Source organism: Panicum virgatum, chromosome 1N, assembly GCF_016808335.1.
Source record: "Panicum virgatum strain AP13 chromosome 1N, P.virgatum_v5, whole genome shotgun sequence".
NCBI classification, from domain to species: domain Eukaryota; kingdom Viridiplantae; phylum Streptophyta; class Magnoliopsida; order Poales; family Poaceae; genus Panicum; species Panicum virgatum.
Genome location: NC_053145.1, coordinates 50874065 through 51154045, shown reverse-complemented (window position 1 = coordinate 51154045; position 279981 = coordinate 50874065). Strand labels below are relative to the sequence as shown.

The following is a 279981-nucleotide window of genomic DNA, read 5'->3' as shown; positions in this document are numbered from 1 at the left end:
GGAAAGACAGAACTTATAAACGCTATAAAATGATGAGATGGAATGTTAGACTAATTAGCAAAATTTTACATAAGTTAACTTTTGGAGAGAATTATTTTCTTAACTTTAAAAAATTATTCTTAGTTTCTTAGCCTTTTTTTCTCTTGAACTTGACTATTCCGTCCCAAAACGAGTTTCGTTTAGTTTCATAATCCATCTGTCACTTGTATTTAGATCTACAGTCTAGTACCTATATTTAACTAGATCAGTTTAGAATTTTAACTAAGAAAATAATAACATAAACGAATTTTTCGTGAATTTTAATATTTTCTCCACTTGTAAAGTAATTTATAGGTTCTTATAAAGCTATTTTTAGTTTTTAAATCATAGAAAATCACTTGAAAATAGTAAAACATTGAAAATTCACTAGACTCATATCTAAGCATGCTAGATTCAGAAAAAGTCATCATCATGCGATTTGAGATACTAAGAAGTAGATATTGTTACTGATAGATTTTAGCCCTTCTGTCACCTGCAGTTATCTATTAGTAGCAATATCTATTTTTAGTAGCTCAAATGACATGTTGGTGATCTTTTGTTGGATCCAGCATGCTTAGTATGACTCCAGTAATTTTTTCACCATTTTACCATATTCTTATGATTTTCTATAATTTAAAGAATGTAAATAGTAGATTCATAAATACCTAGAAAAATATTTTGCTAGTGGAAAAATACCAAAACTTCATAAGGAATTCTTTTGTATTGTCATTTTCTTATATAAAAATCGAAATAGATACTGTTAAATATAATTAGACTGTAAACTTAACTGTAGGTGATAGAAGGGTGAAAAAATACGTGATAGAAGGGTAAAAATTGAAACTCGTTTTAGAGCCGAATAGCCAAGTTTATGAGAAAAGGACCAAGAAACTAAGCACATTATTTTTTAGGGCTAAGAAAATAATTCTTCTTAATTTTTTTCCATCTTTGGTATAAGCAGGTCAAGAAATCGATATCACGTGAACGACTATAGTTTGATTCCTAAATGGAGTACTCCTGGTCTACGGGAGGAATAGCTCTGGGCGTCTGGCCTGGCATATTCCGAAACGGGGGTAGGATGGGAATTACGCTTACGAGCGTTTGCTTTGGAGTGGCGCGTGCTCTTGCGGTTGATTGGGTAAACATTGTAGGGACCGAGGTGGTTTGGTTAGGTTACGTGTCCTGCATATACTGCAGATTTTTTTCTCTCTTCTGTTTGTTCAGAACCTGAAAAAATATTGATAATATCGCAAGTACCTGTTCTTCGCTCATCTATGGACGAGAGAAAAAAAAGGAATATGTGCACGGAAATGATTATAATACGTGGGAGACTCGATCGCCAAACGTCCCTTGGCACTAGCGGCTAAGCCTACTAGCAGCCGCATGATTTTGATCGTGGGGCTGCTCTCGTTAATGGAGAGGCTATCGAGTGCCGATGCTTAAATTATAGGGGACGGACAACCAGCATCCTCTGATGTGTGCGAATTGGGAAATCCCCTACACCACCACCAATTATGCATCCCATAAGTTCGGATAACGCAAAGTAATCCGGGTTTCCAAACAGCTGGTGCCGTCTGATTCACAAAGGGATGGTTCCGTCAAGGAAAACCAAACCAAACATCATTGCGGTGCGTGGAAATACATTCACATCCCAGCTAAAAGCAGCCAACCCCAACTTTTCCTGGGAAAAAAAATTCAGCATACCTTCAGATGAGCACTGCACTTACCTTGCAACATTTCTATTGGAATGTAGTTTTTGATAGTTGTTTTGGGGAAAGAAAATTAAGTACTACTCGGGCCCTCGTGAGGATAAGGACGAGCCAGGAGCTGTTAGCTTTTAGTACTTGAGACGAGCTGGAAATAGCCCGATTAGGTAGCTAAAGGCCCTTGTTCTCCGCTAACAAAAAAGCAAAGCTTGTTTATCAGCCACTTGATCGTCGTCTGATCTGGAGCCCCCCTCTCAATCAAGAGACACTACTATCACCGCATGATGGGGGGCAGCGCACGCATGGCTGCCACCTCGACGAAGACGGGTTTCTTGTTCCGTGGGCCCTCCCAGTCCCGCAACCACCCCCACCCCACCATCGGTGGGGCCCGCACCTCCCGGGGAGCTCGGATCGACGAGTGATAAGCAGCCACGGCCCGCGCCCCGCCAAACCGTAGCGTCCCTTTGACGTAAACGCCCCTTCGACTGTACTCGGACAGGCCGCCCCCCGTACGTTATCGCGCCGTGCCCGGTTCTGGACTTCTGGCTTTGTGGCCCGCGCGGCGGGATACGGTTTGATTATTCAGGGAGTGCCGGAGTGGAGACGAGTGGAGCACTCTGTCAAAGCGAGAAACCTTCCTGTCCACTCCAATTTTCATATCTCAGCTTGGATTTATAATCGAGGCGTATCTAATGACATGATTTGTTTTACAGCGAGCCATGTTCCCTGATTCGTTGTGGTGCTTGATACCCTCTCCATCTCTAGTTTAATCAGGGTTCGATCAGGGCCGTACCGGCAAATTCGAGGGCCCTGTGCGAAACAATGGACTGGGCCCTAGTGGCCTAGTGCAGGATCGTGAATACCAAGTGATAGCAGCCGGCAAGCGTGATAAGCGTGATGTGCTGTGTGAAAGCACAAATGTTAGAAGTCACACGTGTGACTGATAGTTAAATCATCACAAAAGGTCTAATAACTATTTTTTTGTTCCGGAATAATTTCTTTTATTGCTGGAACAATTGTTATTGCTTGAGCAACAAGATTTTTTTCCAAAAAAAGTTTGTTTTAGCAACAAAGCATTGAGGGGCCTAGTTTATTAGGCCGATTTTAGGTTCAAAATATGGAATCCTGGAGAGGTTGTGGTGCTGTGATAGGTCCACTCGAGATCACACACCTGACCCCGAGTAGCACCCATGTAAAAGGAAGTGATAAGTGATACGCCTACAATGATTTATTTTTTAGGAGCAATTTGGGCCATATTTTGCTATAAATTGAATCAATAATTAACTAAATTAAAGTATTTACATGACTATATCTAATGTATATATAATATTTTGGGGGCCCTTCAAATTCGGGGGCCCTGTGCGGTCGCACGGCCCGCACGTGCTTAGATACGGGCCTGGGTTCGATACGGGCTCTATACATATATATAGCAGGGATTAATTATAAAAGGAGCTAGTACGAGTAGCTGGCTAGAGGAGCTGCTTTTTTTTTAGGGATAGAGGAGCTGTTTCACTTTGCAGATGTTGCTCCCACGGTTTTCAGCAGCGAGGTTTTGGAAAGGCACAGTGGTTTCTGTTATTCCTCGGCAGCATCTCGTATTGGGCGTGTTAAGTTCATGAATTTTTTTGGATTCGGCTATTGTAGCACTTTCGTTTTTATTTGATAATTAGTGTTCAATCATGGACTAATTAGACTTAAAAGATTCATCTCATCATTTATAGTTAAACTGTACAACTAGTTACTTTTTTAAACTACATTTAATGCTTCATGCATGTGTCCAAAAATTCGACGTAACGAAGAATCTTGAAAATTTTTGGGAACTAATCAGGGCCTAAAATGGTTTTAGCTTTGGTTCCATCGGAGAACGGGAGAAACCATCGTCGAGGAGTTGAGCAAGCTTGCAAGTACAGTTGTTACTGCAATTTTATATCTGTGGTTGGGGCTTAATTTTTAGTCCAGCTTCTGTTTGGCACTAGTACCTGGCAGATGTAGATGCTCTCTGTCGTTTTGTCTTAACGTCCATGATATTTAATACTCCTGTTAGATAACAATTGAATAAAAATACTCTACAAGAATCAAACTAGCTAGGAAGATTTGTCCACCTTCTACATACCCTGGCAGGGTCTAGGGTTAACTGTGGCAAGAAGAAACCTGATGGGGTTTTTTCAAAAAAAAGGAAACCTGATGGCATATAGAGATGGCAGCGGATCGGGTTCGGTGTGGATATCCGCAGGTTTTGGTTTTTCGGGTTTCGGGTTTGGTATTGCTTTTTCGCCCATGGTTTTTAGGTTCGGGTTTGGGTTTGGTTTCGGGTTCGGTTTCGGATTTTGGTTTCCACCCGTGGATATCCAATGGATATCCGAAATAAATTATTTGGAATTAAAACTCATGTTTTATAATATGTTAATGATGACTTGTTTACTTAGACTATTAAATTTATTGAAAGTTGACTCGTGAAAGTATTTATTATTTGTTGCCTCTTGTTTATACATGTGAATATGTATATATTTATCCGCGGGTTTGGTTTTGGTGATGGATTTCCACCCGAATCGGTTTCGAGTTCGGGTTCAGGTTCGGATTTCGATTTCGGGTGCACGGAGACTTCACCCGATCCGAACCCGATCCGTTGCCATCCTTGATGGCATATGCCACGAAGCAAGGATTACGTTCCAGCACAATGCCTGAAACCTGATGCAGGATCGCGAGCAATTCAGCGGTCAATCTAACCCAACCCAACCATCACGGACAGCCCAAAAAGTCCGCAAGGAAAGAGAGAAAAAAAAAACTGTCATCAAGCTACACATGCGCGCATCGATGCAGGTCAACACTGGAGAATTCCGCCGCCCCACTTCTCCGTTCCCAGCTGTGCAAGTTTGAAAGAAACGTCGACCAGGTAAAGCATGATAAGCGACTTTATAATCCTATATTATACTCCATATGCCGTGCGAGGCGGCTTATTGGAGTCCCGGAGTTTCAACGTATCACCCTGACCTGCCGCGTCGGCTGACGTCACACGTGACGCTACAACCCATGCCGTTCCCGTCGCAGCTGGCTGGTCCATGGTCGCTGTCGCGTGAGGAGGACGATGCATAGGCCGTGTGTTCAGAGTTTCAGACCGTCCCGATCGAACGCGAAGATGCCAAGGATGATTCCGTCTCCTCCTCTCGAGAATCAGAATTCGGTCCCGGAATTCAAATCACGGGCACATGCAGCACGGCTGCCATCCTTTTCGGACCCGGGGGAATGTTTTGAATTTGGCAGGAGCACCGGCGTGTTCTCCGGTCACTCGCAGCTTTCAGGCTTTGACGAAGCACGCACAGCGCGCTACGAGCCTTTCTACAGGAGTGTACGTGCTGGAACAGTATCTATCGAAGGATGCTGCGAGCAAGAAACAAGTTCATCATGTAGGAAAGAAAAATAGAAACCAAGTTGTGTTATGATTGAAGTTTCATCATGTAGGAAAGAAAAAAGAAACCAAGTTGTGTTATGATTGTCATTAATTGCAGACGGTCACGTTCCGGTCTTAATCATTCGGTGACTCTGAATTTTTGATGAGCAAGACAGGTCCTGATGAGATGCGATGCCCCCTACGTCTACGTCCAGTCTACGGGGCTTACGTATTGCGAGAACGGCTGTTCGTGTCAATTTCAACTCGTCGAAATTCAGGATTCCCAAACTGACGAAATAACAATGAAGGGTACGGTTTTAATTTCTTTCCGTTGAAAAAATGGGCTGGGTCGTTGCCGGAACGCGATAGGCACGGAACTGATTTGATTAATTAAAGCTGCGTGGTCTTCGTATCACATAAGCAGATCTGTCATCAGACTAGTTTTATAACCCTTGATAGCCGCCTCGCTAAGCAAGAACCTTTTTTTTTTTTTGCGTCCACGCTTGCAGCAGCACGCTTCAGGCAGGCAGGCAAAGCGCGCACCGTCCAAGTAACAGGTGAGTTTCCCGGACCGGCTGCCGGCTGCGCGTCGTGTAGGCCGCTCCAAGCGGTTCGGAAGTTACTCCACCCGATCGAGACCCGGTCCACGACGTCCCCGCTGCCGAGTTCGCCACGATTCCCCGGCGGAGCGGCTCGACAACTTGGGCGAGCGGCGCGCCGCGCGGTGGACGCGCAGCCATCCGATCCGACCCCGGACGCTGACCGCGCCGCCCCGTTTTGTCATTTGTGCGTGTGGGCGGGGACGCTGCGCGCTCGGCCGTTTGCTCTGCCTGTTCGCCTGGTCGGCCACGCCGCGAGCTCCGAGCCTCACGGCGCCAAGTGCCAAGGGGCAGGGTGCACGCGTCCGTCCGCGCTGGCGCGCTCCGTGCCAGTGCCACTGGTGTCGTCTACCTCGGCCGCTTGGAGTTGGAGTCTTGGAGAGCTGGGCGCGTACGCCGCATGTGCCGTCGTTCTCGTCGATCCCTTCACAAGACTTTTGCGTCTCCAGAATGAACCAAGACAATCCAGTAGTACCTCCTCAATCCTCGGCGCTCACTGACGACGATCCGCCGGTATGGAATGGGCGGGCTTCCAATCGCACTGACTCAGTTCTTTCGGCCCAACGATCCGTCCAACTTCTTGTCCTGGACCAAAGATATCCGAAACAAGAAGGCCTAGACTCACCTCTGAAAGGCTCTGAAAAATTGGATCATATAACGGGTGACGGCCCACTTGGACCGTCCTGCTTGGTGGTGCCCGGCTGGCGCCTGGCGGGCTAATTTGCTTGAAGCTCCAACAGTGGAATAACTGATTACAAAGTGTATATGTCCTGCCATAATTTTGGCACCAATCTTGCACCAGATATGGGTTGCAAACTCTGCAACATAGATTGCTAGTTCTCTTCGTCTACCACAGAAGCATTTCCCCTCACTATGGTCGGGTCGACCCATTGGGTAGTTGATCCGATCCATAAAAATAGGGCCAATGGGTTTTAAGGACCGATCCTAAATTTCAAAATGGGTCAATAGGGCCGGAACCTATTGACCCAATGGGTATTATGGGTCGATCCACTTATCATATTAATGATTTTTTTATTTGATTTATTGGTTTTCTTCATTCTTTTGAATAAATACAACTGGCCATAAGTTATTATAGATTCTATATACTTCAAAATATAATGAGGAATATCATACGTTAGAAGTGAAAATGGATAAAATTAAAAACATGAATCGCTAGTAAACATATTTAATTTGATGCATTGCTAACAATCTTAATATATTATTGTGATATGTTTTAATTTTGAATCTTATCTTTTTTAAAAGTGTTGATAGTATTTATAGTTTAGGATTATAAAAAAATATTTGGGTCGACCCATAATACCCAATGGGCCATCAAGATCATATCATCTAGGAAAAATGGGTCGACCCATGACTCCTAGAATTGGCCTCAAGGCCATGGGGCTGGGTCCAAGGCCAGGGCCGGGTCGGCCCATTCCCATCTTGACCCCTAAACCCTATGTTATCTGGTACAGGGATACGGCATTTTGGATGTTCAAAACATCATAAAATTACGAAGAAAATACGAATAATTGAGATACCACCAGTTTGCACATTACCTAACATCAAAATCTTCAGATATGCAGTCGAACCTGCTACTGTGAGAAGCTTGATTGCCCGATGGAACCTCAGAAGATTGACCTTTCCATCCAGCACTGTTCTTCCGGCAGAAAAAAAAATCAGGATCAGGAATGCAACAGACGCTAACTCCTTAAACATATAATTGTAAATTATGCAAATCATATTATGAGTTTATTACCGTCAATGACAGGTCAATTCCACAAACTTCAAGTATAGATATATCTCAGGACATCACAATAATGCTGGGATTCTGGTCGCTCCAGGGATTAATTTGTTACAAATTCACAGTCCACACAATGATTTTGATATACGACAATACAAACAGATAATTATCTCCCAGGCCCCAGTAGTGCTACATACACTATACATACGAAGCACCAGGTGCAATATAAGCCAAAAGCCGACAAATAAAAAAGGGAAATCCAAAAGCATTAGCTTGAAACCCAGAAAGTTAAAAGACAAGTGTAGTATATGTGCAAATCTCTAAAGATCTAAATTTGGTGAGCTTTTGGTGAACTTTTGAAGCTCACATCGCCTCATTTTGACAGCCATCGGATTTTGATCGTGTCGAGCAAGAGCGGACACGTCCCAATCTTTCGAGAGCAAGAGACTTCTCGCTCGCCGCCAATGTTGCCTGCCTGGCACCTATTGCCGGCTTCCGCATCGCTTCCACGGTCATTGAGGCACAAGAGAAGCTCGCCCTCTGCCAACATGGCGGCTCATGTTTGGGAAAGCTTGCCCGCAGAGTCGAACCCTGAGTTATTTTGGTCGGACTGCTTCCCGACTATACCTGATCACGGGCTACCCGACCCAACCCGTCCAAAAAAACCCAACCGACACAATCCGATTAATACATGTGCTGGGCTCGGGCCAAATTTTTTGACCCGACAAAAAACGGACTGGGCTCAGGTCGAATTTTTTGACACAAAACCTGACCCGACCCGAATTTTATACACAAAAAATCAGGTTTGACTCGACCCGACCCAACCCGAACCCGACCCGACCATGTGACGAGTTGGCCTTGGGCCAAAAAATTCAGCCCAATGGTCGGGTCGGGTCAAACCCGATTTAGTACTGTAGGTTTGGTTCCGTATTGCTTACAGTACCCAGTGCGGACAGCCTAAGAGATTACCTCGTGCCTTAGAGAAACGATGATGGTGATAGTTAAGCAAGGATCTAGTTTGTTTGACCACAAACATACGCTTTTTGATCAGATCGCATCGACGACCTAGATGTTCGTTGTCGCGGAGGGATTAGGGATAAAGCTAGCGCATGCATGTGTCTCGATTATCATAGCACCATATCAAGCCTCTTTTCGAAATGGAAGCACTGTGTAAGCGTGGAGATGAGGACATGTCACTTTCGAGTTGTCTGTCTGTCGCAGGTCAGATCGAGATCGAGCTAGGAACCCAAAGCAACCAAAAAGTCTCAGACCTAACATAAACTAATTAAGGCTTGCCAGTCTAAAGAATATGGCAACCAACTACAGGCTTCCAACCATGCAAATGAAATAGTAACCCCATCCACCATCCACTAGAAAACCAGAACTCCAGAAGCACCACCCCACAAAGAGAGAGAGAGTCTTAAGACAACCTACGCAGCATCGAACCTACCACGGACGTAGTCATGGTATTGGCGAGACGCGTGAAATCGAGCCAAACTTGACCGGTAGCCACCTCCTGAGGGTTGCACCCAGTGGCGGATCCAGGAATGGAGGGGGGCTCAATGGATGCTCCATCGGTTTTTGGGGTATAGGGGGCTCCAGCCCCCCTAGACCACTGGTAGGGGGGCTGGAGCCCCCTAGACCCCAAAAAAATAATGTAGCCCCCCCTTGAGCCCCCCTCCATTTTTGAGAAGAAAGGAGGAGGAAGGAGAGGAATAAGGTGTTAGAGCCCCCTAGACTCAGTGTTGCATCCGCCACTGGCTGCACCGGTCAGCTCGGGGACCACCACGGCCCCCATGCATGGAAGATTCCCGTTCTAGAATCTCTAGAAGGGGGAACCAAACGGGGACATGGTATCCTGCACTTATCCTCTTACCCCTCCAATGGTGGCAACCAACGGACAGTTCATACGGTGAATACAATTTTTAGCACAATATTTGGTTTTTAGCAATTTCCCATTACTTATCAGACGGTCACGTTCCGGTCTTAATCGTTTAGTGACTCTGATTTTCTGATGAGTAATTTCCCATTACTTATCAGACGGCCGCGTCCCGGTCTTAAGCTTTACCAGGGCTCTTGGTATAATGTCATCTTGAAAATATGAATTGTGCATATGGAAAGCTAGAAATGGTGAGATAATGATGATAGCGATTTGTAATATTCAATATAGAAAGCCAATCACGGTCTAGCAAATTTGGAAAGATATACAAGGTTTAGATGGAAAGACAACAATCAGCGCATGTACTTTTTGTGCCATGCGGCCATGCATATGGAAAAACAATCACGGTCCATCAATTCGGTCTGAGTTCAATATGGTAATTAATAAGTGGGTATAAGGAAGGATAGACAAAAATATTTGGTGAAAGAAAATCTTATCTTTAGAGTAAGAATATTTTTCTTCTAACAAAAAATGGGATTCCACTCCTTTTCATCAAATCTTTTGAGGTGGCGAGTGGGGCCTCTGCGAGAGGTACAATGGACCTAATATTGATAAGAAAGGCTTTTAAATGTTTCCACTTTTATTGTATAATCTATATATATATTATATTAGTGGAACCCACTATCTGTCATTAACTACTATTTCTTTGCTCTCACGTTGAACCACATCACCCGAATAATCGCATCCATCCAATCATTTTGTTTAGTTAATACTATCCGTTCTCTCCATTGGTTCCCACTATCTATCATTAACTACTATTTCTATACTCTCATGTTGAACCACATCGCTCGAATAATCTCATCCATCCAATTATTTTATTTAGTTAATCCTATCTGTTCCCATTGGTTCATTCTTACCTATACATCAATAGCTCTTCCACTCCCTTGAAATTAAACAATATGCCGCAGGCATCTCCCTGTCTTCCTTATTTTATTAACTATCTATCCTTTTGTTCTCCTGTAACTGACAAGTAACATGAGCAATCAAGAGTTGGCAGTCGAGCGGTCGTATGCACAATTGCTCTTTATGATTTTTTTTCATGTGTGATAAATCATCTACCGTATCCATTGTTCTCTTCCTCATGTATTTTTACGGTTTGTATGATGCTCTCATGATGCAATCCATTCGTACATCTCAACCTCTTAAATCATAAATATTTGTTTCTACGATGCTCTTTTAGATCCCGCAGCATCGCGCTGGTAATTCACCTAGTATTGTAATGTTTATGTGACATGCGGTGGCTGATGGCAGCCTGGTAAGTTATGCTTGCTTTGTTGCACCACTGGTCAAACCCGGCCCTGGGGAGGGAGGGGGCCCGGGCCTAAAAAATTCAGGGGTCACATAGATGATACATGTATAGTACTTATGTATATAAGTATAACTACAGCGATAGAAAGATGAGTAAGAGCAAGCTAATAATTTGGCCAGCTGTGGATCATATGTTGTTGCCATATCATCTTTATCCAATCTAATAGTCAGCACATATAATAGTTGATTGTATAGGTGGACTTAGGGCTGCACCATTAGTACACTAATACTTGATTCATTTTTGTTCTCTCATTCTGTCATTCTCTCACCAAATTTATTGTAGTCCGTGTTACAGCCAGAAGAGAGCAAGTTGTAAACTTGCATCCCACTTCTTTTCTCTCTTCCCTTCTCTCCCCTCCAACTCAGCAAAAATATGATGTGGCATTACATTTAGCCTGTCTATGACACATCATAACACCTTCTACAAATGAAACGACCCGTCGCACAAAGTTCCTCATCTATGACATCTCCTCATTCCTTACTATGTAATTACCTAACATTAATTAGCAACCGTATTGGAGATTACACCATCCACATCCACGTGGCCACACTAGAGGTTTCACACCTCTAGTGCTCTGCACAAGAATGATGCCGCGGCGGCAGCAGCGGCGACTTCACTATGTTGTTCCTGGTCTGTGTGACTCCCTTTAGCGCATGTGCGCCGGCATCCTGCGTGTCTTGTTTTGCGAGGCAACATCACGATGACTCACGAACATAAGAAATCGGGCAACTCCTACACTCTCGCGTGCACTAGATTTCAAGTTTCAATTGCTATTTTTTTTAATTTTCAAGCTTCAAGAAATATATGGGTGATATTGATTATATCTTTGCTAATGATTTTTGCGTATAGAATTGCTAGAAGCCTAGAACATAAATTTTCAATTGTTTTACATGAATCCGTTTTGGATGCACCTGGTTTGTTAGCAAAATTATATATATATAATTATTATCACTATTATTATTATTATCACTATTCTGTTGGATGCACCTGTTTTTGGATGCACCTGGTTGGATAAGAATCAGACTAACTGTTTAATTAGAAAGGGCAGGATCAGGGTTGAGGCAGGATCACGACCCAATGCCAGTCGTATCGTATGTGTAATTAAGGAAAGGACAACCGAACGGTACGATACACGGCTGATAAAAACCGTATGTGTGTAATTAAGGAAAGGACAACCGAACGATACGATACAAGACTGATAAAAACAAAAATGCCGACTCTTCCTCTTTTCTTCACTTGTTCAGTCCTGTTCACCTTGGCTACCGAGCACGTGAGTTTGGTGCCCGCAGAAAGAAAGAAAGCACCAAAATTTGAAGCCACTAGATCGAGTAGCAACCAATGGCGAGAGCCGCCGCTCTGCTTCTCCTGGCGGCCATGGCCATGGTCGTCGTCATGGCGCTAGCGCCGGCAGCCAGCGCCATGGAGTTCAGCCAGTCTGAGAAGGCTACCTTGGCTCTCTACGAGCGGTGGTCCGTGCGCTACTCCGTGGCGCGCGAGGCCAGCGACACGGCACGCCGGTTGGCCATCTTCACCGACAGCGCGCGACGCGTCCTCAATGAGTCTTCCAGCTACATCGCCATCAACGTCTTCGGTGATTTGACCGACGACGAGGTTGCCGAGGTGTATAACTGCGCTCACCAGCCTCCCGATCCCGGACGCCGTCGACTGGAGGCAGATGGGGTACGACCTCCGCCCGCCGGTCGTGACCAGCGTCAAGGACCAAGGGCGGAGACAGAATTTGGACCAAGGGGGCTCATTTTCTTCTTCTTCCTTCTCTCTTCTCTCTTTCCCTTCTTCCTCTCTTCCCCTTCTTCCTCCTCTTCACTATTCCAAAATTTCTTAGAATAGGCTTGTGGGGGCCAATGGATAACATGGGGGGTGGGGGGCTGGAGCACCCCTCCCCCCATGCTGGCTCCTCCCTGGGAGCAGCAGCTAGTGGACTGCGACACGGCCAGCAATGGGTGTAGATCCGGCGGGGGAGGACCGTGCTCTCTCCTACGTGACAGGAAACGGCGGTATGGCGCCGGAGTCTGCCTATCCCTACGAGGGACGGCAGGGTCCGTGCCAGAAGGTCGTCGGGCCACTCATCCCGATCGACGGCTACACTGGAGTGCCACCATACTCTGAGTTGGAACTCAGAGCAGCGGTGGCACGGCAACCGGTCGTGGTTTCGGTGGAATCCAGCGGGATGGAATTCAAGCAGTACCCGGGAGGGATCTTCGATGGACCTTGTGGGAGCGCCATCAGTCATCAGATGACGACGGTGGGCTACGGCACCACCGAGACCGGCGAGGCCTTTTGGCTACTGAAGAACTCGTGGGGTGCAAGCTTGGGAGAGGATGGCTTCATGAGGATGGCGCGAGAGGTGGGCAGCGAAGGCGATGGACTCTGCGGCATCCACATGCATGCGTTCTACCCAACGTGGAACTTGCAAGAGGATTGTAATAAAATTTCGGTCTAGGGATTGACTACTTGTGTTGAAATTAATTTCAAGTTCCAGAAATATATATGAAATTGTACGTATTCATGTCTGAGGTTTTGATTAAATAATTTCTGTATAAGAACTTGAGAAAAAAACAACTACTATATAAGAGTTGAAGGACGGTTCATGCATGGTGAATAAACTTGATTACATCAAGTTCCAGAACTCTGAACTGAAGCGCATCAGCAGGATGCCTGTCTGCTTCAGCAGTTTTGCCGTTGACGGTCGATGGGCCGCAGCATCAGTCGTCGGGCATTGCCACGGGAATCGTGTGCGTGGGCGGTGGGAGGGCAGGCAGCTGCGAGCACGGGAGGGCGATGGGGGCAGAGACCAAGGAGCGGCCGAGCCGCCGCGCGCAGCGGGGGAAACATTTGAACGCGCTAAGGCCCAGGTAGCCTTCAGCTCCAGGTGTTGGCTGGAATATTTTTCACGTCAGCCCTCAGACTGCATCGTTGAGAACCAATGACAAGCAATTTTATGTTTTTCATCGAGACTTGAGACACGGTTACAATTGCTATAAGCAACGTTTTAACATTCCAGAGCAGAGACGGATGGTGAGCCAATGCATAAATTCATTTAAAAATAATTTCCTGCTCATCATTTCTTTAATAAATTCCTTGTACCCCATGTTGTCTATTGGAGCCCCACAAGCCGTCTCTAAAAAAAATTTTGAATTAGTGAAGAGGAGGAAGAATTTTGAAATAGTGAAGAGGAGGAAGAAAGAGAAGAGAGGAATAAGGAAAAAAGAGAAGAGAGAAGGAAGAAGAAAATGAGTCACCCTTGGTGGCTCTAGCTACGCCCCTGTCAGTGGGAGAGTGAGCAGCTAAGAGTCATAAGACAACCTACGCAATATCGAACCAACCACAGACGGTGGTCACTGCGTTGGTGGTACGCGTGAAATCAACCCAAACTTGACCGGTGGCCACCTCCTGCTGCTACACAGCTCGCTGCGCCGTCTGCTGGCGGTTCATGATTCTCTAGGTTGCCAGTGAGCTGAGGGCTGCACCGATCAGCCCGGAGACCACCACGGCCAACGCCATCTCCGTGCTTCATAATCGTTTGTTCATGTTCTTAAACAGGGGCAGATCCAACACTGGGTCTAGGGGGCTCAAGCCCGCTAGACCCCATAAATAATGGAGCTCCTCCTTGAGCCCCCTCCATTTTTAGAAAAAAAGTAGGAGGAAGAAGAAAAAGAGGGGGAGAAAGAAAAAATCAGCCCCTTTTAATCATTCCTGGATTCGCCACCGTTCTTAAAATATTTGTTCCTAGGATCCAAAATTGATTATTAATGTTAAAAAAGTTTAGCAAAAAATATCGTGCAAACATAGTCAAGTGCGGTCTTATTTTGAAGGTCTTGTCATACAAAAGATAATGATGCAATTCATATAGATGCTCAGTTTAATAGTTATAGCATTTTTAGTTTTAGATTTGCATGCATATATTATCCTCTATTTAGCTATTAACATGCGCAACAATCAAAACTAATGTCGCGCAATAAAAATTACCGCAGCAAGGAACTCCATGCGCTTCAGGTGATGGTCTGCGGAACCATTACCTAAAGTGATGGATAATCACGCCCCCCTAAACTCACCTCTAAAAGCTGGGGTTGAAATGTTCGGCCTTTTGCCCACTTCAGCTTGACGGGCCAATGCAAAGGTCCATCACTGAATACAAAGAGTACAGGTCTTTCCGAAATTCCAATGCCAATCGTACACCAGATATAAGTACTGAGTAGGTTGCAAACTTGCAACTCGGATTACTAGCTCTCTTCGTCTATGACAGAAGCCTTGCGTCTACATTAAACATTTCGATGTTCAAAATATTCTACAATCATGAAACAAAATATGAAGATATGCAGTCGAACATGCTACCGTGAGAAGCTTGGCAACCTGATGCAACCACAAAAGGTTAGCAAAATAGAACTTTTGTGGCAAGCACAACAGGAGAAACATCAGGAATTCAGGAAGCTAATGTCATGAATGCACTGACCATAACTCTTTAAACATCTAATCATGGAAGTCATATTATGAGTTTATGACGGTCAATGACAGATCAATTCCAGCAACTTCAAGTATAGAGCTCAGGACATCCCGATGATGCTGGCATTCTGGTTGCTTCAGGGATTAATATCTTAGAAATTCAGAGTCCCCTGATTTTGACACGACAATACAAACAGATAATTATATCCCAGACACCAGTAGTGCTACACATAGTATAGTATATATACTAAACACCTGATGCAATACAAGCTAAAAGCTCATGCACACACAAAAAAAACATTAGCTTCTAACTCGGGAAGTTAAAAGACAAGTGTAGTGCAAGTGCAAATTCTTCTTAAGGATATAATACAAGTGAATTTATGTATCTGACAAAAACACCTTTTGACTGGGTATGCTTTGAATGGCACTTTAATCTCAGTATGCAACAAAAAACGAGGTTCAGTAACTAGTGGAAGAATATTTCCATGAACCTGAATCCCGAACAGTGAACTGCTTGTACTACAAAATTGTTACTTTAATCCTAACAATCCTTGAGTTTCTGCCCCATGAGGTCGTTTTTCAAGCACCGACCTACAATTCTTGCCAGGATTTTGCAGCTGCACTCCCTCTTTGTGCAATTACTCGATTTAAGACATACGTTGACATATCAATAATTTTTTTTTCTCCTTCATGAGTTCTGTTTTAGTGCCGATATCTACTAGGCTCGTGGAATTCATTTTATTCCTTGGCCCAACCAGTGCAAAGCCTCAATGCCCTTATCAGGATGAAGCAGTCCTAAATGCTTATCAAGAGCGGATTCAATCATTCCATGTGCTGGATGTCATTTCCAACCACAGCGTTGCCAGTGCCCTTGGGGACCTTTCGGTGTTTGAGGAGCTTGCGTACAGTGGCCATATCATCCCATCTATTTGCAGAGCCGTATAAGTTTGACAGGAGAATGTATCGGCTGCCATGCCGAGGCTCCAGTTCAATGAGTTTCTTGGCAACCTCCTCGCCAAGTTCCACCTCTCCATGCATCTTGCAGGCACTAGCTAGCGCACCCCATAAGCCAGGGTGAGGTTCCACAGGCATGCTCTTGACAAAATATACTGCCTCCCTAACACGACCAGACCGGCCAAGCAAATCGACCATAAGACCATAATGCTCTGGGACTGGTTGTATTCCAAAGTCCTCAATCATACTGTCAAACAACCTGCGGCCCTCATTGACGAGGCCCGAGTGGCTGCAAGCACTCAGCAATCCAATAAAAGTTATGTGGTTCGGTCGAACACCAGCCATCTGCATCTTCCATAAGAGCGACAAGGCCTGTCTCTCGCCACCATTCATTGCAAGCCCAGCAATCATTGAGTTCCAGGAGTATATGTTTCTCACGGGCATTGTAGCGAACACCCTGACAGCATTGCAGATGCTCCCACATTTTCCATACATGTCTATGATCGCGGTGGCAAGGTTGATGCTCATGGCCCCATGCAGCTCCCGCTCGACATACGCGTGCACCCACGCACCATGCTCCACCGACCGCAGCTGCGCGCATGCAGAGATGGCGCTCACCATAGCGGCCTCGTTCGGCACGACACCGCTACTGACCATATCACTGAACACCCTCAGCGCCTCCTCGCAGTACCCGGAGTGCAAGAGCCCATTGATCATAGAGCTCCACGAGGCGGCGTTCCTGTCGGGCATTGCATCGAACAGCTTCCGTGCCTCGGACAGCATCCCGGCGCGAGCGTACGCGCCCAGCATCGCGTTCCAAGAAACAACGTTCCTCTCGGGCATTGCGTCGAAGAAACTCCTCGCTCGCTCCAGACTGCCGGCGCTGGCGTGCCCGGTGACCATGGTGGTCCACGTGACAACGTCGGCGACATCGTTGGAGATCTCAGCAAAGAGCCGGTCGGCGGAGGCGACATCAGAGGCGGTGAAGTAGGAGGAGACGGCGGCATTGACGACATAAACGTCGCGAGAGTGGCCGAGCCTAACGGCGAGGGAATGGAGGAGGCTGGTGATCGGGTGGCTGGGGACGCGGGTGCAGGAGTGGAGGGAGAAGGAGAGGGAGATGTGGTCGGGCCGGAGGCGGAGGAGCAAGAGGCGGAGGAGAAGCGCGCAGGCGGAGGGGGAGGGGGCGGCGCGAAGGAGAGAGTTAACGGAGGTGTGGGAGGAGAGCTGGCCAGAGGTCAGGAGGACGGCGTGTATGCTGGGGAAGCTGGCCGGCTTGGCGGCGGCGGCGGCCACGGCGGCGAGCAAGGAGGAGGGTCGGGCGTTGCGGATGCCGCTCCCCATGGCCCATGGAAATTGGAAATTGGTAGGCTGGGCGAGTCATAGAGAAGTCTAAGTGAATGGGCTCGGGGACTCAGTTCAGAAATGAAGAGAATGGTTTGACTTCGGCGGCCCAATAGAGAGAAGTGGTTGGTCGGTCTTCACGTCTTGGGCCAGAAGAAAGTCTCAGTTAATGGGCTCGTGGGCTCAGCTCAAAATGTAGATAAAAACCTCTACACGGAAATATCAGGTGCAAATTTATCTGTCTGTGCAAAACATGCAAACTTCAATCTAGACCACCGGATTAACATCCAAGAGAGAGCGCAGACAATGAGTTCATTTCCATATGAAACCAAAATAAGCTGATCCCGAACGAACCTCCATCGAACATTGACGAAAGCGCCAGAAAACCGGAAATAACTTGAAAAAAGCCATCACCGAACAGAGTCCCCTTCTACTTCAACAAAGGTAAATCAAAGCAATCAACAAAATTGTACTAACATCGTCACAAGACCACATCCGAACCCAAAGTAACATCGCTGTATGCGTTTCCACAGCCCCCCACCTTGCAGTCTTTCCGAACCGATCAGGTGGATTCCTTCGTCCACGCCGTAGCCTGTTGCCTTGTTACCACTTCGTTGAAACATCATGCCGCGTACCTAAACTCATGCAAGCATCATGCACTGGACTCGCCTGGCTCAAAGAGCATTACTACGCTGGAAAAGAAGCCGTGCACTACGAAACGACGACGGAGCCTTGGCCAGCTCCAATTTTCTACTATCCATTTGCTAGTGGAGGCGCTGTCCATGTCCTTATTCCTTTTTGGAACGGGAGGTAAAGCTAGATCCTGCCTCCCATCTCGTCGCATTGATCAAACTCTTCTTCTTTATTTTTGACACCAAGGTCATCCCGAGATCCTAAATGTCGGAAAGCTAGGTAGATTTTGGCACTCGCTACCTTTCACTTGGAAACGCAGAAAACCAGGAGCGCAGTAGCATGATACTTGACTCCATGGCGACCCATGATGGCGAGATGACGAGCTATTGACGACAGCATACCGCCGGTTCTTACATATGCATGAGTTGGAAAAAGGGGGAAAATCATCTCTATAATTGGACAATAGAAGCTGCAGTTATGAATTATTTCAATTAAGTATAGACAAGCATAGATCTAAAGCTATGGCAAAAATTTTGTACTAAAGAATATCATATTATATATTCAAAATGTATATCTACTTATGTGGAGTTTAACAAAATTGAATTTTCTATTTTACGATTTTTCTAAGATTTACTATGATTTTTTTAAAAATTCAGAGAAAATAAATATATAAAAAAGACAAAACTGTGCTACTGTAGCAAAACCACTTGAAGGGTTTATTTGACCGGTTTTTGAAAATTCAGGGGTAGAATATCTGGTTTTATAGTTTGAAGGTGAAGTAGTCCACCATCAATAGTTAAGGGGTTAAGTAGACTTTTTCACAGGTAATGCTAAAAATGATAAATACTAGCAGAAAACTATGACTAATTGAGACTTCTCTTGGAGCTACTACATTAACCCTTGAAATGCTTGTGAAAGGGTCTAGCTTAGTGGTCACAAAAGTCTCGGTAGCATTTCAGGTTCTAAGTTCGACTTCCGGTGGAAGCGAATATTTTAAAATTTAATGGCTTTATGCTTTAATTGGTAGGTGACGTTCCGTTGACAGCGAGCTGCTTGTGGTGACATCATCAATCTTGAGAATTTGACGGCTCTGTCTTCGAACATGCCCATAGTGGTGAGTTTACGTACTTGCATTCATAGGGTATGAGTGTCCATGCATCGTGTCTGAATTTTATTGTGTAATCTAGAAAAACCCTTGAAATGCTTTTAAAAAGGTAAATCTTAGAAATTTTGTTGGAAATAAGTGCATCATCAATTTGGTAGGCTCTAATACAATAGCATTGGATAAGTTCCCAAAAACTAACCGCATACATCTGAATGAAATTTCATAGCCCATTTATTTTTGTGCATTTACCGTTGAAAAAATGCATACGGCATTACGAAAATAGTCTAATGTAACCCCAAAAATATATACCTCCCTTTCAGAAAAAAATTATCTAAATTACTCACCTAGTCTAAATTAACCTACTATTTTTTACCACCCTAGCTATACAGTTTATTTAGCTTGGTATCCCTTCTTTATGATAATATTAGAACAAAGCAAAAGTTTTCGCCGTTCTTTCGAAAAGGATTAAAAAAAGAAAGAAAAACAGAGTGATCACTAACCATTGAATTCCTAGTGTGAATCCGCGTGCCCTGTGCAGCACATAATTGTGCTTTCGTGGACTGGTCTGTACTCAGCACATGTATACTCCTGCTACGTCTTTTTCCTACATCGCTTTGGATTATGCTCCCCGCGATTTACTCCGATTACCAGTCCAAATGCAATGATGCCAGCAAGTAGTTTACTGCAAGTTCAGTTCTCGCACGAGGCTCTTTAGTTTGTGACTTTGCATGGCGCATCGTCATTATAAATTGAACTACTCGAGGCATGATTAGCGACGGGGAGCTTACAGAAGCACACCCCCTAACCCTAAACACTCACAAGTAACAACTATTGCATAAGGAAAGATCCGGGTAGTTTCATACGACAAGAAGCCAGGGACGAGTATAAAAAGAGCCTTCAGTAGTACTCGAGTACTCCCTCCGTATCAGTAAAGGAAGTCGCTTTCAGTTTGTCTTAAGTCAAACATTTGAAACTTTGACTATAAATAAATTCTTTTGGGTTGAGTTTGAAAATATAAAAAGGATGTAAATAGCTTCATCTTGAAATGTAGTTTCATAAAAGTATATATTGGCTATATTTTGTAAATTTTTTGTAGCAAAAAGATAATGGTCAAAGTTGTTTTTGGAGACGGTGTCTGTACTTTGCGTGGACCTGTGTCTTGTCCTAATAATGCATTAGTTTTGACATCAACCTTTCTTTGTCTTTAATGAATTGTACACTTGTACCACCACGCACGAAGTATCTGTACAACTAGCATGCGGGTTGATCATTTAATTACCTTTTGCAGACAAACTATTTGATTGTTCACAAGACAAAACACACAAGGTCGTAAGCTATGTCCATCCTTTAAAATAGTCAGCTACCTTTTTTTTTCTTTTTTGCCCCCAACCAAACGTGTGTGCACCTTTACGTGAATATAGAACACAAGAGGAGGACCAAAATGGGCCTATAAGTTATGATTGTTACTAGTGCACACGCATGGCACTTTTAATATAATGTGGCCAAAGTAGTACTCCAGCGTATCTAACAAATTGCCAAAAAGATACTCCCTCCGTTCTTTTTTATATGACACCGTTGATTTTTTCTTCAACTTTGACCAACATTATTTAGTTATCCAGTTAGTTAAATGAAGTGAAATGAGTACATTTACGTCTATTATCAAGAGTCTCTTGAATCTAACTTAAAGATTTGGCTATTTACATAAATATTTATAGAAAAGACGAATAGTCAAACAAAGAAAAAAATCAATGGTGTCATATATTTAAGAACGGAGGGAGTAATATACACGCATCTAGGTACCTATGCACCGTCTAAATCTACTATATTTTACGATTTTGGAGAACTTAGCTTTACAAAAAGCCGTACACATAGAGGGGCCTCAGTACAAATTCAAAAAAAAAAGAAAGGAAATCCCCTCTAAGTTCTCATCGAAACATCCCCGAAAAGTGATCCGAACGCGAAATGTCGTCGAACAAGATTGGGACCGCGCGACTATTTTCGTTTTCAACACTCGCAAATGTGAACTTGCGTGGCACGACAAGCAGGCACATGCACACAATCGAAGTCCGCACAACAGCAAGTGGCAGGAACGAGCGAGCACCACCCGTCAATGTATACAAGGCCGGGCCCAGCATCCATCAGGCTTGACTTGGTGGGCCCGCGCACGAGGAGCCGTTGACGGTCTGACCGTGGAGGCTGCTGCCGGCATGCACGCAGTAGAGGACAGCCGCGGTGGCACTGTAGCCGCGCGTACCGTCCTGAATCTGGTCAAACTGTAGAGATGGCCGCGCATGGGCTGCATCCAAAGCAAAGTTCTTCAGAATTCAAACCATTCCGGATTTTTTAATCTGTGCCGGTTTTTAATCTGAACCAGTTTAATTTTAGTACTCCTATCCATCGATCAGTAGGCAGATGGCCAAACGAAACACAGTAGCCAAAGACACCTGCCAATGCCAGCCTGCCAGGCTCTTTGCTGTTGCAGCGGCACCCGGGCCATCGCCGACGTCCATCTCATCTTAGCCAAATATTGACCCAGAAATCATCAACGCCGGCCGCCGCCGCTGCCACTCCACTGTTCGGCGACCAATCGCCGCAAGAAACTTCTCATCTAGTCATCTTACTCCGGCGCCCATCGCCGATCGACTCCGTCTCCCCGGCTGACAGGGGTCGCCCATCATCTCTCACGTGTCGCCCACCCGTCCCAAGCTTATCCTGTAGCTGTTGGTCAATGCAAGGCCGATCGAGACGCGACGCATCGCTTACTTGTACGTAGGCACCGAAATTAAACCACTGCTCCAGATTGGGATGCAGTCGGGTCGCCGACGGCTTCGCGCTCTCTCCATTATTGCTGTCGTGTTGCAGAGCCCGGCCGGGTCGAGCTCGTGGCATGGGGTGTCGTTTTCAGACAGTAAGATTCGCTGATGCGTTCTTGCTGCCTCTGTCTAGGAGGTTTCTTAGGGTAGGAGATGACGTCGTGCCTAAGAGAAACGACGATGTTGATAGTTGAGCACACTTTTTTTTTCTTAACTTGCGTTTCTGACCATAAGCTTTGATGGCTTCGCCTATTTGTTTTTTTCTTCTTTATTTGTAGCATGATTTCGCTGATCCGTTCTTCTGAATGAACCTGGAACAGTAATTCCTCTAGGCCACGCATGCATGTGCCTCAAAGTCTTAACTTCTTTTACGCTAGCTTCTGGACTTGTAGCCACTACACAGTATATTTGACCACAAACCCTTTTTTAACAAAATTTGACCATAAACTTTGATGGTTTCTCGTCTACGTTGATCTGACTGCATGCTTCTCTCGTCTAGCTACTACATTGATCGTCCGTTAAATAATCAACCTAGCACAGTAATTCATCACCTCCCCAACCTGAGCAAGTGTGCAACTTTAACACGCCTCTGAAGTAGCCAAACCGTCGGTTAATTACTTAATTGTTACCGAGCAGCAACTGGGCTGTCTGTCTTATTAGTGCAGCTATTACCCACTCCAGTTAAAAGAAAATCCCAAGCAAGAGAGCTTGGCCCTGGTCACACTTTGAGCCTTAAGCGTCACTTCATCACCGGCAAATTAAAGGCAGGAGAGACGAAGAGACATCAACTACAACTTGTATTTTCACACACCAAGTCTCTTGTAGCCTGATGCCAGAGAGCTTAGTCCTCCTAACCAATCAAACGAGCTTGCAGAAAAAATAATGCTGGGGTGTTCATCACTCCGTCGTCCCCAGGCCAAGTTGAAGCTGCAAGGTCCCACTCGACGGCGACGCGCCGCAAGCGAAGCGCGCCGATTCGTCCCCGGCGCGACTCGCCGGGGACCAGATCAACCGAACTGACCGCTGCCCGACCCCGTCCGAAATTTCCACTTGATGGTCATGCAGGTTTCTCCCGACGGGAAAAGTCGTCGGCGCGTCGCGATCGAATCGCACCGGCGGCGACCCAGCCGTTCGCTGTCTCGGAGAGGGATTAGGGATAAAGCGCATGCACGCGTCTCGATTATCGAAGCAAGATAACGATGCGGTGCGCGTGCGCTGATCGAGTTCCGCCATGACATCTTCGTCTTCTCTGAACCTGAAGGGAATTGAAAAGAAACTAATTAAAGGTTGCAGCTGCGGCTATGACATCGTCGTCTTGCGAAATGGTAGTTTTCGCCCTGGAGAAAGAGGAGGGAGGGAAATCTGACTCCGGTCCCCTTTTTGGGGTCAGCCTGTACTATCCAGAATGTTGGAGCGAGCACTACATACGGGGCGCAAAGAATGTGTAAAAGTTACGGCCCGTTCAAACAGCCAGCTCCAGTGATCATGTTGATTATTGCTGATGACATACAGGTTTTGTCTTTGTTTAGTCCTCCGGATAAAGGACAACGTGAGGAAATGGTCTAAAGTTCTTGCCATCTGACAGTGTGAGCATAATCACAGAATAACGGTGCCTTTAGTACCGCAATAGTCAAAAAATAGATCCTTTTTTCAAAGTGATTTCGGTTGACATCGGTCTCTATATCTCTAGCTAGTGCTAGAGGCACCGTACCGTATCCGTTTTTCAAAGTGATTATTGTTGATAGAATTTTGGTTGTTATCGGGATACTGGATTTTTTTACCCCATATCCGCAGCTTGCTCATAATGAATAGAAGCGATACCAAGTAGAAACAAATCAATATAGCTCACGTTTACCATGAAAAATCACTTCTAATCCATTAGCTTGGAATTAGGTAGCTTGAACCAACTATTGATACTCACTTCATACTGAAATGTAAGAAATTTTGATTTGTCCTAATTTCAAGACAAAGGGAGTACTTGCTATTTAGCTAGTTAGAAGGATCTTAGTTGCACATTAGCTAATCCTGTTTGGATCCAACCCAGCTAAAATTAGCTACCTGCCAATTAGTTGATGGATCCAAACAAATGCTAATAGAACAAGTAGAACTAAGCGTATAAGAGCATCTCCAGCAGTTTGGCAAATCGAGTTGCCATCTTTGATTTTTGCCAAAAATGTTAAAAATACTCCTCCAACAGTTTGGCAAAAGACTTGGCAATTTTTGGCAACTTGGGAAAAACCAGCCCCCAGCGCGTAAATATACGCGCGCGGCGCCCGGTTGGCATCGTGGTTTCTAGTCAGGTGGGAGGGTGAAAAAGAAATAAATAACAGAGAAGGGTTCCTGATTTAAGTTTTCAAGAGGTGGAAGGGCATAAATATAATTTTGTTTCTCTCAGGGTTCCTGATGTAAGTTAGATCTGGATTTGTCAAGTGAATTATGCCAAACTGTTGGAGATAAGCTCTTTTTTTATTTGGCATATCTTTTTAGAAGTTGGCAAAACACAAGATATGCCAAGTAAAATATGGCAAACTCTTGGAGATGCTCTAACCCGCGCATTTGCGCGGCTAGTACTGAAAATTCAAAAATTTACATGTTGTTGTATCATTACTATCTTTTAAAGATTATATACTATTTGTTACCATACATCATCTTGTTCATTATCGTAAATTATATTTTATTATTGGTTAAAATAATTCCAATATGATCTACCTATAATGACAATTTGATTTGTTGAGCTTTAATAATATTATGCATATAGTTATTCTTATTTTCTTTTTATTTTGATTGATTGTTGTTAGCTTTTATTTTTATTAATAATATGTTTGTAACTGATACATAGCTAAATGATAATTTATATTTAATTTTTCATAGCTAAATGATTGGTGGGTAATTTTGAATTGGACACACGGGTATTTTAGGCTAATTTTATTGTAATGGCAGTGGTGGATAATTTTTATTTTTCTACTTTTCTCCGATTAATGTGGAAATTTCTAGGCTTTGAGAGCGGACGTGGAGGCTTCGTTTGTTGGCCAAATGATAAGATAACTAGGCGTATAGTCCGCGCATTTGCACGGCTAGTATTGAAAATTTAAAAAATTACATGCCGTTGTATTCTTACTTAAAAACTATACTATTTTCTACCATACACCACCCTGTTCATTATCGTAAATTTTGTCTTATTGTTGGTTAAAACAATTCAAATATGATATACCTATAATAACAATTTGATTTGTTGAGGTTTAATAATATTATGCATATAATTATTTTTATTTTCGTTTTATTTTGATTAATTGTTGTTACCTTTAGTTTTTATTAATAGTATATGTTTGTAACTGATACATAGCTAAATGGTAATTTATATTTAATTTTTCATAATGACATTGGTGGGTGATTTTTAATTAGGCGCAGGGTATTTTAGGCTAATTTTATCATAATGGCAGTGGTGGGTAATTTTTATTTTTTTATTTTTCTCCGATTAATGTGGAAATTTCTAGACCTTGAGAGCGAACATGGATGCTCCATTTGTTGGCCAAATAATAAGATAATAGATAGATTAGACCAAAGACATACACTGCAGACCGGTAGATAGCAGTGTGCTAACACAAACATAAGTCTGCCCCCGAGATATAAATATATGTTTTTTTTTTGCAACTGCAACACTATAAAAAATTATGCCACTTACAAGCTATAGTTTCCTCTGGAAACAAATAAATAGATGAAGGTGTAAACATTTGCGGTGAAAGATCCGAGATTTCACATGTACATGAACCACTGAATTTACCAGAATTTGACAACTAGAGCAATGTTATTATTATAGAACTAAGTTTGACGACCAGAACAATGTTATTACATGCTGGTATTATAGAACTAAGTCCAATTTAGCAGTTTGTTTTTAAAATAAAATCACATTAAGACGATAGCTCCTTAGTAAGCTCGCCTTATATATAACACTACATATGCCCGTCGCCCAGTTAGCATCATAGCATGTGACACAGAAGTCACGCAGAGAAACAAAAACAAAAAAAAACGCATGTGAATAGGTCAGGTTCATCTTATTGTGCCATCACGGCCGTCAAATTGCTAAGGAGATCTTCTTAAGATATCAGGTATCATTATATCATATCATCATGGGAACAGCTAATCCGGCACGCGCGGGAGGTACGAAAAGCAGCACAACGTACAAACAACGGAGGCATAAAAAACGACAGAAGCAACGCCGAATCGCGTACTCCATCATTATCCAAAAGCAAACTGATAAAAAATGAGCGAATTCAAACTTTATCTTAAACTACTACTCCTATTCCCTGCTCGCTCTGTCGCGCTCGCGCAGTCGCGCCCACGAAACCTCCCCCTTCGGAGAAGCTCCCTGCTTTGACCACGTTGCGGTTCCCCCCTCGTTTTTTTTTAATCAGAGCGCGACCCGCTCTCTGTCGCCTCAGCTCCGGGGGAGTATAAATAGCGCCCCGTCCGGCGGCCCTTCCCCCAGTTCACCACGCAGCAACCACCCGCACTCCGACGAGAGCCAAAACCTCCGAGCGAGCTCCCACAGCGACGAGCTCCCTCTGGCCTCTGCTGCTAGGTCGCCTCCGCCTCCGCCTCGCAAGGACCCGGCAAGGTAGCCAGCGAGCAATCGAACGCGCACTCGGACGTTAAGCGAGAGATGGGGCGCGCTCCGTGCTGCGAGAGGATGGGGCTCAAGAGGGGGCCCTGGACGCCGGAGGAGGACAGGATCCTGGTGGCGCACATCGAGCGCCACGGCCACAGCAACTGGCGCGCGCTGCCCAAGCAGGCGGGCCTGCTGCGCTGCGGCAAGAGCTGCCGCCTGCGCTGGATCAACTACCTGCGCCCGGACATAAAGCGCGGCAACTTCACCCGCGAGGAGGAGGACGCCATCATCCACCTCCACCACATGCTCGGCAACAGGTGCTTATTGCTCTTAGTCCACTTGATCACCATGCGTCGAGCACCCCAGCTTCCCGGCCTTAAGATAGACTGGTTCTCTTCTTGATGATGGGGGTCGAGTTGATCCAGTCACTGGAAAGAACCAAACGATACACAACATGCATGGCCCAATCGGCCACTCCTCGTCTCTTAAATTATTGCCGAATTATATTAAAGAACGCGCGCACTGATGATGAACGGCTCATTTTGTATGGTTTCAGGTGGTCGGCGATCGCTGCCAGGCTGCCGGGGAGGACGGACAACGAGATCAAGAACGTGTGGCACACGCACCTCAAGAAGCGCCTCGAGCCCAAGCCAGCCAGCCAGCAGCAGGCGGCGCCCAAGCGCAAGCCCACCAAGAAGCAGCAGCAGCAGCAGCACCAGCAGCCTGATGTGGAGGTCGTGGTGCTCGACGGTCCGACCAGCACGGTGCCCGTGTCGCCGGAGCAGTCGCTCTCCACGTCCACCACCACCTCCACCGACTGCTCGGCGGCCTCGTCGCTGGACAACAACGCGGACAGCTTCACCTTGGAGGAGGACTACCATATCGAGGACAGCTTCTGGTCCGAGACGCTGGCGATGGCGATGGACAGCTCCGGCGACTATTATTCTTCCGGGATGGAGAGGGAGGACGCCCCCGCCGCGCCGCCGGCCAACGACGACGAGATGGACTTCTGGCTCAAGCTGCTCATGCAGGCCAGCGACATGCAGAATAATCTGCCCCAGATTTAGGCGGCGTGCTAGCTAGATGGTCCCCTTGAGATCTGCTGATCATATTCTTTGCCTCACAATTCTTTGAATCTTTGTCCTGCTCCGTTTCGGTGGTGTACATCCGACTGAAAGCTTGGGAAGCGAAAAGCAATTGCTTGATCATGGCGGTGTTCACTTGTGCGCATTATTATTTTGTTGATTATTTCGGTCACCCGGCCGTTGGCTACGTGACCACAAAAACTGCCCAAATTCATCTTATCTCTAACTGACATAGCTTGGTTATATGCCAAGCTTATTATTAAACTTGCTGTTACACGGTTACACCCCTCTCGATTTTCGCTGTCGACCAGAGTGTAGCCGCGCCGCCTACGAGTCACCCAGCTGTCCAGCAGCCGTCGCCGGGAGCCTGGCCGACAGGCCGCCCGGCCCTGCACTGCACATCCATCCATCCCCCGAGAGCCGTTGCCAACTTGAGGAAGACATTTCTCCTCTTCGTCTGAGGCTCTGACATGCGGAGCAAAGGACTTGAAGCCCACTTCAATTCCTCCATCCTCCGTTTTTTGTCAGTGGCAGCTGGGCCCAGCCAGCTCATAAACTTATTAAAGAAATTATTGTGATGACATAGAGCCTGCGTGGGATGTCAATTGTTGGCAATAAATTTAGGGATTCATTCGGTATTCAGTTTAGTGCGGTAGCAACCAATATTTTTTTTCCTCTGGTAGGTTTAAGAAGTTTCTAGTAAGTTATGACCAAATTTTAGATATGAACCAATTGATAGCTAATTTTTATTGGCATGCTTTAATTTTATATGGTAAAAATGGGTAGCATACCAATCGGGCTTGTAGTCACATTTATCTATGAAAAAGGCCTCGAACGGGAATGGTAAAATCTGCTTCTTCTTCTTTGGCGTTTTTCTTTGTTCTTTCTCCCTTCCAGATTGGCACAATTTTAAGTCTTCATCATCCATATGTCACTATTTAAATTCTGAGCTCTTTTACAATAATTGTAAAGTACCAATGAGTACTTTCGGGTTCTTTTATCTTGGACTTTTTTTCTAGCCGTTAATCTATGGAAAGTATTTATAAAAATTAAATTAAATTAATATTCGGTCTCACTTTTTGGTACTTGATCCCATATTTTGGAAGTATTAGGTACTTTATCTTAGGTACTTTCTACATTCACCACCGTAGGATTTTATCAAATGGACGACTCCTATTTTTTTTCAATCATTGTAAAATTTCTCTTAAATTTTTAGACTTTTTTGAGAAAAAAAATAAAAAAACAGAAATTGGATTTGTTTGGAAACACCAGCGCATGCAGATGCAGCTACGCTCAAGACATTAAACCAGAGGTAGTTGAGCAAATAAACCAGACCGATTACTCAAGCGTATTCCTCCTTTTTTTGACATGCCAAGTACTATCTCATTTGATCAAAACAATAGTTGCGACTTACGAGTTACACTTACAAGTATACTTTCCATCATATTCATTGTAGTTACATAAAAAATCACAATTTAGTTGCTAGATTTGACAACTCTTACGCAAGTAGCACTCGCAAGTCGCAACTACAGTGCTTTGCTGTAAGGCACATAACTAGGAAATTGCTATTGTTGTCACACGTGCATAACGTAGAAGTAGTTGCTTCGTGCTTTTAGACTTTTGCCCAAAAGGTTAATGAAGTGATCATGCCGCCCATAAAATCGCTGGGCTCATGTTTCTACGTTCCCAAAAGACAATGAGATCACGCGCAGATTTGAGATTTGGTTCAGCTTCACTTGATGCGATGCATCAAGTTATCCTGCAGTCACCCTGCAGCCTGTTTTGGCCCAATTACAAGTTATCGCACAAATTCGATCCCTACAAAAAAAATGGGCCTAAGCCAACCCCCCCCCCCCCCCCCCCCCCCCCCCTCTTTTTTTCTCACAATCTTCGCTGCTACGGGCCGCGCGCGGTCTCACCGGCTCCCCTCTCTAGGCTGGCACAGGCTTGCGGCCCAGTTTTATTTCCGTGCCTGACTTTCCCGTCTTCTTCCCTCAAAACTTTCTTCGCTTGTAGCTTTTTTTAATTAAATTACAGTACAACTTAGATACGCATAATGTACGATGAAATGATCATAGATACCTCACAATCAACGTAGTTGCCTATTAGACTATCATTTAAAGCACAATACCATTAAATAGAATATTTGTTTCTCTATTTCCATAGAGAGTTGAACTCAAAATCTAAGATGGTATCGACTCTTATAATTTGTAGGCTGCAGACCCTTTTCATCCGTCTTTAGACTATTCGCATTTGTCATACTCTGTTTCCATTCTCTATAAGAAATATTCTGTCTTGATCATCAAGATTCTATATTCAGTTTCACTGAACCCATCATCCTCTATATCACGTCCTCTGTACCAACTACTCTCCCATCAAACCCACAAGTCAGATTTTTTTATCCAACCAAAACCCACTTTCTCTCTCCCACCGCCACCTCTCTCTCTCCTTTCTTTCCCCGACCCCTTTCTCTCCCGGCGCACACCCCGTGGAACTTCCTCCTCCCTCGCCGGCACCGCTCCTCCCACCCCACTCCCCGGCGCCGCTCCACTGGTACGGCTCAGGGCGGCGCGGCAGCCGGGCCACGGCGGAGGCGCATGCGCAGGGAGGCGGAGGCGTGGGGGAGGCAGAGGCGCAGGGGAGGCGCGCTCGTGACTCCCGGCCCTGCTTCCCGCCGACGGAGCTCCGTGCGCCCGTCCCTGCCCCGACAAACGCGCCGCGCGCGTGGGCTAGCTCCCACCCCTGCCCCTCCCCACCCCCCCGGCGGCGGAGGCTCCACGGTGGAGCTCGCGGCCGGCGCGCGCGGGGCCGGCACCCTCCCTTGCACCCTGGCGGTGGAGGCTCCTCGATGGAGCTCGCGGCGGCCGCCCCTGCTCGGCGGGGTGGCGGAGGCGCGGAGCTGCCGCGGGGCAACGGCGGACGCGCAGAGCTCTCCCTCCCTCGCGGCCGGATCTGCGCGCGGCCAGCGCACCGCGACCATCGCGACACGGAGCGGAACGCGGGCGACGGCCACGTCGCGGCCCAGCACCCACGGCCACGAGCCGGCACGCAGGCCCCGCACGCGCGCGCGGAGGTGCGGAGGAGGCGAGGCGCAGCGGAGGCTCGCGCGCGGTGGTCGAGGCCATCCCTTGAGCTCGGACGAGGGCCGCGACACGCCCCTCCTCCCCCGTGCGGCCTCCCCTGCGCCCGCCCTCGTGCTTCACGACCGAGCTCGCCACCGCCGCCTCCCAAGCTCCTTGCCTCCCACTCCGGGCGCTCGGCATGGCCGCACGGCGGAGGCGCGGCGAGGCAAAGCTGTGGCACGCGGCGGCCTGCCCCGCCTGCGTGGCGCGACGCGATCTCCGCGGCCGACCTGCGCGGCGTGGCCTGCCTGCGTCGGAGGGCGAGCGACGCGTGGCAGCCGTCCTCCCTCGCGCGGCGTTTCGTCCTCGGCCATGACCGACCGCCATCACGTGCCGCCCTCTGCATCCCCCTCCACGCCACGCCCGAGCTCCCCGGCGAAGAGTGCGCGGCGGCGGCTTCAGTCTCCTCCTTCGCCGCCGTCAAGCGAGCTCCGAGCCATGGGCAGAGCTCCGCCCCTCCCTCTCCATGGCGGCCAGGCCGGCGGCGCCTCCCTCGCGGCGTAGGTGGCCATCAGCGGTGGCCGGGTTCCCGCCCTCCTCCCCGGCTTCTGGCGCACAAGTCTACGGCGTCCGCCTCCCAACGACGTGGAAGACCCAGTGGCGTGGGGAGCAACGGCCGGTGGCGAGGTGGGGCCAGCAAGCGACGTAGCGTTCCTTCTCTATCCCGCTCGATTTGGCGGATGGCAAGCGATACGCTTTTTTACCGTATGGTGTACAGTTTGCCGTTGCAGTCGTAAAAACGGCAAATCGGTACTGGAGTACCGCTTTCCGTATAGTTTACAGTACCCACTGCGACCAGCCTTACCCCATGTTGGGGGTAAAATCGGAAACAGCTGATCCATGGCTGCTTTCATTATACTTTATTTTATTTTGTTACAGTGATCTGGAGCTAGAGGTTGCCATGTCAAAGTTGCTGAGCTGTTCGTTCAAAAAAAAAAAGTTGCTGAGCTGCTAGCCCAAGATAGACAGTCGTGATTAGTTTCGGCGCAAAAATTTTTCGTTGGAATCTTGCTAATTTGAAGTACTAAATAAAATCTATTTATAAAACTTTTTGCACAGATGGGTTGTGAATCGCGAGACGAATCTAATGATGCTAATTAATCCATAATCTATTATATTATTAAAGGAGTGTTAAAAGAAGTCACCACGTTCGCCGAGAAGGTCTAGAAATTCCCACATTAATCTAAAAAAGAGAAGAATTTGCACCGTTGGATTTTATGAAGATCTAACGGTTCAAACTAACTCAAGAGTTCATATCAAATACGATTAATAAATAGCTAATTTCGGATTTAAAAAATTAAGGAAAATTAAGACATGGCAAAGAGTCCATGCTGAATACTATTAGTAAATAGTTTAATTCGGAATTAAAAAAATAAGGAAATTAGGGCTTAATCAAAGAGTCCATGTTGAATACAATTACTAAATAGGAAAATTCTGAATTATCAAAATAAAAAATAGCATTACCACTAGATAAAAATTAATATTAGCTGAATAGCTAAATTTAAAATTAAAAGTATAAATTCTATTATATTATTAAGGGAGTGTTAAAACAAACCACCACGTCCGTAGAGAGGGTCTAGAAATTCCTACGTTATTCTATGACTGTCCAACTGTTGTCAGTTGACTAATTTTTTAGTATGTCATATTGTTAGTACCTGTTAAAAGTTTTGCAAACGGATTATGCGTTCTGGACGATTAAAGAAGAGGGGGGCATGGGTAATACGTGAGCTTGATGGAAAAACATGTGTTTTAGAATTAATCTGGACTATTAATACCTCTTTGCAAAGAGATAATGTTGACTTGAATTCCTAGCAACTACTGGTAGCTAGCAGCACGGTGGTCGCAGGCAACAGGCTGGCAGAGGGAGCCTCCGACACGATGTGCCCCCGGTGTCGTGGCACTGACCCGACGTGAAGGGATGTCGAAGATGGATGGACCGACGATTTCGTGATGATGATGGAGTAAAGAAACGTGATGAGATGTCAAATACGATTAATAAATAGCTAATTTCGAATTTAAAAAATTTAAAAAAAAGACATGACAAAGAGTCCATACCAAATACGATTAGTAAATATAGCTTAATTTGTAATTAAAAAAATAAGGAAATTAGGACTTAACCAAAGAGTCCATGTTGAATACAATTACTAAATAAGCAAATTCAGAATTATAAAATTAAAAAAATTAGCATTGGCACACGACAAAAAAATTATTATTAGCCAAATAGCTAAATTAAAAATTAAAAGTATAAAAAAATTGGCATCAAATATGATTAATAAATAGATAAATGCAAGAACTAGAATAAAAAAATATTGTTGATACGTGTAGTGATTATGAATCATATTAAGAAGACAAATAGTTAAATAAATAGTATCAAATGCAATAATAAAAATCCAAATTTGAGTTTCATGGCAAATAAAGTTAATAAATACTCCAAATTAACGAAGATCTAAATAATATTTGTGTATAGGATTTACACCATTCGATTTAATGAAGATCTAACGATCTAAATTGGACAAAAGAGTCCATGTCCAATTTAATGAGATGCAATATTTTAAACTACCAAAAAGTGTCTTTATCCAATTAAAGTTAAATACAGGGTCCGCATGACATAAAAACTCATGTTACCATCTATGTCTCGCATTAACCTTCCTTAAAGATGCAAAAAAAAATGGCAGCAGCATAAGCGTGACAACACGACCATAGTTGTATTGTATTAGTACTATTGAAAGAGATAATTGCTTTGAAAAATCTTTGGAACGCCCTGCACTACGACGCGACCATAGTCTTTGCCCGAGATTCCGAATCACAACTTTTTGAGTCTCAAGAACGTCATGTAGTACATGCAACTGCATGAAGCACACTGGATTCTACTCAAAATCATTGCCGAACTCAATCAATCCATTTCTTCTGGAGCAACCAAACGTCAAGATAGGGACGAAAAAATAATGATGATGCGCAGAGTTTCACATATTGCAATCTATTGCAAGACCATTGGCACCTTATGATGGTAAGTGTGGGCCAATGAATACGCAGACGAATTAATGTGAGAGAAATATCTGCTAAAGAACCAATGCTTTCTCCAAACAAGAATTATCATCATAAATATTGCATATTCTTGAACAACTTTAGTTATACAAACTAATCTGATGGTGGTCAATAAAGAATTATGATTCTATGGGCATATAATAGTTCCATACAAGTAATAATCACTGGGATAAAGGGTAAAGCACCGAAACCTACAAATAAATGTGACTATTATTAGCTCAATCTAAATAGATGCATGGGAAAAATCATGGAGTTAGTCATGTGAGGAATCAAATAGCATAGATAATTATTAACATTATTTTCCCCATCTAATCTTCTATAAGTACACACTAGGCATGGAACACAAAATGTGATCGATACCTCTAAAGAAGTATAGAGAAAGAGAAGAGAAAAAGATAAAGAAGCACCAAGATTGAACGGGTAAGGAAAGTAGAAAAAGGAGAATAGAAAAAGAAGGCAGGAAAAATGAGAAAATGAGGGCAAAAGAAAAGGACAAAAATGAATTTATTGGTTTAGTCTATAAATAATATCATTAGAATGAGAAAAATATTAAATTATAGCCATGTCCTGTTGGACATTTGACATTTTTCATATATTCATGAAAAAATAGAAGAAGCGGTTCTACCGAACGGTTTTCAAAACATCTCTATATCCATAAAAAAGCTGCTCCATCAAAGAAGCCACAACTGAAATTATTTTAGCCACAGATACAGGCCTGAAGCCCTGCTAATCTATCTCAAAGTCGATTGTCTACAGTACAAAATCAAATGATTCAAACAAATGTACGTTGTCGATGCTCCTCTTCGCTCAGAAAAAAAAACACTGAGGCACAATACTAAATAGGAAACTTCTCCATTAGATGCATCGGATGCGATACACACTAATCGATTTCAAATATACCGAGGAACAAAATAGAAGACAGAGAAATCAATAAAAAATGCTAGAGAAAATGAAAAATAAAGAAAAGAGTTAGAAACAACAACAAAGATATATATGGAACTATCTATCACCGAAATGACAAAACTCTAAAGTAGACCAATATATGCAGTCATATGGGCTAAAAACAAATAAATTGTGCAGTAACCAAAGTGGGAAAAATAATAATAGGTTCGATTAAATAAAAAATTTAAAACATATATACATTAACATAGCACGCATATATATAAGTTTTGTATAACATTTATTTACCAAAGCCAGGAGGAGGCCTCAACTTATTTTTTAACATAACTTTTTTTTGTCTAATCCATGATCATTTTTATTTCACTCCGATGATGAGTCAGGTCTAGATCTGCTAGATGCTACTTAAGTGCTCTAACAACTACACTAGATATATTTTCGCTAAATATTAATCAAAATATTGCAAGATACAAATCGAACTCCAACACCTAAGTTACAGATTGTTGGCAAACATAACTATCAAATACATATAAATATATTTCATAATTATAAAAAACTTTATATGAATACAATTATGTACAATTTGCTCCGTATTCAAGGGTATCCAAAATTGAATTCAATCCTCAAATTTAGATTTTGCAGGTTTAAGTACTAAAATATGCAACTATAATATAGAATAAAGCAACATAAAAAGTGATGATTGATATGAACTCCTATGCATAGAAAGCTGCAAGTATTATAATATTCAACAAGAGCAAATGAGAGGTAAATAAATTATAAAATACATCTCTTCTGTCAATGTAAATATTTTTAAAGAATTAAATAAAAAACTAGCTACCCGCGCTATTAACGCGGGCCACCTTGCTAGTTAATTAATAATTAGCGGATGGTTACTGTAGCATCACTGTTGCAAATCATGAATTAAATAGGCTCATTAGATTCGTCTCACGATTTACAGCTCATCCATGCAAAATGTTTTTTAAATAGACTTCATTTAGTACTCCATATATATGTCGAAACATTCGATGTAACTTTTTTTTGCGTTTACGGAGTTTATGAGGTGTGATCTAAACAGGGCCTTCGTCGCCTGGCACACGATCCAGTTCTGCTTCTTTTCAAACGGTTGCTCTGTTGATCGATGGTGCTAGTTTATGAAGTGACGGTGGCCTTGGATTTCAGGATAAGTGATGATGTTCTGTTTGGCTGCGGACCAGACGACGGCGACAACGATACAACACGGTGGCGTGCCGGTGCAACTTCCTTCAGCTTCTCCCCACGAAGAACAACCCTATTTTGACAGCCTAGCTAAGCTGCAGAGCTTCCCGGGCAGCCGTTTTTTACACGTCGAATTCACCGGTTGCTTGGGCGTCCCCGTCGAGCTCGGTGAATTCCGGATTTTAAATCTGCAGCGGTCATAGTCAAAACGCTATCGTCCCTATCGAAGAAGCAGCCGGGGGACGGGGGACGGTAGTTCGGAGGCATGTGGGGAAATGTTGATGGATCAAGTCGGGGCCTCGGGGGCCATCATGTTCAGACGGTAGCTGAGACTTACTGCTAGTTACTAGGAGTACGCTGCTGCTGATGAATTGTCTTTCCTCCGACTTAAGTTTTGACTAATGGCCTCGTGATCATGAAACTTAAAAAGACAAATGATTATCAACACCATTTTCTCCGTTAAGTTGCAAACTATAGTTTTGACTAACTGCCTCTAAAATTGTAATTTTCTTAAGTTTCTCCATTTCGGTTGTGGTTGGTGTCTGATGCTGATTTGTTATAAGAGAAAAATACTGCTGTCTGCCTAATGTCTGGTGGCTGGTGCTGATTTGGTGTGATAAAAAATACTGCTGGTTGGTTGGCTAAGCGAACAGAGAGTGAGGTGCGAAAGGTTAGGGAGCAGCTCGACACCGACGAGCTGAATAGGATGGTACTACTATTGCTTTCGTCTTAGAATGTTTCAGAAATACGTGCGTGATATATATATATACCTCCGATATTCTCTGTTCATACGTCAAACGGAGATTGAACGATGAACAGTTACTAGATCGAGAGACCGATCAGTCGCTGTCGCTGCCCCAACTCATATCTATGTATCTTGAGCCTGAAGATCAACGTGCATCAACTACCGCAACGCCACATGCCCACATCAGGAAAGCAATTTCCCAAGTTCCCACGGACCTGTCGGCGTCGTGCAGTGAAGTCAATCCCGGCTGCGTGAGACCGAAAGCAGCTGCGGTTTGATCTCTTCAAATCAACCCCAGCGCGGCCTGATTAAAGCCTCGATTAGTGAGCAGCCTAATCACCATAGTTCAATTAGCAGCGGCCCGGCCAGGCCATGCTACCTACTAATCACGCCGCCGCCGCGAGAGACATGGTTCTTGCATTGCTCGCCACCGTTCTAGTCCTTACGGCGCGGCCGGCGACGGCGATGCAGCCGCACGCGTCGTGCCTGCGGCGGTGCGGCGACATCGAGATCCCGTACCCGTTCGGCGTCGGCCCCGGGTGCCACCTCGAGACGGGGGACTGGACGTTCGTGCTCACCTGCAACCGCACCGCCGGCGCCGGCGCCGGCGGGCGGCCCCGGCTGTTCAACTACCAGATCGAGGTGCTGGACATGTCGGTGCGCCTCGGCCAGCTCCGGGTCTACAGCGTCATCAACCCCTGGTGCTACAACGCCACGGCGGGGGCCATGAACGGCCAGAGCAACTGGTGGTACGACATGTCCATCACTAACTTCCGCATCAACGACGCGCAGAACCGGTTCACCGTCGTCGGCTGCAACTCGCTCGCCTACATCCGCTCGCTCAACGACACCACCGACACGTCCCGGTACATGACGGGGTGCATGGCCATGTGCCCCGGCGCGGGGCGGCTGGCCGACGGCGCCTGCGCCGGCGTCGGGTGCTGCCAGACCGCCATCCCCGGCGGCCTCAACGGCTACCAGGTCTCCTTCGAGGAGAAGTTCAACACCTCCGGGATCGCCGGCTTGAGCCGCTGCAGCTACGCCGTGCTCGTCGAGGCCGCCGCCTTCGAGTTCCGCACCAGGTACGTCACCACCGACGCGTTCGTCGCCGACAACGGCGGCCAGGTGCCGCTCGTGCTCGACTGGGCCATCGGGAACAGGACGTGCGAGGAGGCCAGGCGGAACGCGTCGGCGTACGCCTGCGTCAGCGCCAGCAGCGAGTGCGTCGACTCCAAGTACGGCAAGGGCCGGGGCTACCTCTGCAACTGCTCCGCCGGATACGACGGCAACCCCTACCTGCTCAACGGCTGCCAAGGTGATGAGCGCTCTCTCAGACTCTCTTCCTTCCACCATGTCTTCGTCACTGCCAAGTGTACCTAACGTTCCTTTTTTTTCACCCTACTATCTGCCTTGCAGATGTTAACGAGTGTGAAGACGCAAGATTCAGGTACCCGTGCTCTGTTCCTGGCACTTGCGTCAACACTGTTGGATCATTCTACTGCGCTTGCCCTGACAAGACGACGGGCAACGCCTACAATGGGACGTGCGAGGACAACAAGTCCCAAATTGGATGGCAGATCGCCATTGGTAAGCAAGCAGAGGACCCAAAATTCTTCCAACCACAGCAGATGATGAAATGAAGGAAATGGCCAGTCTTTCTACGCAACAGTTTCACTAACCATTTCGTGTTTATTTCCGCCTGTTTTCTGAAGGTGTCACCAGCGGCGTCGTCGTGCTGATCGTCACGGCGACCTGCCTGTACATGGTCCACGAGAAGAGGCGGCTGGCCAAGATCAAGAGCGAGTACTTCAAGCAGCACGGCGGCCTGCTGCTGTTCGAGGAGATGAAGTCGCGGCAGGGCATGTCCTTCACGCTCTTCACCCAGGAGGAGCTCGAGGAGGCGACCAACAGGTTCGACGAGCGCAGCGTCATCGGCAAGGGCGCCAACGGCACCGTGTACCGGGGCACCACCAAGGACGGCGAGGCCGTGGCGATCAAGCGGTGCCGCCTCGCCAGCGAGCGCCAGAAGAAGGAGTTCGGCAAGGAGATGCTCATCCTGTTCCAGATCAACCACCGCAACGTCGTCAAGCTCTACGGCTGCTGCCTCGAGGTGGAGGTCCCGATGCTGGTGTACAAGTACATCCCCAACGGCACGCTGTACCGGCTCATCCACGGCCGCGGCGGCGGCGGCGGCGGCGAGCCGCGCATCCCGTTCACGCTCCGCCTCAGGATCGCGCACCAGACCGCCGAGGCGCTCGCGTACCTGCACTCCTGGGCGTCGCCGCCCATCATCCACGGCGACGTCAAGACCTCCAACATCCTCCTCGACGAGGACTTCACCGCCAAGGTCTCCGACTTCGGGGCCTCGACGGTGGCGCCCACGGACGAGGCGCAGCTCGTGACGCTCGTGCAGGGGACCTGCGGGTACCTGGACCCCGAGTACATGAGGACGTGCAGGCTGACGGACAGGAGCGACGTGTACAGCTTCGGTGTGGTGCTGCTGGAGCTCCTGACGTGCCGGAAGGCGCTGAACCTGGAGGAGCTGGAGGAGGAGAAGTACCTGTCGTCGCAGTTCCTCCTGGTGCTGGGCGAGGGCCGGCTCGAGGAGATACTGGACGAGCAGGTGAAGGGCGAGCACGGCCTCGAGCTGCTGGAGCAGGTCGCGGAGCTCGCCAAGCAGTGCCTGGAGATGGCCGGCGACAGGAGGCCGTCGATGAGGCAGGTCGCGGAGGAGCTCGCCAGGCTGAGCAGGATGGCCCAGCACCCATGGGGACGGCAGAACTCCGAGGAGATCCTGGCGATGCTCGGTGGATCGCCCAGCACGGCGTCTGAAATCGAGCTTAGTAGCCCTCGGAATATCAGTTTTACTGATACGGCATATGTTGGAATTAGATCTCCACGTTAGTACAGTACTACAGCTCCTTTCATTGATAGTTTTAGTTTTGGTCCTAGTCAAACTAGTTTTCACCAAATCTAGCTACATAAAAAGTATCAATATCTATAATACCAATTGAACGCCCTATGAAGACGTGCTCATATTGTTCACCGAGACCACAAAGTATAAAGAGCATAATGTACCGACTGGCCCTGCAAATAGGTCGGGTTGAAATGAGTTTTATAGGTTGGATTTTGATACGGAATGCGTTTTGATGGCTTAAAATGAGTTGTGTTAGATAATGGGATGGGACGGAGCCGGTTCTATATAAATGAGAGTTGGGTAGGTTGAAATGGATACCTTGTGCAAAACAGTATGACTATATATAAATATACTTTGTGCAAAACAGTATGACTATATATAAATATCGATCCTGCGTTGAGAGTTGGACCCTAAAATTAAAAACCGTACATTCACACCATAAAATTTTATTGAAATTGACTGAAATTTGTTAGAGATGACATAATATGATTAATAATTATTCCGTGTAAAGTGGTACGATTAGACCTACATGTGGACCCGCGTCAAGAACCGGACTCTGGAAATAAAATTTTGTGTTCGCACTATAAAATTTTATCAAAATTGACTCAAATTTATTGGAGATAACTTAGTATAACTATCAGTTACTTTTGCGTAGAACAATGTGGCTAGAATTACAAAAGACCCTATGTCAGGAGACGGATTTTGGAAATAAAATTTTGCGTTCACATTATAAAATTTTATAAAAATTGACAGAATTTTATTGGAGATGACTCAGTATGACTGGCAGATACTTTGTGCAAAGCAGTGTTGTTAGATCTACACATTTGCCCCATGGAAAGAGCCAGACTCTGGAAATAAAACCTCGCGTTCACACTATATAAAATATAGAAATTGATTGAATTTTTTGAAAACGACTCAGTACGACTAGCAGCTACTCTGTGCAAAATAGTGTGGCAAGATCTACACCATAATTTTTTTGAGAAATAGATTTTTATTGGGTTGTAACTATAGTTTGACTAATAGTTTATTTCATTATGAGTTGACATGTTTGGGCTGGTTTGATGTGCGGTGGTGCTGGTTTGGTGCGGAATGAGTAATAATAATTTCTCTTACGAGAATGAATTGATGTGGATATAGCAGTTTGATTATCAACCCATTTACAGGGCTATCACCAACAGGATCACTAAACTTAGAGAGCGAACTGGTCTTAGTCTTCATGCATATGCCAGACAGAGACAAGCAAGAGAGCACAACTCTCTTTTTGGTCAAGGAACTGATCATCCAATTTGGCGACCCACATGGCATGATGGGCCGTAGTGCGCAGCATCGTAAACAGTTTGAAAGAAGTCTTTGGACATAGTGTGACAGACCCATGAAAGAAAGAATAATGGTACAGCCCATCCTTACCCACATCCTGACCTGAGCAGCACTGTTGAGAACATGAGCAAGCCGGCACTTTTTTTTTCTTTTTGCCTGGATGACCAACACATTGATAGAGATTGGAGTCTTGACACTGAGAACTACTAGCAAAACAGACTAAGCGTGAGCACCGAGTCTACAGTCTAGCTTTGATCTCCATCGCACTCACCTTGAAGGCTACCCTCCTTTGGCAGTGCTATTAAATGTATTGGAGCTATACTAATCCAGACAAGATCGGATTTACACGTTGTGGGCTGGTCGATTGGTCGTCCAAAAGCACCAAGTTTCTCACATGCGAATTCCGTTGGCTGGGCCACGGAGCTGGTCCCTTTTCCTCTGGCAGGCGCAGCGAAACGACTACCTCAACCAATCGGACCGTGACAGGCCTTGCCGACAGTACCCTCACCCCAGCGCCGGTCCGGCCCCGTCCGCGACCGCCGCCGGCCGCCGCTGGGACAGTCGCCACGGTGGGACCTCCGGGCTGGTGGGGGGCTTCTTCAAGCTGCTGCTCCTGCGACGGCGAGCGCGAGCGGACCTGAAAGACGCGCGCTAGCGCTTGGGCAACCGCACCTAGCTGGTCCAGAACTCCTCCAGATGTGGGTGCGTTCGTCTTGACGCCGACGTGCATGCGGATCGATCTGTCTGGTGGTGCCACACTGCTCGGCCCACTCACTGCGTGGGCCTCGTGTCCTGTTCTTGGTTGGGGGATAAGCCCTGGCACTGGTCCGTTTGGTTTGCAGCGTGCTAGTGAATACTGACAGTTTGACCGCTAATTACGGTGTCAAGCAAAGTCAATTTACAAAACTAACTTCATAGCCCCCACGTTAGTGACCCTGAAGAATCTAACGAGGCTTTTGACCGCGCGATTAGAGGATGGTTACTGTAGCATCACTGTAGCAAATCATCGATTAATTACCGTCATTAGATTCTTCGCGAAAAATTACACACATCCCTAAAAAAAATTTGCAAATAGACTTCATTCAGTTCTTCATGCGGGAAAAATTCTCTTCTAGCGCTAGGATTCTAGCGCCAACCCAAACAAGACCACTGTCTCCTGGTCTTGGTCCTGGGTAGGAATTATTTGGGTCACCCTGACTTGACTCTCCTCGCCGCGATCCATCGCGCCGGGCGGGCGTTCAAGGCGCTGATCAGCCTGACCGCACCGCTCAGATCAGGGCGCTAGCAACGTCGTCGCCTTGGCCATCGATCGATGGCGAGATGTCGAGGGACGAGGGAGGCTCTGGATTCATGGAGCGTCAAGTACTGCTCCCTCCTACAAGGTAGTCCATGCATCCTGTCAATCTCCTGCTCCGGAACGTCGATCTCTCTTCCCTGACCAGCAACAGTTCGTGGACAGGAGAGCTGTTGCTGTCCTGCTGAGATCAGGATGGCACGCCAGATGTGGAAATGGCACGAGACCAGGTGCGATGCACGCACTTAACTCCGTTGAAAGCAACTTCGAGGGATGGGATCAGCTATGAAACGGGCCGGGTTAGAATCTCGCAGTGACAGCGACCGGCTTGATGAGTGGCTTGGTACACAGCACAAAGATCAGCTGCAAGCCTGCAACGGAAACGGAGCAGCATCTGCCACGGACACGGAGACGGACATGCCGCCAGAAGCCAGCTCAATAAACAAACAAAGCTCCACTCTTTTTCTTAAAAGAAAAATTCTGTACGGATCCCTGTGGCGTGGGCTAGGCATACATCATCGTCCCAGCAGCAACTTCAATTCGTGCAGCAAAGCATGTAGTACTCCTCTTTAGGCTTCGTTTAGTTCTAAAAAAAATTTACGCAGTATCCATCACGTCGAATTTTTGAACACATGCATAAAATATTAAATATAGTTAAATAAAATAATTAATTACATAGTATAACTGATTCCTACGAAATGAATCTAATGATACTAATTAATTCATAATTGGACATTAATTGTCAAATAACAATGAAATGTACCAGTCAAACTCATATTTTTTCACCAACTAAAACACCCCCTTAGCAGCTCTGCGCGGTTCGTCCATGTCATGTGTCGAGTGTCGACGGTGTATTCCTCCGCCGGACACATTCACGGTTTCACCCGAGCCGACCTCGTAATCTTGGCGTCGGAGGGCGAGATCCTGACCTCTCAAAGGCTTCAGAGCTATCGCATCAGCAGGGAGCCAGAGCCAGGGTCCAGGGAGCAGCTGCTCTGGCTCCGCATGCACGCTGCCCTCGATAAAGGACGGCCTGGGTCAAGGTCCGTACGCCGCCATAGTTTAAGGCTTTGCCGCGAGCAGTTCTTCTCGATCAGTTCCCACTTCCAAGAAGCATGTCGACAACAGATGGTAAGCACTTATATAATCTGTGATTGGCTGCGTCGCCTCCGTCCCACAACACCGAGTCCCCTTCCCTTTCCCCTCTCTACAGTACTTGAGAGGGGTGAAACATGCGGAGACTCGATCCGGCGCGGATACTTGAGAGAGGGGAAACAGGCGGAGAGTCGATCCGGTGCCGATTCCTCCGGTTCCTCTCCTTCACCGTGTTGTCCGGTGTACATACCTGTTTCTAGTAGGTTCTAGTAGCTAGGTTTAGGTTTATGCTGTTCTTTTCGGTGCGGAACGTCTTCTTTCTTCTGCTTCTCTTCGGCGACGGGTGTGGTGGTTCACTGGTTCCGGCGAGGATGCAGATAGGATTTTGCCTGTCCGAGCGAGCTCTGGCGAGGTCGTCATCTCTGGTGCGTCCTCCAGCGCCTTGCTCGTGAATCATTTGCTCTTCTCCGTCTTTGCGGGTCTTGTCGGCGATGGCGAGCTCGCTGGGGAAGACCGGCGAAGGATGCGACGGCGAGCTGGTGCAGAGCACCTGTGTCGTGCTATTCTCCTTGCTCGTGGTGGTGGAGGTGCCCTTTTCGGCGTTCTCCCCGTCGCTTTCCAGGTGAGTTTTTGCTTCCTTCGAACCAAGGCCGGTTCTGGCGATGCGACCACCGACGGCGGCTTCGTGAGGAAAGGTTTTAGCTTCATCTCTGCGAAGTGGTGGGTGCTACAAGTCTTCCCCGTTTTGTGGGATTCACTTTCCGGCTGCCGGCCGATGTGCCAGCAGTGGCGGAAGCCTTCCGGCCATCGTCTTCCTCGACGGTGGTGGCGGACAACGCATGCCGGTCTTCACTCGTTGCGGAGATGGCCGATGTGCTTGGGAGGCCATTTATGTTGGAAATATGCCCTAGAGACAATCATATTTCCTTATATTCATGGTTAATAAAGTGTTCCTTGAATATTCATGGATGACAATTTATATTGATTAATGCTTATGTGAAGTATTTGTGAAACTCTATACTTGTATGAATATTCTAAAATGTTCCTAGTCGGAGTTCATGTGAGGACACACATGAATATTAGACTAGCACATGTATTAGTTGATTGACTACGTTTCACAAGTCATGGACATAGGGATGTCAAACTAATAATGTGGGCTCATGTGAGACATGAGACTGAACTGACCCAACACGAGATGATGACTTCTCATTGCACAATATGTATTATGTGTCATAAGACCTGAGATCGTCGTATGTACTCAAGATGTGAATCGACTTACTTAGGAGCCATCAAACGCTGCACCGTAACAGGGTAGTTATAAAGGTGGCTTTCGGGTCTGTCAAGAAGTATGCTGTGAGACATAGTCGGCCAAGATGGGATTTGCCCCTCTCTATAACAGAGAGAGATATCTCTGGGCCCCTCGAGTGATTCGGATCAAGAAATGCATGGCCATACTAGGGTTAAGAGTTAACCAAAGATTCCGAATCACAGGATCGAGAAAGAGTGGTCGGCTTTAAGCTAGACCAAATATCGTGAGGCAAAGGAAACAACATATATATGATATTGTGGCGACTCGTCTGGTATGATTTTTGTGTGCGTATAGGAGTTGACATGTCTTGCTAGAGGCCACTGTCTACTATTGGGCCAAGTAAGAGTACTCGGGCCATATCTATTCGCATGTGAGCCCATAGGGTCACACACTTAAGGGAAAGAAGCCTGATAAGAAAGAGATCCGAATTAGACTGAGCTTAGGTGCACTAATGGGCCATTTAGGCCCAAACGGGGGCACCCAAGGTGGGGCCCAAGGCAGCCCACCTAAGAGGCTATATAAACAGAGGAGGGGGCGTCTAGAAATCCTAACCATAGCCTTTTCTCGCGCGTGAACAGTAACCTGCTAAAGTACCCGAGCGTGAATAGTACCACATGGGTGAACAGTGCGCGCTATAGTAGCCACGTGAATAGTGCCGCCCCTCCTGTGCTTCTTCCCGTACGTGTGGATACCTTGGAGGTGCCGCATCTGCTGCACAAGGACGAGCCGTTCGAGAGGAGGTTCACGCAACTGCACTGCCGGCTTCCATCTGCACTACAGAAGTTCCGCAACCGCGCGTCTAGTGGTAATCCCGTGATCTATAACTGCAGTAATCCTGATTTATGTGGTAGAAAAATTTTGTTTCTGTTACCCCATATTCCTACAATTTACTCGGCTTCGTCGCCTAGCAGTAAGTTCTCCTCTGCGGTCTCCACTTTGTGGACTTCGTCGTTGGTGCGGATGACGGCTATTGCCTTGGCTCCGGCGGACTGATTTGTTCGGAATCGAGGAAGATGTGAAGACCCTGGAACCTGGTGTGGCGGTTGTAATTATCAGTTTTTATGGGTCTTTTCTGTAATAGGTCTGGGTTGTACTATTCTCCTACGGTTTAATACAACTCGCTTCTTTCGCAAAAAAAAAAACTGTGATTGGCTCGGTCTTTGTAAATGCACGCAGCCAAGAATATAATTCCAAATTCCAAGCCTCCTATGAGGCATCGTGTGCTCCGTTGCGTTCCAAGGAGTTCATCACTTCAGTGTGACAGTTCCTTTTTTTTAGAAATAGAAATAATAAACATTGTGACAGTTATTCTCTGGAACCTCTGCCCAAGGACTTTTTAAGTATTCATGTGGATTTTTTTTGGTGTATAGCTAGAGCAGTACCCACCATCTGAATATATATCTGATGTACCTTTCAACCGGTACGGTACTATTTTCTGTACACAGCTAATAACATTGGATTATTGCTGTGATTCATTTTATTTTGGGAAATTCCATAGACATATACCCCATTATGGTCCACCATCATAGAAAGGGTCAATGTACCAGTTGGCCAACACAAATGGTTATCAAAATGCATCCTGAATTTACTTATACATATTGCAGATGGTTTTTTTTAACAATATTAGCCTAAACGGTAAACGCTAAGCAGTTGATCACCTATCGTTTAGCACTTTATTAGACTAAACGACCTATTATATATCCATTGTAGACGGTTTTCAAATATTTGTTGGTAAAATTTAAAACATATATGATACATCAATGTGTCTTTCTTCCACCCATATTTCATCTCTCTTCGTTGGCAACTCCATACGTGTCATGAACATGGATGGGTAGATATTTTTTTTTCAGTACTCGTGAAATTTTGGTCAAGTGGCATATAGGGTGCCCCAACAACAGTGCTCATGCTCTAGGCACCAATAATGAAGTTTATCTGGCGTGTTCAAGTAGCAAACTCCAAGGAGATGATGACTACTCACTGATTGTATTATTTCTTCTGTTCAAAACATAAAGCACTCAGGTGGCGCTAGCAAGATTCCTAGCTAGATGTGGTACTTATGTCCCTCCATTTGAAACTATAAAGCTTACTTCGTTTTGTTAGGATAAGCTTTTAACCAGCTATAATACTTAATTGAAATGTTAAAGTCAATAGATTTGTATTCAATTTTTTGTCTTATGAATATATCTACTTTTGTATCACATAACGAAATATAAGCAGAGTAATCCTTAGTCAATGTTTATCATAACAAAATGAAATATACCTTATTATATTCCCTCCGATTTATCATAACTAGCAAGATACTTTCTCCATTTTTTTTTGCATCTCGTATTAAATTTGTTCTAAATCAAATTTGGCTAACTTTGACGAAGTCTATAAAAAATATAGCAACAACTATACTACCCAACATATATTCCACGGTGGATTCAATGAAATAAATTTTGTGTTGTAAAAGTTATTATTTTTTCTATAAATTTGATCAAATTTGACTTAGAATAAACCTATATACGATATATAAATAAAAACAGAGGGGTACATACCATTATGATCCAACCAAATTGCTCCAAAGATCTTTCGCTAATCAATATTTCTTTCTTATTCATTGGTCCACTCCATTAAACCTTACACTACTCAGATTAGTTGTCATACAACCGAAATTTCACTATCAGAATGTACTCGTGTATATGCAAGAGTACGAAGAGAGTGAAACAAAATGGGAATATATCTGGTGGAAACCATAATTTTTGTGAAAACTTGTGCAAACCACGGTAAAAAAGTCGTTTAAATTCACAAAAAAAATCATACATATAGATAATATGATGATATACAATCCTGTAAAATATCTTGTCCAAACTCGACTTCGTTTGTGAGATATAAAAATAATAAATTTCAAGCAAGAAAGCTGTCTAGATGATTTGTTAGAAATTTGTTATTTTTATATCTCACAAATAAAATCGAGTTTGGACAAGATATTTTACAAGGTTGTGTATCATCATATCATCTACATGTATGATTTTGTAATAAATTTAGATGATTTTTTGCCGTAGTTTGCACGAGTTTTCATGAAAATTATGGTTTCCACCAGATATATAACAAAATTGCTGTCAGATTAACCTGTCAACTTCTGGTGGTCCATATCTTGAGTCGCTTCACATTTCATCACTTCGAAATAACGATCCTGGTGTGTACGGGATCGAGTACCAGGTTATTATAGAAATAACGATGGTCGATGGCGTTGAAACAACATGACAGATAGAATTAATTTCTTAGGCCTTACCTGTGGGAGGACTACATACAGGGGCTTCACTGTCCTATTCTGACAAAATCCTGTATATTACATGTACGTAGGAGGATAGTTCAGTGTCCATGCGTTGCTATTGATAATATACTACATCCATATAATATCACTAACTTTGTAGTCGTTCCCTCCGTGTATTGTCACCATACAAAGTATTGATTGTCTGAGATCTGATTATCACTACTACATTTTTTATTTTTAGAGGCGTGTATTTTCGATTTTCAGAAGCGTTTTTTGAAAACGCCTCAGAGCTATCGTCAGTGTTAATACAACATTTCTAGAGACATTTTTTTGTCCGCCTCTGTTAATAAAAAAATAAATAAAAACAGGCGAGCCCGCCGCGCCCATCTAGGCCCGGCGAGCCCATCTGAGCGGCTGGCCGGCCGCCTGACGCGCCGCCACCAGCCAGGACCTTCGCGCACCGCCGACCGAGGCAGGGACATCCGCGCGCCGCCGGCGGCCCCCTCCACGCGTCATGGCCGGTCGGGGCCACGCGGCTCGGGCCCTCGCGCCGCTCGCCAAGGTCCGCCGCTGCCGCTCGCCAAGGTCCGCGCCGCCGGCCGCGGCCTCCGCATCGCGTTCACCCCGGGCCGTCGCCTCCGCGTTGTGCCCGCCGCCAGCCTGAGGTCGAGGTCGCCGCCGCCGCTGCCGAGGCGCCCCGCCCGCCCCGTGGCCGGATCTGACCTCCAAGCGCGGGGCGAGTGGCCCGCTGTCAGCCGCAGCGAGCGGGGCGCAGAGGGCGGCCGGATCCGCAGGGGGCCGGCGCGCCGCCGCTGCAGGTGGCCCTCGTCGCCGGCTGGGCCGCGCCGCCGCTTGGGGGCGCCTGGGCACTGAGTGCTCGCGCCAGCGGCTGGTGTGGAGAGTGAGAGGGAGAGAAATGAGAACTCCAACCCTAAGTGTTGTATATATATGTGTGCTTGTTATTGGGTTTTTTTTAGGCCAACGAGCTGGGCCTATTTTTCAAAGGCGGTTATTTTACAGCAAATGCCTCAGTTAATCGATTTGCCGAGTTGTTTTTTCTAACCGCCTCAGTTAATAAAAATTGTCCGCCTCTGTTAATCGTAGGCATTAATAGAGACAATTGAATACTGTGCACACCTCTGAGGCCTTTTCAAAGTGCCTCGGTTAATCCAGTTTTGTAGTAGTGTAGGATTCCAATTGATTTGTCCGAGTTCCAATTATGATTCCAACTAATTTGTCTGGATTTCAATTAGGATTTTCGATTGATGAAAGACTAGTCGGACTCGCATACGGGATTGACTAATAAGGCTCACATATCAATGACACAAGACAGACCAAACCAAAACTTGAGGTGGAAACTTTAATCGCTTTAGTAATAGACTAGCATAGTGTCTGTGCATTGCTATGGATAATATAATAACTATGCATAATATCATTAATAAAATAATATCACCAACATTGTGCTTGTTCTCCTTATACAGGCCATGTTGTGATCATGCGAGACATTGATTGTCCGGGACCCGATTGGGATTCCGCTTGATTTATGCAGGGTCCGATTATGATTCCGATTGATTTGTGCAGGTTCCAATTAAAATTCTGATTGACGAAAGGCTACTCTGACTTGCATATGGGATGGACTAAGGTCCACATGTCAACGACACAAGACGGACCAAACCAAAAATTTAGATAGAAACTTTATTCGTTTAAGTAATACGTATAGATATAGAGATATAGATTCTGCCAAAATCCTTGTTGTCTACCAAAAAAAAGAGGGGGGGGGGGGGGGGGGGGGCGAAAGTTTCATATATAGAATCTTTTGGTACAAGTGCTCACAGTGAAGAGTACATGAGTGCACGCCCAATGCTAGCACCGCATATGCTTGCGAGAAAATATACAACAACAAGAGGAGGATCAAACCAGCTGGGGGGATTCATGATCTAGAAAAAAGAACAAATAAAAGGTACGAAGCAACTTTATGACCAAACATAGGTTGGCGTTATTTCCAGTACATTTCAGAGATACAGTATTGCGCAGCCCAGTACCACAAGTACAGAACATAGACTGATCAAGATGTAAACCCGGCTGGTCCATCCTCTTTTTACCAAAGCACCCGCGCGCCATCCACAGAGTTCAAGCTCCCAGCTCTGAGAAAAAACGGAATCTGCACTGTGACATGAAGAACCTCCTCCAGCAGCTTGTCCAAATTAAACCAGCTTTTACCATTGAAAAACTCCCAGTAGTTCATTGAATTACGTCAAAACTTTTAGAGTGAGGAAGTCCGAGTTTTGTATGGTCCTGCTTTTAGCTTTTTTAGATAAAGTAATATTGAAAACAATATCCCAGCCTATATATCAAAGAGATATATCCGGCCCTTATTACAAACTTTGAGAGATAAACATGAAGCAAATTACAAGCCACAAAGCCTATTGCTAAATTGCCACCCATTACGTGCAAAGATGTCCATCGCTGTTACTTCCAAAGCGCGTCATGCATCTGTAATCAAGCCTATGTCCTCCTTCTTTTGCAAAATCGCCCATGTCCTGGTGAGATGAGTAGCCCTAAAAAGGATCTGGAGAACAGTTTGTCTTTGAATATTATGAAAAACTACATCATTTCTGGATAACCAGATTGACCATAGAAGCGCACATAAACCTGTGAATATAATTTTTTTACTATCCCACGTAAAATCCTGCATCCAAGACCCGAATAAATGCACAACAGATAGTACATGCTGAGGGGCATATGTATACATGCATGTTGCTGGAGCCTTTTGTTTTATTTGTTGTTTCACCATTTTTTCCCTACCATTTTGACATGAAATGCCAAATACACACTGATGGTCCAGTACTAAACATTGGATCCTATTATTTGAAGCATCACGCATTGTAGATGCAACCAGCAATTCAGCAGATGCATGCATGTTGCTAGCAGCTTGACTGTTTGCTGCTACTTCCCAACAATCAATAACAGTGACACCACTCCCGGCCGGGCCCCAGCGCCCACATGCTTATCGAAAAACGCATAGCTCTTGAAGCAACTAAAAGGTGAAAAATAATCCAGAAAACAAGAGGACTACTTTTCAAACAAGAATTAGCAACCAAATCCACTGATCCACCCAATTGTTGTACCCAAAACTCTCACGAAGTGTCCTGTGAGTCAAGCCAATGGCAGGCAGGATTTATTTGCAACCACATATATCATAATGGTACCAAAAATAGAAAATTCGACGAACTCTTTTCTTGCTAAGATACATTGGTAGGCCATGACTATGGTCCTTGGTCCATATAGAATGGATGTCTTTGGATCTATAGTCAAATCAACTGGACAAAATAGACAGAACAGAATAGTGATATCTTTCGTGATTGTACATACTAGATGCTTCATAAAAGGAAAATTTTGTCTAGTTCGAAAGTGACCGATTTATCAAATATTTATTTGGGCAAAAGTATTACCAAATTCCCTTTGCCATATCTTTATTTTTGTGGGTACTACTTTTTTTAATTTTACGACGTATAAGTTAAACCACCATAATCAAATTTCTTGTGAACATGTTAAAACCCTTATTACTTATTTATTTTTTGTCATTTGATTGCAAGAGTACAAGAAACACTCTTCTAATGAAATTATTGGCACACTCTTATGTTGTAATTCTCCCCTACATAATGGAAGAACGTATTCCAGCAATATTTAGATATAGCATCCAAAACTGAGCTGGCAGCAGGATTATATTGCAAGATTAAGCATTATTGAACATTTATTGAGAAATCCAAATGGGCAAGGATCAAGTGGCATGACTAGAAAATGATATTTTCTTCCCATACTATACAATGTAAACACTTCAAATATATTTATGCTTGTCGAATATTCTGTCCCATGCATTAAAGTCTACAACTATTTTAATAGGTATTTCAGTTATTATATATGCTAGCTAGCGACTTAATTAAGAAGCGCAGCCAACGTGTGTATTAATGCACTCCATCCATCGAGCATTGTCTTTTTCCGGAAGATAAGGTATATGTGTATGTGGATTTTCACAACCATTATATTTTAATACATGCATGCATCTAGTTGCGTGTGCGTCAAATTTGCAAGTCACATGTCACTTGGTTCTTTTAAGTTAAAGCTTTGCTGTTATTTTCTCCTAGTTGCATTTGAAAATTATAGTTAAAAAACAAACCACTAGGCATGCATGAGATGATCATGATCCTTGCTTGGGCTCAAATATTCTTGCTTTTGCAGATCAGAGTTACTCGTGCAGAAGTACGAAAAAAAAGCCCAGAGGAATCAATACCGGTCACCAGAGAGCAATAATTTTTCCTTTTACCGAATGATGGCCATGGGTTTTATTTCGGAGCACATTTCGGGTATGCTCTCGGGCAGTGTTTTTCATTTGTCATTTCCGAGCATGTTTTATAATACCGCCTGCTAGCCGGCGTATGGATCGTCAGCTCATCCGAGCTCCCGAGCTTGTGGGTAGCGGGCCTCTCGATTCTTTTGCTCTGCATGCGCTGCTTAACTAGGACGTGGAGTAATGGGAGTGGACATGCAGAGAAACACAGAGCATTTCGCCTCCCATCAGTCGGCATCTCAGAACTCACCAATTTTCTTCTCTCTCCTATTTTCTCTCTCTTTTACGTCAGATGCAGCTCGTTCCCGTCGTTCTCAGAACACATGCTCTCACAAGGACAAGTTAGCAGCCGCATTCATTGTGATGTGACACCACCGGGGCTCCGGGGGCCTGCCCCGGCGCGTGGGCCCGGGCCGTCGCCGTTCGTACGGACACCACCGGCCCCCACCCTCTGCCTTTGTTTGGTTTGGCGTGAAAACATTTTAATAAAAAAAATTAATAATTTAATCACTAATTAGAGGTATTAAATCAAATCTAATTATAAAATTACCTCCACAACTATGATACTACAGTAGTTACTCTAGCTAATGAGATTTTTGACCGCACGATTAGGGGATGATTGAGCACGGTCAGTGTAGCATCACTGTAGCCAATTATGATAGAACTTGCTTGGTTCATTAAATTCGTCTCAAAAAATTATACTCATTTCTAAAAAAATTTGTAAATAAATTTTATTTACTACTTCATACAAACATTTGTTTTTTTTTAAATTGTGATGTGACACCTAACCAAACATGACCTCTTTAGGGGGCTCGTCGTCCATTGCATCCTGCACGCCTCAGATATGTCATGTGGGCGCATCATGGAGCGCGCTCCCGCCTTGGACTCTCTTCTCCGGCGGGACACCGGCCGGCCGGCCGGCCGTCCACCGCGCATCCGATCGACGGCCGGCGGCGGGGGCAAGGACACCGGCCGGCACCGCGAGGCCTATACAAACGGAGGCGAGGGCGAGCGTGCCCGGGACAGCTGCCGCTCGCTTTCACCCACCCCCACCACCCACACAAACCCTATAGGCTGCCGCTCCGGGAGAGAGAGAGGAGAAAAAAACGAAAATAGTTTTACCTTTAGTCATGTCACCTTTCACCTCACAGTCACAGTGTCCCTGTCCTCCCTTCCTCCCCTCTGTTCCATCTCCCAGTTGCTCCGCAGATCTCCCCTTTTTAGGCCAAACAATCTATTTTTCCACCACCCCCGACCCTCCTAAAAATAGTAGCCCGCACCTCCTCCCCGCTCCTGATGAAGCTGATGAGACGACGAGCAACAGCAGCGAGCAACCGACGACCACTGCCACTCCAGTTAGCTGAGCAACGGTAAGCGGCAAAACAAGAGCGCCTGTAACTTGTGTTGTGCTAGCTCCTTTTTTTTTTAATCTTTTTCCTTATCTCCTCTCTTCGCTACTGCTCTCTGCGGATTCTCGAGTCAGCTTCAGCTCCAGCTCCAGCTAGAGATCCCTGCTGGAATCTCCTCCACCGCTCCGACGGGCCCTCCACCGAAACCAGCCGGCATCGCCACGAAAGGTAGCATGTGACTGCTGGCTCTCCAAGAAAACTAAATTGAATCCATTCACCACATGTGTATAATTTGACTAACAGCGTATGCAAATACCACCTGTGTTTTTGTTAATTTCTTCTCTTGCACACCTCGCTCTGAGAAAAAGAATGTTTCCTTCTTGTTAATATACATCGAAGATGCATCGCTTTCACACGCACATGGACAAGCAAATTAAAGAAGAGAGCAGAGAGCACCCCAGATAGATCCCCCAAAAGGTGCATGTAATCACCGGCTCCACCACTGATTCATGTGTTTGCCTGATTCTTGGATGCCAGATTGATGGACCTGCCGCCGAAGCCCGAGAGCCCGGGCGGCGGTGATGGCGGCGGCGGAGTCGGTGGATCGAGCAGCGGTGGGGCGTCCTCGTCGGCGGGCGGCGGCGGCGCGCCGCAGACGCCGAGCCGGTACGAGGCGCAGAAGCGGCGGGACTGGAACACGTTCGGGCAGTACCTGCGGAACCACCGGCCGCCGCTGAGCCTGGCGCAGTGCAGCGGCGCGCACGTGCTGGAGTTCCTGCGCTACCTGGACCAGTTCGGCAAGACCAAGGTGCACACGGCGGCGTGCCCCTTCTTCGGGCACCCGAACCCGCCCGCGCCGTGCCCCTGCCCGCTGCGCCAGGCGTGGGGCAGCCTGGACGCGCTGGTCGGCCGCCTCCGCGCCGCCTTCGAGGAGAGCGGCGGCCGGCCGGAGTCCAACCCCTTCGCGGGGCGCGCCGTCCGCCTCTACCTCCGCGAGGTCCGCGAGCACCAGGCGCGCGCGCGCGGCGTCAGCTACGAGAAGAAGAAGCGCAAGAAGCCGCAGCCGCCGGCCGATCACGCCGGCGGCAGCGGAGGACACCCGCCGCCTCCGGCCCCGCCGCCCGCCGGCGCGGCGTGCTGAGGACCACCCGGCCGCCACCAGTACGACGCGCGCACGCGCCATTTGATACGCCGGACTGAGCATATTTTATGTAGCTTTCGATCCATTCCCGTGTGCATGCATGCATGGTTTGCTGCCATCTTGCTCGCGATGCTTCTTCGTCTTCCTCGATCAGACTCTGCCGATCGTGTGCCTTGCTACATTGTTATTTCTTCACTCGTGCTCTCTCTACTGCTAGCTTCAATTATTCCTAGCTACCTCTTAATTTTCGTGTCAAGCAGTTCCGCTCAATCTGCTGCTACGCTGGAAGGAAACCAATCAATGGATCATCAATGAGACTTTGAGTTGCCTTACTTTTCAGTACTGTTGATTCCTGATTATAGATGGATCGGAGACTGGGTTGCATACTAGTTAGTGTGCCCATTCATTGTTGTACGTGCGTACGTGCCCTTCAATTCAGAAGTACAGAGAGGACGAGAGCGCGCGACGACTACTGGACCACTGGTCGTCCGATCATCCCCAAACCCCCTCTCTTTTTGCTGCAGTGTTCTTCAAGGATCTCGCGTGCCATTTCCGTGCGCGAGCATGCCAAGTCCCATCGAGGACCTACTCCTACAAATTTGACACTTCTCATCTCGGGCCTGGCTTTTCTTCTTGTTCTGAGATTCCTGATCCTCTTCCTTTTTATGGTGCGCTCGCCGCCGCTCGATTCCGGCCCGGCCACCCCCGCTGCTAGCTGCCTCGCTGCTTCAGATCACAGGCAGCACGGCACCAGTAGTCAATGAGCAGTGCGCGCGGGCATGGCCGGATATCGATCGAGCCGGGCCCTTCGTCCACGGGCGCGGCACACTGTTGCCGACGCCACCAAAGGCAAGGACACGGGCCGGCCGGCCGGCCCGCTGCTCTTCCTCAGGACCGGCGGTCTCCCGTGTGTCCCGTCGTCGGTCGGTCCGCCGTCCCATTGGCTCGGCGCATATCTTGCTAGATCTTGCGTGACGGTTGAACAGGATGCCACTGCTGTTCTTCTCTAGCACGCGTGGCACACTGGTCGGCCTGCCGGCGGGGCTCGCCGGCCGGCCGGCTGCTTGAGCTAGCTAGCTGCAGCCTGCAGTGACGCCAGTCCAGGAGGTCAAATGGACGAACAGTAGTAGCATGTGTGCTGTGCCCCTACCCCCACCGGCTTGTCCTACTTAAATTCGTGAAGGACGCGGCCAAACAAGGAGATGTTCATTGGTTTTTACTGTAGTTAGCAGCTGCGTATATCTACAGGGTCCCTGATTGGTATGCTAACACTGCCATTTTAACACCGGATTTCTTCATTGGTTGCTTGGTCTCTGATTCCTGATTTCATGAAGAAACTAGTGCTGGACTGCTGGTACATCGTGTGTCTATATATATGTTAAAATGGTAGAGAGAACTATAGATATTTACTTATTTAGGCAACACAGCAATTGGTATAATATGACCCAATGAAATTTATGACATTAAGCAATATTATTGTAGAGAGATCTAATTAAATACATTAGTGGCATTAAGCAATTGTTCATTCATTGTTATAGTGTATACTGCTTGGCTAATTGTTAATAAGAAACAAACTACTGAACTAACTAATAATAACTCGCCATGAGGTTATTAAGCACGCTATAAAGAGCTGATGTCTTTATTCAGTTGATCAGAATTACCACTTTAAGTTTCCATATGTATATTTAACATTGTTCGTTATTAACCCTGGACTCTTAATTTTATGTGCTCATTCAATTTGTTACTAGGCAAATAATATTATTTCGTTACATAATTGCATATGCCTATGTTGTTTGATGTGATTCCATATCTCTCTGGTTTTTTCATTGTGTTTTTATGAACCAATACTAAGCCATATTAGTAGTAAGTTTTGTAGAAATTGAATATTTGGAGCATATATTGTAGCATGCACCCTCTTTACATGCTTACTGTAGGACTGTGTGCGCTATGCTATTTATACCAATTAAATTTCTTATGCATGCTAGTAGACCTCATCATATTCATTCATCCAAAGCCATCCATTAGAACCACCGAATGAAGATATTTTAGTCATATATGATTTAGTAAAAATGAAGTACATAAGGTAGGTGCATTCGAGGAAAGTTTGCCATCTCTCATTATTTAAATCCTACAGCACAGATAAATATGTGAGCACATTTCAAACACTTAGAGAACATCATATATAGGGTACATTTCAAACACTCTTTAATTATTAGCATTTTTATTATGAGCTGAGAGAGAAGATACAGAAAAACCCTTCTTTAATTATCAGTATTTGTTATTAGAAGCTGAAAGGGAAGGTTCATAAAACTATTTTGTACTTCTATTTCATATATATATTCAAATAAAGTTACAACAATGTGTTAATAAGGCCATACAGTACACAATCTGTAAAAGTATTATTAGTTCACTCAAAATTGATAAGAAAACTTTGATTCTTTATGCTCTAACTAATATAAATTCAATTATATGGCTACTAGCAACTAGTAGGATCTAATAGTAAAATTTTAATATAGAATCATGACAACATTTTCTTGTCTAAGAGGGAAGTTAAGTTCACTCAAATCCACATGGTGTCTAGTTCACTCAAATCCACAATCTGTTTGTTGTAACATGTTTTTCCTATGCAAAAGTATATGAAAAATTATAAGAATGTGATATGGATTCATTTTTTATATATCCTATCTTCATTCTTCTTCTCTGCTGATGCTATATATAGACTTTGACCTACAAGTTTTGGTTTTATACATTTAATTCTCTAAATAAAAATAAGCACTAACCGTACCTCTAGTCTATTCATAGTATATAGTATAATATTTGAACAAAATAATATTTTAATTAGTACTTTATTTAACTGATCTGTAATAGAAAAAAGCATTGTTCAAAATCAAGAAAAAAATGATTTATTTCCATATGGTGAAAGGCATAAGCTCATGCCAACATATTTGCAGCTGTATAATAACTAGTTTGGTAGGCGCGCTATGCGCGCCCGTATAGGAAATTGCTAACTCAAAGTAATATTTTTTTTACTGTTCTCGAAAGAGGATCATACGATGTTTTAAATTATATATAAAAAATATATTATTGTGGAATACAGAATTAATTTTTTTGTATAAAAATGTATATTTTTTATTTTACAATAGACTTGTAGTGTGCAACGATAGGTATTATTGTCTTTTATGGACATCATGGACTTATGAGATCGTATAGTACAGATAAGATGCTATGATATATTTTTTTAAGTTTGGTTTAGTACAATCAGTTAGTTAGATGGTAAATATTTTTAACGATCTAAAATTCTCAGTTGATGTAAAATTAACACATAAGCTACCCCTTTATATGCTGGATCGTTCATATAAATAAATGCTGTTAGAACTTTAGTCTCAAGTGTATATTAGATAACTGATGCTATAAATATTAGGAAGTCTCAAGTGTATATTAGATAACAGGTTTTTTAAATATTAGAAAGCAAATATTGGGAAGTTTTTTCTTTTAAAAAAACAGAAGACGGACTTATACTGGAAAGGTTAAAAAAACCAGTACTAAACAGTGTCGTGTGGGGCCCACTTGTGAACATTGGCAAGTGGGGCCCACTTATGAACAGTTCTAAACAGTGCATGGGGTCCGCTTGTGAACAGTACATATGGGCCCACTGTGAATAGTGCTGTGTGGGCCCCACGTGGGCCAGAACTCACGGCGTTGCGCCGATTCTTGGCCCCTTAGTATATGTACTCAATTAACTACCCAAACTTTTATTCATACAAATAAATATAGAGTTGAAAGTGTGATCCTTGATTTGTAGTTGTAAACATAATTATTTTGGTAAAACTAAATATTTAATAATAATTATATTTATACAATCAACTATGCTAGGCATATATGCTCAACCGGGAGATAATAATACTTTGTGCCTAGTTAGACCGTACGGAAATTATTGTATTTTGAATCAACAAGTTCGGCCATACCAAGCTTATCTACCAAAGTAGGTGGCACCTAGTGTGATGTATTTAATTGCCGAAATTCGGCTGTATTTCTGTGGGGATAATCTATTACTTTTTGCATTATTGTATAAATGAAATTTGTAAACTTACAGTTAGGAAACATATCTAAAAGTGCTCTCATGTAAAACATGGTAATAAAATAAAAGAGTCTTATGTGACACCATAATATGTACTGCTTTTATTTAAAACTAAAAAAGTATGTAAAAATTAGGAGCTATATTAGGTATTAACCATGAGACTTATGAAACTATCTGTTGGCATTATCTCACGGTAGGACTGAGTCGTATATAGGAGAAACTTGTCCTATTTATAAAATGAAACGTATGATATTCCTGAATGTGTAATAGAAAATTCACTTGGATAGATATGCGCACCAAAATTGAAAAATTCACCAATATTAGAAACTTTATTTGCCAAGTGTATAGAGTCATGGAACAGTCCTTATTAGCAACACACAAGCAGAATTTCCACTGGGTCATATCCAATTCCTATATGCATGGATATGTATGCCTAAAATATGTTAAGCTAAATCATGCACTCCTTTAAGTCACGCAGTTTTTTTAATTATACTCGCTAGCTCCATCATCAAATTTACTTGTGAATTCTCTTATTAGGTAAATGTGCGCATAGCTTTCCTACGAATTGTAAGTGTTTCTTACACAAGTTAAGAAAGGTAACATAAACTATTTGGGTACCGATGATACAAGTGTTCTACAGCTCACGGAGGCATGAGCAAGCTAATAACATAATAAGAATCCACGCTAAATAGAAAATTTCAAACTCCTCGTCCTGACTTTGGTTTAGCGTATTAGGGCTTGGCATTGGATTTGGTACCCCTAAAAATTGAGCTAGGCCAAGCCTGGCCTAAAATGATTAAAAATATAAACTTATTTTACATTGTAAAATAACTGGATCACCAGCATACACTACCGGAAACAGGCCGTTTGCCGTGTGCCAGGGGCACACGGCAAAGGCTATTTTCCCCACGGCAAAATATTTGTCGTGTGTTGCTCACGGCAAACTACACACGGTAAACAAACGTCGGCAAAGGGCACCTTTGCCGAGTGTTTTTCTTCGCGCACTCGGCAAAAGTTTTGCCGTGTGTTAAAACTAGCACTCGGCAAACATTTTCCGAAAACAAAAAAAAATCGTCGGCCCTACCAGTCCGCTGCCGCATGCCGGCACCAGCTCGTCGCCGCCGTCGGAGTGGCCACTGCGCTGCCGCTGGGGCCCTCGGCCAGTCGCGCGGGCGAGCTCCGCCGTCGGGGTTGCCGCCGCCGCGCCGGCATGGGGCGTCCCGCCGCTGCCGCACACCCGCTGGCCAGCGCCGCCGCCGCCCCCGGCCACTGGCTAGCGCCGCTACCGCCACCCGCCGACGCTGACCCTCCGCCGGATCTGAGCTCGAGCTCCTGCTGGCTGCGGCTGGCCACGACACCGAGGCGGAGCTTAGCTGGAGCCGCCGCTGCCGCCGGATCTGAGCTGCGCCGCCACTGGCCGCGCTGGATCTGAGCTGCGCCGTCGCAAGCCGCGCTGGAGCTCCTGCTGGCCGAGGGGGGAGGAGAGGAGTCGTGAGAGGGAGGTGGAGGAGGAGGAGAGGGCGCCAGCTGCCAGGGAGAGAGGACAGCACAGGGAGAGGGAGGGGAGGGTGCAGCGCCGGGCGAGGGAGGGAGGGGATGGGGGCGGCGTCGGGACAGGGAGGGGAGGGGGCGGCGCCGGGCGAGGGAGGGAGGGGATGGGGCGGCGTCGGGAGAGTCGAAGCGGGGGGGGGGGGGGGGGTGTGCGGCGGCTGTTTTCCGTGTGCCCCAGATCTGGGCACACGACAAATCTCCTTTTTACCGTGTGTTTTTTTAACGTGTATTTTGTACTTTGGCACGCGGTAAATGTTGTGTTTGCCGTGTGTCTAGTATTTACCGTGTGTTTTTTGGTAGACACACGGCAAACAGTGTTTTTGCCGTGTGCCCGAAATATTGCACACAGCAAACACATGTTTTCCGGTAGTGATACTTTGGCCTGGTTGAGTTAATGACGGGTCTAGGCATATATTTTGGGCCCGAAAAAGAGATGGAACTGCTCACCCAAATCTCAGACTAAATAAAGAAGGTTGCATTTGGAACTGCTCGCCCATTCATGGTGTGGTTATTGTGCTGATTTCCTCAATCTCAAGATATGCCACTTGTCTATCAAAACTCAAAAATGGCATCTATAGGGGATATAGCATGAATGTGCTTGTTCATAGAAGTGAATATAGTGTTGTGCATGCATGAGTCATGAGTGTCTACAACTATACTTACAAAAGCATATATGAAATGCTCAATATCTCAGAGGAACCCCACGTTTAATTTGAATAATTAGAGATGCTGGTTAGTAATTGCGAAGGTAGCTTGCTAGGGGAACCAATGACCGTGTATAATGTCTTGTATGGTTGTTTCCTCTGTTGTGTGACTTGTGTCATTGTGGTGCTCTGATGCTAATGATGGCAACTTTAACTGTGTGTCCTGTGGGTGCTTAGACACGAGTGCTCAAAGAGAAGGACCAGATTTCTTTGACATTACCTGTAAAATGAAGTCAATCTCTCTGGTGCACTTGAGAGAGAGAGAGAGAGAGAGAGAGAGAGAGAGAGAGAGAGAGAGAAATCCCTCCAATGCAATTTGTACTTCAGTTGTCATGTGATTGGCTTTGGTGAATCAGAAGAAATTAATTGATCTCTCATGCTAGTTCCTCTCTAATAGAAGATCCACAAAATTAGAGAACATATCTTTATGACGATGCACATCGATCTTGTTTATTATGCGAGCCAGAGAGACACAAGAGCCAGAGAGATGTACAATTTGTGATGATTTGAGGTAACGTGGAATTAGTCCTTCGCCTCCACGGTTGCATGTTAATATAGGCACTAGTCCAACAACAGGATTACATAGTTTGATTCGGTTACAATGCTTGATGATCAAGTCATCAATCTATCTCTAATTCTAGTTACAACCGAATACAATTATCTCTTGTATATCTCCATGGAGGAACTCGTACTATATTCTAACACTATCAACATAACAGTTGCATTGTGCAACTTACCTAAAGCTAATATACATTTTTTGTCACATAGGAGACCCACCAAATTATCTTGAGATTGACGAAATTCTTCATGATTTGTTATGAATCATCAGTCACTGCATCGCAGAGTCCCGAATGTATCCCCGAGCGCTGTCCCCTTTTTATTTATTTGGACCAAATTTTTTCTAGACCCATGATTTCTCCGCTGTGCTGTTGTCAGGCATGACTATCACGTCGTTACAGAAGGTGAAAGCGGCATCTAGGTAGTTATATATTTTATTTTTTTTATTTTATTAATCGATGCTAGCAGCAAACCACCTCGGAAAATAGGGCATTTACCATGATCTTTCATCCGAGGCGGTACGAAAAACGCATCGGTTATTTTTGCCCGCCTTGGTTAATGATGTTTGTAGAGTGATGTTCTCAATGAAAAAAATTATTCTGAGGACAAATAAAAATGTTCTACGCTAATAAGAAAAACAATAAATTTAGCAAACTCAAAATAGATTGATATGTGATCTTGCAAGAAAAATGCTATGTACTTAAATTATGCTTTCAAACTAATCCTCCACATTGGATTGCGGCGTGGTCAGCAGTGGGTCAAGAGCCATCACTGGGCCAAAAAAAGAAAACAGGAAAGCAGCACAGACAAGGAATCCTCAGTGCTCTAATCCTGCTCACGCGCGCGAGAAATAGATTTTGCCAAAGAACCGCTCAAAGGAACAGAAGTAGGAACACATACAATAGGCTCAAGGACCAAACATTATATGTGAAAAATCCCAATCCATTCCTCCATACACATAGCTTATCCAATACTGGGTTCACGCGCGCGGCACTTCCAGAGGTGTAGATCATTGGAGCATCGGCGAAGTACATCTGCATCGCGGTTGTGCCAACTTTTCCCCGAGACAACGAAGTCAAGATTGGCTGTGCGGCTGTGCCGCCCGCTGCCTCGCCGTCGCGCTTCCGGCCGCTAGCTCCTCGATCGGCGGCGCTCGCCTGACTAGCGCGTTTGACCGCCTGCATGCTTGACCCAGGGCGGGCCTGCGCCGGCGGCAGGGACGCGTGGGTCGCCGTCCTTGGTGTCGGCCCTCGGAGCGACGGCGTTCCCGAGGCCCCACGTGCAGCTAGCAGCCGGCCGGGTGTGGGCTCCGGCTCCTCGTACGGTACGGAGCACGCTGCCGTAGGTGGGTCCGCTTGTGTGTGTCGCCGGCACCGGCACGTGTGACGTGCACCTGCCCGCGGGCCAAGCTGGTCCGCCCTTTTCGGCTTTTGCGATGAATGGAATCATCAATCATGGATGGCCTGCGATGGCTTGTGATTCGGGGAGGAGTGATGAGTGAAGGTCTGAAACTCTGGAGCAAAGCGAAGAGCCCGTACAATGGCGTAGACAGCTGTCGTCTGCAAGTACATTAAACATCGCATACAAACAGCAAATGAATAATTTGTACAATAAATTGTCTATTTGACGGTCTATAAATTATTTAATGAATATATGTATCCATGCTCTAGACTAAATAAGATCTTTGTATGCACTTTTGTTGTTTCTTTGAAACAACTGAGATCAATCAAAACAAGATGACCATGAAAAGGAAAAACTACAGAAAACAAAAAAAATAAAGGATTTGACAAATTTTATACTGCACCAACGAGACCAATACCCCTTAGCATTTGTCAAATTCTGTACAGCAATTATATTCACCTGACACTGCAGCACTTTCACTGACACCCTTGGCCCACCTCTCAGCCTTCCGTCCTGACCACCAGCACCGCCCAATCCAATCCCCAATCCGCCCCGCACCACGGCCAAGCTAGTGGAGGAGATCTCGTCTGCTTCCTACCCGGCGCCCCCGCTGGCAGCCGAGCTAGTGGAGGAGATCTCGTTTGCTTCCTACCCGGCGACCCCGCGAGCCTCCTCCGCGCCGTCCTCGTCTGCAAGCCGTCGTGCCGCATGGTCTCCAGCGAGGGTTTCTGTAGCCGGTTCCGCATCGTCTCCGGCGAGGCCAGCATAGACGCGAGCGCATCACCGCAACTCCTGGTCCAGGCGCGGATCCGCGGCAAGACATGGCGGGCGCGTGCGACGCGGCAAGACATGGCGGGCGCGTCCGAAGGTACGTGACTCAAGAACTCGCACGGGATCTGTTGATGCCGTCGTCTTCTCGCAACTGATGCTACAGCGGGCATTTCGAGCTGTCGATTTCGTCGGGCAACGGGCCGAGGCCGTCGCCTCGCGAGAGGACGGCAGGGGGCATCGTTTGCCGGTTCACCCTAAAAAATCGCAATTAACCGCTAATAGACGCATAATAATTGCCGTTGTACATGCCCTAACAACGCAGCCCGCCGGTCGGCTGCGTGCATGCGCCAGCTCTGCGCCCGCTGGCTCCCAGCCAGCGTTTGCCTCCGTCCGGATCCACGAGCTAACATGAATCCGTCCCTTTGCGAGCGGGCAGTGAAGCGTCCACTTTCTTCAATCTCTTCTACTCTCTTTCTTTCACGTAAAATTTAATCTACTTGTAGCTTACTATAATATTTGTTTTGAAAAAGTCGTCATCTCAACTGCGAGCTGCAAGGCTGCGGGCCTGCAGCTGCGAGGTAGCCGTACGTAGGCTGCATGCTCGATGCGTTTCAGCACGCCTCGTGTGTGCGACTAGTGGGGATGTTTGTAGGGTGCGGTCCAATACCGGTGTTTGCTTAGGCTAATCTTAATAAAAATGTCATGAAAATATCATGAGTATTAAATTTGCCGGTACAGCAGAAGAGAGAGTAGGAAGCAGGCTCGATGCGTTCTATGACACTTCTCTAACTCGGTTATCTTGGATTTACGGGGGATTAAACATTTCTGGTCACACTAAATGAGATCTTACACTTATAAGTATTAATAAAATCTAATTATAAAACTAATTATAGAATATATATATATATATCCTAATTCGCGAGGCAAATCAAATGAGATATATTAAATATAATTAGCAGATGGTTACTGTAGCACAACTGTACCAAATCATGGATTAATTAGGCTCGTTAAATTCGTCTCGTGAATTATCACCAATCTGTTTAAAAACTTTTATAATAATTTATTTAATACTTTATAATAACAAGATTATCGTTTGATGCATAAGACAGGGCTAAATTCTGGCTCTCTAAAACCAATAAATTTTGGGCTTTCTATATTGGCAGTGGCGTATTTTTTAGGCTTTCTCCTTGGAATTCGTTCCTTGCAGCCACTCTAAAAAATAGAATTTTATTAAAATGCACGGAGCAATTCCTACCCATAGTGTTCATGTCTATGCTACCATAGAGCAAGCAAGGCACCTCCTTATAAACTACACTCTACTAGTACAACATGAGATCTTATCTGGGCCCCTAATAAATTTATTCTCACTCCTATCATAAGGACACTACTTTCTCCGATTGCAAATTTAGGGTGTGTTTAGTTCATTTTGCATTTTGCGTTTTTTTATTTTTCAAAAGAATTTTCAATATTTGAAGTATTAAATGTAGACTAATTACAAAACTAATTACAGATCTCGTCTGTAAACTACGAGACGAATCTAATGAGCCTAATTTGTCGGTGTTTACCGCCAAACCTGCTCAGGGATACCCTTAGCAGTAGGGTTTGTAGATAGGGATCGACGGCTCTGGAACTCGATGGTGCAAGGAACACAAATATTTAGACAGGTTCGGGCCGCGAGTTGCGTAATACCCTACGTCCTGTGTGGTGGTTTGTATTGCCTTAGGTGTAGATGTGTTTCGAGGGGGTCCCTGCCCGCCCTTATATATCCGGGGGGACAGGGTTACATGAAAAGTCTTAACTGAGCACAGTTGGAGTTCTTCTACAACACGATCGGATAGTTTCCTTGTACTGCAGCTAATACTACGCCTATTAGGGTAGTTACAAAAGAGATAAGATACATCCATAAGCTATCCCTTACTCTAGAATATTCTATGCCTGTGAGCAGTCCCGCTGTCCCGGGTCTGACAAGCCGCCGAGCTCTTCGTAGCCGAGTCCCCTGCATGCGTCGAGTACTTGGACAGCGTCTTCGAGTACTTTAAATAGTCAGAACATCCTTCTGGTTGCTTCTGAGTCTTCCTTCTGATGCGCCGAGTAGTCCTCCAAGTACTCGTGGTTGCTCCGAGGCTGTGAGGTGCTCAAGCCCCGAAATCTTGATCATATATGGTGCGCGAAGTACTCGCGCTCCATATGGAGTAGCCCCCGAGCCTTAGGTTGAATCGCAGAATTAGGTTGAGGGTCACTTCAGTCTTTTTTCCTTCTTTATTTTCCAAAAAATTTGAAAAAAAATCTCTGATGCACATATCCCGCAGCCCCCGAATCTTGAATTTAAATCCCTCCATTTAGATTTAAGAATCAATGTAAACTCATGGCAAAAATTGAAATCTTCCCTTAGAAGGAAAGAATCCGTTGGCATCCCAAATATTCACAAAATTACCCCTGAAGACCGTATAAAACCGGTTGAAAGCCTCCAAGGATTTTACCCCTTGAACTCCTGGGCGCCGTCAAACTCAGATTCACATTTGCCTCTTCTCAGTCAAAATCCAAAAGCCCCTCTCGTAGCCCCCGAGCGAAAACTCATGACTGTGAGATGGCTCCCAAGAAGAACAAGTCCAAGATTGAAGAGGGAATGATCACCAATATGTCCACAGGTTGGCGTAAAAGCAAGATGTCTGAGTCACTGGTCCGGGAGTTGGAGAGTATGGGTCTCCTCCAAGAGCAGGGCGTAAGCCAATGCGCGCTGGTGAATGAGAAGATTACCCCATGAAAGGTACCCTTGAGACCATTATGTTTTGCGATTTTCTAGAACGTGGTCTCACTCTTCTCGTGTCAGAATTTTTCTATAGACTTCTTCAGTTTTTGGGAATTTAGTTACACCATCTCACTCCCCAATCCATCTTGCATCTTTTAATTTTTACTCATTTCTGTGAGGTATTCCTTGGAATTCTCCCCCATTTTCACCTTTTTCAACATTTCTTCTTCCTTGTTCCAATCCCTAATGCCACCAATCCCGCCGTCGTCAGGGAATGTGAATTGGCCCTGAGAACCAAGGCGAATACTTGGCTTATGATCCGACAGGTCAAGGAGCCGAATGGAAGCAATTCTGGTTCCATGTTGGGAACTTTGAATCCCCACTTCCAGAAAAGACTGCTGGTGCCCCCCAAGTCCAGGAGAGTTGGTCGAGTAGAGGACCTGGTGGCAAGCAAGTTGAAGCCATTCTTCGTGCAATAGCCTTTGTTAAGAAAAAGGGAGTCACTGGAGATCATGTGGTCTTCTCATTTATTAGTCGCCGGACGCAGCCTCTCCAGCTGCGAAAGCATCCTGACTTTAGATATGAAGGTACGCAAGATCCCACTAGGATATCCTCAGAACCAATGGCTCAGTCTGAGATAATAAAGAGATGCTGCAAAGTACTCGATAACTTCGACAAGTCTTTGACGCTTCCAACACTCTTCTCGGCACAAAATCCTCCCGAGAATGCCTGGGTATGTCCTTTGGATACCATGTCGAGTACTTGTAGTTAACTATTTTTGATCTTTTGATTAAGTGTTGGCTTCTTTCTGGAGAAGAATTATAAATCCTAGTATTGTATGCCTCTGACTTCTACAAATGCTGATTCTGACAATAGCAAGAAACGGAAGGTGGCTCCTGGATCAATGTTGCAGAGAAAAGTTCCTCGTCTCGATGCCGGCGAGTAAGTATATAATATTTTATTGATTGTATCCCGTTTGCCTCAGCTTTCTTATTCAGAATCTTGCTTGGCTAGGGTCCAACATCTTTTGGCGCATGAAAAAGATCAAGTCCAATATTTCTGCAACTGTGTGTCGAGTGGTTCGGAAGGAACTAGTCGATCAGCCCTTGATTCTCCTGTAATTGGGTTGGTCGAGACCCCGACTGCCAGTTTCTTGAGTGCAGACACAGCTAAGAAACCAAGCGAACCAAGCCCTGAAACATCTGATACTCCTGCGGCTACTGAAGGAGCTTCCAAAGCTGGTGGATCTGGGAGTAGTGGAGCAGAAGGGTCAAAAGGTCCTTCCGTTCGACTGGTACCATTCCAGTCTATGCCTCAGTCAGCCCAGGAAGAGTTGGGAAAGGAACTATTTGATGATCCACTGTTGTCTCTAGACAATATGAAGAAATTTGCAGATTGTATGCAGTGGAGCTTTAAATTCACCAAGGTGAGTCTTCTGCCACTACATGTCTTTGTCGAGTAGTTGTTGATGTCTGATCAGATTCGCCTTGTATGTCTCAGGATGTAGCCAATCGATCTTTCTTGAAGTCTCATGCTTTATATAAGACTGTAGACAATCGGAAGATCTTAGAGGAGCAAAAGATTATAATTGCCAAACGACTGGATGAAGCCCTTGCTGCTCGAAACAAACTTTATGAAGCAAGTCAGCAGCAGCATCTGGAGATTTGTGACATGAAGCGCCAGATTAAGAACCTTGTGGAAGAAAGATCAAAGCTTCAAGAAGAAAATTCCAGGCTTCAGAAGCAATTGCAGACTGCCCAAGCCTGTAAGCACTCGATCTTTTGTCCTGATTTTGCTTTGTCATATCAATATCAGAGATATCTTCCCATCAGGTTCTCCGGAAGATCATACTCGACTAATAGCAGCAGCTCAAGCTCTTGTGGATGTGGTTGATACTGAAGAAGAGTCGTCAAGTAGCAAGTCTTTGGTGGAGCGTTTGGAAGCAGCTCCCCAGAAAATTTTTGCTGTTATGACGACTACTTCCAAGAATTATCTAACCCACATGATAGGAGTTGTCAAGTCATACTTGCCTCACTTTAATTTAGCTCCGATAGCTAAAGGAATAGCTCCCAGTTGCTCTGATTAGAAATTCCGAGAATATTGTAGGGAATCAGAAGTGATTGCGGAGGAAATTCTGAAGAACATGGCAGCATAGACTGCTTGTAACAACTCTTATAATCTTCAGTGAGTTCTTGTTGTTGTTCATAGCTCGTATCCTGTTGGTGTGTCTTCAGAAGCATAATCTGATACCGTAGGATAAGTATGAACTAGTTGATAAGTCGAGTAGAATACCCGCATGGAGTAATCCTTAAATTTAATCAGTTAGGATGAATCCCGTTGGACTATCCAAATAGAAAAAACTTGTAAAGATATCCATAAACAACTCGATCAGGCGAGTAGTGTGTCCTTACCAAGGACTGGAGTAATCCGTAAGACAAAACTGTTAGGTACGAACCCCGTCGGGTTGCCCAAGACGTAAATGTCATATGGATATCCAAGGCTTACTCGAGCGAGGCGAGTAAGGCGTCTAACTTGTAGACTGGAGTAAATACTAAGATTGACTTGTTAGGGCGAACCCCGTCGGGTTGCCCAAGATGGACAAAATGTAGTAGTATCCATAACATACTCGAGCGAGCGAGTAGTTTTGCCTTTATAGCAAGACTGGAGTTCCTTATAGTTGACCTGTGAGGATGAACTCCGTCGAGTTACCTAAGATGGACAACTAGTAAAGGTATCTATACACCTTCTCGAGCTAGGCGAGTAGGTTGCGCCCTTATATTAAGGGAAAGGATGCGGCTTGTGTAGTTGTCTTGATGGAAAACTATGTAAGCTTATCCTGAACTGGTGATGCCGACAAATTGTCTTTAATGTAGTCGATATGCCAATAAGGGTCCTCAATTTATTAAGAAAATCAACTGACACCACTAAGCTGCTTGGATCAGGGATAAAACTTGCGCAAGTGCTCGATGTTCCAGAAATTTGGTACCTCATTGCCATCTGCATCAGTGATTCTGTATGAACCTGGTCTTGTAACCTTAGTTACGATGAAGGGACCTTCCCATCTGGAATTTAACTTGTGCAGTTCTGTCTCATCCTGAATCCGGCGAAGTACTAGATCTCCAATGTTGAAGGATCTTTGCTGGACGTTGCGATCATGATAGCATCTGACTCTTTGAAGATATCTAGCCGATTGAGTTAAGGCGTTGATTCTGGCCTCTTCGACTGAATCTAATTCCGGTTGTCGAGCTTTATCTGCATCTACTTCTTGATAGGCTTCTACTCTTGGGGATCTCCACATGATATCAGCGGGTAGTATAGCCTCTGACCCATAGGTAAAGAAGAAAGGAGATTGTCCAGTTGCTTTGCTAGGCTGGGTTCGCAGCCCCCAGATTACATGAGCTAGTTCTTGAATCCATTTGCCACCTTTCTTGGTGTTGGCATCATAGAATCTTTTCTTCAAGCCATCGAGTATTAAACCATTGATGCGCTCAACTTGTCCATTTGCCCGATGATGAGCTATTGAAGCATATTTGACCTCAATGCCGGAGTTGTCACAGAAATCCCAAAAAAGATTGTGACGTGAAGTTAGAGCCAAGATCTGTAATAATGGTGTGAGGAAAACCAAACCGATGGATAATGTCGGAGATGAAGTCCACTGCTCTATCTGATGAGATCTTGACAATGGGCTTGTACTCGATCCACTTGGTGAACTTGTCGACTGCTACCAGCACATGATTGAATCCTCCTGGAGCGACGGTTAATGGTCCGATCATGTCCAAATTCCAACAGGCGAACGGCTATGATGGAGGGATTGTTATCAAGTTATGTGCTGGGATGTGAGTCTTCTTGCCGAAGAATTGGCAGCCAGGACACCGTCTGACCAGGTCTTCTGCGTCCGAGACAGCTGTTGGCCAAAAGAATCCTGACCTATATGCCTTGCCGACTAGTGTCCTTGATGCAACGTGATTGCCGCAAACTCCTTCGTGTATTTCTCGGAGGAAGTCTTTGCCTTCTTCAAGGGAAACACACTTCATGAGGATGCCTGAAGCAGAGCGCTTGTATAGGTTGTCGCCGACGAGGACGAGACCCTTGCTGCGCCTAGTGATGCGGGCAGCTTCAGCGCTTTTAGGATCAATATGTGGTGGAAGCTTGAATTCTTTGATGAAGTCAATAAACTGAGTCCGCCAATCTTCATCAATCATTAGCACTTCTCTGACTGTGGCTGGGAGTTCCGTGTCAGTGGCTTGTTGGCTTCGTTCCTTGACTGATGGGTGGTGAAGTTCATGGACAAAAACTCCTGGTGGAACAGCTGCTCGAGTGGACCCAAGTTTGGAGAGGACATCAGCTCCCACGTTGTTGTTGCGGTCGACGTGGTGGATTTCCAATCCTGAGAACTTGTTTTCGAGCTTTTTGATTTCTGCAACGTATGCGTCCATTGTATCTTTGTTGACATCCCATTCTTTATTGACTTGTTGAATGACGAATAGAGAATCGCCGTAGACAAGTAGTCGCTTGATGCCGAGAGATACTGCTAGTCGGAGGTCGTGTAGCAATCCCTCGTATTCAGCTTCATTGTTAGAGACCTTGAACAAAATTTGGAACACATACTTCAATTGTTCTCCCTTGGGGGAGATGAACAAAACTCCTGCGCCGCCTCCATCGATCTTGAGTGAGCCATCGAAGTACATCACCCAATGCTATGGAATCTTCAGGGGTGCTAGAATTTGATTTTCTCGCCAATTCAGCCAAGAAGTCGACTAGTGTCTGTGACTTGATTGTTGTTCTTGGCTTGAAGTTGATTTCCAAAGCTCCCAGTTCAACTGCCCACTTTGAGATTCGTCCAGTGGCATCCTGATTGTGGAGAATATCCCCCAATGGGAAGTCAGTTATGACTGAGATCTTGTATTCGTCGAAGTAATGCCGGAGCTTCCTGGACATGATTAGAACCCCATACAGAAGTTTCTGAATTGATGGATATCTAACCTTTGATTCAGAGAGTACTTCGCTGATGAAGTAGACTAGTCTCTGAACACCGTAAGCGTGGCCTTCCTCCGGGCGTTCGACTACTATCGCCGTACTGACTACATGGGTAGTCGCAGCGATGTAGAGGAGTAATTCCTCACCGGGTAGTGGAGCTGTTAGAATCGACGGTGACTGGTGACGTTGCTTGAGATTCTCGAGTGCTTCCGCGGCTTCTGTAGTCCACTCGAATTTATCTTGTCGCTTTAGGAGTTTGAAGAAGGGTAATCCCCATTAGCCAAGCCTGGACAAGAATCGATTCAAGGCTGCCATGCGGTCTGTAAGCTTCTGGACATCCTTGATGGTAGCTGAGGCGTCCATGGCCATGATGGCATTGATCTTCTTTGGGTTAGCTTCAATTCCTTGGTTGCTGACGATGAATCCGAGTAGTTTTCCAGAGGGTACTCCAAAGACGCACTTGGTTGGGTTGAGCTTCCAGTGAAATTTTCGGAGGCTGTTGAAGGTCTCTTCCAGGTCAATAATGAATTGATCCTGGGTCTTCATTTTGACAACAATGTCATCAACATAGGCTTCAACATTGCGATGTAGCCGATCGGAGAAGCACAGCTGTATCACACGCTGGTAAGTAGCGCCAGCATTCTTCAACCCGAAGGACATGGTCTTATAGGCGTATGCCCCGTAAGGGGTGATGAAGGCCATCTTAATTTGGTCTTCTTCTTTTAGGGTGATCTGATGATATCCTGAGTAGCAGTCGAGGAAGGATAACAGGACACATCCTGCTGTTGAGTCGATTACTTGATCGATACGTGGTAGCCCGAAAGGATCCTTCGGGCAATGCTTGTTTAGATCAGTGTAGTCAACGCACATCCTCCACTCGTTGTTGTTCTTCTTCTGTACGACAAAGGGTTGGCCAACCAATCAGGGTGGTAGACTTTCTTGATGAACCCTACTGCAAGTAGTTTTGCCAGCTCTTTCTTGATGGCTTCTCGCTTGTCCGATAAGAACCGCCGTAACCGTTGCTTTTTTGGTGTTGCTTTAGGGTCGACCTTCAAGACATGCTCGATTAACTCCTTGGGAACCCCTGGCATATCCGCTGGTTTCCACACGAATACGACTCGGTTGGCCCTAAGAAAGTTGACGAGCTCGAGTTCCTATTTGTCACCCAGTCCTGCTCCGATGATGGCTGTTTTGGAGTCGTCTCCCTCTTGTAGCTGGATAATCTTGGTGCCCACATCACTAGTCGGTTTAACTGATGATTGGGTTGGCTTCTTGGAAGGCATCGACTCCTAGTATTTCGCTGACAGAACTAGGGACTCGGGTTGTGGCAGCATGATCAATTGCTTTCTTGTCGCACTCGAAAGATTTAAGGAGGTCTCCACGTAGTGAAAGGACTCCTGAGTTGCCTGGCATCTTGAGGAGCAGGTAAACATAGTGCGGTACTGCCCTGAATTTGGTTAGTGCATGTCTTCCCAAGATGGCATGGTAGGAAGATTCGAAGTCGGCTACTTCGAATTTAATGTATTATGTCCGGAAGTTTTGTTCTGTACCAAATGTGACTGGGAGAGTAACCGAGCCAATTGGTGTAGAGAACTTTCCGGGGGCGATGCCATAGAACGGAGCCTTGATTGGAGTAAGCAGACTCATATAGTTGAGGCCCATCTTTACCAATGTGCTTGCAAAGATCAGGTTGAGCTCACTTCCGCCGTCGATGAGTACTCGAGTAAGCTTGGAGCCCTGAATGACTGGATCGAGTACCAGCGGGAACTTTCCAGGTTCAGAGAAGCTGGTCCACTGATCCTCCCTGGAGAAGGTAATGGGGACCTCGCTATATTTGAGTGGCCTCTGAATTGCTGGCTCGATTGAGAGGATCTCTCTGAGTAGGAGCTTCTGAGCTCTCTTGGAGAAGCTGGAATCTCCTCCAAATATGACGTTGATGACGTTTTGCTGCTGTTGGAAACCATCACAGTCTTTCTTGTCGTCTTCATCATCTTTGTCTTGTTCTTTCTTTGGAGCAGTTGCAGGTGCCGACTGGAAGGATTTGCGCAGGATCGTGCACTCCCACATCGAGTGGTTGCTCTTGGGATGGATTGGACATCTTTTGTTGTGAAGGATCTTGTCAAACTGGTCCTGCGGCTTGTCGCCCTTCCTACCACGCGGTGTGCGATCCATAGTACCGACAGTGTCGTCAGGCTTACGCTTACGCGTGGGATCCCGCTGGTTGCTGGGCCCTCCACGGTCGTTGTGGCGCTTCCCGTTGTTGTCGTTGTTGTGGCGGAGAAAGCGACTGCATTCTTGCTCCTCTTTATCTGCCCAGCGCTGCATCATGTCACGTAGATCTACCACCGTTTTGGGCCGATTACGCCCAAAGTCGTGGTATAATGACTGGACGGTGATGCCGCTCTGGAAGTAGTCGATGACGTCATCGTCGGCGACGTTGGGGATGGTAGCTCTTGTGTCGAAGAAGCGCTTGACGTAGGATCTGATAGACTCGCCTTGCTCCTACTTGATCATGGATAGGGCGTGCCGAGTAGGTACTCAGTGTAGCGACCCTTGGAAGTTGTCGACGAACGCCTTCTTGAGGTCCTCCCACGAGTGGATTGACTCACGCGCCAAGCTTTCGAGCCACGTGAGGGGTACGGGCTCCAAGGCCATCGGGAGGTAGAGGACCTTAGTGTTGGTGTCTCCCCCTGCAACACTAATAGCGGTCGAGTATAATCGTAACCATCGAGCATGGTCTTGCTTACCGTCGTACTTTTGGATGTTTGTAGGCTTGAAATCCTTCGGGTACTCGATGTTGTCGAAAGCCTTGCTCAGTGCTTGGAAGCGGTCGGAGTTGTCTGCAAGTTGCGCTCTGCGTCTTGCGTTGATGATGTCCCGTGCGTCCACAATGGAATCGGCTACCTCTTCCCTGTTGTTCCCACGGTTGTTGTTGCTGCGATTTGGCTGAGGGCCAGGAGCTTGATTTGCTTGTGGTTGGCCACCTCTGGGCGATGACTACTCGCAGTTTCCTGATCCTCTTGGTTTCTTCGGTTCTGTTGTTCCTGCTGCTGTTGACGCTGGTGGCCTCCGGGGGTACGGCTTGCTTGAGGTATTGCTGTTGCAGTAGCCCTTGATCGCGTACCGTGAAGGGAGGACGGGGGGTTCTGTCTCTCGAGTTGTTCAACAGCATTTTTGGAGAGATTTATGACTCGTTCCAACTCAGAATTCTGGGGCATCGTCATGAATCGCAGGGTTGCTTCTGTCATTGCGGCGATTGGTGTTTTGAAGACGGGATCCGCAGCATTGTTGAATTCGTTGTTGAGGTTGCGTGGCAGGAGATGAGCACGTTCGGCCGCGCGAGTCCTGCGCACTTCTTTGCGTTGATTCCTTTCCCTGAGGGCTGTACGAGTGACTTCGTCTTCATCAGCTGGAGCGTCTTGGGTCAGATTGTCTACTGAGATCTGATCCAGGGCTTCGTTTGGATCGTGGTTGCTTGGGGCACCCCCGGGCTGGATGATTACCGGAACCAAACGCTCGTGAGAGAAGCTTTCCAAGTCTGATTCGTAATCAGCTAGGGTAGTTCCACCGGAGCCAGTTTCCCTCTCGGTTTCGAAGGGAGTGTCGTGTTGAAATGGGAGATTGTCAATGCTGGCGACTTCTCGCAGGTTGTCGAGTAGTTCTGCGAGGGTATTACCTCGGCAAGATTTGAGTTGCATCTTAGCCAGCGCATTGGTGATGAAATCCAGGCTGTCTTGAGGTGACTCGACTGGATTTGGGTAAACGTCAAAAACGGGTGCCTCCCGGCTAGCGGTGGCTGATTGGTTTTTGACGTAAAGTGGGCGATCCAAGCTATTTTCATAGGAGGATCTAATCATCTGTTTGTAAACAGATGATGAGTTGCGCAAGCCAAAGACAGGTCGCGCAATAAGAGTCCCAATCCGAGTGGATTTTGATTTGAGATCAATCTGAGTCCGAATAGAACTCGAGTTGTATTCGAGTTTCGGCTCGATCTCCTTGGCGAGGTCGGGAAGCAACATGACACCGCGATCATGAGATCCGGTGAGCTTGTTGGAGTCTTCCGACGTGGAGTTCGTCGGCGCGGGAGAGTTGGTTAAGTGGCTATCAGAGCCACCTGAACCATTGGCGACGCAGACCCACGAACCGAAGATGAAGGTGGCGCCTCTGGGAGGCGTCATGGTGCTGAAAGCAAAAGTGGCCATCGAACTCGTCGATGAACTCGCCGAATCCCCTACCTGGTGCGCTAGTTGTCGGTGTTTACCGCCAAACCTGCTCAGGGATACCCTTAGCAGTAGGGTTTGTAGGTAGGGATCGACGGCTCTGAAACTCAATGGTACAAGGAACACAAAGATTTAGAGAGGTTCGGGCCGCGAGTTGTGTAATACCATACGTCATGTGTGGTGGTTTGTATTGCTTTAGGTGTAGATGTGTTTCTAGGGGGTCCCTGCCCGCCCTTATATATCCGGGAGGACATGGTTACATGGAAAGTCCTAGCTGAGCACAGTTGGAGTTCTTCTACAACACGATCGGGTAGTTTCCTTGTACTGCAGCTAGTACTACGCCTATTAGGGTAGTTACAAAAGAGGTAAGATACATCCATGAGCTATCCCTTACTCTAGAACATTCTATGCCTGTGAGCAGTCCCGCTGTCCCGGGTCTGACATAATTAGAGGATCATTAGAGCATGTTTACTATAGCAATTACTATAGCAATTTAGTATCTAATCACATCCTAATTAGGCTCATTAGATTCGTCTCGCGATTTACAATTCATTTTTGTAATGCGATTTATTTTTCGACTACATTTAGTACACCATGCAAGCGATTTACAAAAATTTTACGTTTTGGTTGTAAATATCTAAACACGGCCTTAATAGAATTTAGTGTATTGCACTTTGCATTGAATGAAACCGAGTCTTGTATTGGACTTCTCTCTCATTTAGTAGCCCTCCGTTCTAAAATAAGTGTTATTTTTTCATTAAAATTTTATCCTAGAAAGAGTGTTATTTTAGCTTGTAGTAAGCTCCATCTAATTAAAGAAATATTAAGTACCAAGAAAATATTATACACGAAAATACATAGAGCCAATCAAATACTTACTAGTATATATTTTTAGTTCCAATGTATATGCATTTATTGAGGATGCAGAAAACTAAATAGGTAACATAATTTTCAAACACAATTGTTAGAAGTAATTAGGGATAACAAAGTCATTTCTTAGGATAAGTGATGTGTCTGAAATTTTCTAAAATAATAATTATTTTGGAACGGAGGGAGTAAGTGACAATGTACTTAATGTTATGGACAACATTCTACGTGTTGGGAACACCATGTAGACAGAAATAGAGTGATCCAGCTCCCTCTCTGTGCGTGACTTCCCTTTTTTCTATTTGCTGCCTATGTTCAGGGCAAGCTAGCTAGTATTTTAGAATGCTCTTGTGCTCCATGACTCTCTACCAACATGTTCGGCGCAAAGCCAAAGACAGCTACTGGCTACTGCTCTGATGCAATGAACTCACAATTGTTCGATTGGGCTCCCTTCCATCACCGTCATATTCTAAATTCGATGCCGAAATATGGGTGGAACTATTATTCGTTTGGTTATTCGTGTTGATTGAAAACCAAGATTTGTATTCCTTCCATATATTCCATATAGTAAATAAATAAAACTACTAGTTTATTGTTTGATCCATGATTGTAACCGACAAAAAAGATAGAAATCCACTGTAACTATTTATACCACTTATTGACGCACTCATCCATAGGTAATTATTGTTTGTCTCGTGACAAACAAGAAGTGAGAGTTTGTGGAGTACGGTTGCAAGGGTGCATGCCCCCCTCCCCCGCTCCACACGCACACAAAAAGAAGGTTGATAATTTCACATGATTACATCCACACAAAGGTTCAATTAGCAATGCACTAATTTACATAATAAACAAAATCCAATTTTCATAACTAATGTACATTTGGTTTTCATGTCCACACTGAACCTTCCAATCTCACAGCGTTTCCAAACCCAAATTAACCTATCTTTCCCATCCCCATGTGCATGTAAACAATCAATAAATTTAATTAACCTAGTAAACAATAACGTATCCTGTCTGAAGAAGACACGACGTCGCATATTCAGTCCCACACCTCCGGGAACTCCACGCCGCCACCAAAGCTCGCCACGTCCCCGAATCCGCCGCCCATGTCAAAGTAGCCGAACCCGTATCCGTCGCCGCCGCCAAGCCCAAACCCGGGCAGCGCGCCGGCCGCGTCATCCCGCGGGAAGCCGTAGTGGTGGTCCGCGCCGGTGCCGGCGCCGTAGTAATAGTACTGTGGCAGCACGGCCACCTCCTGCTGCTGCGACGGGAGGTAGCCGTAGCATCCGCCGCTGCCTAACGATGCAGAGTGGTCTGGCTCCGGCGGCGGCTCGATGTGTGACGATCCGGCGAAGGCGGGGAGCGAGGAGGCGGAGTCGCTGTCTTGACTGTCACCGCCGTCATCCTTCATCTTCTGGAACACCCTGCACAACACCCAGTCCTCCTGCAAACGTACGGGAGCAATCACGCGATTGTTCAGACTTCAGAGTAGTTCCAGAGTCATCCAGACTATAGTATTTTTCAAAAATAAAAAAAAAGAGTATTTAGTTGCAAACTGCACGTTTAATTGGCCAACTTATTTAGGGTTCGTTTAGCAGCGGCTAGATCAGATTTTGATCGTAACCAGAATGGTTTTCGAAACAGCATGCTCTGTTCCACCCGGAAACACCCTGCTCTGCCTGCTCCTGAAACCGCCCGTTCGGGAAAACCGAACGAGCCGTGTCGGCACGCTGGCCGTAGCTAGGACTACTAGTCCGCGTAGGCCACGAGGAGAAAAGAAATGCACCAGTAGTACTGGTAGAGTATGCACCAATTATTGTGGAACGCAATGGAGCGGCCAGTCAAAATGTCAAATAGTGGTAGCTGATCCACTCTGTCTGCACGTACATACTAGTACTAGGCATTTAGGTCATGTCTAGTTTTCCATTTTTGAAATTTTGAATGGGAATTTTTTTATATTTGAAGTATTAAATATAAATTAATTACAAAACTAATTACAGAATTCGTATGTAAACTACGAGACAAATCTAATGAGTCTAATTAATCCATCACTAGAACATATTTATGTAGCTGTAATGTAGCAAGTTAGTGTCCAATCACGGCCTAATTAGGTTCATTAGATTCGTTTCGCGATTTACATTCCATTTGTGTAATGCGATTTTTTCCGACTATATTTAATACACCATACAAGCGATTTATAAAATTTTTGGAATTTTAAAGTTTGGAACTAAACACACCCTTATAGTGCGTGTGCTACACTCCTCGTACGTGTCAGCACCAGTGCACACGGCCAGCTTATCTGCACGTTCGCTAGTGCTGAGGACGTCCGTCCTTGCGCTCTGGCTGATGCTTTTGCAGTCGGTGCAGGTGAAGGCCTGCAATTATATGCAGGCGCGCACGTACAGACAGACAGGACCGGACCGGACCGGACCACCGGTGCCTTCGCCTGGGTCACCATGTAACTAGTAATATGTCGGATAGATAGGCCGTAAGGCCGAATTCACGGCCCATCAAGGACGAGCGGGCCGGTCGAGAATATAGTTGGAGTCTTGGGGGAGGATAGAATTTGGGTTGGCTAGCCTAGCAAGCTAGACGAAAGCTCATCAAGGATGGTGACAAGAGCAGACGTTTCTTCACGTGTTGGTGTTTTGCATGCTAGTTGAGTCGATGACGCAATTCATGAATGATTAAATTGGTAGTTAAAAAGAAGCTGGAGTCACTGTCTCCCCTCCCTTGTGTACTTCTTCCAGCACCTTGCAGACAGGCATGCTCGAAAATTTTCAGGAAAAAACCAGTCGATTGGGCAATCGGCCGGCCGGTATGCTGAGAAACTACGGTGGCAAGCTAAGGCAATGCGACGACGACGTACCCTGGGTGGCGAGTGCGGGGTGTCGAGGCGGAACTCGTGCATGACCCAGCCGGACTTGACGCCGTTGGGGGCCCTCCCGCGGTAGAAGACGAGCGTCTTGCGCATGCCGACGACGGCGCCGCCGCCGCTGCGGCGCACCTCGCGGTCCTTGCCGGTGGCCTTCCAGTAGCCCGTCTTGGTGGCGCGGTTGGTGCGCGACCCCGTCGCGTACTTGCGGTCGCGGAAGCTGAAGAAGTACCACTCGCTCGCCGTCAGCTTCGCCACCTCTGCATTCAGAATTATTCAGATTCAGAATACAGATGCAGGCGGCAGCAGCACGGCCAGCCGCAGCCAAGTTAAGCGTGCGTCAGCTAGCTAGCTTGCCCTGGGATAGATCGATGTACAAGGAGCTAGCGCATGCAATTCAATCGAGATAGGAGTAGATCAGATGAACAACCGACCTGGGAGCTCCCATGGCTCGCGCGCGTGGAGGTCGACCTCGACGAGCGTCCCCTGGGCGATGCGCTCGTTGGCCACCTTCTTGAGGAGGTAGTGGCACACCAGCTCCTCGTCGCTCGGGTAGAACCTGAACCCGGGGGGCAGCGTCGACTCGATCTCCCTCAACGCCATCGGCGGCCGGCCGGCCCCAACTGCTCTCGTTGCTGGAAGAATCCTAGCCAGCTACACGGAATGATGGATCGAGATCGACCGACCTTTTTCAATACAACAGTAGTAGTAGTAGTAGTATAGGCTGTGTATATATATTCAATACAACCCTCTCTTGATCAATTCGATTCTCTGGAGGTTCTAGCGACTAGTTAGCTATGGCTGGAGTTCATTGCCCCAGGCCTCCGCTTTATATAGAGGTCGATCGAGAGGAGAGGCCCGGCCGTCCGCTGGAAGCTGAACTGACCAGAGCCACGCATCGCTGCATCCGTTGACACGTCAGGCGCGGGCGCGTGGTGACCTGTACATAACCAACTGTATCGAGCCGATGGAACTGGAAGCTATAGCTTAGGTCTCTCAAATTAGATGCTAATTAATAAACTTCAGCACGTATCGTACTTTTGCTAAAGTTTTTAAGTTCTGTCCAAAGTTTAAAGTTTAGCCCATTCCATTATCACTTCTGTTTGGATGGCTGAACTAGTGCTAAAGTATAGCACTTTAGATGCTAGCACTTGGAAGCCGCGTGGGTCCCAAAGTGAAACGAACCGATCTGACTAGCTAGCAAGTAGGCAGGTGGAAAGATTCCAACATCCTGCATTCCTGGTGTGCCATGCCCGTGCCGCGGAAGACGAGGGGGATTGGGGAGACCGGGAGGTCCTTGACTTGGCTAGCCATGACGACCCTACCCATCCAAGGGCAATGACGCACTTACCCACCCCGGCCCGGCAAGTTACCCGTGCCGCCTCCGCCCAATGATTCGATGCGATCCAGCCATCAGCTGCCGACCATGAGCTTGCGTAAGTGCCGGCAGTATTTTTAGTCTGTTTGTTCATGAGCTATTTTTTTTTACTGGATGGCGGATCCAAACCGGAGCAGCTAGAATTTTCAACGAAAGCTTTTCTGATAGCTCGTCCAACCTAACTAATTCTAGTTAAACAGTTAATAATAAATTAATTGGGCATCTCCAAACAGAGACCCTTAATATCTTAACAGAGCGGTCATGTACATGTGACACGCGACGGAGCGAGATCAGTGGACATGTAGAAGTCATCGGGTTTTCAGCCCCCGGACCGGCGGCCGGGCTCGCGCATTGGTGTGCGGTCGTTTTACGTGAGTGCATGCTTCCTGGGGGAGGCAAAAGCTACCATTCTGCGAATACAAAAAAAACAAAAACAAAAAAAACTAAGGCGTCGGCATCAGCTTGATTGAGGTCGTTAATTCGCTAGCAATAGGGGCTGTATAGCCATCAGCTAGCTAGTAGCTAGGTCGCGTACGCGGCTATCGTGACGTGAGGTCGTACGCGGCGATGGAGACGCGAGGTCTCGTGTTCGTTCGTTCGTTCGTCCGTTCTTGTGTGTGTGTGTGTGTATGCGTCGGGGAGGGGAGGGGCGTAGTAGATATACAGCAGGATTATTCAGGCTTCAGCGATCAACGTCAAGCGGGAATTAATAGGGTCCCCTTTGATCGACGGCGAATCATATGGCGTCCACCGATGCGTGTGGCGCCAGCGTGTTGTTATAGATGCTACGCGGCTGGGCTAACATGTGGTTCTGAGAGGGTTTAAGTACCGTGTACTCATGTATATCTACACTGTACCCTCCCTACTTATATATAATGCAAATAGCCAATTAGTGGAGTCTCCTTGGGGAAAAGAGACGCATAAGATCGAGCTAGGTTATTACTTTCACGGTACGGCCAAATCCAGCGGAAATTCCATTTTGTTTGTTTCCGATAACGCGGCATAGGCAATTATTGCTGTTTTATATGCATATAATGGTAAAAATGTCGCATTATCATTGTACTGTGTAGATTAGCAAGCATATGCACCTATATCTTGTGAGTTGTGACGTGTTCCCAATGATTGCAAATGTAAATCATTTTTAGATGTACTGTTCAAATTTTGCATTTTTACCATACACATATACAAATAATTGTATTGAATGAAGACATAAAAAATTATGAAACTAGAGTGATCGTTGCATGGAATTTCATAATATATAGTTGTTTTTAGATATCATCATAATGTAATAGACTAGTAAAAGTATATTGAAAACATGGAGAATAGCTTAGGTGACTTATGCTTGCGAATATGAGTATGTGTTGCATGATTATGGTATTTAATTATAACTTGACAGATCATGGGATCCAAAAATTGAGGTATGTTTAACATGTGTCCCACATAATCTATGTCTATTAAAGTACAAAAAGTTCTTAGGAGAACATAGCTATAGGGCACATCCGATAAAATGATTATCCATATATGGAATTCATTCTTTCCTAATACTACTGCTAAACTTGATGGCCCAAAACCGTCAGGATTCATATTCCTGACGGCAAATCATTACAAATCATCCGAATGAGTCCATGTATATATGAATTTCATTAACATATATACATATTTGGTTCTTAGAGGACAATTAAATAAATTTCAATGCACCACCTAGTATTATATAGCTAGATTTGGGACATGTTGGACCTATCAACTTTCTAGACTAGGTGATGCATAATCGGAATTGTAGATATAGTGTGGTACGTCCGGGACCGGGTTCTTGAATGCATGAAAAGTACAGTTAGTGGAGCCCACCTGGAGGGATCAATTATGGATGGATGAAGGTCAACTAGAATGCGCGGAAGAAAACCATGCATATGGATAGGCTAAATCATGGTGATCTGTTTACGGCAAGAATTTCACTCTTTTGTTGATCAAGAATCTGGTCATGCAAATAATGTTCAACCATTGAGTTTCTCATAATGATGTGCGTATATATGCTCAGTACATTTGACTCCACATTCAATTTTTGGATGGTCCGATCGACACACATGCTTCTTTGCATCGAGATATGTATGCCATCTAGTCACAAAATGTTTCACCTAGAGAGCAAGTAGTGGCGAAGATAGCAATTGAATAGAGACCTAGAGTATGTCGTTCCCCTGCTGCATGCTGGCCAATTACCAACAGAAACTTTTTACTAATAGGATGAGCTAAGTAGGGTATGCCACACTACCGGAATCCAATACTTCGCCGTGTGCCCCAATCTTTGCCGTGCGCAAAATTTCGGGCACACGGCAACCAGTCCATTTGCCGTGAGTCAAAAGAAAAACACACGGCAAACAAAAGGCACACGACAAAAAATATGTTTGTCGTGTGCCTGGAAAAAAAACGCACGGTAAAAATAAAACACACGGCAAATGGTGGGAGTTTGCCGTGTGCCATGACGAACACACGGCAACCTGGTTTGTTTGCCGTGTGCCTAACGTTTGGCACACGGCAAACAGGTGGCCCAGGCGAGCCGTTTGCCTGACCGATGGGTTTGCCGTGCGCTTCAACTGGCACACGGCAATCAAAATCTATGCCGTGTGTTTTTGTTCTTTGCCCTGTGCCCAAGTTGTGGCACACGGCAAATTGTTTCAAAAAAAATTGATTAAGCACTCCTAACTTTTTCTGCTAACTACATACTATACGTGGTATTATATGTTAAGTTTTGGTATTTTTCTCGGTGTTTCAGCTATATCTAATCATTTTATTCAAGTAAACTGAATTATTGTGGATAAATCAAATTTGAGCTGCAAGTATTTTGAATAATTGAATATAATTAGTCAAAATTTGATATTTACATTATTGAGTCCAATGTGAGGCGATATTCATGAAATGGAAGGAAATTTCGAACATCTTGCTCATGAACATTGACCATGAACGTCTGGCCGGATCATTTTAAAATTCTGTAAAAATCAAACGGAGTCTGAAAATCATAAGATTTGTCGTGGTATCATGATTTCATACGCGGAGGCTAAGAAAAAAATTGAGAAAGTTTCGGACAAGTTATCATGTACGCTCCTCAAAAAACGAAGAATCTCCGTAGAAGATCCAAAGAGTTGAGAAGTAGTCGTTTAGATTTGAAGTCAAAGTAACGGTCAAATTTGCGTATGACTTCAAAACTTTTTGTACATGCAAAACACAACTTAGATTCTTTCTTAGAAAAATTTGGTTATTTTCTGATGCTTTTTTTAAATTTATATTTTTTTGCTTAAATTTGGTTTAGGATTTTGGATGTGCCGCTGGACGTCGTCTGCCTTTGCCGTGTGCGGCCGTTAGGCACACGGCAAAACAAGTCGTTTGCCGTGTGCCGGCCCTTTCGCATATGGCAAAATAAAAGAAATCGGTCACATTTGCCACCTCACCAATCCAAAGCTTTGAAATGGAGCTCTCCCATTGGTCTAATCGTCTTGAGGCGGATCATTCCTCTCTCTCTCTCTTCCTTTTAAAGCTCCCGGCCGGGCCTCCTCCCCTCATCTCTCTCATTCTCTCTCTCGGCGGTGGTGCAGGCCCATGGCGGCAGATGGGCGGGAGGCCGGCCCCGGGCACGCGCGTGACGGAGCCTCGTGGGGCCGCGGCGAGCGCGCGGCAGTGGGGAGCAAGCGGCAGCGGAGCCGCTGGGCGCGGCGGTGGAGCTGCGGGATGCGGCGGGCGAGCACGGAGCGGCGGGGCGCGGTGGCAGCGAGCGCGCGGACGTGTGCGTGGAGCCGCAGGACGCGTGGCGGAGCCTTGTGGGGCCACCGTGAGCGCGCGGCCATGGAGCCGCGTGCGGCAGCGCCGAGCACGCGGCGGTGGGACGAGGCGGCCACCTGCGCCGCCGGCGGGGTAAGGATGCGGGTGCGGCTGCCTCCCGCGGCACCGGCTGGGCGCGGCGACGGCGAGCGCGCGGCACGGACGCGGCACCGGCGGGTTACCGACGCGTACCCAACGGATTTTTTTGTTTTTTTTTCCGATTCTTCGCCGTGTGCAAGGGGTCTCGGCACACGGCGAACTAATTATCTTCGCCGTGTGCCTGAAATCGTGGCACACGGCGAATTCATTCCGACGCCGTCAGGTTCTGGTCACGCCGTCTTCTTGCTTTTTTGCGCCGTGTACCTCGACAAACACACGGCAAACAACTTTGCCGTGTGCCCGAAATTTGGCACACGGAAAACTCGGCCTTTGCTGTGCCTGTAGTTGCCGGTGGCGCTTCGCCGTGTGCGACCCTCGGCGAAATCTTCGCCGTGTGCCCCAGGCACACGGCGAAGTATCGAAATCCGGTAGTGCCAGGTGGACCACCTAGCATACCATGTAGCTCCGCCACTCAAATAATATCGCCACTGCCCCCCACCCCTCTTAACGCACAACAAAAAATATATAAACTGAAGATTAAAGGACTAAGATTAATGCATGTTGACTACAACAAGGTACTAAAAAAGAAAGCTTTTTTGACAATTCTAATTTTTGGTGCACACACAAAGAGCAGACGCCCTACCACCCCATTTCATTAACAAGGCAGAAAGTCACCACAGTTCAAACTTAAAACAAGGTTGCAGCCAGGACACAACAAGGGATACCATATAGAACACCGGCCGCTGAGCCTACTGAAGTCTTAAGAGTACAGCCTGACAACAACACAAAGCAGGGAAAATAAAATAAAATGAAATGACGCCGAAATGATGAATGATCTTCAAATATTGGCAGGATTCACACATTCAGCCATTCAGGTTCCATCTCGAGTTTCTTCACGCTACCTTTATTGGCAAAGGGTTTGAAAGAGCCGCCTCCAGAATGCTGCACCATTGGGCGACCCCATATGATACCTGATCCTTGAGTGGTTGCCACGCCGTCATACGACGCCAGATCCTCCTTATAATGTTTTTTGTGCTTCACCATCAAATGTTGACGGAAAATTATAGCAACCCCCCCCCCCCCCCCCCCCCCCCCAGCAAACTCCAGCAGAGATGTAGTTAAGAATTCCAGAGTTGCACCCACAGGGCCATTTACAAGCCATATCCTCAAACAACTGAATGCAGAGGTGGAGATGATCATTCACATACACCCATATATTCCTAGCAACTATATATGCGATCAAAGAACAAGTGAGGGATTGACTCATTTTCGTTGCAAAATTGGCAGTGTAAAGGTTTAAAGATGTTTCTTTTGATCAAGTTATCAATGTCCATCAGTTTATTGTGATACAGCAACCAAAAAAAGACCTGCACCCAGGGAGGGGTCTGAATTTTCCAAACGGAAGGAATAAACACAGGCGCACCCCTGGTGCACACACAATGCAATGTGCAGCCTCGAAGATCTTCTAGAATCGATGTATAGAAGACTACCACTAGCAGTGCATGACATTGTGACACGTATGGCATACTAGCTACTCGTAGCCAGCAATGATCATTCCTCAGGCATGCAGCATGCCCCCATCAGCTTCCCTAAAACAAACATGTTCCTCCATTGATGAGCTCCCTAGCTCCAGAACCCTAGAAATACTACACACAGTATACGTACGCGTACGCCACCGTGACAGCCGCTCATACGTAGGTCATGGGCCGCCCTCCTAGTTCTCGTGTCAGCATGTGACATGCATGATGACAACAACTGCATGCATTGGGAACGATCGATCGATCAGGTCCACCGCGCGCGATCGATCTCTGCACGATGCAAACGTCGGCACAGGTGACGCGCTGCCAATGCGACCACGCACAAGTCGATCTCCTCTCGTCGGCAGCGTGCGTGGCCCCCCGGCCGCCGGCCGATGGCGACCTCCCATCTCGCCAAATATTCTCTCGTTGTACAAGGCCATCTCGATCGATCCGCCAGCTTTCGAAACGCTCTTGCCATCCCGGAACACAGCGCGCGCTTTGCTCGATCGACTGCCCGTGGCTTGCGCCCCGATTGGCTCCCCGGCCACTGTATCCGGATCTGGACACGGCCTCATCATTTCTTTTTCGTCTTGAAAGCCCAACACGGCGTCCTGAGTACGTATCTAGCTGACGTCAATTTCTTCTCGTCGTATGCCACAGTGTTGCAACAGGGAACGCACAGCAGTATTCAATTCTGTATACTTGCTTGGGTTGTTGATCATCAGCTGGAGCAGGATCGGATTAAATAAAGCATCTGAAAGCATGGGCTTGGCCAAACAGGTATTGAATATGTACTAGCAGCGTTCGCTCACTTTCACCGAAAAGCACTTCCCATTTACCTACACGGTCATTTACCACCATTTATACAACATGTAAATGATACTCGATGGTAGTTGTTAAGACCGATTAGTCGTGCAAAATCGTTTCGACCGCTTAAACAAGCGTGTATACCAACTTTTTTTTGCTAAAACGATAGGTGATCGACAATTCACCATTTAATATTTAGGCGACCGTGCTACAAAGTGCAAACTAAAATAATAAAGCGCGCCAGGCTGACCGATGACTGTAGGCCAACCAATATTCGTTCGGCGACGATGTGTGCCACATGGACGCGGATTTGTTAATCGTTGCGGCGGCTACCTGCATTTCTTGCCGATCGTCTCGTCCGATCACGGGACGCGCGCGCGCGCGTAACCCGGTCGACCGGCCGTGGTCGCCGATGCCATCTCGGCCAGGCCAGCAGATCTGATGAAGCAACGCGCGCTTGTACAATGGCTGCCGTCGCCGAGGATGGTGGGTGCGAGGAGCTAGCTATCTGCTGGCGGAACGCGCGCCTGTCGCCATCGATTATGACAGAGAGGCTACTGTACGTGCTGATTGTGAGAACCGCCCAATTTAATACTATTTTAAATGAACCGCCGATCATTATCATTCAGATGAGAGTTAACACGTGATTGCCGGAGAGCGTGCCACGTGTTATCCCACATCTAGAGACACGAATAACCGACACGTCATTCATCCAAAATAATATCAAATCCGGTAGTCTCGGTATGTGCTCCAACATACGCCCAAAATTAGCATATGCACATACCGTTTACAATCAAATACATCGCCCATAATCCACAAAGAGCAGTTTTACAATACCAGAGTTCGAATCTTAATATTACAAGTTCAATATAGAAGGGTTCAGCAAACTTCTAATACAAGTCTTGGGCTCACGAAAGCCATATTAAACAGGAACCTAAAATTTATTGTATTTACATGCTCTCACGGAGTTCGATTACGATAAAACCTACTACGATGATGATGTCTTGCTCAAGGACACCATCCCGGTCTCAACGACCTACTCCTCCCCCGTACCTGGAACGGCGGGGTAGAAGTGGCCGAACACCACTTCTGGTTCACCTGCAACTAAGGTTAGAAGCACCCTGAGTACAAAGGTACTCACAAAACTTACGCGATTAAATAAACAAAGATCATGCAAAGGCTCAAGTAAAAGCTTTAAAAGTTAAGTAATTATTGCATAAGCATGAGCTCTCTAAACTAACACATAGCAAAATTAATTAATGTTGTCCGAACCCCCATTAAATTTTAGTAGAACATATTAAGAATAACATAGTTATTCCCGAGTTACTAAAATCCATTCCAACACGTCCGCACTTCTACGAGGAGTTCATGGGATAAAGAGCGTGCTCATAACCGAGAGCGCGGCAATTCGAATTGATTATAACCTTGTAAGAGTGTACTACTTTACCCACACGACGCAAGGACCATGAGACTCGCTGTAACACCCCTGTGTTAATCGTCCCGCTAATCACGATTTATCTCGCTAATCGTGGGCTCAAATTCGTCGTTAACGCTAATCGCGTTCGCTTAGTAAACATCTAGTTATTCATTTTCGATCTCGTTTTTGTCCTTGATCGGAGCTTCGAATCAACTTTCGCCCAAAACAAAAGTTGTAGATCTTCTTTTTCTCTACAACTTTTGTTTTGGCCAAATTTCAAGTTCCTATATGAAAATTTGGAGTTTCAACTGGTCAAACTCGGGCAAAAATCATTTAAACGAGCAAACAGTGCCCTTCCTGTGCTCGATACTGTGCCCCGACGCCCATACCGCCGCTGGCCGCCGGCGAGCGACGCCACGCGTCGGAAATCCCGGCGATCCTCGACGTCTGAGCGTTGCTCGTATCCTCGCGGACGCCCTCGGACCTTCCTGCCCCGTCCCGTCCTTCCCTTCCATCCCCATCCTCGAGCTCGAGCGGAGCTAGGTCGAGCAGAGTCACTGCCGTCCGCCGCGCCGGCCACTGCTCGCTGCCCCGCCTCAATTCGTCGCACCCCGAGCTGCGCAGCCTCGCCGTCCACCCACTCCGACCACCCACGAGCGCGGCCGAGCCCCTACCCGGCCGAAATCGCGCACCAGACCACCGTACACCATTGAAGCTCCGCCCCGAGCTTCGCCCCTCTCGTCGACGACCACCTTCCGGCCATCCTCCGCCCCAAATCGATCCCCGGTGAGTTTCCCCGTGGCCTGCTCGTGCTCTCCGACCTATTCCTCACCCGAATCGGCGCCGCCGTCGAATCGAAGCCGCGCCACCGCAGAACGCGCCGCCCGCCGCCCACGTACGCCGCCGGACCTCCCTGCACCTTCCTACGCGCCGCTGCCGCGCGCCCTAGGGCCGCCTGGTAGCCCTAGCCGCGCTGCCGCCCGCCTCCGCCGCCGACCAGCCGTGGCCGGGCCGGAACACCACGCGCCGCCGCCGCCTTGGCCTTGCGCTGCCGCGTGCCGCTGCCGCCCTTGGCCCTGCGCCTCTCCACGAGCCGCCTGCCGCCCCGCACCTCCCGGCCGCCCGAGGCCTCGACTCGGCCGCCGCAGCGCCGCCGGTCAGCCCTGCCGGCGGGGGACGCCGCCGCGGGCTGCCCTGCCAGCGCGCCGGCCGCACGTGCGAGCGAAGCAGAGGAGGGGGGCGGGCCAGCTCGCTGACGGGTGGGCCCCGGCTGTCAGCCCCCCCCCTTTTATTGTTTTCCTTTCATTTAAATGGCTGAAACCTTCCAAAAAGTGTAGAAATTTGCAAAACAATCCAAAAAATGCAAACCCAATTTTGTTAGGTTTCTAAAATTAGGATCTTCAGAGGAAAAATAGCTGTGCAGGTCTTTTGTCACTTTTGTTCTGCTGAAAATCCGGTTTGTGTTTAACCTAGTTTATTTTATTACCACTTTTCTGTAACTCTAAAAATTATGGAAAATTCGCAGTGGCTTACTCATTTCATGTGTAGTTCACTGAAAAAGTTTCAGGTGCATGTTCTATGTGCAAGTGTGTGGATCTATTTGTTGTTTAATTGCTTTTCTAGGGTTAAAATAAATGCTTTCGATCGTCGTTAAAAGTTAGAAAAATTTGGGTGGCATGCTTACTGTTTTCAAGTTAAGCTGGTAAATTTTTGTTGCTAGAGCATATGCGCAAGTTAGGGTTTTTCTTAGATTGTGCCCTAGCTTTACTCTTTCTTTATTTTAATATTGTTAGTTATTATTTCATGTATGTGTAACCTTAGCAAAGCAAGCCTCTGTTTTAATCTTTGCTGCTCTAAGCCGTTAGTAGTTGTTTTTAGAAGGAAACACTTCAGGCTAAATGTTTGAACTTTGTTTTCGCATCTTAAGCTCTTATGCGTTGCTCTGTGTCCTAACGGTTGCATGCCATATTTTATTCGTGTAGACGCCGCGAACGAAGTTGTCCACGAGCTAGTTGCTGAGCCGGTCCAGGAGCCACGAGCAGGAAAGCAGCAGGAGGACGCCGTTGAGCCCGCTCCAGAAGATTTCGTTAACCCCGCTGACCTGCAAGGCAAGCCCCGGAGCATAACCATAATTTAAATTATTCAATGTTTATTTAAGTATTGTGCATTTATGCCCTAGGAGTTGAATGGAACCATAGTATGCATGTTTTCCCTAGGTACCGTGGGCCTATACTAGTATGCAAGTGTCGATAGAAATGCTTTGCTAAATAGGATTTCGGTAGAAGTTGAGTGATTACTGTCACTCGCGAGTTTAGGATCTTGATCCCTTAGCTTTGGCTTGGAAATACGTTGATGAGTAAAAAGAATTGGAGATCGGGCGGGAATGAGTTGGAATAGATGAGAAAATGAACTTCCGCCTGTGTCGATTGAGGACCGTACCGTTGTTGGCCCTGATGACCGAGTTTGAACAGTACTAACCACATGCCGGAAGTAGGAGGTAGTCGAAACCGGTAAGCTAATTACCTGATTTGCAACGATACTTTGAATCGCGACTTGCTACTCTGGGAGTGGAATGATGGCGGGTGTTGGATAGTATGTCGCCTCCGGGTTCTCCGGGAGTTCGCCGTGAGGGACCCTTCACCCGGGTTTTGGCAGGCATGATTCAGACATCGGGGTGATGATGGGAACAGTTGACGTGTGTGGCCCGACGGGGTTTACGCGTGTCGTGTGAGTTAGGTCCACCTTGCAAGGTTAAATCGGATCGATTCGCCGTCTCTCTCGGTTAAGAGAACCTTGGTCACTGCGTCACATCGTAGTAAGAAGTGGAATAAGTATTGAAAGGTAGCGATGGAATGCTTTACCTGTTGTTCTGAAGATTAATCTAATCTACCACATGTGCTCTAGATGATTAGGCAAACTTAGTTAATACTTGATATACTAAATGGAGCTAAAATATTGAAAGTAAGGATTCACTTCTAGCAGCCTTTCCGCAAAAGAACTCCAGAACCAAAAAGTCTTACATGTCTAGGTAATGGGCTAAGTATACCCAGAGTCGGGTAAGCCTTGCTGAGTATTAGTATACTCAGGGTTGTTGTTGTACCCCTATTTAAGCAGGTTGTGTCCCCGCTGACTTCGAGGAGGTCTGTGCGTCCTGGATTGGACAGCCGCTTCCTCCGGGTTGGACCGTCGAGTGGGCCCCGTCTTCCCCGTGAAGATTGGGCAGGTTGGCGTCACATCGGTGGGCAGGATGTGGAGCTCACCTTTTATCGTCGTCATAGTTATCGTATTGTATTTCGAACTCAGTTTTAAACTTCCGCTGTGCGTTTGAACTCTGTTGTTTGTATTTGAGACTTTTATGTAAAACCTGGTGTTGTAAATTATTTTGGCGTTTTCTGTATGCTGGTAACACCTGTGCTCGTCTTCGTACGGGTCTAAGTGCAATTGTGATCCTGGAGTACAGTAGTTTAATCGGGATTTTACCCGACAGCCTGTCAGGTTACACCGTTTTAAATGCACAGTAACTTGATTAAGCATTAAGATGATGGTTAGTGCATTTAAGCTGGTTTAATTTGGACGGTGCTGCTACAGCTGGCATCAGAGCTCTAAATTGCACTGGGGTGATTACCTTGCAACGATTTCGGGTTTTTCCAAAAGTTGACGCTAGATGCGCTAAGGAATAGGATAGATAGTTCGTATGCCCTAAATATGTTATATAAGTTAGGTGGCAACTAAGTATCTATTTTATTCCAGCACTTCCAGCTTTTACTTTTGTTAAACCTTACTTCTGTAACGACGCACCTACGTTGAGGTAAGCAAGGTAAGCATTCTGGTAGTCCTTAGAATAGCCCACGTGTTTCATACATGCGCGGGTCCCGTATGTTGAGCATACGAGGAGGTGATAAGGCTCAATTCAAACGAGCCTGTCGCTATCTGCCGCCTGATATGGAGTGCGGATTTCATGCCGTGTGATTGTGATCACGGCCATTTCGTAAGGCAATGTTACGAGATGTAAACCTGTCATGCGGTTGGCTATGACCGTGACCCTTGGGACACGTCTACCCTTGGATGTCCCGTAAGGCGAGTGTACGGGAAGTGAATACGTTGTTATGACGTATGCAGCGCTGCCCATTCAGCGTCGAACGTCTGGGTGCCATCTCTATAGTGGATGGTAATGTATGTGTGAATATGTGGAAAACTGTATATGCGTTACCCGTGTGGCGTAGGACACATGGGGGCCGTTCGTGTGTGCTGGCACGAAGGGTCCAGAAATGGATATTTATATCTGTCTCTGTGTTCTTCTGCAGGAAGCTAACTTTGTAAGCGCGTTATAAAATCCTTGATCGTAGGAACGACTAGTCTATATATAGGGAGAGTACGTAAACGTGCCACCGATTGTTCTCGTATACCATATTTTGGTGCTTGTTTGGGTGAGAAACGCTAGAACGTGGCATGCATCTTGCATCTTGCATTCCTGAGTTGTTGTTTGTTTTGTTACCTTCGGTTGCGCTTCACAAAAATTTATTTGGATCACCATGTTTTTACTATGTGTTCTTAAAAATTTATTTGTGTTGCGTTGCCAAGTTTAAATCTGTTCTTTTAAAAATTTGTTTGGCGTTTTCTGTATGCTGGTAACACATGTGCTCGTCTTCGTACGGGTCTAAGTGCAATTGTGATCCTGGAGTACAGTAGTTTAATCAGGATTTTACCCGACGGCCTGTCAGGTTACACCGTTTTAAGTGCACAGTAACTTGATTAAGCATTAAGATGATGGTTAGTGCATTTAAGCCGGTTTAATTTGGACGGTGCTGCTACACTCACCCAACCCGCTAAAGTTGGATAAGGAGGTACTCGCGTCAACCGTTCCCAACAAGGCTCGATCATTGAAATTTTCACACCTAGCTTACGCGTAGAGACTTAGTTTCCACCGGGACATCTCTAAACTTTCCTACACATAGGCCCACTCGGGGACACCTCTAAGCCTCTCTGCATAGCCCTTAGCCACGTATTTAGGACTGCACATCAATGATCAAGTCAAAGAAGGTAATTGGCTCATCCATACCATTATATTGAATATGTGGTAGCACGGAAATGTGCTCAAAACCGACGTCATCCACGGACGGTCCTTAATCGGTCCAAGCGGACTATGCCCATGAGACTCCATTCTCTAGGCTCTACCATTCCGCTCGAATCTCGGTACTAGCAAACCCTTACAACCAAGCCGAACCAGTGCAACAAGGATAACCGGCAAGTGTGATACTCCAAAACATCTTTTTTCTGGCAACCGGTATAAGTATTCTAAGCAGGACTAAACATCTAGTCAAATTAAGTAGTTCATTGACTAACAAGTGACAAGGACATGAATAACAATTCAAGGAAGGGTAATGCAAGAGAGTAGGTACCAAAATGCAATACATACATACTATATAACCCAGTAATACCTGAGTGAGATAACTAAACTAAACCAGATTAAATAGGTGCAAGTACATATGCTTAGCTGTTTGTCTTGGTTAACTTCGGGCTCGACCGCGAACGGGACTCTAGGCTCGGGCTCAATGGACTCGACGGGCTCCACGGGTTCGACCTCCGACGGTTCGGTCACTATAATGCATGAATGCGATGCAAGAATTAAGAAATGAACTTACACAGCAAGCATAAATCTCATTTTAAATTGAGCATGCAGAGGACATCACAAGAAACTCATGAAAATTGGATTTCCAGGAAAAGCATTTTCCTATAGTTAATCATAAATAGATCAATTTTCAACTACTCGAAACAAGGTAAATCAGAAAAGGCATGCAAACATACCCAAACACATCCAAGAAAATTATCATAGATACTAAGCATGAACACAAAGCTGACAAAATTGGTTTCACCATTTTATCACTTTCCAGCCAAAAGTTATACATTAAACCATTTTCGGATAGAATAATCGAAAACACACTAAAACCCTAACAAAAAAAAGTGAAACATACAAAACAATATTTTTCCTAAGTAGATCTCAGCGATACGAACCCAACAAAACAAGTTTCGTATTTTTCGGAGCTATACACAAATTTCTACGCATTTTCAATTTTGTAGACAAATAAAACATTACAAAACCCTAGCAAAATGCTAGGCGCACCCGAGGGCAGCCACCCCGGCCACCGACAGGTGGGCCCAGGGGGCCGGGCGGCACCACCAGGCCGGGTCAAGGCCAAGGCCTGCCTTGACCCAGCGCCTGGGCGCGCCCACACGCGCGGCGCGGCGTGCGCGACGCGGCGGCGCCGGCGGACGGTGGCGCAGCGAGGCGAGGCTGGAGGGGCTCGGGGCGAGGGCACACGGCGTGCCCCAGGTGATGGCGAAGCTCACCGGCGGCAGCACAGGCGGAGAACAGCGACGAGGCGGCGTCCCGGCAGAGGGAGGCGGCGGCGGGCGACGGCGCGTCGGGGAGGCCCTGCGGGAGGGGAGGGAGCTGGGTGAGGAGGGGAATGGGTCGAGGAGAAGGGGATGATGCTCCCCATGCGAGGAATCGAGGAGGGGTTCACCGGAGGCGACGAATCGCGGCCGGCAACGGAGCTCCAGGCGGCGGCGTCAATGGCGGCCGGCGGGTACGGGGGCGATTCTGGCTGGGGTTGGGCTCAATCGAGCTCGATGAGGATCAGGGGAGGTGGAGGATGAGGCGGGGCAGGCTCTGGCGCGTGGAATCGGGGTGAGGTGTGGCGGGGATGGTCGGCGTGGCGATGGGGCAGCTCTGCTCGGCTCGTGCGTGAGGAAGAAGAGAAGGAAAAAGGGGAACACGGCAGCGGGGGAGGATAAGGCCGGCGACGGCGGCTGCAGATAAGGACGCGCCCGCGCGGAACGAGGATCGCCGATGCGTGTTCCAAGGATGGACGCCGGCGAAGCCGACACGCGGCACGCCGTGATGCGTGCCCTGCACGCCGAGGCAGAGCATCAGCGACCCGTCCGCTGCCCAAATTTGGGGTCTTGACACTGATGATGAGATGACCGTCCGGGCGCAAAGTGTGCATGCAACGTGCGTGACGCTGTCACCCATGTGGATGAGGACGACGAGAAGGCCGGGCCTGGGCGGGTTGCAAAATAATATAACATTACTGTAGCAATTTATTATCTAATCACGTTTTAATTAGGCTCATTAGATTCGTCTTGCGATTTACATTCTATTTATATAATGTGATTTATTTTTTCGACTACATTTAACACACCATATAAGTGATTTATAAAAATTTTACGTTTTGCGCGGCCTCTGGTGCGAATCTCTCTCTCTGCGAGTGTGAAGTGCACAAATTTGTCTCCACATGCTCCCAGGGGCAGGTGCATGTATCCGGGAACGGGACTGCATTTGTTTTCAGACGGCCGTGTACTTCGTTGTCATCAACTTGGCTTGCATCGCACTGGGGTGGGGGATTATTGCGCGCTAGCTCACGGGTCGCAGGATCTTCTGTGGTACGGTGCTGGTGCCCGAGGATTTAATTTGATCCCTTTCCCACAACTTGCACGATCCTAACAATAATCTTTGCTGAAAGTAGGCCCAGATACAAGGCACGTATACCTGCGCGCTAGCTGCAACCGATCCACTAGATATGATCCAACAGTTAATTAGCTCGTGACGCCCGCCAGTTATCTTGGCAGATGTAGGCATGTGTGCAGGCGTGGCGCCAACGCAGTGGGGCCCACGGGCAGTTGGGTGTTACTTTTGGAGAACAAAGACCCTAGAGTGAATGATGAAAGCGGATGTTTGGGCGGTTGCTAACATAGTATAATTAAGCTAGTGCTGCAGACATGCTTATTAGTAGCAACTGCATGCTGGATCTTTTGTTTCCTGACGCCACCAAAAGCTTGCCTGGACAGAAACATGCATGATCCAATGATATGTACTCTACTTAGCTTGTACACGTTGCTCTACACTTTGTCTTTATAATAAACATTTGCTTCTTGACTAATTAGCTTCAAGCTTCAACCTAGAATATAGAGCTAGGCAGGCAATGTGTTCATGTGAGCTGCAAATAATGCAGGCTCCGCCCCCCCCCCCCCCCCCCCCCCCCCCCCCCCCCCCCCCCCCCCGCCTCCACCTGTCGATCACGAGCCGCTACATCTGTGGAGATCATGGATCCGTGGCCGGTGTGGGACGATCCCATGCGGCTTACAACAACTTTGAAACGGAATCCCTGCTTACAACTAACCCGCATGCGCAAACCACATGGGAATATGGGATGCGCGCAGCTTAATTACAAGATCTTCCTGCTTGCCACATTGCTCACTCGATTTGGCGGGCGGGCACCTTCTTTGAGCACGACGAACTGGTTGGATGGGCACGGGGGCTATGGCTATGTTTGGAGGAATAGCTAAGGGTTATTTTGGGAGCTAAAGTTTAGTTTAAGAAAATAAACTTTCAATGAAATATTTCTTGAGGTGTTTGAATTCAATGGCTATTTGGCTCATAAAGTACTTTTTCAATCATTTGGCTTCCATTTTTAAGAGAGAGATAAAGAGAGAATCAATGGTCTCCATCTAAAATAGCCTCAAATAGCACCTTTGAAGGGAATATTTTTTTGGGTGAGCTATATGCAAATAGCCTAAAAATAGCCCCCCCTTTTTTTGAAGAAATTTGCAGGAGCACTACACTGTTATTTAAGGAGAGGGAAGCAAGCAGAGTGTCTTACAAAGTTGAAATTACATAAAAGATTTGAAACTCGAACACCGAAATAAAAGTAGGAAACAAGTAATTACACATTAAAAGAATTAGGATAACTCTGGCCTTCCGCAGGCCCATCTTCTTGCCTCCACTTCCATCTTAATCTCGTGTAGCACATCAGCTGGTGTTCCTTTTTTGTTCTTGAATATCCGCTGATTTCTTTCCTTCCAAATGTTCCGGGCGCGGTACATTATGAACGCAGCCTTTCTTCTTCTTTTTTTTTTGGTAGATGTGCTAGTTTTTTTTTTTTTGCCACCAATCATTGATTTGTAGCCCTCCCTGCGGTGGATGCACCAGCTCTCTTGTCCAGTCTTCCATTTTCTCCCACACCAAACATGCAAAGGGGCAATGTAGTATGAGGTGTGCCGCCGTTTCTTGCTCATGGTTGCACAGCACGCAAACTGGGTTGCAAGGCCATTGCCTGGCCATCAATTTATCTGCGGTCAATATTTTGCATTGTGCCAGTAGCCATGCAAAAAAATAGCCCTCCTGTTTGGTTTTTATAGGAATATTTGAGCTATTTGGAAGGAGAATGAAAAATAATTCATAGATACATGCCCTGCGTAGCCTTTGGCGACGCGCACGCGCTGGCGCGCCGAGCCTGGAGGGCCTAGAGCTGCCAGTTGCCAACGCGCAGCCGTGCCGTGATGGGCAACCGGGGATCGGAGGAGGCGAGACGAGGCTCAACTCTCAATTCTTCCCCTGATGAATGAGCCAACAAGCCTAGATTGTGCACGGATCTCCGGCATTTCTTGGAGAGATTGATGATGATGTAATCGGTTTGTCGCAAACTCCGCCGTGGTAGGAGAGCAAGCGCCAAGCGGGATGCTGCTCCTCGAACGCGCGGGCGCCGGCGGTGGCGCGGCAGGAGGATGCCGAGACACGCGCGGACGACGACGCCGAAACGCGCCGAACGGGCCGGCCCAGATACGGATACCGCCCACGACGGCCCGGCCTCGCAACCAGTCTCAGCCCAGCCGCGGATCTCCTCCTCCTCGGCCTTCTTCTTCGTCGACTCTTCCAGAGCGTTCCACACCCTTCGTCCCCGCGGTCCGCACGCTACTTCCCCGAGACGCCACACGATCACACCACCACAACCGGAAGACACCACAGCCTTTCTCTCGCCAACCGCAACCTCGCACAGCCGGACCGGCGGATCCCTCGACCGCGCGCCACCGTTCAGCAACCCAGCGCTCCGGCGATCCGGCCTCGACCCCGGCGCGGCTCCGCCCCTGTCGACCGTCTTCCCCGCCGCGACCGCGATGTCGACGCAGTCCATTTCGCCGGCGGCCGCGACCCCGTCCTACTTCCCCGTGCCCTTCCACCTCCAGAACCCGCAGTACGCCGCGTGGCCTGCGGCAGCCGCCGCGGCGCCGGCGGTGGCGCCGGTGCCCGTGCCCGCGTACAACGCCGTCTACCCCTTGCCCCAGGTTCAGCAGGTATGCAGCAGCGGCTCCTCCGTGCCGATTAGCATGTAGACGGTGTGTGATTTGTTTGCGGGGAACTGCGTTGATCGGAAGGATTCTAGTTTCAACGTGTGATGTTGTTTCTGCGGTTTGGGAGCCTCGGGCGGGGATTGTCCGCATCCCGGCCTTGCAACGTATTGATGTAGATGTAGCGATTATAGAGCTCAAGTTTGGCCACAGTCACATTGAGACAAAACTATGCAGATTTTTTCTGTAGAGGCTATTTAGGTGAATCAGCGCTGTTGAAACTAAATGGTTCGGAACAAAAATGCATGATTCGTCTTAATATACAAACATATCCATTGAGCTTTTATGATCTAATTGCTTGTTCTATTGGAAACTTACCAATTGCTGAATAAATAGCCAATCTGCTTTGCAGTACGCAAAATCTGCGGAGATGCTAATTATTGGCTTCGTTGAAATACATATACATCTGTTTACCTCCAAATGAGAAAGGCCGAACTCTTTCCTCCTACAAGTTTCAACTACTATAGTCAAGTTAGTAACATTAAAAAAAATTCACCTGCTGATGCAAGGTGCTAAGCTCTGTGACTAATATTTTCAACACCTCTGTAGTGATGCTCTCTATTCAGTGCGACTTTTAGCAACCAGTCTTTTATGATGTCTTGCAGGCACAACAGTTGTTCCAGAAGGACTCAAAGATAATCACTCCTGAGGCTCTAGCTACTGTTAAGGCTGCTATTGCAAATAGCGAGAAAGACAAGAAGGTTGAAGCAACAAAGAAGGTAGTGCCTCGAAAGGCAGCGGGGCAAAGTTGGGAGGACCCAACCTTGGCTGATTGGCCTGAAAGTAAGTTTTCTAATTCTATGTCGTCTGTTTGTCTTACTTATTCTGCTTGTCTTACTTATTCATAATGGTTCTGAAATACTTAATTTTGTCGTTTATGGAATCTTTAACTTGGCAATGTGACATTTTTTAGCTCTTTGTCCGTTACCTTGAAGACAACAAACCATGAGATAAATTGTCATTCTCGCAGGCAAGATCTAATGCTCTATCTATATCATGATTTATCTGAAACAAACTGCTCTTTTCTTCCTTTCTGTAAAGGTGCACGAGGATGTCATGTGTAGGCCAACATGTTGCCACACGGGATTTAGGTGGGCTTGCAGATGATATAGTAAACATTTACCTAATTTTCTATCTTACCTGATTTGATTCACATACATTGCAATATTGTTTCATATGCCTTTATTGATCATGGACATGCTTCTGCTGTTATATGGAATATTTTTTGGTGATGTTTGTTGCAAAGATATGTGCAGGCATTTGGTTCTTGCTTGCATTAACAAGCACACACCCTAGCTGCTATATTCCTCCCATTACTTATTTCATCATATTGGCCTTTGAAGAACTGTAGCTCAGAGTTGTGTAAGACTGATGGCATGCTTCTTATGGATTAATATGTGTACTATGTTCATTTCACGTTACCTATAATGCTGTGTAGAACTGATGTCAATGTTTAGTTTCTTGGCCATAGAAACATTGTATTTAGCTTGCTTTCTTCATTGCCCCTTCCCGCTGTATATGGTTTAAGTTTCTCGGGAGAGTGATGCCTGACTATGTGTTATCTGTTGGGGTTAGGTTTATTAAACGTGGCTGCTAATAATTTGTGAACTAGGCAACTAGCATATCACACTTTGGTGCGATCTGCTTGAGTGATGTTCGTTCACATATCAGTATTTAATATTTATGTAATATTAATAACTTCTAAAATGTTCCATATATGTGTTTTTCGTGAAAAGAATGTTACGGTATTGTAAAATTTACACCATTTGCCCATGGCCAGAAACTCATCTTTTGAGTTGCACCATGTTACGGTATTGGATATCAGAGGTATTTAATACCTATTAGCTAATATTCTAATTGTGCTTGCTAGCACCCACTTGCCTATGGCCACAAACTCATCTTTTGTGTTGCATTATGTTTACCATTTGTCCATTAATAATGGGATTCTACCTGGTGGACTTCCTGATGACAGTTCAGTACATTCAAGTACTTCTATTGACAATTCCTTGATCTCTCATCTGCAGATGATTTCCGTTTGTTCTGTGGTGATCTTGGAAATGAAGTGAATGACGATGTTCTTACCAAGGCATTCTCAAAATATCCATCCTTTAACATGGCCAGGGTGAGTTAGACCATTCCCATACAATTACAGTTTTTTTGGGTACTTCTGCCTACTCTTCGTTGCAGTTTTATATCTTTTGGTTTATTTAAGTGACTGATGGTTATGGGTCTCTTCTGCATCAGGTTATACGGGATAAATGGACTGGTAAGACTAAAGGATACGGTTTTGTTAGTTTTGCAAATGCGTCTGATCTTGCTGCTGCCTTGAAAGAGATGAACGGTATGAGTGCCTTTTCTCCTTTGATGCATCCTTTTCCTGTCACTTCCGTAAGTACTGCAACTTACAAAACGAAATGTCATGCAGGTAAGTATGTCGGAAACCGGCCAATCAAATTACGGAAGAGCACATGGAAGAACAGGATAGACTTTGAAGCATTGGAGAAGGGGAAGGTTAGTTCTCAACCTTTTCCCCTGCTTTGGCCACATCCTGTGTTCTTTTAAATGTACCATATACTCACGTTAGATGTGCTAATTTTCCAGACTCAACCACAGAAGAAAATCAAACCGCAGAAAAGAAGTGTCCTTCACAAGTGAAACTGATAAATTCTGCATGTTCATCGTCTCAGTATCAATATCTGAGAAGGTTGTCTGAAGTTTGACAGCTCCACTATCCTGCCTGTTGCGAGCCATGTGCCACTTTGGTGGATGGGAAGTCTAGCGAAGTAATTAGCATGCAATAACTTGTTCCATGAGTGTAACGTGGTCTGCGCATCATTCCAACCTTTTTATGGAATTGTAGATGTAAATACTCTAGTGACTAGTGTCTAATGGTGAACCATTCTGTGATTGGATGAGATCCATGTATAATACTAGAAGATTTGTGGACGTTATTGGTGCCTCGCTGTTTGTTTTTTCTGAGTCATAAACTGATCGGCTAACTAGAAGAGCAGCAACCTATTACTGCAGATGGACTCCATGACGATGACGCTGGTGAAAGCTTTGCATACAAGTGAACACGACCTTGCTCGGGGGGAGTGCTGTTCAGAGAAGCTAAATTTATTCTAGCAACAACCATGTTTAGTTCGTGGTCGATTGTTTTTGTTAATCGTTTTTGTAACTCTGTGGCTTATGAATTTGCTCGTTTTGGCTGGTAGGGACACGGATTATCCGCTCATGTGGATGCATCCCTTCCCAAGTGTTGTACACGACTTATTGGTCCGTGTCTCCGTGATATCACGGCTCTATAAAGAAATAAGGGAACGAGCGTTCCCATCAAAAAAAGAAGAGCAGCAACCTGCTTAGGCAACCAGCCACTAGTAGGAACTGCTACCAGAACGCGCCCTTTAAAGTTTAAAGGATAAGTTCGAAGTTACCTTGCTGGGGGCAAAAAATTCGAAGTTACCATGCGCATAGTGCTTGCAAATTCGCAAATTCATGACTGATCGACAGAACATGTGTTTTGAAATGCTCCCACAAATTTCCCCAGACCCCAATCTACTATCAGTATGCATCCATAAGATGCCAGCCTCTGAATTGTTAGACGCCACTGTGCTGCCGAAATTGCTTCAAGGAACTGCTTATTTGGCAAGTATCCTGATAATAGTTAAGATTGGTACGGTACGGGAATCTGGCTATGATATTGTTGCAACGTTCTTATAGCGTTTCAGCCCAAAATAAGAATTTTTGAGAGTACAAGAGTTCCACATCACCATATGCAAACTTTCTGTAACAGGGGAACGAGTTCCAAAGACAAGTTCTTTTTAGCACTGTCGATTCACTGTGTAAGCATCCAATCATGGCGACAAACTTGTTATTACCCAGTATATTTTTCCCCTTTTGGAAGGGGAAGAAGACGATGGAAAGCACTGTATCCTCAGCAACACTTTTCATAGGACAAGTTTATTTTGTTGTAATCACTGTGGAGATTGCTCTATGAAGCCTTCATATCATCAAGACCAACACTTGCCTGCAAGAGCAGTAGCTGTTAGAGCTATTTCATAAGGGCAGACATCACATACAAACGTACCAAGCCAAGCCACTGAATCTAAATTTGGGAGGAGATATACCAGAAACTCATGATTTTCCTTGAGAAATGGTGAAAAGGTTGTGCAAAATTTCTCAATATCTGCATTGATGTCACCCGTCCCGCTAATGACCTCCATAAATTTATCTCTGTTAGGAGCAAGCTTCATGGCCACCTGCCATCAACGTATACGAGTAAATCACCAAAATGAGAGAGCAAATGAAAGAGATACAAACAAAAGTATGCAATCTATCTTAAATGGTGAGCATGTTGACCTATCCCTATAAGCCTATACATAAATGAAGCAACAATGTATTAAAAGGTCAGGATTTCAGTACACATTTAGATCGACAAAGTTCAAATTAAGTAATTGACAATCTGGCATTTGCTGTCTGTAGCTGGCAAATCCGACAACACCTGCTTTAACCTTTTATTAGTTTCTCTTCTTGATTTCTTTTTTGTAAGAGCATTGGGTTTTATTCATCTAAAATGTAAAGGTGTTCTGCTCTTCTGCATATTTTAAGCTGAAAAAAACTCTGGCAGAAGTTGGATTGTTGAAACTACATATATAAAATTACATATATAAAGCAAATGTCTTTAGAAACTTTTCAGATATAGTAACAATTCAAAGGTGTTATCCAGTCTATTATGCTCTGATGCCTAGCAGGTTCGAAATCCAATTGAAAATAAACCTCACATTTCCAGAATCCATATGTTGATTATAATTTCTTGAGCACCAACTGTTAAATTACAGTTCACCTTACATGGATAGAATTCAATCATCACAGAGTGAAGGATTCTACCGTAAAGCTAGAACTGGCAAGCCAGCCATGAAATTTCTTCAGAGTTTTGGTGTACGAATCAGTGCAAGCTTGACTCATAGTCCAGTCTGCATGCTCAAGCAGGTTACGGAACAACTCAACAAGGAAATCCATGGCCCTGACACGCAGAATTTTGAGTAAACAAAAGTCAGATACTTAGCATGCTGATCAAGCTGCAAGAAAAAGTGACAAAAAAAAAAGATGAAGCACCTCGTGAGCCATAGAAGCCCATTTGTGCAGCTTGAGGAACCTTTTGCAGTCTTGTTTTGAACTTCTTCCTGAACCATGCTGTACAAGTGCTCATATTTTGATGGGTCTGAAGAATACTTGTTTTCCAGTCTCTGACAGAAGAGGATCAAACCAATTTTGAAATTAAAAAGAAAAAATAACTAATGAAGGGGCAATCACAATAAATATGAGGCAATCTGTCTAAAGTAGATATGAATTACCACAAACATCAATAATTCAAAGACAACATTAACACCACTACCAGTTATTTACCCAGCAAAAAATAACGGAAGATAAACTTTGACTAACACTAGCATAATACAATAGTGATATCGCAGAAAGATATGCTTACCGTGATATTGCCACCGATGTCACTCTTTACTATTGCCATAGCAGCTCCAAATTTATCTGGTGTGGGAATAAAACGAAATGAATGAAGAACCATTTATCATGTAAGCATACAAGTAAGGTTCAACATAAAGGAAAACAGAACCATGATTATAGGACTCAATAGTATGCCCATCCATGTTTTAAGCCAACACAGAAGTCTGATTTTAGGACCAAAACAAGTATCACACAGATGTGTGCACAAAAACTTCAAAGATTCAAAACTCCAAGTTCATAATAAGACAGGGGACGTTTACAAAATCAAAAAGAGTTTATCTTGAGTGATCTAAAAATTTGTTAGATAGTCAATCGATCCTTTGTGCAAGTCCGTTTACTGCTCTGCCCCACCACCAAACTAAGCACCATAACAAATCACAGATTCAATAAGTAATGCAGTTACTGCTACTGGTCTAAATCTCAAAATCTCATGCAGCTAACAATGCAGCACTCAAGAGAAGTGACTTAAAGGGAAGACATAAGCAACTCGAGTTACCCAGGACAGGCAAGATTTGCTTGCAGACTTCAAGGAAAGGCTTGGTGAGAATGACTCCATTTTCTGCCTTGACATGCTTCATCCCTTCCAAAGATGGAGTGAACACCGTCTCTGCCATCTTTGAACCTGCAAGAATCAGCAAGTGTACCAAACCATCACCACAGCAAACACAATAATATGCTTACTGAAAGGAAGTAATTGCCAGCATCCCATACATATCTAAGTCTTAATCACTCAGATGTTCTGCCCCAACATGCATCAAATCACATTAACTTCTGATCTCCTACTGGATATATAACCACGAAATCATTAGATCAGGCTAGCCTAGACCCTCCACGGACTACGCAGAGCACGAACCAAGAAAGCACAGCAAAAACACCCGCCAATCCAGCGCCCGGATTCTAAACTACACTAGCACACGAGAGATGCCGCTCGATCTGAAATCATACACAGAGCTGATTGCAAACTAACCGTTCCCAGATCCCGCAATGGAAGCTCCCCTCTTTCACACAGGCGTTCCCTCTTCTTGCCTGTCGACGAGGAGACTGCAGCGGGGAGGCTCGATCGTGGACGAAACGAATATATCCCGCAGCTTCTTTCACTGACGCGGAACGGAAGATGCGCGGCGAGGCCACTAGCCCAGGCCGCCACCGACGCCGTACTCTCTGTGCCCCGATCCGTGCGGAATCTCTCTGTGCCCCGATCCGTGCGGCTCTCGAGCCGAGGCGAAGACAAAAGCAAGCGGCTACGGGCCTTACGGGCCCAATCTGTATGGGCCTTTATAGTGTGGGGTGCGTGTATGGGCCTCACGGCCCATTTATGCCTTCATAGCCCAAAAGGCCCGGCAAACCCACTTGCCATCCCTCTGACCTGGATCGGACGGCCAGGGCGCCCCTTCTCGTGATCCAGCGGCAGTCCCGAACCCGCCCGCCACTTTATAGGCCGCTCCCACCGCCGAACCCTAGCTTCTCTTTGCACTTCCGCCCCGCCTCGCCGTCTACCTCGCTGCCGCTTCGCGCCGCCGCCGCTCGCTCGCCTCTCCGACCGCCGCGAGGATGGTACGTCGATCGCGCTGGAAGGTGTTGGTTCAGATAGGGTTCTGTAACGGCGTGGGGTTTGACTTGGGGCTTCGTGTGCTTGTGCTATGCGTGCAGCCGTTCAAGAGGTTCGTGGAGATCGGGCGCGTGGCCCTGGTGAACTACGGCAAGGACTATGGCCGCCTCGTCGTCATCGTCGACGTGGTCGACCAGAACAGGGTAAAGGCCGAGCTCACTCCTAAATGCCTGTATTTCTGTTCGTCGCTATGATGTCGATCTAGAGCTTTAGAAGCATGATTTGTAGCTGTGGTAATTGCTCATTTGTGATGTTTTTTGGTGAGAAATGTAGAACGTGCTGACTGTATTCGGTAGCAACTGACGAAATACAACTTAATCTGTTGAGTAACTTTGCCCCATCTATTAATTGATCGTTCTTTCTGTAACTGCCATTTGGTCTACCGTTGTCCGTTGCTGCTGCTTGCGGCATGGTGGGTTTAGCGCCTTAGCATTTAGCAACATCAAGAGGCTAGGATTGCTTTTCAAAATTATTACTATTATCCAACTCCATTGTTCAGGTACCTTCATTAAAAAAGCAACAAATGTTTTGTTGTCGACAATTTATGTTTGGGGTGCAAATGCTTAATACTTCGACAGTCCGATTTGGAGTGTTAGTGCGTTAGCTTATTGTTCAGGCATGCTTTGGTTGCAACATTCAAGTGCTCATTGCCTTGTTTCATTATGTGAACCAGGCACTTGTGGATGCCCCTGACATGGTCAGGTGCCAGATGAACTTCAAGCGTCTCTCACTTACCGACATCAAGATTGACATCAAACGTGTACCCAAGAAGACAACTCTGATCAAGGCGATGGAGGAAGCTGGTAATGATAAAGCTTACGCTGCTAACCTCTTCAGCATCTATGTGCTTCCTGCAGTTTTAGATTATAAAAGATGTGGGGCTCTTAATTGATTTCCTGTTTTCCTTTTGCAGATGTGAAGACCAAGTGGGAGAACAGCTCATGGGGCAAGAAGCTGATTGTCCAGAAGAGGAGAGCAGCACTCAATGACTTCGATAGGTTCAAGGTCATGTTGACGAAGATCAAGGTTGGGAAGCTGCCTGTCAAATGTTTTAGTTTCTGTTGTCACTGTCATTACTGCTTTCTAACGCTTATGTATTGCTTTCTAATGCTTGGTCCCTTGTGTAAACAGAGGGGTGGTGCTGTCAGGCAAGAGCTTGCCAAGCTCAAGAAGGCGTCCACGGCTTAGATTATCTTTTGGTGGATGGCATGTTGAGTTTTTGGTACCTTATTATATCAGTGATTCGTTTGAGTGTTGTTAAGCCAGAATTAGCACTCCTGTTTCCTATGAACTCTTTTCAAACCTTAATCAAGCATGGCTGTGCTCTGGAGGATTTTGTCATGATGGTATGAAATATCTAAGGTAGTTTGCGACTAATGTGCAATGTGCATTTATTTCCATTTGTGTTTTGTTTGTTACTTGTAGCTGAGATGCATTTCCATGATGGTAGTAGGATAAGATGCCAACCTCCACTTATTCTGTAGTGCGTGATCTCCAAAACATTCTTATGTGCTGTAACCATTAATGCGTATCTGAATTGTTTGGTAGGGTTTTGCTATGAATTTTCCACGCTTTCTACCAGATGATAGCTTGAATTTGCAGCCGTTTCTACCTGATGAGAACTTGTCTGCTGGTACAGCTAGTGATATAGCTTTCGGAGTTTGTCTTTTGGATCAGCCCTGCTCATCTGCAGATGAGGGTACTCGATAAGTTGTGCACATGTCTGTTCAGTTTTCTCCTAAGCAGGCCTCTGTTCGTAACCATGGCAAACTGATGCGACCATTTTGGCTGTATTTTTGGCCGTGTGCTCCAGAAAAATTTTGGCCGGTTAAAACTTTGGTCTCCAACTAAACCAAGGCCAAATTCCATTCCAGATTTAGGATTCATCAGAGTTGTTATTAAATTTGGATCGCATTCTAGAATGTTAATATTTCTATTGTTCTTAAGTTACGTACGTACTTTTTACCAACTATTTGCACGTGACCTACCCAAAATCAGACTCCATGACTCCGCTGCCCCCGCCATCTCACGTTCTCACCCCACCTGCTGTGCCCCATGAAAGCACACTCTGTGTGCTGGTGGCCATAGAATACAAAACCGCTTGATAATCGTGATTATCGGTGAAATTTATCGTTACTGATGTTAGCTGAAAATGTAAACCGACTGGAATTTCGCTGGATTTCAATGGAAATTTCAAAATTTTAAAAAAAATCATAAAAAGTAGAGAACTTATTTTTATAAAAAACTAGACATTCTCTTGATTCCAGAATGTTGTCACATGTTGAAAGCAACAATTGTTTGTTTAGGGAAAAATATTTTTATCGATGATGCTGCAGCTGGGAGCGAGGGAGCTGTGCTCGTGGCGTCGATAATCGAGGTAAATCGTTGATTATCGATTTGTATCGGACGATTTTCAGTTCAGTTTAGCTTCTTTTTTATTTCTACTCACCGATTTGGCCAAATATACTACATTGGTATACAATATTCCTTGGATGGTTGGTTGTATCACAGATATAAAATCTAGGCTACAGTATTAGATATTAGTCCTGGAGAAAAGTTTATTGTTGTACAAAATGCTATGTTAAATAGGATAATAAGGTGCATGCCTTTACTTTATATTACATGCCTAAATGGTACAAATTAAGAGTGAGTACCATTTATTCATAGCATAATTTTAACACAGATATGGTTCAATTTCCCTTCTTATAGGTGAATGTCTGGTAATCAGGACTTACTTTGGGAGCATGGAGAGAAGATTATCATTGGCTTCAAGTGCAAGTATTATCGTGTTGAAAAGGTGGAGGAGGGGCAACCCATGCCACACAAAATCATGGTCAACCCATGTCACAACGGAGGACGACAAGCAACCGACGCCGATCTGATCCTCGGGAAGGTGATAGCTCCAGCTCAGTAAGTTCAACCTTTAGCTATCCACGTCCACCCTCCTACCCATATCCATACCCACAACCATACCCATATCCGTACCCACAACCATATTCACACCCACCACCATATCCAAGCCACTTCATTCAACTACCGGTACATCTTGGCATGAGCACTAGTGGTCAGATTGGTGAATTACATGTATGTATCTATATTACAATTTCATCATTATGTGTTCCCCTCTTATTTGAGTTCATTTCAATATTTAGAAATATTATTATGGATATCACACATACCAGCAAGAAGAGACCGAAGAATGATTAAATTGATATGCCGAATGCCTTCATGTATGGACTATATGCTTGCTAGTTTGTATGTAGCTTCTATAGACTATGTACTCTTGTTTCTATGCACTATGAGGTTTGTATGAACTATACACTCTTTTGTTTCTTTGAACTATGAAGTTTGTATGGACTATGCACTCATTTGTTTATATGGACTATATACTTCGTGGTTTGTATATATGTGCAAATTCATGTGCTTTATTCAATTCATGGGCAAAATATGTAAACATGTTTATTTCTTAGGCAATCCCATATGCAAAATTGTGCATGTATGTGTAATTTATCTAATATAATATAATATATAATCTAAAAAATTAAATGCTATCAAATCTTTATATTTTTTCCACTGCCAAAACACATTTTCAGTAGGCGAAGCGATAAATCGTTCGGTTTGCATCGATTATCGACGATAAATTGTCGATTTTTATTTTTTTGAATTTGGGTCTCTTTACCGATCAGTTTTGGCGATTTTTCACCGATTTTCAATCGATTATCGTTACCGGAGCTCACTGATAAATGTTGTATGGCCGGTAATGTAATCCTTGCTGGTGGCACGGTGTGTGGCATGCGCACCTAGCACTTCAAAATTGGAATACGAAAAAACCTCACCACCACCAGCTGAAAAAACAGCTTGCGACCTCAGAATCCAAGCTCCCAGCCCCCTCCCCCACCACCACACTGAGAAATGAGATTCTTTCTTTGCAGTACTATTGGCGAAATGATTTTTTCTTAAAAACTGCTCCAGAGCTCGCACAACGCCGGCTCCTCCCGCGCGCTCGCGATCTCGCCCCGCTCCGGCGCCGACGCCCCACCTGCCCTTACCGCCACCGAACTCTCCCGCGCGCTCGCGACCTTGGCCCGCTCCGGCGTCCCCGCTGACTTCCCACCGGCCCTCACTGCCACCGAGCCCCCGGCTCTTCGCCTCTCTCGCCGTCGCCGCCTCCTAGAACTCCAACGAGCATAGCATTACTGTAGCAAACTGGGGATTAATTAGAGGATAATTACTGTAGTAAATTATGGATTAATTAGAATCGTTGTATTCTTCGTGTAAAGTTGCATCTATATGTGGAAATATTTTGCAAATAAATTTCGTTTAATATTTTATACATGCAATTTTCTCTTCTAGCGCTAGGTGTGTTAGGGTGAACCAAACAAGGGTCCTGTTTGGAACATTAGCCCATGACTAATTTTGAGAGATAATATTTAGTCTTAAATTGATAGGCTAAGTATTAGCTCAAGGTGAGTTGTTTGGATCCATGGGCTAATGCCCACCCTCTCTCTTCTATTCTCATGTCTAAATATGTGTCTATACTCACCTTTTTGTGGGAACTATGCAAAATTAGCCCATTATCACCTTTTGGAGGGGCTAAAAATTTTGGGAGAGATAATCCACTTTATCTCAAAAATATTTGGATGCATGAGAGCTAAAAGGTAAAGACTAAGACTGACTCCAACAGTGAGAGGCAAATCCATTTTTCATCTCCATTTGCATTGTGCATCACAAAATCAGTCTCCAACCGAAGAGGTAAGAGTAGGCATTTTGTAGTGTGAGGAGAGAGGTGAGGTAAAAATAGATTTCCTCTCTCCTGCTAGGCAAATCTGGAGGCTCTTGAAACATGAATGCAATATCTGTTGGAGACAGCATCAAATGTCTTATCTCTTCTACACTGTTCACACAAGGCAACCATCTATTTGTTTGTCAAAATTGCCTAGTTTTATTGGAGTCGGTCTAAGAATTATCATTTGTATCCAAATAGACCCAAGACAGACCCAAGGTCTTTCCGCTGCCCTTTTTCTTTCCTTGGTAAGGAAGCCCCAACTTACTTTGAGGTATTGATTGTAAGAATTAATGTGTCTAATGCTCTCTTAATTTTCTGTTACTGGGCAATCAAATCCAATATCAGGTAGAAGCAGTTCACTGCCTCCGCTCCGTGGCTCTGCCCACGTCTCCCTCTCCAGCGAGAGCAGTTTCTTCCCCGTTTCCCCATCGCCCTCGCGCCGCTCCCTCCCTATCGCCCTCGCCCTCGCCCTCGGCCTCGGCCTCCCCGTCTCGCTCGCGGACGCCGCCGCTCCGTGCATCCCCCTCACCGGAAGCGAGGGGGACCCGAGGGCGCCGCGTCGCGCCACCACGCTCTCTCCGCCACCGGTGTGGAAGTGGCGGGCCCGCGCCATCAGCAGCTCCCTCCGCCGCCGCTAGCGCCCTCCTCCATTGCGTCGCCTGGCCGGCTCTAAGGTCGCGGTTGGCCCCGCCGGCCCTGCGGTCGTCTGCCCCGATTGAACTGGATTGAAGCAGCTCTGAAGCCGGCCGCCGCAGCAGAGGGCGTGTCCACGGCGTGGATCGGGAGGGGGCTCTCGTGCGTCTGCACGGCGACGCGCGCCTCTCGTTCATCTGACAGACATTGAGGTCAAATACTCATTTTCGTTTCTTTCCTAATGGCTTGTATCCCTTCCGCAGGCGTTAGCAGCATATCAATCCTTCCCTGAAAAGTTTAACCCCCGCTCTCCACTAGGGGGCAATATATGGAAACGTGAATTGTAGTATTGTTTGATGGCTTTCTGATTGCAGTGCGTGTTGTTGCTGTCATATATGTATGATTCATGGGACGATGAAAATTCCTACAGAAATAATAATTGATCATTCTCTGTTCCAGGAAGAGTGCTGGCATAGATTGCAGAACTTGATAGAGGTGCAGTATGATAGTTCAAATCTAGAGCATCAGGTATGAGCTCTAGCATTTTTTCTTTGTTACCGACGACAAATTCAAGATGGCAACTGACATGGTATAAAGTGTGTTTATATACCTAACAGTGGAGTTGCATTCTCATGCTTTCCCAAGAACTCAACGTTTCATGATACATGTGCTGCAATTGTTATTGTGCTAACTGCTAGCGACAATCGTAATTTAGGCAACCCTTTTATTCTTGCTGGGGAAATTAATAATTATTCGAGATGAAGCTTCTCACTGAGAGCATTAAGCCTCTCATTGAGAACAAAAGTTGGAAACACCAGCTGTAATATCATTTGCATTCAGTGTTTGAAATTCCACTTTCCAAATCATCTAACCCCTTAGAGGCTTTTCAGCAATACCTAAAGGTGCAGGACATGATTGATAATCTGCAGTTACAAGATGGAACACCAGATTTAATATCTTAAATTTGGGGCAGCAAGTCTTTCTCCTAGAATAATCAGATCAATCAACAACAGTTATGCCATTAGGAAGCCCAGTAGCTAGCACACATTGATTGGAACTCAAACTAGATTCTGTAAGTTTTTTTTCTTTGGTCTAAGTTTTTCTCTTGCTGATAGTGCTATTGCTCATCATCTTATGCAGTTTCAGAACAACTGTTAGAAGCTGAAAACTGCACTGAATTGTCCCATTTTTTCAACATTATATAGAATCTATTCTGTCTTTACAAAAAGACAACTGTAGAATAGTTGATGGTATGTACTCGACAGTATACCTAAAATAGTGAATTGCCAACATTTTCTGAGGTGCTTATCATTTTTATTTGTTCTTACGATGTAATTCTGATCTTACTGATACATTATTTATCACACATGATACATGGTGGGCCTCAAATAAGGTACAGGTCTTGTTTTATTCTGATTGATGCTATCCGTTGTCATGCAGAAGGACACAGGTATCATACAAAGCTTCCATTATTTATTGTGACTTCTGATGATATGCATGCCCTAACCATCAATCTTTTGGAGTCAAACTCCTACTTTTGGAACGGAACCATCTCAAGTGAAAAGACTAAAGCAGGTTATTTCTAATTCCCTATTCTTTTCATTTGCCTATTAGAAGAAAGATGTTGGCCACTGCAATGTACCTAACACAAGCAGGAAAGCTTCCCTTAAAACAAACACAAGCAGGCACTCTGTTAAATTCCCAGCTTACCTCTTCGACAATTTTCTTCCTTTGCACTTTCAAGATGCATGCCAAAGTGATAAAACAGAAAGATAAGTACATGAAGTATTGCCTATGGAGGGGCTCTGACATTAACAACCGAAAGCCACCAAAAGCTGCTTGTCAAAAAAAAAGGAGGTTATAGTTGGGGTGTTCTGAATTTAACCACCCAATATGAAGCCAAACTGTGCATTCAAGGATTGTTGCACATGACAGCTTTAATTTTCTTTACTTCCATTCTATTTTTCTTTTTGCGGCCGAGGCATTTTGATATTCATCCTGTTTTGATAATATCCTTTGTATTTTGGCTAGACTAACTAAAAGAAAATGTGGTGGAGACGTTTTGATATTCTATAATGATTTTGCCGTGTGTTTGATGTCCAAACATTGAACTTCTCTGAATTATACAGGTGTCACTCTGGCAGCACATTTCTGAAAGAGTTCAGAACGGTGGCTTTGAACCAAAATAACCGTTTGTGTCACATGTGGTGAAGATTTTTTTGTCTAACTTTCATGAAGGACCGCAACATTCCACAAGGTTAGTAATTGTTTCTGGTTTGTCTTTTGCACATGGATCCGATTGCCCTTTGAAGTACTCCAGGCAGAATACAGTAGCTAATTCGTTAGACCTTACAATGTGTTGATATTGTCGTCCTTTGAAGTACACCATGAATAATGTAGCAGTATTGAGCACACATGCCAAATTTAGTTTTTAAACTGTCCCTCCAGTTCAGTTGTGGTACCTGTGAAATTGTTGTTACTTCCAGACTTCCAGTATATAAATGCCAAAGTCAGCCACATATTAGTGTACATAGGCAAGGATACAAAATAGAATGTAGTTTACAATTGTTTGGATATTTAGTTGACCTTGGTGACAATGGTGAACCAATTGGTTTGATTTATCTCGGTACCTTTTGGAACGACAACGTTTTATATGATGAATGTTGTTATTTGTTGGCAGATTTACATCGTTTTACACTTGATTTTTTAGCTCCCGTCGCAGCGCACGGGCATTCAACTAGTTCCAACAAAAAAAAAATACTGGGGTTCAGCGAAACCACATGCCCCCAACTTAGGAACCCCTGTTAAGATGCTTGAATGTAACTTTTTCCATGCCCGATAATCTGCTAATGAGTCTGGTGCCTTTAGTATTTGGCTACAAATTATTATTAACTGCCTGAAATCAGAGGTGATTAACTCGGTCCCTTTTCTTTTAGCAGTGGGCAACTGATGCCGGACAAATGCAAGTTTGAGCACTGAAGATGTTTTAATGGCCACCAATTCGTGACCTTTGGCGTGGCTCAGAGCCTGATTCTTCTAGCAGAAATCACTGCAATACATTATGAAGAGTAGCGATGGAAACCGGATCAGGTTACAGCCAATGTGGAGAAAAGTTGCCTATGGGGGAAGGCAACCAGGGTATGATGACAACTACACTGACGAGTCGTTCCTCGAGGAGATGGTTATGAATGCTAATGTCGTCAAGAGGGACCTTCTGAAAGTGATGATTGACTCCGTCTCCATTTCTCAATATCTCTGCATCGTTGCTCTTGTGGTTTCGACATGGACCCTGACGTTGAACTTGGACATTGATGAGGCTACCCTTCTCAAACTAGATGTTGGTCTCCTACTGGTTGGGTTCTCTGTCCTATTGCTCACGACTTGTCCATTCTCGCTGAAGCTTCTGACAAAGTATGTCCTCAACATATCATTCTTCATCAGTGGTCTTTATGTTCTTGCGCCAATTTACCATACCCTCACTAGGTCCATCAGTTCAGACTCAATATGGGCCCTTGCTGTATCTCTTCTGCTGGTTCATCTCTTTCTGCATGACTATTCTGGTTCAACTATAAGGCCTCCAGGAGCACTCAACAATCCAAAGTTAACCAGCAACATCTCCTTGAATGCGTCGATAGTTGCATCCGTCCTTGTGGCTTCACGTCTGCCGTCAAGGCTGCATGTCTTTGCGATCATGCTCTTCTCCTTGCAAGTCTTCTTGTTTGCACCCCTCATTACATTTTGTGTCAAGAAGTACCACTTTAGGCTTCATCTGCTGTTCTCCTTCGCATTGATGGTTGTGACCCTGAGTGTCACCTACCAGTTGCACCGAATGTTCTTCATTCTACTGTTGTCACTTGTGTTTATTTCAGTTGTTTGCCCTTACTGGCTTATTAGGATTCAAGAATATAAGTTTGAGATCAATGGCCCCTGGGATGAAGCAAAACTATGCTTTGATATAACTGAATGAATAGCCGTGCTGCATTGGTTTGATTGTATCCATCTATAGCTGATGTGCTGCTAGTCAGTCTTTAGTGTATTCATGTGAATGTATATACTCTTGACATATTTGTTCTGTTACCGTGATTCTAACACATGTATGCCTTTATTTCCTGGAATCTTGAATGATGTCTAACTATTTAGTTTATTTCTGGTGTCACAGACTGATTTAGATTTTAACGAGTATCTTTGTAAGCACGAACTTCCATCTTTACTCTCTTTTGCTATCAGCGTATATGTAGAGATGAAAAGCAGTTGCATTCGTGAGCATTGACTCTGGTTGTTTTTCCTGTGTGTATCTGAGCATGGTGATGCTAATAACGAATCATTTGGCACTGTCTTCTACAAATGTTGTCGTATCCGCGGGTTTCTCGCAGAATTCAGTGCGCCACGAGGATTCTTGGAAGGTTGTGCCACTCATTCTGGATTGATTTTTTTTGTGTGTGTATTATCCACGGAGACGGAAGTGTGTAGCCCAACATGTATTCTTGATTTGCTGGATTATATTGCGTCTCGTGCAAATTGCGTTCAACGGTTCAAGGCGAACCTGCTAATAGAGGCCATTTGTCAGGATCAATAGATCTCTCTGAACACCGTCACTGGAATATATAACTATATAATGGTTACGCATCGGACAGTAAACAGCTGGAGCCACTGTTACAGTTATTGTAGGAGCTACTGCTAGGTCTTCAGATAAAGTTAGTCGGGAAAAATGCTATATTATTTCCTGCCTTGAGAGCTTCCACGTATTTACGTTCTCACTGCTCAACGATCTTGCCTCCGGGTTCTCAAAAAGTGTCGGACGACTTGTCCAAACAGACTATGCTACAAGCTTTATACTAAAAAAATAACAACACAACTTCAGTCTTATTAAGAAAACATAAATGCCTATAAAACATGTTTTCTGACAAAAAAATGCTTTCAATCCAATCCAATTTGCATAGACGAAAAATTCAGCTTTCACAGAAATTCAAAGATAATGCAAGTGTACTGAAATGTTTTATTCCATTGACATTTTACAAATATCAGTCATCATTAACATCATTTTGACCCGCATGGCTAAACACTGCAGCCAATCCCGGGTCCCTCTAATGGTGTGCTGTGTGCTCCTGTGGCCATTTGTAAGAACAGTTCACTGAATTAGAAGAACCCAAATCATCTGTGCCAAGATTTGACAAGTACAGTTATGTGCAGATCACAGCATCATGTATAGCACAGAATCATTTAACTTGCTCATCAGTAAGCATCACTTGGAACCAAATGAATTCTCAGCGCTACAGCAAAGTGAGAGCAGCTCGGATCTTTTGCTCTAGTAAAAATTTCATTTCCTCCTGTCTGCACTGATAGTAAGGCGTTCAAAGTTCCTCATAGTGGGATCATCATGGACGACCCTTCCGGGTTTCGACAATGATGAAGTCCTGCCCTCAAGTCCTGTTGACTGATGAAGCCTTTGATTAGTTGATGGGCGGCTGCTGCCGCTGCTGGTTGGGACTAGGTGGCTACTGCGAATCGGGTCACTGGGATCTCCAGAGCCTCTGCTGCTTGACAGAAGGGCCTTCCTTGACGTGCTCCCATTCCGCGACGATGAAGGCCTTCTTCTATCTGAATCAACAGTCTGAAATACATGGTGAAAAGTGTTGTAAGTGTAAAGGTTATCACCATGGGGAATACATCATCTCATAGCAATAAAAGGGAAGGCCTGAACATAATTGAAGATGCCAGAACCAAGGAATTCAATCTCTATCTCTATCTCCGGACAAATCAATCCGAATTCTTAAGGGAATCCGGACAAATCAATCAGAATCCAAATCAGAACACGGATAATCAATGTCTCACACAATCATAGCACAGCCTGTACATGAAGTGAATGAACACAAAGTTGATGTATTATGTACGTCTATTATATTACTCGTAGCAACGCACGGGCACTATGCTAGTTATATAAAACATCCCATCACATGGTTGTGACCACAGCTACAGCAATTATAGTTAAGGCACAGAAGAAACTATGAGAGCTCCTAAACAACATTTGTAAGTATCAGTCTCATGATGAATTGGATTGATAGTTTCTCACCGTCTTGGGTGCTAAAAGTGTATCCAATAGAGATCTGTGCTTTGTTTGTTCACCATAATGGCCAGAACCAGAGCCGGTTCTTCTACCAAATGCATCAACTGGACCGGGGAATCTATCTGGAACATCCTGTCTCGCTGTTAAAAAGCAAATAAGTAAAAGTGAGCCTGCTGGTTTCCAGTTTCCACCTTGCTTATTTCATAAATATAACATTCCAAAATGAGTATGCAACTCACAGACCTGCAGCCCGGTCTGCTGATGGTCCCACCAACCCACCTCTCCCACTCAGCTGGTAGTGAGGGGGAAAAAATGTTGCACATTCAGCACAGTGAAACTTGCACTAGTAGTAATTCCAGAAGAAAAAAAAAGAGTAGCAGACATACTCGTAATCTGTTATTGTCCGCAGCTTGCCTTGCTACAGTCCAATCAAAGACATAATCATGCTGGTACCCTGCAAGTATTAAAAAAAAGAAACATGTAAGCAAATATGTAGTTACACAAGAAACTTTAGAGGTGTTATATTTGCTGATACCTTCACGGATGAATAAATCCCGGAAGATTTTCTTCAAATAGCTATAGTCTGGCTTATCTTCAAATCGCAAAGATCGGCAATAATGGAAGTATGTAATGAATTCTGATGGATAAGATTTACAGAGGGCCTGCACAAATTGTGAAAACATGGGCAACAATAGATTACAATCCAACAGAACAGTAACTTATGATTGTTAAAAAAAAACTCTGTACCAAATAAATCAATTACCTCAATTGAAGTTAGCATTTTCTTCTCACTAATTTTGTCATACTTCTGTTTTTTTGTGCCAGCTTTCAAGCCTTGCCAAGGAAGGCTGAGAAGACAAGTATTCAGTAATATATAGTCACAGATAAAAGGTGATTTGAACATTAGAAAGCAATTGATTCTCCAACCTTCCTCTCAAGAAATACATCAGCACGTAACCAAGGGACTCTAGGTCATCTCTCCTGCTTTGTTCTGGAGAGAAAAGCAGCAATAACACATGAAGGCGTCATAGAGTTAGCCAAAGCACGACATTTTCTGGAAAAAAAATGTTTTGCACTTTTGGATAAAATTTCCTGGATGAGCGATATTTTTGTTGTTCAATACACGATATATTTTGGTTGGTTGGCAATGCATAGAATTTGGGTTCCAGAAGAGCAGTGCATGTAGATAAAAATTGCTGAATTAATGTCCAAAACAAGACAGTAAACGCCTAGTACACTACTGTTTTTAATGCCTTTCTTATTTTATATAAGTTTTCCTTTTTGTTGGTGGCTCATGTTGGGTTTCATATCTCTAGCCTACCCTAACTTGCTTGGGACTAAAGGGCTTTGTTGTTGTTGTACTATATTGTCCCCAACTAAAACCTAACACCTGTTAGTTTCAATTATAACTATACTTTGACCTCTTGGTACCATCTCTTAATACCAGGGGGGCTCACCTACTCCAAGATGGGTGTTTACACTAGCATATCGTGCTGTTCCTGTGAGATTTTTGTTCTCCCTACAGTAACAAAGGAAAACATGTAAGCTTCGAATGGGTATTCCAAAATGAATAAAAAGCATAACTTAAGTAACAGAAAAAACAAAATCTCATCAAATAACTAATTATAGGATGAAGAACCACAGTTAACTTCCTCATCGTGTAGGATCGCAGAAGAAATTTCAACTTCAAAATCATTTGTTGCTGTCGAACAGCTAAATAATTATGATTTCATGTAGACAGCATAAAATGGCACTAGAAATATAGATTGTTGAACCAATACATTCACCAGCAGATATCATCACATGTAATGTGCTATGCAAATTCTAAATCAAGGTTCGGTAAATTAGATAACTGTATAACCAAGATGTTAACAAAAAATAGGCAAAATACGGAGATGTGTATCAAACAGAACATTAAGGGACTACACTATATCGCAAACATCGCTTCTACATAGCACACAAATAAGTGTCTTAAATGAATGATAGTAAACACATAGATCGTCACAGGTAACATACTAGAAGAAACTTCCCGGTGTGAAGAGAATTTATTTCCTAGCATTCAGACCAACCATTTCTGATTACCTGTATGGTATGTGTTTATGAGTTTGGAGGTCCCGATACTTCTTCGCAAGGCCATAGTCAATGACATAAACCTGTTAAGAGTACACTCAGCTTTCTTTAGCAGTTATCTTTGTTGACGGTAAAGATAAGTTATATGATTATATCAATCATTTAAAGGGCATGTTTATGACAGTAGTTTATATGCAGGTATCTACTCATAAAAGTCATCATCGCTAGAATAATTTTCAATGCACAATAAGAACTTTTAGCACCTCCAAAGACTTGATATGTTTAGAAATATCATATATAAATTGCAGAAAATATCTGCATTCAAAACCAGGTCCCAGTCTTTCAGCAACTGTACACAAGGATTCTTCAATTGCCCAAACATATTTTTTATAATGATTGGTGTGGTACAAATTCAAGCTACAGCTGTTCAAATTCAGTCGCAGTGCATTATGTAAGAAAAGATAAAGGTGTTTGATTTAATTCAGTTACAATAAGCTGAAGCAAAAATGGCCTGTGTTTGTGACAGCAGCTATGCAGAGAAACACTCTATGGGCGCAGTGAGAAGAATTTAATCCTCTTGTGAGCTAAGATTCGTAGACTTAAAACATCCACTACCAAACCAGTTTTATCAGTAAATACTCATGTGTAACACCCAACCTGGCTTGCTTTACGGCCTAAGCCCATAAGGAAGTTGTCTGGCTTGATATCACGATGAAGAAACCCCCTCGTGTGCATGTACTCTACCCTGGCTATCTGTATGAAAACAAAGGGAAGAAATTAACTTGGTGGTGAAAATCCACCAAATATGGACTTAAGATTCATTGAGATATTTTTCATAGGTGCGCTACAGATAACAATAAGTACCCGCAAATGGATGACACCATAGGAGAAACTTACCATCTGATCAGCTAGCATAAGTACTGTTTTAAGAGAGAATCTTCTGCTGCAGAAGTTGAATAAGTCCTCCAGACTTGGACCAAGAAGATCAATGACCATGACATTGTACTCCCCCTCCACTCCAAACCACTTCAAATGAGGAATCCCAGCTGAAGTTTAGAATAAAATATTATATTAAAACCAGTGACAATATATGAAATAAAAGAACCATGTCCTCGTATTGGTACTTACTTCCCCCTTGGAGAAGCATGTATAGCTTTGACTCATAATGAAGCTGAGGATGCCTTGATTTGACAGATTCCTGATAAAACGTGAGATGGAGAAAAACAATCAGGTACCATGTCCTGATGCTGAAAGGGACATGGACCAGAGCAAGGCTGATAAATAATATTGCTCCAAAAACAGTTAGCCACAATATTGTCTCAAGGTGGCGGTATATGTTCAAGCTAGAAATACCAATAGCAATGTAAATAACATTTTCCCATAGCATAATTTTTGGTTCAGTCAAGCCGGTCATCCAAGGAATAGTGAAATGCAGTGTATAACGTCAAATTTACAAGTATCTTGGCACAGATGCAGACCACGATAGATCAACTTTCAGCAAGTAGTTTTCAAGGTGTTACTGTTTCATTTGCTGAAATTTGCACTATTGAAATATGAGTTGTCACTTTCTTGAAACAAAATAGGGTTATTATACAGCCTAACTAATGAACGGGTAACAAGACCATGCTCTATACTTTGAACTGGATCCGCTAGCAATCTTCAGTCCCTTTTCTTCCTCCCCTAATTACTGGCCCATACAATAGGCCAATTTGCTTACAGAACAAAAAACAAGTTTGGAAGTCTTAGTATTGTTCATGATAAAACACATGGCAATTAAACTTGACAGACAAGGAATGTATGGGAGTCTAGTTATTATTCAATGAAAAAACACAAGTCAATTCGCATGGACAGCCAGGGAAGTGCCTGGATTTTGGAAGTCTTGTTACTTGCAGAAAGCGAGAAGTCATGTCAATCCTTTCGCAAGCAATTACGGAAAGTCATTAACATTTACAATTAGGTTGTGCCACAATATCTACACGAGAGCCCCTCGTGGAACCGTTTCTAGCAACAGTAAATCAACGATACGTTTGCATCTGGGACCGACTATTGCCTAACGCCACGCATGCTTCCAAGACGAAAAGGTCTACAAACAGGATCAGGTTGTCACATACCAACTTGATAGCCACCTCCTCGCCGCTCTGTATGTTGACGCCTGCAGCCAAAAACAAGCGGCCGCATCAGAAACAAACGCGGAAGAGCAAGCCAAACGAAACGGCGGCGCGTCGGAACCGGCAGAAAACCGCGAAAGATTCTGAATCAAGAACCCGGCGAGGCGCGTACCGAGGTAGAGCTCCCCGAAAGATCCGCTCCCAATCTTCTTCCCCAGCTTAAACTTGCCTCCGATCACGTGCTCCATCCCCGCGGGCCGCGCAACCCCGCAGCCGCAAGATTCACCCACGAGCCGCGCCGCAGATCGTCCCCCTCCGACGGAGGCCGCTCACATTGCCCGCCCGCCGCAAGATCCGAGCCCCCGGAGCGCCCGGGATGAAGGGGGTCACCCCGGATCTCCCAACCCAAAGGTAGATTAGGTTCCCTACCGCGCCGCGAACCGCCGGCGGCGACGGAGCAGCGAGAAGGCCGGCGGATCGGATTTGCGAGCGAACTCGGGTAGGATTCGGGGCCAGGGGCTAGGGGATTCGCCGCTCGCGTCTCTGATTTCCGGGGGGGGTGGGCGGCTTTAATTTTCGGTGGTGGGCGCGTTAATAGAGAAGGTGGAGGGGACGGGGTGACGCGGAAATCGTGGGAACTGGGAAACGGACGGGGGCCGCGGCCGGCCGGGCAACGGATAGCAGGAGGGATATACGGGGGCCACACGCCGATGCGTCGTCCCTGTTCTCTTGTTTGTGCTGCCCTGCGGCCTCCGGTTTCCTGCTCCTTGTCCTTGGTGTGCTGCGTTTTCCTTCCTTTTCTCTTTTGCCCCGTTTTTGTTGCGTGTGTTTCCTTCTTTCTCTGCTTTCTCGTCGTATTTCTTGTGATTATATAATATATATATATAGTATATTGAGTATTATGAGACAATGAAAATCGTAAACATGGATAATATGGATAAATTTTTTTCGTAGAGAAAGGGAAGAGAAATATCCGGATACTTATCAATTGAGGTGGCATGTCAATGTCATGGTCGACACGCTCGTATCAAGTAGATATATGTTGCTTTCATGATTTCATCAGATTTATGCATACATCGGTTGCACAATATGAGGGGATGTTCTTTCACGTTGATATGTAACTTTTCGACCATAAATATATAAAAGGGACCACAAACTTCTTACAAATCAGCTAACAACTTTTACAAAACTGGCACCATGGCTCATGGAGAATAGCCCATGGCTAAGAGCATTTTGTGTCTGAGTTCCAATTTAGGAACATGGCGGATCTCTCTCTTCATAATCTACTGAAATTTCATATAGTAACAACATATAGTTATGATAATATTCTTGCACTTCAAATACGCGCACAAGTAACGAGATACGCGTGTAGTGACTCATCCACCAATAGAACATGATAACATTAGGAGCCTACAACGAATTAGATGCATATGCATGGTCACATAGACACATTGAATCCTGTGGGGAAGTTTGAGCTAATAAAATTTGCTTAAAACGATGACATGTGGATTGGAAAAGCATATGAACTAGTACATATTATTTCATTTTATTGATGTGTCGAGATATGTATGTTGTATGATTATTTTTAATGTACCAGGTGCTATACTGATATGTGCTATTGATGGTGGAGTATCTCTTTAGTTTTGTCTCTAGGAAATAGAGCGTTTATCTTACTCTTTATCAAGGTTCCACCTATTATTTAATTATAAAGATAAGTTGTAAAAAATACTTTGTATGTCGTTTGCAGTTTGAGAATCCTCCAACAGGACGTTTTATTGGAAACGAGCATCTCTACTTGATCTTATTGTAAAATAAAAGGCTTCCAGCTGTTCAACTCATCTCTACTACTTTTTTTTTTGAGGTAAGTGACTTTTTTTTTGGTTCGTCATCCACCTCTTCGTTCGTTCGTCCGCCGCTTCCTTCGTCGCCCCTTCGTATCGTCGGAACCGCGCCCGCACGTCCTCCCCTTCTCTCCGTCCCAAAAGCAACCGCTTGCACCCCACCCTGTCGGGGTTTTTACATATTTACCGAAGAGCACTCGCTCGTTTACCACTCTTAAAAGAGCTCTTACATATTTAGCACTACTGTAGCTCCAACTCTTACATTTTTACCACTTTGACTGATGTGGCATGACACGGCGGCCTGACACGGTGACGCTGAGTCATCAAGCTCATGCGAAATGTCTTTGCTGCCCCTGATGTCTTTCTCTCTTCTCCCTTTCCGACAGCTGGGTCCCGCAGCTTCTCTCACTGCCAGGTGGGCCACACTTGTCAGCTTCGTCTTTCTCGCCTGCGCAGCTCCCCTCCCCGCGCGACTGAGCCGAGCCCCTGGCTCCCCGCCTGCGCACCTGCTGCAGGACCCGCGCCGCGCCGGCTGGGCACGCGCTCGCTGCTGCAGCGCCACCGGCCAGCGCCTGCTCAGGCCTGCTGGAGCTCCGTGCCGCTGGGCTTGCCTCGGCTGCCGTGTCGCCCGTGCCGCTGTTCGCCACGCCATGCAGTGAAGCGCCGGCCGGCCGCGCTGCCACCCGCAGGCATCTCCAGCACCGCACCCTGGTCACCCCCTCCGGATCCACCCGATTAATCTAATCCCCATCGGCTAATCCCACCTCCTAATCATGGGGAGTAACTAATCCTGTCTCCAGCACGAGGAGCACGAGGATGGTAGCGGCGGGCGACGCCAAACGGGAAGAGCACGAGGAGATTTTTTCTCTTTGTTTTTTTCCTCCGAGACTGAACTCCACAGTGAGGGGCGGCGCCCGCGAGGGGATCAAGGCCGGCGGCGCGGAGAGGGCAGGCCCCAAGAGGCGGCGCGTCCGGGTCGGCGGCGGCCGTGGCTGCCTCCGCAGCTGCTGGCTGGCCGCCGCGGGGATGCAGAGCCGTCGTGTTCGTGGGCAAGGGCGTCGGAGGTGGAAGACGAACCTGACGAATGGGGCCACCTGGCAGTGAGATGAGCTGCGGGACCCATCTGTCGGAGAGGGAGAAGAGAAGAGCTGGGCAGGGGCAATAACGACATTTCACATCGCCTTGCTGACCGGACGCCACCGTGTCCTGCCGCCGTGTCGTGCCACGTAGGACAAAGTGGTAAAAATGTAGTAATCGCAGCTACTGTAGTGCTAAATATGTAGACGCCTTTTTAAAAATGCTAAACGAGCGAGTGCCTCTCCTAGTGGTAAATATGTAAAAAACCCCACCCTGTCCCCCACTCACGCACTCTCCGCGAGCAATTTCAGGTCGCGAGAGAGCTCGCCGCTCCGTCCTTGCCCGCCGTCCCCGCCGCCGCGCAGTCCGCGGCGTCGTCCGCGTCGCCGCCGCTCTGTCCCCGGCCGTCCCTGCCCCTCCCCTCTCCATCTGCATCGGCCACGACGCCGTCCCCCTCGCGCCGCTGCAGCTCACGAAGCCATCGCCTTCGCCCAGCCGCTCAGCGCTCACCCTCGCCTCCGCTCGCCGATCGCGCCCTCACCCAGCGACGCCACTCGCCGCCATCCCGGCCCCGTCCGATCGACTTTGGCCCGTGGATAGGAACTAAGGGCTTCTCGAATCGCGTCCGCGCCGCCGCTCCGTCCCAGCTGGAGATCCATCTGCGCCGCCGCAACGACGCCGTCCGCCGTCCGCGCCGCCTCCAGCGTCGACGATCCGCTGCAGCGAAGGAAGGCGCGGTACCGCCGCCGCCGTTGGAGGTCGGGGCTGCCGATCCCCGCCCGCTCTCCGGCCCTGCCGCTGCACCGGGGATGCTCAAGGTTGGGACCCCTCGGTCACGCCGTCCCCGACCGCCCGACGGTTCCTCGGCGGCGCGGTCGCGCCATCCCCCATGCTCCAGCCATTCCACCATGCCGTTGCCTGATCTGCGGTTCAAGCCTTCAAGGTATACGTCTTCAATCCTACTGTATCGAGTAAATCATGGCTCTGAAATCTATTTGCAAGGACGTGCGATGGACCGCCATGCCGTCCATGGGAGCAATTGGTACGAGCAGATGCGGAGCAGGTTAGGGTAGTCCAATCGGAATTTGCTTGTTACCTAAAATTGTGATTCCATTTAAGGTGTCCGATTTTCTCCACTTGTTCATTTGTTGGAGGTAGTGGGAAGTAGTAAACAGGCTGCACCTGCACATCACCCGTATCAATGTGGGGTGCTTTTTTTGGATGCTTCAGGCCTTCAAGTTTTGTGCTCACAAATTATTTGATGATTTTGCTCACTGGTTTCAGCTAAGAGGATGGAGGTCGAACGGTTTCAACAACGCTTTCAGCTAAAAACCCTAATGTCGGGTTTTTCTCTCCACTATCTATTATGCCATTTCTTATTTAACTTCCTGCAAATAGTGCCATGATAATATAAGTGCTTAAAGTTTTTGTCTTGTTATATATATGATTTATGAACCAGCAAATACTCAGCAATGGAGGCATAGTGAAATTCAAACAGAGGAGAAAACAGCTAATAAATGGTTGCTAGAATCCAAGGGAATCCAGATCTGTTGGTATTCTTGATGCTTCTTCTGATTCCAAAATTATATGGATTCAGTGTGTTTTAAGTTCTATATGATGCTGCACATAATTACCATTTGTATTTAGTGCTTAGTTCTTGTTATGTGTCTAATATAAGTACAAGATAATTGGTTGAATATCATAATATATTAAAGATAAGAGGTACAGCAAGCCTGTCAAGGTGTCACAAAAAGGTACAAGGCTAACAAGCTATTTCTGAAATGGTAGAAGAGCATGCTGACCCTCTCCTATTTTTTTGGGTTGTATTAATCATGAAGCATTGTATAGGAATACTATGTTCGTTTGCTAATAACCTCTTTTTTGCAGATTGTCAGTGTGTTCTGGCTAGCTAGGTACTTCTACAAAATTTAAATTGTTTGTTCATTTGAGTTTCTTCGAGCGTTCAAAATACAGGTAACAAGTTTTGGGATTTGTAAAGCATGCACTATAAATTCTGAAATTTCTGAATATAAATGTGTGATGAACTGAAGATTTCATTCATATATGGCTGCTGCATTATGAACTGAAGATTTCATTAATATAACTGAATATAAATGCATTATGAATGGAGTGCTCTAATTCAATCATATATATCACATAATTCTATCCTGTCAGTTTACATGTCTCTTGAACATGCTAAAAATAGTAAAACCATCTTTAGGAGTTTTCTTGACCCATATTCACTGGCCTCACTGTCATGGTTTCCATATTCCTTCCCCTCTGGAAACAGTCTACCTATATCAAGATAATCCCACAGATTCTTAGACCAGATTTTAGTTGATAAACCACCAAAGTTGTTTTCCACCATAACAAAGATGTTTGCCTTTTACGATGCTATTATACTGGCTTGGCTTTTACATGTCTCCTTTTAGTTTAATTGATTTTTAACATTTTTTAAGATTGTTGAGAATTACTCCTTTTTGATCTTTGAAGACCATAAGTTTGCTCACATCGGAAATACAGTAACCAAACAATATGAAGGGTAAGAAAACAATATTAGTTTTTATACTTTGATTCAGAGGAATATTCCACAAATTGGACTGGGTTGATATTGTTAATGGCATATTGTACCTGGACTAGGAACTGTAGATGGCTTGAAGCTGAAGGTATGTTATGCTTCATATATACGGCTTGCGTGATAACTATTAATATTGACTTAAAAAAGAATAATTTGATGTTGCAGATGATAGTAGCTGAATAATTGTAGTGCTCACGGTAACTGTTGTGCTCTTTCATTGAAGGGTTTGCCTAAAGGAAAAGGAAGAGGGCTACTTCTGCTTGCTGAAATGAGCTCTCTGCTGGCAACCTTGCTCAGGGAGATTACACTGCTGCAGCTGTAAAGATTGCAGAGCAGCATCCTGACTTTCTGATCGGGTTTATTTCAGTAAATCCTGCATCTTGGTTAGTAGCACCATCAAACCCAGCACTTACTGTTGATCACAATGTTTTAATCTTTAAAACATACTGTTATATAAGACCATTGGAGTAATATCATCTATTTGTGAAACGCTGTCTAGCTTGAAATACGCTACAGTCTTGATAGTCTTGATAATGGCATATGGGCATGGCTGACATATGACAGCATGCTATTGAACTATTTTTAGATGAATGAACGATTTTTTTGTTTGTGGCTACACTTTCCATCCTCTGTGGTTACACTTCACCTCTGTGTGTTTGTTTCTCACGGGATAGTGAAACTTTCAGCTCTCAATGTTCACTTTGCTTTTGCTTTTGCCTCCTTTTCTTATAGTTGGCTGTTCTAAATCTTTAACTTTGACATTTTGTTTTTTTTTAAAACATAGCTGCAAGCACTTGCTCCGGTAAATCCTTATGCTGCATATTGATATAAGCCCTTATTTTTTCACCATCTTTGCAGGTTGTCTAGAAACCAAGGAACGACTGTTATGAACAGTACCTTCCATGAGAAGCATGGCCCCATTAATTTAAAATTGTGTACTTGAATATATTTTAGTGTTCTTTGTTTATGTTTTTTTGACATAGTCATGTAAGATTGATGGTTTTTTTAGCATGTGCACCTCAATGTGGCTCAACAGCCCATACATTATGCTGCTAAGATTAGATATATTGTGTAGTTTTTGATGATCTCAATGTATCAGTTCTCTTATTCCTTGATTTTTTTTTCTTCCCGTAGCAACGCACGGGTACATAGCTAGTCTATATATATACTGCATAGACGGAACCTACTACGGGTCATTTACTCCTATTTCTCTATGACCACGTTAATCATCAGTGTCCTCTAAAATCCATCCATCCATATCAACCTCCTCATCCTCCACTAGCATCAATCATAATGATCATAATTCTTCACTAACGTCATCTTTAATGATCATAACTTGAGTGCCTATTAATGGCTTTTCAGCTCATCGTCTGACTTTTTGCTCCCTTCTTATAGCTATAAAAGACGCCCTATCTCTCATAGTTTATCAAAAAAACTCTCTCAAATCTCACAGTAACGCTCAGGGAATCATCTAGTGTTTATTAAATTGGAGCAATTGATACGTCAATATTAAATACTTTTATAAGTTTTTGGTATTCCACCAAAAGAATAATTAATTAGAGCTCAAATATTGTTGAACCTTGTTTTGCTATTTGAAAGAAAACAACACAACAATATGATGAATTAACGTAATGCAATCATTAAACAAGCTTCACTAACCGTTTTTTTTTCTACACGATCGGACGCATAGAAGTCGGTTAAACATGTAGGTGTTTTTCAACAAAATGGTGCGGTGTGGTCGTTTGCAACAAACAGCTTACGAGAAATCTCAAACTCAAAATGTTTACAATTTTTCTTTTTTTAGGGTAGATATTTTACAATTTTTCGTTATTACAAATTCGTACATAAACTGGACATTTCATTGAGGCCCATCGTGCGACATCCACGATGGCATATATCGATCCGTGATGTCATTTCTGGTTTTGTTTTTTAAATAAATTTCTGGTTTTGTAATTAACTTAATTTATACTAGTACAAAGTTTTTTTTCTCGGATCATAGAAGAGGGAACTTGATTGAAGAAATGAAGAGGGAAAACTGTCTAGTGTCTACTCGCTCCCCAGAAAAAGAAGAAGGTTTTAGGGTAACCCTCTTCCCCGCCGCCGCTCGCCCGCCCGCCGCCGCCGCCCCCAAAAATGGCTGCGCTCGCGATCTTCCTCCGCCACGGCCGCGGCGCCCACGCCCAAGCCCGCGGCATTCCGCTCACCCGTGCGCTCTCCACGACCACAGCCGGCACCGACTCCGGCGTCCTCTCGGTGGCCGACGCCACGCGGCGCCTCCGCCGCGAGCACGATCCGGACCGCGTGGTCTCCATCCTGGAGGCCATCGACATGGCCTCCATCTCGGCCGCCTCCACCCGCCACGCGCTCTCAATGGCTGCGCGCCGCCTCTCCCGCTCCCGCCGCTTCGCGGACGCGGAGGCGCTCCTCTCCTCCCATCTCCCCGCGTCCACCACCGAGCCCCACCTCGCCGCCGTCCTCTGCTCCTACGCATCCGCCAACCTTCCCGAGAAAGCCATCGACGCCTTCCGCTCCACTGCGCCGTCCCTCCCGACCCCCATGTCCCCGCTCCCCTTCAACGCCCTCCTCTCCGCCTTCGTACGATGCCGCCGCCACCACCGCGTCCCTGTCCTCTTCGCCGAGCTCTCCAAGGAGTTCTCCATCACCCCCAACGCCACATCCTACGGCATCCTTGTCAAGGCCTACTGCATGACCCGCGACGATGTTAAGGCGAAACAAACCTTGGATCAAATGCGTGAGCAAGGTATCTCGCCGACCATCTACACCACATTGATGGATTCAATGTATAAGCAGAAGAAGATTGAGGAAGCCGAGCACTTTTGGAAGGAAATGGTAGAGAGTGGATGCAAGCCCGATGTGGCTACGTACAATTTGAAGGCCATGAACTATGGACTCCATGGGAAACCGGAAGAGGTACTGGAGGTGATGATGGAGATGGAGGCGGCTGGAGTGAAGCCAGACACCACCACCTACAATTTCCTCATGACTTGCTATTGCAGGAATGGAAAACTGGAGGATGCCAAGGTTCTGTACCATTCACTAGCTGAGAAGGGGTGCTCCGCAAATGCTGCTACGTACAAGCACATGTTGGCAGCGCTGTGTGCCCATGGCGACTTTGATGCTGGGTTGGGTATGGTCAAGGAAAGCTTGAAGAGGCACAAGGTGCCAGATTTTAGGACAATGAAAGGTTTGGTTGAGGGATTGGTAAAGGGGGGCAGGGTGGCTGAGGCCAAGAAGGTTATTGCGGAGGTGAAGAAGAGGTTCCCAGAGAATTCGTTGTCTGGGTGGATGAACCTTGAGAAGGAGCTTGGGTTGGACTCGGATAGCAGAGACGACACTCTTCAGTCAAAAGGTACATCTGGAGAAACTGTTGTGGAGTCAAAGCCTGTTGCCGCAGATGCAGAGGCACTTGAGTTGGAAGGATCCGCTGTTGAAGAAAACGCTGTATCTGAAGAATCCAGCGACGATGAAGTGCCTGGACATGAGGTATCCTCAAGTGAGGAAATGCCACGAGGTCCTGCCTAAGTGGGTATTATCATGGTCTTCAAGTTTAATGTGTTTAGGTCTTTAGGATGTTTGCATTGAGCACATTTCCTATATCGAGGAATTGTGATGCTGCTCTGTAGATGTAAACATTGGCTTCTGAATACATACTGGTGAGCTGCTAACATGAATAAGATGTGCCAACTTTTTGTATGAAAATATGCCTGTTAAGGTGGTATTGTATGATTTTAAGAGGCTATTGTTCTGATGATGCTTATCTTGCATTATGAAAACTTGTATTTCACGGTTCTCTTAATACTGGTCTGTGTATCACTGTTTAGTTTGCGTTGTTAAGAACATTAGTTTGAATAGTAATACATGTTTGGCATGTCTGAATCATTTGGTTACAAAGACAAATCTGCATCACTGCATAAGATTTGGCATTGTTGTTGCTTTCCTCCGGGCCTTCATACAAGCGGCAAAAAGAATAAACTTGTTCATTTGTCAGTGAGTGCTCTGATGGTTAGATGTGAATCTGGTGAAATTGTATTGTTTGGTGAATTTTGAAGGTGCATTGAGTTCGCCATAGCCCATTTCCAGACTCGATGCAGCTGGAAATTTCCCATATTCAACTTATCCAAGAATTTTTGGCATGCATCTTCTGTTGTCCTTCTATGTAACTTCTGGTATATTTCTTGCTTGGTTTGATTTGGGTTTGCATCATTACAGTAACAATCAAATGGGGATAATGTAGAGAATGATGCATCAAACTTTTTTTTAAAAAAAACAGAGGATAAAGATAGTAAGCTATCATTTTTTGTGGTTTGAGTTATCTGTTATGCTACTTCCCAGTATAACAAGTTCACTAGGTGGAACTTTTATGGATGTCACAAGTAAATTCGTATTACATCCTCAAGAAACTAAAGCGATACGATGTACGTTGTATCAAAGTGACTCTCGGTAGAAGTGAGAACAAATAATACGGTACACAATGTTTGGGTGAATGTCCTTTTAGTATTCAGAGGTCTTGACAATAATGAAAGGCCACACCGGGGGGAATTAGAGGCCGTGTTTAGTTTTTTACGTGTAAAAATTTTGCGTTAGAATCTTATTAATTTGAAGTACTAAATGAAGTCTATTTACAAAACTTTTTGCATAGATGGGTTGTAAATCGCGAGACGAATCTAATAATGCTAATTAATCTATGATTAATCCATAATTAGCGGATGGTTATTGTAACATCACTGTTGCAAATCATAGATTAAGTATGCTTATTAGATTCGTCTCGCGATTTACAGTCCATTCATGCAAAAAGTTTTGTAAATAGACTTCATTTAGTACTCCATGCATGTGTTCTAATATTAGATGTGATGTTTTTTTTTTGCCAATACGGAGTTTACGGATAACAGCGCCAGATGTTCGGGAAGCCACGGTCGTCGCCAGACCACCGAGTCCGGGTCCCTGATGTTCGCAGAGGCGGTTCCTGCTTGCTGGTGTCGCAAACTTCACTGTGAGGGACTGAGGAAGATCACGCTCTCTGACTCTGTGAGGGACTGAGGGGCCAGGTTTTTCTTTGTAACTAAGGTCAGAGCTCCTGCCTCCTGGTCCTGGGTACGAATTCCTCACCCAAAAAAACAAAGAAACAAGTTGCACTCAAGTAGTAAGTACTTAACCACCACCAATCACCGTTTAAGCTGTGGTAAAACAACACCGTCAGTGGGGCGAGCCTTGGTAACATGCTACAGGAAAGAAAAACCGATAACTGGAAGGGAAACCAGGTCACACCATCACCGACAATCAGCTTGACGCTAACATGTCATTGCGTGCTGCAAACCGCTGCTGCATCACCAGCCGTCCATGCATTCCTCACCATCGCAGAGCCAGAACGGCTTCTTTCAAAAAACAGAGCCAGAACGGCAAATGCCGCCGAGTGCCGTCCTGGCTCTGCCGTCCGGTCGGCCTCGATCACAACTTCACAAGGTGTGGCGCCTAGCACTAGCTAGCAGTAGCAGGTGCTATCCTCCAGTAACCCGACAATTAGCCTCGATCACGGAGGATAAGCTCCGCCAGGAACCAGGACCAGGGCTCTCCGTTGCAACCCCCCAGCCCGTCATCCCTCCATCTGCTCCAGAATTTGCTGTCAAGCTCGCGGCGCGCACGGTCACGAGACCGGCGGCGACGCGCACAGGTGTGGCGCCAGCGCCAGCCCCGCCACGAGCTCCTCGTTGTAAACCGAAACGGCATAGCGGATCCGGTGAGCGCCAAGCGCGGCAGCGTGCCGTGCCGTGCTGGGCCACGTATCGCAACGGCAGCCGCGCCGGCCGGCCGGCCGGCTTGCCTTCAGGCGGGAAAGGCAGGGCTGGCTCGGCTCCCACTGTTCTAGAATTAGTTGGGTCGGCAACGGAGTTCGTTAGCTGCATGGCAGAAAGTGATCGGATAGTTTAGCTCAAGAGGAGAAGCGGTGAATTAGGCACTAATAAAAACTTTGACCTATGGCTCCAACTAGCTTGCACAAAACTTAAACTAAAACGAGCTATCTAAATGCAACTAGGTTGTTCTAGTGTGAAACCCCTATCCCAAACGAGTTATGCACCCTATAGTCTTTGCTAATAAGAAACTATTCTATGAAAGTAAAGGCACAAAAGGATGCAAGTATTAAATGCGAAAGCTTAAAGAGCGGGATAGGAGATAGCAAACTCTTGACGCGGGTGTTTATCCCGTAGTTCGGTTAGCCACAAAGGCACACCTACATCCACGTTGTTGTAGCACTCACTAAGAGTTTTGCTACTCGGCCACCAAGTTTTTTCCGTGAACACAATCACGGTCACCTTGGCACCGGGTTCCACTAAGTAGCTTCTCCACAAAGGATGGGGGTCTCCACGCCCCCCCGCACAAAGTGTCGTCGCCGCTCCACACCAAGTCGGAGGGTCGATGACGTTGCCGGCGAGCTTCAAAGCTCCAAGGTGCTGGCGCACCAAGCTCTTGTTTTGGTTCACTAGAGAACCACAGCACAAAGGCTCAAGGCCTTGCAAACACACTCACTAAGAGCTAACATTTACACAACACTCTCAAAGTGTGCAAATGGCTAAGTATATGATATTGATGCTCTTGTATGGGTTGGAGATGTTCTTGGGTGTGTGTGGGATGTCCAGCAACTCCAGCAATTTTCAAATGGTCGGGGTGAGGCGTATATATAGGCCACCAAGTCTTGTAGCCGTTGCTCCAACGGCCAGCAGAAAATTTGCGTATCATCGGATGAACCGATGCCTCTGGCATGGGTAGCGTCGGTTCATCCGGTCACTCTAAGCAACTGAAGTAGCTGTTGGCTTCTCTGACACAGTTGTAGCAACTTCAGGGACCATCGGTTAAACCGATGTTTAGGGCGTCGGTTCAACCGGTCTCTCACAGCAACTTCACTTCCTGCTGACGTCAATGCTCCGACGCAATGCTCCGATGCCCCGTCGGTTGAACCAGTGCTGAAGAATCTTCTCCTGGACACTTGACATCGTCTCTGGTACACAGTATGCCCAATGCACCGATGCCTCTTTTTGAACCATCGGTTCATCCGGTGCCTATAAACTGACTTTGCTTCGATTCCCTTCTGCACCAAATACCATGGCGTCGGTTCTTCCGACAACCATCGGATGCACCGATGCTCCTGCGTCGGTTCTTCCGGTGCTACCGACCAAAGAGCTTTCAGGGCGCTGCCATGACACCCGCGAGGGGCGGCTCCCCCTCGACCCCGTCCGCTAACCGGGTAGCGGAACCCCCGCAGGGGCGGCCCTTCGGGCCTAACTTTGCCTATTTTCTCTTTGTCATCACTTGAACCTGAAAAGCCTGAGAATGATCATCTTAACAATCATATTAGTCCAAGTGTTGTGTGTGTCATCAATTGCCAAAACAATATATTGAAATATGGCATGAGATGTCATTTTCGTTACACTGGCTAAGGATGTAATGTGTATCTAATGGTATTAGGTATAATATCATTTTAGTTCATTTTATCAATTTTTCGGATCGACTCAGTAACTGTGTTTCGACTTATCAGAATATTTTGCCTGTGTTTCTCTATCCATTCGGCTGGTTTGATAGTCAGCCACCCAGCAATATTTTTCTCGCACACCAAATCAGTATCAGACACCAGCCATCAGCCAACCAGCAGTACTTTTCTCTTATAACAAATCAGCACCAGCTACCAGCCACAGTCAGTCGAACAGAACGAATGAAGGCACTGCGAGTGTTGCGTAATTGTTTAATGAATGTTACTAACAAACTGACATTCCCCCCGGACGGCAACATGTAATCAAAGTGTCAAAGCTCTACCTGTAACAGCAAGTCTCAGGTCCGGTAAATCTCGCTGTCGCCGAGGCCGTGCCGTGGAGGCAGCTGCACGAGGCTAGGATGAAAGCGATCGGGAACGATCGGGAAAATCCTCTAACCACTTCCGTTACTGTATTTTTTACACGGGAACGGGAACGGGAACGGGAACGGGAAAGGCGGTCGGGAAAGCGAAATCGGAATTACAGGACGCCGGAAACGATACAATCCGATCGGAAATATGTCGGTAACGGTCGGGAACCGATAATTTTATCCGGGAATATAAACGCACATAACCACTTCAATCATTCAATTTAGAACGAGGAGTATATAGATAGTAAGACCAATAGTATCATAAATAAGTATATATAACATCAGTACATTATTCAATTTAAAAGAAAACCTGCTAGGTTTCCCGTGCGCAGCATCCAGCAGCTCAGATTTGCTTACAGCCCACCCAGCCCATTGAGCAAGCGCTCCTACCAGGCAAGCACCTCTCAAGTTTAGTGCACAGCAAGCGCTCCTACCAGGCAAACACCTCTCAAGTTTAGTGCCACCTCGTTTAGACAACCAGGGTGGGTGGAGCGGATGCACTATATACCAGGCACCCGGTTGCTACAAAGGCACCGACAAGTGGAGACGGGAGAGCACTCAATATGCGCGTGAGCTGCTTGGGTTGTGAATGTTTAAACTAAAATAAAAATATGGGAGTTATACGGGAAAATTCCTGTTTAAATACAGGAACCGTGGATCCGGTCGGGAATTCATCCCAACTGATTCCGCTCCTGTTCCTGTCAAAATTTTCCTATTTTTTCCTGTTTTAATATGGTAATCGAAAATATGATATACGATCGGTAAAATATGGTATACGGTGTCGGTCGGACACCCCCCGTGCTGCCTCCACGTGCTTGTCCACTTCCTCAAGCTCAGCAGCTGCCCACGCTCCACATTACAGAGCAGATTCTATCTGCCCGCGCCGCCGGCCGGACCGGCAGATCGCTAGAACACCACACGGACGCCACCATGGGCGCGGGCGGCAAGCGGGGGCACCCTCTCCTGAGGGGCGGGGGCGCGAGGAGGGAGGGCTACACCCACGGGTTCTCGGCGTCCCAGATGGCCGCGCTCACGGCGCTGTGCGGCGCGCTGGTGCCGTCGCTGCGGCCCGCGGGCGGCCGGAACCCGCAGGAGGAGGAGGAGGAGGACGGCGGCCGCGGCGGGGGCGGGGGCGGCGACAAGGTCGTGGAGGGGTTCCTCCTCGCCTCGGCCGCCGACCCGCCCGTGCCGGACGAGGTCGCGGAGCTCATGTCGCGGCGGTGCCTCCCGGAGGCGCTGGCTCTGGTGCGCGCGGTGCTGTGGCTGCTGGGCACGCGGCTGGGCTCCCTGGCGCTGTGCGGGCCGTCCCGGTGCCTGTCGTGGCGGTTCCCGTTCGCGCGCCGCTTCGCCGAGCTGCCCCTCGAGCACCGCGAGGCCGCGGCGCGGCGGTGGAGCCGGCAGACGCTGCTCCCGCCGCTGCGCATGTTCTTCCTCATCACCAAGGTCTTCTGCCTCTACGTCTTCTACTCCTGGGTAAGCCGCCGTAGCCGTAAGCCTCTCCCCTCCGTCAGATTCATCAACTCCACCCCGGTGGTCCTCCGCCCGCGGTAGAAAACACAACACGGGTGGGTTCCGCGTCGACTAGCCTCCGCTGTCCGCTAGCTAGCTGCACGGTAGCCTCATCGCCGCCGAGCGACAAGGCAGGCATGTGCGTGCGTGCCTGGGCGGCGGGCGCCAGGCGCCAGTGGCTACCTCCCGTTCCTGCAGATCATGCCGCGCGACGAGTGGGCGATGACCACGGGCGGGCAGGCCCGAGCCTCGGTCAGCCAGATCGCCTCGGCGGATTCGCCCGATCGGCGTGCCGTCCTTGTCTCCTTGAGAACGTTGACGACGAGGCTCCTACTCCCTAGCAATAGTTCCTTCACCTGTCTGTACGTGAACGGTGCTGGGGTTACCACTTACCACTCCACTAGCCTCCAAGACTGTAGTAGATCGAGGAAGACGCTGCAGAGTGGAGTACTACTTCACTTCACTGCATCGCAAAGGGACTTGTGGAGTTGTAAACCTGTAATACCAAAGAATGACACTAGTTACACGTGCCCTCGATTAGCTACTGTCAAGGTGAAAAACGTAAAAAATTAGGGTCGTAAAGACTCCAGACGTCCAGAGTCGAAGAGGAAGAAGGGGATTAGATGCCAATTTGCTGGGGTTGGTGGTGTTTGATCTGCCGCAGCTTTAGGAGAAGTATCTTATCTTTTAGTAGGACTTGTTAAAAAACTCGTCGTCAGCGGTTAGGACCTTCCCCTCTCCGGCTCTCATGATCACACACTATATAAAAAAATAGAACAAGTAGACACAAGATAGGGAGACTATTCTTTATTCATCTGAATATTAGTAATTACAACATAGAGCTCCCACATATATATAGTCCTGCCAAGGCCTAAGAGTTTTGGTAAGAGCCCACATACAAACGGACTAGGATTAGGATTCCTCCTTCTCCTTTCCTTCTAGGATAGAGTCCGTAAGTTTTATAACACTCCCCCTTGGGCGATTACCACGATATGCACATGCCTCATCAAAAACTCCATCCGAAAACCCAGTGGGAAAAAACGGTTCTTGGAGAAAAGAGTACATCGCATTCGTTAATTGTATTGCACATGTTGCCTCATTAAAAACCTTTTGTGAGAAACCTTCAAGTAAAAACTCACATAGGGAAAAAGAGTACAACGTTTAACCTTCTTGGTCATATATTCTTCAGGATATTCTATTATTCGTGAATAGATATTGATCTTCATAATGCATGCATAAACTTCAGCATTTTAGCAAATGTGATCTACTTGATCTTTTATAATTCTAGTGGTTTACCTTCAAGGTAGATTCAATAAAATATGCTCCCCCTCATAAAGCCAAACTTTAAACTTCATTGTTCAAACCACACTTCTCATAAATGTGTGCTTATTTAATGATATGCGGTACCATAATACTTATCTTTCAAAAAGTTGGCTCATAATTCTTCTATGAATTATATGGGTATAAATAAGAGCAATATGCTTCATGCATAATTACCACTTTTAGTTGTGCAAAACAAATATATTGTTATCCTTGAGGATAATAAATCCTTTAAGAGGATTATGGGGGTAAATAAATTAATATTTAATATCTTCTAGATAGTGTACTAAACTTATACAAGTTTAAATACTTATAAATCTTCGGAATTTTGAATTACATGCTCAAATCTACGAGATTTTGTTTGTATCACTAAATAATAAATCCAACCTTGCATTTGGCATTTAGGGGATAATTCAATTTGCCAAAACCACCATTATTCTTATACCTTCTATGGTATTTTGAGGATATCAACACTTTGTCGCTAGCTTTACAATATACACTTTCTAAGTGTTTGTACGACACCTTCATGGTGTTTAGAATTTCCTCATTTTCTTTTTCTCGGGTCTATATTCACTTCAGGGATGAATGGTGCTTATTCAAGAATCGACTGGTAAATCCTTCATGGATTAATTCCATCAAGGATATACTTTTATTCTTTAGTAAATTAATAACTCTCTTTTAGGAGATACATCTCTACTTCACGGGAGATTACTATGTGATATACATAATGATATAGCATTATTCGCTATAAAGTCATTCGATGATTGTATTCCTTCTAGGACATGCTCTTCTTGAGACATGAATATCCATTCAGGAATATATACCTTAGACTTTAATACTTACGTATGAGATTTTATTCCATATGTTGCGATTTATATTCTTCTGGAACTATATGGATCTTCATAATTCATTTATTAACTGCATATATTATATTCATTCATTTCATTTGCCAGAGATATAGCAAAACTTTTATTTCTTCTAAATAGGAGATTCAACCTCAATTGCTTTCTTCATTGACCCGATATAATCGCTACAGGCGATTTTGCCATGGACTTTGTTTTCCGGATCCGGATTCTCATAAGAGAAACATTTTCAATTATAGAGGTAGTGTTGTCGACAACTATTATTTTGTCCCAATATTCTCACAATGTGAGATTATTCTATCTATTTGTCATTTCCCAAACAAGAGATAATATGTTGTTCTGCATATCCAACACTAATGATGTGCGCACTTAGTATGTTGGATTTCATCTTCATGATGATTCTCTTCACGAGATGCTTAACCTTCTTCATGAGGTGTTCTCTTCATGAGAATGGAGGAGTTTCATTTCATTTTTATTTAACAAGTATACACTAAACTAGAACCCACAGGCGTCCCCGTAGATTTTAGCTAGATAGTACACGGCATTTAGTTTACTACTAGTAAACATAACTTCTGTATTATAACTTCAAGTTACTCCTCTCATTTTAAAAATATCTGGCATATGCTCTGCTTCATGCTTCATAAGAGCATTAGTCAAACTATTGTATGACTTAGTGCGTGATACTTAAGATCATTTTCCTTCTATGGAAATAATATTTGGCATTCAAAATAGGCTTTCTCTCCCCCTAATGCCAATATTAGATCTTTAATAGCATACTTCAAAAAATATCCCCTATCATGGGCTTAAAATAATTCAAATTCATATATCTCCAACTACAAGTGGAGGCCCATTCATGTATGCTATGATTAAATTTTATGGGAAATATTCACGCACATATTTAAACATGGGGGTTATTATTCATTAAATGCAATGAGCTAGAATACATAAAGTGCACTTAAAAATGTTCAGCATTCCTTCTTGCAAAACTTAGGGATGTTCTCCCCCTGATCCGCACATATCATAGTTTACAAAACTATTTCATTGTCTAGCTTCTTTATTATTTAGCCAAAAAATGATCCAAGTACTCATACATAAAAAATGGATCATATAATTCAAAAGTATAGAGTACGCAACATTTAAATTCACATAGAATTTCTTCTAGAATTTTCTAATTGCCATTGATGCAAAATTCCCTTAATGCCTTTTCTTCATAAATCCCAAATCTTCATAAATGTGTTATCCACCATCTTAACTCCACAATTATTCATCCCATCAAATGGGTTAGTATCCATTGAGCAATAACTTACTCCCCCTGATCTTAGGATGCTTGGCCCTAGAGCAATCTATTACTTATGCATACGATGCATTGAAAGCAAATTAGTTCAACGAGAACCATATAGACTTAGCATGCTAGCTAGCCAATTCAATTACTAGGGAAGTACAAAAGTAGCTACTAGCTACAACTATAGCTGCTATGCTAATAATATTAATGCAAGTATGGAGATAGTTGCAGCTCAATGAGATACACATGCAGGTGTGTAATGTGAAATGTTAGTATTCAGTCTAACATAATATATAACAACAAAATGCAAAGCTACAAGCTTACTTGCAATTAGTGCAGTAGAGAAAGTTAACTCGGCCGAAAGGGACACGAGCAGAACTTCAAGTCTTAATACATGCACTTAAAGATTGATTTAGGAAGGCTATGCCTATTAAATACATATTATCCATATTTTCTTATGCCTTTACCTAAAACTCCTCCCCTTTTCATACCATAAGTACTTCAAGTAGTAATTTGCTTCATGCATCATCTATAAATAATCACTTCTAATGCTTCATAGAATCCAATCATACTTCTAGTATTCATAGATTATGGCATGAAATTCACATATCCAATGTAGTATTCGGTGTACAACAATAGACTTGGGGGTAGGATATATAACTTCTAGTTCTGGGGCTAAAATATTAACTACTTAGGATTATACAATTTCTCGGCTAAATCGATCCTTCTAAGATCAGTTAATATGCCAGTATAGTCCTATTATTCATGTGCTCCTTGGAAATTCAACTTCCTTCAACCTACATGGTAGTATTGCACACACAACTATAACCTTCATGGTCAACTGAGGCTTCATTATGGATAAAACTAATGCAAAATTTATTTTGATAGGCAATAGGCAATTGTTATATGTACAACATATAAATCTAATTTATTCCATGAGAAGTTCGTACATATTACTTCAAGTAACAATTGCAACTAAGAATATTAAAGATTTTGTATTAGTCTTCAAGCTAACAAATTAACCATTAACCACTTATTTCAACGGGAATTTAAACTTAATGCACCACCATCACTACTATCAATTCTTCAGGATATGATTTTCTAAGACAACAAATTTATAAGCACATGATTTAAGTTCTTCTTCAAGAGAAACTTTATATGTTCTAAACAATATACATTCTCGCATGTCTTAACTTCTATACTTGCCAAGCGGTAGCTTCATGCTTTAAATCCAAGAGTTACGATATATATAGTCACAAGCCTTCAAGGAGTGTAACATATGCACGTCATATATTCAAAGTTAATGCAACTGATAATATCCTGGTTTATAAAGCTGTCCAAAAATTCAACTCAATTTCTATTTGAGTGATGGTAAATTTAAATATTTCATATATTACATTGCTCTGTGATATTCTATACACTAGAGCTATTTCTTCGATAAAATCTTATTTACCATCTTGTCTTCTAGACATTAAATACGAAGCTTCAAGCTATTGTTTATAGAGCAGCATTATGCAATATGATAATCTATAATTGTAATTTGGGATTTTACTCATGCAATGATTCCCACAATGCATTTGTTATTTTTCTCGGTCATATACTCATTCTAGAGAGTAATCAGAAAACATGTTTCCTGAGTTTACTACACTTCGTAGTAGCAAAATATCCTACATGGATTTAATAATGACCATAACAAATAATATACTATTCAGAGTAATTCCAGGATCTTTCTTCTGTTAAGGTGTGCATATTAACATAACTTGGACCATATGCATATAAGTTTGCTACATGTAAACAAGTAGCAAGGTGCAAAAAGGTAGTGGATGGTTATGTAAAGTATTCTTAGAAGCATCCTAGCATTTTTAGGATTATGGTATATGCAAATTTTCAGAATTAATACCAAGTATTCATTCATCCCAAAAATTCGTTATGCTAGGAGAAACAAATATGAGTCTCTTAAAGGTGATAAGTCTAAGGTCTGCAGGATTTAGAGAGCCCATATATCTTCTACCATATTTGTAGAATCATTCAAAATTTTACATGGTATATAATTCATAGTGTGTGAAAATAAATGCATTTAAAAGAGTATAAAAATCAACACATAACATATATCCAAAAACATAAAGTGAATATCCGTCCATAGTAGCATGTACCACCATGCTAGTGTGTCGCGTTCAAGCGTAGATGTGCATACCTACAGGGGTGCTGTGTGTCTGCCAATGTAGCGACGTACTATTCATACATTAATACGTGGATAGGCGTGCAGGCCAAATTCAAGATGGGCCATGGATACAGGCATATATAACGTTGGATTTGAATCCAATCTTCTTTGGTTTGGGACCCTGTGTAACTCAGAATTCTGTCCGAGTTAGATAATTGATGCCACTTATTACCTTCTGGGTAGCCGACGCCTATGCAGGGCTATCGGATTCAAAACGGTATTGGTTGCGTGTCAAATCCACTACAGATACAATCGTAGCTACACGGATGAGCAGTGATGGATTAGTGCACGTTCAGGTTGCCAGGCCAACACTCGTAGGTATGGTTGCATGCAGAAAATTCATGTACGTATCTATGTATGCATGCTGTCTTATTTTCCTTCTTTCATGTTAATGTAAGAATAAGTAGTGACCGTTGGTCTATTGTTCTGCTGGCGCTCAAGACATGCAAACAAACTCGCAGACGGTGGCATGTGCTGCATGCACAAGTAACACAGCGTGTAAACTGTTTCATAGTTTATCATGGTCTTCGATCCGATCCGTCGTCTTGTCAACCACGATGCGTCCGCTTATGGCGTGCAAGCCTTGTAGCTGGGGCATCGGTGTGTGGCAACGGCTTCAAGCCGAGTATGACCCATATATATGAACCATGCTGGAGGTGGATTCGGATCACAACATGGAGCTGTGCCTGGGCATGCGGGTCCAAAACAATTTTGCTGCAAAGGATGCTATCGTTACGCACATGCCACACGTGCGGCGACATGGACTCCTGGTCCGGTGGCATGCAAACCAATAATGACTCGTAGATTCGATTATGTACGAGTATACACACTTCATGTATAATTCTATATATGTGCACATAATATATGGACCAGCTCAATGGTCAGCAAAAACAATCTGCAAGATGTGTTTCATACCTTATAGATGGATGCCAATTTGATCTACGTCACATGCCGCGTAGGGCAGTGATTAGTAGATACATACCGCGTAGGGCGTTTGGCATTGTCGTAGATCTATCTGCTTGATGACGACGGTACATGTCGATGCAGTGTAGATCAGTAGCAGGTAGAGGTAGCAGATCTGTTCCGCTAACAACGTCGGGGATGTCGACGTCGTCGAAGTAGTTGCGGCAGGACGTCGGCACGAGCGTCGGTGCCGAATATTGGCGGTGGCTTCAACGGCGATGTCGACAAAGAGCTTGTCGTGCTGATAACGTGTTAAGAAACTCGTTGTCAGCGGTTAGGACCTTCCCCTCTCCGTCTCTCATGATCACACACTATATAAAAAAATAGAACAAGTAGACACAAGATAGGGAGACTATTCTTTATTCATCTGAATATTAGTGATTACAACATAGAGCTCCCACATATATATAGTCCTGCCAAGGCCTAAGAGTTTCGGTAAGAGCCCACATACAAACGGACTAGGAATAGGATTCCTCCTTCTCCTTTCCTTCTAGGATAGAGTCCGTAAGTTTTATAACAGGACTGTGGGAGTACCCAAGAAGTCTTGATAACGCCAACTTGGAAAGGAACGTGCTATAATTTTGTCTTGATCACCGTTAGTGAACGTAAAGCAAGAATTTCCCACAGCGATGATGATAACAACTGACCAACGAACTCTGACAAGGACGCGTACGCTGATGTTACCAGCGTGTCCTTTTTTTTTTAACCCACAAGTTCCGTGTTTGATGTGTCGTTGGTCTGCAGACCGATGAGAACTCGGAGAACCCGCACTGGCGCGCCATCGGCTACAGCCCGCCGCTGGCCGACGAGGAGCCGGCGGCGGCGGAGGAGGATGCAGAGCGTCCCGAGAAGCGGCCACTCGACGACGGCGTCGTGGAGACGATCAACGAGACCGACGCGTCCCTGCCGGCGTCGCTCGTGGGGAAGGGGCTCGCTGTGACCGAGGACGCGGCGCGGAACGTGTGCAGGGCCTGCGCCGCGCGCTGCGCGTTCTGGCGGCGGCGGGCGCGGTGGAGATCGGCACGCACCGCAGCGACGGGCAGCGGTTCGTGTGCAGGGGCGCCACGGAGGCCGCGCTGGAGGAGTTCCTGGACGGCGTGGGCGTGGTGCGCGGGCCCCAGTCGAAGGCCGAGGCCTGGAGCCTGTGGTGCACGGCGCACCATATGGGCAGCTGCCGGATGGGCGCCACGGCCGCGGACGGCGCCGTGGACGCGCGCGGCGAGAGCTGGGAGGCCCGGCGCCTGTACGTGTGCGACGGCAGCGTCCTGCCGAGCGCCGTGGGCGTCAACCCCATGGTCACCATCCAGTCCGTCGCCTACTGCCTCGCCACGGGCATCGCCGAGTCGCTCAGCCGCGACCCGGCATCTGAGAAGAGCTACTGATAACCACGCTCGTGCTAGCACGTTCACCGCTTGAAATGTCCCTGTGTATTGCAAAATAACTCCAAAGCGATATCATGATTTGCGTGATGAGTAAGGTATTAAAATTCAAAATCATCCTTTTTATTGAGTTTTATGCCCCCAACCAATTCAATCTAAAAACTTAAGCTGATAGGGAAATAAAAGCAATTCACGTATACTCTAATACTCCCCCCCTCACATTTAGGTTCTCTCGATTATTATTTTATTTAATCACTTCCGTCAAAAGTTCAAACGTGGAATAGGAGTTAACTACAATTATTTTATTTAATCACATCTGTTGCAATTAGAACTCGATACCTCACGTCTGTTGCATGCATCAACAAATTCAACATAAATTTTTAAGGTGATAGAAAAAGGAGGACAATTCTTTTATATTCCAACACCTTCCGTCTTGCGGGTGTTGTTTTCATCGCCGAATGAAATTTGCCTATATGATGGATGGTCTATATATAATTTCCGTGAGATCCATACTCGTTTAGAAAAAGGCCACATATGTATGTGGAAGGAAAAGTCTATCCAAAGAAAGGAAAACAGGATCAGCAAAAGCTAACTTTGAAGTACAAGTGGCCCAAGTACCAAGATTGAACTAATAATTACACTAGGAATAGCAAATATATCCGTATGTTCCTAGGGATATACTTCCTTCTCAAGGTAAGCCACGTCTATCCACATCTTTCCCCATCTATTGATGAGCGTCCATCTCCCTCGCTTGGTATTTACAAGAGAACAGACAGCCTCGATTATGGGCTTGTTTAGTTCATTTTGTATTTTTGGAAGTGAATTTTTAATATTTGAAGTATTAAATATAGACTAATCACAAAACTAATTACAGATCTCGTCTGTAAATTACGAGACGAATTTAATGAGTCTAATTAATCCATCATTAGAGTATGTTTAATGTAACATTACTGTAGCAATTTAGTGTCTAAGCACGTTCTAATTAGGCTCATTAGATCCGTCTCGCGATTTACAATCCATTTGTGTAATGCGATTTATTTTTTTGACTATATTTAATATATCATGCAAGCGAGCTCTATCCACTTGTAATTACGCATTCGATGAAAAGTATAGTGCACCAAAGTCAATGATAAACCAAGAAAATGGTCTATTTTTTAGAAAAGTATATAGCGGCCCAACCGAGCCACCGAGGGTGGCCGCGGCGAGTTCCTCAACGCGCGGTAGGTCGTGCTTAAGTTCCTCATATGTGGAAGCATGGAAGAGTCGACCCACCAAGGGCGGGAACAATGACCATAGCTAACTAGTCGTGTCCAGACGTGATGGCGCGGTCGCCTGCGGCGGTTGGCCTGCGTACGTCGCCATTGAACGCTCATGTCAGGGCCAGATCACATCTACGCACGAAGGGATAAGCTGCTTCCGCTTACGCCCATGAATTTCTTAGACTTTCAGTTTGAAAGTATTCGACTCCACTTTTTTACTCCACTTTTAAAAAAAAGTTCAAACAGACCTAGACATCTAGCTACTTCACTCCACTTCACTATACTCACAAAAAACTAGCTCACTCCACCAATTTTGTGAAGCACCTCAAGAGGTGCCACCCATTAGACAAAAAAAATGTTACGTTGCTTTCCCGTCACGGTCAACGCCGGTCATGCCCACACCACCCCACGTTGGACCTTCGCTGCACCGCCGCCCACCAGCCTCACGCCGTCGTTTCCCTTGAGCCGCGCCGCTGGCCCGGCCTGGTCCTGACCTCGGGGACCTGCCGTGGTTCATGCCACCCATGCCCGCGCCACCCCTATCGGACCTTTGCTGTGCCGCCGTTGCCCTCGGGTCGCGCCGCTGCCCCCGCCATCGTTGCCCTCGGGTCGTGCCCCGACCTCAGGGACCTGCTCCGGGCCGCGTCACCAGCGTCGCCGCACCAGGAGCTCGCCGTCGAGATCATTCGCTGTTGTGGCTACGTCATCGATGCGCTCAGGACCACGAGCAGCGGCCCAAATCAGGATGGAGGTAGAAAAAATACCTGATTAGTGGGGCCTACGTGGAAGCAAGGTGAGGAAGGCAGGCCTAGGTGGGCCGCTAGAGCGGAGGGAGCTGGCCCATTAATGCATGTACTGGGCTGGCCTACCAATAGTGGAATGGAGCTATACATTACCCAAATATGATGGAGTAAAATTGTTGAAGTGAAGCTGATTTTTTTTTAGTGAAGTGCTCCCAAGCAAACTCTTAATCTAAAAAAATGAATTGCTTAACTGGTGAAGAGAAAGGTTTGGAGCCGACGATGGGATCCCATGCGTTCTGTACATTTGCCAATATGGACCGACGCTGAGCACCGGGTTCCGTTCCATGGCTTGTAGCATCTTCAAAAAAGAGTGCCAGGTGCAAACGGCCCCGCTCGATCTATGGCAATGATTGAAATATCGAGCGTGTAAAGCAAAGGGTGTTTGGATTCAAGTACAATGTTCAAAAGTGCTAAACTTTGGCACTAGCGTATCCAAACAGATAAACTAATGTAATGAGCTAACTTTTAACCAAGATTTAAGAACTTCAGCAAGAATATAAATACTAATAGATGTTAATATTTAGCCCTTAATTTTAGCTCATCCAAACATCATACCTTTAATCAGAAGGGAAGGGACTCCCGGTCCGATGATGGGAGCCATTCAGTGCAAGATTTAAAACATTATGCTGAAATTTCATCAACGAATCCGCGCCCCACCGCGAGAGACGATCCGATCCCGACATGAGTTGGCAGCAAGGTTCGCTACACGTGCAGAACATATACGCATCGGCAACTGAAGTCATTCAGTACTGATTAACTGGCATTGGGGATAGTAAACTACTCCCTCCGTCGCAATCCATTCTAAATTATTAGTCATTTTAGCCTTCTAGATCTATAACATTTACTATACATCTAAATATATATTATATCTATCTAAACGTATAGTAAAATTAATATATCTAGAATCTAGAAAAACCAAAACAACTAATAATTTAGAATGGAGGGTAATAATTTAGGATGGAGTAGGATGTTAAAACGACTAATAATTTAGGATGGAGGGTAATAATTTAGAATGGAGTAGGATGTTTCCGAGGGCCATGTCCTAATCAGACTATCCTCCGGTCATGGTACATCAGACCATAAGGTTTGCAAAACAAGATGCAACACGGCAGCATATAAAGTGAGAAATGTACTCATCAGGGTAAAAGGCAGCGAGGTAAAAAGCACTTGACAAAGTAGCTGCCTAATTGTGCCGATAAATGTTTATTAACATGAGATCACAACGTTTCATTCCATTTCGGCAATGACAACGTTTAACAGGAAAAATCAAGCCAAAATAATCCCTCCTCAAAAAGGTTGCAGTTCACGACTTCAGCCCTGATCCGAAATCCGTAAAAGAGCACCGCTCATCTTGTAAAAAAGAAACTTCAGACTGATACACTAGAGAGTCACTTGACGGATGCTTTTACAGCCTTCTCTGCCGCATCATCAAGATCTTCTGCAGTGATCAGTGTCATTCCACTTTCCTGCAATACAAACATTACGATCACCAATGCACCACGAATGTTTCAGATAACAATTCACAGTTTCAGCACTCAGATAACAATTCACAGTTTCAGCACGTGCAGACTACACCACTATTATAACCAGCTCTTACCTTAAGAATCCTCTTTCCTTGGTCCACATTAGTGCCTTCTAGCCGAACAACAACAGGCACCTTCAGGTCAACCTGTCAAGGGATTTGAAAATGAATAAGGTACAAGAGGTAGCCGGAGAGCATTAATTAACAAGGACACTTCAACTCAAGGAACATGATGGAAATGTGAGGAAAATGAAATTAATTCAAAGACCATGTTGGCAAAAAAAAAAAAAACCTCCAAACGATTATACACCAGACAAGAAAAAGATTACAATAAATCGTCACACTTTCATTTAACAGGAACTACAAGGAAATCATCTCCAGCAACCACACCTCACTACAAACAAGACTGTTAAAAATATAAAACCAAACTAAATTAAGGAAAACACTTGATGAGATATCACAAATTCTTCGAGAAGAAACTTTACACATAAAAAACAAGCACTTTTTTGGGGTCCCTATATCTTTGCAAGAGGACCACATCAATGAATTCATGTTAATTTAATCATGAAATATCAAGACAGAGAGAAACAAGATTGAAATAAATATTCACTTTGTACAGTTGTGCTGTATGGACAGTAATTTCTCAAAACAGAGACATGCAAATGAATTAAATTACAGGAAAATAAAGAAGTTCTTCGAAATGACTGCTGTTGCACAAATACCATTCTTGGAAAAGAATATGCCAAAATTATCAGGACTAAGGGCAGACAAAATGTACCTGTTTAGCAGCATTTACAATTCCACTTGCTATCACATCACATTTCATGATGCCCCCAAAAATGTTCACTAGAATTGCCTTCACTCTATCATCTGAAGTCAGGATCTTAAATGCTTCCACAACCTGGATAGAAAATTTATCAAGACATGCAGTGTTGAAATTGATGCGGCAAAGCAAACTACAATGCAAAAAAATACACCATGTTTTAAGAAGGATCACGATGAGTTCCCATGTCTATCAGGTGGTGATGTAGCTTTGCAATCTACCGAGAATAAAAAAGAAGGATCAAACATTAACATGGTAACCCTTTATACCTGACCCTCTGATGCACTTCCACCAACATCAAGGAAATTGGCAGGTGTACCACCATGCAACTTGATAATGTCCATGGTAGCCATCGCCAATCCTGCTCCATTCACCATGCAACCAATCTCTCCATCAAGACCAATGTAGTTCAAATCTGCTTTGGCAGCAGCAACCTGTACAGGTAGTGGTGCCAGTTCTCAGAAAAGGGGCTTAAAGGAAGAAAGACGTGAACATACGCCTTCGAAGAGAACTCGACAGAATAGGAGAAAAACAATGAAGGATGAGAATGACAAGCAATTCTATACCTCCCTGGGGTCTTCTTGAGTTGTATCACGCAGGGCAAATATTTCTTTCTGTCTAAATGCAGCATTATCATCAAAGTTCAACTTTGCATCAGCAGCAACAAGCTTGTTGTCAGCTGTCTCCGCAAGAGGATTTATCTACCCACATTAAGCATCCAAATTAGAAGAAATGCAAATCATAAGATAAGCAATCAAAATGAGAACCTTTTCTCACTGCATACCTCCAGCAGTGTGCAATCACACTTGCAGAAAAGTTCATAGAGCTTCTTAATCTGTTCTATAGAAGACTGCCTGTCTGCTGCCTTCAGCGCAAGGCCATCAACAACTTTAGCTGCATCCTCATCTGTGATTCCTTTGAATACATCAATAGGAACCTGAAATTCCAATTGATTGAATTTCAACAAACAAAAATATCATCATGTTAGGAACATAATTTTGAGAAACATGTAAATGACATAAAGAGGCATATTGAGCCCACAATCGAATTAGGGAACTTAACCTTAATAATCATGTCAGGATACTTCTCTGCGAGATCTTCAATACTGGTTCCTCCCTTGCTGCAAGCAATAATGAGCTGAAATGGAAGATGGAAGATCAGCAATGAGCAATAGGAAAAAATAACCTGACAAAACATATCATCTGATTTCATAAAAGAGACTGACAATTTGCATTAGGTTACAAGAGATTTAGTTGATTCAGCCATCGACATGCACCAACATATTTAATCGTAGAAAAGGGTAGCTAATGGAAATTATAAAATGGAGTGCATCATAAAGTGTACTCTCAGATAAACAGCATACCGGACCAGCAGATTTCCTGTCAAGGGTGATGGCAAAGTACATCTCGTTAGTAAGTGACAGTTTCTCACACAAGTAGACCTGTCCAAGAGAATGGAAAAGTATCAGGAGCACAGTTTTGATTCGCAAAAGGTACTGCTACTAAAACATACAAGGTAATGAGTATAATAGAAGTATACTGTATACAGGCATACAGCATAGTAGCATGACAACGAAAGTGTGTTAAGATCTCTCAAATTGAAAATTGAAATGCAATATCTTCTATTGTATTTTAAAATTATTAATTATGAAATGCATGAAAACGTTAAGGTGGCGTTTGGTAAGTGGGAAATAAAGATTGGGACAGGGAGATGAGAGGTGGGATAGATTTTATCCTTTGTTTGGATGATGGGATTGGGAAATGAATAAAGTTTGGGATAGGGAAACCAAGCAGCCTTTTCCCGGCTATCTTATCCCAGCGGGAGGGGTGGGTTATCGCTGGGAAATGAGGTGCCCCGGTCAATGCGAGCGACGAGGCGTGAGCGCTGCTCATCTAGCCGTGCCTAGGGCCCACTACTGGTCTCGCCGTGCCGGCCACCAATGAATCACTTGCAGCACACAGCGCACGTAGGGGGCTGCTGGGGACGCTGCTCATCTCGCTGCGCCGACTGCCGAAGCTGCCACGCCACGCGGTAAGTTGGTTTGACGATGCCACTGGCCGCCGCAGCTGCCTTGCCATGTGGGGAGTTGGTTTGGCGTTGCCCCTGCCCGTCTCGCCGCGCAGGCAGCCGGAGCCGGCGCTACAGCCGCTCGTCTTGCGCGCGGGCCGTCAAAATCGACGATTGATTTGGCCACCTCTGCTTGGTGATGGGATGGAGCCGCTGCTCGGCTCACACAACACGCTCCTGTTGCGAGCCGGCAGCAATCCAGCATTGAGTTCTGAGCTTGATTGAATGATGTATCACAGCTCCGATTTGAGATGGTCATCTGGCACAGTGACAAACTCCACCATGGCCGGTCCCAAGCCCGGGTAAAGGAGGAGGGTTGTGTTAAGGCTTGGCGAGCCAACGTAAAAACCTTGCCACTCTTATGGAGATGAAACCCAAGAGAAAACTGTTGGGGCGTAACCCTCTTAGCGACGCGTCATATCGAAACCCGGATATGGTGTTAAGTGAGCAAGGATCGGGTCGTCACCCTCGTGGCGCGCCATGTCTTGATCTGGATACGGTGTCAAGTGAGCAAGGATCGAGTCGTCGCTTCCTCAGTGGCGCGCTACATCGGCGCCCGGGTGTAGTGAGAAGTGAGCAAGGGTCTTCGCATCTGACTCGGCGGGTATGAAGGGCAAGGAAGCTAGTCGAGCCAACTAGGATTCGTCTAGGCAGTTGGAACGTAGGGTCCCTTACGGGTAGGTTAAGAGAGTTAGTTGATTCAGCGATTAGGAGGCGTGTAAATATTCTATGCGTTCAGGAGACTAAATGGAAGGGCCAGAAGACAAATGACTTTCCGATTAAGATAGGACTACATCAAGGATCAGCTTTGAGCCCGTATCTTTTTGCCCTAGTGATGGATGAGGTCACAAGAGACATACAAGTTGATATTCCTTGGTGTATGCTTTTCGCTGATGATGTCGCGTTAGTTGATGAAAGCCGTGCGGGAGTGAATAGAAAGCTGGAGTTGTGGCGGCAAACGCTAGAGTCCAAAGGTTTTAGACTTAGTAGGACTAAAACTGAGTATATGAGGTGTGACTTCGGTGCCACTCATGAGGGAGATGTTAGTTTGGAAGGCCAAGTAGTGCCCAAAAGGGATACCTTTCGATATTTGGGATCGATGCTACAGAGAGATGAAGATATTGATGAGGATGTTAGTCATAGAATCAAAGCGGGATGGATGAAGTGGCACCAAGCATCTGGCGTCCTTTGTGACAAGAAGGTACCTCAGAAGTTAAAAGGCAAGTTTTATAGAACGGCGATTAGACCGGCAATGTTGTATGGTGCGGAATGTTGGCCTACAAAAAGACAGCACGTCCAACAATTAATTGTTGCAGAAATGCGCGTGTTGCGTTGGATTTGTGAGCATACAAGGATGGATCGAGTTCGAAATGATGATATACGGGATAGGCTAGGGATAGCACCAATTGAAGAAAAGCTTATCCAACACCGGCTGAGATGGTTTGGACATGTCCAACGGAGACCGCCAGAGGCACCAGTGCATAGTGGTATCCTAAAGCACGACGGTAATATGAGGAGAGGCAGGGCCGGCCGAAGTTGACATGGTAAGAAACAATTAGAAGAGACTTGAAATACTGGAGTATACCTAGAGATTTGTCCTTGGATAGGAGTGCTTGGAAAGCCGCAATTCTCGTGCCAGAACCATGAATAATGGTCTTTGTTGGGTTTCAACTCTAGCCTACCCCAACTTGCTTGGGATTAAAAGGCTTTGTTGAAGTTGATGTTGATCTGGCACAGTGACAGTAGCTGGATAAAAGCAATTTCCACCACTGGAGGAATCATTTATTCTGGTTTTTTATTTTTTATTATGGGACCCACCACATAACCCTAACCCAATCCCATGAAGCCAAACGTGGGAAAAAGAAAAAAATAGTTCTATCCTTATACCATACCCACTCACATATCCCATGAAATTTCCCTATCCCTATCCCAAGTCTCATCCAAACGCCACCTAATTGGGGGGGGGGGGAGCTAAGAATCAGATACATGTACAGGGAATGGCCTCAAAAGATAATTCTCTCCCTATAATAAATATTGTCGTGGTGTGGCAAACCACAGCCGGGTGGCGGAATGCACCCGCCTAAGCCCAGAGGGTGAGTACTCGGGGGTTAGCTAGCGACTAGTTCGATCTCGCTCAAGAACACGATGAACACAGCCGGGTTAGAGTGGTTCGGGCCGCCGGAGCGTAATACCCTACGTCCACTGTGTGTTGTATTGCTCAAGTCTGGAAGAGCTTGGAGCTGAGTCCAGCCTGCGTCTGTGCGAGTTCTGGATGATCTCCTCTGTGCAGCGAGCGCCTCCCCTTTATATCTCAAGGGAGGCGCGTACATGGCTGCTGGGTCCCCGACAGGTGGGCCCAACGATGTAGTATAAAATAACGTACTGTTCATACATTATGGCGTCGCAGGCGAAGGAGATCTCTCTCCTGGATTTCCTTGCCTGCTATTGGAATCCCCCGTTCAGCATGTCCAGGCGCTGTCTTGTCGAAACGGCGCCAGGCGTAGCTAGCGGCGTCGCCTGCCACGTAGTTGAACGGGCCGCGTAGCTTGCGGCGTAGGCGGCATAATGGAAAAGTGCCGTGCCGTCGTATCCAATTAATGCAGCAGACGGCCCTGCGCGGGTGTTGCACAGGCGGCTGCACTGTGTACCTCGGTAAAATGCGGTCTACAGTGAGGCCTGACAAAAGCTGCCCCGCGTGCCGCGGCGGCAGGGCACGCCTCAACCACCCGCATTGAATGTGGTGGGTGGGCCAGTCTTCCAGCGGAAGACTGACGCCTGCGCCCGCGGAATACGTGGTGGCTCCGGACCCCCCCCCCCCCGGTGGTATGTTAGCTCTACGCGCGTGGGAGGTCCGGACGGGCGTGAGGAGGTCCCGGACCCCTATGGGAGGTCCGGGATCTCGGTGGTTGGCTCGGAGCTACCCTTCCTCGGGGACACGTGGCGTCTCCGGACCCGTCCCAGAGCGGGGAGCGGATCCGGGGCCGTTGGCCCGGTGAGGTAAGAGCCTGACCTGTGGCCCCCGGTTGCTCCGCCCTTTACTGCGTAGTTACGGATGACTACGCGGGTCCTGCCTTGCTGCAGTAGAAGTGGGTACCCCTGCTACAGGGTACCGACAAATATGTCACTCCGCAAAATTGCCACAAATTATAAGATAGAATTTTGACTACAAAAATATATGAAAATATGATATTTATAAGAAAAACGCTAACATATAATAGAAGTACTTCCCATGATGAAACTAATATTATCAATCAAATTTCTCAATCTACTTAGTTCTTTATGTATTTATTAATGCTGAAAAAGTTTGAGCAGAATCCTAAAATGACTTATATTTACAACTGGAAGGAGTACTTTATAATGTGCCACGGTTTTGATAATATTTCACATGAATGTAAGAAGATTGGAGAATGAAGAACAATTGGATAAATGTGGTTTTGTTAATCTGCCACAGTTTTGTTAATGTTTCACAGGAATTGAAAACGTTCTTACAGTAAGCTGAATAAGACAAGTCTGAACCTCTTGTTATTGATACCATGGAAGGGCCAAACTTGCTAAATGCTAAGTGAAAAGATGGTTTACAAAGAATCTGGCAAGGTCAAGATCATAAAATAATAGGTAAACATGCATACAGGCTGAGAATTAGTTTCTAGCAGAGTGATACTGAAAATGGTAAAAAGGCAGAGTGAAACACAATTTAAACAGAACATACAAGCAAAAAAACAGCTTAAGTTCGCAAGTTCAAACCTTGCTCACAATCTTTCCCTCTGGGCCAGTTTGTTTCGTGACCAGAATCTGGCCCAGCATTTTACCTGTAGAAGAATACCAGTACAACTCACTCAGTGTACATATATCAATTGACTTGCACAAACTAGTAGCGGACACCGAAGTCAGAGGAATACAACACACAAAACCAATCAACCAATACAGTCGAAGGAACACGCAAAGGAATCCTTAAAATTTGCAATACATGTAAGAATACAGTTACCTATACAGGTTGCAATATTCCTAATGCAGACATGTTTAAGTTAAATGTGAAGGTATCAAAGTAATCATGCTCACTTCATACGAGCAGAATTTTCATGACAGCAAATTCAGCAGTCAGCACCAAAGAAAACATTAAAGTGCATGAGATCAGAAATTAAGAAAGTGTTTTTCTTCATGTGCGTAGGAGTGCCAAAAAAGATGATCATAAACAAAGGAACTCAAACTGTAATGACAAAACACAGAAGCCACTATCATACATACCAACAAAAAAAATGTGTAAGTAATCTCAGGAATTCTAGGAATAAATGATATACATATATACATATTTTTATGCAGCAAGGCAGCAATACATAATGAGTCTATGTACTCGCTATGAACACACTTACTTGCAATTCCTTCAGCTTCCTCAGCCTTAACAATATGAACACCACCTTTCAGCCCACTCTTGAAAGTGCCCAGCCCGCGGCCTCCAGCAAGGATTTGACTCTTAACAACTATCTGCAATGGAAATATTCTGAGTATGAAAACGTGGCTAAACTGCAAATTATGAAATGTCTAATCTTCTCTTAGATTAACAAGATAGCAGACGCTAAGCTATATAAATGTGTACTGCTACTCCAAATTATGAATATTCCTCAACTATTTCATAAGAAGCACGCATGCTTCAGAAAGGTTAGAAAGATAGCAAGTAGCTGTGAGCACAAGCAGCATCTAAAATTACTCAAGGGTCACGGCACCTAAGGCTGTGCCATGACTCCATTTGCACGAATATATACTGATATAATTGTAACTGATCTATGCCGAATACTATTTACCCCTACCAACTATGAAAATCGCCTTAAAAACAGCCCCTTAATAAACTACATCATCATTAAAAATACCAATTATCATAGATTTCTATCAATGCACCACCTGCTCAGTACAAATTCGAAGTAAACTACAGTCTGGTCTAGCATAGAAATGACTGCCAGACCCTATCCATGGGCAGCTGGTCACAAAAAAAAAATCCATGCGCGGCTGGCCTTTTGCATCCATGAGTGTAAGATGAAATAACATAAGGAAGCTGTGGCATCGTCACCTCTTTCTCGCTGGGGAATACGTTCTTCAAGGCGTCCTTGACCTCCTGCACGGACCCAGCCGCCGCCCCCCTTGGCACGTTGATCCCGTACTTCCCCATCAACTCCACGCCCTGCAGAACGACACAATCCCTAATCCGTCAGCCCAACCTCCAGAACAGCACCAATAAATCCCACGAAACCGGACGAAAATGGGAGGGCAAACTGCGGGATCTGGGGGCGCGATGGCACCTGGTACTCGTGGATGTTGAGGCGGCGGAGCTGCTGGTGCTGCCATCTCCCGGCGACGGAGAGGGCGCGGGATGCAAGCTTCCCGAGCGATCCGCGAACCATGGCTGCGGCGACCTGGGCGGGGCTGGCTCCTCCGATCCGGGAACCCTACAGGCGTGGAAGGGAGACGCTTCCTGTGCGGTTCCCTCTTTTTTCCCCTTTCACCCTTTTCACAGGATTTTCTCTTTCGTTTTCTTTCTTGCGCAAGGGGGGGTGCGGCGGCGGCGCTGTGGCCTGTGGGCCGGGGGCAGTAGACTAGTCACTAGTACACGTCCAAGGGAGAATGGTTTTCAATGTTTGACATGTGGGCCCCCGCAACGTGGGGTACAGATGTCATAGAAACAGGCCAGCGGGAGGTGCAATAAACGGTTCAGAGGTTTGACTGGATTTAGTATTATTGGGCCGCGAGGCCCATACGTTTGATGTACGGTGGTAAGGACCAGCCCATATAACCGCACAAATGGGTCAATGACGACGGCGGCTGTCTTCTCAAACTTTTGTTCGGGTGGACTCTGTTCTTTTTCCTCCTAATTGTTTAGTTCGCGAATTTTTTTTGAATTTGGCTACCGTACCATTTTCATTTTTCATCATTTACAGTTAAATTATATAATTAATTATTTTTTAAAATTATATTTAATGTTTCATGCATGTGTCTAAAAATTTGATGTGACAAAAAAATTTTAAAAAAATTTGGAACTAAACATGGCCTCGGCAGGTGCCTCGCACTCGCAGGCACACCGTACCCAGCACACGCAAAGCCTTGCAAGCCAGAGAGGCGTGTCGCTGAGGTTTGGCCGTGTGCGGGCACACCGGTGGCCAAAAAAAAAACGGCAGCCAGGCCGGGCTGGTGTGCTGAACCTGTCTGAAGTCAGTTTGACTGTTTGAGCATCCATTCGTTTTTTTTAGAAAAAAAAGGAGTGCTCCCGCTTTATTTCACCGAAACAAAGCACAAGGTTCAAGGTTCGGATTTGCAGTTCACACAGCAAGAAAAGGAGATCATCCTCCAGGTAAAACGCCACCCAAAAGCATCCATTCTTTTCATGGAGCAAATCTCATTGGTGATGGCGTGATGCTAGATCGCCATAGTCTGATGATAATAGGTTCCACTGCATTCAACAGCATTATCTGTAGTAGAGACACGGTATAAGCATGATGCCGCTTAACTTTTGTTTCTTCAATTATTTTATGACTAAAACTTTTAAGCTTAGATTACAAGCAGCATTCCGGTTCTTCAGCCTGCGGCGGCCACGACGGCGGCTCCCCTACTCCTTGACTCTGAAGCACCAGCCCTTGTAGCCCCTGGGGCAGCAGCAGCACCTCGCCATGTCGCCGGTGGCCGCGTTCGGCAGGGCGAAGTCGTAGCGGCTGAACCCGCTGGCCAGGCACACGTCCTTGCAGAGGTGGTCGCTCCACCCGTTGTTGCGGTGGCAGGGCCTCGTCGGCAGCATGTCCGGGTCCGTCACCGTGGCGCCCGGCTCCGTCCGCGCCGCACCTGCACACACGCACACGGCGAAGGCGGCTGAACCGGTCAGTCTCCGGCGCGCACGGAACCGCGTGCAAGGCCCGTCACGCTCGTAAGCGTGGCGCCGGGAGAGGAGAGATCGGAGATGGGACGGAGACCTGCGGCGACGACGAGGGCCAGGAGGCAGGCGGCGACGAACGTGTTCAGAGCGGATGCAGCCATGTCGACCGGTTGGGTTCTCTGCTCTGCAACTCTGCGATGAGCTTGTGGTTTGCGAGGGGTGCTGGGACTGGCCTGTGGAGGATGCTGCGTTTTATAGGCCTGTCCCTGGAATATTTGATGTATAAAGGATAAAAGGATATTCATGCAGCCAGGGCCCAGGGAAAAGCGTATCCAACTTCCCAAGGATGGATTCCCATATCCTCTGGCTTTTGCTCGGAAGTGATGAGATCAGTGTGCTATTACCAGTCCATGGTTGGATTCATTTTAGTCCGTTACCTTCGGCAATTAAGTGGCTGCATTTTGGCTTATGCATAACAACTGGACCGATCGAGTGAACGGCGTGTGTAAAAAAAAAAATGAGGACCCCTGAAAGGCTGCTAATCCGTGCGTGCAGAGAGAGCTAACCATGCATATTTTTGTGATGACAGTCAATTTCCTTCTTTCGCCAACAAATTGAGAAATAAATTTGCATCTGAAATTTTGAACCAAACGAAATGGACAGATATAACTCTCTAATTTTGAAAAAAATGGAAATTTGCACCCCTTTTTTCGCCAAAACTTCACATGGTAATCAAGTGTAGTTCTGAAAAAAAAATTGCATATTTTTGGGACAAAATTTTTAACAAAGATTGTCCTGAAAGCTATATAAAAAAATTAGTGCAAAAAGATAGAGATGGCAAAGGGTGCAATCCCCTCGATGGTCATTAACACGTTTTTCAGTCCTTTTTTTGTCTTTTCACTGCTTCTGTCTTCCCCCTAAAAGTTAGAGATAGATAAATAGTAGATAGAGATAGAATAGAGATAGAAAAATAACCGTATATTTAGAGAACAATATAAATAGATATGTAGAGAAATAATGATTGTAAAGTACCAATAGGTACTTTCAGGTGCTTTTGCCTTGAAATATTTTCTAGCCGTTGATCAATGGAAGGTATTTACAAAAATTAAATTAAATTAGTATTCAATCTCATTTTTTGATACTTGGTCCCACATTTTTGAACCACCAGATACTTTTGTTTAGGTACTTTCAGATACTTCCTACCTTGACCACCGTACAATTCTATCAGATGGATGGCCCTTATATTATTCAATCATTGTAAAAATTCTCAAAAGAATATAGAGTTAGAAATAGTTTTTTCTCATCGATCTTCCTCAAAAGATAGAGATAGGTAGATACATAGAAATAGAAAGATAGTCAATCATATAGAAAGAAAACAATAGAAACGAGGAGTAAGAAAAAAATTAATAAAGCATAATGCTTGGTCCTTAACTGGATTTGCTTATATGCACGGTGATATTGATACAAACCATCTCATGAGATAACCCCAACCCGAGAGGATACAATTGCGATGGAAGATTTTATGCAAAGCATGAATACGATGAGAAGGGTGATTTCTAATTTCGATTGTGACTTATTATAAGAATGCTGACGATGGATTCTTAAAGAACTTTCATCACATTGGTTGCTTAAGAATTAAGAGCTTTTAGTTCATCACAATGGTGAAGATTGTCTCACGGTGTTATTTCAAGTTATAAGAAATAGTTGTTTGTGCAACATTGGTCATTTTAAGAAAAGTTAGTCTTTAGCATAGCCGAACAGGTTTGTTTTTAAGCAAATCAGAACCCCTGGTGATGCAAAGTGCACCTTAAACTGGTCCGAGCCATTCAACAATTAAGTATGCGTAGTAGACAAATAGCCAAATAGGTATACCGTACCATTTAACTTTTTATTCACTTATTTTCCTTGCATTATATGCGTTTTGGTCTTTTAGCACGAGACAACGCTCACTGGCCGCAACGGCTGCACTAGCCGTGAGAGTACTGTACTACTCGCCTGGATGTTGAGGATCCCTTGGCCGTGTTCCATTTGTTGAAATCGTAGCGTCTGGAACCGTTGGCTAAGCTGTAACGAACATCCTTTTTACAATCGTGAACTCGAAAAAACATTTAAAGCGAGCATACCCAAACTGTGGATTTCCATGTCCGACCAATGCTGCGGGTTGCATCACTTGGATTTTCCCCTCTTTTTTTGAGAGGAAGTTGGATTTTTCGACTGAATGAATAAATAAATGCTGCACTAGTTTCAGACTTTCAGTAGTGCGACAACTGGGTCGAACCTGCGACGTGCAACCCGACAGCGAAGGAATGCATAGTTTGGTAAATATCACGACTTTTTTTATCAAGGAATCTTACATACATGGTGTATTAACACAAAGTCTATTTGTAAAATATTTTTACAGATAGGTGCAAATTTGCGAGCCGAATCTAATGAGGCTAATTTAATTATGATTAGATACAGCAATCATACTTTAATCATCCTCTAGTCATACGATCAAATGTCTCGTTAGATACAACAACTGCTACAGTACCATGGTTGCGGAGGTGGTTTTGTAATTAGATTTTATTTAATATCTCTAATTAATAGTCAAAACTACGAAAAAATTAACAAATTTTTTTCCCGCCCAAACCAAACATGGCCGAACATTGCTTCATTGCTTTTGTGCGCGCGTCTCGCTTGTACGAAATGAGTTTGAGATTGGGCCTAGCTGGCTTCGTTCGGCGAGTCAAACATCTTGATAGGCTTTTGCCTAGTGAAAAAGGAGAGAACTTCAGCCCAAGCTCCCTTTATCCCGGACACGAGCCCAGCCCAAACTCTCGACGCAGTGACTATTCTACCCTAACATCTTGTCCACAACCATCAAACAACCCTTTACCACACCGCTGCCGCACTGCCTCACCGAGTCGCCGTAGAACCAACGTGATGGCATTTTCGTTATTTCGGGGAGGTTCAATGGCCAAAGCTGACCTATCTGCATATAAATATGAGACCACCCGCTCCCATCCGGACTCCTGCCCCCATTCTCCCGTCCCCCCGCGGCCACACGCCCTCCCCTCCCCTTCTCTCTCCCACGAGATACCGTTTCGTTTGAATTCCGTGCGCGAATTTACGAAACTGCCCCGGGCGGGACCCACGCCGCCCACGCTCCCTTTGTCTCCGGCTCCACCGCTTCCCTTTTCTCTTTCCCTCATTTTATTTAGCTGCCCCCCACCGATCGCCGTCGTGCGATTCCGTCCCCTTGCGTGGCGGTGGGGCGCATCCGGGCCGTCGAGCTGTCGATCCGCGCGGCGATGCAGGCGCCACGTGGCGGAGGTGGCTTCCTCGGGAAGCGGAAGGAGCGCGAGTACTACCCGCCATACCCCTCGGCCTCGTCGTCGGAGCAGGCGGTGCTGCTCCAGCGGCCGCCGCAGCCGTTCGCTAGGCCCGACCCGCGCGCCGGCAGGCCGGATCGCGCCGCGGCGGCGAGGCTTGGCGCCAGGCCGCCGCTCCCTCACCCGGGTGCTGCGGGGCCCCAGGCCGCCGGCGGCAACAAGCTGCTGGCCGGGTACCTGGCGCACGAGTTCCTGCGGCGCGGCACGCTCCTCGGCGAGCGGAGGCTGGAGCCGCCGGGGCCGGGCCGGAAGGAGAAGGAGCCCGCCCTCGCCGTCCCCGCGCCCGAGCCGAGCAGGCGCTACGCGGAGGTTTCGCGGCTGCTCATGGCGGGCGGGGCCCGCATCCCCGGCGTCGTCAACCCCTCGCAGCTCGGCCGCTGGCTCCGGATTAAGGAGTGATCGGCCGGCCATGCCGTGAGGCCTCAGGGGGAACGCGCGGCGGCGCGGCATTGCCTGCTGGCTCGCCTCCGGCGGCCGATCAACCCGAAGAACAGCGGATGCTTGTGGACACAGCAAGTGGGTTTGTCCTGTCCTTTTCCCTTCGCATTTCTCGTGTGGTAATTAGCGAATCATTTCCCCTTGTCAAAAATCTTAGTGTAGTTGTCGGATGAGAAAATGGAAGAACTGCTGCTACTAGCTTTTGCCGCTTCCATTACTCTGGAAATCCTCTGCACCGGCAAAAAAAAAAAGCTGTGATGATTTGCCTAGATAAATCAACCGTCGGTGTAAAAAAATGATATGCTATGGAAGTAGCTTGTGGAGTACACTAATGTTTCTATTACGACCAGTGTATAATTTGGTTGGTGCCATCAGTGCCTTGTCTGCGTAGCTAAAATCCAACTGCGTGCTACCCATATTTTGGAGCAAGGAGCGCTGGCGATGGCAATTATTTGCCGCGATTAGCCCTGCAAACGGACCTTTGCTTGCGCAGGTCTCTCATCTCGATCTGTGTTCCTTCCGTGTTTCGTTGAGTAATAAATACGGTGCGTTTGTTGCCATCTTGGGTTCTCCAAATTTGCAGACTCTGGTGTGTGTGGTATGGTTTCGGCCATTGGATCCATGGATAGGAACTTGCTAATCCAATCGACATCTCGGTCGTCCCGGAATTCTGCTTTGCCTTCGTCGATTCCGTGAGGTATCATAATCCATCTCGTCCCGGAGTAAGAAATAGTACTATTTGTTACTGCCATTTTTGGCAGTTCATGAAGATTGAAGTATTGAACTTGACCTGTTTCCCCCAAAATAAAAAAGGCAGAGTAATCCATGGTTCCGGTCTTCACGGTTCTCATTCTTCTTCCTTCGTGTCCCCTGAAGAGAAAGTCCGTGTTCTCGAATGTTCCGCTCTGCGCGTTGTCAATGCCATGACAGCCACCATTAAACTATGCGTAGTCAAACCAGAGGAACTCTTCGTAGTTTGATTTGTTCTGCATCAGCTCTAGAAAGCACAGTGTATATACAGTGATACACACGTTAAAATTACCAATTTACTATCTACTTTAAAAAAACAATTTACTATGTACTACTCTGTTGATTCTGATTTGCTGCACTTCAGCAATGGCCGTCTTTGGTTGTAACAGTAAAAATTTCGCGAAAAGAGAATTATGTATGTATGGAGTATTAAATGTAGTCTATTTGTAAAAAAAATTTAGAGATAGATGTAACTTTTAAAGCCGAATCTAATGAGTCTAATTAATACATGATTAAATACAGTAATGCTACAGTGATTATGCTCTAATTATCATCGAATTATGCAGTCAAATGCCTCATTAGGTACAATATTGCTACAGTACCATAGTTGTGGAGTTGTTTTTTGTAATTAGACTTAATTTAATACCTCTAATTAATGGTCAAAGTTGCAAAAAGTTTCCATCAAAATTTTTTCACCGCTAACCAAACACAGCCAAAACTAGTTCAGAACAGAGGTCGGCCTTTAGGCATCGGCACCGCTTTAAGCTCTTTCACCTCGGATGCAAGCAAAAGCAATCTAATCCACATCCACTCGACCTTTTGATCCGTGTCATTCTCATCCGAGCCACTCAAAGTCCCCTTTTGCCGAGACGATATGCTCGAGCGTCGCCGCATGGCTTTCGGGCGTCCAGCCCAATCTTTCCCATTTCCATCCGGGTCGAGCCAGCCGGCTCACGCGGCAAGATCATCGGGCAAGATCACGAGTCCTTTCCATACAAGCAGCGGAGCTTGCAAGGCTTGCAGCAGGAGTAGTGGTTGGCCTTGCCCAATTACCCTTCCCGACAGCGACGTGAGAGGCGGGAAGAACTAGAGGACGACGCGTTGGCCGGGGTGATGCTGATGGACCGAGACGGCGAGACAGACAGCTGCCGATGAATGGACTGGACGGAGCAAGCAGATATGATGTGAAAGAACCATGGCTGCTGTTTTCTGCTTGAGGGTGTGTTTAGTTCCCACAAAATTTCCAAACTTTCCAAATTTTTCATCACATCTCCTATTACATCGAAACATTAAATATCACTGTAGCATAACTGTAGCCAATCATCAATTAATTATTGTCATTAGATTCGTCGCGAAAAGCTATACCCATCCCTAAAAAAATTTTACAAATAGATTTAATTTAGCACTACATGTATGCGAGATTTTTTTTTTAAAGCGTGCATTCTAGAATTCTAGAATAACCAAACAAGGCAATGGAGGTAAACACGGAAAAATGACGCATAGCATGTAGGGTCTTCCGGAACACTGGCGTTTGCGTATATTGGCATTCATACATATGCTGAAGTATTTTAAATCTTAATTAAAGTTTAGATATTCTATTAACACTTCTAGTTGGATGCTAGTGCTAAAGTTTGCTATTTTTATCTATTAGTACTTGGATCTAAATAGACTCTGAATCCCCTAGCCAAGAAGAAAGAAATAAGGGCTTGTTTGGCAGGATTCTAAATCCTACAAAAACAGCTCCGGCTGTGGTTTCTCTGGTGAAGCGGGTTCTCGGATGAAGTTGGAGCTATTTTAAAAAAAATATTTAGCAAAATGGTTTCTCTGTTTTGATTCTAGCTTTGCTTCCACCGAGGTGGAAGCTGTCCATGAAGTTGGTGAATCTACGATTTTACGGTTTCACCACGCCAGTGAAAACCGAAAATAGTTTCATGCCCAGCTTCACCACAGAAGCCGGTCCGAAAAAATAGCTCCAGCTTCGACTAAAGTCCTTCCAAACACGCCCTAAATACGCCCTAAATGTACATAGCAGCATCAGGCAGATCGACATCACAACGCATGCATGGTTCTTTTCACTATCTGAGAAATGCCATGGCAGTGCGGATGGGCCTCTGACCCAATGGTAACTCCCGAGGATGGGAGGCTGCGAGGGTTCGAGCCCCCGTCCCGCACCGGGTGCTGACGCCGTGTGCGTGTGTGCGTGGGTGTGGTGTGCTTAACCTCGGTATAGCGCGTTCTAATTATTCGGGCAGCTTCGTCTGTATTGAGTTTGGTTAATGTAGGCGTCTAAAATCTTATATGACTCCACAGTGCTCTGGGTGTTTTGGAAAAAAAAATGCCATGGCAGTGGGCATCATTCCGCTATAAATTTCGTTGGTTCGGGTCGTTGGGTGACCGTCGTGGTAGGATGCAGTCAGTCATGTGGTACTCCTGTCACCTACTATACAGCTGTAGACAGAAATTTGCAATTTATTTAAGCATGGTTCGAAGCACTTTCGTAGTTCATTTATGTCACGTTGACTGCGTTCGGCTGGTCTCCAGCTCTCCAGTGCTATAGTTTTTTTCTCCCACATCGCTCTAGTTCCAGCCTTCAGCCACCAGTCAGGTAATAGTATTTTTCTCTCACACCATTCCAGCTTCAGCCTCCAATTCCAGTCTGCCGAAGTGGTTAAGAGGACAAAAGAAAGCCACTAGTCTATTTTTGTTTGGAGCTAAGTACCTTGGACGCGTCAGCCTGCGGTTTCATAATTCTCTTTCCACGAAACGTCTTGGTGCTCTTTATGGACTGATGCCAAGACAGTACTATCGCTAAGTGCTTTGGGCAAGCCATCAACGTCCACCGTGATGGCCGGCTCAGAGTAGCTGATGACCCACCGGTGTCAGTTGGGTCGTTGTATTTGGCAGTGTTTAGATCCTGGAAAAGTAGGAAAAAAGTCACATCGCAAACGGTAGCACATTGTATTACTTTTTGTTTGTTTGTAGTAAATATTGTCCTACCATGATCTAACTAGGCTCAAAAGATTCGTCTCGCAACGTACATCAAAACTATGCAATTAATTTTTTTATTTACCTACATTTAGTACTACATGCATAAATCATTTGCTATATTTAATGTTTTAATGCGATGGAGACGTGATGGAAAGTTTGAATTTGGGGGGATTGTTGATCTAAACACACCCTTTGGCTCGATTCTGCACTCCATGTTCGGAAGCTTTGCTGGCTTTAGATCGTCTGTCTGTCGTCTGCACCACACCTGGGACAGTTTTAGGAAGCATCTAGTGGTAGGAGTACAGGCAAACACGGTAAGGTTTGAAATGGTCACGAATGACATAGGCCCTGTTTAGTTCCACCCCGTAAACACAAAATTTTATGAAGGAATCTTGCTAATTTGAAGTACTAAATGAAGTCTATTTACAAAACTTTTTGCATGGATGGTCTGTAAATCGCGGGATGAATCTAATGAGCCTACTTAATCCATGATTTACAACAGTGATGCTACAGTAACAAACCACTAATTATTGATTAATCATGGATTAATTAGCATCATTAGATTCGTCTCGCGATTTACAACCCATCCATGCAAAAAAATTTGTAAATAGACTTCATTTACTACTTCAAATTGAGAAGATTCCGATGCAAATTTTTTTTGCCTTTACAGGCCTCACGAACTAAACACGGCCATAATGAGTGCATAAACACGGCCATAATGAGTGCAGCAAATACACGACAGCCAGCATTTGTTTCGACGTTTTAGTAGTTACCAGCCGCAGGGAGAGTCTAGAGTTCAGTAATCGCTCGCAGTTCCAAAGGTAACATTAGAAGTGTAACGATGAGAAGACAATGTCAACGCCGCCGCAGCAGCTGTTCCAATGTACGCAGGGTCGAGAGGGCAGCTCCATGGCCTTGGCAGTGCGCAGCAGCATACTCCACACTTGGGCCAGTTTGGTTTCCTGGAATGCTAGGAAATTAATATTTTAACCGTTAATTACGATGTTAAATTAAGTCAGTTTACAAAACCAACTCTAAAACTCTGCTCTAGAAACCCTAAAGAATCTAACGAGATCTTTGATCGCGTAATTAGAAGATGGTTACTATAACATCACTGTATGCAATCATCAATTAATTACTGTCATTAGATTCGTTGCGAAAAGTTACATTCATTTTTGAAAAAAATTTATAAATAAATTTTATTTAGTACTCTATGTATATAAAATTTATTTTTCGACTCGTGTTTTAGGAAGTACTACAAGTAAACAAACAGGACCATGGGCTAGGGCCTTGGCTGGGCTGGGCCCTCGAGATGCATCATGTCTCGTCTCTCGTGTCCACACGGCATCGAGCCATCGATCATATGGGCGCCACCGCTCCGAACTTTACATCGAGCACGTGTAAAATCGTTTTGATCATTTAAAAAACAGTGTAAATGGTCGTGTATATACCAATTTTTTAATAAACGATGAGTGACCGACCATTTAATGTTTAGACTAACATTGTTTGCTAGGTGATCAATCCGAGCTTAGTTCAAGGTTTGCTTATACATGTATAGTGTGAGTGAGGTATGTATAGAATAGATGTACGTGCGTATATGTATAAATACTACGGCTATATCTAGATGAGAGGCTTAAAAATAGACACTATTACAGAACGGGCCATTTGTCCCGGTTCCAAAGAGCCATTTGTCCCGGTTTTAGAACCGGGATTCGGCTGCCGGGACAAAAGCTCTGGGTGGTAGAACCGGGACAAAATATTTTTTGCGCCCTACGGGATTCGAACCCAAGACCTATTGCCTGGCGCATGACTTCTTTGCCAACTCACCTAAGTATTACATGTGACTCAGTAAAGAATAACTTTCTTTTAAACTAACACGTAACACGTGGAGGAGTCTTTTGTCCGGGTTGGTAACACCAACCGGGACAAAAGAGTCCTTTAGTCCTTGTTGTTGCCACCAACCGAGGCAAAAGGGTCACCCCACCAACCGGGACAAAGGATTGGGCCTTTTATCCCGGGTGGAGCCACCAACCGGGACAAAAGAGGGTCCTTTTGTCCCGGTTGATGCCTCCAACCGGGACAAAGGACCTCTGTCCCACCGCTGGCCCGGCTAGCCGTTGGACCCGGGATAAAAGCCATTTTTTATCCCGGGCCCAAAAACAGCCGGGATAAATAGTCTGAAATAAAAGATTATTTTATAGTAATGAGATTACGATGAAGTGATCGACCAGACGACCACTGCCGAGCAGCGAAAGGAGAATTTGGCCGTCGGCGGCTGCCATGCCACCGCCACGGTCAACCAAAGACTTCCGACTAATGCGAATCGTTGCAGAGTCCTAGACGTGATAGTCGCGCCTCCATGGGCCATGGCGGCATGGAAGTGGATCGCTTCTGCCGGTCCAGTCACCATCCGACTTGGTTGGGTCACGAAGAACTGATATACAGGGTAGCTAGGGATGGAGGGAATGCACAAAGGCACACGACGAATCGACGATGTTGTGCTTCCTCCGGGGAACGGTACAGTGGCGATTACGCGAATGGAGACTTGAAGATGCGAGTTGCGAGTAGTCATGCAAATGGGTTAGAAACTAAATTATATCCACATTAATTCATTCTCATGAGACAAATTAATATTACCCATTCCACTCTAAACCACCACAACCATACGCAAATCCAACTCACACATTTCAGCTTATAATATAATAAGTTATTAGTCAAACTATTGTTACACCTCAATAAGAACCTGTTTTTTCAAAAAAATTATTGCGTAGGTTTTGCCACATTGTTTGCACACAATAGCTACCAGTCATACCGAGTCGATCATCTTCAAAAAAATTATTTAATTTATTTCGATAAAATTTTATAGTGTAAACGCAAGACTTTATTATCAGGATCCGGCTCTTTATGTGGGGCCCAAATGTAGCTCTAGCCATACTTCTTTTCACAGAGTAGCTGTCAGTCATATTGAGTCATATCCAATAAATTTCGGTCACTATCGATAAAATTTTATAGTGTGAACCCACGGTTTTATTTTCAGGATCCGCCTCTTGACGTGGGGGCTATCTGTAATTCTAGTCACACTGCTTTGCATGGAGTAGCTGCTAGTCATACTAAGCTACCTCTAACAAATTTTAGTCAAGTTTGATAAATGTTTATAGTCTGAACGCGAGGTTTGATTTCCAGGATCCGACTCTTGACGTGAGGCCCACTTGTAATTCTAGCCACACTGCTTTGCACAGAGTAGCTGCCTGTCATACTGAGTCATCTCCAATAAATTTCAGTTAATTTCAATAAAATTTTATAGGGTGAACATGAGGTTTGCACAAAGTAGCTGCTAGTCATATTGAGTCATTTTTAATAAATTTCAGTCGGTTTTGATAAAGTTCTATAGTATGAACGTGAGATTTTATTTCCAGAGTCCGCCTCTTAATATGGAACTGAAATTGTAGCCCATCCTAACCTCATCCCAATCGCATTTACATAGAATCTGCTCCGCCAACAGTTCATTTTAACTCATCCAAATACACTCTATATTAAAATTCAATTCATTAAACCTATTTCAACATAATCTATTTGCAGGATTTGTTACGAGGAGGTAACTGGAGCGCAGCGGTGGATCCAACAACTCAACGATTGGGAATTAATGCGGTAGTGGATTTGGGAGTTCGTTAGGAGGATAATGTTGAAGCAACTCGTAGTGGCGAATGGTGGTGTTGATGAAACAATGATAGCGAGGCGACGTGTCGGGAGAAATTTGTAGCTAGAGCCCGTCATCTGCAGAGCCACGGTGATTTTTTTTATGTGAAGAAGAATGACGACGTAAATATTTTCGGTCCGGCTGATTATTTTGGGATGACAGCTCTTTTTGCTTTTGTTTCGGTGAAATGGAGCAGGGCAATCTTGCCTGTTTTTTTCTAAAACATTATTTTGGGATGACAGTGCCTGTGCATAGCATAATCATAGGCAGCTATAAAAGGGTGCTGCCTTGGGGCAGAGTCTATTTGAAGTCAACAACTAGTGGAGCAAGTAATCGTGGTTACCATACGCACAAACAACAAAGTGAGCCGCTTATGGTTATTATTTTTAGAAGCTACTCCCTCCGTTCTGAAATGTAAGTCATCCTAGCTTTTTTCAGACATATTAAGAAGATTGAGAAATGTCGCATGTACCCCTCATCAAGTGCACAGTTAAGTTGCTGGTTCCTTAATTTTAGGCGACCCTTTGATTTGCCACACCAGAATCAAAGAGATTATCTTTCCTATATTTACTCCCTTGGCCCCCCGAAATAATGTTTCTTTACAAATCCTTTATTTAGGCGCTGGGAACAGGGGCGCCTGGGAACAGGGGCGGTGGGAGGATAAGGAGAATAAATGGCAGTGCAGAAAACAAGATAGTAAGTTGACTGTTTCTTTGCCTAAAATTCTAGAATGACTTACATTTGGGTACAAAATTTGAACTCTCTAATGTCCTAGATTTCAGAAGAGGGAGTATTTCTATATGTTGTTCCGTATGCAAGCCACCCCTTGCGATACTCGGGCTAAGTAGAAGCCAATATAAGGCCTAGGAAATAGGGTGTCTCTTCCTTGATATATTTGGTCATATATCAAGGGAAAGCTTCTAAATACCATAGTCTCCCAATAAGAAGTACTCTCTTCGTCCCAAAATAAATGTAATTTTAAGACCGAACACGTAAATCAATACTAGGTGCAAATTATCAAATTGCCCCTTGTCTTTTGTAAGAAAATCTAGACATTGGCCTGTCTTTTGTACGAGAAGTTTTCGGAGACTTTTGTCAATTGGGGTTGTTAGGTCAAAATTGCATTATTTGTGAGACAAATTTTGAACCATAAAATTGTATTTATTTTGGAGCGGAGGGAGTAGAAGCTCTAGCTTTATAAGTTCAGCTAAGATAAAACGATATGGAGGGTATGTGGCACCACATAAAAAAAAAACCCGAAGGAACGAGTAGAAGCCAACATAAAGCTCCAGGATACAGATATCTCTGCGTGAGGTTCAGGCCCTATATCCATAAGGCTATAAATTACAGACGTACTCCCTCCGTCCCAAAATAATTGCATAGAGTTTAAAATTTGTTCCACAAAAAATTACTTCTTTGATCCAACTACTAGAAAAGACACGAATATCGGGAGTCTTCTTAAAAAAAAAGATAAGACAGTGTCCGGATCCTTCTCATAAAGGATAAGAAATATTTTTGTAATTTCACGTCATGCATTAGTTTGCATATCTAATATTAAAATTGCATTTATTTTGGAACAGATGGAGTACAAATATATTTCTCGGCATGAAAGCAAATATAATCATAATTTGCTCGTTGGATCCGTCTTCATGTAAAAAAACTCTTGCATTTCGGCACTTGCAAATACTGACGAATCAATCACTAATTAAATAAATGAACAAAGGAAGAAAAAAATAAAGAAAATTTCCAGGTCTTATTATATCCAACGGACGGTCAATTTCGGCCCGCCGATGAATTAAAAAAAAGGTCTTTTTGATTTGTGCGGCGGCCACCGACGCGACCCAACTCGATTCGGAGTCCGGACCCAGATCCAAACACCATCAAACACCTGTCTCCTTTCAGCCCACAGCTTCGACGCCGCCATCCTCACGTCACGAGGCGGTGGGCGCGGCTTCTTCCGTCCCAAGTCCTCCCCGTGTCCTTCTCCACCCGACGCTTCCGGCATCGCGTGCCCTTCTCCTCTCGCTGGCGCAGGCGCAACAGATTTCCTCCCACCCGTTCCTTCGGCGGCCAGACGAATCCTCGAGGGGAGGGAGGATGGCCTCCGACGGCCACCCGCAGGCGCCGGTGAAGAATGAGGAGGTCGCCGCCACCGCCGCCGGGCCTGGGCTCAACGATTTGGACGATCCCCAGTTCATGTGCTGCGTCTGCCTGTGAGTTTGTTGACGCCGATACGGCGTTCCCTTTCCCCTCCCCCTCCCCCTCCCGCGCTTCCCCTTGCTGTTTGGATGGCTGTAGTTTGCCTCGATCCTATGTATGCTGGTGACCGATCGTGCTCAAATTGTTCCCCTAAATTTCTGTAGCGGCAAGGTTGCATTGTTTGTGAGCTTTTTGTGTCGATAATACCCCAGAACGCCATGTTCCACAAAAATTCTGAACACTTGGGAGCTAGAGCACGCTGCACTATGTTCAATCATTTTAAGGTTGATCGTGCCAGGGTCCAGGGGGGCACATTATTCCCAATCAAATCTGTAGAATGGTTCATATGCAGATGTATACATCTATGCACAACTAATGTGTATGCAGCTGGACCGACTAGTACCTACAGCAAAACTCTGCATCTAGGAATATCATTAACAGAACCTGATTGCTCTATTATGCCTGGGTATTTTTGGGGAGGCTGACACATGAATTTGTCGACAGCAGATCTGTGCCACAATTCTCACTTTGGAGTTTATTCTCCGACTCAGGTGACTCTTCGGCATGGTTAGGTTTTGAGGTGGTGTTTCACCGGAGTCAGCGGTGGCAGGCTGACTCGGTTGTGGTGGTGGATTATGGATGGTGCATGGGGCAGTGAGATGGTGGAGGAACTCCCGACCATGGTAGTGGAGGACCGGCAGCGGGCAGAATCGGAACGGGGGTGTTGCTGGATCTGGCCGCAGGAGCTGCCGGCAACGAGTAAGCATGTGTATAGTTTAGTTTGGGGACAAGGTATAGGTTGGGGCCATCCTTGCTTTTAGGATGGGTCCCAACTGCCTATTTAATATGAGGGATAGGAAGGTATGGCCCGCATGTTAGCGAGAGAGGGGAAGTGGGATGAATTGATCTACCATTTTAGCTGGATCAGCTCGTCCTCGGTCTCGGGGTTATATTCACATTGTTGCATGGACACCCTTATCCTTTTTTTTTGCCGAGTCAGATACCCTGCACCCTTGTCAGATTCCAAGTGGTATTGGCATGTCCCTAAAAATTTTGCCGAATCGGATACTTGCACCCGAGTCGCACACCATCACCCGCACCACACCTGTGTCCGTGTAACACTGTATTTTCCCCTTGGGGGCGGTCCCATCCCTCGTTGACTGACCATGCATTGGAGATGAAGCGAAGCAGCGGCCTCACTGAGTCCAATGCCTTTTGCAACAACAGATTTATTCCTCAACAACCATATCACAAATGCGACCAATCAAATAGAGTTTATACAAACTTAAATATAATATCTGATGACTCTGTTGGCTTTCTGTTGGGTTCTTATGATGCCAGTGCTGGTTGGGCACTACAAGCATACTGACCCTCATATTGCAGTTTTCGTATATCTCTAAACAACATGGTACCACTGAATTCTGTGTGTGCGTATAACACACAATCTTTTTTTTATTCTCTATTTTATTTGTATTGAGTTTTTATGGCTTCAATTCTGTTCAAATGTACCATTGATCTCATCTTTTTACTCCATCTGTTTTGCAGGGATCTTCTGTACAAACCAGTTGTTATCTGTAAGATTTCATTTTTTTTTACATTCACATTACAGCAGCTTGGCTATGCCATACACTTCAAAACTCATTTATCATCTACCGGTGCAGCATGTGGCCATATGTCATGTTTCTGGTGTGTCCACAAAGCTATGCATGTCGTCCGGGAATCACATTGTGCTGTGTGTAGGCAGCCCTATAAACATTTTCCAAGTATCTGCCAGCTCATGCATCACTTGGTCCTAAAGCTTGAACCTGCAGACTACAAAAGAAGGGAAAAAGAAGTACTAGGTGAGCGTTTTATGCCCAAAAACTAATATACTGTGATATGGCATGTAAAATGCAGTTCTTCTGTGACTGGAAACTGCATGTGTTGTTTGGATGTTCTTACATATTCAAGTCTCGTTATTTCACGTCTTCTAGAGTACACTTGTTTTACTTAGCAAACTTTGCATTAATTGAAGATAGTTATAGGAACATTTTAGGAGGTGGTGTGAGTATAACTTTTTAGGTGTAGAGGGTGAACATGTTGGATTAGGTTGTTTCATTGCTTCACAGTGATAGGTTTGGAGCCTTGCTGCTTCTGACAGCGTATTTTCCCCAGATTATACTAGTTAGCACTATCTACACTTACTTACCTTTTAGGAATTAACTCTATGTTCATTTTGGGCTTACCTTTCAGAGGAAGAGAAGCGTATAGAAACATACTCTCCCCAAATCATTGAGTTTTTAAACTTCAAGAACAATGGTAAGAATCGTGCCATATAACTACTTATTTCCATTTCCATGATATCTCATGAGTCTTAAATATTTATCTCCATTTCCATTACATCTCATAAATCTTAAATATGATTTACCACTTTTTTTCTGGTAAGAAGTCGGAAACAATGGGAAGAACAGAAATGAAGACAGTAAATCTCGACCTCCACAAGAAGCTTCCTTGAATGACAGCATTGTGGATGAGCATTCAAAGAAAATTAAGTTGGAGGATGTTTCATGCCCTCTCTGTAAGGAGATGCTGTATCAACCTGCTGTTCTCAATTGTGGTCATGGTAAATTCTAATATCAGAATAAAAGAAAAAAATTTAACTTGTTTTTGAGATATTAACTTATGTTGGTTTTGGGACAGTGTTTTGTGTATCCTGTTTGCCGTGCTTGAATGAGGAAGCACTCAAATGCCATGTTTGTGGAAGTCTTCACCCTGGAGATTTCCCTAATGTTTGCCTGGACCTTGACCATTTCCTGGAAGAATATTTTCCAGCTGAATATGAATCGAGAGGGCAGAAAGTTCAGTCTAAGAAGGGTGAGTGGAACCGTGAAGGATCATCTTCAGGTAAACTTTTGTCGCCAAGCTCTATCTCGCTTTGCATATTATCTCCTATAACAAGGTAAGATGGCCTATTAGAAGTAAATGCCCTTCTTTGATGGAACTGGTAGGTGTTGGCATATCTCCACTACCAGTAACTTATATGGAGAGAATCAGTAATCCATACCATGCGTGAGATGAATGATTCCTTCTATTAACTTGATGTGGCAGTGTTAAGCTATTCCCTTGCTGGTCCAGCCAATGTCGTGCCATTGGTTAGCCATTATATTATATTAAGTTGTTCGCATTGATTACCCATGCTAAGCGATGGCCACAAGTAGTTTTCTTATAATTGTCTCATTTTACTTAAGATGAGTACTGTTGTGGTTTGTGGAGACCCACAGCCGGGTGGCGTAGTGCACCCACCTAATCCCAGAGGGTGAGTACTCGGGGAAGCGCTAAGCGATTCGGCAGGTCTACCTAGAGAGCAAGAACACAAGAACACTCGAGGATTTAGAGTGGTTCGGGCCGCCGGAGCGTAATACCCTACATCCACTGTGTCGTGGCTCTAGGAGGAGGGCCACAGCTGGGTGGCGTAGTGCACCCGCCTAACCCCAGAGGGTGGATACCCGGGGAGGTGCAAGCAATTCTTCAGATCTACCCAAGGAGCCAGAACACAAGAACACACCAGGATTTAGAGTGGTTCGGGCCGCCGGAGCGTAATACCCTACGTCCACTGAGAGTTATATTGCTCTTGGATCTGTGGATGAGTCTATCCTCTGCTTTTCAGTCCATTCTTGGACCTGCCTTTCTCTAGCGAGCGTCCCCCTTTTATAGCGCAAGGAGGACGCGTACATAGGCGTTGGACCCCGACAGGTGGGCCCAACAAGGATGTATACTATACTAAATAGACACTAATGGTGCTACAGTGACGGAGGATCTCTTGCTGGATACACTTCATCGTCCTGTAGACTCTGACCGAGGGGGGTCTTCTCCCGTCCCATCGGTGAGGCGCCCGTTGAGGTGGTGTAGGTTGCGGCGTAGACTGTTGGGTCTACCGCGCAGGTGCTATGATTCTCCGTCGCCGAGCTGTCGTGTCTAACTGACGCGCGTGGCGTGGGCTGTGCCAGAGGCTGCTCCGCAAGCCTTGGCAAACATGCGATCAATAGTATACAACCTGGCAAAAGTCGCATCGGGCTCTGTTGTGGCAGAGCGCACTTACGTCTACCGTAATGAATGCGGCAGGTGGGCGTGACTTCCCGGGGAAGCGCCGCGCCCCCGTGCGTGTCCGCTCCTGCGGACACATGGCAGCTCCGGACCCCCCCAGGCGGGGTGTCTGTTCTCCCCCCGCTAAGGGGTCCGGGACCTGGTGGGAGGTCCGGGCCCCCTAGCCGAGCGCTCCCTTCTCCGGGACACGTGGCATCACCGGACCCTCCCCAAGCGGGGAGCGGGTCCGGGGCCGTTTGCCGGGAGAGTAGGGCTCCGGTCTACAGGGGTCCGGCCGCTCAGCCGCCAAGGCGTAGTTAAGGATAACTACGAGACTCTTGCCTAGGCACAGCAAGAGGGGGTACCCCAGTCCTAGGGTACCGACAGTGGCCCCCGGGCCCACCTCGGGAGAGGTACGAACCCGCGGGTGGGGCCACCATCGTGACGTGTTTCCACGCGACTCAGCTGTGTCGGTATTCTCATGTCGAGAGCGGGTGCTCCGGACCCCTTTAAGGCCGTAGCGCTTGTTGCCAGGTTCAGGTACTAGAGTGCGCTCTCCGTAGAGCGGCGAAGGTGCAGGCTTAGGGTACGGAACCGAGCTAAGCGGCTGCACGGACCTTGAACTGCCCAGGGAGCAAGCACTACTTCCCCGGACCTGGCTCTAGGCGACCGCGGCGAGCGGTCTCCGCGGCGAGCGGGCCACCGGAGTGGACTTGGAGCGACCGTGGCGAGCGGTCTCCGCCGGAGCGGGCCACCGGAGGGGACTTGGAGCGATCGTGGCGAGCGGTTTCCGCCGGAGCGGGCCACCGGAGTGGACTTGGAGCGACCGTGGCGAGCGGTCTCCGCCGTAGCGGGCCACCAGAGTGGACTTGGAGTAATCGTGGCGAGCGGTCTCCGCCGGAGCGGGCCACCAGAGTGGACTTGGAGCGACCGTGGCGAGCGGTCTCCGCCGGAGCGGGCCACCGGAGTGGACTTGGAGCGACCGTGGCGAGCGGTCTCCGCCGGAGCGGGCCACCGGAGTGGACTTGAGTTGTTGCTGACGATCCCATGAATTATGCCACCGGGCCTTGCATCAAGGTGAAACCAGGCCTTATACTAGAAAGGAGCCCGGGACCTCTAGGGACAGCAATCTCGGATACTAGGGAACTCGTAACAGGGTGGTGAAGTACGTAGGCTTAGGGTACATTACCAGGCTAAGCTACACAGAACTTCTCTACCCCAGGATACGGGCACCACTTCTCCTGAGCAGGTCCCTAGAGGTCCGATCTGCCTTCCTGCTAGAAGGGGTTCCCCACCTGACCACAAGCCAGCAACTCGATTTGGATCATTAGCAACAAAAGAGAAACTCTGTTCGGGAGAAAGAATCATGTAAGCTGAACGGACAAATGCCATTAAGTTAACGTAAAGATAGGACTGAGAAAACAAATCTCCTTCATTGCTTGATTCGTGGTGTACATCAGAGGTCGGGATTACGAGGGCGGACCTCTACCGCTCTGGACCACTTGCTGGTGTCGCCTGATGAAGGCAGAGGTCGGGTTTACAAGAGCGGACCTTTACCGCTCTGGACCACACGTAGGCATCATATCATTACAAAGGAGAATCACACCCAATCCTATCTAGTGGTAACCTACGGCTGCTATTCGTAAGGCGTGCACTTCCCTGCCGGAGTGGATCTGCCACCTTGGAGATTCCTCAGTTGTTGGGGGCGGAGGCGCCTTGGACGTGCTTATACAGCATCATCCAGCATCACCTCGGGAGCTTGCAGGGCCCTCCTTTGCACAAGAACTGTTTCATACTTAGTTTGCATGAGAACAACTTCTTTGGCTTTGAATGGGAGTGGCCCTGCCGTTGCCAGCTGCCGTCGGAAGCTAGCCCGATGGCTGCCCTCGATGTGCTGAAGCCAGCTTGACATCTTGGCGCAGCGGAAGGACGGGTGCTTGTTTGGACGAGCACGGAGCGTGGAGAAGGGCGGTCGTTCGCCGGCTTCGCCTTGGTGCTGGCACAGGGCCCCTGCGCCTTGCGATGGAGGCTGACGCCTGTCTGCAGCAGCTCCAAGGGTGGCTTGAGCCAAGCGAGGGAGAAGGCGACAGACATCCTTCCGGCTCCAGGCTCCATCTTGAGAGGAAACCTCGAGCCGACGCCGTGCCGCCACGGGAGACCCTGAGTGGTTGCTTGAGAGGAAACCTTGAGCCGATATTGGAATGGCGCTGGGCGATACACGGCAGGCGTCGCCCCTGCGCACCACTGTGCCGGCTCTGAGGTGTCGTAGTGGCGACGCACAGCAGGCGCCGCTGCCATGCGCCACCGCACCGAGGACACTGCCGCTTCGGTGTCGGGGCATGCGACGCCGGTGGCGCCGTGCCCTTCTTCATCTTCTCGTCGTTGTTGCAGAGGATGAGCTCAACCTCAGAGACGAGGAAGTGAGCGGAGATCTCACCGACGCTTGCGCGCTCCCCACGGACGGCGCCAGATGTCGTGGCTCTAGGAGGAGGGCCACAGCCGGGTGGCGTAGTGCACCCGGCTAACCCCAGAGGGTGGATACTCGAGGAGGTGCAAGCAATTCTTCAGATCTACCCAAGGAGCCAGAACACAAGAACACACCAGGATTTAGAGTGGTTCGGGCCGCCGGAGCGTAATACCCTACGTCCACTGAGAGTTATATTGCTCTTGGATCTGTGGATGAGTCTATCCTCTGCTTTTCAGTCCATTCTTGGACCTGCCTTTCTCTCGCGGGCGTCCCCCTTTTATAGCGCAAGAGGACGCGTACATAGGCGTTGGACCCCGACAGGTGGGCCCAACAAGGATGTATACTATACTAAATAGACATTAATGGTGCTACAGTGACGGAGGATCTCTTGCCGGATACACTTCATCGTCCTGTAGACTCTCTGACCAAGGGGGGTCTTCTCCCGTCCCATCGGTGAGGCGCCCGTTGAGGTGGTGTAGGTTGCGGCGTAGACTATTGGGTCTCCTGCGCAGGTGCTATGATTCTCCGTCGCCGAGCTGTCGTGTCTAACTGACGCGCGTGGCGTGGGCTGTGCCAGAGGCTGCTCCGCAAGCCTTGGCAAACGTGCGATCAATAGTATACAGCCTGACAAAAGTCGCCTCGGGCTCTGTTGTGGCAGAGCGCACTTACGTCTACCGTAATGAATGCGGTAGGTGGGCGTGACTTCCCGGGGAAGCGCCGCGCCCCCGTGCGTGTCCGCTCCTGCGGACACATGGCGGCTCCGGACCCCCCAGGCGGGGTGTTTGTTCTCCCCTCGCTAAGGGGTCCGGATAGTATTTGGGGGTCCGAGACCTGGTGGGTGGTCCGGGCCCCCTAGCCGAGCGCTCCCTTCTCCGGGACACGTGGCATCACCGGACCCTCCCCAAGTGGTGAGCGGGTCCGGGGCCGTTTGCCGGGAGAGTAGGGCTCCGGTCTACAAGGGTCCGGCCGCTCAGCCGCCAAGGCGTAGTTAAGGATAACTACAAGACTCTTGCCTAGGCACAGCAAGAGGGGTACCCCAGTCTTGGGGTACCGACACACTGTGAGTTGTATTGCTCTTGCATATGAATGAATCTATCCTCTGCCCAGGCTGGGTACTGGCCTCTGCCGGGACTTCTTCCGCCTGACCTTTCTCTAACGGGCGCCTCCCTTTTATAGCCCAAGGGGACGCGTACACAGGCGTTGAGACCCTGACAGGTGGGTCCAACACGGATGTATAGTATACTGCGCAGAAGGCATTAATGGTGCTACAGAGGTTGAGAATCTCTCCCCGGATACGCTTCATCGCCCTGTGGACTCTCTGACCGAGGAGTGGATTCTCCTGTCCCGTCGGCGAGGCGCCCGTTGAGGTAGTGTAGGTTGCGGCGTAGACTGTTGGGTCTACCGCGTATGCGTCATGATGGGCGAAGGCGAGCCGTCGTGTCCAATTGGCGTAGCAGACTGACATGCGGGGCGTGGGCGGCGCCAGCGGCTGCACTGTGTGCCTTGTTAACGCGCGATCAACAGTGCAGCCTGGCAAAAGTCGCATCGGGTTCTGCTGTGGCAGAGCTCATTTACGTCTCCCGTATTGAATGCGGTTGCTGGGCGAGTCTTCCCGAGGAAGCTTCGCGGCCGCGCGCGTGCCTGCGCCTGCGGACACGTGGTGGCTCCGGACCTGCCCCAGGCGGGGTGTCTGTTCCCTCCCCGTCGAGGGGTCCGGATAGTATATGGGGGTCCGGGACCCCGTGGGAGGTCCGGGGCCCCCGGCTGTTTTGGCTGAGCGCTCCCTTCTCCGGGACACGCGGCGTCACCGGACCCTTCCCTAGCAAGGAATGGGTCTGGGGCCGCTGACCGGGTGAGAAGGGCTTCGGACCGCGGGGGTCCGGTTGCTCAGGCCGTCAGCGCGTAGTCAGGAATAACTACGAGGCTCTCGCTTAGACACAGCAAGAGGGGGTACCCTAGTCCAGATGTACCGACAAGTACCAACAGTCATGCTTATACCTCAATAACCTTACTTTCTCATGATTGACCAACAAGGCACACTGTTCACTTTATGGTGCAATTTCACTGAGTACTCCAGCAAATTAGTTTATTGTTTCGAGTTTTGGTTGGCTTCTAGCAATAATGTGATACAAATACCTGAGATGGAAATTGTATAGGATATCTTTTGGATGGTTTTCTTGTGCACTGATTCTCTTTTATTAATATGCATTTCTTCCTGATGAATTGATTTATCAACATGTAATGCCGTTTTAGTCATTAAATCTTTCCGTTTAGTGAGGAGTACTAGCATATTGGATTTAATGTTGTTAGTTTGTGGATGAAGAGGGATATAGTGTTCTTGCTATGATCAGAGAGTGACGATTCATTATTGTTGTTTGCTGTATTGGGGGGACAGTGCGTAGTTGGAGTGTTTTAATTTAAAGTTGTGTATAGCTAGCAGTAAGCTGTAGAAAGTTATTTGCACACCAAACGTACACACTGGAATCTGGACATTTGCAGGGTCCAGGGTGAGAAGCACCTCCTACTAATTAGTAATGCTGTAGTTGCACCTAGGACCTCTCTTTTAAGGGACTGGGTTTGTTGAATCACATTCAAATAGTGTAGATACACGTGCAAGATTAGTTTGCATTTTCCTTTGGTCTTGCTATAAAAATGTGCATGCTTCATGTTGTCATGCAACCTGAAATCTGTAAGGAATGAAGTCCATATTGACTATTTTACCCCCACCCCCTTCCCTTTGTGTTGCTAACTCCAGTGTTTTGTGCTGTTTAGGTGCTTCAAGCGCAAAACGAAGCAGCAAGGCACATCGTGATGAGGACATATCAAATATTCACATTGGCGTTGGATGTGACTCATGTGGGGTATGTATAAGTTGTAATAGTTGGTAAAACATACTCTCAGAAAACCTTTACCGACATAGTAGATAGACTGATTTCTTTCACTTCATGATCCTTCACCTTGATGTTGGTAGCTTGGTATATTCAAAGGTGCTAATAACTTATACAAGCATAGCCATGATCAGTAACATGCTAAATGTGACAACCAGTAGTGTAGTTAGCTTTCAGTTTTGATACTTTCAGAGCCTAAATATCTGAGTAGCTTCATAACACTTATTTTTACTTTAGAGATAACTAGTTTGTGCCTCTTTGCTTTTTTAGAAGTTTATCGATATTTGTTCTTTTTTCAGCTGCCAAAAAAAGAACAGCTGCCTTTTGTTCTGTAGACTTCTTAGGGGAACCTGGCCATGGCAGACCAAATTGGTACTGTAATATTCGTCTTCTAGCTTGACCTTTTCTTGCACAGAACTCAGCTATAGTACCTTTTATTGTTGGTAAATTTGTTTAAGTGGTCATTCTTCCGTGATGAACCTTATAATCTTCTGCGGTTGTATAACCTTAATATCAAATCAGACTGCACTGATCCTTATCATGCATTGAATTCTTCTCATCGTTTTGCTAAGATAAAACTTCTGAACACCATGCAGGCATATCCGATACGTGGTAAGAAGAGATACAAATGCAAGGACTGCACCGAGTTAATTGGCTTCGACCTTTGCGAAACGTGCTACAACTCCAGTTCAAAACTCCCAGGACGCTTTAATCAGCAGCATACCCCTGACCACAGAATGGAACTTGACAATTCAGCACTCTTGCAAAGGCTCCTGAGGTTCCCGCTCCAGGAGATACAGCAAGAGCTGATGATGGAAGAGGCGGTTGTTGTTCCTGGCGCCATGGTTCAGATAGTCTTTGACAATCAAGGAATGGCGGGCAATGATGGGGGTCCAGGAGATGCGGCCATGGGGGAGCCGGTTGGTGCTCCTGGCAATATGTTGCACATAATCTTCGATAATCAAGAAGGAATGGGAGACAACGATGAGGAGGATCAGGAGGCCTAGACGGTTCTGTGCGTGAAGCTGTTCGTCTTATGTTGCTGGGGGCGGGTTACATGTATGTAATTTGAAACGGAGGGCATTGCATAAGCTTAAAAGATGCCTGGATCGGCCTTGTTTGTTTTCCTGGCACTCTAGTTACTGTCATCAAATGGCCATTTGAATTTTTTTTCGCTGCGTCTGTAAATCCGTGCAAGTGTTTGTACCAATGGAAATACAAATAAGGATGTACAGAATTGCATTGGTAAACTGGAAAAAAAATCTATGGACCCGGGGTGCAGGTGCCCTGCACTGGGTCCATAGAACATGCCGGACTGCGGCCGCTGACCCCGAGAGTTCTGCTGGACTGTGGCTGCCGGCGCATCAGGCACGGGAAAACGGCAACCGCTGGAGTGGCAACCCCCAACATTTACCAGCGGCTGCCGGCATGGGCTGCCGGAAGGGTTAGGCGGTCCGCGGTGCCATCCGCGGAGGCGACATACCAACATACTCCCATGACCAGATCCAAGAATCCGCATGCATACATTTAGAAATGACCTGAAATACGGTGGGATCATGGTGAAGTTTGTGAGCAGGACAACTGCCCTGCTCAGAGTATTTTTTTTGAAGTATACTTGCTCAAAGTTTCTCTTGAACAGAATCATCATCACTCATGACAAAAGGACATACAGTACAATCTGAAGCAGAATAGAGTAGTCTTTTGGCCCTGTTTAGATCACAATCCGTAAACCAACCTCGTAAACGCAAAAAAAACATCACATCGAATGTTTGGACACATGCATGGAGTACTAAATGAAGTCTATTTACAAAACTTTTTGCATGGATGAGCTGTAAATCGCGAGACGAATCTAATGAGCCTACTTAATTCATGATTTGCAACAGTGATGCTCGCTAATTATGGATTAATTTTCATCATTAGATTTGTCTCGCGATTTACAACCCATCTATACAAAAAGTTTTGTAAATAGACTTCATTTAGTACTTCAAATTATCAAGATTTCGTCGCACAAATTTTTTGACGCCTTTTATTTCACACTTCGTACAGATCAATCAACGACCTATCCTGGATGCACAAGATCTGCGTACAACAACAACAACAACAACAACAAAAAGACCTGCAAATTAAACTACACCGGCTGCTGCGACATTCATGCTAGCTCTGGTGGTCCTCGAGCTCGTGATCGTTGGGCGAACGCATTCACCACAGATCGATCACCAAACTAAACGAAAAAAAAGAGAGGCAAGCTTGCTTACAAACAAAAACGAAGAAGAAATCAAAATAACGCAGCAGAGCCGCGCTCGCGAATCCTACGCGACGACGTGCGACGGCCTGAAGCAGCGGGCGATGTGGATGTGAGGCAGGCGGAAGTGGTGGTGGTGGCCGCGCCCGCGCCCGCGCCCGCGGCCGTGCCCCGCCGACGCCGACGCCGACGCCGAGGCCTCCACGGCCCGCATGAAGCGGTCGACGCCGCATGGGACGGCGATGGCGCCCTCGTGCTCGAACCCGTACGCCTCCCGGGCCTCCCCGAGCAGCTCCAGCATCCGCGGGTGGCCCAGGCGCGCCACGGGCACCGCCACCCGCCGCGGCGCCTCCCCGCCCTCCCCCTCCACCCAGAACGTCGCGCACCCCTTGGTCGCCGCCGCGCCGCCGCTGCCCGGCGGCGCGTCGTGCCGCGACGGGGCCCCCGCCAGGAGGTGGGCGCGGGCACCGTCCTGCCGCTGCCGCTGCCACTGCGCCGCCGCCGTCCTCATCCTCTCCCCCGCACGCCCCGGCCTCGTCTCCCGCCCCCTCGAAGCTGTGGCTGCGCTGCGCGCTCTCCTTCCGCCGCCTCGACCAAGATCGGACGTGGCCGTCTCGTCCCGCCTCCCTCGGAGCTGTGGATCGGCCCTGATGGCACCACTGGTAGTTTAAGCGGAGCGGAAGGCGGTCGCGCGCGTGCGTACGCGCGCGCTTTCCGTGCGCTTCGTGTACGTGCGCGTACGCGGCCGCAGCGCGGTTTCGCGCGCTGTGTAGTGGCGGCTCCGTCGGACTCGGATTCTTGATTTATCTCTTTATCTGAAATCGACTCGAACTCGGTTCTGCCACGTTTCGCGGATGCGAAAAAAATTCAAATCCATGTCGCAAAAGAAAATCTTCTCTTTTTTTTGAGAAAACAGAAGGAAAAAAAATCTTCCAATAGCGTAGATCGTGGGCCTATGAAAGGCCCGTTAGCCTTGGGCCTGCAGCTCTGTTTTCGTAACCCGGCCCGCCGGCGTGCGATACGAAGAAGATTACAAGGCCCATGAGGTGGGCACCAGCTTTATTTGTGCCCTGCATATTTCCTTTTATCCCGTGCATCTTGCTTTTTTATTTTATGTTTACTTGAATTTTGAAAAAAAAATACGAATACCTTGGGCGGGTGGGACCTCAGCTCAGCGCGGACCTCGTCTCTCATCAGCTAACAGCCTAACACTTCCCACCCGGCACCATCACCCCGTGACATCACCTGAGCCAGCCAGGCCAGGCCGTTGCCCTCTTCCCGCGCCGTCCGTTCCTGGAAACCGCGACGCGGCCCCCCGCACGCAACCCGCCGAGGCCGGAATGCGTGAGCGAGGCCGGCCCGGAGCGGAACGTTTTTGCCGTGCCTGCTTGCTCGAATGCTGGTGGTAGTTGCTAGTCGCTAGTACGCCTATCCACAGCCGCGCCCGCGCGTCGCCCCCTTGCCTGGCCTGGCTAGCCATGAATGCGCCGCTGCGCGCCCGCCCGGTACGCCGCCGTACACACATGGGGCGGGCGTGAGGCTGCCGGGGCCTGGGCCGCCTGGGTGGCTGACCAGCTGCCAATAGTGCCGGTGGCCGCTGCGCGTGCTCGCCGGCGCGAGCGCATCAATGCGCGCGCGGCTTGCGGTGGATCTGTCGGAGTCGTGGCTCCGTCTGCTAGCTAGCCTGCCATGTCCCGACTGGCTGCCGGATCGGAGCGGCCCCCGCGCGCCCCGCCCAGACGGTGCAGCGCAGCGCAGTGGTCAGCCGAGACGGCTCCCCTCGCTCCTGCAGTCGCCGGGCAGCATATGCATGGGCCCCGGCTACCAGGCCGGCTGACATCTCGGAGAGAGAGAGAGAGAGAGAGAGAGAGAGAGAGAGAGAGAGAGAGAGAGAGAGAGAGAGAGAGAGAGAGAGAGAGCCAAGCTAGGTGCCAAACACACACCCTAGGTGCCTTCGCTTCGCTGCGCGGTTATAAAACGCGAGGAGAGGGCGCCTGGCGAGGGGTGCGCAGAGCCTGGGTTACGTTGGGGGCACATTGGGCTCGGGGGGACGGGGACTTGAGGGTGGTGACCACACGAACGAACAGCACAGGAGCAAGGAGGGCCATGGCCACCAGGCCGGGGCCTTTGACTGAGTGGCCATGGCAGAGGCTCGGCAACTTCAAGGTGCGCAAGGCTTCGTTCCAGTACTCTAGCTCGTCTTCTTCTTGTTCTTCCTTGGGTCCTGCACTCCTGCTTGCATGCTTGAGATCCGTTGCTGAGAGAAGAGCATAGGGCCGCGCGCTCGATCCGGAGGCCCTGTTCTTCCAGGACTCCACAGTTTAGATTGTTTTGGTAGAGTCGTAGAGAGGAAATAATTAACGGACCGGAGGTAAAATAGGAGCATCTCTTGCGTGATACTCATACTACTAGCTGCCTAGCTAGTACGTGTGCGGTTATGAGCTTCAGCTAGAAGGATCTGTGGTGCATGCTATGACCTCACATAAGAGTATATATCGTTCTTTACTTGTGAGTAAAACGAGATCGAAGCGACTGTCCGTCGTCTAATTATCTTATCTTATTTCCCCCCCTAGAAGGTGATGATGTTATTAGTTGTTGCTGTAGGACGCTGCTACGAGCTATTGCTCAGGCATTGTTTCTTCACATTCGTGCGTGAACACGTACGTCAGCAGATGACATGTCGACATGTAAAATAAATGCGACCCGCATGATTATTTTTTCATCTTTATTTTCATCTGAGCAACATGATGAACTTATACGTATCCTGCCACTAGTGACGTCCTGGTCAGACATATTATAGAGAACCTGACCCCCAACTTAAGATTTTCTTGAAGTTGGGGGGTACCCCAGCCTCTGCCCTCTTTAAAGAAGCTGAGGAGCAGTTTAACAAAAAAAAACACAAAATAAAAGAGGGAAATTTTACAACAGGCGGCCATGCATTCGTCGTTCTTGTATATGCTGTACGACGCTAGAAAAAAGAAAACTGGCTACAAGATAATAGGTGGTGCGTCCTGCGGGCAGCAATGAAATTAGTGTGCCACAGCAAAGAGAATACATGTTATTCACGGAAAAGTGTCTTTCAGCAAAACTTCCCAATAAAAAAGTCATAACCATCCCATGATGTTCTTAGAGGTCGGACGTCCAGAGACAACAACAAAAAAAAGCCATCATTTCCCCATCCGAAATACCACAATATAACCACTCAAAAAAGGAAATATATACCACAATTATTTAAAACGTAGTAGCCGAGAACATGTACAAGGTCGAGAGCGAATCCCATGTCCGAGATCCTGATCCCACAATTCCTTCGTCGAGACACATAATATCTGTACTCGTGTTATTAGTTGCGTGTGTTCCGGCGATCTCGGCCCCTGGCTGTTTTTTAGGACGAGACACGGCACGCTTGCTGCCATGCACCTACCAGCAGCAGCAGATCCGCGCTAGCTGAAGCCGACAGGGCAAGGGATTAATTACGCCTTCGTTAGTTCCCGTCCCAATAATCCATGGGCGCGGTGGTCCTCGATCATGGAATCCTCGCCATCAAAGCCGAGAGCGAGCTCCAAGCCTCCAATGGCAGGAGATCGATGCGCTTTCCGTCCCGAACCCGAACTGAAGGCGGCAATGCAATGATGATGATGGTTTCCAGCTGCTGTTTGATGGCTACTGATGATTGTCTCTGTCTGGCTGATGCGCAGTACGTGGTGATGGCTCCCGTGGTGGTCCACGGCGCGCGGCGGGTGGCCGGCGGCGGCTGGGGCGACATCGACCTCGCCTTCGCGCTCATCCTGCCGTCGCTGCTGCTGCGCATGGTGCACAACCAGATCTGGATCAGCGCCGCCCGCTACCAGACGGCGCGCAGCAAGCACCGCATCGTCGACCGCGGCATCGAGTTCGACCAGGTCGACCGCGAGCGCGGCTGGTGAGTGCTCTCATCAGCTCTCGGCTCGTCTACTACTGGGCTGATGAACGAACGAATGCTAGCTAGCTTCACCTTCACCAATCACGCCATCCATGGTGCGTGCGTGCGAGCGATTGCAGGGACGACCAGATCATCCTCAACGGGTTGTTCTTCTACGTGGGCTACCTGCTCATCCCGAGCGCGCCGCACCTGCCGGCGTGGAGGGCCGACGGCGTCGTGGCGATGGCGCTGCTGCACGCCGGGCCCGTGGAGTTCCTCTACTACTGGTTCCACCGCGCGCTGCACCACCACTTCCTCTACTCGCGCTACCACTCGCACCACCACTCCTCCATCGTCACCGAGCCAATCACATGTAAGTGCTGCTGCGTCTCGATATCTCGTCTGCCTTTTCACGTTTAATTTATCGGCTGTTTGAAGCCATGAAAAACTCGTTTCAACAATAACTTCTATTCCATTTTAGCATTTGTTTTCATAGCATCTTCTCATTACATTATCTCGATTTGCGCAAAGCAGGCGAAGCCGAAGCTAAAATTAATACCTTCCAAACGATCGAGTCTATAGCGAGATATAAATATCTTACCAAATCGGTACGGTTCACCATTATAGTTTTACTGAGTTCCTCCAAAGAATTATATTTTTACTGAAGAAAAAATCTCAACATCGTGTACCTTCGCACTGTTTAGGATGCCCACACCTGACAGCTTAGGAGTGGTATATCAGCGAATGAAAAAAAAGGAACAAGTAACAAATCATGCAAGTACAGAAAAAAAAATCACCAGCCTTGGCATCCGGAGCAAACATTCATGGAGATTTCAGCCATTTATTAGGTTTCAGGCCGAAAGCCAGAAACGTCCTGGGCCTGTCCACCGTCGTCATTCAAGCTCCCTGGCCCACTAACAGTGCTGGGCCCCAGCCCTATTTGTGCTCTCCTACAGCAAGGTAGGCCTTTCTTTAACAGGACTACAGGAGCATACGTGTAGTCTGAATCCCCCGGAACGGGACGCGCGAGCAGTACACTGCATGCGCTGGGTCGGACTGGGCCCGTCCTGTCCGGCCCACTGGCCCAGGCTACTACTGTTCCAGCATCTTGCCCATTAAAGCGGCGCATGTGATCCCTCTGAAAGCAGCCGCAGTGGCATGTGTTCGGTACGAGTTAAATGCGCCCTTCGGAACAACGAGGCCCTGAGTTCCCACCCCCATAAATCTCGTAAATATAAATAAACCATCACATCGAATATTTCGACATATGCATAGAATACTAAATGAAGTCTATTTATAAATTTTTTTTGTATAAATGGGCTGTAAATCGCGAGACGAATCTAAGGAGTCTACTTAACCCATGATTTGCAACATAGATGCTACAGTAACCATCCATTAATTATTAATTAATCATGAATTAATTAGCATCATTAGATTCGTCTCGCGATTTACAACCTATATGTGTAAAAATTTTTGTAAACATACTTCATTTAATACTTAAAATTAGTAAGATTCCAACGCAAAAATTTTTTGCGCTTGAACAAACAGGGCCTGACCCAATAATTGGGCCGGAAAGACACAGGCTCAACTGCTCATGGAAAGCGACCCCTCAATCCCTCATGCGGCCCGGGCAGTGTTTCAGGATGTCAGTGATGGGACTCACTGGATTTTACCATGAGAACCCTTTTACCATTCGTCGTAAATTATGCGGAATATACAAGGATTGGAAAGAATTTTTAGTGTAGTAAAAGCATAGGGTAAAAAGTTAACGATAAAAATAGAATGTTTGTACTAGAGAAAGATCATAGATTTATTAGGAGGGAAGTTATTTTTCAGGTAACTTCTAGTCTGCACAAGGTGTTGGTCATGTTTTACTTGCTGTAGTTGTAGCAGGCAATCAGACATGTAGGTACACAGCTTATCCTGCTTGCTAGGAGACACACTCCTGATTTCCACTAACGCATAAAAATGACGCAGCGGTGATCCATCCCTTTGCTGAGCACATGGTCTACTACATCCTGTTTGCGATCCCCATGCTGACGACGGTTTACATGGGGACTGCCTCCGTCCTGGGCTTTGTCCTCTACATCGCCTACATCGACTTCATGAACAACATGGGGCACTGCAACTTCGAGCTGGTGCCCAAGTGGGTGTTCCAGGTCTTCCCTCCCCTCAAGTACCTCATGTACACGCCCTCGTAAGTGCAATCCTGCAACACGAATCAAACGAACATTACAACTTCAACTTGATAGTCATCCTGATTCCTGAAGAAACCGCAGCACAACAATTTTCTGAATGCTGCTCGATCTCTGTCCTGCAGGTTCCACTCCCTGCACCACACGCAGTTCCGCACGAACTACTCGCTGTTCATGCCGTTCTACGACTACATTTACAACACCATGGACAAGTCATCCGACCAGCTGTATCAGAGCTCACTCAAGGGGATAGAGGAAACGCCTGACCTTGTTCACCTCACGCACATGACCGACCTGCAGTCGGCCTACCATTTACGGATCGGGTTCGCCTCCATCGCGTCCAACCCATCTAACAGCTCTATGTGGTGGTATATGTGGACGCTGTGGCCCTTGGCATGGCTGTCCATGGTGTTTGCGTGGGTTTATGGGTCCTCTGCGTTTGTGGTTGAGAGAATCAAGCTAAAGAAGCTGACCATGCAAACGTGGGCAATACCAAGATACAACTTCCAAGTAACCCCACTTCTCTTCTGCACAATCATTCATCTGATGGTTTGCATGCTTGCTAATTGTTTCTCCCTTTATGCAGTATGGCCTGAACTGGGAGAGAGAATCCATCAACGACTTGATTGAAAAGGCAATACTAGATGCTGATGCAAGAGGCGTTAAAGTTCTCAGCCTAGGATTGTTAAATCAGGCAAGCAATTGTTACTTTTATAATTCTGATTGAAACTATATGAGTAGAAGCTTACTGTAGCATGGCGTTTGCTTATACCTTATGGGTGCAGGCGAAGCAACTCAATGGTGGTGGTGAATTATTCAGACAGAAGTATCCGAAATTAAGAGTTCGCCTTGTCGACGGAAGTGGCTTAGCAACTGCAGTGGTCCTCAAAAGCATTCCTCATGATGCAAAGCAAGTTTTTCTTCATGCAGGCCCTTCTAAGGTAGCCTGTGCAACAGCTTTTGCATTATGTGAGAAGGGCGTCAAGGTATCTTTATATCAGCCTGCAAATCTTGTTGCCCCTGTATCTGCTTAATTATAGTTTCACATAATTTCTGAAAATGTCGCTATATTTATTTGGACCAGGTAATCATGAATCCAAAGAAGGAATATGATATGCTTAAGTCACAGATTGCAGATAGCAGAGCAAGCTATTTGAAACACTCCAGCAACCACATGCCTCAGGTAAAAGTTTCATTAAAAAATGGGTTTTCCCCAATAATCATTAACACGGTTAACTGTCCAATTAAATTTGATATGCTTCTTCATGAGGGTGTTAATGGGAATAATTGAGCCTTTGTAATTAAGCATATCCATGTAGTCAACACGGACTCTAAACCAATGCATGTTGGAAATAAAGTAAGTCAAAAAAGGAAAGTGTTCAACTTAGTCTTTGGCATGAAATGTGAATACAGAATAACAGATAATCATAGTACAAATAACTGTTGGCTGGAGCCTATCAAGTAGGACAGGAGCACAATACCATGGTGGATTTTTCTAGGACTAACCAAAGATAATACTTTTGTCATGGAAACCAATTATACTGATGGTGATTGCTTAAACTGCCGCAGATTTGGCTAGTGGACAACATCGATGACAAAGAACAGAAGAAGGCGCCACAAGGAACTATATTCATTCCTATCTCACAGTTCCCCATCAAAAAAATTCGCAAAGATTGCACTTACTTGAGCACCCCAGCAATGAAAATCCCAGAAACCATGCAGAATATCCATGCCTGCGAGGTAAGAAAGATAATAAAGAGTTCTAAAAGAGCTAAACACTATGCTGCTATCAGCTTTATCAAATTTGAGCAAATAAAAATAGAGATTTCTGAAATAAATAATTTCTTCTGAGTATTCTCTGTTTGCTTCATCTGACAGAATTGGCTGCCAAGAAAGGTGATGAGTGCTTGGCGCATTGCTGGAATACTTCACGCCCTGGAAGGATGGACCATGCACGAGTGTGGGGATGCCATGATGGACGCTGAGAAGGCATGGTCGGCTGCTATAAGCCACGGGTTCGTTCCTCTGATAAAGCTTGAGAGCTTTCGGAGCATGGATTCTGTAACTGGGAGATGCATGCAACTCTAGATGGCACTTGAGGATTCTGAACAACTGTATTTCAAAGTTTAGTAAGACAAATTCTGCCTGGTATAAGGGCCAACTATGATCTCGAAGATAAGGGCGGAACAATGTGAATGCCGACCTTGATTCCAACAGCTTACTATAACTACATGTTTGTATGATGCCAGTGTGCGAAGTTGATGTATGATTGTGGGGATTGTAAAATAAAGAAAATATCGGTTTGGTTTTTATGCTTGAGTTTGAACTTAGCTTGATCATTCAGATTTCCCGAAGAATTCAGATTTCTCTCGCTGAAAATGGCTGGGAGTTTTGATACGCGGTCTTGAATTTCCGAGGTAAAAGCTTGGTGTTTCAGGTTTCAGAAACAAATATCCACATGACCACATGGGGTTCGATGCATACGAAACTTGGTTCCCTGTCACTCCACAGGAAAAATCTGTGCGAAAGCTCCAGTGATCCGCCAAAAGAGGCCATTTCGTATTTTCGATGGATCAGCGGAGACTGATTGGCAGAAATGGAGCAGAGAAGTATGGACTAGAGAGGATTATTTGTTGCTACTTTGCATCAAGCACCAGTGGTCTAGTGGTAGAATAGTACCCTGCCACGGTACAGACCCGGGTTCGATTCCCGGCTGGTGCAAGCTTATCTTTTTTGACTTTTTTTTTTGGCTCGTGTAATCGTGTGGTCTTCAGCGGCTCGGCGACGGTGGGTTACAGAGACGATCGAAACTACCGAGAGTTGCTCTGCATCTGCGTTTTTTTTGGCTCTGCATTCGTGTAATCGTGTGGCCTTCGGCGGCTCGGCGACGGTGGGTTACAGAGACGATCGAAACTACCGAGAGATGCTCTGCATCTGCGTGACTGCATCATTTGCGTTAGTGAGTTGCTTTTCATCTCACGCCTTTCTCCGCCATTTCCAACCAACCTTCCCAAGAACATAGACCAGGTTTCCAATCATGCAAGGAACTCATGATCATTCCGTAATAAGCAGACGAGATAAATTTTGAACCAAGCAGGGAAGCTCCAAACGGCTAGAGTTCAGACAATTCCACATTCCAGAATCGCTTAGATCTATCTCTTGCTGAGAAAAAAAGAATAAAAAACTAACCACAAAAGAAACTTCCGGATCAACATTTCTTGAGCGACTGCCGGATCAGTAACCTAGACTGATGGAGCTAATATACCCTAAATTCATCTTTGTTGAAATGGAGCGCAAGGTGTCTGCCTTACTGCCTTAAGTCTCTACTCACTGAAGAACCAGACCTCTAGATTTAGATCCTCCTGTGGCATCATATCAACCTTTTAGATAACACATTTAAATCTAATGAATCAGCGTAGCTTTAGATCGAATATAATTTAAATGACAAAATATCGCCAGTAAATAACATGTTTAACCTAATGAATTGATGTAGCAAGCTAAATCTAATTTGAACATTTTAATGACATACTCCCTCCGTCCCATGAAAAATGCAAGTATGCGTTTGAAAAAAATTCCCACAAAGAGTGCAATTTTAGAGGTTGGATCTCAATTACCTGCCTAATTAAGTGGTTAGATTTGATTTGCATGCAAAAACTAACCGCATGTGGCAAACAAATGAGGGCATGAGAACATTTTCACACCACCACTAATCTGTCTAAAAAAGACTAGAATTGCACTCTTCATGGGACGGAGGGAGTAGATTTTACTATTTTGAACACTACAAATAATCATATTAGTAGTTAAAATTAGATTCCTTTTCTCTGAAAAGGCTTGTGAAGACTGGAGGAAAAATGTCTAATGACAAAGACGGTAAATGAAATATATTGAAGGGTCCTGATACTGAGTGTGAAACCATACTAATTCTGTAATTTGCCTGCAGAGAAAATTGTTTGCACACATAGACAGGCAATGTATTTGCCTTAAACTAAGAAATAAGCATTTATAACCTCTTACTGGAATCCTAACACAGTTTGTACTAACTGAACCATTTTTTGCTACTGTCCTAACTGACTGTTAAAGCATTATATTAGAAACCTTCAGATACTTACTTGAGATGTGACTTTTGTCCCGACAAAACTTACTTCCACAGTAGCATTTGAATGCCTTAACAGGATGGTTGACATCATCAAAATCAATTCTATAGTCCTGCGATTGGAATATACTTAAATTATTGCATATTTTGGTACATGACTGAGAGGAAACCATGATCTAGGCAACAAGATTCTACTAAGAACATCCCACCAAAAAGAACAGCAGCTATGGTATGGTAAACGTATGCATTAATAGTCTGTCTGACCAGTAATGAAGTGGCCAGCATAAGGCCCCTAATACAACAAGATGAAGCCAAATTCAGCCTCGATAGAAGAATTGGTCATCCCACTGAAAGATGGCCATTCCATATCCCATGCTTAATTCACTAGTTACGAGCTGGTACAGTGCAACGGAAGTTCAATAAAGATAATTGCAGGAAATGTAAAAATGTTACCTACCCATGTCAGCTCCTCGAAAGCATCTACTTCCCTAGTTGTGAAGAAAGCCACCTGAGGAAACAAGGAGCAAGAAAAATAAGGTTATAAGGACATAGATTTAAGTTATAATGTTGGTAGCAAGGTCAAATTGCACATACATGATAGTAGTGGTGGTCAGGCGTCTCAATCTCAACAGGAACATCAATGATGTTACCATCAAAGCACCTGCAGCATGTTTCGTTTCAAGTGCTAGCATCAGGAAATAATACAAGTAGCAGCCAAATAATCACTCATCTACTATGTACTTTACATGCATGTGTATAAAGAATGATCAGACAGAGGTAGCACAAGCACAAATAAAGACGAAAAAGACAAGCACAAACAGAGTATCTTACCAGCACATTGAACCAACCAATTCACGAAACATAGAGAACTTCATGAGAATCATAATGTGTTTTAGATAAAAGAATACTTAGTTACAAATCAAAATTAAATATTACCTATGGTTTATAAACCTCGCCACATTCCCATAAAAGGTAGCATCTAGACAGAGGGTTTCTTCATCATTCAGAACACCTTCTGTGCCCCAGTCAGCATCCAGTGTCACAGGATATGTATGCTTAGTTTTACCAGTAATTTGGTTACGCTCATATAGCTCAGTGTTTGTCAATATTTCACCAACATACTCACAAACAAAGGCACCTTGGGGGAGTTTTTCAGCAGGGCGCAGGCCCCACCCCTTTTTTCCAGGGGTCAAGAACACCTGAAATGATGATACATAACATAAAGATTATAAAGATGTGTATGCGAGTTGTTGTTAGCTGCTGTGAATGAGTAAACATAGAATGTAACATTCCAAGGCAAAAGATGTGTATGTGAGTTGTAGTTAGCTGCTGTGAATGAGTAAATATCATCTCAATTTAATTCATCTAGTTCCACTGTATATTTGTTACTAAAGGCATTTGATGCTGCTCAGGTAACAAAAAGATGCTACAATTTGGTTCCCTGCAAGGGCCATGTATGTCCATCATATTTATCAGTCGCACTAATTAATGTTAATTTTATCTTTGCTAGCATAAAATGGTAATATCATGACCTTGATTGGTACTCTCCTTCCACTTTTATAAGACATAGTATAACATGGCACGGCCTTCCAAATAACATTTTGACCATTCATTTATCATATATTGTATAGCTTATGGTTATAAACCTACTCCCTCCGTCCTGAAATGTAGGGCATTCTAGGATTCAAAATTTGTCCACAAATATAAAGCATTATAGGTTGAGAGTGGACTCAACCATCTTAATTGTGCATCGTTTTCGGGTCTTTCCCAGTAGAAAGATGTGCATGCAACCATGTAGGGGAGGTGCATGGAAAAGTGCATGCTACTTTAATTAGCATATATTTAGTGACCCAAATAGAGTCTCAATGCTTAATAATTAGGGGTAGGAGAGTCTTTTCTACACAGTCATAATCTGTTCTAAAAACTTCAGAATGCCCTACATTTCAGGATGGAGGAAGTATAATCATGGTAAAGTATATTTGATTACGAATCCAATCATATAAAGTTTACATTACAAAAAATAAAAAATTAATAGTCAAATTATTGGTCAAAGATTGCAAAGTTTGAATCCTGATATGCGTGTGCGCCTTATAAAAGTGGAAGGAGGAAGTATTAAGTTACTTCACTTGCCTGCAGATTCCGAGTAATGCCTCGCTGAACGACACGGTTTCCGCAATTTCTGCTGCAGCCACATTTTCTCCAGCATTCCTTGATAAATTTCTTAATAATATGCCCTTTACAAGCATCAGGTTTCACAGAGTTTACTTCCATCTTCATTCGTTCAATAGGACAAATGGTGCAGTAGAAGTGGGGATGCTTAAGTGGTTCTCGGCGCATTGAGATAAGAACATCAAGAAATTCTTTCTTAAGCAGGCCATCTCTTGTATAAGCAAACTCTCCTCCAGTTTCTGTTGCGCATGCACAAGGAAGTGGCTCTGCTAAACAATCTCCAAAACAACCAGAACAACAGTTTTCATCTCCAATTCTAGCAATTGAGATGTTGACATAAGCATCTTGAAAGGTGGTATTGTGCGGTATATAGTGGAATGGAGGAGGAAGAACCCCATCTTCAACTCCAATGACTATTGGAATGCTCACACGTTCTTCACCTTTTGTTATATCATTGACATCATGATATTGTCTCTTGACACTAGTAGGTAACTGATTCTGAATAACCTGCGTATTACTAGAATTGTTCAGGCGACGTCCAGAAAAAGCAGCACTACCACCAAGCCTCATGTGATTACTAAGAGGCATGTGAGAGGAACTATTTTGATTTGACTGCAATGAAGGCATAGGAAGTATTTGTATAATGCTTCTCTCTCTAGCCTCGTTGGATCCAGAACCCAAATCAAGAATACACTGGCAAACATCATCCAAAAGTTTCATGAAAGAGAAATTGGGTTCTAGAATCTTGTATGTCCTGAGGCATCTAGCCTCCATTGCCTTGCATATTGATTCAACGTCAGGCATGTGAAAATCAGAGCCATTTACCAAGGAAGAGTTGAACGAGAATGATAATTTCCCTTGTGCAGAGCTGGACAGTAGTACCTCAAATTTGGTGGAAAAATCTCTGCAACTTACAATTGCTTCACTGCTACACGCATTAGCCACCTGCCCTTCATGTGCAACCAGAACACCGTTTAGCTTCTTATCAGCAGCACGTATCAAGTGAGCATCTTCATGCCCTGAATGATATCGTAGCAACATAGGAAAAGGAAATTAGTAACAGCTTAAAAGTTAAAAGGTATCAGTCACCAGTCAAGAAAATCATATGGAAAGGAGAGCACAAAAAGATGATGCAGTTTCTACAGGACAAAACAATGTATGAAACACATACCAACATCATCATATAATAGTTAAACCAGTGGAAAAACAAAATTTTCAAAATTGCAACACGTGATACTGTAGTTTCTACCACCGTATAAGCAAAGAGGTATGCCTGGGCCTTTTGTCAAATTGTCTGGTTGCAAACAAAGGTCAGTAATATATGAAGTTTACAAAAAAGAAAAACTAAGATCCCTAAAGTTTGGCCCATGTATTCTCTTACGTCACTAATGATTTTTCAGCCTACAAACAAACAAGGAAATGCTACTAATTTGTATCACCATTAACAGATAGTACCAGAAACATAATTCAAAGATGAGTCTGTCGATACCATTTCATGTGACCAATGTAGATGCTAGTCTGCTAGATGGTACCCCAAGCACATGGAAGATGACAATAGATTCCTCTTTCTACCACCTACTTACCTCCCCATCCACTCAGTCAATCCTAATTCCAATTCCTAATAGCTTAGAGTTCATAGAGGAAATACTGGTTGAAAATGTAACATCAAAGTGCATACATCCAGATAGACCATATAACAGACATTGCAATCCGTTCTAAATTTCTAATGCAATCTGTGAGAGTCCAGAGACCACAAAAGAAAGCACTGAATTCTAAAAATTGGGTGCTCTAGTGCAATGGTAACAAAGTAGATGTGAGACAGTGAGTAGTCCTTTAAAGATAGACTTACCATTATGACTGCTAGGTTGTAAAACTTCAGGACATATAACTGCAAGTGGGGTCTCGAAGGTGAGATATTCTTGACTTTTAAGTACACAAGAACTGCTTTCACCAACTGTTATAGTCTCTGCAAGACCTGTTTCCACTTTTGGTTCCTTCATAGCAATTTGTGAAGACCGCTTCTGCAATTGGGTTCTAATGGTTTCCCCCTGAATGGCTTCTGCTTTTTTCTGACGTGGCACTTCAGCCGACTCTCTCTCGCCATTGCCATTAATAAGTTTAGGCTTCTGATTGTGCTCCCTAATCTTAAGCTTCTTGTTATGATGGTCCGAATCCAGATTCTTCTTCTCAGCTCGCTTTTTCTGCCCTTCCTGCTAAAGTGATGAATTTGGCTCAAACATGGTAAACTAATGAGCTAATTAGAGGAACAATTGATCCTGTATGCCATAATTGCACCTCAATAGAAGTGATTTCAGCGAAAATACAATTTATTAAAAAACACTATATACCTAACTAGTGAAACAGAACAAAAACTCAAAATAAAAGGAGAGAACATACTTTGGGATTTTGATCATCAGCATCACATAAAGCATTAACTAGAGTAGTATAGTTATCAGCTTCTATATGCACCCAGTTGTCACCATACACTGTCAGTAGCTTCTTCAATATTCGCACAACAGTTTCCTTTCGGTAACCAATACTGGTCATGGATCTGACTGCATCATTAAATCTTTCTGCCAAAGCATTTGGAGCTGCCATCCTACTAGCAATGAAATAAGTGTCAAACTTGATATAAATACATATTGAAAAAGGTATGCTTCGTGGCATGAAGAATATTAAGAAGATTTGCAGTGCAAGATAGGCTGCAATTGTTAACAAGCTGGCAAGATATAAGCTGTAAGCAACTTTTTTTTTTAAAATAAAGCTGTAAGCATAGTATCTTGGACTGAGCATTCTTCATTTGGTAAAGTGAACCATAATTTGTGGCATTAGATCTTTATAGAGAGGCTAGAACAAGACTTTAAGATGGAAGAGACAACTCACTCGTAGCTGAATTTGATGCTCGCAAAATACCCATTCTTAAATAACTCATGAACTAGAGTGTACCAATAGGAAACGAAGTTATCTATGGAAGCTAGTTGGTATGTCCCATATAAATCATTATCCCAGGGAACTAACCAAGAGTTAAAGAACGGAACAAACTAATTGACTGACAAGATGAAGCTTTCCAAAACCTGGCTGTGGGGAAGTTTTACATCTTTACACATCATAGTACCACATGCACGATATTGTACAGTAATTCTGGAATATATTTTGCTTGAAATACCATGTGTGGTAAAATCAAAATTATTGTTTCAATATGTTTATACTATCTAAGATGACTTCTTAATTTTAATCACACTGCAGTTCTTGTTCCTACTAAATACTAATGTTATGAAAAAAAATTTACCATGTCATATTAAGTATGAACAAATACTCTTTCCTTCAATTCATGAAAACATGACAAAATAGACTTGTTGTCGTGGGATTCATGGCCACAACAAGAAACAGAACAGGGCACCCACTAGTTATTACATGCACAAGCCCAACAAACTCAAAACAATCCCAACAAAGCAAACGCACCACAGCAATATGTACAAAAAAAAGGTTGTGATCTATTGGACAATCCACAGAATAAATGCACAAACCATGCAATAGTCTCTAGAAAAATTTCTGCAAATTGTAAATATACCGATGTATGTATAATTTTGAGCTTTGCAAAGAAATCGTGAGTAAATGTAGAGAGGCAATTGACTACGAACTTTTTTAACTGTATGGCTATTGAATGCTGATAATGACTGATGTTATTTCCACTCAATATACATATAATAGATGTCTTTCTCCTGTCCAACAAAAGGAATGATGACATATCTCATTGCATCGATAATGCTCCCAAGTCCCTAACAATTTGGACTCAAATCAAAGCAATGGTATAGCACATACTATGTCAAATTGCACAATAACCTCAGATGTCAGTACACTGAATAAATCCAAATGGATGCATAAAAAAATTCTGAAAACGGGAAATATGGATATTATTTTTCATAATGCAAGGAGATCTATATACTTATAGGGGATGCTTGGATGCCAAGGGCTAAAGTTTAGCCCTATCACATAGGATGTTTCAATGGCAATTAGGAGGACTAAACATGAGCTAATTATTATAAAACTAATTGCAGAAGCCTAGGGCTAATTTGCAAAACGGATCTATTAAACCTAATTAATTCATGATTAGCACATATTTACTATAGCATCACACGAACTAATCATGGATCAATTAGGCTTAATAGATTCGTCTTGCTAATTAGCCTAGAGGTTATGCAATTAGTTTTATTATTAGTCTATGTTTGATATTCCTAATTAGTATCCAAACATCCAACGTGATAGGACTAAACTTTAGCCCCATGGGAACCAAACAGGGGAACACGATTGTATTACAAGATTTATAAAATCAGCAAAATGCTTCCCAAAAGCATATTTAGAGGTTTCAAAAATGATTTTAAAAAGCATATAGAATAGATGATCTTACATAAGCTTGCAAAATTTTGAAATTAAATTCAACCTCGTGGGATATGAAGTTGACAGATAGATAAGTGTGTCTATTACATCACTGTCAATTTTCATATCTTAAAAATGAGATTAAGTTTGATTTTAAAATTTTGCAAGCTTGTATAAGGCCACCTGTTGTATATGTATGATTTTTTTTTCAAGAATTTTCGAAACCTTGGATATGCCTCTAGAGAGTTTTTCACAGTTTCACTCTCAAAAGGTTCACCACGAACAAAAGCCACCAACAAACTCGCAAAAACGCAAGTCATCACAACAACAAAGCAACAGGGCACTTGTAAAATCAGAGAAACGACCCAGAACAACAGAAGTTAGAACTGCAGTACTCGCCACAAGGTAACACACACGCGGACTGAGATCGTCTGCACTCTGCAGTAGCTGCAGAGGTGATCTCAGTCACTGCGGGCACCTCCCTCACGCACGCACCTCGGGACAAACTCGAGGCGACGATCCGGACCACCGCGCCGCCTCTCCCGCGCTTTTCCCCGACGGGCGAAGCGGATCGAAAACCCGGGACCAGTCGCAGCCAAAGCAAAGCGTGTGAGAATTCTCAGAAACGGACCGCAGAAAAACCCCACAGCGAAAAGCCCGGCTCCGCACCGCAAACAACACGCGACAGGAATGCAGACGCACACGAACCACGCACGAGCCCGCACCTACCTAAGCGAGCCGCCGGAGGCGACGAGGCCGAGGCTGGGTCGGCCGGCTCCCTCCCGCGGCCCAGCAGCGGCCGCCGATCACGCCGCCGCCAGCGCCTTGCGCGCCTCCTGCGCGAGCCCGCCCGACCGGTCGCCCCCGGCTCCCTCCCCGCGACGAGCGACGCCCGGCGCCGCGATCGCCGGCGCCTAGGTAGGTTTTGGGTGGGGGGCTCTGCGATTCCGGAGTGGCGAGCGTTGGAGGCGAGTGGCACCGAGCCGCGGCGTGGGAGAGCAGGTTGGCTTGCGAAACGGGGGAGAAAAAGGAAAAGGCACTGGCCGGTGCCCGGTGGCCAGATGGCAAACAGAAGGGGTGGGTGGTATCAGGGAAGACCAGGCGACGAGAGCCAGAGAGGAACAGGGGCCGAAAGAAGCAAACGGTGACGCGGTCCGCTGACCCCCCAGATGACCGATAGGATCCCCGCTGCGGATGGTTGTCTCTTGTCTTCGAAACTTTCGTCTTCCGCTGCCCCCCGGGGATAGAGATTTTGCGCGTAGGTCCCTCAAATTGGACCGTGGTTTTGGTAAATACCCCCTCCACCCTCGGTCCTGCAATGTAAAGTATTGTGGAGTTTTTAATACAGATTATAGTTGTGTAGAAAAGACTCTCCTACCTCTAATTATTATGCATTGGAACTCTATTTGGGTCATTAAATATGTGCTAATTAAAGTAGGATATCATTTTTCCATGCACCTCCCTCACATGTATCTCCCCCTACATGGTAGCATGCACTCGAAAATGATGTATAATTAAGATGATTAGATCCACTGTGAACTTAGAATGTCTTATATTTGAGGAAAAATTTTGAGTCCTAGAATGACCTATATTTCAAAACGGAGGGAGTACAATACTATAACCAAACACGTAAACCCATGCTAGGTATAGAATTACAAAAATACCCCTTATTTTTTGTGATGAGTGAATGGGTTGTTAGTTGTTTTTTATGGAAATCTTCTGAAATTGTCTTATCTTTTGTGATAGATAGGTCAAAATTAACAAGTTTTTTGGGACAAATTTTGAACTCTATAATTGCAATTATTTTGAGAGAAACGGAGTAGTACAAGACGTTTCTATTGGTCAGCAGCTAGCAGGACTGCAGGAGTTGCACATTTCTTTTATGAAACCTATATCGATTGTACGATATATCATATATGCATCTCATAGTCGATGGACAAGCTACCTGTTGAAGGAATGGCGTCGTTAATTCCAAAATAAATCTAAGAAATCATATATTAATTAAATTATATAACCCTTATTTTTAACTAGATCCCAGTCCATTGATTCATATCAGGTTTTTCAGATTGTCATGTGATGTGCGTAAAAAAAACAATTCTGTCTGTCATCCTTGGTTTCTTGGTTGTTTCTCCAAAGTTGTTTCATGTTCAGTGCCAATGGTAATATACCAAAATGTCGTATCATCGACAAATCCAACCCAATGCAGTATGGTCTGGCTTGCTAGAATTAATTATCGTGCTGTGGTTGTATCCTAATAAATACTCCCTCCATTTCCAAAATAAATCATTCTAGGATTCAAATTTTATCCCAAAAAATAAGTCATCTTACCCTATTTAGAAAATACATGTGCATGCAAGAATCAATTAGTGCCAAATATGAGTAATAAATAGGGGCAAATATGATCATTTTACTTTCTTGTTAATTTATCCTAAGATTTCTAGGATGACTTGTTCTTTGGATGGAGGGAGTATATCCTCTCTCCCTTCTTTAGTTATTACCATATCGACAAAGGCAATGTGTATGATACCAGCACCAGTTGTATATTGTATCATGAGCATTAAATAAAACACCGTAAAATTTTTTTGCGATGGCAAAAGTTAATAAAGAGCTGTAAAATACGCCTCATGTATTAAAATTCTACTCGTCGAAAATTAAGTACTCCCTCCGTCCTGAAACATAGAGCATTCTGGAGTTTTTAGGATAGATTATGGATGTGTAAAAAAAACTCCTACCCCGAATTATTAAGTATTGGAACTCTATTTGGATCACTAAATATGTGCGAATTAAAATATCATGCCATTTCACATGCACATCCCCTAAATGATTGTATGCACGTCTTTCTGTCGAGAAACATTCGAAAATGATGCACAATTAAGATGGTTGGATCCACTCTCAATTTAGAATGACTTATATTTATAGACAAATTTTAAATCTTAGAATGCTCTACGAAATTTATTTAACAATTAATTATCTTGTTTTTGGGTAAACAATTAATTATCTTGTGGGGCCTTTGAAACAACTTATGATACTATGCACCAGGGTATCTGCATCTCCCATACTTGTATTTGTGGTCAAAGATACATATATTAGACAGCGAAATTATAGTCCAAAGTTGGACAATACGAGTGATATGTAAAATAGTTGAGATCAAATAAGGGGTGGATTTGCTTAAAGGAGCGTTTAAAGAGAGATAAGTATGAGAGTTTGTCAAGAATTTGGGAATATAAATAGAAAATCAAACCGATGGTTTAGATTAAATTTTATTCATAAGCCATCAACTTGTAATCCATCTATATGCAAAGAGTGTGGTTGTAAGTGATTTACTTTAAAAATATGTAAACACTTCAAGAATTGTAAAATTGTTCACTCTGCATGAAAAGCACCGGTATCTGTCTTTGCAACTCAGATTCAATTTTAAGTTAGCCAAGCATAGAAGCTTTTGTTGATCTTTCTCAAAAGTTTATGACAAATACTCGGAGGCTTTGACGTCAACGTCAAGGAGCTAATCCTATTTTTCGGGTAAAATCAATGCCGGTGTGCGAATCGCCAGTACTTAACGTCCTAGACTGCAAAAATGAGGTATAAGGCCAGTCTCAGTTGGAGCGTCATCAACACAGTTACCAAGACCATAAATTAGGTAATCGAGTCGGAAGAGTGTCATCACGATGACACTCCCCTCACAATCCATGACACTCCTCATTCTCTCTCTTTATAAAAACATTGCTATGTCAACAAATTTAATACTCATGATACTACTATAACATTCTCATTGAGATTGTCCAAAGAGCCGTGCCATGCAAGACCAAGACTGCAAGTACAACGTCCCACGGGCCATATGGAAACGAATAACGACAAAGTTACGAAGGCATATCATCTTTTCACCCTTTTGACCACGTTCGGCAATAAAAGCTGCAGCTTTCAAACGGAGCAGAAGTTAGCGCGGAAGTGGAATCGGAAGAGCCTGTCTGGCACGGGGCACGACGCCGCGCCGTGACGAACCGCGCTCCATGCCTGGGTGGAACGGAAAATCTATTTATCGCATATGCGATTTCCTACCGATACATCGCAGAAGAGGACGCCAGTGCTACTGTTCATCTTCTCCGTTGAGGTAAGCGGCGGCCGGAGCTTGGGGAGGGGGAGGGGGTGGTCGGGGAGGGGTGGTAGGTGGGGGGAGCGGCCGCCGGCGAGGTCGCCGGCGGCCGGGGTGGTGGATGACGGCGGCGGAGCTTTAGGATTCCGAGTTACCTAGGTTTGGGGAGTTCCATGGCCGCCGGCGATAGAAGAGGAGGGGGCCGGGGCGGTGGAGGATGGGCGGCGGTGACGGTTCGGCCGGCGGAGGGCGAGGCGGCGCGGGAGCGCCGCCGGCCGGCCGGGGTAGGACCCCCGGTGGGCGGCGGCCGACGGCGGGGGCGAGAAGAAGCCGGCGGCGCGGTGGCAACGAGCTTGGTTAGGGTTGGCGGCGGTGGAGGGTGGCGCCGGAGCCTGGGGAGGCGCGGGATGGCAGGGGAGCGGCGGCGGAAGTCTTCTGCGATATGTTTTTCGTCCCTCGCATATGCGGAGAATAGAATCCCCCGGGTAGCCTGGTCCCTTGCGATGCCCTTCGTTTCGAGTTCCAAGGCACAAATTGACGGGTATACTTCTTTTCAAAAAAAATTGACGGGTATACTGAAGCAACCGTGAGTTAATGTTCTGTTCGCTGGTTGTGCCTTGTAGTTCGTGATGTTTTATTATAATAGAAAAATAATACTCTCTCCATCCAATTATGCAAGGCCTATTTTTGATTGGCTCAAAGACCAAGAGAAGCACTCCTGTCATTAGTTTTTTTGGAAAAAGAACAACCAGTATTTATTACGGATTTGATTACTCTCTGCATTTGCTTTCACTCCCAAGGCATGCATGTGATGAATTACTGCTGCACCGATTCCCGAAGCGTCACTGTTGAGAAAAAACCAAAATAGGCCTTACATATCTGGATTTTTCAGATTTCGTAATGGGCCTTGGATAGTTGGATGGAGGGAGTATTGGCTAGTGACTGATACTGATTTAGTGTGAGAGATAACACTACTGGCTGGCTAGCTGAGAAGCCTGCTGAACAAATTATAGGTAGATTAGGATTTTGCAAACATATTGATTCCGTCTCAAAAACATTAGTAATCTTTTAGAAAGTTTTAGACAAGTTACTCATTCAACAAATGACTTTATCTATACTATAAAAGTTGAAACAACTAAAAATAATTCTCACCAAAGTTAGGCCCACCTTACCTCTCACGGAGGTCCCGCTTGCCAGCCCGGAAGGTTTGATGAAATGGGCGTGGAGTCCCATTTTTTGATAGAAGAAAAATGTTTCCACCAAAATCCTAATACTTTTTACACCAAATACTTTTGTTTACCCATCCTTACACCCACTTATTACTTTCCATTGTATAAATATCAGGTGATCATAATTTTTTGTAAGGCATCCTAAAATCTCTCTTTTTCTTTTCTTTTTATAAGCTGATTAACATTATATTGTACGGTTATTACCTTCCTTTTAAACATTTTTTAAGCTGATTAACATTAAGGCACCGGTTACTTTCCTAAATCATTTAATGCGATACTCGCCCGATGTTGCCGATTTAAGTATTGCGTCCTTCCTCCTCCACTGATCATCCACCTTCCCTTTTTATTGATCGTCATCAAGCAAATTAGATCGATACTTACTCCTCTCCATTGTCGGTGGACTCATTGCTCCAACTGCAAACTCGATGTCTGGCTGGGTGAGTGAGTGAGGAGCTTTCCTTCTCCATCTTTCTCATCTCCTGCACTCCGATGGCTGCGATCCTGATCAGCAGGGCTGATGGGGAAGCCTGCATTTGTTTTGTTTTCTGCAAGATGGTTGGTGCACGATCTGAGAGCACGGGGGACGAAGAGATGGTTCAATGTGGAGTGCTGCAACGCCGCGAAATGGAGATGGGCCCCGAGGAGAAGCTGACATAGGATCTGAATAAGTATTTCATTTATAAAATATTAAATATTTAGTTGATTATTATTTTATTTATACAATATGCATATGTAATATTTATTTTTAACCCATATACACATATAGGATGTTTGGCGGCATTTGACAACAGTTTCATTTCGCGAAGCAATACTGCAGAGATATGTGAGAATCATCAACACTAAAAGGTGATTTTAATAATGTCATTAATTATTTTATTGCTGTTGTTCACTTATAATGTATATATATTTGCTACAGATGTTTAGAGTTGTATACATATAGATCTTGTATTACGTGATGGAATCAAATTTACTGTTGCCACTCGAGATGAGAAGTTTTTCAATGTACCACGTTTGGATTCTAAAGAAGGGCAAGTCTATAATGAAGTACTGGTACCAGTATATGAGAGATGGCTTGAACTTTTCCGAAATATCATCTGCAATCTCGTACGAGTCCGTTGATTAGACTGTTTTATATTAGATTAGGTCAATATGCTATACTAATAAATAAAACCTTTGGTATTATTAATGAAATAAATTATTTTAAATAATTATTCTTTAAACACGTGTCTATGACATGTGTTAATCTTAATTACCATAGCAATTGTGATTGAAAAATCGTGTTGTTTATTTAAATTTTCTACATCCACACTAAATACATATGCATCGAAAATAGAAAAGTAGTTTCTACTAAATATTTATTTACTTCTATATATTTTTACATAATTTTTGTTGATACCTGGTATTGTTTTAATTAGATGGATCTTACTCCCTCTCCTCCATCCCAAAATAAATATGGTATTAGCATTTAAATTTTATCTCAAAAAATATTGTTTTAGTTATCTGTTTAGTTAAAGAAATACCAAGTACAAAAAAATATTGTATAGAAAAGTGCATAGAGCTAATTAAATATTTAGTAAATATTAGTTTTCTAGTTCCAGTTCATATGCATTCATTGAGGATTCAAAAAACCAAATAGATAACATGGTTTTCAATTATAATTACTAGAAGTAGTTAGAGGTAACAAAATCATTTCTTAAGATGAGTAATGTGTCTGGAATTTTCTAAAACAACACTTATTTTAGTACGGATGGTGTAGAAACTAAATAAATATTTATGAGATAAATTTTAAAGGCAAAACCAATAATCTTTTTGAGGATGCACCTATCACTATCAAGTTGAAAATCTTCTCTATATACAATCCACGCACCAAAATCTGGGCCAGTGAGCGTGGCCGCGTCATTGGTTATTCCAGACCGTCGAATCGGCTGGACGAAGGGTCGAGATCGTGCAAGTTCTGGTTATTTTGTAAAAAAAAGCTCTCGAATTTTAGATAAATCAACCCTCAGTCCAGCCTCCTCTCTCGGGTAATTTTTTAAGAAGTTGACAACTTTTCTCAAATCAAATCACAGTCCAACCTTCCCGGTTTATGGAAATTGTAAACAAAAGCTTAATTTTTTATAAAATCAACCTGTCGTCCTGGTCTTCTCTTAGAAAGTTTTTTAGTAAAAAACTCTTAGATGAATTAAATCAAACCACAACCTGTTTCATCTATTACTTCTACATGACCAACATTATACGCACAATTTGAACACAAAAATGTGTTGAAATCAAGAGTTCTTTAATATAATAAAAAATTCAAAACTACAACTTCATTATAGAGACAATTTTAAAATTTAAACGCTTTCTAAATTTGTTTGCACAAATTCTTGGATGTGATTCGTCGTACCTATAATATGGACACCAAAACATCTTTTTGCAAAAGTTGCTCAGAATTCAAAATCTACCAATTTATTATATAGTACAATTTTAAATTCAAATCGCTTTTATAATTTATCTGCATACTTGTTTACGTAAATTCAAACTCTTAAAATAAATGATAACCAAATGTACTTGAAGCGTCCCCTCATAAGAGAAGACTTAAATGTGTTACAAACATCAGTCTCAGGAGACTGATGACACATTTATTACATCAGATGGTTCATTACCGTACAACTCTACGCGGTAGTGAGCAGAGAAGCGCCACTATCGCGAGGATTACAATCCACACACACGCAACGATATTAAATATAAAAAGAAAGTCATCAGAGTCTTGCGCCATGCGGTAACTCCTGCGGGTGACCCAATCCACAGGCAAGACTGGGTGCAGGACGGTACCCCTACTCAACGTCGTCGGGTACAAAGTATGGATCTTCTTCTGTAAAAATAGAGAATGGGGTGAGTACAAACGTACTCAGCAAGTCCAACCATACCCACGGAGGGGGGCTATATCAGAATAACATGCTCAGGTAAAACAAGGATAAAGTTATGGTTTAATTTGCGGAAAGCTAAATTTTATGCAGGGGTTCGTTTAGCCGAAAACATTTCAAAATCCAGTTTTTGTATAGAGTAACATGGAGTTTAAGTTTTAAACTGCTACCGGACTCCCCGTCCGCCGTAGCACACAGCATAACTGCCGGACATATTTCCAAAACAACTCACGTCAGCCCATCCCTTAGTAAACACTAGTTGTGAGACCACACCGTAACTCGCCCAGTACCGTGGGCACAGACTATTCGAATAGGTTTTTAACTCTGCAGAGGTGTGCAACTTTACCCACAAGCGGGGTACCACAACTCGATCACCTTAGTGTCAGTGCAGATCCCAACAAAGTCATTACCCACCTTAGCTAGACCTGACTAGCCATCACGGAATGCACCAAGGGGTCATCGAACTTTCACCTAGGTTTAACCGGGGCATAAGTCACTCGGGGCTTATCCCTTTTCCTTAGTCACCCGTTGCTCTCAGCTCTCCTGATGGCTATCAGACTAACCAGTGTGATTTATGCTAAGCCGTTGCCCATACAACGGTCGAGTGGTTTGCACGATAGTGGAGTTAGGTGAGATGTAACACCACCTCGGTCCTTAGGGGTGACAAGATGGATATCTCCCTTCCTTGCCCTGCCACACCGGCACGAGCACACCAAACGGCAAATCACACTGAAATGTCATCCATCCCGTCTAGACTCATCTTTCGAAAATCCACTTTTATTCCTTCCCACACACACACCTTTTCTTTATAAAACAAGTTGCATAAAGTAGCAGGTCCTAAGCGTTCTAGTATCGATTAACGTCCAAGCAAAATCAGACATTAATCTAGGTGGTCAAGGAATGATTAACACAAATCAAGGGGTGGCTATCCAACCGTGTTTTCATGCAAGCAAAGCATATGCAATTTGTAAAACAGGTCAATAGGTTGTGTTTATAAAAATTAGGACAAAAGCATGCATCAAAGGGCGAGATTGAACTTGCCGTCTTCGAAGCCTTCGGGGAGGTCCTGGTCGAAGCACTGTCCTTCGGGCTCGGGGTCGTGGAACTAGTCCTCGTTCGCGAACTCGCAGTACTGCTCATCAACGGGCTCTCCTTCGTTCACATCGTGGTCTACGACGCATACAAACAAACACACAATCAAGAAAAGAAATAACAATTTTACCGTTGAGCTCGAATCGGAAACCATTAAGATATGGAAATAGGAGTGATATCTTTGGGTGGTTTCTTAATGGCTCGGCTAAAACTATGTTATGAGAGGCGGGGTAAAGTTTTAGGTCGATCCGAGGTCGTTTGGCGCATAAAATAATAGATTTTATAAGGGTTCAGGGGCTAGATCAGGAATCAGGGACCTAGTTGTAATCTTTCTCGAGAAGGCAGGGGTCTGTTTGTAATTTCTGGAAAGGTTTGGGTTATTCGGGAAAAGAGTAGGGTCCTATTTATAATTAAGTTTATGTAGTGGGGTTTTGTTTGTAATTACCATAAAGGACAGGGTTTTAATTGAAAGAAAACCAAGGGTGGAAGGGCTCTTAATTAATTAGGAGAGAGGGGAGGGGGCTCTGGGCATATTTGCCCTTCTTCTCCCCCCTCCTCGCGACCAGAACAGGGGAGACGGCCGGAGGCGGCGGCGGCGGCGGATTCGGCCGTTCTGGGCCACCGCGGCGGCCGGGAGTGAGGGGGAAAGGGGCAGGAGGTGCGCGGGTGTGATTCCCGGCCTCACCTTGGGCTGGGGCGGTGCGCAGAGGCGGGGCGACGGGAGCGGGCGGCGGCGGCTCTGGTGGCGCGTGGCGGCGGCGCTAGCGCTAGGGAGGAGGGCTGGCGGTGGCGGGGATGGCTGTGGGGTGGAGGAGCGGCGCTAGGGGGGCTTTTATAGCCCGAGTAGGTCGGTGGAGCAGTGCGTGGGTGGGTGGCCGGCTTAGCGAGGTCCGCAGGCGGGATTAATGGTGGGCGGCCGCGTTGGGTTGTCGCGAGGCGGCGTGCGGCGTTCCGGGCACGTGGGTGCTATTGTGGCCGATGTCGGCCTCGGCTCGCGCCCCCGCATCGAGGCGGCACAGGCGGCAGCGCTCAATCCGCTCGGCGGGCGGCTCGGTGGGGCCGGCGACGCGACGCGTCGCGCAGCGACGAGCGGCGCGGTGGCGTTCTGGGCACGCGCTCCGCGTGCGCGTGGACCGGCACGGCGGTTCGTGCGCGTGCGTGGGCTGGCGACCGTGTAGCAGAGCGGCAGCGACGAGCGGCGCGCGGCACGCACGTGGGCACGGCAGGGCACGCGTGCGTGTGTGCGCGGCGGGGCAGGGGGTCAGCGGGGTGTGCGCGAGCACCGCGGCGTGAGCAGCGCGCGCGTGCGCGTGTGCCACGTCGGTGCGCGCGGCGCGGGCGGCGGCGGTGGCGTGCGCGGGGCCGGGGCAGCGCCAGCCGCGGCCTTGGTGCGGCGGGCGCGCGCGGCCAGGCGACGCAGCGCTGGTGCGCGTGCGGCCGGGCAGCGTGGGTGCACGTGGCCGGGAGGGGAGGCGCGCGCGCGCGGAAGTGGTAGGGCGAGGCTGAGCGGCGCTCGGGGCAAGCGGCTCGGGAGAGGAGGAGGGGCGGCGCGGCCGGGCGTGCGCAACAGGGGAGGCAGGGGCCGGGCCGGCCGAGATGAGCCGTGCTCGGGGCAGAGAGAGGGAAGGGAGGAAGTGAAAAAGAAAAGAAAAAGAAGAATGGAGAAAAGAAAAGAAAATGGGAAAAAGGGAGAAAGAGAAAGGAAAGGGGATTGGGAAAAGAGGAAAGGGGGAGACGAGTCGGCGCCGACCGCGGCGATCGGTCGCGCGTGGCCGACCGGCGTTCGGGCGGCGTGGGATGGGACATCGGCGAGGAAAAAGAGAGAAGTACGGTCAGCGGAAAAAGGGTGGAACGAGAAATGAAGTCGGGTGCCGGGACGGTGGAAAGCTCTGGGGAGGAACTAGGGTTTGAGCTCAACGATGAAAAATGATTTTGAAAATATTTAGCGTATGATTTAATTTAGTAAATTTTGGGATGTTACAGTACTATAGCCAAAATACTAATATAACAAAAAAGATAGTTCCATTTTCATAAAAAAATATCTTAGTTAAATAGTAGTGCCACGACAATAGATGGTCTCAATATACACTAGCTACAACAACGGACTGCAGACCATGACATCTATATTAACAATAACTACTATTGTATGTATAAACTAAAGTCTGTGATCAACTACTCCCTCCATTCCAAATTATAAGTCATTCCAAGAATCTTGGAGAGTCAAAGTTTTTCAAGTTTGACTAAATTTATATAACAAGATAATAACATTTATGATACCAATTAAGTATCGTTAGATTCTTTGTTAGCTATATTTTCATAGTATAACTATTAGATGTCATAAATCTTTATGTTTCTCTCTATAATTTTGATCAAATTTTGAGATAGTTTGACCCTCCAAGTTTCTTGGAATGACTTATAATTTGGAAATGAGGGAGTACAATCTGACGATCTCTAAGGCCAGTCTCAGTGCACAGTTTTATGTCACAGTTACCGAGACTGGAAAATAGATAACTATATTAGATGGGTTTCATGGTGATCAAACTCTCTTCACATCTCATAAAATTTTATCCCTATTATTTTTCATGTTAGCAAAATTAATAATATTTAATGTTATGATTTTTTATGAAATTTTCATTGAGACTGACGTAAAAGCAGTAGTATAGACTAAAATAGTACGACCCATGACCAAAGCGCTTTCTTTTTTGTTGCAATCTCTAAGGGCAGCTTTAATGTTTAGTCTAGGAGAAGAAACTATGCTCTGCCACACGAGGTGGTGCTAGCTGATTCCATTTTGCTTCAACGTTTAGAAATGTGTACAGCACCTACTATGGGACCCACACTACTACACCTAACTTTTCCAGCACCATGAGCTGCTTGCGCAAGGTCCCATGGGACATAGGAAATAAATTTTGTAACCCTAGCTCAGGGTGCTTACTTTAACCACAGGAGCTAAAAAATTTCTAGTTTGGCCCTTGGCACCACCGCTCCAACGTTTGGCATTCTTTTCTCTCTCCTCAAAGCATCTTAGGCGAGTTCCAACGGCTCTCCCTATACCTCTCCTCACCGAACGTAGGGGTGCTTGGGGGGTTGTCAATCCAACGGTCCCCCCAAAGCTCCCTCTATATAGGGGAGAGTTGAAACTCTCCTTATATATAGGGTGAGTTCCAACTCCCCCTATATATAGGGTGAGTTCCAACTCCCCCTATATTCTAATCACACTGTTTCTTCGCGATATTAATCTCGTTTGAGCCCCGTAACGTGATGATAATGCGTATTATGACAGTACAAATACTGTATGATTTTTTTAAAAATAAAAAATGATAAATAAATAGTTAGTTAATGAGTGATAGTATATATGAGGAATGGTTGGAGAAAACAAGTTATAGGGAGAGAAATCTTTTGGAAGGAGATAGTAAAATATAGTAAATAGTACGTTTAGGGGAGTTGGAGAGGAAAATGGTTGGAGATAGCCTAAGAACACACGTTAAGGCCTTCTCCGGTGAGCAGCCAAAATCGAATCCTGGATGAAGTGGTCGGTCAAGACTCAAGAATCGATGCAAACCACTACAGGACAGCCGATTCTTCGCTACACGGAAGAATCGAAGCCAAACTGCCTCAACTATTAAACTAAGATATTTGTACAGGAAGTCTATAACTACAGCCCAGCTGAACACAGTGGTCTGGGGGAGAAAAAATAGTTATTTAACTGATCTGAATCCCATGTGAAGGTTCGATCGATTGGAGGTCCAAGACGCAAAACCGAATCCATCCTTCCTGGGAAAGAGTGTGTTTAGGGCATCTCCAGTAGTGAGCAGGGTTAACGTATCCGACCGCTAACTGGTAACCGCCGGCCACCGGTTCCGGTTTACCGGACCGGTTTGGTCGGTTACCGGTAGAAACCGGTCAAATTCAAATTTGAATTCAAAAAACTCAGTTCAACCGGTTCGTACCGGTATACCGGTCGGTTTGACCGGTTTACCGGCCGGTTTGACTGGTTTGAATTCAAATCCAAATTTAAAATCGTATGTGTAACCGTTTTGGACCGGTATACCGGCTGGTTAGACCGGTTTACCGGTTTACCGGCCGGTTAGACCGGTTTATCAAGTGGGCCTTAATGGGCCGTCTCATTTTTTTCTTTTTCTTTTTTGTTTTAACTTTAAATGCCTGAAAAGTATGTTAAACGAATGAATTTTGGAGAAAATTTGACACCATTAGATTCGTTGCACCTTGAAGTATTTTTAGGAATTTTTTGGGATTTTTTCATTTTTTGAATTCAAATTTAAATTTTGAATTTGGACCGGTTTCATACCGGACCGAACCGGAACCGGACCGGACCGGTTTGACCGGTAACCGGTCAAACCGGACCGGTTACCGACGGTTCGGTTAACCCTGGTAGTGAGTCGAATCATGGAGGGAAGAGAGACACACGTAGACAAGCATGTCCTGATGAATCGACTCCTCTAGTTGGTGAGTCTATACCTGCTCTACCATTGAATAAAAAAGTCCAATCTTCCTTTGTTCAGCTGTCTCTAGCTTCTAGAGTTGGATGGACTCTTACCTTTCTTTCATGGGTGTGTTCTCCCATTCTTTGTAGTCTCGATAAAGAAGCCATTACTATTTTTTTCTTGACTGCCTATATACTTCTCTCCTGCCTAATTTTACTCATTGCGAACCTATCATTCCTCACTCAGTTCATATAAATGATTTTGCTATTTTTCTTCATCAAATTTCTGTTAATTGATATGAACGAGACACTATTATTTTCTTCTATCAGTCAATATGGGTGATGGTTGCCCCTCAGGTTCTTGTTAGATGCCCAATAGAGAAAATCGTTTAGGTCTAAATTGTAGTGGAAGCTCCGTGAGTATGTATCAACATTTCTGTTTTGAGCATTTACCTTGTACGCAGTGGTTAATAGGATGCTTCTCTAAACCTAGATGTTTTTTACATCGGTGCCAGGTAAAAAGTTTGTTTATAATCTTGTTAGTGATTGGTAGTCTTGAGGCTAGTTCCGCTTGCATTGGTCAGATCACTAAAATGTGAATGTGACCAAAGAGATTAGTAGATTTACTCGCATCACATCATGCGTTCATGCCCAGCCATTGATGTTCTGGTAACTTGATGCAGGGTATATATACCATGCTCATCCACCCCACGGCGTAACAAACCTAGAAGAGTTGACTTGTATTATTCAAGCTGGTGCATCCGTGCAGGTAGTCATTTTCCTTGCTTATTATGCTTGAGACTGGGAAACAATAGAAGTTGCATAACAGAAAAATAAGAAATCCCTTTTCTTTCTGTTTCTTTGGGATCTTATCTGATTCAGAATTTTCTTTTGACTTGTATTGTAACAGTGGAATCAAAGAGAGGGAATGGAGGGTTGACAGCCTGTGAGATTCTCCTGTTTCACCATGAGGACATGGGTATACCATACGAGATTGCTTAGTTTGGGATTCGGAAGGGAATGTGGGGATGTGTAAAGAAAATTGAGCCTGGACTCCGGGCCTATCAGGAGGCCAGGGCTGCTGGGGAGCCAGCGTCAAATGGTGCCTTGATGGCTCGGATCAATACTAGGTTGGCGATAACTTTGTTCGGTCACTGGAGACCAACAGCGACGAATCAAAAAAAAAAACGCGGCGGGGTAAACGGAGCTCACCGTTTTTCATTAAGAGGAAGCGACTACGGCTTCATCCGGCCGCGGAAAAACCCCCGAACCCTGGCTCATGCCCGAGAGGGCCAAGCCTTGCGACGAGCACGGCGAGGGGATTTTTTTACCCACGAGCGAAAATTCGTCCCAGTTGGGATTCGAACTCACGACCTCGTGGGAGCGACGCTACCGGGCTGGGCTAGCCAACTCGGCTGCCCAACCTTTCGCAACAGCGACGAATCAGAAATTGTGGAAGCAGAAGAAAAACCTGCTAGAAGCAATGTGTCGAGGTTCCTCGAGCTCGGCGGGGCAGTCGCTCTGGCGTGCACCCTCGATCAAGGGCTCCTCACGAAGGCTGTCATCTTTGGCGTTGCGCGGAAACTCGTGGGGCAGAGGAAGACATTGTAGAGTTGCTGTTTATTTTTCTGGGTGTCCTCCGCCTTGGCCAATGTGGTTATTGGACTCGCCCTGATTCACTGTCGTGAATTGGAGGGAAGAGGTGATTCCGACTCTGTTTGGTTACAAATAGTCTCTGGACTAATTTTAGTTCAGAGACTAAAATTTTTAGCCCCTACCTATTTTGTTCGTGGGACTAAAGAAACTACAAATTATTAAATAAAGTGCATAAAGTACTCTTCTACCCCCTGCATATAAATCTGCATGCAGCGCGCCGTGCGCACCTTGGGGCATGCACGCCTGGCGCCTCAACTGGTGGGTGGCCTCATGCTGCGCTGGGTGGGGGACAGGTTGTTGGGAATCGTGCGTGAACTTAGGAGTAGGATGGAATAAGTCTAAAAAAAAACTTCTCTCGAGAGACTTCTCAAGTTTTAGCTCTCACCAAACTTTTAGCTTCAAAAAAATCCCCCATATTTAGTTTTTTAGCCCCAAAAGTCCTTGAAACCAAACAAGATCTCAATGCCTGATTAATTGGGGCAAATGCCATCGAGACTGAAGAGAGCAGACGCAGAGTATTTTGATGTATATATCAGCTGCCGGTCAGTTAACGAATATGAGAGGGAATACGGTAAAATCATTGCACTTTATATTTGGGGAAGGAACTCCAACTATCTACTACTACATAAAAAGAACGAAGTGAGTTTACCCCTCCCATAGGTCTGCCTCCCCTTGAGTCTGCCAGCATCGCATCTCGGTCGTTGGATCATCATACCGCGTGATCTCGACCCTCCAATCGAACCCCGATCCGCTTCGCGTCTCACCTCCCTCCGCACGCCACGCCTCCCCGATGGTTCCTCCGCCCCTGCAACCTCCTCCACGCCGCGCGCTCCAACCGCCCCCTCCGCACGCCTCCCCGACGGTTCCTCCACCCCTGCCACCTCCTCCACGCCGCGCGCTCCAGCCGCTTCCCTCTCTCGTGCCAGCCACATCCGTCTCGCCGTCCTGGAAGCGCCGGCCCTCCGCACCGCCGGCCCTCCACCGTCGTCTGGTCCTCCGCCTCTGCGCGCCCCTGGAACCTCGAACCGCGCGGCTCTCCGCGCCGCCGTCCTCAGGTTCTTTGCGGCGCAGGCGGCGTCCCTGCAGCACCAGAGGGCGGCCCCGTCATTGTCTTCCCTGCCACTATCTACCGGCGCCGTCCACCATCTGCTGTCATTCTCCACCACGAGGGGTGCCCCTATTCACCATCGTGAGAGGGTCCCCGTCCGCCTTACCGATGTATTCCCCGTCGCGGGGCCACGCCACCATCCCCTTCGAGGCTTTCGACCGGTGCAGGTCAGCAGGTGTAGGGGCCGCCCGCGAAAAGAGGCGGACGAGCCGCTGCAGGTGCCCTCTCTCGCTGCACCACCGTATGACTCCCGCTGCCCCCGCCAGTGCAGATCGACCAATCTCAGTCTCCCTGTCAGCTTTGGAGAGGTAAACTTGTTGTCTTCCCCTTCCTGCAACTGCGGATGGATCAAACTGATTCAAAAAAATGCAGATTCAATGTGTTTCTGTGGAGCTGGGTGACATCACGGGATTCTACATGATCGACGAGGAGGGCGTGCTGCAGTCGGTGGACGTCGGCGAGTAAGAAGAAAGATCAGAGTTGCTTCCATAATATTTATGTTTGGGATATTTGAATGTTTATGTACTTCTTAAAAAAAGTTTATTTATGTAATGTAACTTTCAATTTTGCGTGTGCTTAGGGAAGAGGAGAACGGGGAAACTTTGATTGGGAGATGACAACAGTAATCATGTGGTGCACCTGAAGGTTCAGTTTGAGGATAATTCAGGTGATATACCGAATTCGTTTTAGTAAAGCCAAATTGTGTTAAGCATTATCACAATATATAATGTTACGCATAAAGACACAAACCACGGATGGTAGGATGTGTTTCTGCACAGAATGCTTTTACTGTTTCCATCCTTCGATACTTTAGAGACTCATAAGGCCTGGTGTAGTGCAGAAAACCCACAAAATGTTTCTAATAGTCAGCTACTATCTAAAAGTCAGCTTGTTGATTTCATTAATCACATTGCATTAATAGTATTTCCTTTCAGTCTGTTCACTTATGGGCTTAGTGAGTGTTTTATCTTTCTCTGCTAATTCAGTGTGGGTTGTGTGATTGATCCAGTAGCATCTTGAGACTGCAAGTGAAAGAGTGAAAATGGAAGCTGCTATGAGAATCCTTGAAAAAAACAATCTTGCTTGGGAAATCTAAAACATTGTAACTGAATCTAACCAAGTGATCTATTAAAGCTGATCAAACCATCTGTAGTTGTAATACCAAATTTCACATTTACACAATTTGTATCGCAAATATATTCCCAGAGTTTAAGCACCCTTGTTTAGATGAGGTGAGCCGACATGCTTATGTTTGCTGCTCTGGGAAGCACGGTGAAAGCTTTTATTTCTGGCAAGCTCCAGCATCAATCCGAACATTCCCATAGGCTGCATTGGACCTTGATCTTTGTGACAAGGCCACTTACACAAATAGTTAGGTTGTAACAAATCTTTGAACTGCTGGTAGAAAATTGAGGGAGTTAGATGCTGTCACAGGTTATATTATGTACAATTCCGGCCAATAGTCTGTTGTTTTCTAAGTGACCTGCATTAGCTAATTTACTTTATGCTATCATTGTTACATTTCAGACTGCAGTTGAGTATATGTTAGTAAACTCAGTTTTTTTTTTGCTTAATCAAGTGTTATATTTCGCAATTTTCCAAAATTTTGCCCATAGGTATTTAGTTGACCTGATCTCTAAATTTAGGTCTTTGATGGGAGGAGTTTGAGTATGAATTAAGGGCCAATACTGCACAGGGAGCAGGCCTCACCTAGAGGCTCCCGGTGTGAAGCTAAGAGGGATATGTGGGGAACCTTCCCGGGGGTGTCAATAGGTTTACTCTTGCTAACCTGTTCAACAAACAATGAGAGATCCTGGAAGCGAGGTTCATCTATGACAGGGATACTTCGAGATCAAGGGGGTTCGGTTTTGTCACATGTGCCTCTGATGAAGGGGTTGAGGATCTGTCGCCGAATCTTGATGGCGCTGTGAGTTCACAACAAACAACTAAGGATATAAGAAATAAGTTGTTTGCTTATAATGTGCCTTTTACGACTTATTTCTTATATTCTAGAAATTCATTCATCTAATCATATATATGCAGTTTTTTCGTGAGCTGTGAAGCTTCTCCCGGTTAGAGTTCTACACATGGTTTTTGTTTGGTGATGAAGTGGTACCGTCTTCAAGAAACAAATGAAGGATTGCATCCTATGACATTACAGAATGTCACCTGTTGTGTCAGTGAGCGCACTTTGACCACTAAACTCCAGTGTCCAATTCCTTTCAGATGTCTCCTTAAAACTGGAAACGTTTGCCCAATCACTGATATGATCCATTTGGTCCCCCACTTTTTGATTTTCTACAACAAAAGGAAGGAATAATATGAAGTTCTTTATCTGAAAGTTTATCATTTTGATATTTTGCAAATAATCTTACGATGAAGAAGCATTGCAAACATGGCCATTTCGGTACTAATCTTGGTCCAGTATGTGTGGAATGTGTTGGTTTCATGTTGAAATGGAGATATGCTTGCAGCTGAAGTAAGAAATTGGCCTCCAACTTTAACTTATTCATATTGTGTTGTGAACCTTTTGGAAGAAGAAATAAGACAGAAAGGAGAGCAGCAGATTGCCACAACAACTGAGCTCAAGAGGTCTCACACTAATTTTTTGTTCTACAATGATCTCCCCCTTTGCCTTTTGTTATGCATCACTGTAAATTCTAAACCACCTGTTATAGTTATTTTAGTTCAGTGCCAGCCAAATTTCTGGTTGGCTGATTTAGAATTGATTTACGTATTTTTCTATTTGTTAGTTTCCAATTTGATACTCTAGACCTATACTGTTTTGAGCAACATTATGTGGATGGTTTTGGCAAATGTGATTATGATTTGAATGAGGAAATGTGATAATGTCTTAATTTGACGGTTTGGGTTAGTAACAGTGAGTACTCATTAGATTACTTTGAAAAATCACTATTTACTGTATCTTTTAGTCGGCATTGAATTTAACATACGTAGCAACGCACGGGCATTCAACTAATATATGTATAAATCCGTTTCATGTAACCTCTATCTCAAGACCAAACTAGAGATGACTACACAGATCAAACTAAAAGTGTTTTGTGCCTTATTCTGGTTGAGCATAGATGCTGGTAAATCGTGAAACAAATTGCGCTCTGGTTGAACTTGGACGGCTGCTCCCTCGCGGCGGACGCCGAGAACTGAGCCGAGCGCTGCGCCGCGCCATTGCCGACGCTGACATTTGAAGGTGCGAGTCTGTGACGCTCTGGGCAGAGAGCAGGATGTCCGCGCATGTAGGCTATGGCCAGTGGCCAACCCCCTGATGAGTGCTGACACAACCTAGGCTCGCCGGTTCGAGCTGCTGCCGCTCTCGAGTTTCCATGTCCGTCGCATATCGAGCTAGACGGCGTCCATCCGCACCAACGGCTCACGGCCAGCGCCAGGCCCGGTCGGCTCGCTGGAGCTCCGCGCAGCGAATCGTGTCGGGGAGCCGCGGCGGCGCGGTAGAGCGTCCGACGAGCCCCTGAGCTCAAGCTGCCTGACCACGCCGTCGTGACCTCAACAGCGAGCTCTCGCAGCCATCCGCGTCGTGCTCAAGGGCTCACGCACAGGAAGGTCGGCCCTACGAGCGTCCACGGCCGGAGAACCGCCCGCGTGCCTGGCGTGCGGCGCCGTCGTTCATCTTCCCCGACGAGGTTGGCCAGCGCTGGAGCGGCCCAGCGCGCGAGCCAGCGGGAGGGGCTCGCTCCCATGAAGCCGATCCTAGCTGTACGATAGATACCGATCCAACGGCTCCGATAGGCCTAGGGGGTGGACGGTATTTCATTTACCCTCCACCCGCGGACGGTAGATGGAACACCGTCCCCCCCCCAGGAGTCGGACGTCCACGCCGGCGATCGTCAGAGAGAACCATCCATAGCCTTCCGGCCGCGAAACTGCAGGAGCCCTTGCCAGACGGGCGTGCAGCACGGCATTCTGCACGCTCAGCGACCGGCCGGCGTGCCAGGCGAGAGCAGCAGCATCGATCGCAAGCTTCTTTCTCCTCCTGAGTCCTGAAGCATAAACAATCCTGACCTCCGCCGCAGCTGCTGCCCAGCCGTGAGCCCGCGAAGCTTCCCATGGGCGCTCGACGGGCGCGCGGCAGAAGCAGCTCGTGCTCCAGGCTTGCACGGTGGCCGGGGATGAGCTAGGCTGCGCTCTGGATGGCGGCGGCGGCCTGCATCTTGCTCCTAGCTCCCCTCAAGGCTTCAACTGCTCTCCGAGCTCCCGCACCTCGCCGGCCGCCGCGGTGCCAGCACGAACGAACTGCAGGCGAGGGATCCGTACCTGTGCTTCCTGGGCGGCGCCGGGGCTCACCGCCGGCCGGATGCCGGCGCAGCGCATCGTGCCGGGCGGGGAGCGGCAGGCCGGCAGCCCAGTGGACAGCGCGCGAGGGCCGTGGGGACTGGGGAGGCGACTATTCGGGTCAATCTCCGCCGTACGAGGCCAATCCAACGACCAGGAGGGCCAAGGGGTGGACGGTATTTCGTTTACCGTCCACCCCCGGACGGCAAATAAAGTACCGTACACCCCAGACTCGGCGTTCCTCGCCGCGCACCGCTCGCGCAGACGCCGGCTCCCGTTCTGCGTCGCCCGGCGACCGGACTTACACGTCCCCGCACACGCCCGTACGGTGCGGCGTGGCAGCGGCGTCGCCAGAGACCCCCTTCCCGCATAACGGGGCATGGCCGCCGGCGACGGTGATGGAGCATGGAAGAAGTGACAGGGGGAAGGCGCTCGTCGACGAGGTCGCCGGAGTGAAGGTCGCGGCCGCCTTCCGGTGCAGGGTGTAGCGCTCGGGTGGGTGCCGAGGAGCTAGGAGATGATGGATGGAGGTGCGGGTGGACATGCCAGCCCGGCCCCTTTTCCGTTAATTTGTGCCACCTCCGGCTTGCAGTGGCGGCGAGCTTTGTCCCTCCTATGCTTATGAAGCCGGGCTTGATCGTGGCCGTGAAGGTCCGAAGACCCCCCGAGCTCGGGCTGCCCGAGTGACCGGCGCCATCAATGGCGACAGCGCCGTCGTGACCTCAACGAACAGCGAGCTGGCCAGGAATGGAGCGTCGGGGCTCGCCGGCCGCGTCCCGCTCATGCTGCACGGTACAGTACAACGCCTAGGCGGCGCCCGTCGGTCCTGCGTGCGTCCACGGCCTGAGAACCGCCCGGATGCTGCGCGCCTACGCCGTCGATCATCTTCCCCGACGAGATTGGCCAGCCTGGACGGAGCAGCCCAGCGCAGGAGGGCCTCGCTTCCTTGAAGCTGATCCTGTCCATACAAGACCGATCCGACAGTTTCAAGAAGCCCAAGGGGTGGACGGTACCCGGACGGGGAATCAGATACCGTCCTCCCCGGAGTCCGGCATCCGTCGTCGCGCGGGACTGCCGGTTGCTGTTCTGCGTGCCCGGCGACCGGAATCACACGTTCCCGCACTCGCCCAGCTGGTACAGCGTGCCGGTGCGTCGTGATGGGAGTCCCTGCTGCCCGCTCAACGGGGCCATGCCGCCGCCCGGCGGGGCATGGGACGCTCGAGCTCGGCGAAAGCGGCAGCGGAGCTTGGAATGGATGCACGGGCAGGAGGCGCTGGATCTTCGACGAGGCTGCCGGAGTGATGGTAGAGCGCCGGTGGGGTGCCGAGGAATGCGTAGCTGAGGTGGGGGAGGCGTTCAAGACGCGGGCGGACGTGCTCGATCTGCGTCAACGCCGCCGCCGGCGGGTTGCAGGAGGACGATCGGCGGCGACGAGTCTCGTCTTCTTAGGAAAACGAGTTCTAGAAACCTCACAATCGCTGCATAGATCTGAGCATGCTATTTGCTATGCCATGACGAGAATAACATACACTCTGATTCTCTAGTACGCCGTTAGCTGCATAAAGTTGTTGCATTGGCTGAGAATGTTTATTGCTTGAGCGTTCAGTTGGTATGGTAATACACCCCTTGATATTTGAGGAATTTTTTTTATTTTGAACTTGAATAAAAAGTAGCAGACATGTGTACCATACGTATGCATTCAGGGTTTGATGCTCCACACACAACACAAAGGCTTTAAGCTGATTATCCATCAGCATGACAAGGTGAACCTACCTGGGCGAACAAAATTCTGAATTTATATCGATACAACAAAGGAGCACACAATATCACATCTGCAGCGTTCCCGGAAAATTGTTTTGCTAAACATGACAACTGCCAACATTCAGCTTAGCATATGAACCTTCCAGGTACATTTTGTCGAAAGATATTCAGGCATGTACAGAAAATCTGAAGATCCTCTGGTGACCAAAGGGGAAGCATCATCGTCAACAAAAGACATGGTTGTGCAGACTTCAGATTGGTTGTTTTCATCATCCTGGGTTCGAGGACCCACCGGACAGCAAATGCATGCATTATTCAGGCATTACTGTTTCAGAGTTTTATAGGGGTAGGTAATCTCCCAAGTCCCTAGTCTTTTACTAGGAAACAAAAGACAGTTTGATAATCGTTTACAACATACAGATGGTGTCACCATCCGTCAAAATTAAGCACTCAACCTCACCTTCCCCCACAACATTACGCGACAGCACCATGATGAACAGCAGATAAGTGCAAACTCGACTGAAATTGGACCACCCTAAACAGAGATAACTTGCTCAGATCAAACAACTTGCTATGTTTTTCTTTTCTTGAAAAATGAAAAGCAACTGGCAAGAATTTTGCCGGGCCTGTACTGATAGAGGTAAAAACAAGTTTGCAGGTTTTTCAGTCTCTTCAGATGTCGATGCTATTCACTCGGTTTTTGCGTTGTTTTGATGTTTCCTTCCATTCATAAGAAGAAAGAGGGACTGACGATATACTTCCCCATGTCCTCTGACCTCTGGGGGTGGCACTCATCTCCGGTCAGCACTGACTAAGCAGCATGTGCTTCCTCCATCAGGTCTTGATCAACTCCAAACTTAATCTTTCCAGGTAGTAGCCTTCAAGACAGTGGCCCATATACTGGTGACCATCAGGTTCCATGAGGCTGGATGGCGGTGCGGCCCAGCTGGATCATCATCGGCTTCTAGACCGCCCACCTCATCCCTGATCGCTCCGGTTTGGCCGTTTCGGCGGCCATTGCGGCATTGGTGCCAGGGGTCACGGGCTTGCTTCCCATGGGCGCCGGCTCGGACGGAGTTCCCGCTGTCGCCTGTCGGACGGACGCCGCCGTGGCCAGGTTGTCCCCACCGAAGTCGCCATCTGTGCTTCCTAGCCGGCGCCGGGGCTCACCGGAGGGAGCTTCACGCAGCGCGTGGACGCGTCGTGCAGGGGGTGGACGCGGGAGAACCGTGGAAACTGCGACGGTTCAGATCTATCTTGGCCACAAGAGGCCGATCGAACGACCGGGGGCTCCAGCTTGGAAGCATGGGTCGGAGGCGCTCTTCGACGAGCGAGGTCCCCAGAGTGACAGTCGCGGCCGCAGTACTGCGGTCAAGGGTGCAGCGCGAGGGCGCGTTCAGAGGAGCGAGAAGATGATGGAGGCGTTCCTTCAAGACGACGGCGAACATGGCCGCCCGCGCCGCTATGCCTGCTCCGGCTCGCAGCACGATCGGCGAAGGCGGGGCTGAGGCGTCGGCCCAGACGGCAGTGGCGCAGCAGACCCGGCCCGGCCAACCCTCGAGGCGAGCGCGTCGTGCCCCGCCCGCGGGGCCGACCGAGGAAGAAGGCGACGACATGGTCGCGCTGCCTCTGCAACTTGTCAAGGCAATCTCCGCCGCAGGAAGCTGATCCAACGGCCTGGATAGGCCTAGGGGGCGGACGGTATTTCATTTACCGTCCACCCCGGAAGGTAGATGGAATACCGTCCACCCCAGGCCAGCAGTCGGACGTCCACGCCGGGCGGGAGATCCTCGAAGAGAAACCATCCATGGCCTTCCGGGCCGCGAAACTCCTGGAGCCCTTGCCGTACGGGCGCGCAGCACGGCGTTCTGCGCGCTCAATGAGCGGCCGGGCCGACGAGCGCGGGCAAGCTACGTGCCGGCCGGCGTGCCGGCCGAGCAGCAGCATCGATGGCGAGCTTCTTTCTCCTCCTCAAGCATATGCAATCCTGACCTCCGCCGCAGCTGCTTCCTGCTTCCCGGCCGCGAAGCTGCCCATGGGCGCTAGCTGGACGGGTGCGCGGCAGAAGCAGCTCGTGCTCCAGCGTGCACGGCGCCCGGGGATGAGGCTGCGCTCTGGGCGGCGATGCGGACGGCGGGCCTGCATCCTTGCTCCTCCCCTCAACTGCTCTCCGAGCTCCCGCACCTCGCCGGCCACCGCGGTGCTGGCACGGACGAACTGCGGGTCCTGGGCGGAGCCGGACTCACCGCCGGCCGGATGCCGGTGCAACGCCTCGTGCTGGGGACGGGGAGCGGCAGCCCAGTGGACAGCGCGTGAGGGCCGTGGAGAGGCAACTATTCACGTCGATCTCCGCCGCACGAGGCTGATCTAACGGCCAGGAGGGGCCCAAGGGGTGGACGGTATTTCATTTACCGTCCACCCCCTGGACGGGGAATCAAATACCGTCCTCCCCGGAGTCCGGCATGCGTCGCCGGCGGAGGCGCTCGGGAGCGCCGATTGCCGTTCTGCGTGCCCGGCGACTGGAATCGCATGTTCCCGCACTCACCCGGCCGGCACGGCGTGTCGGTGCGTCGTGATGGGAGTCCCTGCTTGCTCACTGGGGCCATACCGCCGCCTAGCGTTGTGCGGGACGCTCGAGCTCGGTGACGGCGGATGCACGGGAGGGTGGTGCTACATCTTCGACGAGTCTGCTGGGTAGCGCGCGGGTGGGGTGCCGAGGAGTGCGTGGCGGAGATGATGGAGGCGTTCAAGACGCGGGCGGACGTGCTCGATCGGCGTCAGCGCCGCCGGCGGCGGCGATGCTTACGAAAACGAGTTCTAGAAAGCTCACAATCGAACCTATTTGAGGTTTTCAGATGCTGCCTGCATAACATACACTCTGATCCTCTTGTACACAGCGTTAGCTGCATACACAGTTGCATTTGCTGAGAATGTTTATCGCTTGATCGCGTTCAGTTGGTAGAACCCCTTCATATTTGAGGATTTTTTTTCTTCTTTTGAATAAAAATTAGCAGACATGTGTACCATACTTATGCATTCAGTGTTTGATGCTCGACACGCAACACAAAGGTAAGCTGATTATCCATCACCAAAGGTGAACCTGGCGAAAATTAAAACTGAATTTATGACGCAACAAAGGAGTGCACAATAACACAACTGCCTCGTTCCCGGCAAATTGTTTTGCTTAACTGCCAACATTCAGCTTGAGCTTAGCATCATCATTCAGACATGTAGAGCAAATCTGAAGATCCTCCGGTGACCAAATGGTCCAGCGCTGGCCAGCGTGCATTCAGGTATCCTCCCGTAATCCTCCGGTGACGAGGCTGGCCAGCGTGCATTCAGGTATCTTCCCGTAATCCTCCGGTGACGAGGCTGGCTAGCGCTGGACGGAGCGGCCCAGCGCGCGAACCAGCGAAGGAGGGCTGCGCTACCTGGAAGCCGATCCTGTCCGTACAAGACCGACGGTTTCGAAAGGCCCAAGGGGTGGACGGTATTTCATTCGCCGTCCACCCCCCGGACGGTAAATGAGCCACCGTCCGCCCCCGACCCGGCGCCACGACAGCAGCGCGCAGGAGATAGAGGTCCGGCGGCCCGTCGAGCGCAGCTGGCTGGTGTCCGGTGAGGCGCCACGCGCGTTCCCGTGCTCCTGTTCGGGCAACACCGGGCACACGGGATGGCCGGCGCCGCATCGTATCGTACCGTTTCTCCGCCGGCTCGACGCGACGGCGCTCTTCGACGCGATCGGTAAGGGCGTCGCCGGCGCCGACCCGCACGGTCTCGCGGAGAAGACGTGCCCGAAGTCGCGCAGGATGAAGTGATCGGTCGCTTTCACGGGGCACCTGGGGACCGGAGTTCCGACTACGCCGTCCGGGCATGATCGGATTCGGAGGCCATTCGTGATTCTGTTGGGTTAGGCGTCGGTGAGGGCCGGCGTGAGGCACAAGTTTCCAAGAATTCTGGTCGGACACGAACTCGGACGCGCCCCGCCATAAATATTGGCGACCCGATACTGCGGCAACCAGCAACACACGAGCAGCTGCCCCCTCTCCGCGCCGCGATGGCCGCCGCCGTAGCTTGCCGGAAGCGCTCCGTGACCCCGTTCCTCGACGAGGTGCTCCCGGCGCCGCCCTACCTCGCCAAGCGCGGCCGCTTCTCGCCGTGCCCGGGCGCCGCGGCGGCGCAGCGTCCGTCGTACCTGGCCTTCGACCCGCTCGACGCCCTCCGCCGCGTCTTCCCGGACGCCGGCCCGGGCGAGCTCGAGGCCTGCTTCGCCGCGTCCGGCCGCGACTTGCACGCGACCGTGGAGGCGTGCCGCGCCCGGCAGTGACAGGCGAGGGAGCGGGAAGCGGCGGCGGCCCGGGTCGCGAGCGCCGCTGCGCGGGACGACTGCGGCGGCATGGAGGAGTGCGTGGGCGTCCTGGTGGAGCAGATGTCCGCGGCGGCCGACGTCGCGGACGCCAGGGGCCGCGCGTCGCTGATCCTGAAGCTGATCGAGGGCGCCGTCGCCAACCGCGCGGCGGCGACGGCGGAGGTGCAAGCGGCGGCGCTGCTGGAGGAGAACACGGCGCTCAAGGCGCGGGCGGAGGAGCTGGAGCGCGACAACGGCGTGGCGGCGCAGCACAGGCGGCAGGAGGAGCTGGAGCGCGACAACGGGGTGCTCAAGCGCGGCGTGGCGACGCTGCACCGGCGGCACGAGGAGGCGGAGCGCGCGGCGGCGGAGCTCAAGAAGAAGGTGGCGGAGCTGGCGGCGGCCAACTACGCGCTCGGCGTCCAGGCGCGCGGCGCCGACAGCTGCCGCTTCCAGGTTTTCCGCGGCCCCGACGTGTTCTGAGGGCCGGCGAGCAGCTCGACGAGATCGCCCATTGCTCGCTCATCTTGGTGGTGTCATCATCTACGGCGTAGGGCTAGTGATCGTCGTTAGCAGCAGGCCAGCAGCATGTCGCTGGCTGAACAGACCGATGCAATGTAAACCTTAACACCAAAGGCTTTGTTCGCTTTGGATTACTATACCAAACTCGAAGCTTGTTTTCAGGATCTTGAGTCTGTAGCAGATCAGATAGTCAGTTGAGACTTCAGACAGTTCTGGTTTCAGTTTGCTCGCACTCGCAGACAATCACAAGATGCAACAGAGATTCAGTTCTGTATCCCCTTGTAAGAAAGAAGAAAAGGGCAATTATGTGCATTGGTATTTTTTTTAAAAAAATTTGTGACTTTACATCTGAAAGCAGCTCAGATCTACGGCTTAGGGTTAGTGATCGTGATTAGCAGAGCAGCACCATGTTGCTGGCTGAACAGACCGATGTAATGCAAACATAACACCAAAGGCTTTGTTCGCTTGGGATTCGCCGAAAGGGTAGGCAGACGTGAAGAGTCGATGCAAGATTGAGAGTCGAATCTCTCTCTCTCCTGCTATGGTTCGGCTGCTCCAACGGTGAAGATTCGTTTTGAGGAACCACATCACACGATGGTTCGATCACTGGAGTAGTGGTTTTGGAATTTTGAAAGGGAATTTTTTCACATTTGAAATATAAAAACATAGTCTAATCACAAAAATAATTATAAATCTCGTATGTAAACTACGAGAAGAATCTAATGAGCCTGATTAATTCATCATTAGTATATGTTTACTGTAGCTTTATGTTTACTGTCTGTAGCAATTTAATGTCTAATCACGACCTAGTTAGGTTCATTAGATTCGTCTCACGATTTACAATCCATTTATGTAATGCGATTTTTTTACTACATTTAATACATCATGCAGGTGATTTATAATTTTTTTGGAATTTTAAACTTCGAATTTAAACAAGACCAAAATATTCTACCATGCATCGAACCCACGACTGGAGAAAACATAAACAGTCCTATAAACTGTCCTAAAGAAGCCTGACAGGCGGCCCAGTCCACCAAAAAAACCCCCTCCAAACCCCACGCGAGCCAAGCCCCCGTGGCCCGGTGCCCGCGCGGCTCCGAGTCTCCGACCATCCGACGCCACCAAACCACGCGGGCACGATGCGCTGCTCGCCTCAGCTCTCCCACCGCGACTTCGTCGCCGCGCTCTCCCGCTGCTCCACCCGCGCGCACCTCGAGCAGCTCCACGCCCACGCCTTCGTCGCGGGGCGCGGCGCCGCGCAGCCCACCACCTTCCACCTCCTCCGCTTCGCCGCGCTCCGCCTCTCCTGCCTCCCCTACGCGCGCCGCCTCTTCGACGCCACGCCCCACCCCAACGTCTTCCTCTACTCCGCCATGCTCTCCGCCTACGTCTCCTCCGCCGCCTCGCACCATTCCTCCCACGCGCACGCCCGCGACGCGCTCGACCTCTTCCTCCGCATGCTCCGCCGCGGCCGCCCGGCGCCCAACCAGTTCGTGTACCCGCTCGCTCTCCGCGCCGCCTGCGCCGTCGGCGTCCGCCTTGTCAGGTCGATCCACTCCCACGCCTCCAAGAGCGGCTTCTGCGAGTACGATGTCTTGATGACCTCGCTCCTCGATGGCTACTCGAGGTACGGGATGATGGCCGACGCGCGCAAGCTGTTCGACGGTTTGACGGATAGGAACGTGGTATCTTGGACAGCGCTGGTGTCCGGGTACGCAAGGGCCGGGAAGGTTGGGGATGCGATCGTGCTCTTCGAGCGGATGCCTGAGAGGGACGTGGCTGCATGGAACGCAATCATCGCAGGCTGCACTCAGAACGGGCTGTTTATGGAGGCTGTTGGGATTCTGGGGAGGATGGTGGGCGAGGGGTTCCGGCCAAATGCAACCACAGTTTCTTGTGTGCTATCTGCATGTGGGCATCTTGGGATGCTGAAGATTGGGAAGTTGATCCACTGCTATGCGTGGAGAACCTGTTGTTTTGGCTCATCCGTTCTGAATGGGTTGATTGATATGTACGGTAAATGTGGGAATTTAATGGGGGCAAGATGGATCTTTAATGAGGTTTCAGACAGAAGCCTAACCACGTGCAATTCTCTGATCAATTGTCTTGCACTACATGGGCGCAGCAAGTGTGCAATCGCTGTGTTTAATGCGATGAGGGATGAGGGAGTTGAACCTGATGTGGTTAGTTTCGTCGGACTGTTGAATGCATGCACTCATGGAGGATTTGTTGATGAAGGCCTTAGATACTTTGAATTAATGCAGCATGAGCACGGAATTGTGCCAGAGATTGAGCATTATGGGTGTATCGTTGACCTTCTTGGCCGGGCTGGACGATTTCAGGATGCACTGAATGTTATCAACAATATGAGGATCAAATCAGATGAAGTCATATGGGGGTCATTGCTAAATGCATGTAGAATACACAGACAACTAGAACTGGCTGAGCTTGCAATTCGGAAGTTGCTAGAGTTAGATCCAAATAATGCTAACTATGCGGTGATGCTGGCAAATGTATACAGTGAAGGTGGCTTGTGGGAAGAGGTAAGGAAAGTAAGGAAGTCTGTGAAGGAGGAGAGTATTGGCAAGAAGCTGCCTGGCTGTAGCTGGATCGAGGTGGACCGCAAGACACACCGGTTTTACTCTGGTGATGATGCTCATCCTGAGTCAGAGGATATATATGATACTCTTGATAATTTGGCAGCCTCAATGGAATTGTGACAGAATATACTGCCTGTTAGCAAGTGACAAAATATACTGCCTGTTAGCAATGTTTCCAGAATTTTACATAGCTGGATCACTCTCATAATTTGGCTTTATTATTGGAAAGTAATGCGCTTAACATCTGTGCGGTAAACAAAGTGGGCTCCCCTAAGTTAAGCATTTGGCCTAGTAACACATTTATTGGAGATACCGGGATACACAAGGTGTTCCATTAAAGCCTTTTATCAAGCTACTTGATGGCAAGAGGTAGTTCTAATGCCTGAACTGGACTGAACTTATGTTCAGGATTTTGCGCCTTTTTCTGTTTCAAAATGCCATCATTAATGCAAGAAGGTATGCATACATTTTCATGTGATCACATTGCTTATTCAAATAATCTATTTGCAAAGATACTTTATTTAACTTGTCGATTTGATGCTAGAGTAGGTGTGCTTCTATCAGTCCTATATGCAACCCACATCTTGATGAACTTTCTATATCCCATTTTCTCTTTCTTTATTGAATGGCCATTGACCCAACTTTTTTATGTCACCAATCATGCTGTCAGTGTGGGACTGTGGATTCTCTTGCCTGACATGTATTTTCTTTCCCCTTGTGACCATTCTAATTGCTAAATTCCCCACCTTGCCAAAAGAAATGGGGGTGGCAGCTAGCCTGTTGTCTTCTACTTATTAGTAGTCACATTTTTATATGCCAGCTAGAAATGTATAGTTGACCCCCCTTTGATATGCACTGTTGCTTGCAAAAGAAACCATATGACACGGAAACAAACAGATGGTAATGAGGACAGGCCAGGATTGGTTGAAGCTAACTGTGTACAGTGTGCAGATAATTATCTTTGAAGAAAAATAACAGAATTCTATTCTTCCTTATCTTTCCTAAGGCGCAGGTGTGTTCTCAGTTCTATGCCAAAGTGGGGTGGGATATAACTAGTAGATTAGTGCAGTATTGATACATTTTGTGTGAAATAACTGAAACAAACTAGAGGGTATTGTGGAAATACCAGTAGTATGTTTGTCTAATTATTTGTACTGTCAGTAACTCAGTATAACAAATTAGCATGCAGATCCACAATGCTGTGAAAATATCTTGATGCTGATAAAAATAGTTAATGTCTCTTCATAGTTATGCAGATCCTGATGAGAATGGAACATGGGATGGGTAGATACTAATCAAGAAAAGTACAAAATTCAGAATGGGAATCTGAAGAAGAGCCTTGCATTTGCTGATAGTTTTTTTTTTTTTTTTGTGAAGGGAAGGGAGACTTATATTAAATCTTGACAAAGTACATCCCCAAATTACACATGAAAAAATCTGAAATACAAGATACATAATATTCTATCCAGATTCTTCCATCGTTTTCTTCCCCAATGACTTCCATCGAATGTCGAAGCCAAAATGCAGTCCTTATGCCAAATCCGATGACCAACCCCAAAACATTGGACATGCCGCAAGACCCAACGCTTCAGAACCAATCCAAAACGCATCTAAATCGCTGAAAGAATATCGGCGGTTGCATCATCGGGTATAACATAGGATGCAGATTTATCACCTTCAAAACTTGGTTTCCTCTCCGCGACCACCGACGGTGAGATCGTTGACCCGGAGTCGTTGTCTTCGTAGGGGGCTCCCAGAAGGACCCCTCCCCTTGCAGATAATGGCCACAAATTGGCCGCCTGCCGATGAAATCGATGCTTGTAACGACGATCTTGTCGTGGTAATCACCAAAGTCATCGCAGATCACACAAACCCGGTCGAAAATCATATGATTTCACCGGAAATTTATTTAGCAAACCCTAAGACACTATAAAACTAGGAGAAAAGGAAAAGGGTGGGTCCCCTCCCCTTCTCGTCTCCGGCAGACACACCGGAGAAGGGAGAGGGGACCGAGCCCTGACGGCGTAGGCGGCGGCGGTGGAGGGCAGGAGCGGTTGGGCTTTTCCGTGAGGGCCGGAATCTGTCCAATATGCATTTGCTGATAGTTAAGATACATATTTTTATTATTTGCCGCACCGGTTAGTGATTACAGCTTTGAGTCTGAGATTTCACAACCAGTATATAGTGGAAATGACTGGAGCAAACTAGAAAGATGTTGTCAAATTATTTGAACCATTAGTATATTTTTCACATTCATTGTACTGCCAGTATACCAAATCACCATTCTTGTAACTGTCTTTTTGCTGGTATTCTATATCTGTCCGCATTTATTCAGATCATATGAGAACAGAACATGGGAAAGGTAGAGCATGAAAAATGCAAAATTCAGGATCTGAAAACTAGAGGAGCGTTGCAGTTGCTAATGTCTGAAAGATGTCTTTCACCACATGTGTTAGTGATTACCCTTACTTCTTTGAGCCTGTCCTTCACAAGAGACGTTGCTCAATCAGTGTTTAGATGGATGCCTGACCTAGAAACCTTGTTTCATTTAGGAGTGTTTGGTTTGAGTTGTGACAGGGTGATCGGTCATTTCATCCAAGCTCAACCTTACCCATTTTTTTTTGTTTGAGGAATGGAATGGGTTGATCCACCACCTCATTTGTCACAAGCATATTGTTAGTATGATTTGCGGAATTGTGTCATCGCGCTCAAATCCATGCATTAATCCCTCAAACATAGTACAAAACACTTTAGTAGTGAACATGTTGCCTAGGGATGTTTATTGCAGTTTTGCGATCGAAAGGTGTGTTGCATGCATGCATGCATGCTAGTGCACATCTTTGGAAGGTGGAAAGCTCATGTCTTCGGGTATTTGATGATATGATCACCAGGCCCCAAGCGAGCAAACTGTTCAACCTGCAGTTACGCACGCAAGTTTACTCTCATCTCGTCTTGGCACTTCCTCAACTTGATTTTATCTCGCTTTTGGTATTACCATAATTATGTTATTGTTCCGTAGTCTGGTTTTAACAAAACCCATATGCTCAGTGCTAATTAACAATCACTGATATTTAGAATGACCGATGACCTTGCCTCTCAGCACTATTTAATTACTTTTGCCTCATTTTCTTGGACAGAGGAGTAAAAAAGGAAATGTGATGGGGGAAGCTGAAGATGGACCCAAGAAGATTGCCATGTATTTCCATTTACTGGCACAGAATGTATGGAATTTGGTTGCAGGTATGGAATTTGGTTGCAGATGCTTCAGCATCAAACATGCTGTGCCCAACAGAAACTTTGGACTTGCAGCTGTGATAGCTGTCCAGTAAACGTTGGAACGTAGCATCTGCAACCAAATGGATGCATGCATTTTTGATGTACAGCTTCTGGTGTTTAGTAACGTTGGAAGTGTCAACACATATTTCTTGGAACTTGGATGAGCTGTGGTGCCATTGTCCTAAGAATAATACTTGCGCCATATCTGCTTTATTTTTTTTTAGCTTAGCTGGTGGGTTCTCTTTGGATTTATCCTACTGTCCCCAGTCTTTCCCTCCGATTCAGGACTTCTCGTGTTAACTTATTTATCAATTCATTGTTTTCTTTCTTGAAGGGTATCGATTCATTGTTGGTTCATGTGTTCCCATACATGGATCTTGTCTCCACAACTTGGTAAAAAGGGATTCTTGGACTGAAGAGGATGCTCGTAATTTCCAAACCATCCAGCTCGTATATTGTCACATGGCTAGATCAGGGTAGTAAGAACAGTGGCAAACGGCCGCTGTACGTTGCCACTGCAGCCCTGCCAGCTAAGATGGGAGGTTGAAAAGGATGGTGCAGGTTATTGGAACAAGCATGCAAGGTGCAGCGACATGGACCGACGATTTGGAAAGGGAAGAATAGAAGTACGCTATCGTCTTGGTCTGGAATAACTCCAGTTGCTAGCAGTATGTGCCATCCTGAGTCCTGACCACCCAAAACCAACCAAAAACTTTGGTCAATCGCAGCATTCGAGCCCGTCCAAATAAAGGCGGGATAAGTGACTGGACTGATACGCAGTCATGTCTTGTGCTCTTATCTCAGCAACTTTTTCAGGACATCCTGATTATGAGTTGTTTACGGTGATCCGTTGGTGGTAGGATGGATCCCGTGTCTCCAGTTCACGGCAGCATGACTGGGACCTGTGCGAAGCAGGGATGCCGTGAAGATTCTCCAGAGGTGGTCCTGGGCTCATGGCTTCCATGGACACAGCGAGGACGATGATGGTGGATCAGAAGCTTTGGAAGGACGGCGGGATGCCGGGATATTCTTTCTTGGAGCAATTCGGTAATGCAGAGGAATGGGATCACGCCTCTAATGCCAGCGTTTCGTCCTCGAAGAATACTAGCAGTCTTTCTTATAGAACCCCCCCCCCCCCCCCCCCCAAAAAAAAAGGATCAACCTGTATCGATGAATGGATGAGCCATCCGTGCAAATTAACACGCCAAACTCCAATGATTGAGGTCAAAGGAACGATGAACAATCTTAGACAAGGAGTAATAGTATATCTCTTTGTTGTTATACAATCTTGTGTAGCATCATACGGTGGGTTTCTTCGTGCAGTCTGCACGGGTATGTATGTGTGCTACTACTATAGCGGCTGCCGGCTGGCACCGCGTCGCTAGAACTCGCCGCTGGGCGCGCTGGCGATCTGCGAGGTCTGCACACCCTTGGGCCTGCCGCTCGGGTCCTCGTCGTCGTGGTACGCGTACGCGAACCCGCCGTGCCGCGTCTGGTCCATGCCGGCCATCTCGTCCTCGGCGGAGACGCGGAGCAGGCCCATCTTGTTGAGCGCCAGGAACAGCGGGGCCATGGTGACGCTCACCCACGCCGCGATCACCAGGACCATCACCACGTTCGCCGCCAGCAGCCGCCCGCCGCCGCCCATGAAGAGCCCGTACGGCCGCCCCGGCGCGCCGTAGATCTGCTCCACGTACTCCCTGCGCGCGAACAGCCCCGTGAAGAGGACCCCCCACGCGCCGCACCCGCCGTGCAGCTGCGCGGCCTCCAGCGGGTCGTCGAACAGGAGCCTCGCCGCCAGCGCGTTGAGACCGATGAGCACCCACGCCGACACGAACCCGCAGATCACGGCCGCCCAGGGGTCCACGACCGAGCAGCCGGCGGTGATCGCGGCGAAGCCGCCCAGGAGGCCGTTGCAGACGTCGAGCACGTTCCAGTGCCCCGTCTGGAGCCGCTTGCCGAAGAGCGTCGTGAGCGCCGCCGTGCTGCCGGCGAGGGTGGTGGTCACGGCGGTGCGCCCCACGGCGGACCACTGCCCGTGGATGCTGCCGGCGGGGCCGTAGCTCTTGAGGATGGTGAGGAACGACCCCGGGTTGAAGCCGAACCACCCGAACCACAGCAGGAAGGTGCCCAGCACGACGAGCGACGCGCTGTGCCCGCGCAGCGCCACCGAGCGGCCGGCGTGGTCGAACCGGCCGATGCGGGGGCCCTCGATCAGGGCGCCCCAGAGGCCGGCGATGCCGCCGACCATGTGGACGACGCTGGACCCGGTTGTGACAGACCCGCCGAGTTAAAACGTTTAATTAAGCGTAACGGCAGCATCTGACATATTCTTAATTAAGTGTAACTTTACAGTCTGTTTCCAACCCACAGGCCGATCGAAACACACCAGAAGTCCCGCACGAAGGCGAGCGCAGAAGGTACCAGCAATATGAAAATATTACAAAAATAGTAAATGATATTAAAGCTTTTACAAAACAGCTTTAAATTTAAACTTTGCAAAAGAAAAGATAGCAGCGGAAGAGAATCTAACTTACAGAGCTTGTTTAATAAAGAATAAATTAAATAAATTAAATAATTCGAGAACTACCGAGACGTGAAGATAATGCGCCACATCGAGCCCACCGATATGACACCTAGTTAGCTCCTAAATCAGAAATAGGGTAAACAACAAACTTTGAGCAACTAATACTCAGCAAGACTTACCCGACTATTAGGTATACTTAGCCACATATCTAGACATGCAAGGCATTTGGCTGGTGGTTTATTTTGTAGAAAAAGCAACTAAAGTAATTCCTTACTTTCATTATTTTAGCTTCTGGTTCTATATAAATTAACTCTCATCTAATATTTGCATAGACCCACTATAGCAATCATGGTGATGCAAACAAAATAATTCAATGAGCTCAATATTTTATATAAATATACCTAACTCACATTCTACATTTTTGCTACGATGCAGCAAAGAGATCAAGACCCTCATAACCGCGAGACACGGCGAATCGATCCGATTTAACCTTGCAAGGTGGACCTAACCAACACGGCACGTATTTGCCTCGTCGGACTATACATGCCAACCATTCCCCTCCCCGCCTCGAACTACAGGAACCAGCCCAACGACATATGGTCAGCCGAGCTCAACGTGAGACCACCAAAAGTAAACATACGCATCCCAATTCTCCGCGACTACTCGACTCGCCCCAGGAGTTGAGTGCGGGTTCCTGTACTTTCGAAGCAAGGCAGTACTCAGCTTACCGGTTTCGACTACCTCCTACTCCCGGCATGCAGTTAGTACAATTCAATCCCCGATCAGCACTGCCACAACGACCGGTCCTTAATCGACACGGACGGGGCTAAGATACCCAGAAACCCTGTCCTGCTGCCATACCTATCCATCATCTCGCCCGGTCTCACATCTCCATATCCATTTCAATCCATTTCATAAATACTGAAGTATAAAGATAATAATGTATCTCGCGAGTAACCGGCAATTACTCGGCTTCTAAAGTTTCCTGTGTCTCGCGAGTGACACGAAGTCAACCGACTTCTACCGGACTCATTTAGCCTGGCACCACTATCGACCTAGACATATTAGTAAAAATTCAGGGAAACCTAGGGATCATGCAGCTAGGGTTCCAATCAATTTCTAATACGTAATGCACAAGTAATAGATAAAACATATACATAGTGAATCATAATTTAAAATAGTAGGACATGCACCAGGGCTTGCCTGAGGGTAACACTAACTTAGTGTTAATTCTAGCAAGGCCTTGGGCCCTTCCGACCATTGGGCCGGGTCTTCTAAGAATTCCTTCTCAATCCCGCTTCGCTAGCTCTTGGGCTTCACGGCTACGCCTGTTGCACAGTCACGAGATCGCATGCACCGGAATCTACATGTGTGCATATGCATATGATATGAGAGAATGCATATATGAATTACATATTTACAAAATAACCCATAACTGAGAAGAATTGCTAATGATTCGGACCAACTACCCTAACCCTACCCGCTCAGCTGCCGCCACACCGGTCAGACCGGTCCATCAGACCGGTCAGACCGGTCCAAATTACCCCAAGCACACTACCGGCCAGACCGGTCCCTCTGACCGGTCAGACCGGTCCTAACCGAGCAATGTCCTAAGTATATATATTGCAAGCTACAGCTACTAGACTCTTTCTTTACTCAATCAACCTCTGGGTGAATTCAAAGAAGTAATACATAGGAGGCTAAAATAGTTAGACAGCTCTAAGAGATTATTTAAAAGTATAACCTTAATTAACTGGGAAATATGCTAGTTTAGAAAAAATTCATAATTAAGTACTAAATTTTCATATAAGAAGCTAGTTAAGACTATTTATTTAAGCCTACTCATGATGAACTTAATAATTAAGAAGCTACAAACCCACACGTTCGGAGACTCCGGGTTTTAGCCCAGATTGTCTGGGTACAAATTTTCTGGAGTATCCGTGCATTCTAATGATGAATCAAAAACTAACATGACACTACACCGATAAAATGTGTTAATCGTATGCGCCAATATCTTTTTTAAACATAAACTAGTTATTATCTAATAAACATACTAGTACACGGATACGTTGATTTCCATACTAAACGATGTTTTCTAAACTTGTAACTTTTACAGCAGATTACACATTCCTAAATCGAACTACCGCCTAAATTCCACAATTTTCGGACTAACAGATTGACATAAACAATTTAAATAAACCTAAACACCATTTAAATTCTAACAACGGTCAAAAAGGACACTTGACAAGAATAAATATTTTTCCCATGTAGATATAGATGCAACCAACCTAACAAAACTAGTTTTGCATTTTTAGGATTTTTCCTTGAATTGTTATGCGATCTGCAAGTTTTCGTCAAATGAATAAAAGGCTCCACCGGTCAGACCGGTATATACAACCGGTTAGACCGGTCCTAGCCGAGCAATGGCGCAGGGCCATGGCCGGCGGCGTCCCGGGCGGCTCGGCGTCGGAATCCACGAGGGAAGGGGTCGGGAGGATGAGGAGCTCATCACGAACCCATTTTAGGGACTTGTTTGGACGGAGGACGACCGGAGAGGCGGATCGACGGTGAGGGCGGAGCTACTGTCCATGGAGGCTTGGAGCTTCGATTTTCGCCGATTCGATCGAGGAGAGGCTAGGCTGGAGGTTGGGGAAGGTGGAGGAGGTGGTGGGGAACTTCTATGTGCAAGGGATCGAAGCAAGGCAACCGGAGGGAGGAGATCGAACGAAGGGGCGGCTGTGAAACGAGCTCTGCTCGTCTCTGGCTCAACGGGGAAGAAAGAGAGTTGAGTGAAAGAAAATAAACACCGTGAGAAGATAATGTTGAGTTGGAAGGCGTCGAACCGGTCAGACCGGTTTGGCCTACCGGTTAGACCGGTCCGGATACGGGATGTTATAATCCTACCCCCTTAAAGAAATCTCGTCCCGAGATTTATAGGGAAAGAAAAGGGCCAAGAATAAACTTCTAATATTTATACATGACTAATGAGAATTGGCCATGAATTTCGACACACTTGATCACGTGCACACTTGGAGGAAGAATAACTTAAGGAATCAACTCCCAGTTGCTTATACGAGATCAATAGAAGCATAACATCGATCAAACCGAATTCTTTTTGGTTGCCATGAATCGTTGGAGTGTAAATGAAAAGTTTTTGTCCAAGAATATACTTGCTCAAAAATGTGTAGCATGTTAGTGGCCCAACATTCTTAGAAACTCAAGGTTTAACTACCCATTAATGCTGTTGTTTGCGTATGGCCTACCCCTTAAAAACAGACTCGAATTACAAGGGTTGCAGGAAAAATACAGTCGTAGCAGATCCTATCCACACATACTTAAGTACCAGCACGTACCCAGCGGCTCAACGTATGGCTGCAGTCCACACGAGGCCCTAGGTCTCGTCGCGGCACTATAGTCCGAGAGACAATCACCACTACATAGGAAATCATAGAGGGCAACCCAAGTAACACAAATAATCAGAAAAAGAAAACTTTACGAATTATGAAAACACCATGAGTCCTATCCTTAGTCAGTCGGTCACTCGGGTTTCCCATGCCAGTCTCAGAACTAAACAATATATGATTATGCAATGCAAGAAACGTGCGACCCTATTCATACATGATGACAACATTATATGTGATCAAACTTTTAATTTATTCATGTTTATTTGAGCAAGAAGCCAAAAATGTAAACGGATTCACTTTAGATATTGGAACCGAGGCGATTAGAATAACGTGTATTATTGGTAGAAGAATAGAAAGATGTTGTCAGCCATTAAGGACGGCTGGGACGAATTTTCTTCAAGCATTAGAATGAATAATCTAAAGACAAGGACATATGATCTCAAATTAACATGGATCAATTAATAGAGAACCTCTATATTTGAATAAACTGGAATAGTCATTGGGACACGGATAGGATAAGATTAGCGGATTAAGGAATGAAAGGTACTACAAGAAAATCAACCCAGAGTTTCATATGAATATAACATCCTTACTTTGACTATCCAGGAGAATAAGATTGATCAAAAGATTTTATTCTCAGAAGTGAGAATACCGACCATACTATTAGAGTCGTAAATTTGCACTTCAATTGTTTAATCTAGCAGATAATTTTTTTTTAAAAATACTACGCACTAATTTTCAGGTTTCCCCTAATCACATGTGGTTTGAAACTACTGAATAGGAGATATGCCTGGTGTGAAGAGATTTGTACTGAAATGTTAATAAACATTCAAAGCAAAAACAATATATATATATATGATATGATGCATGTATGACATATACGTCCTTACCAAAGAAAATTTTTGCCAATCAAACTCTGGCAATATACGGAGATCATAACGGTGGCACAATACGTACTCTCTCTATATACTAGCCGTTTACTATTAATCTTTCCTATGTAAACGGGGTTACTGTACCTACAAAAAAGTCACAATATATATCTATATATACAACACTAATAAATGGCTAGAAGTTAGTTAATATTCTATTTACAGCCACCTGACATAACCTACACTACTTAGGGCTTACGAGCTAATCTTTTCTAATCCCTTAAGTGCAAAAAAATGTATTTTTCCGGAACCTATTTTTAGTTTTGAAAACACAAAATATTAATGTCGGTACCCCCTGGTGCATTTCAGCTCTGATACCAGCTGCGACAGACCCGCCGAGTTAAAACGCTTAATTAAGCGTAACCGCCATCACCTGGCGCATTAGCTTAATTAAGTGTAACTTGACAGGCTGTTTTCAACCCACAGGCCGATCGAAACACACCAGAAGTCCCGCACGAAGGCGAGCGCAGAAGGTACCAGCAATACGAAAATATTACAAAAATAGTAAATGATATTAAAGCTTTTACAAAACAGCTTTAAATTTAAACTTTGCAAAAGAAAAAATAGCAGCGGAAGAGAATCTAACTTACAGAGCTTGTTTAATAGAGAATAAATAAAACAAATTAAATAATTCGAGAACTACCGAGACGTGAAGATAAGGCGCCACATCGAGCCCACCGATATGACACCTAGTTAGCTCCTAAATCTGAAATAGGGTAAACAACAAATCCTGAGCAACTAATACTCAGCAAGACTTACTCGACTATTGGGTACACTTAGCTCACATATCTAGACATGTAAGGTATTTGGCTGGTGGTTTATTTTGCAAAAAAAACAACTAAAATAATTCCTTACTTAGATTATTTTAGCTTCAGGTTCTATATAAATTAACTCTCATCTAATATTTGCATAGACCCACTATAGCAATCATGGTGATGCAAGCAAAATAATTCAATGAGCTCAATATTTTATATAAATATACCTAACTCACATTCTACATTTTTGCTACGATGCAGCAAAGAGATCAAGGCCCTCATAACCGCGAGACACGGCGAATCGATCCGATTTAACCTTGTAAGGTGGACCTAACCAACACGGCACGTATTTGCCCCGTCGGACTATATATGCCAACCATTCCCCTCCCCACCTCGAACTACAGGAATCAGCCCAACGACATATGGTCAGCCGAGCTCAACGTGAGACCACCAAAAGTAAACATACGCATCCCAATTCTCCGCGACTACTCGACTCGCCCCAGGAGTTGGGTGCGGGTTCCTGTACTTTCGAAGCAAAGCAGTACTCGGCTTACCGGTTTCGACTACCTCCTACTCCCGGCATGCGGTTAGTACAATTCAATCCCCGATCAGCACTGCCACAACGACCGGTCCTTAATCGACACGGACGGGGCTAAGGCACCCAGAAACCCTATCCTGCTGCCATACCTATCCATCATCCCCGCCCGGTCTCACATCTCCATATCCATTTCAATCCATTTCACAAATACTAAAGTATAAAGATAATAATGTATCTCGCGAGTAACCGGCAATTACTCGTCTTCTAAAGTTTTCTGTGTCTCGTGAGTGACACGAAGTCACCCGACTTCTACTGGGCTCATTTAGCCTGGCACCACTATCGACCTAGACATACTAGTAAAAATTCAGGGAAACCTAGGGATCATGCAGCTAGGGTTCCAATCAATTTCTAATACGTAATGCACAAGTAATAGATAAAACATATACATAGTGAATCATAATTTAAAATAGTAGGACATGCACCGGGGCTTGCCTGAGGGTAACACTAACTTAGTGTTAATTCTAGCAAGGCCTTGGGCCCTTCCGACCATTGGGCCGGGTCTTCTAAGAATTCCTTCTCAATCCCGCTTCGCTAGCTCTTGGGCTTCACGTCTACGCCTGTTGCACAGTCACGAGATCGCATGCACCGGAATCTACATGTGTGCATATGCATATGATATGAGAGAATGCATATATGAATTACATATTTACAAAATAACCCATAACTGAGAAGAATTGCTAATGATTCGGACCAACTACCCTAACCCTACCCGCTCAGCTGCCGCCACACCGGTCAGACCGGTCCATCAGACCGGTCCAAATTACTCCAAGCACACTACCGGTAGACCGGTCCCTCTGACCGGTCAGACCGGTCCTAACCGAGCAATGTCCTAAGTATATATATTGCAAGCTATAGCTACTAGACTCTTTCTTTACTCAATCAACCTCTGGGTGAATTCAAAGAAGTAATACATAGGAGGCTAAAATAGTTAGACAGCTCTAAGAGATTATTTAAAAGTATAACCTTAATTAACTGGGAAATATGCTAGTTTAGGAACAATTCATAATTAAGTACTAAATTTTCATATAAGAAGCTAGTTAAGACTATTTATTTAAGCCTACTCATGATGAACTTAACAATTAAGAAGCTACAAACTCACACGTCCGGAGACTCCGGGTTTTAGCCCAGATTGTCCGGGTACAAATTTTCTGAAGTATTCGTGCATTCTAATGATGAATCAAAAACTAACATGACACGATACCGATAAAATGTGTTAATCGTATGCGCCAATATCTTTTTTAAACATAAACTAGTTATTATCTAATAAACATACTAGTACACGGATACGTTGATTTCCATACTAAACGATGTTTTCTAAACTTGTAACTTTTACAGCGGATTACACATTCCTAAATCGAACTACCGCCTAAATTCCACAATTTTCGGACTAACAGATTGACATAAACAATTTAAATAAACCTAAACACCATTTAAATTCTAACAACGGTCAAAAAGGACACTTGACAAGAATAAATATTTTTCCCATGTAGATATAGATGCAACCAACCTAACAAAACTAGTTTTGCATTTTTAGGATTTTTTCTTGAATTGTTATGCGATCTGCAAGTTTTCGTCAAATGAATAAAAGGCTCCACCGGTCAGACCGGTATATACAACCGGTTAGACCGGTCCTAGCCGAGCAATGGCGCAGTGCCATGGCCGGCGGCTCGGCGTCGGAATCCACAAAGGAAGGGGTCGGGGAGGATGAGGAGCTCACAACGAACCCATTTTAGGGACTTGTTTGGGCGGAGGACGACCGGAGAGGTGGATCGACGGTGAGGGCAGAGCTACTGTCCATGGAGACTTGGAGCTTCGATTCTCGCCGATTCGACCGAGGAGAGGCTAGGCTGGAGGTTGGGGAAGGTGGAGGAGGTGGTGGGGAACTTCTATGCGCAAGGGATCGAAGCAAGGCGACCGGATGGAGGAGATCGAAGGAAGGGGCGGCTGTGGAACGAGCTCGTCTCTGGCTCAACGGGGAATTAAGAGAGTTGAGTGAAAGAAAATAAACACCGTGAAAAGATAATGTTGAGTTGGAAGGCGCTCAACTGGTCAGACGGTTTGGCCTACCGGTTAGACCAGTCCGGAGACGGGATGTTACACCGGCGAAGTCGATGATGCCGGAGCCGAAGAGCAGCTTCCCCGACGTCCGGGACGCCGAGGCCCAGCCGTCGGCGGACCAGACCCAGTGGGAGACCACCGGGTACACGAAGCCGGTGAGGAAGGCGGAGTAGATGAGGTACGCCACGAACTGCGTCCGCTCGGCGATGGAGTCCGACGTGATCCCGGCCGCGGCGATGGCGAAGGCCCACTGGAAGAGGAAGAAGTCGTAGTCGAAGCCGATCTGGGGGAGCCTCTTGAGGCCGAAGAACTGCTTGCCGATGAAGCCGTTGGACGGCGTCCCGTACGCGAAGGCGAAGCCGAAGAGGTAGTAGAAGAGCGCGCCGGCGGCGGCGTCGAGCACGTTGGTGAGCATGATGTTCATGGTGTTCTTGGCGCGGACGGAGCCCGCGCAGAGCATGGCGAACCCCAGCTGCATGGCGAAGACGAGGTACGCCGAGAAGAGCAGCTACGTCGAGTCCACCGCCGACGTGGTGTCCGCGAACCGGTTGCACAGGTAGTCCGTCGCGTTCGCCGCCGCCGGGCCCAGCAGCGGCGCGAGGCTCGCGGCGCACGTCGCCATGGACCGACCTGCCCTGCCCTGCTCGCTCGCCGCTCCCTCTTCCTTTCTTCTATGAGCAATGGGAGATGGCGATGCGCGGCGCTTGGAGGAGGCCGGAACGGTGGCGTCCGATTTATAGGAGCGAGCTTCGGCGGCGACGGGAGGACTGAGGAGCAGGAGCTCGAATCAGGAGGCGCCTGCTGGGTGCTGGGTGCTGGCTGCTGGCTGCTGGACGCTGTCGTCGTTCAAAAGTTTGCAGGGGGCCACCTGTCAGGCGTGGGCCCTGCTCCTTACGCTGATGTTCTTTTCATTAAGCGTTTTTGTTGAATCTTGGTGTAATCTGAACATTTGTGGTGGGATGATGGCCAGCACACTGTACCCGTTGTTGCGTACAGGGGTACTCCATTACCGTATCTTTGCAGTGTACAGATGTGTATTCATGACCCCGAAAGTCAATGCAGTGTTTCATCCAGTCTCTGCTCACGTCATATTTGCATCAAAGGCTTTTAAAATGCAGATCATTTTCGGCATGGACGTAGACGTGGGACGACGGTATATCATTTTGTATTTGATCCGTGTTTCCAAACCTACCTACCTGATGAACATAATTGTACAGCCATTTTGTCCTGATTTGCCCGCAGGAAAATTGGTGTATCATTGGAGTAGTATCACTGCTACAAAACACATAATCTGTTACATTTATTCCAATCAAAGTTGGGTCCAGCACTAATCTAGTCATTAGTTCCAGCACTAATCTATTCATTAGTTCCGGTTGGTAATACCAATCTATACTAAAAGATCAAATGTAACCAACACGGAGTAAGTGGTGCTCCACGGCTTAGTTCAAAAGAACTCCAATGTGCGGCTGGGTCTGAAATTTTTTACTATTATCTGTAGCATTCTTCCTTCCTCTATTCAAAAGCAGGAAAGCCCTACATGTTACAAACTTTCAGGCTCATCCCTAACTACGCCTACTAATGGGGTTGAACCCACCCCAAATTCGCCCCTACCCATATTTCAAGAGCCCTAACTACCATCCGCCCCGACCCACCCCATCGGCCCAATGCCCCAACCCGCTCCAACCCGAAGTCACGACGGAAGATGATATGCGACTTACGCGCCGATCTACTACCATAGCGTCCCAACCCGTTCCAACCCGTCTGCGTCGTCAACCCAATCCGCCCCATCTCGTTTCCACCCATCCAATAATACCCGTATTAAAACCCACCTAAAAAACCCGTCAAGTCCCGCCCCATTATCAGGAGTATCCCTAACTATGTGTTCTCATTTCCCAAAATCCCTATCAAATAAGTCGTCATAGCTATCAGGCGTTTGCATCGAAATTGGCCACCGCCGATCCACTTATCTAATCCAGCAGCTCAAAACCGTGATGCAACGCTACAGACTGCAGACCCACCGGGGACCACGGACGAAGCGATCGCCACAAAAACAAACAGAACGATCCCCAGATGACAGAAGCGACGTGGACCTGCGGAGATCCGACGCGGCCGGGGAGGTCGCCGTCGCCGTCGCCGTCGGCATCGCCGGAAAAGTCTACGCCCTCTTCGGTTCCCAAAAAAAAATGCCGGGTGGCTCGTCGTTTCCACTTGCGGCATCGCCGCTAGCCGATTCCTCCGTGCGCATGCTGGGTGGTTCGTCGCTTTTCGCTGTCCGGAAGGTTGCCTGCGAGTTGATCGTGCCGTGTCCAGACTCCGGAGACAGGGGCGTTCTTGGATCCGCGTTTGACCTTGGATTAACAAAAGGCGTTTAAAGCTTTGCAAGGAGACATGATCTGACGCCAGTAAATCACCCCAGCTGCTGCGGATCGTTGTAGACTATTGGAGTTTTCAGTGCAAATTGGCCTCTGCTGTCATTTGCTGAACCTGTGCTTGCATGTTATTGGTGAACCTGTGCCTGGGCCTGTTATGTTCCCCTAATTTTTTTTTTGTCTACGTCTCACACTGATATGATCAGACGATCTGTTGTGTTCCTGATGCTAAAAGACAGGTCAACGTTGTTAGGGTGTATGCCTTTTCAGTGCTGAAGTTACCAGTGTAGAAGTTACTTCTCCGTCCATGGAAAAATGCAATTATAGAATGCGTACCGGTCAAACTAATTCAAATTTGACTAAATTTATATTAAATAGTATTAGCGCTTATATTTTTAAATAAATTTTATTATGAAAAATATATTAAATAACTAATATAATGGTACTTAATCTGTATCAGGAATGTTATTATTACTTTTTATATAACTCATGCTAATTCATTTTTGTGTACGGAGACAGTAGAAGGTGTGTTCTATTCGATCCATTTCCGTCCAAATAATAGTTTGTCGCTGCCATGTGCGCTGATGAGCAGTTGAGCACTGAAAGTTTTAGCATTGTCAAAAACAGTCTTCGTTTATTCAAATCCTCGAAACTGCTTTCAGGCATATCCCAATTCCTGCTAGTATATCCGCATCGAATTCGGACACAGCTGATCATCTTGTCCATCCTTCACTCCCTCACTATAGATCAGCTCAGCTCAGCCCGTGCTGGCCTGATGGGATCATCCGATCAAAGGAAGATGTACCTGCAACGCCCGTGGTGCCGGGACCACGGAACAATCCGGAAAAAACAACCGATCCCCAGACGACACATGCGGCGGTGGGGGACCACCTCCGCGCCGCGAAAAGTCCACGTCCTCCTCTGTTAAAAAAAAACTCGGACGTCCACGCCACTGTACTCCGGCCGCCGGCCGTCCGGGAAGCCTAGCCGCCGCCGAGAAAGCTTCCGGTCGATTTGACAGTCTGCCAACGCAGCAAAGATGGCAAACAATTTCCACTTGCGGGGCTTGCCGCACCACCATCCCCGGTAGCCAAGTTCCTCTTCGCAAGAGCGGCGATTCGACCCAACCGAGCAGCCCTGACCTGTCCCGAGTTAGTTTATGGTGTGTCCAGACTCCGGAGACATAGATGCTCTTGGATTCATCCATTTCATCCCTGTTTGACTTTGGATTAAGAAAAGCGCTGTATTATCAGTATCGTTTTAAAGAAACATGATCTGACATCAGTACATCACCATCTAGCAGATCGTTAGACTATTTGAGTTCTCGGCGCAATTGGCCTCTGCTCCCATTTGCTGCAACCTGCTATAAAAAAATCTCGGCGTTGCCAGAACAAGTTGAGCCGTGAGACGATTAGTTCTTGTTTAGCCAAAGTTGTAACACCCCTCAATTAGGAGTGCTAAACAAAATTTGAAGATTCAAATTTGGTAAAAAAAAATTTATCAAGCCACGTGTAGCTCTCTCCTCCCCGTGCGTGCTCACCGTGACCAAATTGGCCACGGCGCCACTCGCGCACGCCACGACGCCGGTCGCACGAAGCTTCTCCCGTGCTCCACTTCTCCTCTCGCTGCCACAACGCGCCGTGCTGCTCTGCTCTGCTTCGCTCTCGCGCACGTACCGGCCGAGCCTGCTTGCGCCATAGCGGCGTCGCCGCCCGTCATGGCCGTGGCCACCCCTCCACGCCAAGCCGCCGCTCGAGCCAGCGCCGACCCCCACCAACCCCCAAATCCGCTTGCTCTCGGCCCCCTGAAGCTTCCCAGCCCAACCACCGTCGCTCTCCTACGCCGGACCACCGCCGGAGCACGGCCACCACCGCCGCCGCTCACTGCTCCCGCTGCCGGCGCCTCTCCGGTCGCCCCCAACCCCAACCGAGCCCATATACAGGTAGATCTCGCTTTCCTCATGCTTCTCCATCACTCCCAGGCCGCTGGCATGGCTTCCTCTCGCCGAATCGAGCTCCCGAGCACCTCCTTTGTTCCAACTCGCGTCAAGGACCTCGGGCTGAAATTCAAACAAGTGCGGGGGTTTTCTGCAATGTCATAGACTCATAGGAATAGTGTTTCAGGGACCAAATGCCTTGAAACTTTGAAAATCCATAGAAAATAGTAGAAAATTCGTAAAATAGTAATTTAAGATGTTTTTGAATCCTTGTGAGTATATCTATGCATTGGAATCATAATATGATGGGTGTTAGTTGAAAATATTTGCTGTAAAAATAGATTTATGCTTGTTAAGGTTTTAATGCTAGTGTTGCTTGTCTTTTTCATAACTACAGTTATAGTGCTCTAAATGATATGAAATTTTTATGGTAGGCTATTCTTGTGATGTGTGCACTGTGGTAAAAATTTCAAGTTCATTGAGGGCAGTATGACCGAGTTTTTTATTTAACTTGTTGAATGCTAAGTAAATAGTTTATAAATAATAGAAATGTGTAAAAATGGAAAATGTGATTCCACTGCCCTTGTATGATGTTATTTTGGTCTAAAAAAATATAATATGGCCATGTATTTACAGAAAATATGAAGTTTTACATTTAACTTGCTCTCACACGATTAAGTGCAATAAAGATTTGCTTGTTTTATAATCAATAAAATATAAAACCTGAGCATGTGAAATTTGTGCAGTAGACTATTAGGAGTATTGGTGATCTACTGTGATTTTTGTAGAATTTATTGTGCACTTTACATGTATAATCATATATATATATATGCATGTATGTCTTATTATCTAAATAAATTAAGAAAGGCTTTAGATAAATTAATTTGGGGTTGGATGCTATGTTTTCTGGTGATCATAAGTCATGTATGACATGTTAGATGTTGCTCATGCAACTCTTGTTTAAGCTTGATATTATTTGCATGTTTGCTAAAGCTAGCTCATGACCTTCATGCTTATGGATGCTCAGTCGTGACCTTGTGTCTGTCTTGCTTGCTCTTTTTGATGCATTGTCCATTGTACCTCTGTGCATTCATACATATGCATTATTGCACCTCATTTAGGTACGATAGATGAACCACGTGAAGGATGTGATATTGGAACCGAACACGAAGACGATGTTTGGTGGACATATCCAGAAGAGGCAAAGAACCAGGAGTACATGCTTGGACCGGAATACTCGCCAAGCGAGTATCATCTAACTAACACTAATTTAGTGTTACATCAGGCAAGCCCCGGAGCATAACCTATTATTTTAACTTATGAAATATTATATATATATATATACTTAATTATGCATTAAGTTTCTAGGCGTTGAATGAAACTCTAGTAGCATGATTCTTAGGTTCCATTGGTCGAAATATTAGTATGGGTAGGTCGGTATCTTTGCCATGCTAAAAATAGAATTCGGTAGAAGTCGAGTAATTTCCTGTTACTCGCGAGATATAGGATGTCTCTATGAATTGATTATGGAATATTGGAATATGGAGGAAAGGAAATGAATTGGAGACCAGGCGGGAACTGTCTAGCCCCGTCTGTGTCGGTTAAGGACCGTACCGTTGTCGGCCCTGCTGATCATGTTTGAATTGTACTAACCACATCCGAGAGTAGGAGGTAGTCGAAACCGGTAAGCCGAGTACTGCCTCACCTTGAAAGTACATGACTCCATCTCACCTCTTGGGGTAGTCGAGTAGTCGCGGAGAAATGGGGTTGCATATGTTTACTTTTGGTGGTCTCACGTTGAGCTCGGCTGACCATATGATGGTGGGGCGGTCCTGTAGTTCGAGACGGGAAGGGAAATGGTTGGTTCGTATTGTCCGACGGGGCAAATACGTGCCGTGTTGGTTAGGTCCACCTTGCAAGGTTAAATCGGATCGATTCGCCGTCAGTCGCTCTCGGACATGAGCACCTTGATCTCCGAGTCACATCGTAGTAAGGAAATTAAACGAAATGATATGATACATATTGATGTTATTTAATCATTTATGTTTTCACATTGATTGTTATAGATCTGCAAATCATAGATGTGTAGCAACTTTATAACTATAATTTGGAGCTAAAATTTTGAAATTAAGGATCTACCCTTAGATGCTTTTCTGCAAATAAATCCACCAGCCAGAAAGCTTTGTATGTCTAGATATGTGGGCTAAGTATACCCAAAAGTCGGGTAAGTCTTGCTGAGTATTAGTATACTCAGGGTTTGTTGTTTATCCTGTTTCAGGTATAGAAGCTAACCAGGATTCACATCAGTGGGCTCGATGTGACGTCCCCACGTGTTCTTATCGTTTTGTTTTATTGGTTCTCAATCAAATTTCCTTCTCTCAGGTCATATTCTCTTCCGCTGCTGTCATTTATTTTATGTAAATTCTAAATTTAAAGTTGTTTTGTAAATATTTATGTTATTATCTATTTTTGTGAAATTATATTATGTTGGTACCGTCTGCGCTCGCCGTCGCGCGAGACTTCTGGTGTGTTTCGATCGGCCTGTGGGTTGGAAACAGGCTGTCAGGTTATACTTAATTAAGCTAATGCATCTGATACGTTCAAATGATGGTCATTACGCTTAATTAAGCCTTTAACTTGGCGGTTCTGTCACAGCTAGTATCAGAGCCGAAATGCACTAGGGAGGGTACTAGCATGATTATTTTTAGTGTTTTCAAAATTTAAAAATGAGTTTTATAAACATACGTTTCTTTGCGCTTAAGGGATTAGGGAAGATTAGTACGTAAGCCCTATATAGTGTAAGTTATATCAGGTGGCTCTATATAATATCAACTAACTTCCAGCACATTACATTTATGTCAAAACTTACTTTCTTGCATAATCTTTATTTAATATTGTAACGACGCATCTACGCTAAGGTAAGCAAGGTAAGCATTCTTGGTAGTCCCTTAGAATAGCCCACGTGTTTCATACGTGCGCGGGTACCATATGATGAGCATACGAAGAGGTGATAAGGCTCCATTCAAATGAGTCTGTCGCTATCTGCCGCCTGATATGGAGTGCGGACTTCCCGCTATGTGATTGCAATCACGTCCATCTCGTAAGGCAATGTTACGAGATGTAAATCTGTCATGCGATTGGCCATGACGGTGTACCTTGGGATACGTTTACCCTTGGGTGTCCTGCAAGGCGATTTGTACATTTGTACGGGAAGTGAATACGTTGCCTCGGTAACGTATGAAGCGCTGTGCATGCAGCGTTGAACGCATGAGCGCCATCTCTATAGTGGCGCCGCCGTCACTGGCGGCGCCGCCGGCCCGAGGCTTACCATGTCGTCGCTGTTCTTGCTGGCACTGCGATCGGCGCCCTTCGCGGCCGACGATGCGGTGGCGCCGGCGGCAGCGGCGGCATCCGGGGGCGCTTGCTGCGGCGAGGAACTCCTCCATGGGAACGAATATTGTCAGCTGACACGCGCGGGTTGCTAGATCGGTCTGGTTGCCGAAGGTAGGAGTGTTAATCGATGATATTTAAGTGTGTCTCTAACTTTTTTTAATTCAAAATTTTGTATTAATTTTTAAATTGAGATCTTATTTTGAAGAAATAGTATAAAATTTTAAACTAAATAAAATTGAAGGTACATCTAAGGATCATGGATTAACACCTCTAGCGAAAGGCGTCAGCGAGAGCTCGTTTGGAGGCGTGCTGGCTCAATTGTGATTGGGGCGTCAGCACGCTTGTTTTATAGCTTGGCGTGGCGCGGCGCAGCAGCGGCGCAAATTTGGGGGCCGTTTAGTTCCCAAAAATTTTCACCTCCCCTTCGAAACACATGTATGAAGCACTAAATGTAATTAAATAATAAAACTAATTACACAGTTTGGATGTACACGACGAGACGAATCTTTTGAGCTAATTAGGGCATGATTAGTCATAAATGCTACAGTAACCCACATGTGCTAATGATGCGGTCAAAGGCCTCAAAAGATTCGTCTTGCGGTTTCCAAGTGAGTTCTGAAATTAGTTTTTAAATTAGTATTCGAAAAGTCCTCCCAACATCTGGTCAAACATTGATGGGACACCAAAAAATTTTCGTTTTTGGGAACTAAACGCACCATTGGTTCGATTGTTTCTGTTTCGGACGCGAAAGCCGAGGACACGGGTGTCTCAGGGAGAAGTCCGCGGGTATTGGATCACGATGTTGGTTTTGCGGTCGACCGCTTGCAGCGGTCGATGCGATCGGCACATGTGGATGGACCCCACAGAAACTATCCACTGTAATTTTTCCCCATCCTTCCCGTTCCTATTTTTTCTCCTTCCAAGTTTTGCTCAAACATTTTTTTAGATATTTTTATAATATTTCTTCCAAAAATATGTTGCCAAATTTTCCTCTAACCCAAAAAAAATTGTATCCCAAAAAGTTTTGCTTCATTTTATGTTCTGAACATGAACATTCACTACTACAGAATAGACATTTGTTCCAGACCATTTGTCCTGACAGCCTTTGGGCCCGGGACAATAGGTGGCTTTTGTCCCGGGTCCAACGGCTAGCCGGGCCAGCGGGGGACAGGGGCCTTTTGTCCCGGTTGGAGGCACCAACCGGGACAAAAGGCCCCCCTTTTGTCCCGGTTGGTGTCTCCAACCGGGACAAAAGGCCTTGGCCCCCTTATCACCTTCCCTCTCCCCCCGCCCGAGCCATTTAGCTCACTTGTTTCTTGTTGTTCTTGGCTTGGGAGAGAGGAGTTTTTGCTCATTTCTTCACCACATTTGTGAAGATCTTTGATTCCCCGTCCATTCATCAGCGCTAAAGGTTTGGGGCTTGTTTTTCTCTTCTTTCTTGGCTTGTATAGCTCATTTCATGCTTTAGAAATAGAGAAAATGTGTAGCTAGCTCATTTCTCGGACATTTAGCTAGATTGCATATGTAGGTGTGATTTTCTTTTAGATTTAGATGAGTATGTGGATAGTAGAAATTTTTAGAATGAGTGTAGACACTTCATGTGATGTACTTGTATATATGACCATATTGTGGATAGTTGATTTTTGTATTCATGAATGAATTAATGAAATGAGTATATTAGAATTTTTTATAGTATGAATGGATTATTTTGACACTCTAGTGATGTATTTATTCAGGCTCACATTGAGGAGGAGCCGATATCCTCTTTCGAGGAGGAATCGTCTCCATCCCAGGAGAAGCCGTCGTCGCTGCTGCTCTCCGGCTCCTCTTGGAATAGGAGTCGGAGGTCTTCACCTTCGGTTTGGGACTCGTCGTCTTCGGAGACGATCCCGAAGTCGAACTCCTCTGCATCCCAATGCAGAGGAGCGAGCGCCTCGTGCGCCGCCGTCGGGTCATACTCTGGCGTCGGTTCCCGGCTCTCAGAAATAGAGTCGAGGGAGGAGGCGGAGGAGCTTGAAGAAGAAGGAAGGGGGGGAAGAAGGATAGTCGATGAAGTTGGAGCCGGATGAGGAGGAAATCGCCATGGCTACTTGTGGCAGTCCCGCCTAAATTATTCCGGCTTAAGTGCGCTAACCGTCATCAGAACGACAATCAGGGTTAACACGCACTTAAAACGGAGTAATCCGGCAGTGCTGTCGGGTAAAATCCCGATTAAACCACTTGAACAGGATCGACAAAGCAGTCCAGAGAATGCAATATTCCACAAATTTTACAGCACAGAGTATGAAATTAAATTAATATTACAAACCAAGTTTGAATTTATAAAAAGACAACAAAGTTCAAGTGCAGCAGAAAAATACACGATAGTCTAGCGACGATAGAAGATGTCATGATGAAGCCCGTACATGACATCAATCACATCCTCAGATGTACCACCTGAAAAACAAAGTCACAAGCAAGGCTGAGTATACTAATACTCAGCAAGGCTTACCCGACTAAGGGTATACTTAGCCCTTTAACTAGTCATGCAAGGCTTTTGGCTTGAGGTGTTTGTTTGCCGAAAAACAGTAAAGAGTAGATCCTTAATTTCATATTTTAGCTTTCAGGTTCTAGTTCAATTAACTATTCTAGGTGAGCATCTGTCCAATAGCATACATGGTGGAAATAATTATCTTTCATCATCTAACCAGCCAAATTTACCACCATCATCATCATCTTCCACTTCTTACTCTATGTGGCAAAAGGGTTAAGCAGTCCCAAACCGTGAGAAGCGGACGATTTGAATCAAATTTGTTAACCTGGCCAGGCATACCTAACACACACGCATGGGGATCGACGTCTCGCTTCGCCCACGTGACTTTTTCCTTCAATTCCCGCTGCACGGAACAGGCCCACCGCCCTCGACTACAAGAATCCACGCCACGGTACGACGCCGGGTCGTGAGCCTTCTTGTACCCGCATGTGGCCGCATGAGAACAACGTTCAAAGACGGTGGGGAGTATGTTCCGGCCTCGGTGCAATCCAGTACTTAAGCTTACCGATTACCATATTTCTCGGCATGTGGTTAGTACGTTCAAACGCTTAACCACCACTACCACACACTGCGACCTTATCAACTTTTCACTAAAGAGACGGGGTCTCATCCAGAAATATAGTGCCCTGACCCCGCCCGTAGGCCTTATAGTTGCAGCATGTAGTAAACATTCAACTCCTATAATTCTCGCGAGTGACAGGAAATCACTCGACTTCTACCGAACCATTAGCCTAGCCAACTAGCGACCTACACATACTAGTGTTCAAGCATAGGTACCTATGATCATCCAGCTAAGGTTCCAAGCAACTCCTATAAACTTAAATGTGCAAGTAGATAGGAATAATAATAAGTTGCATAAATTTAAAATATATAGGACATGCTCCGGGGCTTGCCTGAGAATAACACTAGGTCAGTGTTAGTTAGAGAACAACTGCTCGGCGAGCATCTTCCTTCGGTCGTGCACATCGGGATCCATCCGTCCATCTTCTAGACGTGTCCACCATTCACCGTCTTCTGGCTCGGCTCCAACGTCACATCCTTCACGTGGTTCATCTATCGTATCTAAATAAAATACAACAATGCATATGTATGAATGCAAAGTTTCGAGTTGCTCAACAATGTAGATGTTATTATTTTTCCTTCACGATAAAGTTGTAGTCCAACATGATGTGAGTTTGGATGTGAAACTTGTTAATTAACATCTCCTTGGCAATCATTTATAGAGTAGTAATTTTATCTATACTAACTCATAAAAGAGCTGGGTGTGTTGCTTTTCTTTTATATTAGTACAGAAAAAGCGTTTCTACCCAAAAATAATTCTCCGAGCTAGGAAATATAAATGCTGGTAATGAAATTTGACCAGTAGGTTAGATTCCTTAAGATGAGCCTGTGGTAAAATTTTCATAATTTATTGAGCTATACAGCAAGCATATAAATTTATATTCCTTTCCTAGGCATTTATCTAACTACAAATCTACAGAGTAAACTACTTAGTTTCAGTGGCTAAAATTTTGTAGGCACGATTATGTTCTGAAAACCAAGCTCTAGTAAAAAATATGAGATTTTTCTAATGAAGGAAACTAGGATTTTTGATTTACAACTTTATTCATGAATAAAACAAAAGGACTAGTTATACATTACTAGAAGTTCCCAAAATCTTTCTATAGCATATAGAAACAATGGTAAGGCTGTTGTAAAAATTTCAGCTTAAGAAAACTAATATAGAACCATGTGGATTTAATTCTATTTAACATAGGCATAAACCAAGATCCAAAGAAACCTATAGCTAGAATTGTCAAAAAGTCCTCAAATTTTTACAGTAAGCTACTTATCTAGGGTGTAGCACACTGTCCGAAAATCAGCTAAAGATCGAGGGTATAACTTGAGATACATACAAATATGGATAAAATTAATATTTAATATAGAGATAAAACTATTGGTCAAATGCAAAAGTGGATGTAACAAAAGTTGTAGTTATAGGTGCAAGGATTTCATAACAGTTGAGTTTGTATTTTACCAAATTTTCTTCGAATTTCTACGAATTTTCAAAGTTTGCTGTTTGAAGTCCATGTACATTTTGCAAACTAGCCCCTGGAATTTTTGTTTCTTTTAACTGAAGGTCCCTGGTCGGACCAGGAACAGAGGAGCGGCGGCGGCCGGGTTTCCGACGTGCTTGCTCGCCGGCGGCGAGGGAGATGTGGGGGAAAAGAAAGAGGGCGTCGAGGCGCACCTGTGGGTGGTCTCGGGGCTCGCGGGGATGGCCGGACGGGGCTCGCCGGCGTGAAGCAAGGGGCGGCGGCAGGTCTGACTGGCGGCGACGGCGCTCCGGCGGCCATGTGCGGAGGTGGATGGGCTTGGGAGCTCCGTTGGGGCGAGGTGAAGCCGTTCCCGAGGTCAGTTGGAGCCGAGGGAGGGCGGAGGAGGGGTCTCCACGAAGAGGTAGGGGCGGGGGCGGCCCTGCTCACCGGCGGCGGCGTTCCGGCGATCGAGAGCGAGCGGGGTCGGGACGGGGAGGACCGGTGAGGGCTGCCGAAGCTCACTGGGGATACGGTTGGGGGCGAGGAAAAACGGAGTAGGGGGCTCCGCGTGAGCAGGTGGCCGACGGCGGCCATGGCAGCGTTCCTGAGCAGGGGAGGGAGCTCGAGCTCTGGCTCTGGAAGAGGCGAAACGGAGAGGAGAAAACGAACTTGGCTTCGTTGGATGGTTAAGCGGCGACGAGACGATTCGTCAAGGCGACGCGTGGTGGTGCCGGCGACGTGACGGCGACGAACGGCGTGAGCAGAGGAGGGGATGGAGGTGATGGCATTCCTGTAATTAACTCGAAGTTCCAAAGCCCAGTTCGTAAACTTAGTTTTTTTCTCCTTCTTGATGGCCTTAAACGAAAAACTTTTGAATACAAAACTTTCTTAAAATTTTGAGATCTACAACTTTCATTTTGGGCACTTTTTCATTTGAGACTCCGTTTGATAGATAAAATTTGAAACTTGAGTGCATTTGAAAATATCCTATACTTTTCGGAAATCAACTTTTTCTCCCATTTTTGTGTAGCAACTCGAAAAACTTTAAACTCGAAAGTTGTTCGCCATTTAAAACTCTATGACTTTGGTTTTAGGCAAAAGTTCATTTGAGCAACGATTTAAAATTCATTTTGAAAACCTGTTTGTTACAATTTGGAAGATAATTTAAACATTTCGAAACTGTAATTTAAAGAACTCATCATTTCATGTACAAAATTTCATTTTCTCACTTTGACTTCATCTTGGATTTGATTTACCATGACGTTAGTGATATGCCAATGCAATTTCATATGCAAACTTGCATCATTTTAGAAATTATTTAAGTTTTCTCTCCTGCACACAGACACACATACACATAAACATTCATACATACACATGCATTAATTCAAGGTTTCCTATTTAATGATACATGATTTGGTGCTAATTACCCCGAATTGGCTATTTCAAAATCTGGGCCGTCACACTACTGTAGGTTGGGATTTTCTGCGCTACTTGGCTTTGGGAAGAAGATGAGTTTGAAGTGAAAGGAGTCGATTTGGGGTGAGATTAAATAGTAAAAAAATGGAAGACGAGTCGGCAGTTTCACATTCTACGAGGAGCCAGTTGCAGAGACGTTGTGTCTTCCATGGTGGTTGTTGTGCGTTTTAATGAAGCATCAACGGGAAGATGAAGTGGCGAAGTGGTTTTGGAATTATCATTGCCAAAACCAGGGGGCATGTGTTATCGCCATAAATTAACAGGTTAATTAATGGGCCGTGACTGAGTTGGGCTTAATGAAGAAGTTAAAGGAGGCTTACGAATCGGCTCCTGCGTGAGCATTTGGGCCATGTGGGCCATTTATCTTTAGATTTAGTTCAGATTGAGTTAGAGTCCGATATGGACACATTAGTTTAGATTGTTTCCCAAGTCTCCGGACTATAAATATGTACCTTATGTTATTCGTAAAAAAGAGTGTCATCACGTTTGCAATCAACAACTCTCGGCGCACCGCCACCCCTAATTCTAGGGTTTCATCCAAGTAAGCGCCATGCTGCCCTGATTGCTTCTTGCGATCAGAGCAGCGTTGTTCTTGCTTTTACCTTGGTATTACTCGTACTGAAGCATTTTTTATGGCGAGTAATGCTAGTTATCCTGATGTTCGTAGCATGGCTTTAGTAGATCTATTGTGCTTTTGTTGCTTATCATCTACGAATATCATGTTATCTCTGTGCAAGTCACGTTTCAATCTTATGCTAATTCTTGTTGCATAGAATTAGTTGCACGGAGATAACACCCTGCTTCTTTTATATCTAGTAGATCTAGTCCGTTATGGTTTGCTCTTATATTCAAGAGTTGGCGTAATATCTGCTAGGTTAGGCCTTGCAAACGGGTTGGATGATCCGGTGATGTATTAGATACTTTTCTTTGATCTTAATAGGGATTGATCCAGGAATCGGCTTTCGCTTATTCTTAGGCCTCTTTTTTGGTTAAGGTTTGGTTATCTATTACGCTCATTAGGCCTAATTACGTAGCAGTGAGGCTTTTACCGTCATGGATTAGTTTAGTTAGATTTAATTGAAGCAGCTTTACAGTTATTTGCTTTATTTACCAATATCCGGATACAAGCAGATCCAATCTGACACCGGGACTTGATCGGCTCTTTAAATCCGATGCAAGAGTCGTCCCGGGGAGCCGACCACGGCTCGGACTTACGTTTCCACGTGTTTGTGTATGCAGGCAAATCGTTGCAAGCACGTTCGCACCTTCCTGATCGGGTATAGGTCAGGTGGCACGCCCTGCGTCTTAGAAAGCCGCGGCGTGTGCTAGGATTGCAGGCCGTTGACGAGGGAGCAGTGTCTGCCAGCGCCCCGGCGACCTCCCGGCTCTTCGTGTTGCCTGTCGCTACTCGCCGGTGGGTTTTGACCATAACATATAGTTTGTCAAGGGCAAGCACTTGTCAGAGCACCTTCAAGACTTTAAAATTAAAACCCATCAAGCACACTTGTCAGAGCACCTTCAAGACTTTAAAATTAAAACCCGTCAAGCAAGAACGTGCCACCTGGCAGTGGCGGAGCCAGGAATCCTACCAAGGGGGGGGGGGACGAACATAGATAACCTTCTACATAAGCCCCAAGGATCAAATTGTCAATTGCTGACATGCTGCTTGCCCCGACTGTGCTTTCGTAGCCTAAGAGCTAGAGCTTTAATAAGAGTTTTAGTTTGCTACCGACTGTTTTCCTGACACTGTTGGAGAAACGCACATTGGTACCAGCACGTTAGTGCCGGTCAAATAGGAGCCGGCACTAACGTGCATGAACCGTACAAAGCGGGTACGTTAGTGCCGGTTAGAAACTCCAGCCGGCACTAACGTGCCATCCCCCAACGGTCAGCCCGTCTGCCACAACGGTCAAAAGACACGTTAGTGCCGGCTAGTGATTCTAGCCGGCACTAACTTGGTCAATTGCATGTTAGTGCCGGCTAGTAAATCTAGCCGGCACTAAATGTCCACACTTAGTGCCGGCTAAATCCACTAGTCGGCACTAACTTGCCCCGTATAAGCCAGGCACTCCTTCTTCCCCAGCCCGACCATTTCATTTGGCCGCGCTCCTCTCTCTCATGGCGTGTTAGAGGGGAGGTGCTGCCCATTTTCCCTCAAATTTGTGAGGATTTCACCCATCCAAGTGCACCAAAGGTTAGTGGCTTCTTCCACTCTTCTTTCACGGTGTTTATTCTTTGTTTCATGCTTTCTAGATAAAGAAAATAGTGATATTAAGGTTGAGGAAAAATGAGCATAATTTTCCAATTTATTCATTAATTTGAGTAAAATAGAATCGATTTGTTACTTTTTAGAGAAGGTTTTCTAGATAGTTTAACTATGACACATTTAGAGTAATTTTTTTGAATTATTTCACGGGGACATGTGTATATGTTATTATGCAAAATTTTAAGGATTTTAAGGATGAGGAAAAATGAGCATGATTTATTAATTTGTTCATTAATTTGAGCAAGGTAGAATTGATTTGTTGCTTTTTAGAGAATGATTACTATATAGTTTGACGATCACACATTTAGAATGAGTTTTTTTGAATTATTTCATGGTGACATGTCTATATGTTATTGTGCCAATTTATTTTGCTATTTAGTTTAAATTTACTAGATAGGTGGTCTATGACACATTTACATTTTTTTGAATTACTTCATAGTAACATGTTTTTAGGGATAATGAGCATGATTTTTTTTTAATTTGTACAGATGGACCGGCAATGGATGCACGGAAGCCGGAGCACCTCGGCGTGGATTCAGGGTTTAGATTCTTTTCTCAAAGCGGCAATGGCAAATAGGTCGCCAAAGGGTTTAATGTGTTGTCCATGCAGTGTTTGCGAAAATAAAAAGGAATTCCGAAAAAGAGATACTCTATGGAATCACCTGGCCTTGAATGGTTTCATGAGTAACTATAGTCTTTGGACTAAGCACGGCGAAGTTGGAGTTATGATGGAAGATAATGAAGAAGATGACGATGGTGATAACAATCTTCCAGATTGGGCATGGGTTCATGAAGCAGGTGGCTTTCAAGATGAACCAATGGACGAGGGTGAAGCAAATGTTGCACAAGAGGAGCCACCTGACGAGCTAGGTCAGGCGTTACTTGATGCACAGAAAGACAGTGAGACTGTGAAGGAGGCATTAAAGTTCGAGAAGATGTTGGAGGATCACAAAAGGCCGTTGTTCCCTAATTGCAAACCGGAGCAAAAGAAGTTGGGTACCACGCTGGAGATGCTGAAATGGAAGGCAACTAATGGTGTAACCGATAAGGGATTTGGTGAGCTATTAAAGATTGTAAAGAACATACTTCCTGAGGGTAATGAACTGCCGTCAACAACATACGAAGCTAAAAAGATGGTTTCCCCTCTTGGATTGGACGTGCAGAAGATTCACGCATGTCCTAACGACTGCATCCTGTATCGCGGTGAATACGAGAACTTGGAAGCTTGTCCTGTTTGCAGCGCATTGCGGTATAAGATTAGGCGAGATGATCCAGGTGGTACTTCCCTATAATACCACGTCTGAAGCGCTTTTTCAAAAACAAGGATAACGCTAAGTTAATGCGGTGGCACAAAGAAGATCGTAAGGAGGATCACATGATCAGACACCCAGCAGATGGGTCCCAGTGGAGAAATCTTAACCGAGAGTATCCTCAATTTGACAACGACCCAAGAAATATAAGATTTGCTATAAGTACTGATGGAATGAATCCGTACGGTGAGTTTGGCAGCGCTCATAGTACATGGCCTGTGACCCTATGTATGTTCAACCTTCCTCCTTGGTTGTGCCTGAAGCGTAAGTTCATCATGATGCCGGTGCTTATAGAAGGGCCAAAAGAACCTGGCAACGACATTGATGTGTTCCTGCAACCCTTGATGGATGATCTATTACTACTCTGGAAAGAAGAAGGTGTACGTGTGTGGGATGAGTATAAACAGGAGTCCTTCAACCTCCGAGCTTTGCTTTTTGTATGCATCAATGATTGGCCTGCACTTGCAAAACTTTCGGGACAGTCGAACATGGGATACATGGCCTGCACCCACTGTTATGATGAGACCGATAGCATTTATTTGAAACACTGTAAGAAGTGCGTATACATGGGCCATCGTCGATTTCTTCCAACCGATCACCCCCTAAGAACCGAAGGGAAGCATTTCAAAGGAGAGCCCGAAACTCGTCCTAAGCCTCTATTTCGTAATGGAAAGCGTGTGTTCTCGATGATCAAGGATGTGAAGGTAGTATTTGGAAAGGGTCCCGGTAGGCAACCTGTTCCCAAGGATGACCAGGGACATGTTCCAATGTGGAAGAAGAAGTCTATATTGTGGAACCTACCTTATTGGCAAGTCTTACAGGTTCGCAACGCAATTGATGTGATGCATCTGTCGAAGAATCTTTGTGTAAACCTACTAGGATTCATGGGAGTGTATGGTAAGTCAAAAGACACATTAGAAGTAAGGCGCGACATGCAACAGCTAGCAGGACGAAAAGGCTTGCAACCCGAAAAGAGCGACAAAGGATGCCACTATTTAAAACCTGCCAGCTATAATCTGAGCAAAGAGGAGAAGGAAAGTATGTTCGATTGCTTGAACAGTATCAAGGTCCCGTCTGGGTACTCCTCAAATATACAGGGCATAATAAATGTGAAAGAGAAGAAAATCCAAAACTTGAAGTCACATGACTGCCACGTCCTGATGACACAACTACTTCCGGTTATACTGAGGGGTGTTCTACCGGAAAATGTGAGATTGGCAGTTGTAAAGCTTTGTGCGTTCATGAATGAAATTTCGCAAAAAGCAATTAATCCAAATAATCTAATAAAGCTGCAGAAAGACATTGTCGAATGTCTTGTCAGCTTCGAGATGGTCTTCCCACCTTCCTTCTTCAATATTATGACACACCTTCTAGTTCATATTGTGACAGAAATAACTATCATGGGTCCTGTTTTTCTACACAATATGTTCCCTTTCGAGAGGTTCATGGCCGTATTGAAGAAGTACGTGCGCAAACGTTCTCGCCCAGAAGGATGCATTGCTAAGGGCTATGGAACAGAGGAGGTCATTGAGTTTTGCGTTGACTATCTTCCTGATCTCAATCCGATTGGGCTCCCCGTGTCACACCATGAGGGGCGACTAAAGGGAAAAGGCACACTAGGAAAGAAATGTAATATGAACATCTCTTGTAGTGAATTCAGCCAAGCAAACTTCACGGTTCTTCAGAATTCATCCAAGGTGGCTCCCTATATTGATGAGCACATGAATATTATACGGTCCGAAAATCCACAGAAGAATTTTGCTTGGATTACACGGCAACATATAAAAACTTTTGATGGCTGGTTCAGACGAAAATTATTGGGCAACAACACAGTTGATCAAGAACTTCAATGGCTGGCCAGGGGACCATCAATAACCGTCCAGCAATACCAAGGGTACGAAATCAATGGGTATACATTTTACACGAGAGCTCAAGATAAAAAAAGCACCAACCAAAACAGTGGTGTCCGTATGTGTATAGTAAACAGTAATGGAGAAAAAAACAACTACTATGGTGTCATAGAGGAGATATGGGAACTTGAATATGGACCCATAGTTGTCCCTCTGTTTCGTTGCGAATGGGTGGCTGGAGGAGGCGTAACGAAGGACCGGTATGGGATGACCATAGTCAATTTTAAAAAGATTGAATATAAAGATGAGCCATTCGTTCTAGCCAAGGATGTGACACAAGTGTTCTATGTGAAGGACATGTCGAGCAAACCAAAGAAAAAGTCGGATAAGACGTCTCAAGCAGACAAGGCTGGAAATGAGCCGAAACGGCACATAGTTCTTCCAGGTAAAAGAAAAGTTGTTAGAGTCGAGAATATTTCGGACAATTCGGAAGATTATGACCAGATTGATGACCTTCCTCCATTCTCAGTTGACGTTGACCCCAGCATCCTCTTATCCAAAGAGGACACGCCTTACTTACGCCGTGATCACGTCCAAGGCACTTTCATCAAAAGGAAGATTATCAATGTTCCAGTAGATAATGATGATGAGTAGTACTTTTATATAAATTATATATTATATTTTCTCATTAAGTGATGTAATGTAACGCACCGCGTCGTATTTGTCTCAATTCTCGATACTATTCATCCAATTAGGACACAATATCATCTTCAAATAATATTATATTTTTGCATGGTATAACTATTATTTACTTTCACTAATTTTGCATTACTAGGAGTGTTGAAACATTAAATTACAAACAAATAATCAAGTAATTTGCGAATTGATTACATCATTGTATTGGCTATTACTGAAAAGACTTTTGAATATTTTTGCATGGATCAATCTGAAATTTTTTCGATTTATTACAAATAATAGAAGTATACTAACATATAAACCCTATAAGCTACACATAATTGATAATAGTAGCATATTTGTTAATTTACTTCAATTGCTATTGTTATTGTGTAGATATAATTACTATAATTATTGTGTAGCTAAAAAACTTAATATATAAATTTTTGTTTTATTATTTTAATTATTAAGCCTATTATGAATAAATTTATGAATATTAAAAATTTATTGTAAATGGTAACTGGCGTGGCGAATTTACAATTCCCGCCAGATGGGACACGTTAGTGCCGGCTGGTAGTTCTAGCCGGCACTAATGTGAGAACGTTAGTGCCGGCTAGAACTACCAGCCGGCACTAATGTGTCCCATCTGACGTCACGGGGGCACGTTAGTGCCGGCTGGTAATAACAGCCGGCACTAACAGAGCCACGTTAGTGCCGGCTGGTAATACCAGCCGGCACTAACCGAGCCACCCCCAACAAATTACTCCCTTCGCCGCCCAATTCAGATCGACGTTGCCCGCCGCCCCGACTTCTTCTTGCCGCCCCTGGCTCGCTCGCCCGCGTGCGCCGCCGCGTTCTTCCCCGGCCGTGCGTGGGTCCCCGGCCGGCGCTCGACCGTGGCCGCCCTCGAGGTCCTCCCCAGCCCGCCGTCCCTAGGCCGGCCGCCCCCACGCCTCGTCGTCGTCCTCGCCGGCCCGGCCCGCGCCGCCGCGTACCTCGGCGTCCTCGCCCGGTCCGTGGAGCCGCCCGTCGAGTCATCAGCGCCATCGCGGCCGCCCGGCTGCCCCCACGCCGCCCCTGCTTCCACGCCGCCCCGGTACCTCTTACAGTTTTTTACCTTAATGTTATTTCCTTGTTCACTTCTTATGCCAAAATCTACTTTGATGCTATGGCCAGACATTTCTGTAAAAAGTTTTAGGATCCGCATACATACAGCCAATACACCAAAATTTGCCTCAGAATACTCGTTTTGTTTTCAACGATCAACAAGTATAACCTGTTCTGGATTGTAAAATACTTCAACAAATGGATATTCATTCCTTTGCCTTGTGAGGCAAAACCCTGGATACTTTGGGCACTCGACCTGACAGCAGAGAAGAAGAATGTTCACTGCCTATTTTGGAAGCAAGCATAATTTGTATTGTGACCACAAGATCCAACATATATTTGGAGGAAACAAAAAGTTGATAGACTGGTTTGATAAGAAATGCAGCCTTATGAAAATATAAGTAATCACTCATTTCTACCTTAATCGAGCATGTTTTTGTCAATCCTAATACAGAAGTACCAAAATGAACTATGCTATCTGCATGCCCAAGCTTTCCATCAAGCTACTTGTCTAAGTAAAGCAGAGAAGAACATATGAAGAGAAATTTGCAAACATAGACAATGATGAATTTCCACAAATGAAGCTGAAAAGAACAAGTGCAATCATTAATAAATGATAGAGGCATCGAATCAGTTACACAGTATGGAAGACAATCAGGAAAAAATCTGAGAGTTTATTATCAGATAAATCATGGTTTTAATTCACCAATAAAAATATTGCAGGTTAGGCATAATAAGCTAAAAAAAATACAGTGTTAATACAGGCATTACGTAGTTATTGAAGCATCACAAGTTTACAGCCTTTTTCAGATAGTTCAGCAACTAGAAGTGATCTGCCAAGAATGCAAAATGGAAATTTTCGTGTAAACATAAATCAATAGTAGCTTACTCTGACAAACTTGATATGTGGATAAAATTTGGCAGCAGCCTCTTCCAGTACTTTATCAAGATGCTGTGTATAAGTGCACCTAAAAAGGTAATTTTTAGGATTGAAGTGAGTGAATACTGTCCTATGCGAGGATTTACTATTCTACTTAGTGTTTCAGAACGACATTACAGCAGAGTTTGTATACTTAATAGTAAAGGCAACAACTACAGGCCTTCCTTCATGCAATAGCTGCACAAACTGACGCTCAGATGTAAATGGTATAATTCTTGATGGCCCTAGGTCCTTGGGATATCCAGTGTAGTACCTGTAATTATAAGTTTAGTATACGCTTACACCTTACACATGTATTACACCTTACATTCTCTTTTCCCTTTTCCCTTCCATTCTCTGCATGTACACTTATGCTCTCTCTTTTTATTATTTTGTTTCTCAACAGGTACTGAAAATTCTCGTATTTGGTTGAGATCTAAACTAGGCATAAGGTTAGTTTTTTACGTTTCTTAATCCAAGTAATTTCATAATCCAAGTAATCTCTGTATTGATCAGACAAGATATGCATTCTTAGAGTACATGTTACTGAGTATTTGCAGTACTCGAGACTTCACATACATGATTTTTATTACCCATAATTTCATAACTAGGCATAAGGCATTTTGAAGTCTTTTACCAGAATCCGCTCGACCGCATCATCAATCCGAGACATAGGTACCTCCCCTGTCTCCACCAAGAACACTAGATCCTCAAGAAACTCCTCAAATCTGTAAGGTATCATATTCTGTAGATTGTTCAGTCTAGGCAGTATGATATAGTATGTGGCTTTAATAGATGCTTTGTAACCGCATATAGTATGTGGCTCCAGTATGATATAGTATGATATCATAACATGATATAGGAATCATAAGGAACAAACAAGATAACCTTTGATTTAATAGATGCTTTGTAACCTCATATAGTATGTGGCTTGCTGTTTTTTTATTGTTTCAGGTAGTGGAAATGGATCCTACGGACAACCAAGACGAGTTAATGCACGAGCTCATTCGTGGTAGTACTGGGCACATAGCTCCAGAGTTTGATGAGGACGAGAACGATGGCAGCCAATTTTGAAACTTGCATTATCATGGCGACGAGGAGCAAGATATTAGTGGGGAGGAAGAAGGAAATGTCGAGGAAGCCGAGGTATAAAAGTTTAGTGATTCTTTCAGGCATCAGGATAAACGTTTTGTCAATATATATGTTAGGAGCAAGATATTGTTTGTGACACATGCGACCCAGCTGCGAACTATTTGTGTTATGTTGCTAGCTTTGTTGATGATTTCAGTCCTTGTGTAAGGAGTCGTGCTCCAGCTAAAAATTCTTATGAATGTTTCAGTCAATAAGTTACCTAATATCATGATCATTTTCGATCTGTAACCCTTGCTTGCGGGTTATGAAGGTTACGCATACCTGCCGCGACGTCCACTAGTTGCTAGCAACCCGCTTGATAAATTTGCGATTCTTTCAGGCATCAGGATCGACGAAGCCTAAACGGAAACGTGGCTCCAAGAGGAAGATGGTAGGATGTACGACCATCACGGAGATCAACGAAGCAACCGGCGAGCCACTAGCTCCTGGTCAAATTAAGACAACATTTGTAAATCAATTGGGATATCTTGTTAGGGAATCCGTCCCCATAAAGTATAAGCTTTGGAAGAGAAATAAAGTCTCTGATCGACCTGAAGATATCGTGCCAGATTCAGAGAAAGATTTGTTATGGAAAGAGGTGTCGTTGCACTTCAACTTTCCCCCAGGCAAAGCTGACAAAATAAAGGGATGGGCATTTAAGAAGATGGCAATTCAGTTCGCCTCATTCAAGAAAAAATTGGTGGCAAACTTTGTCAACAAGGGCCTCACACCAGATTTTGATAAAGTCTGGAAGAAACAACGAGAGTGGTGGAATGAATTCGTGAATTACAAGCACAGTGCTGACAGCATGGCAGCCTCGATTCAAGGCAAAATGAATGCTAGCAAAAAGAAAAACTTCCATAGACTTGGGCCCGGAGGTTATAAGGTTGCCATTCCGAAATGGGAAAAGATGGAAAATAATTTAATTGTAAAAGGAATCGTACCGCAAACCTTGAGTTGGCCTAAACGAGCAAGGTATTACTTCTATGCTCATGGAGGCACACTAGACCCCGACACTGGAATATTTGTGACTAGCGACATACTAAGAGAGGCTGCCCAAAGACTCGAGGACGCAATGAGGCGTACCGAAGAAGGAACCTTCCAGCCCAACAGAGAGAATGACGAGCTGACTTACGCTCTTGGGAATGCGGAACACACTGGACGGACCCGAGGTGTGGGCGTAGTTCCATGGAAATATGGCTTTTCCGGAGATCTCGAAACCTACCGAAGCCGATGCAGAAGCAAGGCAGTAGTGGCTGAGAAGATTCATAGCCTAGAAAACCGGATAATGTCACTTGAGGCAGCAGTTGGGCAACGCTCGGACCAACCAGCTGCCAATGTGGAGATCAGCCCCTCTTCTCAGCGTCGTAGCAGTGTTGCTTCCACGGAGCACCCTAATTTGGGTGCCGACAGGCCGAGGGACCCCATTGATGACATCACCGTTAGGACCCAATGTGAGCTTCTGGTTCTTTATGGGAAAAAGCTTAAAGTTTGTGCTGAGGATTATGCGGAAGTCCAAGAACAGGGCGGGACAATACATTGCCAGCCGATTCCTAAAGGATTCGCCAGAGTCTTTGTTGACCGAATTACTGAAGAACGCTGGGAAGACATGGACCTCCCGATCCCTATAAGTCCTGAAGAAACAGAACTACAACATGCCGTACACACATGGATCGCGTGGCCAAAGCGCGACATAAGATTGGTGCAAGCAGACACAGATTCCGCTCGGTGCTCAAGGCAAAGATCACCAACGCCAGCTGATAGGAATCCTAGTGTTGGCCCACCTTCTCCACCGCCTACACGGGACCCCAGCATGGATCCGCCATCACCAGCCGCACAAAGCGAGCCAATTCTGGCATCATCACCAGCCGCACAACAGAATCAGAGTCAGCGACAGAAGTCATACACGGTACCTTCGGTCCAGCCATCTCAGAAGCAGCAAAGAAAGAAGAAAAAGAAGGCGCCAGAAGAGGAAGAGGCAGAAGAATCGTTTCAAACCTTCTTGCTGAAGCGCAAGCTACTGAGGGAGGCTGCGAACAAGAAGCCAGAAATAGATCCGGTTGCAAAGGCACACTTTGTGAAACACTTCATTAAAGATCCCACCAAGGAGAAAGAAAGAGAGTCGGATTATGATCGGCAGATCAGAAAGTGCTACAGCAACCCCAAGAATCGCCTGATTAATGCAAAGACCGTTCCCCAGCTCGGAGAGCAGTCCAAACAAACGATCCCTCCGTTGATAGTGCCGCATGAAGACTGTCCCGATGAATCAAGAGATCCGTTGACCATGGCTGGGATGATATTGCAAACTGATCTAACAAGGGTTCAATTGCTTGGGGAGGCCCTACAGAATGCCCGCGGCAGGAAAAAGTTTGTACTTGGTGAACCTTTGATATGGCCAGAGTTGCTACCATTCCTACCAACGAGAATGGCCGAGTTACACAAATGGTATGCCGTGCAATCTAAAGCTAGTAAATTAGAGATGTTCCCAGCTCGGATTAAAGATGAGCATTTCTGGCGGGGGGCAGATGATGTATATATCGAGTTTGCATCACTCTACGATTTATACCATCAAGATGCCCTTCACAAGTCCCTCGTCAGTGTATGGTGCATGTAAGTATTGTCTCTCATTTCATTATTTTAGCCTTGAGTGTTGATTGATCCCCGTTTTTCTTGTGTCCCGTAGGTCAAAATTTCAAATTTGCCGAAAGAAGAACTTTCATAACGTCGGGTTCTTCGACCCCGATATTATACACGAGAAATCACTAGCGCTAAATTCTGGAGACATAGTCAATGTTATATACAGGGGGTTGCGTAAAAATAGCATGTGTCCCTTCATTCTCTTGTCATACAACCATCAGTGAGTCGTTCTTTGTTAGACTTTTTTTTCAATCCCTTCGTATTAATAATACCATTTAATAACTATTATAATCAACATTAATTGGTTATGCGTATGTATATGCACAGCTTTCATTGGATATTGCTTTGTATTCGGATTGAGGAGCACAAGGTCTTGGTGTACGACTCGTTAAGGCAAGATAAATCAAAGTACCAAGATATCATCGAGGTGGTAAATACTGCATGGAGTCGCTACCTCCACAAACACATAGGCTTGCCCATAGGTGAAATCGAGCCTCTTCATTGGATGACTGATTTTCCGGTATGAATATACTCTCGCTACTAATGTCATTCGCAATAAAACATCAAAAAAATTCTATATCGTAACCCACATTTGTCTATAGTGTTGGAGACAGGGCCAAGGAAACAACTTATGTGGATACTACGTATGCGAGTGGATCAACTCTTTTGCAAGTGAAAAAGAGCAAATGACAGTGGAGGCATTCAATGTACGTGAGCACAATCACATCTGCTCATTATTTTAATTCATTATTTTTTATTCTCATGTTTTTATCGAAAAATGTGACAGCGTTGGCGGATGAAAGAAGAACTCATTGAAATCGCTCGGATCAGGGCAATTCAAGAAGCTATATGTGGATTTCTACTCGATGAAGTCATAAATCCTAAGGGCGAATTTCATGGCGATCTCCGTCTAAGCGTCGCCCAAGAAGATCCGACGACGAGGAAGCGGATACGTTATTATAGTTGATGTAATATCTCATGTACTTTTGAACTCCTAAGTGTTCCATACATGACATATAATATATATATATATAAATATATAATTTAAGTGTAATATGCTGTTCTAATAATATTGTGCAATGCAAAGAGTACGACTATGTAGTCACATACGCTAGAAATACGCATAGCCATACGTATAAAAACGAAAAGAAAAGAAACATAAAGAAGAAAAAACATTTAGTGTCGGCTAGTTATATCAGCCGGCACTAACCTTGCTGTCAGAACTCGGGCGGGGGCGGGCACGTTAGTGCCGGCTGGTATTACGGACCGGCACTAACATACGCACGTTAGTGCCGGTCAGAGTAGCCGGCACTAACGTCTGTCACGTTAGTGCCGGCCATTTAGTGCCGGCCACAGGGACCGGCACTAAGCCGTCCTATGACCGGCACTAATGTGCCTTTCTCCAACAGTGTGAGTGTTGTGTGCCTGTAGGGCATGCAGTCTAACTGGCTCTCTAATTTGGACTACTATTTGCTGCAGTGCTCACTGCTGAGCAACTGTGAATGGTACTGGATCCTTAGAAATCGGCGCAGAGCAAGGGGGGCCACTGCCCAGGTTCGCCGACACTTGGCTCCGCCAGTGCCACCTGGTATGCTGTATCCTGGGTGCTTGGTTCATGAACTGCATACCAGCAACTGATACTCATAAGCATTTTCTATTAAAAAAAATCGGATCAAATCTGCCAAAAATATTCACGCCTGAATGAAGACATAGAATACTACGGCTACTGCCAGCGTCCTCAAACCTGCTGGCTCGCCACCAGTTTCTTCTGGAGCCTGTGATGGTAGCTTCTGAAGTGTGAAGTCTGAACCACCACTCCGGCCGTACGAGCTGGTCAGCTCCAGAATGGCATCCGTCGGCACAAGTAGAGAGGTCGCCTTCTCAGGGTGTGTTTAAATTCAAAGTTCAAAATTTTAAAAGATTTATAAATCGTCTGCATGATGTATTAAATGTAGTAAAAAAATTGTATTTCACAAATGGATTGAAAATCGCGAGATGAATCTAATGAACATAATTAGGTCGTGATTAGACATTAAATTGCAACCGTAAAGCTACATTAAATATATGCTAATGACGGATTAATTATGCTCATTAGATTTGTCTCGTAGTTTATAGACGAGTTTTGTAATTAGTTTCATAATTAGTTTATGTTTAATACTTTAAATGTGAAAATCTTCCCTTTTGAAATTCCAAAACGGGGGAACTAAACTTACCCTCAATGCAGGGGGCATTTCTCTCTGATTTTCTTTCGTCGGATTATTCTAAAGCAAAGGTAATTACCTAGTCATACATTTTTTTAATGAACAACACTCGACACGTGTGTTCTATTGAAATAGTAGAGAAATACAAGTTTATGCTCTTGGGAGGCCACAACCAGGCACAAAAGAAAAAAAAACCGCTAGATTGGATTAGGGCATCAACACGCACCAACTCAACACTACTCAACAACTCATGCCGGTCGGATAGGTACATCGATGTAAACCGCACAACTCATCTCCACGAGACAACTCTGGTCGATTAAAAAAACTATGCAGGACAAACACAACAAAACTTAAGTCTTTTCGCAACACCCGCCAAACATCCACACTTGTGTAGTCGTCGAGAACCTTCATACATGGCCCAACTATACATCTCAATTCATACAACACGATCCCGTAATAATCCAGAAAATCCATTACCATCAGCCGACCAGCACAATGTATTTATTTCTGTGTTTACTCGTTCATTCAGATCAGTCGCTGTCTGTTAGGATCCGTACACGCCAGGACTAGAGCTGCGGCATACCAGGCATTCTTCAGAATAGTTTCTTGAGAATTCAGACGAGGCGACCAAAACTACCGGTTCTAATCCAAGCTCTTGCGATTGCAAGTGGGAGCTGAACTGCACACCGGATGTGGACAGGAATCCACGTTGATTCTTGCAACTGTGACTTGTAGATACCCCGCATCCGGATTCCTGACAGCAGGACTGCAATTTAAGTATCCGCTTTTTTAACCGGGTCACACACTCATGACGCGTCTGCATTCTGGCTGGCGTCGTCTACAGTGTGTTCTTTGCAGCTCGAGCAGCTGACCGCCACTCGCCATTGCCCATTGGTACAGAACGAATGTAACCCGCCACTCCTCTGCAACTTGTAGACGACCAGTCGACCACGATGTTCTGGTAGTGTACAACTTTGTCAGTTATCAGGCAGGAACTCGTAGAAAATTGGACCAAACAAGAGATGAGACGATTCCATTCCTTCAAATTCTCGTCCCACCTCATCTTCGTACCAAATGCACGCATGGTTACGATGAGATGCGGAGGTCGTCAGCCGAGGCAATCCTCCATGCGCGAACAAGGAAACGAGCCGTAACTAGGTCTGATCAAGGTTGGATTGGGTTCGGATTGAGTCACTTCGAGTTTCGAGTTAAAAAATATTGATCTGCATCCGATCTATGACATGGTCGGATAGGATTTGGGTTTGGTCGGATTGGCCCGTGTTTTTTATGTAATTTTCGGGTAAAATTGGATTTTTTTTCGAGTTTCTGATCAAATATTTCGATCTGTATTTGATCCGTCACTTGATCAGATCAAGGTTTTTTCAGGTGAATTGGATCGGATTATTGGATTGCGTGACCCATGATCAGATCGAGATTTTTTTAGACGAATTGGTGGGTTGGGTCTATCATATCGGATCGGATGACCCATGATCAGTCTAACCGTATCATGCAGCGGAGCTAGCCCGGCAGCTGCTCGACATGCAGTTATCACTCCGGCAGAGCCGCAGAGGGCGGTTGCTGATCGCCTCCCTCGGCGACGGCCGCGATGGCCACGGCGGCAGTTAGTCTGCTTGCCTAACTGCCGCCTAGGAACGGTGTAATTGGATTGTAAATGCAGGCGAATTTTGGTCGGCCAATCTGTTGGGACGGTAGCTACAAGCGTGAAGCGTACAGCCCCTCGCCAAGCTCGGGCAAATTTGCCTATCCATCCGTCATCTCTAACATGATAGTAGTTGTCAATGTGCCTAATTGCTTTACACCCCTGTCGCTGATGGTGGTCGATGTGCAGCTCAGTCAAAAAGACGCGCGGCGACAAAAGGCATAAGCAGCCGGGATAGCAGTCAAAGGGATCGATCCCTAAAGCGCCGTGGCTCACATGCTACAGCAGGCGCTTTCGGTGCCCGGGTCGAGTCACCGAGCACAGCAAGCCGCGAGTGCACAGGACCACCACCACCTTCCAGCCAGGCAACGCGAGGCGAGCGGCCGGCCGGCCGGCCATGACTGACCAGAGCCACACGAATCCAGACCGGAAGTGGCCGGACGGGAAAGGGAAGCTTGGCACCACCGGTCCGCCACTGGCCCGGCCAGTGTCCAGCGTCCACTGCCACCCAGTACCCCAAGTGCAAACTCAAGTCACTACTCACGCGGCCGGACGTGGCCATGGATTGGACAGTGCTCGGACGCATCTGGCCATCAGTTCCGAGCCACGCTACCGGCCAAGGATTCGGCATATGCTCTCTCGTACGGCCACAAATCCGCTTCAATTTCCCATTCCACCCATCTAGCGGTGACAAATACTACAACGAAATCACGAACAAATTAGAAGGTGATCTGAATATTAGATCCATCTACGGTCCCTTTAAAAAAATCATCTTTCTTACTTTACTTTGGCAACATGTGCGAGGAAATACATGGCAGCATGAGTTTTTTTTCTTCTAAAAAATGATTTTAGCAGTCTTCTCCAAAGGTTTGGCAAAATTCCTATGCAACTTTCGTTCTGCAAATAGACTAGTATGTTATACTAGTAGGAAATAGAACGACAATACTAGTTCAGGTGTTCATTAATTTATTTCCAAACAACTCATATGTCTAGTGTTTCAACTTTCAATTTATTTGCAGCTCTTTCTGGAGACCTTGTGCAGTTGTGCTTCATCTTACTGGAAGGAATGATGGTTCATTTTCATGTTCCGTAGAAACTAACATAAAATAGGACTTCAAAATTACCAGTCTGTTTATCTATAGTCAAAATTTGTCAGGAAAAACAAAATCAAATATCTCATATGTAGGTGCTGACCTGACCATCATGTTTTCCAAATTTACAGTTATACGCACGCCTAGCGCAAGAAAGTATTCGGTCCATCAGCCAACATTACTTTTCTCTCGTAAGATATCAACATCAGCTATCAGCCACAGCCAACCGAACGGAATGAATATATGCAAGAAAACTATTTAATCACTCCTCCAAAATTTCTTATATTCTAAATGGTCCTAGTGTTAAAAAAATGCTGCTGTGTTCAAAGTGGGTCTAGTGTTCAAGCCTCAGGAAAGAGGAAATGCACATGAAAAAAAAAGGAAAAATAAAATAAAAGAATAAAAAAGACAGTGTAGTCCAAGGCGCTGGTCAAAGAAGCATTCAAAATGGATTGCACTCGGAGGAATAAACAAGAATACTTTGAACAGGCCCTGCATTGACCGGTTTTTCTGCAGTTCCCGGATGGATTACCACTGGCCTACGACAGAGGGCTAGATGCCCGGCCCTGCACCACCAATTTCATTTTTTTTTACACGGCACAGGAGACGATTAGAGGTACTAGGCACAAAGCTAGGTAAGCAAATTAGCAGCAGAATTAGGCTAATCAACGCAATTAAGCTAGGGCACAGCCCAGTAATCAATCGGCGGGAATCGCGAGCGGGCTGATCGAGTCAGGACGAGTCGAACTTGTAGTACTTATCGACGGCGGCGACGACGTCCCAAGTGCAGCTGAGCCCCTTGGGGAAGACGACGAGGTCGCCGGCGCCGAACTCCACGCACTCCGACGACCCCTTGATGTGCGCCCGCACCTTGCCCTTGAGCAGGTAGCACGTCTGCCGCGCGTCGAACTTCACCGGGAACTTCCCCGTCGGGCAACCCCACCTGCGCGCACACGTATATACGGCGATCAGGAAACGGAGGCAGGGAGAGACAAGAAACGGGCAACGTGATCGACCGGCGGCGGCGGTACTCACTTGGGCCAGGACCGGACGCCGAGCTGGAGCAGGCGGGACTCCGGCGGGTTGCGCTCGACGGCGATGGAGAGGCCGCCGGGAGGGTCGGTGTCCATGCTGTCCGGGTTCGAGCCCGAGGCGGCCATGGGCGGGCGAGGCAGCGCCGGAGCCTGGAGGAGATCGACGGAGAATGGCGGCTCCCTCCGGGAGCAGGAGGTGGAGCAGCAGTTATGGAGAGGCTGCGCTAGTTTGGTAGGGGTTGAGGGGCGAGGTGTGGTCGTGTAGTTAGTGGGAAGGAGGAGGCTCGCCACTGTCGCCAAGGGCAGTTGGAGTGGTGCCTTCCGGCCTGTATTAAACCGGGGAGAAGGGATCTTTCTTTGTTCTCGTTTATAAAGGGCGTGAGAAATAGTTTATTGTTTCTTTTATGCATGTGTGTAACATTTGGAGGAGTGGAAGTGGAGCACAAATTTAGAATTTAGAAAGCATGGTAATCCTTAAAAAAAAGAAAGCGTGGTAATTGTAGAATTTTCTTTCTATTAAAAGACTATATTTACTATGCACCTTACATGGTGGTTTTTAAAACGATATCAATACGATATATTTCCAACATAAGGATTTGAACCAACCTTAATGAAAAACAAGAAACTATGTTGGCAAGGTATGTAATTAGTACGACAGACAGCAACCCAAATAATTGATACCAAGTATCCAATAAGTAAAGGTGTATTAGAAAGTACTTTGTAGACTTCATATTAGTGATGAGAAAACCACAACAATAAGCTGGAGCAATATAAAGAAAGCATGGGTTTTGTCTCCCAAATAAGTCATCCAAAATCGAGCAAATAACTAAATATTTTCGCCGTAAACCCATGACTCGAACAGAAACCTTGGAACAATCCCATTTAAAAAATAAAATCTGTCTCACTTTTTTCCAAGTCATGAATAACCTTTAGAGTGGCACTCCTATTTTTGGAGAGCTGTGCCATCCAATTTCAAACTTCGCAAAATTGAGCAAATATGGATCTCCTTTTTTCTGCCCAACCCCTGTAGAGGTGGTGAGAGAGTGCCTGGCAGCAGCGTGGAAGGCATGCTTGAAGCGAGTTATTTTATCAGCTCGCAAGGCCGGAGTCAAGAAAGGAGAGGTGAAAATGAAGTTGGAAAGCAACCACACGAGCGCGACCGATCGAGAGAGAGCAAAGCAACCAAATCCACCGACCAGCGAACGCGCGCGTAGCGTGTTGGGCTGTTGGCATGGCTGCTCGGTGGAGCGCTGCTCGGCGCGGGTTCGTATCCAGGAATAGTATTCTTTTGTTTAAATTTGCAGTCTCACACGTGTGGAGCCATAAAAAGAGTGTGACGCACCCGTCGTCTATAGAGTCATCTGGTGATCTCGAGAAGAACGCGGTATTCAATTCTGAGTGTAGTTGTAGGTTTGTTTGTACGTGTAGGATGGGTGTACGTGTGCTTGTATGAACAGATACTACATTTGTAGTAGATGAGAGACATAAAAAAATCCACCGACCACCACACGACGCGATCAACACTCAACACACACAGAGCTCGTGAGCCACAGCGCGCGCCCGCACACGAGACGAGCGCGAGCGGGCCACGACGAGGCAGGCCCCGACGAGACCCCCCGGCCCCGGGGCCGTCCCTATCCGTTCGTCCGACGTGGCGGCCGGTGGGGCCGGACCAGCGGCTGACCGGGCGCTAGACCGCCCCGCGCGACAGGATCCCATGTGACGGCCCCCCGTGTGGGTGTGGCCAGCCCTCCCCTGGTCCCCTCGTAAGTCGTAACACGCACCGCCCGGGGACACGTGCGTGCGGCGAGGCGCGACCGGACGGCACGCGCGGGCCATGGGAGTGGGGTCGGGCGCGGGGGCACGGGCAGGGGGGCGACGGACGCGAAAGCCGGCGGAGGGAGGGCGCGGCCGCGGGCACCGGCACGACCGCACGACCCGCATCCCCTGGTCGTACGGCGCCGTGTCCCCGTCCCAAACATGCGGGGGCGCCTGTGGCCAGCCGACGCGTGCCCCGCGCGCCGGGCGGAGGAGCCGGATCTCGGCGCGGCTTCACGAGGGTGCTTGACGAGCTCTGAAATCCTAAGACGATCCCGTTGCCGTGCGGATGGCGATGGTCATGAACACTTCACATCACATGGGACTCGGTGAACTGTGTCTCTTTATTGGTTTGATGCTGGTTACTGCTAGTCTATTCTGTTCTCACGTCACGTCTGTCATGCAGGATCATGTTCTTGAGCTGATAGAAAGGCGTGAAATAATAATTGTTAGCAAGAAATTTAGATATTTATTTGGTTTGCTGCCAATAAATACTTTTTTATCTTGTAAAGTTTAAGAAGTTTATAGTAACTCGCCATGATTTTGATCAAAATAGCCAATTTATAGACATAAACAATTGGTAGTCAAATTTTATTGGCATACCTTAATTTTTTTAGAAACACACCAGAAAAAGTGTCTCATATCTGATTTATATTAAGAAAAACAATTGTTGGTACAAAAGAAGAATAACTTAACATAAGATGACATATATTGGTAGCCAAATTTTATTGGCATGCCTTAATTTTAGCATGACGAAAATTAGTAGCAAATCAATCGAGTTCATCCAGTATGGGATGGTCACTCGTCAGCGTTTTCTTACATCGAATGCGTCCTGCAGATCAATCTGAGAAACATAGAGAAAATACAAGCTGGCATATGAAATGGTCATCTGACAGTTAACACTACCTCGCCACTTTAGAACTAACGATGAATTCGTCCCTTTAGAAGTAAAACAATGGCAAGAACGATGCCCATGTTCAATAATGTTGATGGCATGCTCCAGTCCCTATATTGTCGTTCACCGACTGATCCTAGATACATCGACAAGGGGTAAACTGTCCGATGGAGCTCGTGCACAATGCTTTGATCACGACTAGTCTAACAAAATGAAACTGGACATCATGTCATGTGCTGAAGTTAAGATACACTAAACTTGCAGCAGCTTGCTAGACTTTGCGACCGTCTTGCAGCAGCTTGCTAGACTTTGCGACCGTTTATATTGATAAGCAAAAGCTAAGGCGCAGCCAGATGTGTTGTTACCCTGCAAACCATGGTAATTAGTGTTGATTTTCCTAACTGATTAATCAACTTCTAGAAGAAAAATGTAACTAGCAATTACTGGTGAAGAACAAACTTCCGGGCAGAGCTTGGAATATGTTAGAACAAAGTTTTTCGATACAATTGAACCCCAAATTAACATCTCGAGGAAAAAATCGGCAGAACAAACCTTTTATTATACCGCAGTTCCAAACCTAAACATTCTGCTAGACACGTTTCTAAGATGAAAATTTTCATTACCTCCGTATACTGACAATCGGTGAATTATAATCAGATAGGTTCAGACACCAACATATACAAATCTCAAAATGTGAAAACCAAGAAACATACATCCTCGCATTATCTGACACTTCGTGTGTCGTCTTATAAAGAACTTACGGCCAAAAGCCAAACTGCAGTCCTGCCAGTTTTAACTTTTAAGAAGAAAATAGATGTTACAAACCTCACAGTTTTTCCTTCAAAAAAAAACCTCACAGTTTATGGTGACTGATTCCATTGACTAGGGCAGACAGAGTTAGCAATATGCCACGATCATGCCGAGCAAAATACTACTGAATATCAGCTGAAGTTAAAATGATTTGTGGATTAACAGATATGGGACATCCTGTACCACCAAAAAACTTCAAAACAGCATGCAAAGATCTGCAACGATTTTATACTTTTATATATATTGACCAGCAAGAGCAAGACAATAGCAGGATCTGTTGGTGTGAATGCTCACTGCATGCCCTACAACTTCCTACCAGTGGTTGTCATACTCATACAAATTGAAAACCATGATGATAGTATGATACTAATGCTAATTTGAACAAGTTAAGTAAACCTTATACAAGAAAATCTACCAGGGATGACTAATTCCAGGGCACTGCGTAAAGAGAGAGTTTCAGATGGAACTTGTAATATGTTGTGACAAAGCCTATTGACACAACTGAACAAAGGTTAAAGTTATTAAAATATAGGTTAACAGATGCAGGGAATGAATCAAAAGCAAGAGACAACAAAACTCGCTGGACAAGTTTCAGGTGGAACTTATGTAGTATGCTGACAAAGCATGTTAATACAACTGAATTAAAGTTATCAAAATGCAGGTTACCAGAAGTTAGGACAAGATTCGGAAGTAAAACGTTGGTGTCGCGATTGTTTTATATTAGTATGGTGAAGAAAAGGTGCAGCGAGGTTATTAGTCTCTTGCGCATAATCCACTCCGTGCATCTTCTACCGGTGCCTGTGATTGTAGTTGCGAACAATTATAGTGCTTATGCTAAATAAAGTTTCTAAGAAGTAGGTCTGCAGTGCCAAATTTGCATATGCAGGAGCCAATACCGATTAATCAAAGATATGAACAAATTATCCTAGCCAATTCAATTCCTCACAAATTACGAATTTCAAGACAAAATCTGAAGTAGCCCAAAATTTCAATGGTAAACAGCCACATCAAACATGGAGATCCTTCCAGGGACGGATATAGGCACCTCACCGATTGCACATAAACAGAAAAATAGCATAGGGGAGACTTCGATAGATCAAAGAGATCAATCCAGAAATACCAACGAACACGAGGCAAGCATAAATGCGCAATGATCCGCGAACAACGAGGCAGAGAGGTGCCTAGATTGATCCCAAATCGTCTCCAGATGTCTCAAACGGGCCTCATCAACCGATACGCTAATTAAAAGATCCCACCACGATATCGACAGAACATGACAGACAGATCCCTAACTTCCCTCGGATCGCAACCCACGGCTGCCCCCACAATTACCGAGCCGCGCGGCCGCGGCGGCGGGTCCCTCAGGCGATGTCGTCGTCGTCGAAGTCGGCGCCGTCGAAGCTGTTGTAGAACCCGGAGAAGGGGAGGGGCCCGCGCGCGTCGCCGCCGCCGCCGCGGCCCCCGCGGTGCGGGGCGAGTAGCGTGTCCCCCTCGCCGTCGTCCTCGTCGAGGAAGCCGGCCCCCACGGCGTCGAGCGGCGATTCGTCGATGTCCATGAGCGTCGAGATGACGTCGTCCTCCATGGGTTGGAGCGGGCGGAAGATGTGGGAGGCGGCGGCGGGGGAGAGGCTAGGGTTGCG

At 45.9% G+C, this 279981-nt stretch overlaps 23 protein-coding genes, 2 long non-coding RNA genes, 1 other non-coding gene and 2 pseudogenes across 37 annotated transcripts in view; 17 read left to right on the top strand and 11 right to left on the bottom strand.

Annotated features, from left to right (window-relative positions):
- Positions 1–12071: 12071 nt before the first annotated feature.
- Positions 12072–13158, top strand: LOC120653638 (ervatamin-C-like). The gene is made up of 2 exons (XM_039931337.1): positions 12072–12288; positions 12665–13158. The coding sequence occupies exons 1-2, from the start codon at positions 12072–12074 to the stop codon at positions 13156–13158; spliced, it is 711 nt and encodes a 236-aa protein (XP_039787271.1).
- A 2222-nt stretch (positions 13159–15380) lies between these two features.
- On the bottom strand, positions 15381–17503 carry LOC120656499 (pentatricopeptide repeat-containing protein At4g18840-like). Its single transcript, XM_039934603.1, has one exon. The coding sequence runs from the start codon at positions 17454–17456 to the stop codon at positions 15981–15983; it is 1476 nt and encodes a 491-aa protein (XP_039790537.1). The 5' UTR covers positions 17457–17503; the 3' UTR covers positions 15381–15980.
- A 9001-nt stretch (positions 17504–26504) lies between these two features.
- On the top strand, positions 26505–27821 carry LOC120656498 (transcription factor MYB30-like). The gene is made up of 2 exons (XM_039934602.1): positions 26505–26930; positions 27170–27821. The coding sequence occupies exons 1-2, from the start codon at positions 26668–26670 to the stop codon at positions 27678–27680; spliced, it is 774 nt and encodes a 257-aa protein (XP_039790536.1). The 5' UTR covers positions 26505–26667; the 3' UTR covers positions 27681–27821.
- A 9193-nt stretch (positions 27822–37014) lies between these two features.
- On the top strand, positions 37015–39758 carry LOC120656497 (wall-associated receptor kinase 5-like). Its single transcript, XM_039934601.1, has 3 exons — positions 37015–38037; positions 38139–38309; positions 38435–39758. The coding sequence occupies exons 1-3, from the start codon at positions 37095–37097 to the stop codon at positions 39625–39627; spliced, it is 2307 nt and encodes a 768-aa protein (XP_039790535.1). The 5' UTR covers positions 37015–37094; the 3' UTR covers positions 39628–39758.
- Positions 39759–53294: 13536 nt separating this feature from the next.
- On the top strand, positions 53295–55087 carry LOC120656496 (protein G1-like3). Its single transcript, XM_039934600.1, has 3 exons — positions 53295–53628; positions 53742–53835; positions 54145–55087. Exon 3 carries the CDS (start codon positions 54149–54151, stop codon positions 54746–54748), a length of 600 nt encoding a protein of 199 aa, XP_039790534.1. The 5' UTR covers positions 53295–53628; positions 53742–53835; positions 54145–54148; the 3' UTR covers positions 54749–55087.
- A 22326-nt stretch (positions 55088–77413) lies between these two features.
- LOC120656495 (NAC domain-containing protein 21/22-like) lies at positions 77414–80331 on the bottom strand. The gene is made up of 3 exons (XM_039934599.1): positions 79934–80331; positions 79494–79759; positions 77414–78068 (listed from the first exon to the last, which is right to left on the bottom strand). The coding sequence occupies exons 1-3, from the start codon at positions 80100–80102 to the stop codon at positions 77664–77666; spliced, it is 840 nt and encodes a 279-aa protein (XP_039790533.1). The 5' UTR covers positions 80103–80331; the 3' UTR covers positions 77414–77663.
- Positions 80332–98250: 17919 nt separating this feature from the next.
- Positions 98251–101672, top strand: LOC120656493 (RNA-binding protein 42-like). 2 transcript variants are annotated; one of them, XM_039934596.1, is made up of 6 exons: positions 98251–98658; positions 99327–99495; positions 100737–100834; positions 100957–101053; positions 101138–101223; positions 101314–101672. In XM_039934596.1, the coding sequence occupies exons 1-6, from the start codon at positions 98482–98484 to the stop codon at positions 101365–101367; spliced, it is 681 nt and encodes a 226-aa protein (XP_039790530.1). In that variant the 5' UTR covers positions 98251–98481; the 3' UTR covers positions 101368–101672. The 2 variants fall into 2 exon arrangements, with proteins under 2 accessions (XP_039790530.1, XP_039790529.1); XM_039934595.1 differs by having other exon boundaries at positions 98252–98658; positions 99318–99495.
- Positions 101673–102393: 721 nt separating this feature from the next.
- LOC120656494 (glycolipid transfer protein 1-like) lies at positions 102394–105443 on the bottom strand. The gene is made up of 7 exons (XM_039934598.1): positions 105197–105443; positions 104726–104851; positions 104198–104253; positions 103828–103958; positions 103600–103735; positions 102840–102971; positions 102394–102739 (listed from the first exon to the last, which is right to left on the bottom strand). Exons 2-7 carry the CDS (start codon positions 104841–104843, stop codon positions 102704–102706), a joined length of 609 nt encoding a protein of 202 aa, XP_039790532.1. The 5' UTR covers positions 104844–104851; positions 105197–105443; the 3' UTR covers positions 102394–102703.
- Positions 105444–105645: 202 nt separating this feature from the next.
- On the top strand, positions 105646–107215 carry LOC120656492 (60S ribosomal protein L14-1-like). The gene is made up of 5 exons (XM_039934594.1): positions 105646–105783; positions 105880–105981; positions 106512–106641; positions 106752–106864; positions 106970–107215. Exons 1-5 carry the CDS (start codon positions 105781–105783, stop codon positions 107024–107026), a joined length of 405 nt encoding a protein of 134 aa, XP_039790528.1. The 5' UTR covers positions 105646–105780; the 3' UTR covers positions 107027–107215.
- Positions 107216–111001: 3786 nt separating this feature from the next.
- Positions 111002–115448, top strand: LOC120656490 (phosphatidylinositol N-acetylglucosaminyltransferase subunit C-like). 8 transcript variants are annotated; one of them, XM_039934593.1, is made up of 6 exons: positions 111002–111469; positions 111717–111785; positions 112698–112707; positions 112816–112832; positions 113387–113514; positions 114197–115448. In XM_039934593.1, exon 6 carries the CDS (start codon positions 114319–114321, stop codon positions 115222–115224), a length of 906 nt encoding a protein of 301 aa, XP_039790527.1. In that variant the 5' UTR covers positions 111002–111469; positions 111717–111785; positions 112698–112707; positions 112816–112832; positions 113387–113514; positions 114197–114318; the 3' UTR covers positions 115225–115448. The 8 variants fall into 8 exon arrangements, with proteins under 8 accessions (XP_039790527.1, XP_039790526.1, XP_039790523.1 ...); XM_039934592.1 differs by having other exon boundaries at positions 111717–112329; XM_039934589.1 differs by having other exon boundaries at positions 112698–112832.
- A 746-nt stretch (positions 115449–116194) lies between these two features.
- On the bottom strand, positions 116195–122161 carry LOC120656489 (casein kinase 1-like). The gene is made up of 14 exons (XM_039934585.1): positions 121672–122161; positions 121503–121543; positions 120520–120589; positions 120289–120437; positions 120049–120144; positions 119404–119474; positions 118779–118840; positions 118249–118312; positions 118085–118169; positions 117857–117983; positions 117708–117775; positions 117565–117613; positions 117328–117461; positions 116195–116868 (listed from the first exon to the last, which is right to left on the bottom strand). Exons 1-14 carry the CDS (start codon positions 121745–121747, stop codon positions 116575–116577), a joined length of 1386 nt encoding a protein of 461 aa, XP_039790519.1. The 5' UTR covers positions 121748–122161; the 3' UTR covers positions 116195–116574.
- A 2522-nt stretch (positions 122162–124683) lies between these two features.
- On the top strand, positions 124684–128102 carry LOC120656488. Its single transcript, XR_005667931.1, has 2 exons — positions 124684–127378; positions 127854–128102. It is a non-coding gene; the product is annotated as an uncharacterized LOC120656488 (long non-coding RNA).
- Positions 128103–129040: 938 nt separating this feature from the next.
- On the top strand, positions 129041–130836 carry LOC120656486 (pentatricopeptide repeat-containing protein At4g36680, mitochondrial-like). The gene has a single exon (XM_039934583.1). The coding sequence runs from the start codon at positions 129129–129131 to the stop codon at positions 130536–130538; it is 1410 nt and encodes a 469-aa protein (XP_039790517.1). The 5' UTR covers positions 129041–129128; the 3' UTR covers positions 130539–130836.
- Positions 130837–135698: 4862 nt separating this feature from the next.
- LOC120656485 lies at positions 135699–144573 on the top strand (annotated as a pseudogene).
- A 3046-nt stretch (positions 144574–147619) lies between these two features.
- LOC120656484 (succinate--CoA ligase [ADP-forming] subunit beta, mitochondrial-like) lies at positions 147620–156452 on the bottom strand. Its single transcript, XM_039934582.1, has 12 exons — positions 156209–156452; positions 155980–156090; positions 155288–155399; positions 154662–154726; positions 150214–150291; positions 149913–149987; positions 149635–149787; positions 149417–149551; positions 149120–149284; positions 148806–148928; positions 148103–148174; positions 147620–147971 (listed from the first exon to the last, which is right to left on the bottom strand). The coding sequence occupies exons 1-12, from the start codon at positions 156308–156310 to the stop codon at positions 147894–147896; spliced, it is 1269 nt and encodes a 422-aa protein (XP_039790516.1). The 5' UTR covers positions 156311–156452; the 3' UTR covers positions 147620–147893.
- Positions 156453–160793: 4341 nt separating this feature from the next.
- LOC120656482 lies at positions 160794–161950 on the top strand. The gene has a single exon (XM_039934581.1). The coding sequence runs from the start codon at positions 161061–161063 to the stop codon at positions 161538–161540; it is 480 nt and encodes a 159-aa protein (XP_039790515.1). The 5' UTR covers positions 160794–161060; the 3' UTR covers positions 161541–161950.
- A 9020-nt stretch (positions 161951–170970) lies between these two features.
- Positions 170971–181880, top strand: LOC120656481 (E3 ubiquitin-protein ligase PRT1-like). Of its 2 annotated transcripts, none has more exons than XM_039934580.1 (8): positions 170971–171227; positions 172759–172787; positions 172875–173054; positions 173446–173511; positions 173642–173815; positions 173893–174096; positions 180515–180603; positions 181227–181880. In XM_039934580.1, exons 1-8 carry the CDS (start codon positions 171112–171114, stop codon positions 181635–181637), a joined length of 1269 nt encoding a protein of 422 aa, XP_039790514.1. In that variant the 5' UTR covers positions 170971–171111; the 3' UTR covers positions 181638–181880. The 2 variants fall into 2 exon arrangements, with proteins under 2 accessions (XP_039790514.1, XP_039790513.1); XM_039934579.1 differs by having other exon boundaries at positions 173639–173815.
- A 781-nt stretch (positions 181881–182661) lies between these two features.
- LOC120653637 (auxin-responsive protein SAUR32-like) lies at positions 182662–183383 on the bottom strand. Its single transcript, XM_039931336.1, has 2 exons — positions 183048–183383; positions 182662–182709 (listed from the first exon to the last, which is right to left on the bottom strand). The coding sequence occupies exons 1-2, from the start codon at positions 183381–183383 to the stop codon at positions 182662–182664; spliced, it is 384 nt and encodes a 127-aa protein (XP_039787270.1).
- A 1495-nt stretch (positions 183384–184878) lies between these two features.
- LOC120656480 (very-long-chain aldehyde decarbonylase GL1-4-like) lies at positions 184879–191293 on the top strand. The gene is made up of 10 exons (XM_039934578.1): positions 184879–185038; positions 186568–186791; positions 186911–187143; positions 188748–188967; positions 189091–189475; positions 189552–189659; positions 189751–189951; positions 190050–190148; positions 190535–190705; positions 190844–191293. The coding sequence occupies exons 1-10, from the start codon at positions 184979–184981 to the stop codon at positions 191051–191053; spliced, it is 1911 nt and encodes a 636-aa protein (XP_039790512.1). The 5' UTR covers positions 184879–184978; the 3' UTR covers positions 191054–191293.
- Positions 191294–191615: 322 nt separating this feature from the next.
- On the top strand, positions 191616–191686 carry TRNAG-GCC. The gene has a single exon. It is a non-coding gene; the product is annotated as a tRNA-Gly (tRNA).
- A 357-nt stretch (positions 191687–192043) lies between these two features.
- LOC120653636 (histone-lysine N-methyltransferase SUVR4-like) lies at positions 192044–197825 on the bottom strand. The gene is made up of 8 exons (XM_039931335.1): positions 197625–197825; positions 197077–197437; positions 195189–196246; positions 193995–194257; positions 193653–193719; positions 193516–193566; positions 193075–193171; positions 192044–192327 (listed from the first exon to the last, which is right to left on the bottom strand). Exons 1-8 carry the CDS (start codon positions 197823–197825, stop codon positions 192293–192295), a joined length of 2133 nt encoding a protein of 710 aa, XP_039787269.1. The 3' UTR covers positions 192044–192292.
- A 16221-nt stretch (positions 197826–214046) lies between these two features.
- Positions 214047–214363, top strand: LOC120654154. The gene is made up of 2 exons (XR_005667007.1): positions 214047–214134; positions 214276–214363. It is a non-coding gene; the product is annotated as an uncharacterized LOC120654154 (long non-coding RNA).
- A 1141-nt stretch (positions 214364–215504) lies between these two features.
- LOC120653635 lies at positions 215505–218862 on the top strand. The gene is made up of 6 exons (XM_039931334.1): positions 215505–215592; positions 215707–216437; positions 216502–216590; positions 216710–216796; positions 217776–218056; positions 218173–218862. Exons 1-4 carry the CDS (start codon positions 215505–215507, stop codon positions 216744–216746), a joined length of 945 nt encoding a protein of 314 aa, XP_039787268.1. The 3' UTR covers positions 216747–216796; positions 217776–218056; positions 218173–218862.
- Positions 218863–228140: 9278 nt separating this feature from the next.
- On the top strand, positions 228141–234064 carry LOC120656479 (pentatricopeptide repeat-containing protein At1g33350-like). 3 transcript variants are annotated; one of them, XM_039934577.1, is made up of 3 exons: positions 228141–230121; positions 232803–232886; positions 233276–234064. In XM_039934577.1, the coding sequence occupies exon 1, from the start codon at positions 228205–228207 to the stop codon at positions 229783–229785; it is 1581 nt and encodes a 526-aa protein (XP_039790511.1). In that variant the 5' UTR covers positions 228141–228204; the 3' UTR covers positions 229786–230121; positions 232803–232886; positions 233276–234064. The 3 variants fall into 3 exon arrangements, with proteins under 3 accessions (XP_039790511.1, XP_039790510.1, XP_039790509.1); XM_039934576.1 differs by having other exon boundaries at positions 232803–233173; XM_039934575.1 differs by having other exon boundaries at positions 232803–234064.
- A 258-nt stretch (positions 234065–234322) lies between these two features.
- On the bottom strand, positions 234323–235192 carry LOC120653633 (ammonium transporter 1 member 2-like). Its single transcript, XM_039931333.1, has one exon. It carries the CDS (start codon positions 235190–235192, stop codon positions 234323–234325), a length of 870 nt encoding a protein of 289 aa, XP_039787267.1.
- An 8003-nt stretch (positions 235193–243195) lies between these two features.
- Positions 243196–243928, bottom strand: LOC120653632 (annotated as a pseudogene).
- A 30283-nt stretch (positions 243929–274211) lies between these two features.
- LOC120656478 lies at positions 274212–275140 on the bottom strand. Its single transcript, XM_039934574.1, has 2 exons — positions 274820–275140; positions 274212–274727 (listed from the first exon to the last, which is right to left on the bottom strand). The coding sequence occupies exons 1-2, from the start codon at positions 274942–274944 to the stop codon at positions 274517–274519; spliced, it is 336 nt and encodes a 111-aa protein (XP_039790508.1). The 5' UTR covers positions 274945–275140; the 3' UTR covers positions 274212–274516.
- Positions 275141–279394: 4254 nt separating this feature from the next.
- LOC120656477 overlaps positions 279395–279981 on the bottom strand; it is a 715-nt gene continuing 128 nt past the window's right edge. Inside the window, exon 1 of the mRNA XM_039934573.1 lies at positions 279395–279981. This exon is cut by the window's right edge and continues 128 nt beyond it. Within this exon, the coding sequence (XP_039790507.1) occupies positions 279703–279981 (279 nt within the window). The 3' untranslated portion in view covers positions 279395–279702.

Excerpts from the sequence above, each read along its gene's own strand:
- LOC120653638 (XM_039931337.1), top strand. The coding sequence starts at position 12,072 with ATGGCCATGGTCGTCGTCATGGCGCTAGCGCCGGCAGCCAGCGCCATG. Across the intron at positions 12,289-12,664 it reads CATCGCCATCAACGTCTTCG|ATCCGGCGGGGGAGGACCGT; the intron begins GTGATTTGACCG and ends CAATGGGTGTAG.
- LOC120656499 (XM_039934603.1), bottom strand. The coding sequence starts at position 17,456 with ATGGGGAGCGGCATCCGCAACGCCCGACCCTCCTCCTTGCTCGCCGCC.
- LOC120656498 (XM_039934602.1), top strand. The coding sequence starts at position 26,668 with ATGGGGCGCGCTCCGTGCTGCGAGAGGATGGGGCTCAAGAGGGGGCCC. Across the intron at positions 26,931-27,169 it reads CACCACATGCTCGGCAACAG|GTGGTCGGCGATCGCTGCCA; the intron begins GTGCTTATTGCT and ends GTATGGTTTCAG.
- LOC120656497 (XM_039934601.1), top strand. The coding sequence starts at position 37,095 with ATGCTACCTACTAATCACGCCGCCGCCGCGAGAGACATGGTTCTTGCA. Across the intron at positions 38,038-38,138 it reads CCTGCTCAACGGCTGCCAAG|ATGTTAACGAGTGTGAAGAC; the intron begins GTGATGAGCGCT and ends TCTGCCTTGCAG. Across the intron at positions 38,310-38,434 it reads TGGATGGCAGATCGCCATTG|GTGTCACCAGCGGCGTCGTC; the intron begins GTAAGCAAGCAG and ends TGTTTTCTGAAG.
- LOC120656496 (XM_039934600.1), top strand. The coding sequence starts at position 54,149 with ATGGACCTGCCGCCGAAGCCCGAGAGCCCGGGCGGCGGTGATGGCGGC.
- LOC120656495 (XM_039934599.1), bottom strand. The coding sequence starts at position 80,102 with ATGGCGTTGAGGGAGATCGAGTCGACGCTGCCCCCCGGGTTCAGGTTC. Across the intron at positions 79,760-79,933 it reads CGAGCCATGGGAGCTCCCAG|AGGTGGCGAAGCTGACGGCG; the intron begins GTCGGTTGTTCA and ends TTCTGAATGCAG. Across the intron at positions 78,069-79,493 it reads CCCCGCACTCGCCACCCAGG|GAGGACTGGGTGTTGTGCAG; the intron begins GTACGTCGTCGT and ends GTACGTTTGCAG.
- LOC120656493 (XM_039934595.1), top strand. The coding sequence starts at position 98,482 with ATGTCGACGCAGTCCATTTCGCCGGCGGCCGCGACCCCGTCCTACTTC. Across the intron at positions 98,659-99,317 it reads CCTTGCCCCAGGTTCAGCAG|GCACAACAGTTGTTCCAGAA; the intron begins GTATGCAGCAGC and ends GATGTCTTGCAG. Across the intron at positions 101,054-101,137 it reads TGCCTTGAAAGAGATGAACG|GTAAGTATGTCGGAAACCGG; the intron begins GTATGAGTGCCT and ends AATGTCATGCAG.
- LOC120656494 (XM_039934598.1), bottom strand. The coding sequence starts at position 104,843 with ATGGCAGAGACGGTGTTCACTCCATCTTTGGAAGGGATGAAGCATGTC. Across the intron at positions 103,959-104,197 it reads ACATCGGTGGCAATATCACG|AGACTGGAAAACAAGTATTC; the intron begins GTAAGCATATCT and ends CTCTTCTGTCAG. Across the intron at positions 103,736-103,827 it reads GGGCTTCTATGGCTCACGAG|GGCCATGGATTTCCTTGTTG; the intron begins GTGCTTCATCTT and ends TCTGCGTGTCAG.
- LOC120656492 (XM_039934594.1), top strand. Across the intron at positions 105,982-106,511 it reads ACGTGGTCGACCAGAACAGG|GCACTTGTGGATGCCCCTGA; the intron begins GTAAAGGCCGAG and ends TATGTGAACCAG. Across the intron at positions 106,642-106,751 it reads CAAGGCGATGGAGGAAGCTG|ATGTGAAGACCAAGTGGGAG; the intron begins GTAATGATAAAG and ends TTCCTTTTGCAG.
- LOC120656490 (XM_039934593.1), top strand. The coding sequence starts at position 114,319 with ATGAAGAGTAGCGATGGAAACCGGATCAGGTTACAGCCAATGTGGAGA.
- LOC120656489 (XM_039934585.1), bottom strand. The coding sequence starts at position 121,747 with ATGGAGCACGTGATCGGAGGCAAGTTTAAGCTGGGGAAGAAGATTGGG. Across the intron at positions 121,544-121,671 it reads TTTCGGGGAGCTCTACCTCG|GCGTCAACATACAGAGCGGC; the intron begins GTACGCGCCTCG and ends TTTTGGCTGCAG. Across the intron at positions 117,462-117,564 it reads ATCAGCAGACCGGGCTGCAG|CGAGACAGGATGTTCCAGAT; the intron begins GTCTGTGAGTTG and ends GCTTTTTAACAG.
- LOC120656486 (XM_039934583.1), top strand. The coding sequence starts at position 129,129 with ATGGCTGCGCTCGCGATCTTCCTCCGCCACGGCCGCGGCGCCCACGCC.
- LOC120656484 (XM_039934582.1), bottom strand. The coding sequence starts at position 156,310 with ATGGTTCGCGGATCGCTCGGGAAGCTTGCATCCCGCGCCCTCTCCGTC. Across the intron at positions 154,727-155,287 it reads GGAAGCTGAAGGAATTGCAA|GTAAAATGCTGGGCCAGATT; the intron begins GTAAGTGTGTTC and ends ATTCTTCTACAG. Across the intron at positions 148,929-149,119 it reads GAAGTGCATCAGAGGGTCAG|GTTGTGGAAGCATTTAAGAT; the intron begins GTATAAAGGGTT and ends TTTTCTATCCAG.
- LOC120656482 (XM_039934581.1), top strand. The coding sequence starts at position 161,061 with ATGCAGGCGCCACGTGGCGGAGGTGGCTTCCTCGGGAAGCGGAAGGAG.
- LOC120656481 (XM_039934579.1), top strand. The coding sequence starts at position 171,112 with ATGGCCTCCGACGGCCACCCGCAGGCGCCGGTGAAGAATGAGGAGGTC. Across the intron at positions 171,228-172,758 it reads TTCATGTGCTGCGTCTGCCT|GGATCTTCTGTACAAACCAG; the intron begins GTGAGTTTGTTG and ends TCTGTTTTGCAG. Across the intron at positions 172,788-172,874 it reads GTACAAACCAGTTGTTATCT|CATGTGGCCATATGTCATGT; the intron begins GTAAGATTTCAT and ends CTACCGGTGCAG.
- LOC120653637 (XM_039931336.1), bottom strand. The coding sequence starts at position 183,383 with ATGAGGACGGCGGCGGCGCAGTGGCAGCGGCAGCGGCAGGACGGTGCC. Across the intron at positions 182,710-183,047 it reads CGGCGTCGGCGTCGGCGTCG|ATCTTGTGCATCCAGGATAG; the intron begins GCGGGGCACGGC and ends TGTTGTACGCAG.
- LOC120656480 (XM_039934578.1), top strand. The coding sequence starts at position 184,979 with ATGGCCACCAGGCCGGGGCCTTTGACTGAGTGGCCATGGCAGAGGCTC. Across the intron at positions 185,039-186,567 it reads AGAGGCTCGGCAACTTCAAG|TACGTGGTGATGGCTCCCGT; the intron begins GTGCGCAAGGCT and ends GCTGATGCGCAG. Across the intron at positions 186,792-186,910 it reads GTCGACCGCGAGCGCGGCTG|GGACGACCAGATCATCCTCA; the intron begins GTGAGTGCTCTC and ends GAGCGATTGCAG.
- LOC120653636 (XM_039931335.1), bottom strand. The coding sequence starts at position 197,825 with ATGGCAGCTCCAAATGCTTTGGCAGAAAGATTTAATGATGCAGTCAGA. Across the intron at positions 196,247-197,076 it reads ACAACCTAGCAGTCATAATG|GGCATGAAGATGCTCACTTG; the intron begins GTAAGTCTATCT and ends GATATCATTCAG. Across the intron at positions 192,328-193,074 it reads GGACAAAAGTCACATCTCAA|GAGGATCTAAATCTAGAGGT; the intron begins GTAAGTATCTGA and ends ATGATGCCACAG.
- LOC120653635 (XM_039931334.1), top strand. The coding sequence starts at position 215,505 with ATGCCATCGAGACTGAAGAGAGCAGACGCAGAGTATTTTGATGTATAT. Across the intron at positions 216,438-216,501 it reads TCCCTGTCAGCTTTGGAGAG|ATTCAATGTGTTTCTGTGGA; the intron begins GTAAACTTGTTG and ends AAAAAAATGCAG. Across the intron at positions 216,591-216,709 it reads CAGTCGGTGGACGTCGGCGA|GGAAGAGGAGAACGGGGAAA; the intron begins GTAAGAAGAAAG and ends GCGTGTGCTTAG.
- LOC120656479 (XM_039934577.1), top strand. The coding sequence starts at position 228,205 with ATGCGCTGCTCGCCTCAGCTCTCCCACCGCGACTTCGTCGCCGCGCTC.
- LOC120653633 (XM_039931333.1), bottom strand. The coding sequence starts at position 235,192 with ATGGTCGGCGGCATCGCCGGCCTCTGGGGCGCCCTGATCGAGGGCCCC.
- LOC120656478 (XM_039934574.1), bottom strand. The coding sequence starts at position 274,944 with ATGGCCGCCTCGGGCTCGAACCCGGACAGCATGGACACCGACCCTCCC. Across the intron at positions 274,728-274,819 it reads GGCGTCCGGTCCTGGCCCAA|GTGGGGTTGCCCGACGGGGA; the intron begins GTGAGTACCGCC and ends GTGTGCGCGCAG.